The following is a 288358-nucleotide window of genomic DNA, read 5'->3' as shown; positions in this document are numbered from 1 at the left end:
TAGTCGGTGCCTAAGTTTTAGACGCCAAATACAGAATCGGGCCCTTGCTACACAGTAACCGCAAACTTTTGCCACACTTTAGTAAAAAGTGTGCGCATTTTTTGCACGCATTGAGTAGCTATTTGCGTCACTGATATGATGTAATTGTTTGGCTGCTTCCCTTGAATAGCCTGCATTTTACTAACCCTCTCCTCCCATCCAGGTTCCATTGCAATCCAGGCTTTGGGCTCTTTTTCTAAGGTGCGCTAGCATTTTTAGCGCATGCAAAACTGCGCGATAGACGAAAATACTAATGTAAGCTCTATGGCGGCGTTAGCGTCTAATGTGCGTGGCATTGCAGTGCGCACTAAGCACGCACTAAAACCGCTAGCGCACCTTAGTAAAAGGAGCCCTTTGTCTTTATCTGCCTTTCCAAGTTAACACATGCAAACTAAATAATTGCAAAGGTAGCTATCTAAAAGGATAAATAACAGTGGGACAAACTAAGCACATATGGATAAAATGATCAATCTAATGGCACAGGGCAGTGGAGGAGAGGATTTGGACTAGAGCCTTTTCTGGTACAGATAGCAGTCATTACAGTGTTTATGTTGTTAGTTTGTCTACTACAATGTGTGGCTCTGTGGTTAAAGCTACAGCCTCAGTACTCTGAGGTTGTCGGTTCAAACCCACACTGCTCCTTGTGACCCTGTGCAAGTCACTTAATCCCCCCATTGCCCCAGATACATTAGAAAGATTGTGAGCCTGCCGGGACAGACAGGAAAAAATGCTTCAGTATCTGAATAAATTCATGTAAACCATTCTGATCTCCCCTGGGAATAAATAGTTTGAAAAGATTCAGCTTCTGATAACCAGAGCTGATATTGTGACATCATAATGCCTCATTTCACCAATGCTTAAGGGCCAACCTCATCAATGATGTCATAATGGCTTCATTGTCCTATACTCGGCTCACTTCTGCTACATTTTGATTTCTAGAGTGGCACGGTGGTTAAAGCTTCAGCCTCAGCTCCCTGAAGTTGTGGGTTCAAACCCACACTGCTTCTTGTGACCCTGGGCAAGTCACTTAATCCCCCCATTGTCCCAGATATATTAGATAGATCTTGAGCCCGGGAAAAATACTTGAATACCTGAATAAATTCATGTAAACCAAGCGACAAATCACCAGGCCCAGATGGAATCCACCCAAGGGTATTAAAAAAACTAAGAAACGAAATAGCGGAAACACTCCGACAAATTTGCAACCTATCCTTGAAAACTGGGGAGATCTCGGAGGACTGGAAAATAGCAAATGTTACACCTATCTTTAAAAAGGGATCGAGGGGTGACCCGGGGAACTACAGGCCGGTAAGCTTGACTTCAGTTCCGGGCAAGATGGTAGAGGCACTGATAAAAGACAGCATGTGTGAGCACATAGAAAAAAATGGACAAATGAAAGCGAGCCAGCATGGCTTCCTCAAGGGAAGATCATGCCAAACGAACTTATTGCACTTCTTTGAAGGGATAAACAGCCAGATGGAAGGGGAACCCATAGACATCATTTATCTCGACTTCCAAAAAGCCTTTGACAAGGTACCCCATGAGCGGCTACTTAGGAAGCTGTGGAACCACGGGGTGGAAGGGGACGTATACAGATGGATTAAACACTGGTTGGCAGGCAGAAAGCAAAGTGTCATTACTTGGAGGAGGGTCACAAGCGGTGTTCCGCTGTTCAATGTATTTATAAATGACCTAGAAATAGGGACGAAGTGTGAAGTTATAAAATTTGCGGACGACACTAAATTCTGTAGCAGGGTTAAAACCACGGAGGAATGTGAAGACCTACAAAGGGACCTAAACAAACTGGAGGAGTGGGCAAATAAATGGCAAATGAACTTCAATATAGAGAAATGTAAGGTCATGCATATAGGGAAAAAGAACCCGATGTTCAGCTACAAAATGGGGGGATTAGTACTAGGGGAAAGTAACCTTGAAAAAGACTTGGGTGTGCTGGTGGATACAACAATGAAGTTAACGGTACAATGCGCAGCAGCTTCGAAGAAAGCATACAGAATGTTGGGTATTATTAAGAAGGGTATCACAACCAAAACGAAGGAAGTCATCATGCCACTGTATCGTGCGATGGTGCGCCCGCATCTGGAGTACTGTGTCCATTATTGGTCACCGTACCTTAAGAAGGATATGGCGATACTTGAGAGGGTTCAGAGAAGAGCGACAAAAATGATAAAAGGTATGGAAAACCTTTCATACGCAGACAGGTTAGAAAGGCTGGGGCTCTTCTCTCTGGAGAAGCGTAGACTCAGAGGAGACATGATAGAGACTTTCAAGATCCTGAAAGGCATAAAGAAGGTAGATAGGGGCAGATTCTTCAGCCTATTGGGAACCGCAAGAACAAGGGGGTACTCGGAGAAATTGAAAGGGGACAGGTTTAGAAACAATGCTAGGAAATTCTTTTTCACTCAGAGGGTGGTGGGCACCTGGAATGCACTCCCGGAGTTTGTGATAGGACAGAGTACACTACGGGGTTTCAAAGAAGGACTGGATAAATTCCTGAAGGATACGGGGAATGAGAGATACAGATAGAGGTAGGGATAGGATTATGAAAGGGTATAGATAGAAGGATAAAGGGGATTAAAGGGTTTTAGACAAGGATCACCTTACAGGTCATGGACCTGATGGGCCACCACGGGAGCGGATTGCTGGGCGAGATGGACCTCTGGTCTGACCCAGCAGAGGCAACTTCTTATGTTCTTATCAGGAAGTTCTGTTTCACGCAGCGAGTAGTGGACACCTGGAATGCTCTCCCAGAGGACGTAATTGCAGAATCCACCGTTTTAGGATTTAAGGGTAAACTAGATGCACATTCCTTAAGAGTGGCATAGAGTGATACAGGTAAGGGTAAATTAGATGCACATCTCCCTTGAGAAGCATACAGTGATATGGGGACTAAAACTATGCCAGGGTACACCTGGCGGGGCCTCCGCGTGTACGGATCACCGGACTTGATGGACCGAGGGTCTGATTCGGAGATGGCAATTCTTATGTTCTTTTGTTAAAATGAAAATATGAATCTTAAGTATGTAATTTAGGTCTCATGTATGCAACCAAAGGAATAATGCTGGACAATCAGTGAATTGCAAAATGCAGAAAGTGAGGGAACAACATATTACACAAAAACTGACAGAGGGAAAATATAACTTTGTAAGTAGTGAGGCTTCTGTTTAGGAGATGAATTTGTCAAACAGTATGGTTTTAATTGCTCTCCGGAAGGCGCCTTAGGTCAACCTGGCTCCATTGATGTAATTACCCAGCCAGGACTGCTGTTTACTTGTTTGAAACATGAAGGATCTGTCCAAAAAGGATTTGTATTTGCAGCCTGTGATCTTTGGGCATGTAAATATGTTACGGTTTCTGGTTGACCGTGTGGGGTTGTGTAGTACGAAATGTAGTAGTAGGAAAGAAGGCGCTAGTCCCCAGACCTGTTTGAAACAAGTACATGCAAACTTGAACATTATTTGGGCCTTCATTGGCAACCAGTGCAACCTTCTGTAGTAAGGGCTAATGTGGTCGTTTTTCCTCAATCCGAAGATCAAGCGAACTACAGTGTTTTGCACTATTCTTAATTTTTGTACTGTTTCTTTGGGATACCTAGATAAACAATATTGCAGTAGTCCATAATTGATAGGATCAGAGACTGCACCAGTAATCTAAAGGATGTAGTGTCAAAGTATTTTTTAATGGTCTTTAGTTTCCACAGTATACAAAAGCATTTCTTCACCACTAAGTTCGTGTGGTCAGCCATGGATAGCATACCCATAGGACAGCATTGAGAGCTAATTCTTTTCCATGACAATTTTTGAGAACCGTTTACTGAATTTAGCCCTACATGGCACTTTTTGAAATGGTTATATAACAACAGACCACGGAAGAAGCATCGTATTTGAGCCATTTTATGATGATTTTTCCACAAGTTAAAAGTGTTATCTTCTGACGGGCCTAAATTTTTTTTTCCTGTGAAACTGAGAATATTAAGTAGTTGGGTATTTACAAGGTGTGGTCTGGTCAATTCGGCCATCTATCAACTTTTTTTTTTTTTTTGGGAGGGGGTGGGGGTGGGGTAAATGAGCACCCAGTCTTAGCCAAGGGGTAAAATAACTGGGAAGGCAACAGCAAACCACCCCACTAACAGTATGCCAGGAAAACATCATGCAGCTGGTGGCCCCATTAGTTATGTCCTTCTAGCTTGGCTAAATAACTTACAAAAATGCTAATAAGAAAACTCGACAAATAATAAGTATATATTGCTCAAACGTTACTACAGAGAAATGCTATGAAGGAAGGGAAAAAATCTTGGTAATGCGTTTAGCACGGGTTACTTATTAAGCCTCAATGCTAATCAGGCACATAGTTTCAAGTTTCAAGTTTTATTTTGATTTGATAAATCGCTTATTCACATTTACTAAGCGAGTTACAATAGAATAAAAATAAACATACATTTAGACATACTATTTAAAATTTAAAACTAATGGGATGGACCGACAAACTTACAAACTAGTTGATATACAAGGAATGGAGGAATAAAGTTACAAATCAGTGCTTTAAAGTAGAAAAAAAGAACCATAAAAGGAAAAAAAACATTAGGGAAGGGAGTTGATCAGAAAACCCTTCTTTGCAAAATTATTGTGTCCTGTCAACTCATGTGACCTTAATGCTATTTTTATTATAACCTTTCATTCAACTTATGTAACTGTAATGTTATTTTTTTTTAAAAGACAATCGTCCGTTTTGTTAATAGTTTGCTAGCATTATAGTAGGTGATCATTTGGCATCCAGTGATTACCGCATGGTGTGGTTTAGTATTAAGACAGGTGTAGAGAGGGCTCATTTGAAAGTGGAGGCTCTAGACCAGTGTCTCGCAAACTTTCTGGCCGGCGGCACACTAAACCCAGTGCCCCAGCCGGAAGGCGCCCGGAAGTGCGTGGTCGTCAACGCGATGACATCATGCACACGCGTGACATCATTGCATCGACATCCGCGCATGTGCGAAGGCCCATCTGGCCATGACCCGCTTCGGTGGAGGGATCCGGGAGGTGCAGGGAGAGGAGGAGAGACGCTGGCGAGGAGGAGAGTCAACTGCGCCGGCTGATGGCCTACAGGACGTGCCTCTCGCCGTGAAAGGCACATCCTGTAGGCAGTCAGCCGGCGCAGATGACTCTCCTCGCCAGTGTGTCACGGCACATAGTTTGCGGTACACTGCTCTAGACTTACTACATCTTTCAATACAGAATAGATTAAAAGCCTTTTTGTGTGATGGATATTTTTAGAAGCACAAGATGGCATTTATTCATATCCATTCAGCAGCAGATTGAATGGGAGAACCCTTTCTCAAAATTCATTGTCTAATCTAGTGAAAATGCCCATCTGGCTATCAATATTTTATATATGCATAAACACAATCCTAAAGGGAGCTCTTTGTTACTGCAGTGTGTGGCAATTTTACAAGTAGGCAGCAGAACAGAACTATCATCACAGAAGATGGCAAAAACACTGTCTAGTGGGGATAGCCGCTATACCCCTAAAACGAATCAATTATGCCTTATTGGAAACCATAAGAGGGACTTACTTAGACACTACCAGGTCTACCCACTGCACTCATACAGAGACCCACTCATTCACTTAACACACAAAACAAAGAAAAAAGAAAAAATGTAGAGGAAAAGCCTCAGCTCGTCTTCATATGGCAAAAAACTCCACTTATAAATCACTATTAAGCAAGGTCCAAAATGTATCAGTTCACTCAGCAGTGAGAAACACTATGGTAGCCCTCGTAGGAACCACCTCAAAAAAACTCTTAACACGCCAAATTACAAAACTTCAAAAAATGTGAGTAAAGCAGGCAGCACATATATGAGTCTCAAACACAGTCAATGGGAAGCAGGAAAAACAAGCAAACACTTAGCTGCAGATAGTATCCAGGCTGTCTTCCATGCATCCAGAAAGTGCAAGCCTGCCTGGCCCCGTAGCCACTCTTTCCCGACGGGGAAACCTCCGTTTCGCTGAGCTGCGTCAGGGGAATGATTCCAGCCTACTCCACCAGGAACTGTAGAGGCTCTCCAAGTGCTCCAACTGCTCACAGCCACACACATAGAAGCCGAGGCAGTGGGTAGACCTAGGTAGTGTCTAGGTAGGTCCCTCCTATGGTTTCCAATAGGGCATAATTTATTAGTTTTAGGAGTTTTGTATGTCTTTCCTGAGGTTTTCTTGGATAGCCGCTATACCCCTGAAAGTAGTAATATGCTTACATCGAGCTTCCAAGAACATAATGGAATAACCTGCATAGAGAGATCTTCCCGAATATAACATAACATAACTTTATTCTTCTATACCGCCACAACCAAATAATTTCTAGGCAGTTTACACAGATGAAGGCTGGATAATCAGCAAAATACAAAATATTAAAAATACAACAATTTTCTTAAATATACTTAGTACAGAATTTTACTAACAATAAACTAAACTAAACTAAACTAAGCCTTAGGTTTATATACCGCATCTTCTCCACTGAAGTGGAGCTCGACACGGTTTACAGAGTTAAAAAAATATGGGAAGAAAGAAGAGAGAGAGTTTACAAAGCATAAAAAGAGGGGATGTAATCAGGAGAAGAGATTATTATATGCTAGAGAAAAGCCAGGTTTTCAGTTGTTTTCGGAAAAGTTGGAGGGAGTCCAGGTTCCGCAGCGGGACAGTGAGGTCGTTCCAGAGGCCGGTGATTTTGGAGAGGAGGGATCTACCCAGTTTACCTGCGTGGAGGATGCCGTGTAGAGAGGGGAAGGATAGTTTATGTCTGTGGGCAGATCTGGTGGTAGTTGGTGTCGGGGCAAGGAAGGATAGAGGGATTAGGGGCGGAAGGATGCCATGAATGATCTTGAAAGCCAGGCAGGAGCATTTGAAATGAATTCTGGAAAGTACTGGGAGCCAGTGAAGATTGGTAAGTAGAGGGGAGTCGTGGTCATATTTGCATTTAGCAAAAATCAGCTTAGCCGCAGTGTTCTGGATAAGCTGGAGTCTGCAAAGACTTTTTTTTGTTAGGCCTAAGTAGATGGCGTTACAATAATCGAGTTTGGATAGGATGATGGATTGTACAAGGACGGTGAAATGCTTTTGGTGAAAATAGGATCTAACTTTCCTCAGCATGTGGAGGCTGAAAAAACAAGATTTTGCCAGGGAATTCAGGTGATCGTTGAGGGAAAGGGAGGAGTCGATAGTGATGCCAAGGACCTTGCTTGAGAACTCAAGGTGTAGAGCAGGGCCTGTGGGTAGGGTGAAGAGGGCGGGCAGGTGAGCTAATTTTGGGCCGAGCCAGAGTAATTTTGTTTTTGATTCATTTAATTTCATCTGTACTGAGAGGGACCAGGCGTGAAGTCTCATTATGCATGATGTGATGTTCTCTTGGAGGTTTGTAAGGTTTGGATCTGTTTCGAGGAGGAGGAGGATATCGTCTGCATATGTGTAAATTGTTTCAAGGGGGGATAGTTTAAGGAGCTTCAGGGAGGTCATATATATGTTGAAGAGAATAGGGGATAGGGGAGAGCCCTGTGGAACACCACAGGATGGTGTCCATGAAGCGGATTTGGAGCCGTTTGTGTTGACAATGTAGGAACAATCGCGAAGGAAGTTTGAGAACCACTTTAGGACAGAAGAGTCTATCCCAATCTCGGAAAGTTGGTAGATTAGTATGTCGTGATGCACGACGTCGAAAGCCGCGGAGAGATCAAACTGTAGGAGAACAGCAAATTTGTTTCGGGCGTGTAGTTGTTGCACCTTTGAGATTAGGGAAACTAGGAGGGACTCAGTGCTGAAATTGGGCCTAAATCCGTATTGGTAGTGTTGGAGAATGGAGAATCTCTCTAGGTAAGAGGAGAGCTGAGTGGCGACTATGGTCTCTAGAAGTTTTGTTAAAAGAGGGATGTTTGCTATAGGGCGATAGTTCGATGGTGAGGAAGGGTCAAGATCGGGTTTTTTCAGAAGAGGGGATAAGGCAATGTGTCCCATTTCGGTGGAGAACAGGCCCGATAGTAAGACTTTGTTTATAAGGTTAGTAAGGGAAGAGATGGCCTGTGTAAGGATTTTTTCGTAAAGGTAGGATGGGAAGGGATCTAGGATGCACTTGCAGGATTTAAGTTTGAGGCAAAGTTTAGAGATCTGGGTCTTGGATACAAGTTCGAATGTAGTCCATGATCTGTCGGCAGGGATAGCGTCGGAGTCTTTCAGGGGGAGAGAGTTGTAGGAGATAGCTGAGGGAAATGAGCTCTTTATGGTAGTGATCTTCTGGGAGGGGGGGAGGGGGCGGAGTCATTTTTAGAAGTTAGGTTCCGCCAGATGTGGAACAGTGTACTGTTTTGGTTTTTTGACCTGGAGATTTTGTCTCCATAGTAATTCTTCCTAGCTTTTTTTAGTACGGAGTTGTAGGATTTGATGTTTTCTCTCCAGGATTGCTTATCTAGGGGGATTTTGATTTTTTCCATCTCCGTTCCAGGGCCCAACATTTCTGTTTTAATTCTCTGTGGTAAGGGAGGTACCAGGGAGCCTTGTGAGAATAGGAGATGGGTTTAGTGGTTAGAGGGGCAAGGGCACGGTACGTGGATTCGGAAAGAGTCACCCAGTTGTGCCAGATTGAGTCAGGGTTCGTGTGAGTGGGAAAGGGAGGGAGTTTGTTGAGAAACTGGGACCAGAATAGTTCATTTGAGATCTTTTTGCGGTAGGTGATGGAGTTTGTGGCACGGGTTGGGGTATCAAGGGCTGACATGAAGACAGGGAGGCAGAAAGAGCCTAGGAGGTGATCCGACCAGGGGACATGTTCCCAACGGGTTGTATCTGTGGAAGTTTTATGCTCAGTCAGGTCAAGAAAGCTAATGATGTCAATGGAGTGCCCCTTTTCATGGGTAGAGGTGGGCGGGGAAGCAGTGAAGCCTAAGGAGGTGAGGAAGTCTTTGAACTCAGTTGAGTCATTGTTGGTGTTGTCATCTAGGTGAAGGTTTATGTCACCTATGATCAGTAGTCTTTGGAATTTTAGATAGGCCTTTGTTATGGTCTCAAGAACAAAGTCAGAGGATTTATTCCAGGGGTTGGGTGGGCGGTAAAGTAGCAGGATGCCTAATGGGTGGTGGCGAAGTTCGTCGTTTATTGAGGCTAGCATGAATTCCAGGGAGGGGTGACTACCCTTTTCTAAGAGCTCAACAATAGCATCCAGATTTGGGAAATGAATTTATCAAACAACGCCATCGTAATTACTTTTTGAAATACACTACAAGACGACATAGCTTGACCAATGCATTTACCCAACCAGGACTGCTGTTTACCTGCTTGAAACACGAGAGTCTTATCCAAAAACGTCTTGGATCTGCAACCAGTAATTTTTGGGTAAGCGAATAAATGTAAACTTCTAGTTTTCCTCGTTGGACTGTACAACATGAAATAAGATAAAAAATAAGTTGGGGACAATCCCCAAATCAGCTTAAAACAGATACAAGAAAATTTGAATAGTAATAATAATAATAATAATAACAGTTTATATACAGCAGGACTGTGAAGTTCTATGCAGTTTACAATGATTAGAAAGATGCTACTCGCGCCTCCACTGGCAGCCAATGCAACAAATGATAGTAAGGACTAATGTGGTCATTTTTCTTCAATCCAAATATCAATCGGACAGCCGTATTCTGCACTATTCTCAATTTTCTCAATACTTTCTTAGAAGCTCCTAAATAAACAATATTACAATAGTCCAGTATAGTGAGGCTAGATGGTTTGGACAATGACTACTAGTTTCAAAGACTTTGTTTTTTTATTGTAATAAGACATGGCAGAGGACCTTGATATTAGATTTATGAGGTAATTATCTAACAGTGTATCTATATAGGTTCAGATTCCCTATACAGTGGCCACCTACAAAGCGGCCACTAATCATGTGTCCATCATGCGACGGAGCCGTATAGAGCATTGCGCCTCTAGGAAACCATGGCTTACATTTTCAGCACCTATCTTTCTCATGAATCACGCCTATGTAGGTGCTTTAGGCCACCTAACGCCACTGCCGGCATTAGCCACGCCCACAGTAGCATTAGGTATGATTCTGGTGCATTCTTGTAGTGTCAGTAGGCGCCTTGAAACTCGGTTAAAAACATCATTTCAATGGTATTTTGTACTGAGAATAGGCGCTTACCGGCAGTGCTGATAACAGAATCTGCGCCATAGTGTATATTCCATAAGCAAAAGCAGGCACCTCCTCTCCTTTATTGAATACTGTCGTAACCAGGCCTATGTGTCTTAAGTGTGTGCACCTAAATGCTGGTGACACATATGTAACTTGTATAAGTTATATGTGCAAATATACACCCTCCTCATAGTCTCCCTATGGTAAAATACGTACTATTGCAGATATGTGTGCATTGCCATAATAGTGCATTGTGTATGTATGTGTTAATTAGTATTCTGATCATTTAAATGTGTAAATGTTCAGGCCTACTTTATATAATTGCCCTCTTAGCATTCAATTTGTAAGAATCCTGAAGGGAGATGAAAAAGACCTGAGGTTGTAGAAACCGATATCGGTGGTGTAGCGAGGGTAGGAGGGACCCGGGGGTGGTGCCCCCGTTCCTTCTGTACCCCCCCACGCCACACTTGCGTCCTCCCTTCCCACCCCTCTACCTCTTTAAATCTTCGCCAGGGCAAGCAGCTTCTCCAGCCTGCTGCCGCGCTGGTGTTGGCTTTCCCTCCGATGTCACTTCCTGGCCCCGCAACCTGGATGTGATTTCAGAGGAAGCCAGGCTGGCGCGAGCAGCAGGCTTGAGTAGTTGCTCGCACTGGTGAAGATTTTAAAGAGGTGTGTGGCGGGGAATGGAGGGCATGGCGGGTATGAGAAGTCGAGGGGAAGATAAGATGGCAGGAGAATAAGTAGTTTATATTGAGTTGAGTATATGAATTGTGTTCTCATCTGTCCCAAGTATAATAATCTCAGCTAAGCAGATACTTTTTTGATTCTGTCTTTTACATTGTGACCCATTTTCAACCTTTAGGGGTTTAGCAGAATATAAGTGCTGTAATAGATTAGACAAGATTAGAGCATTTAGTGTGTTACTGTAATAAGCCCACCACATTACCTGAGGAAGAAGGTTTGGCCTTTGAAAACTATTCTTTTTTTTTTATTTTCTGAATTGGTCACAGAGGGTCAGATTCTATAAGTGGTGCCAGAATCAGCGGTCATGTAAAAATTATAAATGGGAAGTTATAATTTTTAAATGGGTTGGGTGTGGAGGAATGGTGCCCCCACAAAGGTTGCAGATTTTGAATTGCTCCCTCTACCTCCCCCCCCCCCCTCCCGCCAACAATATGACTTCCTTACTGTTCCTCTACCTTCACCCACTCCAAATTTTTCAATGGGCAAATGGACCTGGTAGGAAGAAAAGTGAGCTTCTTTTCGTTGTGGCTGATAAAAGAATACTCAAGAAAAGATTCAGAAGATATATTGTACAATGAAAAAGAAGTGATACGCAGGTCAGGGAAACTGAAGAATATTTGGTAATTTAAGTAAAAATTCATATTTAGGAGATAACAGGACTCAGAAGCAAAGGCGTTGTACTAGAAGAATACTGCCTGAATGTATCAGAACCACAATTATTAGACTTTTGTTCAAGCTGGACCTATTATACTCTTAAATAATACCAAAACATTTGCATTATTACTGGCAAAGATTAAAAACATGCTTAGACAGTTATCTAAAGAAGCTATTGGCCATTCCTCCTGTATATTCTATAACTAAAGCAACTTATCGTTCTTGTGTTTTTGGTGAGGTGGGTCTACAATTGTAGATTTCTACTTTTTTGTAAGCGCTTGAAGACTTGTTTCTTTCAACAGGCTTTTGAGAACTTGTGATAGGATCCATTTTACGATTTTATAGTATGTTACTATACGGAATAATATTTACCCCCTCCTTTACTAATGCGTAGCGCGGGTAGTAACTGCTCCGATGCTCATAGAATTCCTATGACCGTCGGAGCAGTTACCACCGCTGCCAGCGCTAAAACCCGCGCTACGCGTTAGTAAAGGAGGGGGGGTTAGTTTGTTGCAGGTTTCTGGGTCTCGCTGCGTCTTTGTCAGGTAGAAACCGACGTTTCAGCCACCATGCTGTGGCTTTCTTCAGGGTATGCTCTGAAGTCTGCAGTGTGACTTTGTAAACAGTGGGTTCACTGACCTGATTGGGAACAGGGCAGTCCGCCAATTTGAATTTTGGCCGGAAAGCCAGTCAGAAATTTGAGTTTTGGTATTAAGTTATTTTTAGAATGTTGGTTATATCTGTATACATACCGGTTATGAGTGTTGTTTCGTAACACACTTAAAATATGGGATATGCGGGATATACGCCTTCAGAATAATAATAATAATAATAACTCATTGGCTTCCAATCCAGGAAAGAATACAATTTAAATTCTACTGTATACTATTTAAAACTATAAATGGAGACAGCCCAACCTACTTAATCGACCGCCTCATCCAAACCACCTCTACCAGGCATAGAAAAACACACACCCCATTCACTTGCCCCCCCAATCAAAGAAGTAAAACGGAAAAAACTATACAACGGACTACTGGCCACTCAGGCAGCGAAGATAGACAACCAAGTCTCCAACCTGTTGACAACAACCCCAGACTACAAGATGTTCAGAAAGGAAATAAAAACTATACTCTTCAAGAAATCCCTTAATAAAGCTTAATACCATGATAAAGCTTAACCCCCCTCTTACCATCCCCTCCCTAACCCCAGATCCTACTTTTCCCTCTCTTGGAAACCTTCTCTGATCTAACGTTGTAACCCTTCTTCCATAACTCTTTTTGTAATCCGCTTTGAACCGAAAGGTAATGGCGGAATAGAAATCTGTAATGCAATGTAATGTAATGTAACTTTATTTTGTATACCACCATACCCAAAGAGTTCTAGGCAGTTCACAGCAATTAATTAAGATTACAACGGAGAGATCATTGGAGTTAACATTTTAGGAATGTCGTGGTCAATGAAATTGGTAGGAAAATACAAGAATGTACAAGGAATGTACAAGAATGTACAAGGGATATACAAAAATGTACAAGGGATATACAGGAATGTACAGGAATATACAGGAATATACAAGAATGTACAACAGGAAGGTAATATTTTATTTTCAGGAATATACAGTATAAAGCCTTAATGATTTGTCATCAATTTCTGTACGGAAATATTCCAGAATTATTTAAAAATAACATATCTAGTTATATTCCAAAAAGATCTTTGCGTTCTGAGAATTTGGCCCTACTGAAGACGACTGTGAATCCAAGGTTGGTTGATACTGGTAAAAAGAGCTTCTGTTGTGCAGGAGTTAAGTTTTGGAACTCCTTGGTAGGGCAGATACGGAATTGTTGTGAGAAGGGTATATTTAGAAAATTATTCAAAATGCAGTTATTTGTTGATGCTTTCTTTTAGACATACCTTTGGCCCTACGTTATTAATTTTAGCTATGATTTCTAAATTTTATTCTTTTTTAAGTTCAATCTTTTTATTGAAGATTAACAGAAAACAAATTTCAGGTAACTTATACAGTTCATGAAAGTTAAGCACATCCTATCACCATATCAGGAATAATAATCTAATCTCAGGCTTGGATTTATATACTGAGTCATCAGTCTAAGAAAGCTCGACTCGGCTAATACGATGATTACATAAATGAACTGCATTAGAAAATGTGACCTGTATGTACAGGGTTTTTAATTTACAAAAAAGAGGATTTGGACAGCTTTAACTCTTGTCTCCTATCGCTTGATAAGCTAGAGGACATTCTCCAGCAACAAATCACATTCTAAACAGATCAAACTTTGAACCTGGAGCTGAGATTAAAAAGTAACAGAGACGGGTCTGATCAATATTTGACCCAGAAATGTGTGGCTAGCAGAGGAGACACACATGGTTGAAAACGTAGGTAGAAAGGAAACATTAAAACAAGTAATTTCAATACCAATAGACGATACTGTATGTATATGTATATGTAGATACAGTATTTAACCTTGCTGGAAGTTCTGTGGTTTGTTCCCCATCCGATTTTGTTCTTCACAGAACTTTTCTGTGTCGGCCACATCCAGAACTCTCTCTCCTAGATTAGAAGCAACCATGTAACTGACTAGAATTGTGTAATCAGGGGTTGCTTCATCGTTAGCAGCGGTACAATCTAGTATTTTTCCAAGAGAATGGGAAGCAGTATTCTGGTGTTGCTAACCATGCACCCATATTCAATAATTAAATTCTTCCTACACAGCAAATTTAAAGAAAATGCACAGAATGCTCAGTAATATAATTGTGTGAAAACACAACATGGTTCAGTAAATTAAGGACACGTAAAAGAATGTATATTAATTAAGTCTGTGTTTCCCAAACTTGGGGCTCCTTTTACTACAGTGCACTAGCGTTTTTAGCGCACGCACGAAATTACCACACGCTACACTGCGCGGTACGCTTCTAGAATAACGCCAGCTCAATGCTGGCGTTAAGGTCTAGCGGGCGTGGCAATTTAACGCGCGCTGTTCCACGCCTTAAGACCCTAACGCACCTTAGTAAAAGGAGCCCTCGGTCCTGGAGGCACTCCAGCCAGTTAGGTTTTTAGGATATCCACAATGAATATTTTCGAGAGAGGTTTGCATGGAATTCTTCCACTGCATGTAAATCTTTCTCATGAATATTCATTGTGGATGTTCTGAAAATCTGACTGGCTGGCGTGCCTCCAGGACCAGGTTTGAGAATCACTGCTTCACTATATTAAATTGGGTGGTTTGTGTCAATCTGTATGTATATTTATATTTCTATCTGTATGCAACACTGGATGAATCGTAACCATACTATTGAGGATTTAAGATGGAGGATAATAGATATTATGACAATAGGGTGGAAGGGTGAGAACTTTGAGCAAAAATTAAACTTTATGGAGCAAAGGTGGATTTTTCATCTTAATTCAGTTACTCCTCAGGGCTTAAATCTGGAATTCAGAGTGGATGACCCTTATTTAGTTTTTTTGTCTCTGGCAAATTTAACCTCTCCTTTACTAACGCATAGCAAGGGTTTTTAGCGCTGGCAGCGGCAGTAAATTCTCCAGCACTCATAGGAATTCTATGAGCGTCGGAGCAGTTACCGCAGCTGCCGGCGCTAATACCCACGCTAAGCGCTAGTAAAGGAGGGGGTTAGTGTTCAGATGGATTAAATGATGTCTGATTTCTAATGAGGTAACTAATTGATCATTAAGACTGTAAATAGTGTACAAAGAACGCTGCCGCCATGTTTACTAAGAGAGGCAAAGGTGGTAATGATGGCTGTGAAAGGTATGGTTCTATTTCTACTTTTTAGTTTTGAAGTAATGTAAAAAAAAAGTTTCTAATAAGAAATAAGGATTTTGTGATCATATGTTGTCATGTTTTACAGGGGTTTCTTTGATACAGCTGTAGCGAAACATTGATTCTATGTCAAAGAATCTGCCCCTACCGTTAGATCTTTTTAAAGATGAGTGTTGCCTTTCAATATTTACAAGTTTAATTTTGATAACATTTAAATAAGAATAAGTGAGAAACAATAATTTATTGTGACAAAAAATATACTAAAAAAAAACCTTGTAGACCGATGAAGAGGTTGATGCATTAGTCTCTTTCAATTATGAGCCCCTTAACATTTAGGACCTGATTCCAGAAACAGCACCCTAAGTTAGACGGTGGTAGGCCCCCTACTGCTGCCTAACTTAATTGGTTTTAATTTGTTTAATCAGCGCACTAATTGGCTGGTATCTTGTGATTCTGTATGGGGAGGATGAATTTTAAGAAAATGCTAAAAAAAGCAATTATTTGCTAATGCCTTCCTATGCTAATGCTTATTCCATCTGATAATATCCTCTTTAGATTTCCCTGACAGTAATGTATGATTTAAAGCCTGTTTGTATTTCTGAATTGCTTGAATTAGATTTGCTTTGCATGCAAATGTGAATTGATGTGGCTACCTACTTTGGAATCGATCATTTGATCTGACGTCTTTTGGAATCGATCATTGGATCTGACGTTTTTTAATTGGTGAATTTTGTGTTGACTTGATATATTGATATTTTATTTTGGGGGGGATGTTTATGATGTTGTCCAAACATGATAAGGTATGAAGGGATATAGATAAAACTATTATTATTATATGTGGAAATTGCAGGGAAACAAGATTTTATGTATGTGATATGGAAACCGCATAGTTGTATGTGGTATATACATTTTTAAATAAATGATAAATAAAATGCCATTATTGATGTAATAATTTGTATTAGTTCTATATAAACAACTTATACTAAGTGTAACAATTCTCTTATCAAAATTCAACATATAACACTTTCATACTATGTCACATTTATGGAATATCTTTAACCTCCCATCCTCCCATCCACCTTATCCCTGTCCTGGATGTGTATGAAGAGTATTAAATGATATATTTAAAAGAAAAATAATAATAAAAATCCATCTTAAATTTTAATTATGCCTAATTAAGGAATCCAGTGGGGTCCAGATTTCTTTAAATAATCGGGATTCACCTTTTTTCTCTGCCAACATTCTTTCATATCTATAATATAGACACAGTGTCTCCCAGCAGAACGGTAAATTTAGATGATCCCAATTCTTCCAGTTTCTTGTAATTAATTGTAACCCAATTACGGTTATTACAAGAAAGAGCCTATCCTTATGATCATCAAGTGGACTCTTGGGCATCAGTGAGGTACCAAATAAAACAGTTCCATATGATAATGGAATAGGAGCCCCAAGAATTGAAATAATTTTGCTCCATATAAATTTCCAAAAAGCCTGAATCAGCGGGCAATGAAATAAAATGCCTAAGGGCACCTCCAAAAAGAGCGTCATTATCATACCTACGGAAGTGCCTTATGATGCCTGATGCCACTGTAGGTGTGGTTAACGCCAGAAGTGGCACGAAACATCATAAAGTGCTTCTCATGAAAGGTAGGCGCTGGAAATGTAGGCCTTGAAAACTCTGGCCTAAATTTCCGGAACCTACCTTTCACATAGCCGTGATTCTATAAACAGTGCCATTGTACGATTGTCATGCGATCGGAGACTGTTTTTAAGGCGGCTGCCGATAACGGCACAGTTTACGGACTCTGGGCCTTAGTGAATGCTAAGTTTTAGTAAAAGGGCCCCCTCATGCTTAATTTGAAGATTTCGTTGACACAAAAATATGTTTGCTATTTGCTTGATACTTCACTTCCAGCATGCCTGCAGCTAGTGCTAAATATGGCTGCCACACATCTGCCAGCGAAACACTTTTAAAAAGGCCCTCAGATCCCTTGAAAGCTTTGATTTTCTTTTTCTCAGCTAGCGAGGGATTTTGGGGAAATGTGGAAGCAAGGAAAGGGGTTAACAAAAAGCTGGAAGCTGTGATCATCATAGCTGCTTGCTCTGGGGGTAAGGTACACGGCACATTTATGCTATCTCTGATTTTTTTTTTTTTTAATCAGCTCAGGGTTTCATCTGTTTAAATAGTTTGTTTAAGAACCACTGTACATTTGCTAAGAGACATGAGGTTAGAGGCTGATGACCTGCCGGTTAGGTGTCCTTTGAAACATAAGGGGAAGCAGTTTATGGCCTTCATTTTCGATATCAAATGGTGAACATGAAACCAAGCAAATAGAGAAAACTTTCTTCATCTCTCTAAAAGCCAGGAATCAGCATTATGCTTTTTCATTGTGAAATGATATGTGAAAAGAAATAAAAAAAATTATTTTGGCGTTTTGGTGCTAGTAACGTAGCATCAGTATCTGCTCTGTCTTTAGTATATCGGATAAAAGTTCCTCATTTTGATCAGACCAGAACAAGATGGTATGAAGTTTTGTAGGTTAGTAACATTATCAAGTTAATGTGAGGTCAATAATTACGATGTGATATTCTAACGTTTCAATCTTTTTATCGTTTGCGAGCCATTCTGAGCCCTGGGTTGTGATAGTATATAAAACTGCATTGTTATGTTACGACGGGGTGGGGGTGGGGTATCAACATGGGCTACCATTAAGAGGTAATGGGACCAAAAACAGCACATGTTAGTGGTATATAACGCATCTTAATGGTAGCCCGCATTGATAACTACACTCCAAAGTCTCACTGGTGAGCTTGAAGAACATGGACTTGAGATTGGATTGGCATATATGGTCTAATTTTTAAATCTTCTCATTTCACATTCAAGCACATTTATGTGTGCCATTCTTTGTTACAAAAACCCTTCAAATGCTATGTGAATCACACTAAACCACCTGATATTGACACGCTTTGTTTAAGAGTGGTAACAGTCAAGATTCCCTTCACTGAGACAACCGATCTCCAGTGTCTGTAGTCAGACCTCAGAGCTAGTCATAAGGAATAACTCATATGCAGACTATCATTGATCGTATTTATCTCAGAGGGACTGTTGTAATAAGCAATTTTAACTGTTTGTTATTCAAATTTGTTATTTGTTATTCATTGTCCATTGATATTAAATTGAAGCAATACTTAGCTTGGGCACTTTGGAGTAAATTCTCTATTAGTACGTCTAACATAGGCGTGCTTTAGACGTCCGGCAAACGCAAGTGTCAATCAAACGGTACTTAGGCGTGCGGTAGACGTCCCTACAATCTCTTCGCGCATGATAGACGCAGGTTTCTGAAACGTCATTAAGACGTCTCCAATGGACCAGTGATAGACGTGGGTACGGTTTTTTTTGTTGTTGTTTTTTTTTAGATTATACTTTATTTATACTCTTTATTATCACTCATTCAGCATTGTAAGTATAGGATGATGAAAAAGATAACCAAAACACAGTATACCATTTTGTAAACTATATATTAGTTGATCTAGCAATATCAGTGAGGTAGGGAATGGCAGACAGAGAACACTGCTGTGTTGTATCTTTTTCCTCTAGGATATCAGAATTGTACAGTTTACCATTAATACAAGGAAAAAAAATATGTTATGTTTCAAAGGAAAACTAGAAGATGAAACGTACCGAGTGGGTGTTGAACTTACATTATCAGTATGGAAGGTGGGAACCGGTAGATGTATGCTACACAGAAAGCTGTACAGAAATGTCATACTCACCTCCTATTAGAAGTGGAAAGGATAGGACTTTGAACACCATATAAACTTCGTTTAAGTTCCACAAAGACTGGCAGGAAAGGCACCCTAAGTCATCCAATAAGCTTTCTCTCGATTTCCCAGAGACATTATTTCAGAGAGGATAGTTTAGAAGTGATATCTTGCTCGAAAGAACACTCTCCTGGTCTTAAAACATTGCAACAATCAGCTCATTCTTCAGAACAAAGGTAAATCCCATAATTTACACTGGCCCAACTTAAAAACAGAATCAAAACACAGATTAGACCTGAATGTGGCTTCTAGTTCACAGGAAGAGGAAGTAGCAAGCAGCACAATGCTGACCTCATTGTGACATCATCAAGGTGCATCTGGAAGGTAGATATGCCACAAGTAAAAGACAAGCCGGGAGTTGAACTCACAACCTACAGATGATCAATATAGTGCTTTTACTCACTGACCTACACCTGTGTCTCTGGTTCCCCTGTCATAGCATACCTTAGTGATGTGCTAAAGTATACTCTACTTAGCTATCATATCACAGTCAGTTAAGGTAAAAGACTGGTAGCTCAATGGTGTAAAGCACCGTTGTCACGGATGCAACACCCATATTATTAAGTATGGTTCAATAAATGTAATACAGAGTCAAAATTATGCTGTTTATTTTATCAAACCCAAGCTCAACTTTGTAATGTATTGTGTATAGTCTCGCTAATGTGTTTGTGATGAAAATGAGATGCGATAAGTGTATATCCTATATAATAAAACCCTAGCCGCGCATGCGCACATACCTGCGTGCTTCTGTGATCTCTGCTCTGTGATCAGTAGGTCTGTGGCCAGCAGGAGTGCAGATGCAGCAGCCAGGCGACTCCCCCCTCCCGCCCTCACTCACCACCAAACCACCACCGCCAAAGCCTCCTCCTTCTGCCCAGCCGGGAGGAGGGCTCCGAGTCGCTGAAGACTGTCCCAGATCAGCTTACACAGTCCCTAAAAAATTAACCTTTCATCTGAGGCGCGAGGCTGCGGTGACCTTCCTCCCCCGGCTCACTAAGGTTTCATCTTAAGAAATTCAAATGCATTGTTGAAAATGCAAGTGACTATTCTCTGTCATCCTAGACACCCCTGCAACACCCCAACAACACACTCCTGCAGCATAAACCCCTCATGTTATAATCAAGTAAAAGACAAGCCGGGAGTTGAACTCACAACCTATGGATGATTGGTACAGCGCGTTTACTCACTGAGCTATCGAGCTACTTAACTGTAGCCCTAACCCTAACCATAAAGTAGCATCTGACGTCATAGAAGCCGTTAGAATTGTGAAATCGTTTTGGACGTTCATTGGGTGTTCTCAGATCAAATACACCTGTAGATACTTGCAATGATTACCCCTTGTCAAAGCTTGTACCTAAAGCCATTTCTGGAGATTCCCATTCCCAAGTCCCCAACATAGCTCAGTGCTTAAAAGCACTGCATGTATCTTCCAAAGGTCAGGGGTTCAAGTCCTGACTAAGGTTACCAAATACATAATATTCTTTTTTTTTTCCACCCACCCAAACATGCATAGCTAAGCTAAAATATGTGAACCTCACTTCCCAATCTTCATTTATTTAATTTATAACTTGTCATTGTGTTTGGGGGAGGTGAAGTTTCATTAGATTTACATGGTAAGCTTCTAAGCTTGTACCTAAAGTCATTTCTGGAGACTCCCATTCCCAAATCCCCAACATAGCTCAGTGCTTAAAAGCACTGCATGTATCTTCCAAAGGTCAGGGGTTCAAGTCCTGATTAAGGTTACCAAAGACATAATATTCTTTTTATTTTCCACCCACCCAAACATGCATAGCTAAGCTAAAATATGTGAACCTCACTTCCCAATCTTCATTTATTTAATTTATAACTTGTCATTGTGTTTGGGGGAGGTGAAGTTTCATTAGGTTTACATGGTAAGCTTCTAAGTGATCTGCTATACTTTTTTGTATAACAGCGATATCGGCGTGGTTTAGGATGTAATCAACAGTGTTGATGTAGCGCGGAGCGGCCGCTGCAAGCACGCCTAAGCGGCACAAAAATGTCATCGCGTTTTTTTGCGTTGTGACGTCATAGAATCGCCTGTTCTTCATACGCAGTTATTTCTCATAAAATGGCTGCCAGAAGACTGCCCAACTTCACCACTGAGGACACCAATCTCCTGGCCAGATTGTTTTTGCAGCATGAGCACCATTATTTTGTTATGCCAGGACATCGCAGGACATACCTGCAGTTCAGGCAATCCTGGACCCGCCTAACCCGGCGGTATAATAGAAGAGCCTCATGTCCCCGGGAAGTAAGTATTCCTAGTGAGGCTTTCACAAGTAATCATGTAAAAAGTAATGAAGATGGAAACCTGTCTCAATCAAATTGGTCATGTTATTGTGGGTAAATCTTGATTTCTTTTAAAAACTACAATTGTGCATAATAAATCTTTTACATTGAATACTGAAATTAAAGCACATCCCAAAGAAGCAGTAGTAGGATTTTAAATGACAAATTCAGCTCCTATAAGGCATCTATTCCATTCACAACATGCACACAACTAATTTTTGGGTCATGAACATCGCATTTGTAATAGAAACATCTTGAAATCAACTTTGCCAAAGGAAAACAAATATATTAAAGTGCTGCTATGTCATTTCAAATACCTTCAACTTTCCTGTATCAATCTGCTGGTCTAGGGAGATAGTGGCATGACGTTTAAAGTGACAGCGTCAGTACCCTGACGTCAGGGGTTTCAAGCCACGCTGTTCCTTCTGACCAAACTATTTTATTGTCCCTGCTGCATGATTGTAAGCTCACCAGGACATGCTGTAATGTGGGGCAGTGCTGATAGGCTACAGCCTCAGCACCCTGGGGTTGTGAGTTCAATCCCACACTCCTCCTTGTGATGCTGGCCATGTCACCTCACCCCCCCCCCCACTGTCCCAGGTACAGTAGAGAGATAGCGATGCCTCCAGCACAGAAAGGGGAAAATGCTGGAGTACGTAAATACATTCATGTAAAACATGTGGCAGAAGGGGGTGGAGGCAGGCAGCAAAGCGGATAGGGGCTCTTGGAGGGCAGCGTACTCCATTTTTATGTGCTTATAGAGGTCAATACTTAAGTAAACATGTTATGCCACAGTGCTAGATGGCACTCATCATATCCCTCCCTCTCTGTTCTTTCTCTCTCTCTCTATTATCCAGGTTGAGGATCTCAGGAAAAGGGGGCGGCTGCTGAGGCGCCAGGAGCGGGCCTTCCTTGAGGGGATGAGGGAGGAATTGCGCGCTGAAGCCGGTGAGTAATAAGTCCAGCGTGTGTTTCTTTGTGATCAGCCTACCAGAATAAATAGATGAAAATGCTTGAGTAGCTGTAAACCATTCTTAATCATAAAATCTGCAGTAAAGCTGCTATTGTGATATCATGTCACAATGGCGTTATGGTGTTCTACTTGCCTCACTTACTTACACTACATTTTGATGTTTACAGTGGAATAGGTGCTTTGCATCCTGTTATTAGCATTTGAAGAAAATAACATAGTAAAGAATGTCATGTTCAAAAGTGTTGTGGACATATCTGACTGTATCCTATTTCTCTCTTGTCAAGCAGCAGCGCAGGCACCCCCTCAGGAGGCCCCGCAACTAATGGAGGGAGCCCCACCCTGGTCCTCGGTGGAGGAGGAGGAGGAGGAAGAGGAGAGGGAAGAGGAGGAGGAGGAGTAGGCCTGGCAGCCCTCAGGACCACCCACACGGCCTGCCCCACCACTGCCCCCTGGACCTCCACCACTGCCCCCTGGACCTCCACCGCCTGCCCCACCACTGCCCCCTGGACTGCCTGCCCCACCACTGCCCCCTGGGCCCCCACTGCCTGCCCCACCACTACCTCCAGGACCACCACCACCATCCCCTGTTGGACCTTCCCCTTCCCCCACCCATAGCCCTTCCCCTCACTCTCCTGCCCTTCCTGTCCCATCCCACCCCCTTTCCTTGCTGTTCCCCCCCAGGAGCAGCCCGACCAGCCTCAGGAGGGAGTGGTCAGGGAGATAGAGCCCTACTCTGCCCTCTTGGAAGAGGTGCAGGTATTGAGAGGGTGTGTTGAGAGGATGGAACATGCCCTCTTGCGGCTGGTAGCCGAAAGAGGGCATGGTGCCAGCAGCCATACACCCTCTCAATAACTGCACCTCTTCCGCCCCCCTCACCTGAGGTAGCTCAAGCTGCTCTTGGGGGGCACCCACCCTCCTTCCCTGCGTTATGTGTTATGTAAATAGTTATTTTGTTCAAAAGTTTAAATTTTAAAAAAAGTTTTATATTTGAATAAAAAAATTGTTTAAACTTTCCTGTGTGGTTTTAACCTTGTAGCATCAGCAGTTTAGTGGACAGAGTCCAAGGTAGATAGGGGTTCAGGAGGGACTGCTGAATGGGCCCTTTTCAATATAACAACAAGGTGACATATAGAAAGTTTGACAATCTTTATTGGGGTCTGTCATTCATTCTATTACCTGCTAGCCACTCTGATGTCAAATCATTGCAGAATCTAGGAAAGCAGCAAGTGAATGCAAGGGTATATGCAACTGTAGGTACATGACGACATCTCAGCTATGATGTGCAAAGTAAGCCAGTCCCTGTTCCAAAGTAAATGGCTACATAAGGAAGAGAATATAAGCCACTGTGGTAGATTTGTTGTTGAGGAATAGGGTTACTGCTAGTAAGAGTTGGCTCCACCCCAGGAGAATCCAAATGAGACATGTGGGTTTTTCTTCCTTTCACGGAAGGTGATGGAAGTAAAGGCCAGATACCTCAATCTATCCTCCTGGTTCTTGAGCTGCACTATTTTGGTTAAGCAAGTGTGGAAACCACAAAGATGCTCACAGCTGCACTGCTCTCAGTAATACAAAACCCCATCTGACAATACTGCAGGAACAACTACAGTTGCCTGAAAACAGAAAAGAGAAGAAGCTGGTTTACACAAGGTTCACAAACAGGGGGTTCAACCCCCAAGGTCCATATCTGTCCTCCCTTCCCTGAAGCAAAGTGTTAACCTCATTTATGTTGAGCTGCTTAGATGTCACTGTGGTATAGTTGTTAAAGCAATAGCCTTAACTCGCTGATGGTGTGGGTTAATATCACCTGTAATCCTCCACTGCTACTGTTTAGAACTCATGTGAGGGAATAGACTAACTGAAAACAAAAAGTTTGTGTGCATATAACAGCAGGAATGCGTGCCATGGTGTTCTATGAGGCCAACATTATCAATTTACTATTGTTCCCGAAAGTCATCAAGGATACCTGTGTGAAGAGAACAATAGAAGTGTGAAACATTTATTTCACTCATCAGAAGAGTGACTCAAGTGAAGAATAGTAGAGTAAGCAAATAAAGGTTACCATATATCATTCTCACCTACAACTGTTTGGCTAGGTGCAAGCTGGTGTGCTGAGCTGCTCGTCTGGTCTCTCTCTGGCAAACACATAGGTGATGAGCAGAGTTAACCTGAAATGAAGAATAGAGAGAAACTGTTAACAAAGACCTATGTCTCCAAAATTAAACACTGAAGTTGTGGCAGAACACACACCTAGAAGTAACAGAGCTGCTAACATACCTTTAGACTCCTTATTAAAAATGGCAGCCATTAGGCACTCATTAGGAGTTTTCCACCTGAACCATGTACACTGATTGGATGTCCACTGAATGGCAGTGTTTTCCCCCCCCCCCCCCCCCAACACACCCGACCTATTCTTATCAATGAGTTAGTACACAGAACCATTCCTCACCTGATTTTAACTTGCCTGTAATTTGATTCTACAAAGAATTAACTTTAGCTCTATGAGTAAACCCTCTCAGATGTATGAACACATTCATTTTACTTACATATCCATATTTCTCCCAGCAAAATTTCTACCAGCATGGTCTTTATCAGTCTTCTCAGTCATTTTTGTCAGCCCTGTGGAATGGAGAGTAAGAGATATCAGAAATAAAATAACTATTATAAACAATAGCACACAATGAAAGCCCATAAAGAGAAGTCAGTTTTTGCTGGTTGGTTTCTTTAGTTCTATCATAAGGACACCTAAGTAGCTTACAAAATATCATTCTCACCTGGACTTACTATCTGAGCTGCTTCTAGAAAAGATAAAAAAACATATTAGAATGACATGTAGCTTGTTAATGGCTCTGTGGAATAGAGAGAAATGGGAGGCAGAGATAGGAAAAAAAATGTAAAAGACTAAGACAGAGTAAAGTCTCAAACATCTGCATAAGCAATAGGACAGAATAGAAAAGAAACACTGCTCACCTGGACCTTCTTATACCCATGCACGCCTATGTAGCGTCTGACGTCAGCAGGGCGGGAAAACTTTCTCAATGCCTATTGGGCGCCGTTCGGGTGCGGTTGCTTGTCCCGCTTCCTAACCACGCCCATCACTCCTCATTGGCTGTCCTATGGGGGTGTGTTTGAACGTGTTCTACAAGTAGCCTGAAAACATATCTTCACCTTACAACATGGCTCCAAAACGGAAATCCAATTTCTTGCATGGAGAGTTGCAGATATGGAAAATGGAGGTGGGGCAGACCATGACATTATGAAAGCAGGGAGAGTGGTAGGTGTGGGCATCTGTGTGTAACCTGGCCTGGCCCCTTCTTTTCCCTAACAATTGACTCCCCTCCACACTTAACACAAAACCTAAGTCCTCAACAATCCCTCACACCAACACCCAGAAAAATCCATAAACTAAAGAAATACAGATAATGGAGGTGGGGAGGAGTGTCAAAGGTAGAAGGGAGTATAAAGGAGAACAGCCAAGTCATAGCACAAAGTTTCATCATTGAGGAAACGGAACACCACAAACACCAACTCACATGAGGGGGTCTTACATAGGAAAAATGGCTGTGCCAAAGCTTTCTATATACTAAGCACGCCTAATTAGCGGCTGACATCATAGGAACCGTTAGGATTCAAATCTAATTGGATGTGCATTGGATGTCGTTTTGCCATATACAGCTGTAGTGACGTTGTAGTCATTTCCTTCACATCTCTAAGCTTTGATACGAAGCTCTATGTTCTAAACAAAGTTACCTCTATAGCTCTATGCCTTAAGGCATTGCTTTTTCATCTTCCATACATCAGGGGGTTCAAGTCTTGAGTAAGGTTAGCAAATAGTTTATATTCATTTCTCAGCCAGGACACCTGGTAACTCTTTAGCCTTGCCTTTACATATCAATATTTTGCTTCAGCTTTTATTATGTGCAGCCCATTGTCTAATATTTAATGCAACCTGTTCTCTCTCATGCTGAACACCCTCCCCCCACCAAAAACATCCCCCCCTAACTGGATCATTCTTCAACACCTGTCCAAGCCCTCTGAAGTTTGATTTAACTCATAGCTGTTGGCCAATGCCTATATTGCATCAAAAGAAACACATTCCTACTAGAATGGCTTGCAGTTAGGAGCAAATGAAAGTATCTCATGCACCTGTGGCTGCAGAATGCTGAGGAGAAACAGCAAATTCCACCACTTCTGAGAACTGTTAGGATGCAAGGAAACAAAAGTGAAGGTGCTTAGAATGAAGATTAGCGTGTGAGCATGGTCTGGGTTGGACATTAGAAAAATGTGGATAACAAACCACATTTCTGCCCAAACAATAATATAATTTACACATGGCTTTTACAACCCCCTTTTTCTTCTCAACAAACAGCACTGCAATCGGCTCTCTTTTGAAGCAAAGAAAAACCAGCACACATTATCAGCACTTAAAAAGAGAATAAACAGATACACACCTTAACATTCAAGCTTCCCTCATTGCAAAATGGAGGTCTTCAGTTGCACAAAACTGACTCATTGTGACCTCATCAATCTGCACCTTCAAAGTAGTATGCCACAATTAAAAGACGTGCTGGGTGTAGAACTCACAACCTCTGGATGTTAGGAGCACAGGCTGGCTCCTAACACATAGAGCTACAGCTGCTTCTACTTAGGTCCATCTCACCACCCTTTCATATCATACTTGACTGAGCTGTCTATGCTCATTAGCTATCATATCAGGATGAACTCAAATAAGTTTAAGCAAAGGAATGCCTAAAGATTTGGAAGGTTTTCAAGTAGAAAACAAATATCAAATATGTATTAAAGAATTGCAGTACAAATGACGCTGATCGGTAAGGGCCAAAAAACACCACTTTTCCGGTATGACACCTAAACGGAACAGATTACTTACAGTCATATATCCATTAGTACAGTGCTTAGAATGAAGATTAGCGTGTGAGAAAAATGGAGCTCCATCTCACATGCATTCAAACACACTTGGGAATATGGGTTTGGGGCTCAGTGAAAGCAGCGCTTTTAACCATTGAGCTACCACTCTTTTGTCTCAGCCTACTATGACATTATAGCTAAACTCCTTTTCCCTTAGCACTTCACTAAGATATGATATGACAAGGGAGCCAGAGACATTGGAGCAAAAGTTGCTGTAGCTCAGTGAGGAAAGGCACTCTCTACCAATCTTGAGGGTTCAAATCCCAGCCTGTATTTTACTTGTGGCATATCTACCTTCCAGGTGCACTTTGATGATGCTTTCCACTTCTTATAGGAGTTGAATATAACATTACTGTACAACTTTGCTGTGTAGCAGAAAAATAAACTTTTCCCCCTTCCATGCTAAGAATTTGAGTTCAACTCATCTTATATTTCTCCTTTTAAACATGGCATACTTTGTTAGTTTTTATCATGGTAAAGTATACATTTCTGAAATGGTGAAGAAACAATAATATATAACTGCAGTGTTTTGTCTCACCAAACTGCTATAAGCACAAGAAAGCATTTCTAGGTCAACACGGTAATGCTCCTGTTCTGAGCTCTGACCTCTGAAACTCCCCGGTTCGACTCCCACCTTTGCTCATTTTAATAAGGTCCTAGTTTTTTCCTATTAGCTCTTATAACAGGGTCGACTCCCACCTTTGCTCATTTTAATAAGGTCCTAGTTTTTTCCTATTAGCTCTTATAACAGGGTCTACATGGTGGACTTTGCCATTTGTAAGGTGCACATTTCCCTTTCCAGGCAAACCTATTTTCAACTTACCATGGCTCGGACATCCTAAGCAGTGATGAGAGGAAACCTTTCCTCTGACAGCAAGATGACATTTGTGGATCGCCTGGTTAATGTGCTCTCATCACTGCTTAGGATGTCCGAGCCATAGTAAGTTGAAAATAGGTTTGCCTGGAAAGGGAAATGTGCACCTTACAAATGGCAAAGTCCACCATGTAGACCCTGTTATAAGAGCTAATAGGAAAAAACTAGGACCTTATTAAAATGAGCAAAGGTGGGAGTCGAACCGGGGAGTTTCAGAGGTCAGAGCTCAGAACAGGAGCATTACCATGTTGACCTAGAAATGCTTTCTTGTGCTTATAGCAGTTTGGTGAGACAAAACACTGCAGTTGTATATTATTGTTTCTTCACCATTTCAGAAATGTATACTTTACCATGATAAAAACTAACAAAGTATGCCATGTTTAAAAGGAGAAATATAAGATGAGTTGAACTCAAATTCTTAGCATGGAAGGGGGAAAAGTTTATTTTTCTGCTACACAGCAAAGTTGTACAGTAATGTTATATTCAACTCCTATAAGAAGTGGAAAGCATCATCAAAGTGCACCTGGAAGGTAGATATGCCACAAGTAAAATACAGGCTGGGATTTGAACCCTCAAAAGCCCGGAAGATTGGTAGAGAGTGCCTTTCCTCACTGAGCTACAGCAACTTTTGCTCCAATGTCTCTGGCTCCCTTGTCATATCATATCTTAGTGAAGTGCTAAGGGAAAAGGAGTTTAGCTATAATGTCATAGTAGGCTGAGACAAAAGAGTGGTAGCTCAATGGTTAAAAGCGCTGCTTTCACTGAGCCCCAAACCCATATTCCCAAGTGTGCTTGAATGCATGTGAGGTGGAGCTCCATTTTTCTCACACACTAATCTTCATTCTAAGCACTGTACAATGGATATATGACTGTAAGTAATCTGTTCCGTTTAGGCGTCATACCGGAAAAGTGGTGTTTTTTTGCCCTTACCGATCAGCGTCATTTGTGCTGCAATTCTTTAATACATATTTGATATTTGTTTTCTACTTGAAAACCTTCCAAATCTTTAGGCATTCCTTTGCTTAAACTTATTTGAGTTCATCCTGATATGATAGCTAATGAAGCATAGACAACTCAGTCAAGTATGATATGAAAGGGTGGTGAGATGGACCTAAGTAGAAGCAGCTGTAGCTCTATGTGTTAGGAGCCAGCCTGTGCATCATCTCCATATTCGTAGAGCTCGACGCGGTTTACAGTAGGAGAAATAGGAAGGAACTACAACAGAGGGTTAGAGGTAGAAGTGTGAAGAAAATTTAGAGGACTTGGGATGCCAAGATATAAGAGTTTCCTTGATTCCTAAGTTGGAGGGAGACTTACATTTTTTGAGAAAAGCCAGGTTTTCAGATGTTTGCGGAAAACTTGGAGAGAGCTCAAGTTCCGAAGAGGGGAGGTAAGGTTGTTCCAGAGCTCAGTGATTTTGAAGTGGAGGGAGGTCCCTAGCTTTCCTGTGTGGGAAATGCCTTTTAGCGAGGGGAAGGATAGTTTTAATTTGTGGGAGGATCTGGTGGTATTAGGGTTTGAGGAATTCCAAGAAAGAGGGATAAAGGGAGGGAGGATACCATATAGGATTTTGAAAGTTAAACAGGCACATTTATAGTGGACCCTGGCGATTATCGGAAGCCAGTGGAGCTTGGCCAGGAGCGGGGAGACATGGTCAAATTTACTTTTAGCGAAGATGAGCTTGGCCGCGGCATTCTGAATCCGTTGGAGTCTGTGGAGGTTTTTCTTAGTTAGGCTTAAGTAGATAGAGTTGCAATAGTCCAATCTGGAGAGGATGATAGATTGGACAAGGAGGGTAAAATGTTTTTGATGGAAGCAGGATCTAACTTTCCTCAGCATGTGAAATACTAATTTCTTGAAGAAGCCCGATGTAATGTCCTTTGGGCGAAACGGAGATCTTCCGTCGATTGTGCCGTTCTTTGTTACCATATGCTATAATAGGAAGAATATTACAGAATTACCGTTGGTACCTTAAGGACTAAGAGGCTTATATAATTAAAGTGAGCTAAAATAGTACAACTTCAGTACCAGCAAAATATTGTCACCATCTACCATACTTCAATCTCTTATGCCATGTTTGCCACACAGTGTTTGCTGTACCACGTCTTATGCTGTGCTTCATCACGAACGTTTGCCTTACCAATTTTACTAAGTCGTGTCATACTATGTTACCCATGTTTTGTAATACTAGGCTCGCCATACCATGTTTGTCATATTATGTTTTACTGTGCTTTGTTAACTATGGTTTGCCATCCCTGTCGGACAATGTTTTATCTTTTATCATACTATGTCTGAGAGTGTGGCGCAGGGATTGGAACTGAAGCCTCGGCACTCTGAGGTTGTGGGCTCTGACACGCGCTGCTCCTTGTGACCTTGGACAGGTCATTTGGCCCCCAACCCCCCAGGCATATTAGATAGATTGTGAGCCCACCAGGACAGACAGGGAAAAATGCTTGAGTACCTGAGTAAATTCATGTAAACCATTCTGAGTTCCCCTGGGAGAACGGTATAGAAAATTGAATAAATAAATAAATATTGTGGAATCCGTAGGTATTTACTAATGTGTCATACCTGAGTACCCCAGTTTAGGAAATCCCACAGTACCCACGCAGACTTCATGTGGCCAAGAATATTGCATATTTTTAAAGGCTTCAAGCTGGTGAGATAAAAAATTTTAAAAGTCCCCTCACAACTATGATTCAATGCTTCCTGTAAACAAGTGAATAATATATTCCCTTGCCCCTCCTTTTCCTCCTGAGACCTGAAAGTAAAGAAAAACACCTCCTCCCAAAACGAAGGCAGCAAATCCCCAGTTCTTCCTAGGAGCCCCTCCCCACCCCCGACCTACAACTACTATTAATTATTTTTATAGCGCTATCAGACGTACGCAGCGCTGTACAGTCACAAAGAAGACAGCCCCTGCTCGAAAGAGCTTACAATCTAAACAGACAAGACCGACAAACATGATGTCATGAATACAGTTAAGGGGAACGGTTAATCTGCTGGCTGGGTTGGAAGGCAGTGGGGAGTACAAGACAATCAAGCCACTTTGACATCACTGATGAGGTTAGCTCTTATTGGTGCAATGAGGCAATATGACATCACAATCTCAGCTCTGCTTCCCAAAGACTGAAATTCTTCACACTACTAATATGAATTAATTCTATAGCGCTACCAGAGTCACAAAGAAGAAGACAGTCCCTGCTTGAAAGAGATTACAATCTAAACAGACAAACAGGATGGGGAACGGCTAATCTGCTGGCTGGGTTGGTGGGCAATGGGGAGGACAATAGATAAACTAAAAACATTTTGCCTCCTCCGGCCCACTCATTTCATAAATTCTCCCTGCACCATCACCCCTTATCCCCCCCCCCCTGGCATACCTGCAGTTCCTTGGTGAGTACCTGGGGGTGGAAGAACCCCTAATTGTTCTTGCCATGGCAAAAGCCATTTCTCAAAATGGCAGTTCTTAGACCTACTGTTGCATCAGGAGTTCTGTCTAATTTATTGATTGCTCAAGTATTAAGACAAGTTTTCCTTGATTAACCTTTCCATCCTTCTTTATTTTTTCCCGGCAGTAATTGCAGATGAATAATTACTCTTATGCTGACAACGCTCCATTCTCTTTCTTGACAGACTGAACAAGATACAATAGAGAGATAAGTATAACAAATCTAATTAGATAAGTACAATTTAGTGCATTAACCTCTTTTATTCAAGACCTCATTTATGGATACAATTCTTTTTCTAAATCTTCTGTATTTCTTTTCTTTTTTTCACATGTTCTTTTGAGAAACAAGATGATTGCCAGATAAGTATTCTGTTCTATCAGTTTTTCCCAAAGGAAATTTAGTCAGTACTTCTAGCATAAGAATCTGTATTCTGAGTTAAACCTTGTGTTTAAATTTAAACAGCTCTAAGGTAGGAATTTAAAATCTTATTGCTGAACAGAAACCTGACAGTGCTTCAGTAGAGATTTCAGTGTTGTCCTAAAGTGTGCCAAGGGGCCTCAGGAATTCATACCGATGCTGCCTTCTTGAGCTCAGACAGTTCAGGTCGTCTTCTTGCTCTCTGTAAAAACAAAACAATACTGGAGTGTATCGGCACATGCATATTTTCTCTTCTGTAGCATTCGCTCAGTGTGAACCTCATACTGGAAGAACGTCACCAATGGGGTGCCGCGGGGCTCGGTGCTTGGACCCATGCTCTTCAACATCTTTATAAATGATCTGGACATAGGTACGATGAGTGAGGTGATTAAATTTGCGGACGATACAAAGTTATTCAGAGTAGTGAAGACGCATGGGGATTGCGAAGATCTGCAAAGTGACATAATCAGGCTCAAGGAATGGGCATCCACATGGCAGATGAGGTTCAACGTGGATAAGTGTAAATTGATGCATGTTGGTAACAAAAATCTCATGCACGAATACAGGATGTCTGGTGTGGTACTTGGAGAGACCTCCCAGGAAAGAGACTTGGGTGTTATGATCGATGTCGATGAAGCCGTACACGCAATGTGTGGCGGTGGCGAAAAGGGCAAACAGAATGCTAGGAATGATAAAGAACATAAGCAATGCCTCCGCTGGGTCAGACCTGAGGTCCATCATGCCCAGCAGTCCGCTCACGCGGCGGCCCAACAGGTCCAGGACCTGTGCAGTAAACCTCTATCTATACCCTTCTATCCCCTTTTCCAGCAGGAAATTGTCCAATCCTTTCTTAAACCCAAGTACTGTACTCTGCCCTATAACGTCCTCTGGAAGTGCATTCCAGGTGTCCACCACACGTTGGGTAAAGAAGAACTTCCTAGCATTAGTTTTGAATCTGTCCCCTTTCAACTTTTCCAAATGCCCTCTTGTTTTTTTATTTTCTGAAAGTTTGAAGAATCTGTTCCTCTCTACTCTCTCTATGCCCTTCATGATCTTGTAAGTCTCTATCATATCCCCTCTAAGTCTCCTCTTCTCCAGGGAAAAGAGACCCAGTTTCTCCAATCTCTCAGCGTATTAGAGGTTTTCCATCCCTTTTATCAAACGTGTCGCTCTCCTCTGAACCCTCTCGAGTAACGCCATATCCTTCTTAAGGTACGGCGACCAATATTGGACACAGTATTCCAGATGCGGGCGCACCATTGCCCAATACAATGGCAGGATAACTTCTTTCGTCCTTGTTGTAATACCCTTCTTGATTATGCCTAGCATTCTATTTGTTTTCTTAGCGGCCACTGCACACTGTGCCGTCGGCTTCATTGTCATGTCCACCATTACCCCCAAGTCCCTTTCTTGGTTACTCTCATTCAATAATATCCCTCCCATCCTATAGTTGTACCTCGGGTTTCCGCTTCTCACATGCAATACTTTACATTTCTCAACGTTGAACTTCATCTGCCATCTCATCGCCCATTCCCCCAGTTTGTAGGGGATCACGAACAGATCGAAGAAGGTTATCATGCCGCTGTACTGGGCCACAGTGCGCCCTCACCTGGAGTACTAGTCTAAAAGACATTTGGAACATTGAGACAAAGCAGCAGATTTCTGCTACTCAGTGGCCACAGATTGTGACAAGGACAAGAGGACATAGACTGAAGCTGAGGGGGGACAGGTCCAGGATGAATATCAGGAAGTTCTGTTTCACGCAGCGAGTGGTGGACACCTGGAATGTTCTCCCAGAGAAAGTAATTGCAGAATCCACCGTTCTAGGATTTAAGGGTAAACTAGATGCACATCTCCTTAAGAGTGGCATAGAGTGATACGGGTAAGGGTAAATTAGATGCACATCTCCCTTGAGAAGCATACAGTGATATGGGGACTAAAACTATGCCAGGGTACACCTGGCGGGGCCTCTGCGTGTGCAGATTACCGGACTTGATGGACCCAGAATCTGATCCGGAGATGGCAATTCTTATGTTCTTATGATACTTAAGTTTTAGAGATCCATATGGGGTAAAGTCAATACGATATTGGAAGTTTCAGTGTCACTGTCATATGACATAGTGTTATTTAGAACTCTCTTAATACCCAAGAGTCCAATCAATGCAAATAAGAATAAGTTACTTCTTGTCATGACAGGAGTTGTTATGCAGCTAATTACGAAAAACTGGAAAAATTGGGATAGAATAAATCATAATTTTTGGTGGGAAACCTTGTGCCAATTTTTTAAGTTTGAGCGAATGAACAATTGGGACACTATAATAAATTCAAAATATTTGGGGTCCATTAGTGAAATTTTATAAGAATTGATCATTACCCTTTGATTTCTGACTGAGTGTCATACATATCCAGGGTGGGTGAGAGGGAGGGGAGGGGGTGTGGTATGTATTTATCTTATTATTTGATAGATGTAAGTGCTATCTGTTGTACCAATTATTTGTTAATCTTTTGCACTTTGTGTTGACTTTTAAAAACATGAATAAAGAATTGGAAAAAAAACAGTTTTCAAAAGTGCTTATAAGAGGTTGAGGAGCGGATGAGTTGACTCCAGTCTGGATCTTTTGAAGCTGCTTGGTAGGCTCAGAGCTTGGATAAGAATCTTTTGTGGGTGGAACCTTTAACTGATGGAAAGGTAAAAAAAGTAGGCACCGGGGAGAGTGTGGTACAGTGGTTAAAAGCCACAGCCTCAGCATCCTGGTGTGGGTGCAAACCCATGCTGCTCCTTGTGACCCTGGGCAAGTCACCTAATTCCCCATTGCCCCAGGTACATTAGATAGATCGTGAGCCCACCAGGATGGACAGTGAAAAATGCTTGAGTACCTGAATAAATTTGTGTAAACCGTTCCGAGCTCCCCCAGGGGAATGGTATAGAAAATTGAATAAATAAATTGTTTTAGGGCTCCTTTAACTAAGGTGCGCTAGCGTTTTTAGCGCACACAGGAAATTACCACGCGCTAAACAGCACGTTACACTTCTAGAACTACTGCCAGCATTAACCCTTTCAGGACCAAGGGACATATTTGTCCCATAACTTTAAAATCCTATCAATTTTGATTGGGATAGTCTACAGTTCTAAATTTGATATGTACGGATTCCATATGATACTGCCTTTATGTAAACAAACTGGTTCCGACATTCATTCATTAGCGTCGTTGCCAGATTGACGAGAAGATTCACTTGCCACACTGTCCATAAGCCAGAAGTGTGATTTTTTAAATAAAAATAATGATATTTCACAAAAAAAATCAATTTTTTTGGCATCTGCAAGCCCTTTTTACCATAAAAATGTTGTCAAAACCACAAACATTGGCCTACGATCCTTATGGCCCTGCCAGGTATACACCTGGTTTATTTTATAGCCAACCATACTTTATATGCCTCTCTCAAGGAGATATGCATCTAGTTTGCTTTTGAAGCCTAGGACTGTCGATTCTGCAATAATCTCCCCTGGGAGAGTATTCCAGATGCCAACCACTCTCTGTGTGAAGCAGAACTTTCTGACATTAGTCCTGAACTTGTCCCCCCTTAGCTTCATTTCATGTCCTCTTGTCCGTGTCAAATTGGACAATGTAAATAATCTTCTCTGCTCTATTTTGTCGATTCCTTTCAGTATTTTGAAGGTTTCGATCATATCCCCACGCAGTCTCCTTTTCTCAAGGGAGAACAATCCCAGTGTTTTAAGTCGATCCTCATATTCCAGTTTCTCCATACCCTTCACTAGTTTAGTTGCTCGTCTCTGCACCCTCTCCAGCAGTTTTATATCCTTCTTTAGGTAGGGAGACCAATGTTGGACGCAGTATTCCAAGTGGGGTCTGACCATTGCCCTATAAAGCGGCATTATAACTTTCTCCGATCTACTCGAGATTCCTTTCTTTATCATGCCCAACATTCTATTTGCCTTCTTTGCCGCTGCCGCGCATTGTGCTGACGACTTCAGGGTCCTATCTATCAGTACACCCAGATCCCTTTCTTGTACACTTTTTCCCAGACTTGCACCTGACATTCTGTACTCGTATTCCTTATTCTTACTGCCTAAATGCATTACCTTGCATTTCTCCACGTTGGCAGATGAAGTTCAACGTGGAGAAATGCAAGGTAATGCATTTAGGCAGTAAGAATAAGGAATACGAGTACAGAATGTCAGGTGCAAGTCTGGGAAAAAGTGTACAAGAAAGGGATCTGGGTGTACTGATAGATAGGACCCTGAAGCCGTCAGCACAATGCGCGGCAGCGGCAAAGAAGGCAAATAGAATGTTGGGCATGATAAAGAAAGGAATCTCGAGTAGATCGGAGAAAGTTATAATGCCGCTTTATAGGGCAATGGTCAGACCCCACTTGGAATACTGCGTCCAACATTGGTCTCCCTACCTAAAGAAGGATATAAAACTGCTGGAGAGGGTGCAGAGACGAGCAACTAAACTAGTGAAGGGTATGGAGAAACTGGAATATGAGGATCGACTTAAAACACTGGGATTGTTCTCCCTTGAGAAAAGGAGACTGCGTGGGGATATGATCGAAACCTTCAAAATACTGAAAGGAATCGACAAAATAGAGCAGAGAAGATTATTTACATTGTCCAATTTGACACGGACAAGAGGACATGAAATGAAGCTAAGGGGGGACAAGTTCAGGACTAATGTCAGAAAGTTCTGCTTCACACAGAGAGTGGTTGGCATCTGGAATACTCTCCCAGGGGAGATTATTGCAGAATCGACAGTCCTAGGCTTCAAAAGCAAACTAGATGCATATCTCCTTGAGAGAGGCATATAAAGTATGGTTGGCTATAAAATAAACCAGGTGTATACCTGGCAGGGCCTCCGCGTGTGCGGATCGCCGGACTTGATGGACCGAAGGTCTGATCCGGAGATGGCGCTTCTTATGTTCTTATGTTCTTATGTTCTTATGTCTTGCGCGCGCGACAATGTAGTACGCGCTATTCTGTGCGTTAAAGCCCTAACGCAGCTTAGTAAAAGGAGCCCTTAGTGTAGGATTTTAATTCTGGGTTCTCAGTGATACAGTTTTGGGTTTTTTTTTTGAAGGGGGCGGTGGCTGCTGTCTTATTTTAAATATTTTAGAGCTTTAGAATTTGTATTATTGTATTGTATGTTAACCGCTTTAGGGCCCTTTTACTAAGCTAAGGCAAAAAGTGGACTTAATGGGTCCTTGCATGGGTCTTTACAGTGTGATACAGCCATTTGTATTGCAGCCTTAAAATGGCTGATTTTCCCTTTTTTTTCATTAATGACCATGTGTTAATATTCCAAAATCCATATAGCTAGCTTATGTGAACAGTTCAAAAGTACTGCAGTATTTTTTTGTAGGACATCAGAAGTAACATTTGTTGGACCAGAATAGCTGAAGTGCTATACCACAGTGTCTTGTCAGTAGTCCCAGTTTTTTTGAATTTCTATTAAATAGTAGTGAAAGTGCTCAGACGTGCTTAAAACTACATCTTATCTTCAATAAATATGATTTCAAAATTTAATAGTCAGCAAACTTAGCTTTGTGGTCACGTCGGGGAGGGAATGGACAAGCCGACACGATCATGTTTCGCCACCAGGGCTGTTTCAAGGCTCTCTCCCCCCTTTTTCCTTTCTATTGCATTAGCGTGTGGCCATTTTTTAAAAATTATTGTGTGAGCACTTATGACCATTTGTAGGTAGTAAGAGTTTATGTGGCATTCCTACCTAACCAGTGAGCATGCAGCGATGCATCTACACCACCTGGCTAGCACAAGAATACCCACTGTCCACTCTGTTTCACCAACAGCTTTCTCAGGGGAAATGAAAATGATTGTTTTGGATATGTGTATTCAAAAACAACTAGTCTGTAACAAAATAAAACCATAGTTAGTGTGGAGATACCTGACTGGCCAACCATACTGTAAGAGCAATACAATCTTTGGGAACTCACAAACCAGGATATCATGACTAAACTAAACTAAACCTTAAGTTTGTATACCGCATCATCTCCATAAAGATAGAGCTCGGCACGGTTTACAGGTAAATACAATGAGGGAAGGACATAATGAGAAATTAGGGGTTATGAAGAGGATAGCTAGCTTTACATTTTAAATAGATAGCTTTACATTTTGGAGAAAAGCCAGGTTTTCAGATGCTTTTGGAATAATTAGAATGAGCCTAGGTTCCGCAGCGGGGCAGGGAGGTTATTCCAAAGCTCAGTAAATTTGAAGAAAAGGGATTTTCCTAATTTACCTGCATACATGACACCTTTTAAAGAGGGGAAAGATAGTTTAAGTGTGCGGGCGGATCTGGTAGTGTCAAGTCTTGAAGAATTCCAGGAAAGTGGAATTAGGGGAGGAAGAATGCCATGTAGGATCTTGAATATTAGACAGGTACATTTAAAGTGAATCCTAGAAATCACCGGAAGCCAGTGAAGTTTTGACAGAAGCGGGGAAACATGGTCGAATTTGCTTTTTGCGAAGATCAACCTAGCTGCAGTGTTCTGGATCTGTTGAAGTCTTTGATGATGTTAGTGTTCACTGTGCTCTTCTACAAGAACCACACAAAATGTCTGCATCTTAAAAAGATGCTGGTCTACGTGGACCAATCAAAAAATGATGATGTCATCAATGACATGTGTGACAGCAGATTCCACCAAAATTCAAATAAAATATTACCAAATGATGATGGACCATTGAATATTCACTATTAACCCAATAGGTTCTTCCGAATTGAGCTGATGAATCCACCACTGTTCCCATTGAATTAACTTCTTGTCATAATCCCCATCTCGTCAGCGAGCAGGAATATGTTCAGTGGCCAGACACTGAAATGTCAGAAAGCAAGACTATGTAAAACTAGGGGAGCTTCCAGTTTCTGACCATTTAACCCTACTCTGTTTTCTATTTTTTAACCAGTTCTTAATTCATAGTGGATATTACCTCCTATCTCAGGATTTTCTAATTTCCTCAGGAGTCTTTGATGAGGTACTTTATCAAACTCTTTTTGAAAATCCAGATACATTATGTCGACCGGCTCACCTTTATCTACATGTTTAGTCATTCCTTAGAAGAAATGTAGTATATTGGTGAGGCAAGATTTTCCTTGACTAAATCCATGTTGGCTTTGTCTCTTTAATCCATGCTGATGGATTTTTGTTCTTTATAATAATCTCTGCCATTTTGTCCAGTAGTAACGTTAGAATCACCAGTTTGTAATTTCCTGGATCACCTTTGGAACCCTTTTAAAAAATTGGTGTTGCATTGGCTACCCTCCAGTCTTCAGGTACCATGCTAGATTTTAAAGATAAATTGCAAATTACTAACAGGAGTCCTACAAGTTCATTTTTCAGTTCTATCAGTACTTTGGGATGTATACCATCTGGTCCAGGTGATTTGCTACTCTTCAGTTTATCAAATTGCCCCATTACATCTTCCAGTGTTAGAGATTTGTTTCAATTTCTCTGACACATCTGCATTGAATACCTTTTCTGGCATTGAATACCATTTTCTGACATCTTCCTTAGTGAAGACAGAAGCAAAGAATTCATTTAATCTCACCACTATTGCCTTGTCTTCTCTGAGCACCCCTTTTACCTCTCCGTCATCTAGAGGTGCAACTTATTCTTCTCCTGGCTTCTTGATTCTAATACAGGCAGTCCCCGAGTTAAAAACGAATTACGTTTTCAAAGCTGTTCTTAAGTCGGATTTGGGTGTAATTCAGAACTTGTAGATTTTAAGATTCTTGCTGCTTACCTCTGCTCCCAGCTGACAAAAGGGTCAACTGTCCCTACCAATATTCCCTTTAAGGTACAGCATGCACAACCACACACTGTTCTTAATGTGGCCATGCATCATTCCCGAATCTGCTGCGGAAGTTTAGGAGTCTATGCCACTGGAAATACTGCTCAGTGAAATCAAATGAAGCTGCAACCACAAACTTAAGTAAGAGTCGTACTTAAGCCGGGCATCTGTAACTCGGGGAATGCCTGTATACAAAAAATAGTTTTTACTATGTGTTTTTGCCTCCGATGCAATCTTCTTTTCATGGTCTTTCCTTGCCTTCCTTATTAGCTTCTTGCATTTGACGTGCCATTCCTTATGCTGTTTTCTTCTATTTTTAGAAAAAGTCAGCTTAAGGTACACTAAGGTCACTTTTTATTGCAGTTTTGTAAAAGGACTCCTTAACCCTCCATTGCCTCCGGCACAGATAAGACTGTAAGCTCTCCTGGCACAGGAACATACCTGCTACACCTATATGCAGCATGCCTGAAACTACAACTGAAAAATACCTAAATAAAACCTCTCACTTTGGTGTCTTAGATTTATTTTTTGTTTCCTTTCTCTTCCAGGACTTCACTCAGCTCTTCTGACAGAGTAAAGGCAGAGATTTATTCATAGTTTTATTTTTTTTTTATATAAATTGGATGCTGTGCTCAGTCTTCATCTCTCTCTCTTGTCTGACAATTCCGTCTGATTTGAAATCTCAAAATTGCTTTTTAGAAAAAACTCAAATTCTTAGAACTCTGCAATTGTGTGGATGATAACTGGCATTAGATTTCACTTGCAGTTTAAAACTCTCGAAGTAGTGTCAGATTTCAGTACCTAAGTGCTTCATCTGTGTCTGACATAGATTACTTGCCTGCGTATAATTGCTCAAAAAGGGGTTTTGTAACTTCACTGCTCTGCGGCAGTCATTTAAAGTCACTCCGACTGAAAGATATTTCTCTCAGTTCGTTTTAAAATGGCCTCTCACTATCAGTTTATTTCTTTTAAATCTGTACAGTTTGGTGCATTCAGCTATGTCCCCCTCAAATTGGACCACGTAACTCTCCTCTTAAAGGCTGCCCAGTGTTTCTCAACTCAGTCCTGGAGTATCTCCTTGCCAGTCAGGGTTTTGGGATACCTGGTAATGAATATGCATGAACTTGATTTGCATACACCGCCTCCATGATATGCAAATTTCTTTCATGCATATTCGCTGTGGATATCCTGAAAACCTGACTGGCAAGAAGGTACTCCAGGACCGAGTTGAGAAACGCTGTTCTATAACGTGTGTGCGCGAATTCTATCGCATGAGTCTACTAGGAGGTATGGCCATGGGAAGGAAATGGGTAGGTCAGGGGGGCAATCTAGCAATTATAGAATGCAAGCGTTTTCGCACCTAATTCCTGCAGTTAGGAGTGAATGCCTACATCAGCCTTTGAAAGAGATAACGGTTACTGTGGATGGGCAGACTAGGTGGGCCTTTATCTGCCATCATGGTTCTCTGTATCTATGACATGAGTGCTTGTGCCTGAAGTGAGGTATGTATACGTGGTCTTATGTTAGTATCTACGCATAGTACACACTATCCTGGTGCCTAACATTAGGCAAAACTGCAGATATGTACAACGATGTAGGCAAAATCGCGCGATTTTTACAGTTTTTAGTGACTTCCGGCGCGACACATTATCTGTTTGTTTCTATTGATTATTCAACATTTTTTGTGACACATGTTTTTTCCTTTTTCAACCATGGACCCCTGATGAAGGTTGTCCGAAACACAGACCGTGTTGGGTCCCTTGTTTGGTAAAAAGGTTTTAATATACTTTGGTTGTCACAATAAATTTTGCCTACATCGTTGTATATATCTGCAGTTTTTGGTTTGTTTGTTCCTGGTTGGTTTTTTCACTGCAGACAAGGTTGGACTCCTCTTCCTTTTGGTTCTGTTGCCTAACTTTAGGCACCTTTTCATGAATCTACCCTGAGGTGATTGATCTGGAAGTTAAAATCTTATTCATCCAACAGAAAGTTCTTGTTTGATCATTTGAGGATTTTTACTTGTAGGAGCATTATAAGGGGGTTACATGGGACCAGTGGTGTAGTGAGGGAAGGAAGCACCCGGGACGGTGGCAGCCAGCATCGCCAAGCGGTGAGCCCCACCACACTCTTCCCTGCCGCACGCACTTCTCCCCACCCCGCACCTCCTGAAATCAGCAGCAAACAGCATCTCCAACCTGCTGATCACGCCGGCCTCAGCCCGCCCGTTGATGTCACATCCTGGTCCTGCGACCAGGAAGTAACATAAGAGGAAGAGCCAAGCCAGCACGAGCAGCAGGTTGAAAATGCTGCTCGCTGCCGCTGGCGAAGATTTCAAGAGGTACGGGTGGGCAGAGAGGAGCCGGTGCAGCTGCCAAGATGGCGCCCGGAGAGGTCCACCCCTCCATCCTACCCCTTTATACGCCACTGCATGGGACACTGATTCAAAATCTTCCTTTGACCTAGGGCTCCTTTTACGAAGGTGCGTTAGGGCCTTAACGCGTGGAATAGCGCAAGCCGCTACCGCCTCCTCTTGAGCAGGCGGTAGTTTTTCGGCTAGCGCACCTTCGTAAAAGAAGCCCTTAAAGAAGGGAAATTTAGCTGAGCTGGAGGGGGCTCAACCCCTCTGGGAAGGAGTAGAAGATGATGAAAATGAATGTGTAAACTGTTGGATTTAACAGAAAGATGAATATGCTTTGCAAAACTGAGACCTATTTATTAGGTATTAAACAAATTCAAAAGCCATATCTAATGACAAATAATTATGCAAATACAGAGAGAGTGAGCAAGCAAATGTCTGAACCTGCAGGAGGGAAGGTGGTTTACGGATAAAGCTATCAGCTAAAGATAACAAGACAGTTTTATTTCTGAAACACCAGATGTTTGGTAGGGTGTGATTCTATATTACTCTGTATGTTCATAAGTTTATTTTATTGATGGATTGTTTCTATTCAAATTCAAATTTTAAGAAAACCTGAAAGGCAAAGATAGCACACATTCCCTTTTCAAAAAAATGCATTTTATTAAGCTAGCTGAAAATTTTTGGCATTCAGGTTCAGGAGGTGGCAAGAGACCCCCCCCCCCCCCCTCCATTGGAGCAGTCAGTATGAGAGCAGGGCGGCTGCAAATGGTTTGCAAGATGTTTGCCAGACGTTGAGGTGACATTTTTCAATTAGCTGGGAGAAGGTTGGCACATGTTTTGTCTTACATTAAAATGTTTGCTTCAAATCACTGTGAGACATGGTTAAGATGCAAATTATTCCATAATTTTAACACAATTATGAAAAAGCACTCGATAAATCAGCATGAGCCATTCTGTTTTAAAGTCAGTAGGGATTTTCTATTTTATTTACAAGAAGAGATATTGTCAGTGTTGCTCAAAGTACTTAAGTAAAAGTAAAAATGTATTTTTTAATACGTGAGTAAAAATAAAAGTATGGTGAAGAGTACATTAAAGAATCTACTTAAGTAAAAAAAAATTTTAGAAATGGCTTAGTACTTAGAGCAGCTGCCTCAGCACCCTGAAGCTATGAGTTCAATTCTCACTGCAGCTCCTTGTGACTCTGGGCAAGTCACCTAACAATTCATTGCCCCAGGTACAAAATAAGTAACCTGTCTAAAATATTTAAACCACTTTGATTGTAACCACACACAGAAAGAGCAGTACACAAGCCCCATCCCCTTTACCTTTACCCTATTTAAGTAAAAAGTAAAAGTATCATAACTACAATGAATGCAATTATTGTTAATGTTTTTATCCCAACAACTTTATTGCTTTACAATTCAATCCACTTTGCTTTTAGTAAAACTACACTTTGAAAACGACTGCCACTCATGTGAGTATGCCTATGAGTCGTTATTAAACAAGCAGAGCTAAAAAGTGTTCAACTGCCAGGAAGTGGATTGTTCCAGTCACTAAAAAGTTCCTACAGATCAGACAAGACTGTAATATTACTGAAGTCTTTTGACTGGGTTTGCAGATATTGATCATCCTCTCTAAAGACTATCAATCTAATGCACTTAACACCTCATAATTGGCTTTAATTTGACTTAATTGAAGGTTACATAACATAATATTGTGCTTATTAATCGCGTAACCAGAAGTTCAACGCAGTTTACAAAAGATTATAAAAATAAGCATGTTACATAGAATAAGATGGTTAGTTAGTCAGTCAAATATTTAGAGAAGAGATAGGTCTTTAGTTGTTTTCTAAATTTTCTACAGGAACAAGTTGTAAACAATAGTATTCGAAAGTCATTGTCATGAAGCCTGAGATGCCAAAATGTGGTTAAGAAATTTCTTACTCACACAACCCTAGATAGATGGAAAGTTAAACAGAGGATGAGTTCTTCTACTATGTCTATATGAAGCCAAAGAAAATCTGTTGACTAGGTAAAAAGGAGCTATATCATAAATAGCCTTGTAACAGAAACAGCCTAATTTAAACAACATCCGAGCCTCCATAGGCAACCAATGCTAATTCTTTCTTAGTGACTGTCAGATGATATTACAATAGTCGAGAAGACTCAGCAGTAACGATTGAACCAATAATCTAAAATCAGTAGGTTCAAAATAAGATCTAATTGTTTGTAATTTCCATAACGTAAAATGACATTTACGTACTACAGCATCTATCTGAGCTTCCATTGTAAGGTGCTAGTCTAAAATTACTCCCAAAATTTTAATCGTTGGATGAATTGTGTACAAAATTGAATTTACACTGGTTCAAAGGGAATTTTACTAGAGGTGGCCACAAAAAAACTTTGTTTTGCCAGAGTTAAGTTTAAGTTTAAATTTTTGCATCCACGAATCAATCTGTTTCATTACAATTTCAATTTTAGTGCTAATCTGAGATAAAACTGGAGTAAAAGGTATGACAATAGTGATGACATCAGCATAACTAATATAGCAAAGAACAGAACCCTCTTAGAATGATTAGCCAATAAGGACTTAATCAAAAAACTACTAGAATTGGCTAAATCCCCTTACCCTGAGATGAAAGTCTGAAAGAATGGATTTACTAAAGAGTCACTAAAGGAGAGATCAAAGACATCAGTATGAGCCTACCATAAATCGTGGAGACCTCTGGCTCAGGCTAAATCTCAAAGGTGTCTAGCACCAGACATAAGTCAAAATGAGACTTGCCTCATACATCATATAGTCTATGATCATCTCCCGTGAACAAAATAATTATATATCCAAATACTAAAATACAGACTTGACACTCAGGGAAAGGGGAAAATACAAAGACATCACAAACAAATACCCATTCAAAGACTAAACCAACACAATAACCACAATAGATAATAATAAATAAAGAAAGTATGTGAAAGGCAGTTGGAGATTTACACATGCATGATTCTAAATTTTAGGTCTTGATAAATACATACAAAAATATTAACATTAACATTAGTAAATAAGTACATATCATCTAATAAAATTAGTGCATAACATCTAATAAATAATTCACTGAATAAATATGAAATGCTGTTACAAAAATATAAAAACAATGTATGAAAGAATTGTGCAAATATATGAAAGGACCCTGAGATTGAAGACTAAGTTACTATAACAGGATTATATACTCATGAAAAGTGCCAGAGCCTGTGCAAAAATAGCTAACAGTAATAGCAGCAAAATCTAAATAAGAACCTTAAACATCCACTAAAAAAGATGATAATAAAATGCTACTGTTAAAGTGCTACTACTAAAGTGCAAATACTACATTAGAATACCAATAATACCGCCCATATGACAGGACTGCAATAACTGATACAGCACCAACACTACAGAATATTCCCGGGGTCACAAACCATTACAAATCCCCAAACACATATACACTCTACACTCTATACCACTCAAACCATATGCATATCACCACTCGACAGAGCTCCGTTTCGCGTCTTCGTCAGGAGCGGGATACAAATGAATTGATGACCCAGCGGAAAGACCGACCATACATTACTCAATTCATCGGTCAAGAGTCAAAAAAATATATATAGAAATAAACAGCGTGTATGAGTCAAACAACGCTAATAATAGAAAAACCAGCATGGCGTCTACAGGGTTTAAGAACGCCTTGGAGAGTCAGCCGGGCAACGCCCTAAGACTACGTGGTGACGTGAAACAACGGCAACACGGTAGGGACAAACATAAAGGGCAAAATGTGAAATAAAGGAAAACGAAAGAGTTTAATAAAAAAATATAATTATGTAAAGGACTGTATGTCTAACCAAAAAAACATTTTGGAAGACTTATTAGAAATAACAATAACAGAAACCAAGTAAACAGCTGACCATCTGATCCAACATTACCTAATAAAGCATTTATCCACATTTTCATTCAGACCTGTAGGAAAATAAGATTGGAGATAGAATATCCAGAAATTCTCATGATTCAACAAGTAAGTATATCTATCCCCTTCAATTGTAGTAGAAATCTGTTCCAAAATACTCCATCGTAATTGGGAAAAATTATGTTGAAAAGACATGTTGTGAGACACCATGGGAGCTGAGATTTTGCCAGTTTTTAAACAGCTCCGGTGTTCGATGAGACGTGTACGTATACTCCGGGTGGTGCAACCCACATAAATAAGTCCACAAGGGCAAGAGATCACGTACACCACAAATTCTGATTCACAAGTAGTCCTAGATTTCAATGTGTATATTTTCTTAGTAATCGGATGAACCCATTGACTCCCAGACAATGACGTGTCACAGACAGAACATCTACTACAGGGAGCATGTAGACCCGCGCCCTGGATTTCCCTTGGTCTAGATGGAAACACAGAAGAGACTAGGTGTTCAGAGAGATTCTTGCCCCTGGTAAATGCTATACAGGGGTTCTCTTGAAATGCTGCATGGAGTTGCAGCACATGCCAATGTGTTCTGATGCTGGCAGCTACCGCCGCAGACTGGGTAGAATGTGAAAGCACACATATTTGATTGGAAGATACATAGTAGATGACGGCAGATAAAGACCCGAATGGTCCATCCAGTCTGCCCAACCTGATTCAATTTAAATTATTATTATTTTTTTTTTTCTTCTTAGCTATTTCTGGGCGAGAATCCAAAGCTTTACCCGGTACTGTGCTTGGGTTCCAACTGCCGAAATCTCTGTTAAGACTTACTCCAGCCCATCTACACCCTCCCAGCCATTGAAGTCCTCCCCTGCCCATCCTCCTCCAAACGGCCATGCACAGACACAGACCGTACAAGTCTGCCCAGTAACTGGCCTAGTTCAATCTTTAATATTATTTTCTGATTCTAAATCTTCTGTGTTCATCCCACGCTTCCTTGAACTCAGTCACAGTTTTACTCTCCACCACCTCTCTCGGGAGCGCATTCCAGGCATCCACCACCCTCTCCGTAAAGTAGAACCTCCTAACATTGCCCCTGAATCTTCCACCCCTCAACCTCAAATTATGTCCTCTGGTTTTACCATTTTCCTTTCTCTGGAAAAGATTTTGTTCTACGTTAATACCCTTTAAGTATTTGAATGTCTGAATCATATCTCCCCTGTCTCTCCTTTCCTCTAGGGTATACATATTCAGGGCTTCCAGTCTCTCCTCATACGTCTTCTGGCGCAAGCCTCCTATCATTTTCGTCGCCCTCCTCTGGACCGCCTCAAGTCTTCTTACGTCTTTCGCCAGATACGGTCTCCAAAACTGAACACAATACTCCAAGTGGGGCCTCACCAATGACCTGTACAGGGGCATCAACACCTTCTTCCTTCTACTGACTACGCCTCTCTTTATACAGCCCAGAATCCTTCTGGCAGCAGCCACTGCCTTGTCACACTGTTTTTTCGCCTTTAGATCTTCGGACACTATCACCCCAAGGTCCCTCTCCCCGTCCGTGCATATCAGCTTCTCTCCTCCCAGCATATACGGTTCCTTCCTATTATTAATCCCCAAATGCATTACTCTGCATTTCTTTGCATTGAATTTTAGTTGCCAGGCATTAGACCATTCCTCTAACTTTTGCAGATCCTTTTTCATATTTTCCACTCCCTCTTCGGTGTCTACTCTGTTACAAATCTTGGTATCATCTGCAAAAAGGCACACTTTTCCTTCTAACCCTTCAGCAATGTCACTTACATACATATTGAACAGGATTGGCCCCAGCACCGAACCCTGAGGGACTCCACTAGTCACCTTTCCTTCCTTCGAGCGACTTCCATTAACCACCACCCTCTGGCGTCTGTCCGACAGCCAGTTTCTGACCCAGTTCACCACTTTGGGTCAAGTTTCAAGTTTCAAGTTTCAAGTTTAACCTTTATTTGATGAATCGCTTATAACAATATCTAAGCGATGTACAGTTTAAAAACCTAACTTCAGCCCTTCAAGTTTGTTCAACAGCCTCTTATGAGGAACTGTATCAAAGGCTTTGCTGAAATCCAAGTAAATTACATCTAGCATATGTCCTCGATCCAGCTCTCTGGTCACCCAATCAAAAAATTCAATCAGGTTCGTTTGGCACGATTTACCTTTTGTAAAGCCATGTTGCCTCGGATCCTGTAACCCATTAGATTCAAGGAAATACACTATCCTTTCTTTCAGCAACACTTCCATTATTTTTCCAACAACTGAAGTGAGGCTCACCGGCCTGTAGTTTCCTGCTTCATCCCTGTGACCACTTTTATGAATAGGGACCACATCCGCTCTCCTCCAATCCCCAGGAATCACTCCCGTCTCCAGAGATTTGTTGAACAAGTCTTTAATAGGACTCGCCAGAACCTCTCTGAGCTCCCTTAGTATCCTGGGATGGATCCCGTCTGGTCCCATCGCTTTGTCCACCTTCAGTTTTTCAAGTTGCTCATAAACACCCTCCTCCGTGAACGGCGCAGAATCTACTCCATTTTCTCGTGTAACTTTGCCAGACAATCTCGGTCCTTCTCCAGGATTTTCTTCTGTGAACACAGAACAGAAGTATTTGTTTAGCACATTTGCTTTCTCCTCATCACTCTCCACATATTTGTTCCCAGCATCTTTCAGCCTAGCAATTCCATTTTTTATCTTCCTCCTTTCACTAATATATCTGAAAAAATTTTTATCTCCCTGTTTTACATTTTTAGTCATTTGTTCTTCCGCCTGTGCCTTCGCCAAACGTATCTCTCTCTTGGCTTCTTTCAGTTTCACCCTGTAGTCCTTTCTGCTCTCCTCTTCTTGGGTTTTTTTATATTTCATGAACGCCAACTCTTTCGCCTTTATTTTCTCAGCCACTAGGTTGGAGAACCATATCGGCTTCCTTTTTCTCTTGTTTTTATTGATTTTCTTCACATAAAGGTCCGTAGCCATTTTTATCGCTCCTTTCAGCTTAGACCACTGTCTTTCCACTTCTCTTATGTCCTCCCATCCTAACAGCTCTTTCTTCAGGTACTTTCCCATTGCATTAAAGTCCGTACGTTTGAAATCTAGGACTTTAAGTATCGTGCGGCCGCTCTCCACTTTAGCCGTTATATCAAACCAAACCGTTTGATGATCGCTACTACCCAGATGTTTCTTTATTGGTGCCTTGCAACATTAATTTCCTGTTCGCATGTTTAGCCCTAAGGTAAGCTTTCTGAATCACCCTTCTAGGGTAACCCCTGGCTAAAAATTTTTTCCAAAGCACATCGGCTTCTATCTTGAAGGCCTCTTCTGTGGTATATATCCGTCCCACACGGAGAAATTGGCCAATGGGAATAGCAGCTTTTAGACGTCTGGGGTGACAACTGGAGAATGACAACAAATTATTTCTTTCTGTAGGTTTATGATGAACCTTAGTCAGAATTTTATTGTTTTCAAGGATCACTAAGGTATCCAAAAAAGTAATAGATTGATTGTGGTAAGTCATAGTAAACTTCAAATGTTGAGTTAACGAATTCAACCAATTAATAAAAGAATAAAGATGTCCTTCTGAGTTTGTCCATATGAAGAAAATATCATCGATGAAACGAGTCCAACCTACAACATGAGCAAACTGAGCATTAGAATAAAGGAAATCTTCTTCAAATTGGCTCATGAAGAGATTAGCTATACTGGGAGCCGCAGTGGTACCCATGGCGACCCCCTGTATCTGTTGATAAAAACGTCCATCGAACTTGAAGTAATTCCTAGAAAGTACAAGAGTGGCTAAATTCATCAAAAAAGAGGTTGGAACCCTGGTGGGGGCCTGACGGAGATCAAGAGTTTTTCTAACGATGTTCAAAGCCTGATCCTGAGGGATGCTCGTGTAGAGGGCCACCACATCAAGGGAAACCAAATAAACCTCTGTATCAATTATATGTAACATTTGAAGTTTACATAAGAAATCCGTAGTGTCCTTGATATAGGATTTCGCTTGGCCTACATAAGGTCGTAAGAAATGATCCAAGAATTGAGACAAGGGTTCTAATATGGTGTTTTTTAAGGATACTATAGGTCTCCCTGGAGGATTACTGAAAGATTTGTGAATCTTTGGTACTGTATAGAATACCAGAGTCCTGGGATGTGGGTTCTGGAGAAAACGACTTTCTGCCTTCGTCAATATGCCAGAATGTAAGGCTTCATTGACCAGCGTACTTATTTCAGATTGGAGACTTTTGAGGGGATCTTCCAAGAGTGGCACATAACATTGTGAATCACTCAATTGGCGAATGGCTTCAGATTGATATTGAAGTTTATTTTGTATCACGATAGATCCCCCCTTATCTGCCGGTTTTATAATTAAGCGTTGATCAAGCTGAAGATCTCGAAGGGCCTGAAATTCCATCGATGTCAGGTTGACAAAAGGCTTCTTGACGTGTCTAGATTCAATCTTAACCAGGTCTTTGAGAACTAGGTCCCGGAAAGTAGCTATATGTGGATCCAAAATACCCGGAGGGGTCCAGGAGGATTTTGGACATAGAATGGAAACGTCCCCAACAGATGTATTCTGAAAAAAATATAATTTTACTTGGAGGTTACGGATAATACGGGCAAGGTCACACCTGGTCTTAAAAGAATTGTGTCTGACCGTAGGAACAAAAGATAAACCCTTCCCTAGAACTGAAACTTGATCCTGGGTTAAAGAACACCCCGAGATATTGGTGACTAATACGTCATGGGGTTGGTGGATCGAGTTTGTGGGCGATTCGCTTGATTGTATTGGACTCTGCCTCGTCCTCTCCGCTGCCGAGTCCACTGTCCTTGACGGTTGCGTTGCCCTAAAAAATTTCGATCTCTAGATTGTGACCTAGAATCACTTCCACTAGCCGAGCTTTGGTTGTCATCAGAGAATCCTTGATAAATACTTGGTTGGGGTCTAGAGATGAGGGAGGTGGTTCCTTCCATGGTTTGTTGGTCAATCTGGGTGTGTAACCATGAGTACACACTTTCTTGAGAATAATCCTGTGTGTCCCTTTGCAATTTCTTAAGTTTGCCCTGTTTTTGTCTTTTCCGAAACTCTTCCAAAGAAGATTGTAATTCGGCTAATTGATCCTGAAATTTGGAAAGATCAGGACCTGAATTGAGCACCTGAAATTGAGCATCGGCTTCTCTGGTTACTTCAATGGCAGTTTCATTAATAGTATCCACCATGAGTACCATGAGATCCAATGAACATTTATTGAGTATGGCAGCCCATTGTTCCAAGAAGATTTTGTTGTCTTTAAAAATACCAGGTTGTTTCTGTATACGTAATCCTCTTGGTATCATTTGTTTTTTAATGTATTCAATGAGTGCCATACTGTGAAGTTCCATTCTAATTGATGTTCTTTGTAGATTCATCCATGAATCCCTCTGTGTATTAAAATTAGAGGTTCCTTCCAAGAGGTCATCCTGTAGCAAGGAGGATCTGGTGGCCAGTTGAGATACATGATCAGTGGAAAAGCATAAGGTACGTTGCCAGGCTGGAATCTCCATAATAAGGGTATAATTTACCAATATAGCAAAGAACAGAACGCTCCTAGAATGATTAGCCAATAAGGACTTAATCAAAAAACTACTAGAATTGGCTAAATCCCCTTACCCTGAGATGAAAGTCTGAAAGAATGGATTTACTAAAGAGTCACTAAAGGAGAGATCAAAGACATCAGTATGAGCCTACCATAAATCGTGGAGACCTCTGGCTCAGGCTAAATCTCAAAGGTGTCTAGCACCAGACATAAGTCAAAATGAAACTTGCCTCATACATCATATAGTCTATGATCATCTCCCGTGAACAAAATAATTATATTTCCAAATACTAAAATACAGACTTGACACTCAGGGAAAGGGGAAAATACAAAGACATCACAAACAAATACCCATTCAAAGACTAAACCAACACAATAACCACAATAGATAATAATAAATAAAGAAAGTATGTGAAAGGCAGTTGGAGATTTACACATGCATGATTCTAAATTTTAGGTCTTGATAAATACATACAAAAACTCCTTTAGTGACTCTTTAGTAAATCCATTCTTTCAGACTTTCATCTCAGGGTAAGGGGATTTAGCCAATTCTAGTAGTTTTTTTGATCAGCATAACTAAACAGTCCTACATCCAGACTGTTCAAACACGAGCCCAATAATGAAAGATAAACATTGAACAATGTGGGTGAAAGTGGAGATCCCTGGGGAACACCACATGGGTTTTTCCAGATAGAAGAAAAGTGGGTCCTAAACCTAATTTGGTACAATCTAGAATCAACAAAAGTGATTCTATGAAAAGTAGGCACCTAGTCTAGGGTTACGAGATTTTCCTTCGGGAGAATCCAGGCCCATGGCCATGCCCCCAGGACCACCCAGTTCTACCTCTTTCCCACCCTGTTTTACCCCCAGTCCCACCCCCAGATTTAATCCTTGCATGAGTGGGCACGATGCAATTGTGTTGCGTCTGCGCGGATGCCCCTTCCTGACGCGATTATGTCGGGAAGCTTTTCACAACCCGGACAAAGTGCTTGGTTTTGAAAAGCCATCCAGACCCCCGGACATGTCCTCAAAAGCAGGACATGTCTGGGGAAATCCGGCTGTCTGGTAACCCTTGCCTAGTCCAAAGCACTTGCCTAAAAGTGGGCGTGGGTAGAGGTGGACCATGGCCATGTTTTCAAGTGAGACACTTCTTTGTGAATTAGGTACTAGTATTTAAGCATAAATAGGATGTGCCTAAATGTTAGAATGTTTAACGTTGCTTAAGCGTACTTAAGTGGCACTAAGCATCTAATATAATAAAATGCTAGGCTGCGCATGCGCACTCCCATCGCGTGGGTCCGTTTTCCGTGAGCTGTAGCGACCCATAGGAAGTGTGCATGCGCGGCTTACAGTTCTTTGAAAGATGGAGCGGTGGCTACTCTCATGATCCCCGCCTGCGTCGGACTTTCGACGCAGGTGGGGATCATGAGAGGAGCCACCGCCGCGTCTTTCAACTAAAAAAAAAAAATACGGCAAGGCGGATGTCGGCCGCGGCGGCTGTTGGCGGCTGCAGGCCGCGGCAGCTGTAGCCCGCTGCGGCCGAGCACGGAGACAGGCCGAAGTTTTTTTCAACTTCTCAAAGACGCTGCAGCGCCTCCTCTCACGAGCCGCTCCTGCGTCAGAGAAGGCGGCGATCGTGAGAGGAGCCGCCGGGAAGTTACACTGCTGGGGGCTCAGGCTGTTAGGTCCGTGCAGGCTCCTCTCGCGGTAAATAGAGGGAGAGGGAATGCTGCGGCTGCTGAACAGGGAAGTAGGGAAGGAGATAGGAAGAAAGACACAGGGACAGGGGCAGGGAGAGAGACAGAAAGACAGACAGCGGGAGGAAGAGAGACAGAAAGAAAAGAAGAAAGACACAGGGACAGGGAGCGACACAGAAAGACAGACAGACAAAGGGGGCCAGGGACAGAGACAGACAGAAAGAAAGACAGCAGGACAGAGAGAGAGAGACGGAAATAAAGACAGACAGACAGACATATATTCTAGCATCCGTTAATGTAACAGGCTAAAATACTAGTGATTCTATAATGGGCTTAGCACTGCATTAGTCGGCACAGATTTTTAAGGCAACATATAGAATTGGGCCCTTCATACCTAACTTTGGACACAAACTCTCAAAAAAATGCCCACAATCTATATACTTGTTAAAAGATCTAAGTATGATAGTCCTCAACGGCTTTACTCATAACTTTTAATTTCAACTTATTATGAGTTCTTTCAAAGCCAGCCTCTTCATCGATCAATGAGTATAAAGTTTTGCTAGATTTAAGTCTTTGGGAGACTCCGGCATGAATCTACGTTTCGCTTAAACATTGAGCCCGGCAAATAATAATGCTTTTCTCCAAAATATCTCCCCAGAAGGAAAAAACATTCACTACTATCCTATTTAGGCAACCCAGTCGACTTCTTTCCAGGCTCTAAGATGGCGTCAACATCAAACAGCTTCCTTTATATTAATTAAAGTCATGTGCACAAACTCACCAATCAAAGCACCACTGCACGCACTCAGAGCGAGCCAATCACAGCAGCGACATCCATTCCAGCTCCATATTCAGTCCTAATGGAGTAATTGAATTAAGTTTAAAGATCCAGTTTTGTTCCTTGTAGTTTAAAAATTTCTCCTAATGAGTAACTTTGGACATAGGCATCTATGCCAATTAAACACTGGTGTAAATCCTAATTCCCAACTGATGGCAGTTAGGTGCCCAAATGCAGGTATGATGTAACATCTTGCCGAATTTCTGTGGATGCCCCTGGCCCAACTATGCCCCTTCCATAGCCGTGCCCTCTTTGAAGTTGTGCACTATGAAATGTAAGCACACATGTTATAGAATAAGACATAGGGCAGATCTGCACAAAACTCCTTATTAGTGCCAATTAGAAGGCATACGTCAGAATATTATGTGGCATTCTATTGGAATTAAAATTGAATATGGTACTCCCCCTGAAATTTACGGGGGTTCTGTTCCAGGAACCCCAGCAAATTTCAAAAAACCGTGAATGAGATTTTTTGCCTGTCATAAGGCAAGGGAGGCAGGAGAGGGCAGCTGAAGCGCTGGCGTGCGAAGAAAATCGCTCGCGGTCTGCTCCGACCGCCTTTTCCTGTAGTAAAGTCAGGCTACACCAATCAGGAGCTTCTTTGCCACGCAGCTCCTGATTGGTGTAGCCCGACTTTACTACAGGAAGAGGCGGTCAGAGTAGACCACGAATGAGCAAGTCCGCAATTCACGAACTGCGTATTCACGGGGGAACACTTTATAGAGTGCAATATAAATTGCTGTTACTAACAGTGGCGTAGCAAGGGTGAGATGTGCCCATGGCGGTGGCGCCCCCCCGCCCTCATTGCCGCCTCCCCCTTCTTCCCCCAATCCCCCCTGCTGTGGTCCTTCCCCCAATCCCCCATACCTCTTGATGAAGTTGTTGTCGCAGCAGTCAACAATGTGCTCTTCACGATTCCGTCGGCTCTCCCTCTGACATTTCCTATGGGCGGCATCTGGAAGTGATGTTAGTGGGAGAGCCAACGGGATTATGAACACGTTGACTGCCGCAAGCAACAACTTCAACTAGAGGTACGAAGGGGATGGGATGCACACATGGCAAGGGGAGGAGTGGGAAGAGGCGGGGCAGAGAGGAGGAGGGGTGCTGGCGCCCTCACCAACATGGCACCCCGGGGGGAGGGATGCTCCCCCTACTATGCCACTGGTTACTAACTTATCTATGTATACATCAGTTGGCACCAAAATATTTGATTGATAGTATTTCGCCTTATGTCCTGCTTCAAAAGCTGCGGTCTGGGGAACACTGCAATTTATCTACACCAACATGGAAAGAATTAAGAATACAAACAACCAGAGCAGGCATTTTCTTACACATAGGCCCAGCAGAATGGAATAAACTTCTAGCTTATGATTTGTGTACCTTCAAAAGACTGCTGAAACGACACTTATTTTGTAAAATGAAGTATGGGTGTTGAAAAATTAGTTATTTAGTAGAATGGACGTTATGGTCAAGGATAACATAATAAATGACATCAGATAAAGATCTGAACGGTCCATCCAGTCTGCCCATAAGTTTTACCCATTAAAAAATACATGATTAGATTAACATGTCTCTTCTTTGATATTTCTGGGCCATAGACTGTAAAGTCTGGTATTGTCTTTGGTTCTAAATGCTGAAGTTGCTGTCCAAGCTCACTCCAGCCTATCCAACCATTCCATTGTTTGCAGGATATCGACTGTAAAGTCTGGCCAGTAACATCCTCATATTCCAAGTTAGTGGAGTTCCCATTGATGCCCACCCCAGCCCATCCTACTCCGAATCACCATATATGGGACACAGACCGTGCAAGTCTGTTCAATACCGGCCTTAATTCTTTAATTTATATCCTTTGTTTTCTAATTGGAGATCCGCTATTTTTATCCCATGGTTTTTTGAATTCCATCACTGTTTTCTTCTCCACCACTTCCCTTGGGAGGGCATTCCAGGCACCTACCACCCTCTCCCTGAAGAAGAATGTCCTAACATTGCTCCTAAGTCTTCCTCCCTGTAACATCAAATTATGCCCTCTAGTTTTACCATTTTTTTCTTCACTGGAAAAGATTTGGTTCTATATTAATACCTTTCAAGTATTTAAACATCTGTATCATATCTCCCCTGTCCTTCCTCTCCTCCAGAGAATACATATTTACGTCTTCCAGTCTCTTCTCATACTTCTTTTTGTTCAAACCCCTTACCATTTTCGTCACCTTCCTCTGGACTAATTCAAGTCTTTTTATATCCTTCACCAGATACGGCCTCCAAAACTGAACACACCGATGACCTATAACCTATACAGGGCCCCTTTATAGGTCAGCAATGACCTATACAGGGCCAACAACACCTCCCTTCTTCTGCTGGTTACTCCTCTTTCTATACAGCCTAGCATCCTTCTGGCTACACCTTATCACACTGTTTACATGCCTTTAGATCCTCAGACACAATCACCCCAAGGTCCCTCTCTCCATCTGTGCTTATCAGCCTCTCACCTCCCAGCACATAGGGTTCCCTTGGATTTCTACCCCCCAAATGCATCACTCTGCACTTCTTCGCATTTAATTTTGGTTGCCAGACGCTAGACCATTCTTCTGACTTTTGCAGATCCTTTCTCATATTTTCCACTCCCTCCGGGGTGTCAATTCTGTTACAAATCTTGGTATCAGCTGCAAAAAGGCAAGCCTTACCTTCTAACCCTTCAGCAATGTCGCTCACAAACATATTGAACAGAATCGGTCCCAGCACCGATCCTTGAGGCACTCCACTACTCACCTGTCCTTCTTCTGAGCGAATTCCATTTACCACTACCCTCTGGCATCTGTCAACCAGTTTCTAATCCAGTTCACCTCTTTGGGCCCTAACTTCAGCCCACGGAGTTTATTTAAGAGCCTCCTATGAGGAACCATGTCAAAGGCTTTGATGAAATCTAAGTAAATTACATCTAGTGCACGTCCTTGATCCAATTCTCTGGTCACCAGTCAAAGAATACAATCAGGCTTGTTTGGCAAGATTTACCTTTGGTAAATCCATGTTGCCTCGGATTTTGTAATCCATTAGATTCTAAAAATTTCACTATCCTTTCCTTCAGCAATGTTTCCATAGTGTTTTGCTGTTTGATTTTATATGTGTGTTATATTTGTTATGTATGTGATTTTCTTTTCTGCCTTATTAAAGGCAAACTATAAATTTAAAAAATCTATTAAAAAAACCCTATAAACTATAAGTGCTTGTAATTGATTACTAACACCTGACTGACTAGTTTACTTGCAGATCTGGGATCCACACCCAAATTTAGGCGATCTATACAGAATCCAAAGGAGTGGGATGGAAGCACCTTTTTATTTCCTGTTTTTCGCCACTTTCATTTTATCTGTTCTCTGAGATTATTTGGTCTTTGTGAGGTTTTTGTGTACACCGAGCAGTTTGCTGCAAAGAAGAAATGACATTAGTATAGAGGAATCCCCCCCACCCCACACACAATCTCAATTAATACCTGATTTTAAAAGGGAACAATATACGAGGGTGAATCAAAAATTAAATGCAATTGTTAAATTATGTAATAACTGGAACAGGAATCTCTCCTGCTCCTCACTGGCTATCAGGGGCCCCAGGTTAAAGAGCTAGACACAAGGGTGAATAAAAAATTACAGGCGATTGTTAAATTATGTGACAACCAGAAAAGTTAGCAAAATGCAACATATGTACTTGCCTGTTGGATAGTTCGTCTGTACACAGTGCAGCATTCGGCCTTTAGTTGTATGGCAGCCACGACGTCAGAAACATGGACGCTCTATTGCAAGATTGCACCATTGAAGAACAATGTGCAGTAGTGCGCTTTCTTTGGGCAGAGGGAGTGAAACCTGTGGAAATTTACCATCAGATAGTGACTCAGTATGGACCTAGCACCATCAATCAATGAAAGGTTTATGAGGGGCTTAAGAGGTTTAAAGTGGGAAGAACAGGTGTGACTGACGAAGGTCATTCTGGTCGCTCATCAACATCACGCACACAAGAGCGCATTGACAGAGTGGATGCCTTAATAGAGAAGGCAGTTGGCTGCGAATTTGGATATCAGCTATGGATCTGCATTTGCGATAATGCATGATGATTTGGGATACGGTGAAGTCTGTGCACAAAGGCTTCCCATACAGCACAAGCACAAGCAACGAGGATACGACCCAGTTCCTGAGACGGTATGAAGAAGATCCGAGTATTCTGGAGAGAATTGCCACCGGCGACAAGACACGGGTGCATCACTGCGACCCGGAGTGCAAAAGACAAAGCACGATGAAGTACAGGAAGCGGTGCTCACCTGGCTTTGGGACCAGCCGAAAAACTTATTTTCTGCAAGAATGCAGAAGCTAGTTGAACGATACAATAAATGCGTTGTGTTGCTTGGGGACTATGCGGAAAAGTGATATGTTCAATTACTCACAGTTACTTCTATTAAAGCCATTAAATGTGTCTTACCTTTACTTTTTGATTTACCCTCGTATTTCATTTACACAAAATCTGCTGGAATTAAAGAGTTAGGAGGCATCTTTCATACCAGTACAAAATAGAAGAAGGCTCTTGTCGTAATCTTAGATATGGAAATGGTATGATTTATTTAAAAAAATGACTGTTTTCTCCCTTGAAGAAACACAATTAAAGCAAAGGGCATGAAATTCAATGTGTTTCAAACTGACAGGGGCAAATGTCATGTTTTCCTACTTCAAATGCAAGTTACTGTGCAAATACGTGAAGTTTTGTGTGTAACGAACTATACCTGAAACGTCTCCAAAGTCACCACCAGCCTGCCAATCTTTGACCCAGAAAGATACTGACATTGTTTAAAAAAAAAAAAACCCAAACCTGCAGAAACCTGAACAAACATTGCTGTGAGTTTTGTTTCACGCTGTAACCAAAACTCCAGATTTACCTGCAATCTGCAAACTTTTGTTTCCTAACTTACACAACATTTGCTGAATATTTGATGGACACTGATAGGCAGTTTGCCCTAGTCAGTGCTGAACCTAAATGACTCGTCTAGTCCTTACTCCCTCGGGGTTTTGAAGCGGCTGCTCTAACCACTAGGCCACTCATCCACCCCCAGGTGTAATCTGAAAATAATTGATGGGAAAGGAGAGGAGGGGCAAGGGAGATATGATAGAGACATTTAAATACTTGAAAGATATTAATATAGAACCAAATTTTTTTCCAGAGAAGGGAAAATGGTAAAACTAGAGTACATAAATTGAGGTTGCGGGGTGGTAGATTCAGGAGTAATGTTAGGACGTTCTTTTTCACGGAGAGAGTGGTTGACACCTGGAATACCCTTCCGTGAGAGGTGGTGGAGACGAAAACAGTGGCAGAATTCAGAAAAGCATGCGATGACCACAGAGAATCTCTAATTAGAAAAGGAATGGTATAAATTGATGAACTAAGGCCGATACTGGGCAGACTTCTACTTTCTGTGTCCTGTATATGGCAATTCGGTTTAGGATGGGTTGGGAAGGGCTTCGATGGGAACTCCAGGAGTTTGGAACACGAGGTTGGTGCTGGGCAGACTTTTACGGTCTGTATCCGGCAAATGACAAAATGATTCCGATAGGTTGGAGCGAGCTTCGACGGCAACTCCAGTAGTTGAAACTTAAGGACAGTACCAGGCGGACTTCTATGGTCTATGGCCCAGAAACATCAAAGAAAAAAGACTATTTAATTTGATCATGAATTTATAATGCATGTAACTATTGGCAGATGAGATGGACCGTTCACGTCTTTATCTGCTGTCATTTACTTATGTTACCCCCTTCTATTTAGGAGATGTTAAGAGCTTCCGTGTTATGGAGGCGCTAACCAATTGGAACGCATTAGTTGGATTCATATCCATGCCCATTTTCTGCCCCGACATATATTCCCTCTAGAAAAAAAACATACTGCACACATAGGACTGAATTTAGTAAATGACACTCAGATTTGGGTGCTGGAAACAAATGATCACAGAGCACTGGTTTATAAAGTTTGTTCTGAATTGAACATAGGCGTTGGAATGGGGGAGGCCACAAGGACTTGGCCTCTCCAAAGATTGGTGCCCGCCCTCCCACCCACTTCTTGGTGTTCTCATTTTTTAAATCTTCCGGCAGCTGCCGCGCAGTGTCAGTGAGCAAGCCTGCCCCGGAGCACTTCATTCTACTTCCGGGGGCAGGACTGCTCGCTGAAGATTTTAAAGTGCAGCACCGGGAGGAGATAGGTTGGGAGAGTCCGCATGTAGGATTCTACAGGGCTAGGGCGGAGCTCCTGGGCTCCCCTAAACCAAGCAGCGTTCCGCTGCCTATGGAATTGAGCACTTTTTATAGAATAGTGCTTGGAACTTGCACCCAAATTTTGGCACTGGTATATGCTAGTGGAAACTTGGAGTAAACATCGATGCCCAGACCTTGACATTTGGGCATAGGAATGGCACTACAGTAAATTCCCGCAACTCATGGCAGAGCAAGAAATAGCTTTATTCACATTGGCGAATGTGACCCAGACTCGGACCAGAGGTCATGGCCTGAAGCTGAGAGGGGACACGGCCAGGACAAATGTCAGAAAGTTCTGCTTCACACAGCGAGTGGTGAACGCCTGGAACTCTCTCCCGAAAGAGATGGTGGAGGAAACTACCATTCTAGGATTTAAGGGAAAATTGGACGCACATCTTCTTGCAGGACACATTGAGGGATACGAGTGACTAATGTATGCACCAGGGTACGCCTGGCTGAGCCTCCGCGTGTGCGGATCACCGGACTGGATGGACCCCCAGGTCTGATCCGGTGCAGGCATTTCTTCTGTTTTTATGTTCTTATGTATGGTTCCTGAAAATTTTCATGAATTGCGAATTCATGAATAATGAAACAATGCATCTATGGGAAAATAGATATTAGGTTCCAGTCATATATGTAGCTCCTGAAAACCATGGAAAGTGAATAATGGATTCTATAGAAAAACCAGAGTTAGATTCCTGCATGGGACAGCACTTGACAAAAACCATACAGAACATTTGCGAATGTTGTAAACATATTTTTTTTATTTGCAGTTGTGAAAGCAAAAGTGAAAGCACATAAGGATGCTTTTTAAATGCACAGGTCCGCGAATACGTGCACACAGCAGCATGAAAGATGAATAGTGATCACAATTCGTGCCCTCGCGAATATGTGAAATTGCTGATACTGAACACACACATAGGATGCTAGGAATTATTAGAAAAGGGATGGTTAACAAGACTAAGAATATCGTAATGCCCCTGTATCGCTCCATGGTGCGACCTCATTTGGAGTATTGCGTTAAATTCTGGTCTCCTTATCTCAAGAAAGATATAGTGGCGCAAGAAAAGATTCAATGAAGAGCGACCAAGATGGTTTCAAGTTTATTAGGTATTTATATACAGCCTATCAATGTTTATCTAAGTGGTTTTTACAATCAGGTATGAGGAAAGACTAAAACAGTTAGGGCTCTTCAGCTTGGAAAAGAGACGCTGAGGGGAGATATGATTGAAGCCTACAAAATCCTGAGTGGAGTAGAACGGGTACAAGTAGATTGATTTTTCACTCGTTAAAAATTACAAAGACTAGGGAACGCTCAAAATTACAGGGAAATACTTTTTAAACCAATAGGAGGAATTTTTTTTCACTCAGAGAATAGTTAAGCTCTAGAACGCGTTGCCAGAGTTTGTGGTAAGAGTGCATAGCGTAGCTGGTTTTAAGAAAGGTTTGGACAAGTTCCAGGAGGAAAAGTTCATACTCTGTTATTGTGAAAGATATAGGGAAGCCACTGCTTGCCCTGGATTGGTAGCATGGAATGTTGCTACTCCTTGGGTGTTGGCCAGGTACTAGTGACCTGGATTGGCCACCATGAGAACAGGCTACTGGGTTTGGTGGACCATTGGTCTGACCCAGTAAGGCTGTTTTTATGTTCTTATGAGAATGCACTGTATTCTATAACTTTGAACACAATTTTCTGTAATGCCCCTGCCCTGCCCTGCCCTTAGCTATTACCCTTGTCAGTTGCACAGTAGGAGATTTAGGTGCACAGGGCTTTTTGGACCAGCAACAAGGAAGATGTGCATGCAAGCTTGTAATACTACTAAAACTACTATTTATTATTTCTATAGCGCTGAAAGGCCGTACATTTTAACATACAATAGACAGTCCCTGCTCAGAAGAGCTTTCAATCTAATTTAGGCAGGACGACACAGAGGATTTTCACATTGAATTGTTATGGTGCTATTTGCACGAGGAAGGCCCTGAGGAAGTAGCGTTTAGGCTACGCAACAATCGTAGGCTGGCTTGTGATGGATAATTTCATGTGCTACTTTTTAGGGCGCGGATTAGAATTGCGTTGTTCCTCTTGATTTGGATTTAAACATAATTATATTTGGCAGAGGGTGACTGCTTATATGTTTTTTCTGCCTATGATGGATGGATGGTTGAGAGGGTTACCCTCACCTATATAAGGGAGGGAGGAGGAGTGGTGACTGTTGAGTGCAGAGTGCTGGCCATGGATGTATTTGATGGACTGGGCTGTTTTATTGACTATAATGATGTTCGTCGGTGAGGCGACATGGATGCTATATCCAATTTTCTATTTTGATGAATGTTAGGGTTTGGCCAGTTTTCTTGGCTATAATGATGTTCGTCATTGAAGCGACATGTATGTTACATGCAATATGACTTTCTGTTTGTAAATGTGTAATTTGTTTTATAGTGTGTTTATTTAAGTGATCTGTATGTTAAAATGTACTGGCCTTATTTTGAATATAAAAGTGTAACTCGCCCTGGATAAGGGCAGGGAATAAATAAACTGAGGCTTTTTTTTTGCTATGAAAGCAGCCCTGGTAACTTGTGTGCTTGGTATTTCTAAATATTCCTGGTGGGAGTTTTTGGTTTTTTTTATTTGGAGGAAATTTATGGAATGTGTAATTTGTTTTATAGTGTGTTTATTTAAGTGATCTGTATGTTAAATGTACTGGCCTTATTTTGAATATAAAAGTGTAACTCGCCCTGGATAAGGGCAGGGAATAAATAAACTGAGGCTTTTTTTTTGCTATGAAAGTAGCCCTGGTAACTTGTGTGCTTGGTATTTCTAAATATTCCTGGTGGGAGTTTTTGGTTTTTTTTATTTGGAGGAAATTTATGTGTGCACATTTATTATACCTGTTCTTCAGTGTGCAGAGATTTTGTGTGTGTGTTACTTTGCAAGAGCTTGTACACATTTTCAAAGGGGTATACACAAATGCAAATCCACCTGCCCTGTGAATGGCTTCGCTTAGTCTGGCTGCAATTGTGTCATAGGCAAAACTTTATATACACATTATGGACTAAATTCCATAAATGCCACCCAAACTTAAGCACCCAAAAATGTGCTCTTTTATTAATGGTGCTTTTATTAATGGATGCTGTTTATAGGATAGTACATAAAACTGAGATCTATACTAATGAGGATTTATACTAACTGAACACTAGAGTATATCCTGTCGCCTTGAGCTTGTATAGGTTTGTGCGACACACAAATGGAAGATTAGATTAAATTAGGTGTGGATCCTCCAAATTCTATAACAGTGCCCTATTACATTGTGGACCAGATTCTATAAATGGCGTCTGACTCAGTAGGTGCCTAGGAAAACAGCACCTACCATGTGTCAATCAAAGTTAAGCGCCGTTTGTAGAATCACACCTAGCAGTGCCTAACATAGAAACATAGAAGATGACGGCAGAAAAGGGCTACAGCCCATCAAGTCTGCCCACTCTGCTTACCCACCCCCTGTCTATGCCCTAATGACCCAATTTTCTTATCTTGACCCTCGTAGGGATCCCACATGGGTATCCCATTTATTCTTTAAGTCTGGCACGCTGTCTGCCTCGATCACCTGCACTGGAAGCTTGTTCCAATGATCAACCACTCTCTCTGTGAAGAAATACTTTCTGGTGTCGCCATGAAATTTTCCGCCCCTGAGTTTGAGCGGGTGCCCTTTTGTGGCCGAGGGTCCCTTGAGAAAGAAAATATCATCTTCCACTTCGACACATCCCGTGAGGTACTTAAATGTTTCGATCATGTCTCCCCTCTCCCTACGTTCCTCGAGAGTGTAGAGCTGCAATTTGTTCAGTCTCTCTTCATACGAGAGACCCTTGAGCCCCGAGATCATCCTGGTGGCCGTCCGCTGAACCAATTCAATTCTGCGCACATCTTTACTGTAATGTGGCCTCCAGAATTGCACACAGTACTCCAGATGAGGTCTCACCATGGCCCTGTACAACGGCATTATGACTTCAGGCTTTCGGCTGACGAAACTTCTATTGATACAACCCAATATCTGCCTTGCCTTAGATGAAGCCTTCTCCACTTGATTGGCAGTTTTCATGTCTGCACTGATGATTACTCCTAAACTCGACTTAAGCACCAGTAGGTATGAACAACTTAGGTGCCAGTATATTAAGCCAGGGTTTTCTTGGCCTAAAATACCGGTGCTTAAACTCTGCTCCAAATCCAATCCCAACTATGCCTACTTGTTGGTAGGTGCCATGGTATAGATGTCTATATCGAAGTTCTAGGTGTCTATTGAATTAGGCACCTACTGGCTAATTAATTTTTTTAAAGTTTTTTAATTGTTTTTTTTTATTGGCGCTTTCAATTATTGGTGCCAATTAAGCCAAAAACATAAGCGCTTAAATCAGCTAGACATGGTGATCTAGGTGATCTGGGCACAGAAATTGACATTGCGAGCAAATCTATAAAAGACCGACAGTATGACGCACGACCTCCTCCTACTGGAGCATTGGTCCAGGACCTGGCAACTAAGTTTCAACGCCAAAAAATGCAAGGTCATGCATCTTGGTAACAAAAATCCATGCAAGACTTACACTCTTAATGGTGAGATCCTAGAGAGAACTGTAGCGGAACGAGACTTAGGGGTAATCATCAGTGAGGACATGAAGACTGCTACTCAAGTGGAGAAAGCTTCATCTAAGGCCAGACAAATCATAGGTTGCATACACAGGAGTTTCGTTAGCCGTAAGCCCGAAGTCATAATGCCATTATATAGGTCCATGGTGAGACCCCATCTGGAATACTGTGTACAATTCTGGAGACCACATTACCACAAAGATGTGCTGAGACTTGAATCGGTCCAGCGAATGGCCACATGGATGGTCACAGGGCTCAGGGATCTCCCGTATGAGGAACGGCTGAATAAATTGCAGCTCTACTCACTAGAGGAACGCAGGGAGAGGGGAGACATGATCGATGGTGCAGGGCTGGGCGGGAGCTCGGGAGGCTTGCTCCTGCGTGCCTGTGCGCGTGCCCTGAGCCCAGAAGGAGATGCACGGGGCGGTAGTGTGGAGGGTTCGCTCCTGCCCATACACCGCTGGACCACCAGGGATGACAGAAAAGGAGCACGGGGGGTAGAAAGGAATGATTGGTGTCGGCTGGGACGGGAGATGAGAGAGTGGTTGATCATTGGAACAAGCTTCCAGTGCAGGTGATCGAGGCAGACAGCGTGCCAGACTTTAAGAATAAATGGGATACCCATGTGGGATCCCTACGAGGGTCAAGATAAGGAAATTGGGTCATTAGGGCATAGACAGGGGGTGGGTAAGCAGAGTGGGCAGACTTGATGGGCTGTAGCCCTTTTCTGCCGTCATCTTCTATGTTTCTATGAAACATTCAAATACCTCACGCGCCGTATCGAGGTGGGGGAGGATATCTTCTTCTTCAAGGAACCCATGTCAACACGAGGGCATCCGTGGAAAATCAGGGGAGGGACATTGCATAGCGACACCAGGAAATACTTCTTCACCGAGAGGGTGGTGGATCGATGGAATGGTCTTCCGATACAGGTAATTGAGGCCAGCAGTGTGCCTGATTTTAAAACTAAATGGGATCGACGGGTGGGATCTCTTCACAGAGGGAGGTAAGGGAGGGTCATTGGTGTGGGCAGACTTGATGGGCCTAGGCCCTTATCTGCCGACACTTTCTAAGTTTCTATGTTTCTATGAGTGGCCTTTATAGAATGGCACTAGGTGCTGATTTTTCCTGGCACCCAAATTTGTGTACCATTTACTAAATCTGGTCCTAAATGACAAATTTATATAATCCAAGGTCCTGATTCTATAAATGGCCCCCAACTTCTAGGCATCGAGAAGTGCAACTTTCGGTCATCTGCTAGATGTCATCCATAGAATCATACCTTGCAGTGCCTAAGTAGTTTTAGGTGCACTCCATTTATGCCAGGGTTTTCTTGGCCTAAACGCATGCGCCTAAGTCAAATCATGCCCCAAATCCACCCAGAACCCATCCCTAACCACGCTTACTTTATGGTAGGTGCCTTGGAGTAGACGCCTACCAGGGTTAGGTCCTACCGAGCAGACACTTACCGAGTTAGACACCTACTGAGTCCTACACCTACCAACTAATTCATTGTTTTTCAATTGCTTTTCTTAAAAATCATTTTTATTAAATTTTCAGGTGTATAAATACAAGCAATACAACAACAAACCAACAACAACTAACATGAGAAATAGCAGGAACAGTCAGGTCTTTTGCGTCATTCCTTCAAGAAGACCCACAGAAACCAACCAACTCCCCTCCCCTCCCCTCCCCCCCGCATTTACATTGCTTTTTAATGGTGCTTTTCTATTAACAGCATCTGTTAAGCCTAATTGAATAATTAAGTTAGGCAGCTAGATTGGCTAGGCACGCCGATCTAGACACCTAACTTTAGATATCATTTATAGAATCTGAGCTTAAGTGAATAATTGTTTAATATACCTGTGTGCCTCCCTGAAAGCAGTCCCCTAGCAGTTATGTGCTAAGCAATTTGCACGCTCACATTATACACACTTGTAGATTATTGCTGTGCAAGTGCATAACACTTAATGTGCATGAGTGTGATATTCACACTTGTAAGAGCTAGTATTCTATAATTTTAGGGTTACCAGATTTTACTTACATAAAATCCGGATCCATAGACCCGTCCCCCTAGGCCCGCCCTGTTACAACCATCCCTGCCCCATTATGCCCACACCTTGCCCCCATGCCCACCCCTTAGCCCTGTCCCCCTCAGCCTGTTCTCGTCGGTCAGGAGGACATCCACGCATGCTAGGCATGTGCACGAGCATGTGACATCACCGCGTTGCATCTGCGCATGCTCCTCCCGACGCGATCTGCTTTTCAAAACCCGGACAAAGTGCCAGGTTTTGAAAAGCCGTCCGGACATGCCCTCTAAAAAGAGGACATGCCCGGCTAAATCCGGACGTCTGGGAACCCTATATAATTTTAGCATGCAAATAGCATTTACATTTAGGTGCTAAGCTTTTTGAAGTCGGGGTTTTAATAATTAGAGAGAGGAGTGACCTAGTAGTTAGAGCTACAACCTCGGCGCCCTGAGGTTGTGGGTTCAAGCCCTGCGCTACTTCCTGTGACCCTGGGCAAGTCACTTAATCCTCCATTGCTCCAGGTACATCAGGTAGATTGTGAGCTCGCCAGGACAGATAGGGGAAAAAATGCTTGAGTACCTGAACGTAAAACCACTCAGACAACCTCCATTGATAGGCAGTATACACATAAGAAACTTGAAACTTAGAGCAGCATGCTAAGAGATAAATCTGGGTTGAAATCTCACTTCTCCCACCAACTCATTAGGACCTTGGACAACTCACTTAGGGCTCCTTTTACAAAGGTGCGCTAGGACCTTAACGCGCGCAATAGTGTGCATTAAATTCCTGAGCACGCTAGCCACTACCGCCTCCTTTTTAGGTAATTTTGTGCGTGCACTAAAAACCCTAGCGCACCTTCGTTAAAGGAGCCCTTAGAGGAACTTTTACTAAGGCATGTTAATGTGTGTTCAAATGTGTTTATTGATTTTCAAAGACAACACAATACACATAATATATTCGGTAATAAATGCAGTGAGATCAAATGACAAGTCATAAGCATGAAGAGAAAAATGGCTAATATTATTATACATCATAATCAAAACAATAATGGTAAGGTACGAAGAAAGACCTCAATGCAGATAGTAACAGAATCCAATGATAGTGCATGCTAATTGCCACGCAGCCCATTATATTCCTTTGTGCTATATGGCATTTAATGCACACTAATTCATTAGTGCATTCTAAATCCATAAGTGCACCTTAACCATCTGTAACCTCAGGAATAAACTCAGGGGCCTATTCATTGAAGCTCTGCTGTATTGTATCTCTTGGGAAAATATGTTGTTAACAGGGAAGAAATTACCTAATGAACCCGATTTTTTTTACTCCTCTACGTTCATGGCGTAATTTGGTCTTTTTACAATTCTCTCGCCCAAAGGCTGTATTTACAAGACACATCGTGGGTGATTACTTTCTTATCAGGCTGCTAGCTGGGAATCTGAGTTTTGCCCATTAATACTTACCTCTGTTTTGTATTTTCATTTTAGAAAGCTATTGAAGACACCTTTGTTTCAAAAATATCCTGGGAAGGTAATGATGGGTGGTTGATATGTTTTGTTATATTGATTACAATTTTGTAGTTCACTGCGTTTGTGCATTTTTTTTTGTTTTGTTTTGTTATCCGCACAGAACTGGAAGGTTTTGCGGAATAAAAATAAAGTGTTGTGTTAACTTCCCTTAACCTTAGATTGCGAAAGAGATGCAGTTAAATCTTAAATCCAAAGGCCTGATAGAATTCACTTTCCCCCTGTCAGATCCAGCTTATGAAGCACAGAATTCACCTTTCATTTGGCATGTGGTTTGAATGGAGGTGGTCCTGGCTTACTCCATGGACAGTCACCTCCACAAATCAATATTTTAATGTAACTTATCTGAAAGAGTATGTTTACTTTAAACCTCAGGATCCCATAAAGGGAGAGGAAGAAGATTGTGTCAGGTCAGAGGCACTGGACACTCTCCCGCTGCTGTGGCAAGTTTGTCGAATGGAAGTTTTTGATATAAAAATCATAGCACCAGTGTGCTTTAGCGAGCTTGACAAGAATATTCATAGTGAGGAAAGGAGTGGGTGACCTATTGCATTGATGGTAAGTGGGGTATTTTTTTCTGTAGATGCATCTCTGCCCTCAGGATAATGTCTCTACATAGGTTAGTTTTGTAGATAGCACGAAGAAATGGGCCTCAATCCTATTTTCTACGCATATCCAACAAGCTGCTAAAAGCCGTTGCTTCTATTTCTTCAATCACCAAAATTTGCCCCTTCCTCTCTGAACACACTACCTGGACCCTTGTCCAAGCTCTCGTAACCTCACGCTTAGATTACTGCAATCTACTCCTAACTGGTATCCCGCAGTGTCGCCTCTCCCCCTTGCAATCTGTGCAAAACTCTGCTGCATGACTCATTTTCTACCAACCTCGCTACGCTCATGCCACCCCTCTCCTTAAGTCACATCATTGACTCCCTATCTGTCATCACATACAGTTCAAGATCTTATTGCTGGCCTACAAGTGTGTTCATTCTGCTGCCCCTCAATATCTTCTGCTTCACACAGAGAGTGGTTGACATCTGGAATACTCTCCCAGGGGAGATTATTGCGGAATCGACAGTCCTAGGCTTCAAAAGCAAACTAGATGCATATCTCCTTGAGAGAGGCATATAAAGATATGGTTGGCTATAAAATAAGCCAGGTGTATACCTAACAGGGCCTCCGCGTGTGCGGATCGCCGGACTTGATGGACCGAAGGTCTGATCCGGAGATGGCGCTTCTTATGTTCTTATGTTCTCTCCTCACATCTCTCTCCTTATACGCCTCCCAGAGAACTCCGTTCCGCAGATAAGTCGCTCTTAGCTTTACCCTTCTCCTCCACTGCCAATTCCAGACTTTGTTCCTTTCATCTAAGTGCCCCGTAGGCCTGGAATAAATTACCTGAGTTTGTCCGTCAAGCCCCTTCCCTTGTTTAAAAGCAGACTGAATATCTACCTTTTTTTATATAGCCTTCAATTCTTAACCCCACTCCTCTGCCCTCCAACCTAGCCCGCTGATTAACCGTTCATCCTGTTTGTCTGTCTTGCTTGTTTAGATTGTAAGCTCTTTCGAGCAGGGACTGTTTCTTCTTCATTGTGACTCTGTGCAGAGCTGCTTGCGTCTGGAAGCGCTTTAGAAATAATTAATAGTAGTAGTAGTAGTGGTATACCAATGTATGCTGAAGATAACCTCAGTGTTTCAGATTTACTGTGCCTTATATCCTGTCTCTGGTAAGAGAAACTATGGGATCTTTCCTTTTATACAAGGAAGGAAGGTAGGAACTGGCTATCAAGAATGAAAAGGGACCATCAAACAAATCCAATCAGTAAGCAAAAACTTCAAAAGAGAAAAAAACCCCCATTAACCTTAAGCAAATCCTTATCACAGATTATTTTTGTTTATTAAAATAAAACCAATGAAAAATATCCTGTTATGAGAGGCAGTTTTTATATAACGCGTTGCAATGCCAATTTTTTTTTTTTTTACTGAGTGGCTTTAGTTGAAGTGCACTTTGGTTTCCTAACTAACTTAACAAGTGGCATCTTGAAGACTCATTCACCTGCTGAGTACTACACATAGTTCTGGTTGCCGTATCTAAAAAAAAAAAATTAAAAAAAATGTAGCAGAGTTAGAAAAGGTTCAAGGAATAACGACCAAAATGATAACGGGGATGGAATTCCTTTCATATGAGGAAAGACTACATTTATTTATTTATTCAGTTTTCTGTACTATTCTCCCAGGGGAGTTCAGAACTGTTACGTGAATTTATTCAGGTACTCAAGCGTTTTTTACTGGTCTGTCCTGGTGAGCTCACAATCTATCTAATGTACCTGGGGGCAATGGGGGATTAAATGAATTGCCCAGGGTCACGAGGAGAAGAATGGGTTTGAACCCACAACCGCAGAGTGCTGAGGCTGTAGCTTTAAACACTGCACCGCACTCTTCAGCTTGGAAAAAGAGACGGTTGAGGGGGAGATATGATTGAGGTCTACAAAATCACGAGAGGAGTAGAACAGGTAAGAGTGGATCGATTTTTCACCCTTTCAAAAAGTACAAAAACTAGGGGACACTCGATGAAATTACATGGGACTACTTTTAAAACAAATAGGAGGAAATATCTTTATGCTCAAAGAATAGTTAAGCTCTGGAACTTGTTGCCAGAGGATGTGGTTACAATGATTAGCGTAGCTGGGTTTAAGAAAGATTTGGACAAGTTCCTGGAGGAAAAATCCATAGTCTGCTATTGAGATAGACATGGGGGAAACCACCGTTTACCCTGGATTGGTAGCACGGAATCTGGGTTTCTGCCAGGTACTATGTTGGAAACAGGAAACTGGGCTAGATGGACCATTGGTCTGACCCAGTATGGCTGTACAGCTGCAAGTGTATTGTGAATAATAATGGCCAGAAGTCCCTCTAAGTTTAAGAATGGGGATAGGTAGACATAAGACCATGTGTAGTCTTTGCAATTCTTTTTGAAAAAACTCTGGAGCAGTATTCTATAAACTGTGCATAAACTTAGGTGCTGTTTATAGACTAGTTCTTACGCCCGAAACCCGTGCCTAACTTTAGGCATGCCCATTTGCACCAACAAAAATGTGGTACAAATTCTCTAGCCCAGTGGTTCTTAAACCTGTCCTGGGGCACCCTCAGCCAGTTGGGTTTTCAAGATATCCCTAATGAATATGCATGAGGCAGATTTGCATGGCTGTCACCTCTATATATGCAAATCCGCTTCATGCATATTCATTAGGGCCATTTTGAAGATCTGACTGGCTGGGAGTCCCCCAGGACAGGTTTAAGAACCACTGCAATAGCCCAAAGTAGCTTATTCTGTAACTATGCACAGAACTTTGAGGAATGCCCCGATCTGCCCAGGACTCTCCCATTTCTGCACCCCCTTTTTGGCACTGTGTCTAAATTTTAGGCATGGATCCAACATCTACATTTACATGCATAAATTTAAACTGAGACCAATTAAAACGAATTGTTTAAGGAGCAAATTATCAACGTTAATTGGCCCGTTATTCGATTAAGTTGCATGTGAAAATTGGATATACGCCCCAATTTGCACCCGTAACTCAAAGCGCCATATATAGAATTTGGGGGTTGGGGGTAATTCTATAAAACAGATGCTAATATTTACATGCTGATTACATATATAAATGTTTAGGATAATGGAATATACAGTATGTGCATATGTGTGCATATACAGTACATGTATAAATGCCAAACTTCTGCTTAAGTACTATTTTGTATATATGCATGTATGTTATTTAGCACAGTGGTTCTTCAACCCCAGCCAGTTGGATTTTCAAGATATCCCTAATGAATATGTATGAGACAGATTTGATTATAATAGAAGTGATGGGCTTGCAAATCTGCCTCATGCATATGCATTAGGGATATCTTGAAAAACTAACTGGCTCCAGCACAAGTTTAAGAACCACTGATTTAGTACATATGTTACAGGTGAGGGTGCACATGGGTAGGGCATGGAGGACACAAACTTATCCATGTAATTTGTAGAAGACTATCAGTTACACACATATCGCCAGCATTTAGGTATGAGTATTTACACCAGCTCTGTGGCCAGTATAAGTAGTCGGGCCTAAATTATAAGCACGCATCTGAGCAGTTATGCTAGTTTTCTACAGGTGCCTAAATATAGAGGATAATTTTATAAAGAATTTTTTTCTTGAGCAACCCCTCAAAAGTGGATACAAGATCTCTTATAAAATTACAACATGGTGTACATGCATAAAACTATCCTGCCTCTAGCTATCTCCCTTAGATTAAGAGAACCACTAGGGACAGAGAAAATACCTACATATAATGTGTACCGTGCTGTATACATCTAGTAGCAGTGGCGTACCTAGCATATATGACACCTGGGGCCCATCATTTTTCGACAACTCCCCCATCTGTATGAAAAACATGATTTTTAGTAACAATCCAAACATCACACAAGAGTATACCTAGGAAAGGGCAGCATCTTACATATTGCAGTGAGCAGTACATCAATACACCCATTATAAAACTAAACAAGCCAGACTAGTACAGATCAATCCTGCAGTCAATCCTAACAGAAAACCATGCCTTTTGAACATAGAAACATGTGTACATCCAAGCTGCTTGTGTCACAGTGTAAACCAAAAAAACTCTGTGGAGTGACGATGTTCCCAAATGGACTTTATTTGAAAGTATCAAAGTTCCAAAGGTACACTAAAATCATCCACATAAAATAATTCCATCCACATAAAAGTAAATCATCCACATAAGAGCCTTAAAGGACCTAGTCCGCTAGGGATACAGGACCCAACATGGTCCGCGTTTCGACAAAAAGTCTTCTTCAGGGGTCCCTGGGGATCCTATAAAGGTGAGTACGTGGGAAACAATTGTGTGGTGAACCGGAAGTGAGACACGTACTCAGTGGCGTACCTAGGGTATGTGGCACCCGGGGCCCATCATTTTTTGACACCCCCCCCCCCCCCATGTAAATTTTTTTTTTTTTTTTTGCAATAACCATGAAATGGAATAAATGGTCAGAATAGAAACAGGCAGTGAAAATTTTCTTTTATTGAACCTCATTTATGTAACCATTATTCCAAACATAACATAACATAAATTATGTCTGAATTGTCATGACATCAGAAGTACATATGGAGTAGTTGCAGGTGATGCTTGGGACAGTTCTGATTATGTTAGTTTGGTTTTATGTGTTTTTTGAATAGAAGGGTTTTTATTTCTTTTTTTAAGGTTTTGTAGTTTGTGGTCGAGGTCAATAGGTTGTAGAGTTGGGGGTCAAGTGTTGCAGCTCGAATGGCTAGGAGGTTGTCGAACAGTTTTTTTCTTTTGACGTTTTTGGTTGGAGGGTGTGTGAATGGTGCGTGAGTTCTCCTATGTCTATTTGAAGTGGATTGAATTATTTAGCTGAAGAAATTAGTTACCCCCCCATTCCACACACATTAATTCTCTTCCATTTTTGTTCCCATTATAAAAAAACACTGATAAGTTCCCAGGAAAAAAATACATTAAAATAAGAAGTGAAAACAAAGGCCCCTACAGATGAGAACATAACATAAGAATAGCCTAACTGGGTCACACCAATGGTCCATCATGCCCAGTAGCCCATTCTCATGGTAGCCAATAGTGCTGCCCGATTCAGAGAAAAATATTTCATTCGATTCGATTCACCCTGTTGAATCGATTTTTCGATTAGATTCACTGTTAATGACACCGCTTTTTAAGTTTAAACAAAGTATAACAATAAATTTCACAACAACAATAAATTTCACAAAGTACTTAAAAAAAAAAAATCACATTTTTCCATTAAAGCAGTTCTGGAGACATTTGCTTGAACAGTCTTTTTTCCCAGTCCATAAGCAAGCAATATGAAACACCCTTAATTATCTACTCAAACATTTTTGCTATTTACTTTCATTGTACCTAGACTATTATTCAGTAGAAAAAATTTAGTTTGTTCAATCAAGCAGAACATTCACTCATAGAAGTCCAATGTCCACACAGGATTTGATTGAACAAACCAAATTTTTTCTACTGAATAATAGTTTAGGTATACTGAATAGCAAAAATGTTAAAGCCACACAGAAAAGCAGTAAAAGTCAATAGGTTCTCCAAGTGGGAACAACCTGATGTCTCAGCACTTGAGGAAAAGACCACGTAATAATGTTTATAAGATAAATCATATAAATGATTATACTGAAGCAGGGTGTCCTCAGCGTGAGAGGTAAGCGAGAGGAGAGAATTCTCCAGTGCTTTACACAATAAGGCTCCTCTGCCTGCAGTGCACACCATCATAGGACACCTCAGGTGTGCTCAAATTAATCAATGTGATAAATTAAACAGTGATAAACAATTGGTCAATCACAAGAGTGCAAGATCAAACAGGTTGTTCCCACTCAGAGAACCTATTGACTTTACTGCTTTTCTGTGTGAGTAGATAATTAAGCAAATTTCTGATAGCCTACAGAACTGATTCTCACCTTCCATCCCCAGCCCCCAAGACTTACCAGACCCCCCCTGCCGATGCATTTACTTACTGCCTGAACTGGATATTAAATCGTGGGGAAGAGAGGAGAAATGCGGGGAAAGAGCCAGCCAAAACTAGTATTTGTTGCTGCTGAGTGCACCAATCCAGGGCAAGCAGACGCTTCCCCCATGTCTTAATAACAGACAATGGACTTTTCCTCCAGGAATTTGTCCAAACCTTTCTTAAAACCAGCTACGCTATCTACTTTTAACATAACTTCTGGCCACTTCATTTTTAAGCTTAGATCTTTCCTTCCAAACAGAGACCTTGCTAGATGTCAAATACAGCACAAGGTAACTTCACATGGACTTAACTGTGCAGGAAATGAATCTCCTCATACACCCACCATATAGTGCAAAAATGTGCCTGTTTTTTTCTTTCGATCACTACATAGCCTAATGCCACACAAGCAGCGCTGTTACAAACATATTCTGAAGGTCAATGCTAAGGTTGACAAAGTTTCCTTCCTTGGACCAGAAGGAGATACTGACAAACCACTGGAAGAGATTCTAAAACAACTACCCAGAAATAACACCCAAAGACCCACTCAGTGTGTGAACCAGTTGAGTGGAGTGGACTAACTGGGGGTGGAAATGGGCCCAGAGTTTGCTCAGCAGAATTTCCCAGACTACCTCTTCCTCTCAACACACTGACATGCTACCACCACCACCAACACTAGGAACACCTCACCGAGTATGCCAGCAATGCTTATAAACTTTATAAAACACATTATTATATTTTCTTATAAAGCATATATTTTAACTGAACTCAGCCTTGCCATTCACAAAAATAGAAAAGTTCCCATTTCAAGCTGTCTCATGTACACTTTTCAAATCTAACATATTGTAATCACAAAACAGAAAATAAAATTATTTTTTCTACCTTTTGTTCTCTGATCAATATTCAAATCTTGTTGGTCCCAGGCTCTTGTTGTCTTGCTTGCCAGGGTCTCCTTTCTCCGTGCTAACCATCCGTCTGCCATCTCTGTTCTCCCCTTCCGTTTCCCTTCCCTCTCCCGGAGATCTGGCATCTTTCCTTTTTTTTGTCTCCATCCACAGATTCACCTTTTCTCAACTCCCCACCACCCCAGGATCCACCATCTCTCCCTTTCTGTTCCCAACTATCCTCCTATCCAGTATCTCTATCCCCCCTCCACACCATCCCCTGTTTCCAAGTTCTCTCCCTTTCTGTTCCTTCCCTCCCTAAATCCCATTATGCACCATCTCTCTCCCACTCCTCTGTTTTTAGACCCATTATTTCTAACCCCCAAAGTCTGGCATATGCACGTATCTTTGAACCCCCCCTTCCCTCTCTCCCTCTGTGTACTTTTACACCAGGACCCCCCCTCCCCCGAAGGTCTGTCCCCCCTCCGAAGGGCTACACCCCACCCCTGAAGACCTGCACCCCCCCGAAAGACTTTACCTCCCACCCGAAGGTCTGTCCCCCTCTGAAGGCCTAAACCCCACCCCTGAAGGCCTGCACCCTCCCCGAAGGATTGTACCCCCCACCCGAAGATCTGTCCCCCCCTGAAGGCCTGCGCCCATCCCGAAGGCCTGCACCCACCCCGAAGGCCTGCACCCACCCCGAAGGCCTGCACCCCCTTGAAGGCCTGTCCCACCCCCTTGTAGGCCTGTCCCCCCCTTGAAGGCCTGCCTGCTTGTCCCCCCTTGAAGGCCTGTCCCCCCACTTGAAGGCCTGCACCCCCCTTGAAGGTTGGCACCCCCCCAAAGGCCTGCACCCCCTTGAAGGCCTGTCCCACCCCCTTGTAGGCCTGTCCCCCCCTTGAAGGCCTGCCTGCCTGTCCCCCCCTTGAAGATCTGTCCCCTCCCTTGAAGGCCTGCACCCCCTTGAAGGTCTGCACCCCCCCGAAGGCCTGCACCCCCCCGAAGGCCTGTCCCCCCACTTGAAGGCCTGCCTGCCTGTCCCCCCCTTGAAGGCCTGCACCCCCTTGAAGGTCGGCACCCCCCCTGAAGGCATGCACCCCCCCTGAAGGCCTGTCCCCCCTTGAAGGCCTGTCCCCCCCTCTTGTAGGCCTGCACCCCCTTGTAGGCCTGTCCCCCCCCTTGTAGGCCTGTCCCCCCCTTGAAGGCCTGCCTGCCTGTCCCCCCCTTGAAGGCCTGCACCCCCTTGAAGGTCTGCACCCCCCCCGAAGACCTGCACCCCCCCTTGAAGGCCTGCCTGCCTGCCTGTCACCCCCCTCCCCCTTGAAAGTCTGCCTGCCCGCCCGCCCGCCCCACCCTGAAGGCCTGATGTCCCGACCCACCCCGAAGGACCATTCGCCCCCCTGGCCTCCCCGCACTACCTATGAAGCAGCCGCAGCAGGATCGCGACGTCAGCTATCTTTGCGCTGCTTAGGAGCTGCTTCCTGCGCCGCGGTCCCGCCCCCTCGTCTGACGTCAGAGGAGGGACGGGACCGCGGCGCAGGAAGCAGCGCCCAAGCAGCTGAGGGATTGCTGACGTCGCGATCCTGCTGCGGGCTGCTTCATAGGTGTGCTGGAAGGTCAGTGGGGCGAGCGGTCCTTCGGGCGTGGGGGGGGACTGAGCGGCAAGGCCGGGAACACCCCCTCAGGGCTGGTACCCGGGGCGGCCCGCCCCCCCCGCCCCCCCCTAGGTACGCCACTGCACGTACTCACCTTTATAGGACCCCCAGGGACCCCTGAAGAAGACTTTTTGTCGAAACGCAGACCGTGTTGGGTCCTGTATCCCTAGCGGACTAGGTCCTTTAAGGCTCTTATGTGGATGATTTACTTTTATGTGGATGGAATTATTTTATGTGGATGATTTTAGTGTACCTTTGGAACTTTGATACTTTCAAATAAAGTCCATTTGGGAACATCGTCACTCCACAGAGTTTTTTTGGTTTTCTCTGGATTTTCTTCTTTGTGAATATTTTGGGGTCAATTCCTTTTGGGTTTTTTTTGTGTCACAGTGTAAGAAAGGTTAGTAGTACGGGCTGGTGGCCATTAGGGCAACACTGATTGAAATACAAACAGCAACTCCCCTAGCAGTCCTTTCACTTCTGGTTACCAAGTCAAAGTCCAACAGGTCTTTTTTTACTCTCCCAGCCACCAAGACAAGAGTCTCTCAGGTTCTTTTTCACTCCCAGCCACTAGGCCAATAGCTAATCAGGTTTTTTCACTGTCTAACTCCTACTATACGGATACAGCTCTCTGCATAGTCTTCAGGTTTTTGTGCTGAAGCAAGGACTTCTCTAAGTTACTAGCCACTGTAACAGTTTCCTGTTCAGCCAACCCCTAATTCTTTAATCTTTGATGTCACCAGTCAGACTCTGAATCAATTGAACAGTTCTTTAATAACGAAGCAAACAACTTACAGTCAAATGGTAGTTCAATGCAATTCGAGCCTGTACATTTCTTCTCACGCCACTAACATATCAGGGCTATGCTAGGAGTGTCCACTCTGTGGAGATGACATCGTTCTCCAGACTTAGAAGTAATCTAAGCTGTATTTGATTGTCAGAATTAAAGGGGTGAAAAAACCTGGTGGGAGAAAACTCAGGCTCTCACGCTAGCATGTGCTTAGCAAATATGGCCACTGCTCTCCTCAGACTGAAGAAGGAAGTGGGCTCATGCTCTGTGGAAGCAGCCCAGACCACTGGAAGCAAAGCTCGCTGGGTAGTTGAGTCCACAAAGCACTCATAACTACTACACATCTAAACAAACATTAACTGAGCAAATGCCCACATAACATGGGGGCATAACATGGCCATTTACAAATGTAAAGGGGATGGGACTTGATATACCGCTTTTTCTGTGTGGTTACAATCAAAGTGGTTTACATATTTTAGACAGGAGCAGCAGTGAGAATTGAACTCTGGGTGCTGGTACAGCTTCTCTAACCACTAGGCCACTCCTCTAATGTTGTTTAGTTCAGTGCCCTTTGACAGGAAGAGCAAGCATTTCCTGAGATACCTAAGGAAGGAAAACATCAACATGGGCAACTGTTAAGATGTGTATTTTATTGGTAACTTCAGTTATTAGTAATTAGGTCTCATTGCATAAAATTGGACCTGTACTAAAATAGCATGAGTTGATAACTGCGCTCCTAAATCTGCTTATAGACATAGTACAAATCCAAAAATCTGGACTGCTTGGGAATTGGGTCAGTCTAGATTTTCCATATTCTGAAAATTCAAATTTAAGGAATAAAGAAGAGATGAACAAGCCAATTTTGTTGATTCATTCACTCACAAATACAGCCTGCTTTATTTATCAAAATGGGTATATCTACAGGAAAACACACAAAGAAACTTAAATATTAGGTCTCATTGAATTAGACCAGTGGTCTCAACACACGGCCCGGGGGCCACATGCGGCCTGCCAGGTACTATTTTGAGGCCCTCGGTATGTTTATCATAATCACAAAAGTAAAATAAAAGAGTTTCTTGATCATATGTCTCTTTAGCCATAAATGACAATATTATTATTAAGACTTAGCCAAAAGAAAATATTTATAAAGTATAAAGAGTTTTACCTCATGCAAAATTGTCATTTCTTTAATAAGATATTAACTATGTTTTCCGAGGCCCTCCAAGTACCTACAAATCCAAAAGGTGGCCCTGCAAAGGGTTTGAGTTTGAGACCACTGAATTAGACCATATTAGGAGGGTCGTAGAAAACATAGGTATTTTACTGTTAAATTTGTTTTTGAATGTTCAGTTTTTTCTTGTTTGTAACATTTACTGTGAAAGCACCAACATCTCCACCTCTCTCTCTCCCTTTCCCCAAGATTCCAGGTTTCTGGCATCCAGATTTTGGGACTTGTACCTTATTGGTAGGCCAGATTTAGGAGGCAAGTAACAGTCTGGAAGTTCTCTATATGTACCTTGCAACATGCAAAACAAAAAGGAAAGGCAAGTATGATCTCCAAACCAACAACACAAATTTTATTATGGGTAAATAAATCATGTCCCAACATGGATCCTAGTTTCGGCATATGAATATGCCTTCCTCAAGGGACACTAAGACGTAATGAAAATGGGCAAATAATGGATAAACAAGTCATCAACCAAGATGTATTTAGGTAGAACTTGAATTACAATGTCTCAATGAAGGACAAGGTACAATTTTGATGATAGCATGACCACAAGGTAAAAAGTTGTGTCGGTGTCCTGCAATGTGAGTGGTTATCCACTGAGCAGTGGCATTGTAAGGGGGGGATGAGGGGGCAGTCGGCCCCGGGTGCCGTCTTCTGAAGGGCGCGTCACCCCTCTTTCTTTCTGCCCCCCCCCCGCTCCTCTCCTTGCTGTGCATGCCCCCTTGCCTTTCCCTGTATCTTTTTTACTTTCCCAGCACGAGGTTGCCGTCTGCTCTCTCTGATGTCACTTCTGGGACCCACGCCTAGGAAGTGACACCAAACGGCGAGCCGACACCAATGTGGTCATGCTGCTCATGCCAGAAAAGTTAAAAAGGTACAGGGAAAGGGAAGGGGGTTTGCGTGCGTGGTGGGGGGAGGCAGGGGAGGGGCGCCGCTCACCCTTACTACGCCACTGCCCCTGCGGAAGGCATATTCGTATGCCAAAACTAGGATCCATGTTGGGGGTACACCGTCAAAAGCACGCCGGACTTTGACGTGCTGACAAACCCGCAGCAGGACATATGTGTGCCGCCGCTCCTGCCGCATTAAAGCCTTACTGTTATTGCTGTGAGCATTTACAAGTCCTGGCGGGGAGGGGTGGGAGGGGTTGAGGGACTCCCCTCAAGTACACTGAAAACTCCAGTTCTTTCTGTTTTTGCTCTTTGTGAGTTTTCAGTGTAGTGGGAGGGGCCTCCCCCCGCCAACGGGAGTGCGAGGACTTGTAAATATAGTAGAGTGGTCCACCCACACCCCCTCACAGCGGTAAAGGTAAGGTTTTAAAGCGGCAGGAACGGTGGCGCGCATATGTCCTTGGCGCAAATGTCACCGCGGGGTTGTAGGTGTGCCAAAGTCCGACATGCTTTTGATGGGTCACCTTGGTGGGACATCATAGTTGCCTTTCCTTTTGGGGGGGGATTTTCTCTTCTTTTTTATGTTCATGTACCTTATAACATGGACAAATTTTTGTTTAAGCTTATGTCTAGGATCAAATTAATGCCTTACAGAAAACATCTGCTAATTCAAAACCGTGCCAGCTAAAGCATTTGCAGATTTTTGTGTTGTTTTTTTTAATAGTATTTCAGAATATATTTATTTTAATGAGCGATTTTTTTTTCTGTGAAAGTCTTAAATTTGGCATAAGCAGTAAATGTTATTACTCATACAAAAATACGTGCAGTTTTGGTACTTTTGTATGATTTATTCTTTACCTTTGTTTAAATGTGGCCCAGCCCCCCCCCCCCCTCCCCTTCTTGTGATATTTGTCTCTCGTGTTTTGGACAAACAGGTCTAGTTTTCAGGATATCCAGAATGGAGTAGGAGTAGAGATAGGTTATAGAGCTAGTCAGGGACCACTACTTAGGCAATGGGCCTGATGGGCCGCCGCAGGAGCGGACCGCTGGGCGAGATGGACCTTTGGTCTGCCTCAGCGGAGGCAACGTCTTATGTTCTTAATACCCGAGAGATGTTCTACATGCACTGCTCATATGTATTCATACCAGATATTCTTAAAACTAGAACTACCGTGACGTCTCTTTTCGGCTGCGCTATTAGCAAGACTGTGCAGATATACATATGAGAAAGCTGGCTCGGTAGAATATGCAGTCTGGTTAAAGACACGCTAGACACAGCGATTGTGAAAAGAAGTCGAGTGTCTGATTTATTTTAGGTATCTAGGAGAAAATTCTATTTATGCCACATTAAAAAAAAACAGTGGCAAAAAAAATCTGCACTTAGCGCTTTCTAGAAATTGCATCTGGAGATAAGTGCAGTTTCTAAGATATATGTAGCACCTGTTCATGCAACTAAAATTTAGGCACAGCTATGTACGCCAATAATAACGTGCCATAACCTGAATCACAGTTACCGGATGCTAGGGTCCACCTTGGGGGTTAGCGCCCAAGAAAAGGATATGGGTATCATCGTAGACAATATGACAAAACCTTCCGCCCAGTTTACGGTGGCAGCCAAAAAGCAAACAAGATGCTGGGAATTATTACAAAAGGGATGGTTAACAAGACTAAGAATGTCATAATACCCCTGTATCGCTCCATGGAGCGACCTCATCTGGAGTATTGGTCTATTTTTCTATAGTTACTGAGGTGACATTGCATATTTTAAAGTCATTTGCCTTGACATCTTTGAAACCCCCCAAAATATAAATGATAATTAACATTTTCTCTGCGTATAGTGTGGATTGTAGCTTTTTTTAATTTTATGGTTACCATTATGAATTAATTAGCTATTATGTGTACATGAAAAATGAATGGAAGAAGTTGGGGTTGGGGTGGGGGCTAGGGCAGGATTGGGGCGGGACTGACAATTAATAGATGTTCCCTTTTGATGAAAAATAAATGGTCACGTTATGCATGAAGGTACCATGATAGGGGTCTAACTTTCTTTTTAGCTCAATCTTTCTTTTTATTAATTCTCTATAAAGGAACAATGAACATACAGAAACCACACAAAGTATGCCTAAGATAGAACTTTAGCATACCAGAGAATCAGACCAAAATATTAGCAGTACATTCCTTAGTCTGAATTAAAACCCATAACACCACAGGGCCGGGGACATAACCATTTATCATTTGGGCAATCACTGCACATTGAAGCCACTTCCTGCACGATAACAAGAATATTCTGTCATCAACTACAAAGATGACCATAATTCTCAAAAGAAATGGTGTAAAGCTTTAAGGGTTCAATCTAGTAGCAATTATTGAACTACACGGGGAGTAAGACATAGATTTATAGCCAGATCTAGCCAGTTATGTATCCTGGCTCAGTTTGTGTTTGTCTGTTTTTGTATATTCTGGCAGCTTAATATCATGAGGTGTCAATACTTGAAAGTCTGGTTGAAGGAGTTTTGGGAGAAAAATGAGGGGCATACCTTAATCCAGTGCTTATCAACCCAGTCTTTGAGACACACCTAGTCAGTCAGGTTTTCAGGCTATCCAAAATGAATAATGCTGGATATAGATTTGCATGTATTGCTTCCTTGATATACAAATCTATCTTATGCATATTCATTATGGATATTCTCCCTTCAGTTGGCACCTTTACAGCTCTTCAAAATGACGGGCCTTTCCCTTCGCACTGGGGAGGAGCCTAAGTCTCTAATTGGCCCAGGCACTTAAGACCCCTCTTATGGGAGGGGCCTTAGGCACCTGGGACAATCACAGCCTTAGACCTGTCCCCAGTACATTCCAGGATGCACCGGAAAGGGGAAGCCCCATCATTTTAAACAGGCAGGCCTACCAGCCGGAGGGAGTAGACATCCTTATGGCCGGCCTTCTTTGGAGAGGTACAGAGGGTGTCGGGATGTGTGTTAGGGGGCAGGGGACCCTGGCGGCAGGAGAGAGTGGACATCCCTCCCGCTGGAGTATCAGGGTTCACTGGCGGTGGGAGGGAGTGGGTAGCCCTTCTGCTGGGGTTGTATGGGGTGTTGGGGGGTCCAGGCAGCGGTGGGCGAGGGGGGTGTCAGTGGGAGGGGGAATTTTTCTTTCTGCTGTTCTCCCAGCCAGTTGTGTCTTAGTTAATTTGGGCAGGGACAACAACTTTGACAGAAGGGAGTTGCTGTGCTTAGCGATTGCTCACACAAATAGCGATTCTCTGCACAAATAGCTTGCATATAATTTGCATGCTATTATGCTGAGAATCACCCATAAAATAAAAATTGCTCCCACTATAAGCACTGCATCGACTTGCCGGATTTTACCAACGAGTTTTGAGAATCTTCCCCAGAGTCAGAATAAACTAGTTAGTTGGTAAATTGAGGTCTGCATGAGCCTTCCAGGGCATCTGGGTTTTAGAGGCTATTTATATGATAATTCAGGTCTGGATTCTATAAATGGGTGATGGAAAAGATTGGTGATACGTGCAATGCTATAAAAGGTACATGCACCTAATCCTGTGTCCTACATACAGTACTCCCAACTTTGGGCATGAAACTAGGTGCAAATGCTGGTGCCCAAAGTTCTGACCCATTATTCAATAACAACATGTGCAGCTTTTCGGAATACTGGCAACAGTATTTGGGCTCTGAAGCAAGAGGGAGCTCCTGCACCAACTGGAAAGAGACTGGCCTGAGCGCTGGAAGTGGCATGCTTGTGATCGTTGGTGGCTCGCAGCAGCCATTTTTGATCACAGCTTTTATGGGCCAGGAGCATAGGAAGATCACTCCTGCCCCACTCCACCAATAGACCACCAGGGCTTTAAGGTAAGCTGTGGAGGGGTCCAGTACTTAAGGTTTTTTGGGGGAGGGGGCAGGAGCGATCTTCAGACACTCCTCACTTAACGACCAATTTGCATGAATGGAACTCGGTCATTAAGTGAGGAGGAGCTGTATGTATGGCATGGATTTACATGGATATTACTTTCACTGTATGCAAATCTTTCTCATGCAGATTCGTTACGGATGTGTTAAAAATCTGGTCCATTGGCAACCTTGATAGCCTGGGAGTTGAATGGCTGCTTATTCTAACAAAAGCTAGAGAAATTTTTTTTTTTTTTCCATTTAAAAGAATGAAAATGCCCCAGTGTTCTCTATCAGCTGTGTTCATTGATACATCCTCTTATCCATTATCCTTCACGTGCCTACTTTCTGCTTCATATCTATTAATTATCTAACATCATCAATCCCTTTAATGCTTCTTATCAGATTTTTAACAAAGGCACAGGAACAGAGGCGCAATGGACAAGGAATACATTGGCTCTTTCAGCCAACAAATATTGGTATCCATATTTTCTACTGTATTTGCTAACTGTTTATTTTCTGCTCTCTTTTGTTTATTGCAGGTTAAATATCTGGAGGATGCTTCTTGCTGTCAGCCCTAATCCTGAAACAATAATTTGTGCTTCGTGTTTCTGTGCCATTTGCACCACAGTCTTCTTTACTGCCAGAGCTGTGGAGTGTGACAATGGTGTTTGTGTCCAATTATCAAACGCCATTATCACACTAAATAGCTACTGTTAGACCATCCGTCTGTTCCGAAAGAATGCATTAAACAACAGATATCTTCCTCAGCTGGAAAAAAAAAATGCTTGTCCATATGACTTGTCCTGACCCTGTGTGTTCAGAAGCCTTCCTTCATTAACATATGATTGCTGCATCTTTTAAGACCATAGTTTTATTGCTGAATCTTAACGCCTTTTTTTTTTTGATGTATGAACAAATATTGTGTTTACACCATGTACTGATTTCTTTCTACACCGACGCAGTGGGTGTAATTAGATTCTTCGTGTTGGACAATTATTCCGTTCTCCCACATGCCCCGCAGGTCTCCTATTAACAACGGATGAAGTTTAATCTATAGAGAAAAGTCTGCAACAGCTATCTGTTGCCAGTTAATAAAAGTAGTTAATTCTAATTGTACTTGATAATAAAAGCTAATACTTTTTCCCCCTTAAACACAGCGCTGCATATTACCATCTGAAAGCTATCTCCTAGGAGTTTATCAGTTAATTAAGCCTTGATGCAGTGAAACTTGGGGCATAGAGAAATTTCCAGCAGAAAGTTATTTAGTGACTTTCAGAATAAAAATAATACAATTTTATGTTAATAAATATAGCTCAGAAGCTCTGGGACTTCCATTCTGTGTATTCAAGGTAAAGAAGCCCCACTACACCTTACTTAAGCCAAATAACCAACTTTGGAAGAAAATAAAATGAAAACTCATAGTAGTACTAACAATGTGAAACTTATGAACCTTAAGGCGGTGATTAAACTAAACTAAAACTTAATTTTATAGACTGGGTCTTCAACCAAAAGGTTCTCGACTTGATTTACAATAATGTAAGTATAATACATAAATATAGAAGAAGAATGTAATCTAGAATGGCTTAGGGCTCCTTTTACTAAGCTGTGCTAGTGGTTTTAGCACGCGCTACATTGCCACGCTCGCTAAACACTAATGCCTCCATACAGCTTGCGTTAGTATTTTTTGTATAGCGCAGGGTTAGCGCGCGCAGCTTAGTAAAAGGAGCCCTTAGTTTCCAAAGTGTCTAGTAAAGAAAGTTTTCAGAGCTTTCCGCAATAAAACGAAGGGACCTAGACTTCTAAGTGAACATGGTGACAAAGTGGTGACAAAAGCCCACAGACAGAATAAGCAGGGCATGCGATATCCATAATGAAGCCATGGAAACAAGGAGATGCACAGGGGATTGTATGTTAGCAAACAGAAGCACTGAAGCGACAGTAATTTAGAAAGTACTTAAAATGCTAGATTGAAAGACAGACATGGGAGAAGTAGCATGGATTGTTGCTACTATTTGGGTTTCTGCCAGGCAGTGATGCAGCGAGGGTGAGTAGTGCCCTCCCCTGTCATCATCTCTGCCCCCCGCTCCTTCCCCGATCCCCCCTGCCATGCATACCCCCCTTCCCTTCCCCTGTACCTGGAGTTGTTTACCGCCTTGAACAACAAGAACTTCGACATGCTCCTCGCGACCCCATCGGCTCTCCCTCTGACGTCACTTACTATGTGAAGCACCCGGAAGTGACATCAGCGGAGAGACGATGCGGTCACGAGGAGCACATTGAAGTTGTTGCTTGTGGTGGTGAACAACTAGAGGAACAGGGAAGGGAAGGGGGTGCACGCATGGTGAGGGGAGGAATAGGAAGAGGCGGGGCGGAGAGATGCCATCGCCCCCACCAGCATGGCACCTGGGGTGGACCGCACCCCCACCTTATTACGCCACTGCTGCCAGGTAGTTGTGGCCTAGATTGGCCACTGTGAAAACAGGATACTGGGCTCGATGGAGCATTGGTCTGACTATTATGTTCTTATGAATTGGGGAAAGCAAGGGTTTTCCAAGTGATGGAGTGCTGGTGCAAATTCTAGGAAGGAAGAAATAGGGAACAACACAGAGTGGAAGTGGGAAACTCCCTGGAAAGTCTTGTGTAGAAGTGCTCATGGGCTACCAAACAGGATCATTGACCATAGTAGAGTTACCAGTAGAGTTAAGGAACAAAGAATCATTTCAAAATTTTAAGAGACATCTAAAAGCACATTGGCTAGACATTGTAAAAATAAGAATCATGACTTTTCTCTTTTAAAACTTAGGTCAGGGGTAGGCAATTCCAGTCCTCGAGAGCTGGAGCCAGGTCAGGTTTTCAGGGTAGCCACAATAAATATGCATGAGATAGATTTGCATCTCAAGGAGGCAGTGCATGCAAATCCATCTCATACATATTCATTGTGGATATCCTGAAAATCTGACCTGGCTCCGGCTCTCAAGTACCAGAATTGCCTACCCCTGGCTTAGGTTATTGATGTACTGTATAGGGAAGGGGTGTCAAAGTCCCTCCTCGAGGGCCACAATCCAGTCGGGTTTTCAGGATTTCCCCAATGAATATGCATGAGATCTATTTGCATGTACTACTTTCATTGTATGCTAATAGATCTCATGCATATTCATTGGGGAAATCCTGAAAACCTGATGAACAGCTGACAAACCTTGAACAAAAGATGGATGTGGTAAGCAGCAGTATGGGGCAATTAGAAGCAAGAGTGGGGAAAATTGAAATGGAACAGGCACAATTTAAAAATGATCATAAAACTGTTCAAGATCTGGCAAAAAGAGTGGTGGACATGGAAAACAGATCCAGAAGAAATAATTTGAGAATTTTAGGATTAGCTGAGGGAATTGAAGGGAAAAATGTATTTGCCTTTCTGGAGGAGACTATTCCAAAAATACTCCCCATTAAATTAAAAGTGCCTTTGGAAATTGAAAGAGCACACAGAGTGCCAGGTAGAAGGGCTAATGGGCAGTCAGGTCCTAGACCACTGATCTTTCGTGTAATGCGTTTTCAACATGTTTTAGAAATATTGAAAATTGCAAAGGAAAATATGAATTTAACTTTTAAAGATTCAAGGATCCTTTTTGTTCCGGATTTTGCAAGAGAAACAGCTAACAAACGTAGAGAGTTTTTAACAATAAGAACAAAATTGGAAGAATAATGTGAGTTACATACAGAGGTAAAAGTTTTCAATTTGAGGATCCAGAAAAGCTAAAAGAAATCTTGGAACAGCAAGAAACACCTATGAACGGAACCAGATGTCCTGTGTATTGTGGGATGGCATTGGAGGATATGTCTCCTATACAGGTATAGAATTGGATTTTATGTTTTGTTTGGATGAATTTACGAACATGGGTAAATTGGATTTAATAGACAAGTATTTTGGTTTGAATTAAATAATAATTATAATTATAGTTATTTCAAGCTTCCATCTCCAATGGACAGAAGTCCCCGAGGACAATATAATATCTCAGAGTGCCTTGTGATTGGATAAAAATCGTTCTCTGATTTCTTCTTAGCAAATGAAGTTAGAAGTTTGCTTCCTCCCTCCTGCTGGTGCATCCTCCAATTAGAACGTGTTAGAAGCTGGATATGTCAAGAGATGTGTCAGGAAAAGTTTCAGCCACTGCTAGTTGAGTCTGGTCATCGTAGATCGTCGAGGGACAACAAGAAGGATTGGAGCTCTGCAATTGGACAGTTAACTGCGGGTTACTTTAAAAAAAAAAATTTGCTTCTGCGCTGTATAGAGGACCCATAGTAGGCATACGCTATTCACTACATATTCTACCTTTACTATGCTTGGTGCTATTAGTGTTGCTGCCTTGGGCCTGATTGGAGGAGGTGCTGTCTACAAAACAAAACAAGTCGAGATTACACTGACCAAGGCCGACTGCTGCGTCATTGCTAAAGTCTGCAGTAATACCACAGACATGCCTGCCACCCCTAAAATATAGGCAGCTGCAAAGGACCTACTTTTACTGGAGAAATGGTCTATTATTTGGCAGCTGAGCTTTAATGCCAAGAAGTGTAAAGTTATGTACCTTGGTAGCGGAAACCCTTGCAGAACCTACACTCTGAACGGTGAGACCTTAACTAGAACTGTTACAGAACGGGACCTGGGAGTAATTATATTAGTGAAGATATGAAGACTGCCAATCAAGTGGAGAAAGCTTCATCCAAGGCTAGACAGATGCTAGGTTGCATCCAGAGAAGTTTCATCAGCCGTAAGCCCAAAGTGGTGATGCTGCTTTACAGGTCAATGGTGAGACCACATCTGGAATACTGTGTTCAATTTTGGAGGCCACATTATTGAAAAGATGTGCTGAGAATAGAGTCGGTTCAAAGACTGGCCACTAGGATGGTCTCGGGACTCAAGGATCTCCCACATGAAGAACAGCTAAGTAGGTTGCAGCTATACTCTCTCGAGGAACGCAGAGAGAGGGGAGACGTGATAGAGACGTTCAAATATGTTACTGGCCGTATGGAGATGGAAGAAGGCATCTTTTTCCTTACAGGACTACGGCAATAAGAGGGCATCCGCTAAAAATCAGGGGTGGGAGATTTCATGGGGACATTAGGAAGTATTTCTTCACCGAAAGGGTGGTTGATATTTGGAATAATCTTCCACTCCAGGTAGTAGAGGCCAGCAACATGATAGATTTTAAGAATAAATGGGACAAACATGTGGGTTCACTTCGAGGAAGTGCTTAGGGGAGTGGGTTATTCAAGTGGGCAAACTTGGGCCGTCGGCCCTTTTCTGCCGTCATACTCTATGTTTCTAAAAACAGCCTCGGGGAGAACACCATATATGCTGCGGATCTTCTAACAGCACAAGGAATCACCTGTACGCGAAAGGCCCAGTTCCTCCTACACCCTGCCTTATGCAGTCACGGAGCTCCTATTCAAACTGCAATTTCAGCTAACAACTGCGTACTGCCGTGAGTTAAAAGAAGTTGGACCACGTTTCAAATGTCAGTTAAAGAATTGGAATGTGACTGTGGTCGTCCCTATCTATTCCCCAGAGTTTGAGGTTTGTCTTGGCTTTGACGGTCGGGGCTCTCAGAGTGTCATGGATCGAGGGAGGCATGAGCCAGCGAGGATGAGACATAGCAGCAGATGCAGCCTGCCACCGCCGACCTAAATCTCCATCAACACTTGGGGATCAGTGAGCCACCGCTGGTCCGAAATAACCGCCTCTGAAGGAAAACAAGCACTGTAATAGTTAGTATGAGCAGTGAGGCTGAGTCAAAGCAGCGGCCACAGCCCACCGCCATTGATAGAAAGCTCGGTTCGGTGGCCACCGTGGGGGGGGGGGGGAAGAAGAAGGTCTTTGCAACTAATGTTTTGGGAACAATCAAATGGTTAAAGTATGGAATGGGTATGGTTTCATTAACAGAAGGATGTAGGTATTGGTAGGCGGAAGTCGTGCTGGACAGTGACAGTTTTTCCAGATGGTGTTATATACAATGTAATATATTCGATTTTAGAATAAATAGTGCTGGCAGGAGATGCTAAATGGGATTAAAAGAAAAAGAAAAAAGGGAGGAAAAAAGGAGAAAATATCTTGCATTAACAAGTTTGTTTATTTATATATTTACTTATTTATTTGTTTAATTATATATTAATTTATTTATTTAATTTTTGACCAAAGCTATTTAATTGTTTTTTATTGTTTTGGGTTAAATTTAGGGCTCCATTTATCAAGCTGCGCTAGTGGTTTAACGTGCGTAATAGCGCACGCTAAATCGCCAGCCGTGCTAGCTGCTACTACCTCCTCATGAGCAGGCGGTAGTTTTTGGCCAGTGCAGGGGTTAACGCGTGATGAAAAATCGTGCACGTTAACCCCGCTAGCGCGGCTTGATAAAAGGAGCCCTTAGAGAGGTAACTGGAGAAATTTAGACTATATATTATTAAGTAATGGAATTTGTCACAAAATTGATTTTAGTTCAGTTTGAAAAATGTGTTATGGGATACATACTAATATAACCTTTTTAATATATCAATAAGTAACCTATGAAAAGTCTAATATGCTGTTTATTTTATTATATAAGCACATTTATGATTCTGTGCAAGTTAGGAAACTCAAAATAAGCCTTGGATCTGTTAAGGTCATTTCATTATTATTATATGAATATTGATTGGGTAAGGGAGTTATGAAATTATAGCTAGTTGGATAACCCTATAAATTTTCTATATTCATGAAATTCATTATAATATTAACTAATTTTATTCATTAGTCTTAATTGTGGGTGTTTAACAATCATTTTAGAATCCTTATATTTATTTATTATGTATGCTATTCAAGTTTTAACTAAACTGTTATTATATACTAGGGTAGATGTTAATGATAAGTTTTTTGGGGAAAAATACTTTGATGCCTGGGGGGTTGGGTTGCTTATCTATAGGTGCGCTTTCAAGTTGTTGTCATATGATTTAGGGGGAGGGTTGTCAGAGGGGTTTCATGGTAAAGGTGTGGATGTGTATTGATCAAGGGGTAGTATTGTTAGGTATGAATGAAAAGGGGTATGTTTTGTGGTTCCATTTCCTTTTTATAATAGCAAAATGACTCTGAAAATATTTTCTCTAAATGTCAATGGTCTCAATTATCTGATAAAGAGGAAAAAAACACTTAACTTCTTAAAATAACAGAACGCGGATATATACTATATTCAAGAGACCCATCTAAATGACACAGAAGCAAAAAAGCTAGAAGGTAGATGGGTTAAACATTGTTTTTTTGCTCCTGCGGTGGGGAAAAAAGCTGGGGTAGCCATTTTAGTTAGCGGAAAGTGTTTGGCTACATTCAAATTTATATCTGCAGATCCCACAGGGAGATGGGTACTGGTAGATATGAGCTTGGGGAAAAATACTCTGAAGCTTGTTAATATCTATGCACCTAATTCAAATCAAAATGAATTTTTTAAGAACATATGAACATAAGAATTGCCGCTGCTGGGTCAGACCAGTGGTCCATCATGCCCAGCAGTCCGCTCACACGGCAGCCCTCTGGTCAAAGACCAGCGCCCTAACTGAGACTAGCCCTACCTGCGTACGTTCTGGTTCAGCAGGAACTTGTCTAACTTTGTCTTGAATCCCTGGAGGGTGATTTCCCCTATGACAGACTCCAGAAGAGCGTTCCAGTTTTCTACCACTCTCTGGGTGAAGAAAAACTTCCTTATGTTTGTACGAAATCTATCCCCTTTCAATTTTAGAGAGTGCCCTCTCATTCTCCCTACCTTGGAGAGGGTGAACAACCTGTCCTTATCTACTAAGTCTATTCCCTTCAGTACCTTGAATGTTTCGATCATGTCCCCTCTCAATCTCCTCTGCTCAAGGGAGAAGAGGCCCAGTTTCTCTAATCTTTCGCTATATGGCAACTCCTCCAGCCCCTTAACCATCTTAATCGCTCTTCTCTGGACCCTTTCGAGTAGTACTGTGTCCTTCTTCACGGCGACAGTGCTGGATGTAGTACTCCAGGGGAGGGCGTACCATAGCCCGGTACAGCGGCATGATAACATTCTCCAATCTGTTCTTTATCATTCCTAGCATTCTATTCGCCCTTTTCGCCACCGCCGCATATTGCATGGACAGCTTCATCAACTTGATCAGAACTCCCAAGTCTCTTTCCTTTGAGGTCTCTCCAAGTACCACCCTGGACATCCTGTATTCGTGCATGAGATTTTTGTTACCGACATGCATCACTTTACACTTATCCATGTTGAACCTCATTTGCCATGTTGATGCCCATTCCTCGAGCCTATTTATGTCATTTTGCAGATCTTCGCAATCTCCCTGCGTCTTCACTACTCTGAATAACATTGTATTGTCTGCAAATTTAATCACCTCACTTGTTGTACCTATGTCCAGATCATTTATAAAGATGTTGAAGAGCACGGGTCCAAGCACCAAGCCCTGCGGCACCCCACTGGTGACGTTCTTCCAGTCTGAATATTGTCCATTTACCCCCCACTCTCTGTTTCCTATGCTCCAGCCAGTTTTTAATCCACGTGAGTATTTCACCCTCTATTCCATGGCTCACAATTTTCCGAAGTAGTCGTTCATGCGGAACCTCTCTTCCAGCTCTCTCCCCTTCTGGCCCAGCTTTGCTGGAGGATAAGGGCTCACAAGTGTCAGGCTCCTCCCCTTAATTACTAACAGTGAGCACAGCTGAGGCTTCCTGGCTTGAAGCCAAGGCAATTTTCTGAAAATCCAGATATACAATGTCGAACACGTTGCCCTTGTCTATCTGCTTGTTTACTCCCTCGAAGAAGTACAGCAAGTTTGTCAAACAAGATCTGCCTTTGCTGAAAACATGCTGGCTGGTCCTCATCAGACCATGTCCGTCAAGGTGATCAAAGTGGTAAGGCCCAACTTGGAGTATTGTGTTCAGTTTTGGAGACTGTATCTGGCGAAGGACGTAAGAAGACTTGAAGCGGTCCAGAGAGGGCGACGAAAATGATAGGAGGCTTGCGCCAGAAGACTTATGAGGAGAGACTGGAAGCCCTGAATATGTATACCCTAGAGCAGGGGTGTCAAAGTCCCTCCTCGAGGGCCGGAATCCAGTCGGGTTTTCAGGATTTCCCCAATGAATCTGCATGAGATCTATTTGCATGCACTGCTTTCAATGCATATTCATTGGGGAAATCCTGAAAACCCGACTGGATTCCGGCCCTCGAGGACCGACTTCGACACCTGTGCCCTAGAGGAAAGGAGGGATAGGGGAGATATGATACAGACGTTCAAATACTTGAAGGGTATTAACGTAGAACAAAATCTTTTCCAGAGAAAGGAAAATGGTAAAACCAGAGGACATGATTTGAGGTTGAGGGGTGGTAGATTCAAGAGCCATGTTAGGAAATTCTACTTTACGGAGAGGGTGGTGGATGCCTGGAATGCGCTCCCGAGAGAGGTGGTGGAGAGGAAAACAGTGACTGAGTTCAAAGGAGCGTGGGATGAACACAGAGGATCTAGAATCAGAAAATAATATTAAATATTGAACTAAGGCCAGTACTGGGCAGACTTGCAAGGTCTGTGTCTGTATTGTGGCAGGGACGCTTGGGCTAGGCCGGTGTGACCTACCCGGGGCCCCTTGCCACAAGGAATAGCGTTTGTTTGTGACCCGGATCCTGCCAGTGGCTCCCAGGCCCACTGGTGTACTCCCGCTAAGCTTTTCACTTCTTGCCAAAAGGAACCAAACCACACAGAGTTTCAAAAGCAAAGCCAATATTTCCTTTAATTGGAAATAATAATTAAATTCACAGTCATGTCAGATGGCATAATCGAGCAAATATAACAAAACAGTTGGTGCCTCCGGGCTAAGCATAGTCCATAAACAAGACCCGGTATTCAAGCTTTGGCACTTCTTATAAACTTTACCAAATCAGAAAAAAACCTTCAAGTTAAAAAATCAGGGATTTTCCCTGGAGCAGTGCTGGGATAGCAGCCCGCCCTAGTCCAGCTCACAAGGCTGTTCCCCAACAAGAAACATGCTGAACAAATAAACTTTCCTCCCTTCCTGTTGGTCTTATTGCTACAGTCTTTTAGGAACAGTCCAGCAAAATAAGCAGCCTTGAAAGAAACCAGTTCGGGTTTAAAACTTACCCAAAAGAAAAACCACCATAATTCTCACAGTCTTTTTACTTTGGAAAGTCCAGTTCAGGTTTTGTAACCACTTCCCTGGGTCACACAAGTTCCAAGCAGAAAACACAGAAAGAAACATAAAAAGGCAAAAATAACTTTCTCAATACTGATGGTCTTCTCCCTCAAAAACCCCGGCTCACATATTTGAGAGGAAAACATTCAAAACCTCAGCTTCTCTTACTGTCCCACAGAATGCAGGAAGCTTCAGGTTTTCCTTATACCATTCATTCAGCTGAGTCCGTTTCAGCCGGCATTACTCAGGTGCCCTGGGCTCAGGTTTCAGCCCAGAGAGAATTACACACGGTCAGCAAGCAGAGCAGCAAACTTCCTCAATGATAACTTTGAAACTCTGACCTGCTTTACACGCTGTGCTACCATGCATGGCAATTCCTCAGCAGGGAAATCTCCATCCTTGCTACTCGGCTCTCTCTCAGCTGTTTCTCTCTTCCAGCTCTCCTAGCTGTTCCTCTCTTCCAGCTCTCTCCCCCTCTGGCCCAGCTTTGCTGGAGGATAAGGGCTCACAAGTGTCAGGCTCCTCCCCTTAATTACTAACAGTGAGCACAGCTGAGGCTTCCTGGCTTGAAGCCAAGGTAATTTTCTGTCTCTTCTTAAAGAGACAGGACTAAAAGGTGCTGCATTGCTCTAGGTCAGGGGTGCCCAATACGTCGATCGCTATCGACCGGTCGATCGGGAAGGCAACGCGAGTCGATTGCGGAGCCCATCCCGGGTTCCGTGATAGACTCGTGTTGCCATTCCAATCGACCGGCCGATCAGCCTTCCTCTTCCCAAGGTTCCCCACCGGTCATCACTTCACGCACACTCATTCTCGCTGCGCCCTTCCTTGCCCGACTGCCAGAACCCGTTTTCCGACTGGGGGATGATGTCACTTCCTTCGGGAGAAGGCGGGAGGGAGGTCTAGGGAAGTCACGACCCTGGAGAGCTGAGCGCCGGCTGCCCCTGGTGGAATCGACAAGCCATACTGGAGAAAGGCGGTCGGGAGCAGGAGTTGTTCTGTCCAAAAATGCCGGAGCTGCTGCTGCTGCTCTGACGTCTTGAGCCTGAAAATGAGAAGTTGAGGTGGTTCCTATTGGGGGGGAGGGGCTATGCATTCTTCTAAGTGTTGTGCTAAAAAGAGACTGGAACGGCTCTCATGGAAGACTGGCTTTTTTTCTTTTCCTTGGCCCTGGACGTCCGGAGATTTGGGCCTGCAGAAGCCTCACACTGACCAGCATTCCTCTCTCCGACGTCAATTCTGACATCGGAGAGGAATTTCTGGGCCAGCCAATCACTGCCTAGCTGGCCCGGAACTTCCTCTCCGACATCAGAATTGAAGGGGAGCAGAATGCTGGTCAGTGCAAGGTTTCTGCATGCAGAGCTTGGGGGGCGGTGGCTTGGAGGCCTGTTCCCCAGTGGTGACGGCAAACCTAGTGACTTGGGGGAGGGCAGGGAGAAAGAAACAAAGAGGGCAGGCAGGGAGACAGAAAGAAAAAGGGAACAGGGAGACAGAAAGAAAGTGGGCATGGAGAGAGAGAAAGAAAGAACAGGAGGCAGGGAGAAAGAAAGAAAAAGTTGGGGGAGAGAATGAGGTCTGGAAGAGAGAAAGCATATAGGAGGCTGAAAGAAGGGAAGAAATATTGGCTGCAGGAGTGGGCTGAAGTCAGAAGATGTCAGAAGAAGTGCAGCCAGAGTGAAGTGAGAAGAAGTCAGAAGAAGAAAGTGCAACCAGAGACTCATGAAATCACCAAACAAAAGTAGGAAAAATGATTTTATTTTCAATTTAGTGATCAAAATGTGTCTGTTTTGAGAATTTATATTTGCTGTCTATATTTTGCACTATGGCTCCCTTTTACTAAACCGCAATAGTGGTTTTTAGCGCAGGGAGCCTATGAGCGTCGAGAGCAGCGTGGGGCATTCAGCACAACTCCCTGCACTAAAAACTGCTCTGTGGTTTAGTAAAAAGGGAGGGGCTATATTTGTCTATTTTTGTATGGTTGTTATTGAGGTGACATTGCATAGAGTCATCTGCCTTGACCTCTTTGAAAAAACCCGGAATATGAATGATAATTAACATTTTCTCTGCCTTTCAGTGTGCTTTGTGGGTTTTTTTAAAACAATTTTATTGTTGGTAGATCATTTTGACTTGGTCATTTTAAAAGTAGCTCGCAAGCCCAAAAAGTGTGGGCACCCCTGCTCTAGGCTTAAGAATAGACACAGAGAAAACTTGCAGGCACCATCTCCCTCTAACCCAGGTTCCTATTGGCACAGGAAGAAAACTAGAGGTTCTTGGGATGTGTAATTTTCTTTACTGCAATGTTTCTGGTTTAAACCTAGGTTCTGTGGAGGGAATAGGGACTTGCCAGGTGCTTGGCACCGGCTTTCTATCACCCTGCCCGGGCTCCCTGCCACAGTATATGGCCATTTGGGGGAGGATGGGCTGGAGAGGGCTTCAATGGCTGGGAGGGTTTAGATGGGATGGAGTATGTTTTAATGGAGATTTCAGCAGTTGGAACCCAAGCACAGTACCGGGTAGAGCTTTGGATTCTTGCCCAGAAATAGCTAAGAAGAAAAAATTTAAATTGAATCAGGTTGGGCAGACTGGATGGACCATTCGGGTCTTTATCTGCCGTCATCTGCTATGTTACTATGTTTATCAGCACCTCTACAATCTTTCCTGGTATCGATATCAGACTCACCGATCTGTAGTTTCACGGGTCTCCCCTCAAACCTTTTCTGAAGATCGGCGTAACATTTGCCACCTTCCAGTCCTCTGGAATCTTTCCCGATCTGATCGAAAGATTGGCTATTAGCTGAAGTAATTCAGCTATAGTCCCTTTCAGTTCCTTGATGACCCTCAGATGGATACCATCTGGTCCCACGGAATTTATCGTTCTTAAGCCTATCAATCTGCCTGCATACCTCTTCTAGACTGACCGTTAAATCTCTTCAACAGTTGATTCTGCCACTGGCTGCTTCTAATGTAGTGGTTGCAGGGGACTTTAATGCAGTTATGGATCCGATATTGGATAAAAAAACCTAGCAGAATAATAAAATCTTTACGGCTAGATAATTTGGTACAATCTTGTGGTTTAAAGGATATTTGGCAAATTGTTCATTTTAATGATCGGGAATTTTCTTTCTGCTCCCAGGTACATAAATCATTTTCCAGAATAGATTATATATTTGTATCAGATCAATTAATGCAACAGGTTATAAAGGCCGCCATAGATCCAATCATTTTGTCAGATCATGGTGGAATTTGGATTGAACTGAAAATGGATGAACAAGATTACAGTAGACCTCTCTGGAGATTCAATAATACATTGCTTGCAGATTCCAACTTTATTGAGGAATTTCAATCAAAAATTACTGAATACTTTTATTTAAATGCCTCAGATGAAGTCTCTTTGGAAACCTTATAGGATGCTTTAAAAGCTACTATGAGAGAGCAAATAATCTCATATTCGGCACATGTTAGGAAACAGCTCAATAAAGAATTTTCTAATTTGGAACAAAATAATAAAGAATTGGAGGCACAATTGGCCCTGAAATAGGACCCAAAAACTCTGCAGACCCTCTTAAAATAGAAATATAAGTACAATGAGTTTTCCTCTCAAATGGCTAGGAAAGAGCTGTTTTCTCAGCAAGCTCTGCATTATGGAAACTCGAATAAAGCGGGAAGTGTATTAGATAATTACCTTAAAGCTAAAAAAAGGAAAGTAAAAATAGTGGCTATCACAGATGAGAATGGGGAGACTCAATCTCAAATTGGAATTATCTTAAAGCAATTTTTGAAATATTATAAAGCTTTGTATTCTTCCGAGCCTTATTCAAATAAAGAACTAGAGGGTTTAGAATTTTTAAAATTAATTAAAGGACCAAAAATTCCTGAGCATATAAAAGGAAGTCTTGAGGAGCCTATATCGTTGAAAGAATTAAAAACAGCGTTGAAGTCCCTTAGAGTTGGATCCGCTCCAGATGGTGATGGTTTCACTGTAGAGTTTTACAAATCATTTCAAAGTACCCTATTACCTCATCTATTAAATTTATATCAGGTTCAATTGACTAAAGGTTGTGTTACAGATACTATGGCAGAATCCCTAATTATTGTTTTGCCGAAGCCAAATAAAGATCCTATGTTGGTTTCAAATTACAGGCCTATTTCTTTGATAAATGTAGATGGTAAATTTTTGGCTAAGATATTGGCTTTGCGCTTGACCAAGGCTCTCCCTTATATTATTGGTATGCACCAAATGGGGTTCGTTGCTCAAAGACATTCTTCAAATAACACCAGGCTGGATTTTCACATGTTAAATTTAAAAAAAGCCATGGATGATTCAGCCTTCTCTGTATCCCTGGATGCGGAGAAGGCCTTTGATCGGGTGGAATGGACCTTTATGCATCAAGCAATGGATTGGTTTGGTATTGGTTCTGGATTTATACAAATGGTTCAAGCCTTGTATAGTTCCCCTTCTGCCAGATTATATATAAATAATACTTTTTCGGAGCGTTTCTGTCTGGAGAGGGGAGTTAGACAAGGATGTCCGTTATCTCCTCTGCTGTTTGATATTGTTTTGGAACCCTTGTTATTAGCTATTCAATAGGCAGAAGAGATCCAGGGTATTCCTTACGCAGGTCAGGATTACAAGGTCTCTGCTTATGCAGATGACATATTGCTTCATTTGAGGAATCCTGAAACAACCATTCCACATTTACTAAATTTGATTGAAAGATTTGGAAAATTTTCAGGATATAAAATAAATTTGAGTAAATCAGAGATTCTTTCACTTAATGTACATTGTCAAAAAGGATTGTTTGATTTATTCCCCTTTCTTTGGAAGGAAGAGGGTATAAAGTATTTAGGAATTTGGATTTAGAAGATGCTGAAGGGAAATGGGGAAGACAGAATGGGGAAAAGACGTTGAAGGGAAATGGGGGAGAAGACACTGAAGGGAACTATGGAAGACAGAGTGGGGAGAAGACGCTGAAGAGAAATGGGGGAGAAGACGCTGAAGGGAAATAGGGAACAGAGAGTGGGGAGAAGACGCTGGATGGGAAGAAGACAGAGATGCCAAACTTTGGAGGGAGTGGAGGGAAGAAGATAGGTGCCAGACCAATTGGGGGGAGGGGGGTGAAGGGAGAGGCACAGTAACAGAGCAAATGGAAAACGCAGAGAGAAGACGGATAGTGGATGGAAGGAATTGAATGAGAAGATAAGGAAAGCAGAAACCAGACAACAAAGGTAGAAAAAAAATTTTTATATGTGAATTACAAGTGTTATTGTTGTTACTAATGATATATTCCTGTACGCTTGCTGTAAGTTTTCAAAATGAATAAAGAATATAAAAAAAAAATTTTCTATTTCTTTTCTTTTTTTTTTTTGCTTTAGGATAAAGTAGTATATTAGTTGTGTTGATAAAAATTTATAAACAAAGCCCTGCCAGCTGAACATCCAGAACAGCCAGAACTTTGATGTATAAAGAAGGAATAAGCTAAATATTACAGTACTGAAGCTTGTATGGATGCTGCGGGGATAGTAATCGCAGGGACAGTGGTTGCGAGGGCGGTGACAATGGTTGTGGTGACAGGGATGGTGGTCGCGGGAACAGGGACAAATTTTTCCCCGTGTCATTCTCTAATCACACTATCACACCCAAATCCGGCTCCTACTTCATGAACAAACATTCCTATATGTGTACTCTCCTGTTGTTATTCCCTTTTATGTTCTCCTGTCCTCTATGCATTGTAGTCCCTCTTTCCTTTTGTCCCTATTGCTTATTTGTCTATGTTATACTCTCCTCTGTTTGTCACTCCCTCTTTTAAATTTTGTACATCGCATTGAATTTAATCAGAATTTTATTAAACTTGAAACTGTGCCATTCCTTCGGGTATTTTGCAGCCCAAATGCAGGTCTGCATTCCAATGTGCCATGTCCACTGGTATTTATTGCACAGTGCTGGGTTTAGCATTTAGGATTTCAAGAAGCGGAATAGCTTGTAAAACACCTGGATAGCATATTGTTATAATGGGTTAGTTTAGAATTGATGACACACGTGAGATCAACCATTAATACGATTAAAATTTAAACAGTGCAGTGTTTCAGCAATAAGGTGAAGATGAAAGATAGTGGACTTTTTTTTAAAGGAGTGCTGGGATTAACATTTAGGATTTCAATAGGTGGAATAGCTTGTAAAACATCTGGATAGCACATTGTTATAATGAGTTAGTCTGGATTTGATGACACAAGTGAGATCAACCATTAATACGATTAAAATTAAAACAGTGCAGTGTTTCAACAATAAGGCGAAGATGAAGGATAGTGGAATTTTTTATTTTTTTTTTTAAAGGAGGGACTCATCAGCATAAAACCATGCATGCCGCAAACTCCTAGTAATAAACCCTGATGAGACTTGCTATCCCTTAGGAGGAGATTCCTGACCTCCATCTTGGCATGAAATAAAGTGTGAAATGCAAATTTTACTTAATGCACTATGCAATTAACTGCTTGGATATTGTGCGGGGGTTGGGCCTTGGTTTTTCTGGTCCAGAGGAGATAGTGTGGAAAGGAAAGAAAAGGAAAAAGTGTGTTTTTTAAAAGTTTGCACAGAAAACAGCTTTCAGTGTGGTCCTAGAAATTTTGTCGATTCCAGAGATATCAATTTCCCCCTTTCTCCTTAGTCTTTTTACTACCCCAAAAAAATTACAAGACCAGCAAACTAATGATCAAAATCCAAAAGTAGATTTATTAGACATTTCAACCATATTAGAGACATCCAATAAAGAAGATGCTAAACCATTTACTTTAGTAGCTCCAGTTGCTCTTCTACCTGATAAATTCTTCTACCAAGTAACTAATAGAAGCATTAACTAATATAAGCATTAAAACTGATGAATAAGGATAACCCAATATAAACTAAAGTAAATACTGATTAAAAAAAAAATAAAAAGTACATTAAGCAGATTCTTTTGTACAATACTCAGGAAATTGGTAATGTCCCAACTTGGATATCTCAATTCCTACCTACATGTCCTATGCAAAATGAGGCTTCATATATATCACTACTCGTAGAATCCCCGGCTCTTGTGTACTGTAGCTAATAATTAGGACATTGTAAAGGATCAGTTAAACAAAACAAAGAAAAATCCAACGAGTCTGCAGTAAAAAGCAAGCACCAAAAACAAGAAAGAAACTGCAGATGGCAATATACAAGGACAGGAATCTTTATTTAAAAACCATATAAATTTGTAATCCTTTAAAAGTGACTCTCATATACATGGAATACAGACCCTACACGGTCCATGTTTTGTAGAAACACTCCTTCCTCAGGGGTCCGAGATGTCCAATATATCACATGTAGAGAGTGATGCAGAAAACAGTGTAGTAATATGGTCATCAAAATTTTCAAATCTGATGCAGAAAAATCTCCTTCTAAGTAGAGAGCTGAACGGGGACGACAGGAATCCCGCGGGACCCGCGGGGATCCCGCGAGTTCTCCCTTCAGGTCACGGGGATCCTGTGGGGATGCCCCCTAGGGTTGCGGGGATCCCATGGGGATGCCCCTCGTGGATCCCGCGGGGTTCAATACAACTTGAGCTGCGAGGCTCGTCTGATTTTCCTACCTGCTGCGAGGTTCGCCTTCCATTTCCTGCCTGCCCTGCCGCAGCACACATAGCCAATCGGAAGTCTTCCCCGAAGTCAGCGTTGACGTCGGAAGGAGGGCTTATGGGAGACTTCCGGTCGGCTATGTGTGCTGCGGCAGGGCAGGCAGGAAATGGAAGACGAGCAGTGTTCTCCCTAGCTCCCCCCCCCCCCCCACCAGCTCAGCCGGTGCTTGTGACTTGTCCTATCTAATGGCATGGCTTTAATTTTGTGACACTCCTGAGGTTTCCCTGCTGCGGCACACTGGTTGGGAGCCTCTGCTTTATCTGTTAATTGTCCTTGCCTGCCCATTTTGTCACTTCCTGTATTTATTGCCCCTGCTTTCCTTTGTCTTTCTCCCCCTCCCCCCCTCCAAGTTCCTATATCTCTGTTGATTTTCCTTGTGATGGACAAACATTGAATAGAAAAGTTGTTTCAGCAAAGGCACACTTTCTTCAGTATGAAGATGACCTCTATGTATGACTGGTGCTTCTGTTTGACTTCCATTTTGGTTTTGCTTTAATTTACTTTTGGAGGAGGGAGTTAGGGACGGATGGGATTCCTCGCGGGGACGGGTGGGGACGGAGGGGATTCCTCGTGGGGATGGAGGGATTGCTCGCGGGGACGGGTGGGGACGGAGGGATTTCTCACGGGGACGGGTGGGGGCGTAGGGATTCCTCATGGGGACGGGTGGGATTTTGGCGGGGATGGGTAGGATTTCTGTCCCTGCACAACTCTCTCTTCTAAGCTGACACACTGGGTGAGTCCAGCTGCCGAAAGTTTAAAGGATAAGTTAAAGTTATATTTTCACATTGCATTATCTGAAGCTAGGGTTCAATTGTATTCTCATTAACACTCCCAGTGACCTTGGGAAATTCACTTAACCTTCTACTGCTTCAGGTTCAAAATATGGGGGGCCCTTTAACTAAAGCTTAGCATACACTAAATCCTAGGAAGCCCATAGATATATATTGGGTTATTTTTTTTTTTTAGAATTTAGCAAGTACTAAGCTTTAGTAAAAGGGCCCCTAAATTTGTGAGCCCTCCAGAGACAGGAAAATACCTTCTGTACCTGCATGTAACACCCTTTAAGCTAAGAATTGGAAAAGCAGATAATCGTATCTAAACTCCAAATTCAAATCGCACCCCCACTGAAGAAGCAAGGTTTGAATCTGCAGATATATTTTCTTGTGCATATTAACTGCTACAGCTGCAGGTGCAATAGATCTTTCTCTGTGATGTGAAAAAAATTGGTGCTTCAGTTCAGATTTCAGTGTGACAGCACGTTGCCAGCCGAAGGAAAAATGACGAACCTGCATTTCTACTGGGGGCAGCAGCACTTGAAATAGAACCGTCCTGTGTGTTGAAATTACAGTGCAAATGAGAAGATGAACTGTTTGCCTGAACCCGTTATACTTCACTGCTCTTGTGAGTGACTATTTGCTTGGAAGTTTAAGCCCACCATAAATCAAGTCACATATTATTGCCTTTATAAATCGGGCCTGCTCTCATAGCTGAGCAGTTTGATATGAACTGTTTTGGTTCACTGCTCTCAAGTGCTCATCGTGTATCACAAGCTCTGGCCTTGGATATCTCTATTTCATCTGTGCTTGACCCTCCTAATGGAAAGTGCCTAAGTAGGCATAAATATAATCATACAGATAATCTAATGTGATTATCAGTGATATATTCCATATCTTGCTAGCACTGGTCCTTGATGGTGGTAAATCCTGTGATTCTGAAGCAGCTATTGTCAGTGTGGCACGGTGGTAAAAGCTACAGCCTCGGCACCCTGAGGTTGTGGATTCCAACCACGCTGCTCCTCTCGTGGGACTCGTGAGAACTCACGGCAGCCATGCAGCAAGCAGCTCAGCGCCAGGCAGGAGCAAGGATAGCTCGCTCATGCCCGATATACCCTTGGGACGTGAGAACTCGAGGTGGCCATTATGGGAGGAGCTCAGCCCGGGGCAGGAAACTCACTCCTGCCCAGTACATCACTGGACCACCAAAGATTCAAAAAGGTACCGGGGGGGGGGGAGGTAAAAAAACAGGCCCAGTGGAGGTCTTCAGGACATTGGGAGAGAGGGGGAACTGGGCAGGGAGAGAGGGGCTGGGTACAGAGCCTGGCAGGGAGTATGGGGGGCTGAGTGCAGAGCCTAGCAGGGGAGGGAGGGAGGGGGAGGCAGGGCATAGATCTTGGTAGGGCACATGAATATTAAATACACACTGCCATCTTATATTCAAGTCAACCTTTATTTCCTCCTTTTTTGGGGGGGGGAAGGGAACATTGTCTTATACTTGGATCGACTAGTGATCTGGATTGGCCACTATGAGAACGGGCCACTGGGCTTGATGGACCTTTGGTCTGACCCAGTAAGGCTATTCTTATGTTCTTATAACTTATATTCGAGTATATATGGTATATGGTGAAATCAGTTAACTTAGCAGTATTTAAAAAAAGGTTTGGATAATTTCCTAAAAGAGAAGTCTATAGGCCATTATTGAGATGGTTTGAGGAAATCCACTGCTTATTCCTAGGGTAAGCAGCAAAAAATCAGTTTTACTACTTGGGATCTAGCTAGGTACTTGGGACCTGGATTGACCACTGTTGGAAACAGGATACTGGGCTTGATGGTCCTTTGGTCTGTCCCAGTATGGCAATTCTTATATTCTTATATGGAGAGGTAAAAACGGAGCTGCTCATCTTTCCGCCTAAACTCACAACCCCAGTTCACCCTTTCTCTGTCTCTGTGGACAACACTCTCATTCTCTCTGTCTTGTTTGCTTGCAATCTCGGGGTCATCTTTGACTCCTCTCTCACCTTCTCCACCCAGATACAACAGGTCACTAAAACTTGCCTCCTGATTGAGAGAGGCGGAGCCAATCTAAGATGGCAGCTTGATGCAGGCATGGAGACGCTGTCCCCAGGAGAATACCTTTTTTCCAAGCCATCTATGGTGAAACGAAAATCTGAAGTCTTCTTTGCCTACCAGTCCGATGGATGCCTTCGTGTAGCGCAGTCCCCGAACACAGAATCCAGATGGAAAATCCTCAGTAGGGGGAGGCACACAGACTGAGGTGTGCAAACACTCCAGTGAGGGCGCTACCTTGTCTTTAGAGGAGCGGAGCCCACTGATGCGTCCTGTGGCTATGGATCCAGAGTTGGATGTTGGGCAGGCCCAAGATGCTCCCATGATGCATTATCAGAGCCTGGGATCCGAATCTGAGAGGCGCCATGAGGATATGTCAACGGTGTCGGTGAAGGAGTTGGACGCCAGGCAAGAGGGAGAGGATTTTGTACAAATTTCCTTGTCTGCAGCAGCTCGAGGTACTGTTATTACAGTGGAATCCAGTGTGGAGCTAGCTCCCCTGCAGAGACCTACGGTCTTCAATATGGAGACGATATGGGAGGCAATATCTAGTTTACAGCTTTCCTTGGGTAGCCAAATGCAACAACTTTCTAACCGGTGTACAACAGTGCTATCAAAACAAGTGGAAATAAAGAATAGAATAAAGAATCTAGCCTGGAAGATAAGTCTTCGGACTATGAACCCAGACTAAACACTTTGGAATCACAAGCCCTAGTCTGGGTCAAAGATAGTGGGAACCTGCATTTTAAATGTGAAATGTTGGAAAATTCAACTAGAAAATGTAACCTTAGGGTTATAAACTTTCCTAAAGTTTTGACTATTACACCAATGGAAATGTTTAAAAGGTAGTTAAATGAGGTTTTGAAGGTACCTGAGCCGTCCTATCCAACTATCTCTAAAATTTATTACTTACCTAGTAAGGTAAAATCACAGAGTCCTAATCAGCAGAATCTTTCTTCTGATAGTTTGGACTTGACTAATTTCCTTGAGAGGTTGGATAAGGAAGCTCAGGTACCAGCAACATTATTGGTATCCTTTGCTATAGACTCAGACAGGAAATGGTTGATGAAATTATTTTTTAGGTATAGAGATGTTCCCTTTATGACGTATAAAGTACGGATGTATCCAGATGTATCTAGAGCTACTCAGAAAAGAAGAAAACAGTTTCTGATTTTGAGACCACAGGTCCTACAGTTGGGGGCAACTTTCACATTGCGATATCCCTGTACATGTGTAATGGTATACAGTGAAAATAGATATGTTTTCTATGAGCCGCAGCAGTTATCCAAATTTATTTCTGCTATAGGCCAAGTAATTTCTACTTCCACCTCTTGATAAGGGTATCCAAATAACTGCTCAATGGAAAATGGTTTGGGGGCTATCAAGCCTCATCTTTGTTTCCCTTTTAAAAAATTTTTGCCTGGTATGTAATTACTCAGTTTATCTTTTAACTTCACCTCTAGTGTTTGTGGAGTAATCATACTTTGAATTATTTAATCTGTTTTGTTGGAAATAATGGATTGAGAACAATTGTTCTTATCCTTTAAGATTTTTCAGTTCATTGTATATTTCCTTCTTTGACAGATGATTTGTCAAATTTTAAAAATGTATAAATAAAGCATTATAATATTACAAAAATCCAACCTTTCCTCTCTGAGTACACTAGCAAAACCCTTATCCACACTCTCATCGCCTTACATTTAGAAAGATTACTGCAACTCACTACTCTCAGGTCTTCTGCTCTGCCACCTTTCTCTCCTTCAAGCCATCTAGAATTCGGCTGCATGACTCATATTCCATGAGAGCAACTATACTCACATTACCCCTCTCCTAAAGTCACTTCATTGGCTTCCCATCTGTTTCCGAATACAATTCAAACTCCTCTTATTATTCTACAAATGCATTCACTTAGCTGCCCCTAATTACCTCTCATCACTTCTCTTCCCCCACCCCCGCGAGCTCCACTCAATTGGTAAGTCCCTCCTATATGTGCCCTTCTATTCCTATGCCAGCTTCAGACTCCGTCCTTTCTGTCGTGCTGCACAGAATGCCTGGAGTAAACTGCCTGAATCCCTAGAGGGGCTCTGTTTCTGGCAGTGTTCAAGTCCAAGTTAAAAGCTCATATCTTTGAGACTGCCTTCAACTCCCAACTCTCCCCCTTGGGTTCTGCATCCCCAACCCTCTATACCAGTGGTCTCAAACTCAAACCTTTTGCAGGGCCACATTTTGAATTTGTAAGTACTTGGAGGGCCGCAGAAAAAATAGTTAATGTCTTATTAAAGAAATGACAATTTTGCATGAGGTAAAACTCTTTATAGTTTATAAATCTTTCCCCCCCCCCCCCCCAAAGGCCTGCATGTTCCTCCCTTCTTTGCAGCGTATTCCAGCTTCCCCCCTGGCCTCCCGGTCTTAGTTTCAGCTAATTACCGCAGCCTGCAGAGAAGATCGCCGGTGCTGTAACGTTCCTTGCAAGCTGTCATTGGCCTTCGCAGCACATTCCCTTTGCCGCGGTCCTGCCTCTCTTCTGACTTCAGGGTCAGGATCGCGGCAGAGGGAACATGCTGCTGAGAATGACGGCAGCCTGCAAGGATCGCTACAGCACCGACAAATCTCTCTGCAGGTTGTGGTAATTATCTGAAGGTAAGAGCGGGAGGCCAGGGGGGAAGCCGGAGGATGCTGCAAAGAGTGAGCAGCACTAGTACAGACAGCACTAATAGAGACTGCGGGCCGCAAAATAGTACCTGGCGGGCCGCGAGTTTGAGACCACTGCTCTATACCATTTCTATCTGTTCAAGTTAGATTGTAAGCTCTTCCGAGCAAGGACTGTCTAATGTCAAAATGTACAGCGCTGCGTACGCCTTTCAGCGCTATAGAAGTGTTAAAAAGTAGTAGCAGTAGTAGTCTTCTTACTGCTAGTCTCTCTCCCTCTCTGGAAGCTGTAGGGAATGAGAAGGGAGAGACCAGCACCTGGAGTTCCCTGACTATCTCCAGAGAAAGTACGCCATGCCCATAGAATATATCACAGGTTAGCTAGGGAGCTTGAAGGAAGCTTCTGGCCAGGGCCTTAGTTAGGGGGTGGCAATCAGGGCAATTGTCCTGGACCCCCAGGCCACAGCAGACCCCATGATTTCTTCAAAATGAAGGAGGCATATCCTGGGCTATGGTGCCAATTCTCCAGTTTTAGCCTTATGCCTCTGAATTTCTAACACCAGCCCTGCTGCTAGTCTCTGCTATCGTGACTGAAAGCAGAGATCTCACAAATCCCTTTCTCAACCTTTTCCTTGCTCTGCTGTTGTTCAAACAGCCCTGTGTTTCCATCCTCAATCAGTTGCTCTCTTCTCTTACTGCCTCCTCCATACAACAGTCTCTTACACACTCTCCTCTGTGGTCATTTTCCCTTGACACTGCAAAAGCTGGAGATAGTGTTTCTTAGGGTTACCATATGGCTCCAGAAAAAGGATGATGGATTTAGACATCGGGTTTTACTTCCAGTAAAACCCGATGTCTCCGTCTGTCCTCCTTACATCCATTGTTTTCAGTGGAAGTAAAACCCAGATGTTCTAATCTGTCCTCCTTACTTCCATTGCTTTCAGTGGAAGTAAAACCCAGATGTTCCAATCTGTCCTCCTTACATCCATTACTTTCAGTGGAAGTAAAACCCGGATGTCTCAATCTGTCCTCCTTTTTCTGGAACCATATGGTAACCCTAGACTGCTTCTGCCCTTCTGGCTACTCACTGGATCATCTGCACCAACTAGCCAAAGGCAGGAAGGGAATAGCAGCTATAGCAAGCAGATAACTTCCTCTAGCTTCTTGCCTCGGTCACTGTCCTAGTGCTTGCCATGTTCTCAGCATTACTACCGTATTAGTATTGAATTGTCCTGCTCCTGCTGTGGTCTGCCAGATTGAGTTTTGGAAAGGCTTAGCCTCTACAAGCCTCCTATGTTGGGATGCCTATGGCTTATGCTAGTTCCCAGGTAGGTGCCTAATTGATCTCTCTTAAATCAGGCATCCTGTAATAAAGTGAGCTTTATTATTGATTTAACTCTGAACATGCTATTCTACTCATAAATTTAAGTGGCTGAGATCTTTATTTAGCTGATTATCTTAAGCCAGGGGTGTCCAATGTCGGTCCTCGAGGGCCGCAGTCCAGTCGGATTTTCAGGATTTCCCCAATGAATATACATGAGGTCTATTTGCATGCACTGCTTTCATTGTATGCTAATAGATCTCATGCATATTCATTGGGGAAATCCTGAAAACCCGACTGGATTGCGGCCCTCGAGGACCGACATTGGACTCCCCTGTCTTAAGCTAATTAAAATCGTAGTTAGTACCAGCTATCTTAACATAATCCATAGTCTTACTTAACTGGCTATAGGAACGTGACTGGGGGTGTGTAGAGACTAGGGCGCCAGTGGTCAAAGGTTCACGGTAGAGTGAAACTCTAAACTTAGCACAGACAAATTGCTGAGGCATGCTCAGAGTAATGAACATGCAAATTAATGCCGTCTTAAAATTGTGGCAGTTAGGCCCTGCTCTGTGCATCCCATGATGCACTGTGTGGGGTGGGGCACCACCATTTTGAAGCTGGCAGCTTGGAAAAGCAGGAGCAAGAAGACATCACTCCTACTTCCAACAAATGTTACAGGAGATAAGTGGGTTAGGATACCATTAGACCATCAGGGCATGTCACTTGTGACTTGTGGGTGGGAGAGGGTCCAGGCCAGGCCGGGGGGGGAGGGGGCGGCGGTGCTGGACCACAAGGCTATTTGTGAGGGTAGAGAGGGAAGGAAATACCAGAATGAACTACCAGAACACCAGGGCATTCTTTAAAGTTTTAAGGGAGCCATGCTCATGGGGGTGTGTGTCTATTATACTACCTTTTTTAGGGGTAGTCCATCTGGGGCAGGGTGGATGGGCTTCCCCAAACTGGGTGGAAGGATTCTCATGCTAAATGCTTTTGGGAAACTTTTTTTTTTTTTAGCATGGCTGTTGGGTAATTAACGACTGCATTCAAATGTAGTCTGCGCTAATGGTTTGAGTGCCCACGCTGAAACCATAAAAGCATTCAGCGCACACTAACTTGCGCAAACCTGAAACTAACACCCTTTTAGTGCCAGCTTTAGTTGGTCTCTAAATACGCCTATTTGACTAAGGGCTCCTTTTACTAAGGTGTGCTAGCATTTTTAGCGCACACAGGAAATTACCGCGCGCTATGCTTCAATGCTGGCGTTAAGGTCTAGCGTATGCGGCTAAGTAAAAGGAGCCCTAGGTTTTGGTGGATAACTCAGCCCCGCAAATAGTTCTAAATCTGGCTGGTCAAATTTGTACCTGCTAGATTTAGGAGAATTCTCACTGAAAACCTAGCTGGTTTGATTGAGGTACAATTATCTGTGTATCTCTCTTATTCAGTGGTTCTTTGCAATTTGATCCAACTGTGAATACAGAAAATTTCTTTTTACATCTAACCCTTTATGAGTTCAGTCTTGTCATATTTTCTCTCATTGCCTTAGGAACCCACTTAGATTGTCAATGCATGGGGCAGGGATCATTGTATTTGGATATAATTTATTTGAAAGCTTTTGGTTTAAGGGCACAATATCTCGCTCTCATTGTGTCCTTGTCACAAGTTAATGATAAGGTGTGCAGCCAAATACATGGGTTTAAAGGAATTTGACAGAAGCCACTGAAATAATAATTTTTTTTCTCAGAAGGAATGAATTGAAAAGGAATGGAATTCTGTTTTATAAAGGGAAATCCCATAGGTCTACAACAGGGGTGCCCACACTTTTTGGGCTTGCGAGCTACTTTTAAAATGACCAAGTCAAAATGATCTACCAACAATAAAATTTTAAAAAACACAAAGCACACTGTACGCAGAAAAAATGTTAATTATAATTTATATTCCGCGGGTTTTCAAAGAGGTCAAGGCGATGACTTTATGCAATGTCACCTCAGGAACAACTATACAAAAATAGACAAATATACCCCCTCCCTTTTTACTAAATTGCTATAGCGGTTTTTAGCGCAGGGAGCTGCGCTGAATGCCCTGTGCTGCTCTCAATGCTCAAAGGCTCCCTGCGCTAAAAACCGCTATTGTGGTTTAGTAAAAAGGGGCCATAATGCAAAATATAGACAGCAGATATAAATTCTCAAAACGGACACATTTTGATCACTAAATTCACCAAGAACTATCATCAACACAACCTCTACCCCCACCACAAAATTCACTGCAATAGCTTGCGCATATATGAACATCAGATCCATCAGCCCAAAGGCAGAATTAATCAAAGACTGGCTGATCAAAGACAATCTAGGCTGCCTCTTCCTAACCGAAACCTCTGATTCAGATCCTAGCATCACATAATTCTGCCCCAAAGGATATAAACTAGAGTTAGTATGTCGAGAAAACAGAAGAGGAGGAGGTCTAGCAATCATAACAAAAAACAATCTCAACATAGACGTCCTAACCAAGCACTCCACCCCTTATCTAGATCTGCTAGCCTGCCAAATATCTGACAAATCACTCAATGGAAACCTGAACTGTCTTCTTTGCTACATTACACCAGGAAAATGGAACACCTCAAAACAAGAACTCGAAGAATTCATCTTCCAGAACTCTCTCTCCTCCACACATAACTTGATCTTTGGAGACTTAAATCTCCACTTAGAGGATCAATCATCCAGGCAGGCAGCGGACATACTCTCATATCTCAACTCCCTATCCTACCAAATTCTCAACCCAGAACCCACACACGAAAAAGGTCATCAACTTGATATAGCAGCCTATTCATTTCCAAATCAAAACACACAAAACATTCACATCTCAAACGGGTCCTGGCACCCTACCCTCTGGTCAGACCATTTCAAATATTCATTCACTATCAATTGGGCTCAAAATAACAACAAACCCATCCCAAAGAAATCACACATCAAGATCAGACCGAAAATCGAACCTATCACATTCTGGAACACAGTCAACCCCGAAATCGACCCCAACAACCCCAAAGAATTCATAAACAGTTGGCGGACCCTCAGTGAATCTACACTAAACGAACTAGCTCCAATAAAAAACAAAAACAAAATAGACAGACCATCTAACAAAAGGTTTGACGACGAACTTTTACACCTAAAAAGGAAATGCAGACAATTAGAAAGGACATGGAAAAAACAGAAACATAATCACACCAAAGATGAATGGAAAATCCAAATCAAACAATACAACACCAAACTGAAGGAAAAACGAAAAAACTACTACTCCAAACTCATCGGCACCGAAAAACCAGACACAAGAAAACTTTTTGACATCGTAAGAAACCTCACTGATACCAAACCATTTCTCGCCACCCAAGGAAACCAAACTCCCACAGCCACTCAATTAGCGGATTATTTCAAACACAAAATCATCACAACCAGATCCACATTCAACAATTCAAGAATCAACATAGAAGAAATACGAATCAATCCCACAAAAGATGAAGCAATCCCAGCAGACAGGATCTGGACAAACTTCCCAAAGATACAATGGTCAGACTTGGACAGGCTTTACAAAAAATACAGCAAATCCTCATGTGACTTGAACAATTGTCCCTCATACTTACTAGCTACAGCTTCCACCAAATTTAAAGCTAGCCTCACACTATGGCTTCAAACTACACTAAGTGAAGGTCATTTCCCACCGGAATTAGGAGAAATCATAATTACACCTATCCTGAAAGATCCCAAAGGTCCTATAGACAATCCTTCAAACTATAGACCAATCGCTTCAATCCCACTATACATCAAACTAACAGAAGGTCTTGTCGCACAACACCTCTCCAACTACCTTGAAGACCATCACATACTACATCCATCACAATCTGGATTCAGATCTAACTATAGCACAGAAACTCTACTGGTATCACTATTAGACACTGTCAGACAACACCTCAGCAAAGGAAACAAGCTGCTTCTCATTCAACTCGATCTTTCTGCGGCATTTGACCTAGTTGACCATCACACACTACTCCAGATATTAGATGCAATAGGAATCTCAGGTAATGTTCACAACTGGTTCCAAAGCTTCCTAAAAACTCGAACATACAGAGTCAAGTCAAAAGAGCACATATCCGATCCATGGTCAAACCCATGTGGAGTACCACAAGGATCACCATTATCACCCATACTATTCAACCTCTTCATAGCATCCCTCGGCATAACCCTAGACGCCCTAAACACAGTATCATTCAGCTACGCGGATGATATAACTATCCTCCTCCCCTTTAACACTCAAGACCCCTTATCCACAAACCACTTGAAAATAATAATGGAAACGGTAGAAAAATGGATGTCAAGTCATAAACTAAAACCGAACTCAGAAAAAACTAAATTCCTACTACTAGAGAAGGAAAAAAAACCATCTTTCACAGAACTAGAATTAAATACAATCAAGTACCCAATGCAAAGCACACTCAAGATCCTGGGAATACAACTAGACAGAAACTGCACAATGCAGACTCAAATCCACAAAATCATCCAAAGAGCATTCTTCACAATGCGTAACCTAAGAAAAATAAGAAAATTCTTCAACAAAGATCAATACAAGTTATTAGTACAATCCCTAGTACTAAGTATTGTAGATTACTGCAACAGCCTCTACCTATCATGCCCAAACTACATGATAAAACAACTACAGACTGTTCAGAACACGGCCCTCAGACTCATCTACTCCCTTGGCAAATATGACCACATCACCAATGCATACCTAGACTCACACTGGCTACCAATAAAAGCAAGATCCCAGTTCAAATTCTACTGTCTACTATACAAAGTAACACATGGAACAGCACCCAGCTACCTAAACAACAGACTTTACCGTAACCTCTCACACAGATTAAGGAGAACTCAGAGCCTATTCATTTACCCCCCTCTCAATGGTACACGACGCAAGAAACTATACGACAGCCTTTTAGCGACACAGGCAGCAAAGATTGACACTACCATCTCCAATCTACTGATCAAATCAACAGACATTAAAGTATTCCGAAAAGAAATCAAAACTCATCTCTTCAAAAAACACTTCCCATCATCATAACCTCACAACAGCACTAGAAAATACTCTCATGACCACCACCACCATCACCACCATAGCAATACTTCAGAATCCTGACTTTACTATTTCTATTCATCACAACAACCTATCACTATCTACTATTTGCTTTCAATTTCTTCTGGAAATGCCCAGACTAACAATTGTAACTTGACACTTTCCTGATTCTATGTACTGCAACGCTACTGGAAATGTCCAGTCTTCTAATTTGTAATCCGCTTAGAACCGCAAGGCACAAGCGGAATAGAAATCACTAATGTAATGTAAATTGAAAATAAAATCATTTTTCCTACCTTTGTTGTTTGGTGATTTCATGAGTCTCTGGTTGCACTTTATTCTTCTGACTGTGCATCCAGTATTTCTTCCCTTCTTTCAGCCTGCTATATGCTTCCAGACCTTATTCCCTCCGCCAACGTTTTCTTCCTCTCTCCCTACCCCCCTCCCCTTTCTGTCTTTCTGTCTCCCTGCCCCCTTTCCATTCTTTTTTTAAGGTTGTATGCAGGGCCTAGCATTTCTCTCACCCTTCCTTGCTCTGTATTTCTTTCTCTCTGTCCATTTCACCTCCCATTGTGAGTCCAACAGGCAACAGCAGCTCTCCCTACTTACCTCCCTCCTTCCCTGATCTGTGGCCCTATGAACTTGCTATTTTTGCCATAGATGCAGTGTTCCTCCAGGCCAGCCCTAGGGGCCTGTCATAACTTCCTGTCAGGGCTGGCAGTGCAGCCACACAGGACACAAGGAAGTCCGGGGCTTCAAAACTGTTTCTTGCCCATTGCCTTCTCTGCTTGGCTGGGGTGCAGTGGATGGGATGGGGGTGGGGTGCATGTCATATTGGCCATGTTTCCAGCTTGGGACGATCATGCTTCATGTTACTTTGAAGGCAGAAAGGTCCAAGGCCAGCTGAAGGTAGCAAAGACAAAGCGTTTGTTGGATCATGGAGGGGGGTGATGCTGGGATATAGAGAGCGGGGATCGATGTCAGGGAAAAGGAGCTGGCTCCAAGAGAGTGGAAATGGCAAAGACACAGTAAAGCTGCTGGACTGGGAGGAAGAGGAAATGAGGGATGAAATGCATTTCTGTCTCGGGGGGGGGGAGGGTGATTTGACTGTGGCTTTCGGCAGGATCTCGCTGCAGCCAGACAAATGGCATTGAAGTTGCAAAACAATGAGAAGGACGGAGACTGCATCTTCGCTGCCATCCACCGGGGATTTAAGCATCACTGACAGCCGGAGGGAGGGAGCAAGAGGTGCATTGATTGGAGGCCGCACCTGTTGCCCGATGCTCAACTCCGTGTGTGTGTCCTCGAGCCGGGGCTGCAAGTCCTCGGGCAAAGCCCCCCGCAAGCCCATCCCAAAGGAGGAGCTGACCCGGGGCGATGGCGTGGACAGGGTGGTGCTAAATGTGGCAGGCACCCGGCACGAGACCTACCGCAGCACCCTGCGCGCCCTGCCAGGCCAAGCCCTAGCCCTGCCCCGGCGAGCTCTTCTTCGACTGGCACCCGGGGCTCTTTGCCTTCGTGCTCAACTACTACCGCACAGGCAAGCTGCACTGCCTGGCCGACCTGTGCGGACCCCTCTTCGAGGAGCTCGCGTTCTGGGGCCTCGACGAGACCGACGTGGAGCCCTGCTGCTGGCACAGCTACCGGCAGCACAGGCACGCCGAGGAGGTGCTGCACAGCTTCCAGCCGCCCCAGGGTGCCCCTCCCTGTGGCCAGGGTGGGAGCCGGCATACTCCTGGCAGCAGTGCGCCTGGGCGCTCTTTGACGATCCCTACTCTTCCTGGGTGGCCAGGGTGAGTGAGCTGGGGCGAGGGATGCACTGAACTCAAGCAGAAAGCACTCGATAGATGAAGCCCCCCAGAGAGACTTGAGAAATGGTAGCAGGAGCAGCCCCATTTCTTTCTGTCTTCCTGTCCCCCCTTTCTTTCTTTATTTTTCCCTTCTTTCTTTCTGTCTCCCTGCTCCCCCTTCTTTCTCTAAGCCACTGCCGCTGCCATCGAGGAACAGGCATCCAAACCACTGCCACCCCAAGCTCTCCCTGCTTCCCCACACAGAAGCGTCGGGCCGACCAGATTTCCTATCCCCGACATCATTTATGAAGTCAGAGAGAAAGTTCCGGGCCAGCCAGGCAGCGATTGGCTGGTCCGGAACTTCCTCTCCGACATCAGAATTGAAGTCGGGTGGGGGAAGTTGGTTGGCTCGGCGTTTCTTTCTTGGGAAGCAAGTAGAACACGAAGGCAATGTGATCAACTCGCGTTGCCTTTGCGATCTACCGGTCGATCGCGATCGACCTTTTGGGCACCACTGGTCTAACATCTCTCTCCTCTCCTTCCCGCAGTCTAGAATCTCTTTCTTCTCTCCTTCATTTCTCTGGTCTGGCATCTCTCTTTTCCCTTCCAGTGGTCTGACAACTCTCTCCTTCCATCACCCTTCTCCAGAATCTGACATCTCTCACTTCTTTGAGTCAGCTGTCCTCCCTCCCAGTGTAATATTTTTCTTTCCCTCCTCTCCACCACCATCATGTCTAACAATTCTCCCTCTTCTTTCTTTCCCCATGAATACCATCTCTCTTTCCTTCCAACTCCATGCACCTATGTACAATTTTCTTTTTCTCTTCTGTCCCCCACTGACAGCATCTCTCACTCTTTCCCTCACTTCCCAGCACCCCATCCATGCATCTTCTGTCCTTCCCAACCTTCTCCCAGCCCATGTAACATCTGTCCTTCCCTGTCTCCCTCCAGCCCATGCAGAATCTGTTCTTCTCAACATCCTCCCAGCATGAGCAACATATGTTCTTCCCTGCCTTCCCAAATGTCCTCCCATGCCATATCTCTCCCTTTCCAACTATCCTATCCTCCTATTCTATATATCTCCCTCTACACCACCCCCAGGTCCACCATCTCTGCCTTTCTCTTTCCTTCTACCCTTAAGGTATCTCATTCCCCTTTCCTTCACAGCACCCCACGTCCAACTACTCTCTTTCTCTATCCCTCCAGACCATCACTAGTTCCCCCATGTTTCTGGCCCTATAAGTCCTTCCCCTTCACTCCCCACCTGGCACATCTTTGAAACCCATCCCCCATTCTACTAAAAAAAACAAGAAACCAGTCCTGGGGGCTTCCTCACCTGGCATGTCCTCCCTCTTCACCTTCACTTGCATTTTTGTTACAGGGGAATGCCAGCTACAGCAGTGACTCTGAAACGCAGCCTGTGGCCTTCCTCACTGCGTTCCTTGTGCCGCTGTCCGTCCAGGCTGAAAAAGGAAGTTGTGTCATAGGTGCATAACACGGGGAGAGAGGCCGCCGGCTGCATTTCAGAGTCACTGCTGCAGCTGGCATTCCCCTGTAATAAAAATGTCAGCGGTATTGAAGGCGACTTAGGACCTGCACGCTTAGCTGCCCTGTTTGCACTCCCCTCCTAATTCTGGCCCTGCAGCTCTGGATTTCCCCACACCTCCCCCCCCCCGGGTTGCTATTATTTTAAAGGCAGGCCGATGGCAGAAATCTCATCTAGTGGACGCTGCGCTGTGGCTGCCAGAACATTTAAAATAATAGCGATCTGAAGGGGGGAGGGCAGGAAGGAAGGAAGGGGAGGTAAGCTTGGGGAACCGAAGCATCGGCAATTTTGGGGGAGGCCACGGCCCCTGTGCCCCCCCCACCCCCGTTCCGATGCCTATGGACTGTAGTGTAAAACATCAAAAGTCTAACTTTCCAAAATCAGGATATGGAGGCATCATAGAAACATGATGCCACATGACCCATCTAGTCTGCCCATCTGCAGTAACCATTAACTCTTCCTCTCTCTAAGAGATCCCATGTGCTTATCCCACGCCTTCTTGAATTCAGACACAGCCATCTGTCTGCTTTGAAATGAACACCATAGTCTCCTTGCAAAACCTCACCCTGGTTGGGTTGAATGATGGCATCTGGTATGACATTTCCGCTCCAAGAGACGATCATGTCAGAGTGAAATCCGATAGTAAATCCTTTGACTGAGACCAGAGACTGACTAAGGATAATCAGGCAGGAGATCCTGAAAGCAGAGCTGCCTATCCTGAGCCATCTGAGCCTGAGCATGATTAGCTCCACGTCCTAGTAAAAGACTCAGCTCACTTAAGAGATTTAATCAGGTTCCCAGTTGCATTCTGCCCAGCAACCTGAGCTGGCGTTGGTTCTAGCCGTGTAGCGCGCGGTAATATCCTGCGTGCACTAAAAACGCTAGCGCACCTTATTAAAAGGTGCCTTTAGACTTTTTTAAAAAAATAAACAATAAGAATTTCTTGGGAACAAAATACAAATGTTTCCAGATCTGTACGGGACACACAAAAACGCCAGGTGCTATTGCTCTTGGGGTGACTTTTTCCTTCATCACCCATGTAAATGTGTGATACAGTATCAAATGAAAAAACATGTTTTCTTTAACCCTAGCCAACTGACAACTTTCCTGTCAGGGGCTCACCTGAAAGAAGGGGAAATATGAGTGCTCTTTGATGTGTCTGATATCCTTCCTCAGCTAATTGAATCCCTTGTTTTCTTCTAATTTAGTATTTCTTTATTAATTTCTTGCTGATCCTACTTCTTGGGTCCTATTTTGAGGACTTGAGTTGAAGTTAAGCTATAATTTTCTTATTATGGTAGATTATATTAATATAATTTGTATTGTATTTTATTTTCTGCTTAACTTTACCTTTCTGTACAAGTGGATACTTGATATGTTATTGAAAAATGATTAAAAAAAAGAAATGTGTCAGTTTTGAGAATTTATATCTGCTGTCTATATTTTGCACTGTTCAGGAAGAAATTAATTTCTTTCCATTTCTCAGGTGTTATAATGCATGTAGAGTCTGACATCTTAGGGTTTCATTTGTGTATATTAGTTATTTTAGTTTGTGGTCATATGTTTGCATAGGGGTTGCATGTGTGACCGAGGCCAGGTGTTCTAGTAGGAATGAGTGTTGAGAATCATACAGTGTGTTTTGTGTAGTTTAATTTTGTGGTTAACCATTATGTGTTGTTAATAAGATTATATTGTGTGTGTATATGAAAAATGAATGGAAAAAAATGGTATTACAATTAATACTATCGTTATTATTGGGGTGGGATCAGGGGTGGGGTTTTGGTGGAGTCTGGATGGAGCTTTTGAGCCCCCCCCAAACAAAAAAGCGTTCCACTGCTTATGCAGCAGTCCATCCATAAATGGTTAACAGATGTCCAGGAAAACCCGCACGTGTCCTCTTTTTAGAGGACTGTCCAGATTTTCCAAAACCCGGCAGTTTGTCCAGGTTTTGGAAAGCTCCAAGCTCCGACTGTGTCTGGAGGGCCTTTAACAAGCATGCTCAAATGTTGTCATGCTCATCCAGACGTGGCCTGGAGAATGGCAAAAAAGAGATGAGACTTTACGGGGATGGGGCTGGAGGTGAAGGTGGAAAGAGGTGGTTTGGAGGCGGAACAAGGCAGGGCTGGGGACGGAATGGGGCAGGGCCATGCGTCTGGGTTTTCGCATCCTTAAATATGGTAAGTAAGGGGGTCATTTGTGGGCAGGCCCAAAATTTGGACATCCAACAGCAATTTTCAAACTAGAAGAAACAGTATATTTCTGTTCCTGGAGCATTCACAATAAAGTACAAAAAACAGTGTTAAAGTGGGATTTGAATATAGATCCCTTGGTTTATAGTCCACTGCACTAACCACTAGGCTGCTCTGTTCTGCAAGGATATTTATGTGGCCATTTTCTTTTCTTTCTTTATATTCTTTTACAAGTCGAAAGACACCACTTGAGAAAAGAGATACAATCATCTAATGAAGAATAATAACCACTAAAAATAAGGTAATTAAATACCATGATTATAGTCCACAATAATTGGAGAAGAGAAGCCAATCACTTTTCAAGGGAAGTTGAAATTTAAGGAAATAATATAATACGAATTATAGAGAATAGTTGGATTAATTGATTATAACCTGGTTGGTGATTTCAACAGATGTCTCTGAGATTCTTGAAGCCGCTTTGCCTTCCAGAAAAAATTGCAATTGGTCTGGTTTGTAGAAAATTTATCTATTAGCCTGATAGGTAATGCAGCATTTACAGGGAAAACGAAGTTGTAAGGTAGCTTCCAGATTTAATACAGATTGACGATAAGTAAAAAAAATTTTAGTCTGACTTGCGTCCACTTAGATACATCAGGAAAAATTGTTATTTTGAGTCCAAAGAATTCAACATTCTCAGTCCTATAGAATAGACGAAGAGCTGCTTCTTTATCTTGTAATAATAATAATAATAACTTTATTTTTCTATACCGCCATAATCTTGTGACTTCTAGGCGGTTCACAGTGAAGACAAGCTGTACAATCAGCGAATTACAGAGTATAGATAGAAATGAGAACATTCAGCGGTCAGTGAGCAGGTGCCAAATGGTTAGGAGAATGATATACATAGGTTGTTGAAAAGTATTAACTTAATTTTCATATTACATTGAAAAACATTGGGCATCAGCAGAAAGCTGGGTACGATTGTGAGGAAGACATAGGAAAACAAAAGTCACCAGTTTGTAGGAAAACAAAAGTCACCAGTAAAGTGGCCCTAGCCAAAATTTCAATTTGAGATGATTCTAACATCTCCAAGATCCAAGTCTCCTGGTTGTGTATCCACTTTATATTTTTCCTCTTTAGGCACATTGAAGTAATATAACTTCTGGAGTGGTGGAATATTAGGGCTCCTTTTACTAAGGTGCACTAGCGGTTTTAGCTCGCGCTACATTGCCCTGCGCGCTACACGCTAACGCCTCCATAGAGCTTGCGTTAGTATTTTTTGTGTAGCGCGGGGTTAGCGTGCGCTAAAAACACTAGCGCACCTTAGTAAAAGGAGCCCTTAGTCTCAGGGTATTTTAAACTCAGGTTAGAAATAGTTGAAATAGGTCTTTAGAAGATTGTTGTCTGGAGACCGGAAAATTTATTAAACTCAAGGTTAAACTTCTATTTGCATTTTCCAAATTTTCAATTTTTCTAATTAGTAGGTTTTTATTTTTCAGTTGTAAATTAGTGGAAACTTTTAAATCTGAGGCCAATTTTTCTACTTTGTCCATTCTAGTGGCCTAATGTTGAATCTTTTCTTCAAAATATTTAAACAGAATTGCTAAATTTTGGGTTGAAGAAATGAAATGGGTGCATACCTTATGCAAACTTTCAATAGCTCCCCAGATTGCCTCCATATCTATCTCCGGTGGTCTTGTCAGGGAGGTAGGAACAGAAATAGTAAGAAGTGTCACTGTGGTAACCAATTTTGAAGACTGTTGGGAATCAATTTCCATCCCTGCCGCACTCTGAAAGCTGAATCCTCCAGACGTAGATGCCAATTGATGGAAACTCGGTGAGTTAGAAACTTCCTCTGGGGTCAAAGGTGAAACCTGCTGTAGCAACTCCTCCGCTTCCTGTAGAGTTATAGGCGTCCTTGACATCATCCCGGGACGTGGAGGAACTCCAGGACCCAATGGGCTCAGCGAAACATCGCCGTCCAGGGCTGAGGTCTGCTCACCTCGGTCAGCAGAAGCGCCCAATCTAACTGGAAGAGCATAGGAAGTTATCGCTGTTTGGCGTGTTAGAGAAGTGGCAGAGGAGGCAGGAAGATCACTCCTCTGCTTTCTCCTGCGCTTCGGCATCTCTCAGAGAGAGAAAGAGATAATGGTTACTGTGGATGGGCAGCCTAGATGGGCCATTTGGCCTTTATCTGCCGTTATATTTCTATCTTTCTGTTTCGATACTTAAAAGTGTTTGAGTAATTGCCTAGACTTACTCCGACGCCATCTGGCACGCTGCTGGCCTCAATAACCTGAAGTGGAAGACTATTCCAACGATCAACCACCCTTTCAGTGAAGAAGAACTTCCTAGTGTCACCGTGCAGTTTCCTGCCCCTGATTTTCCACGGATGCCCCCTTGTTGCTGCGGGACCCTTGAAAAAGAAGATATCTTCTTCCACCTCGATGCGGCCCGTGAGAGACATTCAAGTATCTCATGGGCCGCATCGAGGTAGAAGAAGATATCTTCTTTTTCAAGGGTCCCGGGGCAACAAGGGGGCATCAGTGGAAAATCATGGGCGGGAAACTGCACGGTGACACTAGGAAGTTCTTCTTCAATGAAAGGGTGGTTGATCGCTGGAATAGTCTTCCACTTCAGGTTATTGAGGCCAGCAGCGTGCCAGATTTTAAGGCCAAATGGGATAGACATGTGGGATCTGTCCGCAAAGATAGATAGGGAGGGTCATTGGGGTGGGCAGACTTGATGGGCCGTGGCCCTTATCTGCCGTCTATTTCTATGTTTCTATGTTTCTATCTTGATTATTCTTAATGTGGCCATTTTCATAAGAATGCTGGCAGACAGATGTCCTTGTGTCTTGTTTTTCCTCATTTATAATTTAAACATTTTGGTTTGTAAAGGGTAAGGACATTCTTCTCATGTATTTTCAAACAGGAAAACCCAAAGTTTTTTTATTTTTGAAAATGGCTGTGAGCTGGATAATTTTTCTTGGATGTTTCATTCTTTGGGGGGCACTTACATGTCCTTTTGAAAATACCCCTCCACATTGGTAATTACATTTTATCCAGCTTACATTTTGCTATGCTATTCATTTAGCTGCCAGTGGAAGGCTATATTGCATCCTTGAACAAGAAGATAAATTTGAGGAGGTACAAGGGTGATAGCAGGCAGGCTAGGAAGCCTAACCTTTTTGTTGTGTTTAATTGGGAGTAGCCTAAGGATTATTTTATTTTATTTTTTATTTTGGACCCTGAAGAAAGACCTTGAATGCTGTAGGGAGTGGAAAGGACTGGAGTTTTATCTTACAATAGAGAACAGGGCAGGCCTAAGAAAGAGCCAAACAACAAAAGATCAAAATTTCAAAAGGGAGAAATGTTAAAAGGAGCTTTGGGATACTTACACAGACTGTTTATAAACCACTTTCATATATGAGTAGAACATTTAAGCAGTAGTGTACCTGACTTGGTGCTCCATTTTGGGCGGCTGCCTTCTCCAGGTGGGTGGGGGAAGGTGCATGGAGCGGTTGCAGGTCTGCAGTATGCATGCATGCAGCTTATGGTTCTGTCGGTTCTCTGCCCTGGAACGGGAAATTGATGTCAGAGGGGCTGGGGGCTGGTAGATCTGATGACTGCAGGCCTGAGGATCATGGGCCCTCGACTGTTCCACGCATCCCCCCTCACACTGCTTGCACCCAGGACAGACTGCCCCCACCGCCATGCCCTTGGTGTGCTACAGCATCTAAGAAATGTTGATAGCTAGCAGAGATAGGGTGGTCCTCCAACTGATCATGGGAGCAGTGAAAGAAGTCAAGCGCTTCATGTTCTGTCACCTACCATTTATTACTAAACCTTAAGTTTATATACTGACTGGGAAGTTGAATATTGCTAGGCAGGAACGTAGATAAAGTAATGATTACTGTGGACCTTTTTGGACTTTTATTTATTAAAATCACTTGTATTCTACAAATCTACATGTTCTCAACAGGAGTAACATTATAACATAAACACTATATAAAATACACACAATACATCAAATAATAGACATAAGTAATAAAATTATAATTCAGTTTACACAGTACAACCTAAACTTCAAACAATTCATTTCTAAATAATGTCAAAAGACTATGTATTCTGGAAACCTGGCCTACGTCTTAAGACAGTGATTCGCAGTGTATATGTGTTGGCAGCATACTGTGTAAATACATAGCAGAATGTTTTAAACAATAGATATCTTATAGGTATAAATAATCTGTACTGGAAGAGCACATGGATTAACTTTGCAAGTTCTACAACAAATCTGAAAAAGTGGAGGAAAAAAAACCCCTCAATAAAAATTTGCTCTTAAATCAACTGCATAGCTTAGAGCTTTTATCAACACTGGTTACTGCAAAAACTCCACTCTAACCTTTAATATAAATATATCCAAAATAGAACATCCTTTAAAGAATCATGCCTAGCTAGGCGTCCTTGTGGTAGGTGCCGATATATTAGACCAGGGTTTTCCTGGCCTAATTTACTGGTGTCTAACTACAATGCCTAGTGACACCTATTATCGGTCCCTAACTATGCCTACTTTTCAAGTAGGTGTCATTAGGTGTCAGAGGACGCCACGACTTAGGTGTTGCTAGGTGCCGCACTGATATCTGCGCGCAACCTAAATTGCCTGATCCTGCCACCTGGCCGCTCACTCACGTCTGAGACAGCCAGATGACATTCTTATTCTCATTACAGACCTAGATTATGGCACAAAATCCCCCCATCCATTAGAGCATTTTCAGTCTTTGGAACTTCAGGAAAGTTGTGAAAACCTTCCTCTGTACAAACCCAGCTCTTTAACGACCCGCGTCTACATCCCTGATGGATGGATCTCAAAGATGCCACCTAATGCTCCAAATGGAATCTCACTAAAACTTGCATGCCACTGCAAATATAATCATAATTAGTACAACATTCTCCAACAACAAAGATGCACCCACCTGCTAAGAAAAGCTGTTTTACCTCCATGTTATATCTACCACTAAGTCTGTATTTTTAAGTCTGTATGTTATGTCTACCCTGTAAATGCTATAATCTAAACCCCCTTTGTCTATACTGTAAATGCTGTAAAGTCTGTATTTCTCACTATAGGTTGTCCTACCCATACTATGAATGTACTCTTGTAACCCGTTCTGGGCTCCTTTTGGGAGGACGGGCTAAATAAATGATTAAATAAATAAATAAAATAATGGGGGATTTTTTCATCGGCTTTTAATGGTGTGGTCAATGTAGTTACTCACAGAACTAACTCTCTCTTTTACAAGCTATTCAGGAAGGATGGACTCCACCTCAGCGGAGACGGAACGAGGCTACTTGCAAGCAACATCAAGAGAGAAATTGAGAAGTTTTTAAACTAGGAAGAAGGGGAAAGCCAACAGTCGACCAAGAGTCGATGGTTCAGGTATACCCAGAGGATTCCATGCAGGAAGATAGTGGGGAAGACTCACCAGATCATAGGCAAGACAGAAATCCTGACGGATCGAAAGGGACACAAGAGGGAAGGAAATGCATGAAAGTAACTCAAGTGTATATACACAAATGCAAGGAGCCTAAGGAATAAGATGGAGGAATCGAAAGCTATGGCACAAAAAGATAACCTTGACATCATCGGCATGGTGGAACGAGGAAAACGTCTGGGATACTGTGCTACCGGGATACAAGAGTGGGTCAAAAAGGTGGGGGTATTGCCCTATATGTCAAAGAGGGAACTGAGTCTACTGGGGAGAACACGCCAGAAACGAAAAATAAGGTAGCATCTCTATGGGTCAAAATTCCGGGAACAAATGGAACGGAAACAAAGATTGGCATCTACTACTGACCCCCAGGGCAGTCCAAATAAATTGATGGAGAAATGACGGACAAGATTAAACGCAACTGCAAGGGAGACAACGCAGTTATGTTGGGTGACTTCAATTATCCGGGGATAGACTGGAACCTAGGCACCTCTGGCTGTAGTAGGGAGACCAAGTTCCTGGATGCTGTATGCGATTGCTTCCTGGAACAACTTGTCAAGGAAAATACGAGAGGAAATGCAATTCTGGACTTAATTCTAAATGGACTACGAGGACCGGCACGAGGTGTAGAAGTAGAAAGGACGTGTAATACACGCAAAATATCTGCCCGATTACCGCAGCAGTACAACCTCAGGAAGCAAATAGCTTGAGCCTGGGAGAGAGCAGCGTGTCCAAGAATCTTGAAAGTTGGCGTGCACAGCCTGCACTCCAAGCCAGGAGCAGATGGACTAAACCAATGAAAGGCAAACTAAGGTAGAGCTCTGAAAGCCTAGGATCCATGCCTGACTTGTAAAAGCTCTTCATTAGAGACGGACGTGCAGCAATAGTTATAGAAAGCTAACTTACAGGGCTAGGGGATCCGGTTCCTGCATGCCAGAAGCAGGTTGCAGGCTGAGGCTCCCGGGGGTAGGTCTCCAAAGGAAAAAGAAGCTAGAAGAGATGGGGGGAAGGGAAGGGGGAGACATCTTTTGGGAGGCTTCAGAATTCAAGGCAGGGAAACTAAAAACCTGCACTAAGGGTGAGCCCTTATGAAACTCTACCCAGTGTGGAATGCTGGGAGCTTGCTTGTTTGGAACTGCTGGTCAACTGAAGGTTAAGGGTAGCGACTTTCATACGAGTCAAGCTTGGACTGTCATAGGATCTGTTTATACGTTTTTAGGCAGTACATATATACCTTTTCATAAGAACATAAGAAGTGCCCATAGTGGGTCAGACCAGAGGTCCATTGTGTCCAGCAGGCCGCTCGCGCGGAAGCCCAACAGGTCCAGGACCTGTGTAGTAGTCCTCTATCTGTGCCCCTCTACCCCCTTTTCCTTCAGAAAATTGTCCAATCCCTTCTTGAACCCTATTACCGTACTCTGTCCTATCACGCCCTCTGGAAGCTCATTCCAGGTGTCCACCACCCGCTGGGTGAAGAAAAACTTCCTAGCATTGATTTTGAATCTGTCCCCTTTCAGCTTTTCCGAATGCCCTCTCATTCTTGTAGTTTTCGAAAGTTTGAAGAATCTGTCCCTCTCCACTTTTTCTATGCCCTTCATGATCTTCTAAGTCTCTATCATATCCCCTCTAATCCTCCTCTTCTCCAGGAAAAAGAGCCCCAGTTTCTTCAGTCTCTCCGTATATGAAAGGTTTTCCATACCTTTTATCAAACGCGTCGCTCTTCTCTGAACTCTCTCGAGAATCGCCATATCCTTCTTAAGGTACGGCGACCAATATTGAACGCAGTACTCCAGATGCGGGCACACCATTGCCCGATACAACGGCAGGATAACTTCTTTCGTTCTGGTTGTAATACCCTTCTTGATTATACCTAGCATTCTATTCGCTCTCTTAGCGGCCACCGCACACTATGCCGACGGCTTCATTGTCTTGTCCACTATTACCCCCAAGTCCCTTTCTTGGGTACTCTCAGTCAATAACATCCCTCCCATAGTATAGCTGTACCTGGTGTTTCTGCTTCCCACATGCAATACTTTACATTTCTCTACATTGAACTTCATCTGCCATCTCGTCGCCCACTCCCCTAGCTTATTCAGGTCCCTTTGTAATTCCTCGCAGTCATCTTTAGTCCGAGCAGCACTAAATAGTTTGGTATCGTCTGCAAATTTTATTATTTTGCACTTCGTCCCTGTTTCTATATCATCTAATATAATAAAACCCTAAGCGCGCATGCGCACTCCCACCTGCGTGCTCCCGTTTTCCGTGTGCTGTAGGGCACCGCAGGTAGGAGTGTGCATGTGCGAGAATCCCCCAAGGCGGATGTTGGCCGCGGTGGCTGTTGGTGGCTGCAGACCGCAGCGGCGGTGTCAGCGGTTGAAGGCCGCGGCGGCAGATGGCAGAGGGAAGGACGACAAGGTTTCAATAATCTCAAGAAGTAAGCCATTGCCTTTGTCAAAGCCTGCTGGACTTCAGCAGACAAATATTAGTTTACAAATACAAATACAGTATGTTCCTGGCATTCACGTCAACATGCATTACCTGATTATTACATTTGCCAGACCTTTGTTTTTAAAACATGCTTTTCTTGGACTCAGTTTGACTGGAAAATTATTAACCCCCTCCTTTACACAGCTACGCTAGCGTTTTCAGCTCCGACATGCATAGAATGCATCCTTCCGAAGGAAGTAAAAATCCTCTCATGAAATATAGTGAAAATATTTTCCATATCTTTTTATACAACGTGAAACTCAGAAATATATGGCACGTTTTCTTGAATATGTAAGCTAGGCATAGTGCCGATCTATAGAACACTGACATTTCTCTTTATGATGCTAGGATAAAAAGAATATGACAATGAAGCACAATGGAGTGTACACTTAGGAGTAACATATGGAGGCTTTTCACAGAAAGGGTGATGGATATGTAAATATAATAGCCAATGAGAGGTGATTTCGATATAGGCTTCTAAAAGTTAAACGGCAAAAACTAGGAACTGAATTGTGAGCCTAATCTGTTTTGATATAAGCCAAACTTTTGGACCACAAAAATTCCCCAAGGAGAAAAAAAACCCTTTGGACCCACCACTTATACCATATCTCTGGCTGGCATAAATGATAAGACCTAAATGCGGCAGTTGGATGTATAAATGCAAGTGAGCCACAAAGTGAGCGCAAGGTTAGTCAGAGCACCCCTGACACCATCTTAACTCCCCTTTTGCAATTGTGCACGAGCATCGGACCATGTATTACCGGTATTGCTGGAAACAGAAGATATTGCCAAATCAAAGCTGACATCATTGTTCTGAGAATAAGTACAGTGGGTGATTTTTAATGTAATATTGTTCTTTGATTTTTATAATAATGAGGTGCTTTTTATACATTTGAATACTTTAAACATAAGAATAGCCTTACTGGGTCAGACCAATGGTCCATCAAGCCCAGTAGCCCGTTCTCATGGTCTTGGGGAAGGATAGAAGGGAAAAGGAAAGGGAAAGATGGCAAAAGAGGTGAAACAGGGTCAGAGAGAGATGGTAGAGGGTGTGAAAGGGGGAAAGGGAGAGATGGAAATGGTAGGACCACTGTTGCTTTGGGGCACTGAGGGAGGAAAGGTTGGTACGTCAGGACTGCTGCTGCCACCTCGGGTAAGTAAAGACCCTGTCAGGAGGGCCAAAAGGGTACAAAGGAAATGGTGAAAGGCGAGGTGGTGGGACTGGGATCAGTGGGAGGCAGGGTCCGGGCATGATAGAGGCAGGGCATGGGTGGGGTCAGAGTCAGGGTCAGGGTATAGGTGGGGCTATTCTAGCACCCGTTACTGTAACGAATGTAACGGGCTAAAACACTAGTTTATAAATATATTGAATAGCAGCGGTCCAAGCACCGACCCCTGCGGAACACCACTTATGACCCTCCTCCAGTCCGAGTAGTGGTCTTTTACTCCTACCCTCTGCTTCCTCCCCGCCAACCAATTTCTGATCCATCTGTGTACGTCTCCTTCCACCCCATGGTTTTTCAGTTTCCAAAGTAGGCATTCATGGGGTACCTTGTCAAAGGCTTTTTGGAAATCTAAATATACGATGTCTATGGGGTCCCCTTTGTCCATCCGTTTGTTAATTCCTTCGAAGAAGTGCAGTAAGTTCATTAGGCACGATCTCCCCTTGCAGAATCCATGTTGGCTTGTGATTAGAAGTTTATTTCTTTCAAAATGCTCATCGATGCTGTCTTTTATCAGCGCTTCCGCCATTTTCCCCGGAACTGAGGTCAGCCTCAGTGCTATGCTTTATATATTTGAGAGGTGCTTGGGATTTAAAGTATGGCTTTTATTTAGTTCAGATTAATTAACAATCATAATTAAGGTCAAATTAAAGAAACATGTAAAAATTCGCAATCTCTTTGTCTCAGTAAGATGCTATGTTTAATGTTTCCATACAGAGTCAATACCACATATGTACTCTAGTTTACCTCGTTTAGTGAATGGACTTTGCTAGCTGCTGTCAAACTAGTACTGCTCTAAAAAGAGTGATTTAAAACAGAATTTCACTGTAGCAGCATTTCTTTTGTTAGCTCAATTTGAATAGAACTTTCTCACCTCTGCCCAGGGAGAGATTTTTGCTCCCCCTCCTCCGGCGAGACATCCTACTCCATGGCACATCTTTCCAGTACCTCTGCAGGACTGGAGTCCACGTCACGTACACCAACTCGCTCTCACAATTCTGTCATGCTCCCACTCTCTCAATCTGGCTTTCACTCTCCCACTCTCCATATCATAGTGGCTAATAGCCAGGAAATCCCATGATATACAGGATTTATCTACATAGCCATTTATGGTAAATCCTGTTATTGGCTGTTGAGAGGCTAACATGGCTGTAATTGAGTTTGGCAATTCATGATTAGTCCAACTTGATGAGGATTATGTTATGAGAATTGTTCCTATGATGCAAAGGCCTAATCAGTTTAAGCATACACAGCCCATTCATTCTCTGATAGGCTCATCAAAGGGGAGTCTCAGCTAGGGTTATCAGATTTTACAATACTAAAATCCAGACACGTGGCCCCGCCCCCAGCCCTGCCCAGTTCTACCCAGCCCTGCCCTTTTTTGTCTGTCATGCCCTGTTCTGCCACTGCCCTGCCCCCAAACTTCCTCACCTAGAATTTAGAGCTGCTTTTGGAGGGCCTTCAAGCATATGCGGGTGTGACGCGATGAGGTCACATACATGCATGTGACATCACCGCATTGCATCCGCATATGCTCGGAGGCCCTCCAGACGCAGCCCCGAGCTCACAGCTTTTCAAAATCCGGACAATACAGTCCTCTAAAAAGTGGACATGTTTGGGTAAATATGGATGTCTGGTAACCTGCCCTCTGACTAACTTCCTGGGCGGGCATAATTGTCCAAGGCCATCATGACCTAAATGACCTTGCACCAAGGTTTTTCTGTCCCATTATCTCACATAGAATAAACAGTCCTGTTCTACATTGCAATGTTGTTCACTATAGTTTGGATCAATAATGCACAAAAAATACAGCTCAGGCCTGGACTGGATAACTATGTAGCAAAGCCTAATTTGATCTAACTTCCCTATAACTTATAGGCCCCCAAAACTAACCATAACAGGACCCTAGTAGGGGGAATAGAAATGAAGACTCTTGACTGAAAGAACTGTATTTAATTTTGCTATTAAGAAGCATTTACTTCAGATGCTGTTTGGTTTGACTTTGAAACTGGTGGTGTTATTTTTGTCTTCATACTCTGAGTTTCTGACACTGAAGAAGCTGTATGAAAAGCAATAAATAAAAGCCTTTATTTTGGTTAACTGGAACATTTGGAGTGGCTCATTTTACATCCATGGGATGAACTCTTAGAAAGTTTAACTGGTGATTAAAGGGAACAGGCCCTCAAATGCCGTGCTTCTCACCCTTCCCCATCACAGTGTTTGCCTTGTAAATATGGGCACCCACTTCATAGAATTACCCCCTAGTGGCTGAATATTATTGCTATCAGTATAGTTGGCAAAAACCCTATTTCTCTATCTTTGCTCCACTCTGGCACTAGAGTATTTAGAGGGCATTTTCAGTGGTACTATGAGGGTATTTCATAACAGGATAGGATACCAAATACAGATATAGGTTATGGCACCTATTTTAAGCCTGTTCCCTTAGGTTTCGGCGGCTGGTATCATGCTTGTTGCAGCTTTCTGGGTCTTGCCGTGTCTGGTCAGGCTACTCCAGAGACTTGGTTTGGCTATTTTTATGTTCTTAGATGTTCATGAGCTTGCTATCTAGTTCTCTTTATAGAACAGGCTTAAAAACTTGTTGCACTTTTATGGCTCTCACCGTGTCTGATCATATAGAACCAGTGTTTCAGCCATCATGCTGTGGATTTCTTCAGGGTATGCTGTGATGCCTGCAGTTTGTCTGTATATATAGTGTGTCCTCAAATCCGATTGGCTGGGGTTTGAGGTGAATGAGATGGGAAAGACCGTTGGTCACCAATTTGAATTTTGATGGGAAAGTCTGTTGGTCACCAATTTGAATTTTGGTGGGAAAGTCTGTTGGTCACCAATTTGAATTTTGGTGGGAAAGTCCGTTGGTCACCAATTTGAATTTTTGCAGGAAAGTCAATTGAGGCCAAATTCTCCAAACGACATCCCAAAGTAATGAACCAATTGTGAGGCATGTTTAAAAAAAAAAATGCATGTGCCATTCTTAGGTGCCTGTCTTGCGCCTACAGAGGCACATAAAGACACTTACGGATGCCTAAGGCCAGCCTGGGCATGGCTTGTGCCAGAAGTGGCCTAAGGCATCTATAGGCATCCCTGTGTGCCTCCTTAGGTGTGAGATCGGCGCCTTAAATGCAGTTCTTTAAAATTCTGGCTTACATTTAAGGCACCTATGTTAAAAAAAAAAAAAAAATTCTGGACACAGCGTTTTGCAGGCAACTGCCGCTGCAGGCACTGCTTCCAGAATCAGGCCCTAGGTCTCTTTTTCCCACAGAGTGGAAACTTCTCTGGTGGGTTTAAAGATGCTCTCCCTGTTATATGTTCTCTTAGGCTTCCTTGGCTTGCAAGCATACCCTGAAAAAAGCCACAACATGATGGCTGAAACATTGGTTCTACCTGTCCAGACGCGGCGAGACCGGAAAAGTACAAGTATTTTAATCTAATCTCATTTGAATTTCTGAATTGCTCTTATCCAAAACAGGTTCAAGGTGATTTACTACTACTACTACTTATCACTTATATAGCGCTGAAAGGCATAGATGACATGAGAAGAGGCCGATACATTATTATGGGGAATTACATGATAATTAGCAATTTGGAGTACAATTTTAAAAGTTTGCATACATTGCTATATATTATTATATCGCTGTGTTTTTGGTTTTGGAATATATTATTATAATATACATTATTATGTAGAATTTGTGATAGTTCAGAAGAGAGTTTGTGACCAAGTATTATTGGCTCAATGGTTAAAGCTACAGCCTCAGCACCCTCATGGAAAGATGGCATCCAACTAGTTTCTCCAATCTTCATTGACAACACTCCGATTGAGGTTCCCTCTGTCAAAATCTTGGGCATAATCATCCCATGCATGGCGAAACAAGAATCTTGTTGGAGGCACTAACGTTGGCTATGGCAGTCTTGTGGAAGTGCGCTGAGTAACAACAACAATGCAGAAGTGAGAAAGTGAGAAACAGCACGCCGGCATACGAAGCTAAGTAGCTTTCGGGGTTTTTTTTTCTTTTTTCTTTCCCTGTGGTGGACATTGTTCCCAGTTACATTTTGTATTGGTGAGGTTTTTTTTTTTTTACGCCTGTGATAAGACTATGGGCTCTTTTTACGAAGGCGCGCTAGCGGGGTTAACGCACGTGACATTTCATCACGCGTTAACCCCCGCGCTGGCCTATAACCACCGCCCGCTCAAGAGGAGGCAGTAGCGGCTAGTGCAGCCGGCGGTTTAGCACATGGTATAACACATAAAAGGAGCCCTATATACGGCTTGAAATCCTTTATGGATTGCCGTGTTTCTACTATTATTCTTGAGGCTTTTTTCTCCACCATTTTTGATCAAATGAACATTTCTTGTGGGTGCCTCCACCGCTGGCTGATAACATGTTTTTAACTGTTTAGATTTAAACGTCTCTATCATATCTCCCCTCTCCCGCCTTTCCTCTAAAGTATACAGATTGAGATCTTTAAGGCTGTCCCCATACGCCTTATGACGAAGACCACGCACCATTTTAGTAGCCTTCCTCTGGACTGACTCCATCCTTTTTACACCTTTTTGAAGGTACGGTGCAGAAGAGACAAGTTAATTTAATCATGTATTTTTAATGAGAATAACTAATGGGCAGACTGGATGGACCGTTCTGCCGTCATTTACTATTTTACTATGACTTATCATCGTAAATTTGTTTGGCCAAGTTCCCTTTTAGGAAAAGATATTTCATCACCGCTCAGCACTCTTTTGCAGAGAAATCTCCATTGTTTTGCACCATTTTCACTTAAGATCTGGAAAAAAAAATATCAGGCTACAATTAAGAAATTTATGCTGGCTTTTACAAAACTACGATAAAGGTTTTTACCATGGGCCGGCAAAGTATATGCTCCGACGCTCATAGAATTCTTATGAGCATCAGAACACTTACTTCACTGGCCCATGGTAGAAACCTCTACCACAACTTTGTAAAAGGAGCCCTTAGGTCAGACATATGAAACAATAAATTTTGCTATGATGAAAGTATTAGTCTAAAAGTAGGCGAAACAGGAAAAGCCAAAGACTTATCAGCACCCCTTCATACTCGTAACTGGTTACCCCCAAGCCCCCTTTTACAAAACAGTTTTTAGCACTGGCTGCGGTGGTAACAGGAATTCTATAAGCACCCGAGCTATGAACGGAGCTTATCACCGCGGCCAGAGCTAAAAACCATGCTACGGTTTTGTAAAAGGGGTGTGTGTGTGTGTGTGTGTATTAATTTTGCATACTAATCTGCTACTAGAAACATTGAGATTTGAGACAACTTGTGCAACTGATTTTGTAGTATATTGCCTTGTGTGCCCGTGCTCTAAGGTTTATGTGGGCCAAACGAGCAGACAGTTGAAGTTCCGGTTAAATGAACACAGAAGTGCTATTAATAGACAGGTCATACAGGCTCCGATAGTACAGCACTGCCTGGATTACCATCATGATTTTTTTCAACTTCAATGCTATGTTCTTGATCACGGGAAGATTGACAAACGAGGAGGGAATAGACAGTTGTTCCTTCAACGAAAGGAGCAACGCTGGATTTATGAGTTGGAATCTGTAACACCTAAAGGCTTGAACACATGCATAGACTGGTATTATTTCTAAATTTGTTTTTTCAATATATTGTTTCAAGATTGTGATTAAATGCACCTGGATGACCAATCCGCATGAGTCTGGGTTGTGTTGACCAATCAGTTAAGAGCAGCCGACGTCCCCCACGTAAGCGACGTGGAGCAGATTGATTGGCGCAGCTCTTGTTAAAATGCAGTAAGGCACCACCACCACCGTGACAGGACATCGGTAAGAGCTAAAGAGCAATGCACACAGTGGGTATAACAGTGGGTCTTTTTCTGCAAATCGTTTTAGATTTTACAATGGTACGCAAGATGATTATTTATGCTTGTGTTGACAGATGAATGTGAGTGCAGGAATGAATAAGCCCTGAAGAAACGGCTACACGCCGTGAAACATTGGCCTATATACAGCATCATTCACAACTTCACAATTGTTGAAGGCAGCTTACGCATTTTGTCCTGCATAAATAGGGTAGTGGACATTGCACATTCCCCTCGGAAGTTTTTTGCCAATGATGTGGGTGGAGGAGGTTTGAGCATCTTGATGTTCTGCCATAATATTACCTGAGGCTTTTTCTTCCACTGGGGATAGTGCTTCTACATTGCATAAGCGGAATGGTGTCAGGTCAAAACCGCAGAAGACAAAGGCGCGCGCCGACAACTGAGCGCAGCGTGGAGGTGCGCGCCGAAGAAAATAACTGTTTTTAGGGGCTCCGACGGGGGTGTGTGTGGGTTCATTTACTTTATACAGATCGCGCCGCGTTGTGGGGGCGTTGTGGGGGGTTTGGGGGGGTTGTAACCCCCCACATTTTACTGAAAACTTCACTTTTTCCCTAAAAACAGAGAAAAAGTTACGTTTACAGTATAATGAGGGGGGTTACAACCCCCCAAACCAACGCCGCTGCGATCTGCATTAAGTAAAGTGGGGGGCTCCCCAACAAAACCCCCCGTCGGAGCCCCTAAAAACTGTCATTTTCTTTGGCGTGCACCTCCGTCTTGCGCTCAGTTGTCGGCGCGCGCCTTTGTCTTCCACAGTTTTGTCTATGAACCAAGCGGAATAGCTTTATTTATTGATATTTATTTGTTAATTTTGCATCATATTCTTTCTTGGTCACCTTGCCATTTGAAACGGATGCCTGTGTATCTTCTTTTTATTCTACTAAGAAAATTATTTTAAGGTAATGCTTTAAACTCAATTATTTGCCAATGCCTTCTTATGCTAAGGTATATTTCAGTTGATAATCACCTTTTAGAATTTTTTTGACAGCAATGTATGATTTAAAGCTTGTTTTTATTTCTGAATTGATTGAATTTGTGCTCTATCCCTGTTTATAACAGGGATGATTAATGATGTTGTTTAGACATGTCTGTTATATGTGATAATCGTAGGGAAACAAGATTTTATGTATGTGATATGGAAACAAATTTTTAAATAAATTAATGTTATTGATGGTGGCAGGTTTTGATGTACCGTAATTTTGATATAAAAAAAAAAACCTACCATTTCTATAAACCATTTAGGGCTCCTTTTACTAAGGCGTGCTAGTGCATCTTAGTGCACACTAAATGCTAACGCGCCTTAGTAACAAGACCTCTTAGGGCTCCTTTTACTAAGCCGCGTTAGGGCTTTAACGCACGGAATGGCGCAAGCTACATTGCCACGCGCACTAGACCTTAACGCCAGCATTGAGCTGGCGTTAGTTCTAGAAGCGTAGCGTGCAGTGTAGCACGCGGTAATTTCCTGCGTGCACTAAAAACGCTAGTGCACCTTCGTAAAAGGAGCCCTTAGTTTTGGAAGAAAAGAACAAAGGGCTCCTTTTACGAAGGTACGCTAGCGTTTTTAGCGCATGCACTGGATTAGTGCGCACTAGCCGAAAAACTACCGCCTGTGGCATTTTAGCGCGCACTATTTCGCATGTTAAGGCCCTAATGCGCCTTCGTAAAAGGAGCCCTAAGTATCAACTAGACACCAAATTTCACCTGCATGAATAATAGCCCTTTATATTAGGTAACACCAGATACAGTATCTGGTTTTTTTTTACTATTGCATTTTCGAGTTACTATGCATAAATGTTGTGGAAGATTTTGTGCACGAGAGTTGTTCTCACCTGAGAGAAAATGAGAATGCCAGAAGCAATAAAGATAATCTAACAAAGTGGACTGAACCTGAAAAATAATTTGTCTAGATGGGAGCATTACAAAGAGATATCTCGGAATGCTGATGAAATACTTGAGTGGTTACTGAATGTAAAACTCTCTCGGAGGCCTTATTTTGGGATCGAAATGGGGGAAGAAATTGAGAGAGCAGATAATGACACCGCATCCATCAAATCTGCTCATTTTTCCTTTCTGCTGAACTACCACAGACTTAATCACTAACTTTATCAATGAATTTCTCAAACCAAATCATGCTTTTGAAAAATATTGACACTTTTTTTTTTTTTTTTTTTGCATTCACCATCTTTGTTTGAAAGCTGTTTCATGCACCTTCCATCTTAAGAAAAATAAGTGCAAATTTTAATGTTAGGACTCCATACAGTAGGTTTGCTATTTTTCAAATTTTCTAAGACAAAACACTTCGAGAAGATGAGCCTTCATAACAGTTTTGTATATATATTTACTTCTAAAAACCATAATTTACAGTACATAGTATTTATAAGTAATCAATACATAATTTAACTTTAGATAACAGAAAGCTGAGAGCTTGCCGATCTTATGTTTTCAAGTGGACTTTCTGGGGCACCAGGCCGCTCAGTGGTATAAATGAATATCTGGATTTTTGAATAAGAAACCAAAAAATAGTCTTTGTGAAATTTGGAGCATTGAGATTAAGCATCAGATTACTGCGTCTCAATGGCCCCAAATTTGGACTTGGAGGATGAAATGTACGGTGTCAGCATCTATGAGACAAACTTGGGGCTCCTTTTTATCAAGGCGCGCTACGGGGGTTAGCGCGTCGGACATTTCATCATGTGCTAACCCCCGCAGCAAGCCTAAAAATTAACGCCTCGTCAATGGAGGCGTTAGCGACTAGCGCAGCAGGCAGTTGAACGCGTGGTATTCCACGCGTTAACTGCCTACTGCACCTTGATAAAAGGAGCCCTTGGTTTTTCAGGTTTATTTAAAAATTTGATATACCACCTTATCAAAGTTCAAAGCGGTTTTACATAATATATAAAAACAAATAGTTGAGAGGCATAAATTAAAAACAAATTATAATTATTTAAACAGACAATCAAACACATAGACGAACATTAACTTACCGAAACAAAATGGAAAATGGTAGGAATACATTTGTGTAATGAAAAAGAGAGGGAGAAGGATCAAAACAAAAGGGAGGAGAACATAAAATAAATAATCTAACACTTTGTAGAAAAGATTAAGATGAATAAGAAATGCAAGGAGCGAAGTTCCATTACAGTCCTTAAAAGGACTACAGTGGTGCCTCACACAACGAACTTAATTGGTTCCAGGAGCAAGTTTGTTATGTGAAACGTTCGTTATGTGAAACGCGTTTTCCCATAGGAATACATGTAAAAAAAAATAATTCGTTCTGCAGCATAAAATATGCTAAGATGACATAAAAAAAGATAAATTTTTGGTTATTATTTTTATTTAGATACATCTAAAAACATAATTGTTTTTTAAAACAACACACATTTTTTAAATTTAAAGACAGACTAAGTAGAGTCTAATTTTACAGTGAGAGAGGGCAGAGTCTCAGCGGCAAAAACTGGGACTTAACTGTTCATTTTTTTTTTTTTCTACCGTGTTTCCCCGATGATAAGGCAGGGCCATCAAATAAGACAGCCCCCCCTTTTTAGAAAAAAATGTAAAATAAGGCACCCCCCCGCAAATAAGCCACCCACCGATACCTGCGCTTACCCGAATCGGGTGGTACGGTGGGTGACTCCGTGTGGTCCCTGGCACCCCCGACACGATCGGGGCAAGAGGGAGCTCAAGCCCTCTTGCCCCCCCGACTCCCCGACACGATCGGGGCAAGAGGGAGCCCAAGCCCTCTTGCCCCCCGACTCCCCGACACGATCGGGGCAAGAGGGAGCCCAAGCCCTCTTGCCCCCCCGACTCCCCGACACGATCGGGGCAAGAGGGAGCCCAAGCCCTCTTGCCCCCCGACTCCCCGACACGATCGGGGCAAGAGGGAGCCCAAGCCCTCTTGCCCCCCCGACTCCCCGACACGATCGGGGCAAGAGGGAGCCCAAGCCCTCTTGCCCCCCCCCCGACTCCCCGACACGATCGGGGCAAGAGGGAGCCCAAGCCCTCTTGCCCCCCGACTCCCCGACACGATCGGGGCAAGAGGGAGCCCAAGCCCTCTTGCCCCCCCGACTCCCCGACACGATCGGGGCAAGAGGGAGCCCAAGCCCTCTTGCCCCGCCGATTCCCCAACTCCCCGACAATATCGGGCCAGGAGGGAGCCCAAGTCCTCCTGGCCACGGCGACCCCCTAACCCCACCCTGCACTACATTACGGGCAGGAGGGATCCCAGGCCCTCCTGCCCTCGACGCAAACCCCCCCTCCCCCCAACAACCGCCCCCCCCCAAGAACCTCCGACCGCCCCCCCAGCCGACCCGCGACCCCCCTGGCCGACCCCCACGACACCCCCAACCCCCTTCCCCGTACCTTTCTGTAGTTGGCCGGACAGACGGGAGCCAAACCCGCCTGTCCGGCAGGCAGCCAACGACGGAATGAGGCCGGATTGGCCCATCCGTCCCAAAGCTCCGCCTACTGGTGGGGCCTAAGGCGCCTGGGCCAATCAGAATAGGCCCGGGAGCCTTAGGTCCCTCCTGGGGGCAGGGCCTGAGGCACATGGTCGGGTTGGGCCCATGTGCCTCAGGCCCCGCCCCCAGGAGGGACCTAAGGCTCCCGGGCCTATTCTGATTGGCCCAGGCGCCTTAGGCCCCACCAGTAGGCGGAGCTTTGGGACGGATGGGCCAATCCGGCCTCATTCCGTCGTTGGCTGCCTGCCGGACAGGCGGGTTTGGCTCCCGTCTGTCCGGCCAACTACAGAAAGGTACGGGGAAGGGGGTTGGGGGTGTCGTGGGGGTCGGCCAGGGGGGTCGCGGGTCGGCTGGGGGGGCGGTCGGAGGTTCTTGGGGGGGGGGCGGTCGTTGGGGGGAGGGGGGGTTTGCGTCGAGGGCAGGAGGGCCTGGGATCCCTCCTGCCCGTAATGTAGTGCAGGGTGGGGTTAGGGGGTCGCCGTGGCCAGGAGGACTTGGGCTCCCTCCTGGCCCGATCGTGTCGGGGAGTCGGGGGGGCAAGAGGGCTTGGGCTCCCTCTTGCCCCGATCGTGTCGGGGAGTCGGGGGGGCAAGAGGGCTTGAGCTCCCTCTTGCCCCGATCGTGTCGGGGAGTCGGGGGGGCAAGAGGGCTTGAGCTCCCTCTTGCCCCGATCGTGTCGGGGAGTCGGGGGGGGCAAGAGGGCTTGGGCTCCCTCTTGCCCCGATCGTGTCGGGGAGTCGGGGGGGCAAGAGGGCTTGAGCTCCCTCTTGCCCCGATCGTGTCGGGGAGTCGGGGGGGCAAGGGGGCTTGGGCTCCCTCTTGCCCCGATCGTGTCGGGGAGTCGGGGGGGCAAGAGGGCTTGGGCTCCCTCTTGCCCCGATCGTGTCGGGGAGTCGGGGGGGGCAAGAGGGAGCTAGGCGGAGAGAGGGCAGTTAAGCGCAGTGCCTGCGCGGAAGGATGCAGCTCGGGCGACTTCGTTGTGTGAAACGAAGTTCGTTGTACGAATCAAGACATAAAGTTCGTTGTGCGCAGCGTTCGCTGTGCGAGGCGTCCGTTATGCGAGGCACCACTGTATTATACTTCAAATGCGTCTTTAAAAAGAAAGGCCTTCAAGCTACTTTTAAATTTATCAAGTGATGAAATTTCTCTTATATAATTTGGTGCTGAGTTCCAGATAATAGGGGCCGTAACAGTAAAGATATTAGTATGCATGGTGCCAATGTGTCTTAAAGAGGGAATGGATAATAGGTTTTGATTAGAAGAACGTAATGTGCGATGGGAGGTGGGGAATTAATAACCTGTTGATGAAATCAGGTAGACCGGAAGCTATGGTTTTATGTATCAGTAACATTATTTTATAAGTAATTCAATGATCTATGGGAAGCCAATGGGCGTTAATCAAAAGTGGTGTGACATGATCGAATTTTCGAGCTTTTGAAATGATTTTAATGACAGTATTTTGAATAATTTGGAGGCATTTTATTTCTTTCTTAGTGATGCCTTTATATAATGCATTGCTATAGTCAAGACATGAAATGACTAGCGAATGAATAAGAGTATTTAAAGAAGTTTGGTCTAATAACGTAGAAAGAGATCTAATCATTCGGAGGCAGTAAAAACATTTCTTGACTACTGAACTTATATGATCATGGAACGAAAATTTTCCGTCAAGAATAACTCCAAGAAGTTTAATAGAAGTAACTATTTGAACAGGAACAGAGTTTATTGTAATAGGGACGGAAGAGGAGAAACCATCCTTAACTGGGAAAATCATTGCGTTGGTTTTAATGATGTTAAGAGCTAACATATTTTTGTTACACCGAGCTTTCTGGACCCCTGTTCGTTTACATAAATTAGATAGTTCCAAGTATAATAGATGCTGGCATTGTCATCTTGAAGCTGGGACTTTGGATCATTTACTTTACCATTGTCCCTTGATACTACAGTTTGGGAGGTCTATTTGGGGCCAAGTAAATAATATGTTAGAGAATCCAGTGGCTTTATCTTATGATACGATTTTATTTGGTACTCTTATGAGAGCTAAAAGTAAAATATCTGTGAGTAATAACAAATTACTATTAATAATGACAGGGATTGCTATGCAGCTTATTTTAAGAAATTGGAAAAACTGGGATAGGTTGAATTACTCATTTTGGTGGGAATCCCTGTGTTATACTTATAAAATGGAATGATGTATGGCTATACAACAGGGTCATTTTAAGATTTTTATGGGTGTTATAGGGGGCTACTGCGCAGGTCCTGGACCTGTTGGGCGGCCGCGTGAGCGGACTGCTGGGCACGATGGACCTCGGGTCTGACCCAGTGGAGGCATTGCTTATGTTCTTATGTTTGGGAACCATTGGCTAAATACTGTAAAGAAAAATAATTGAGTTTCATTTAATAGGAAAGTACACATACACATCCCGGGTTGGGGGGGGGAAGGGAAGGAAATTGTATTAAAATTGGACTAAGCATTTTATGAATAGTTTCCTGAAGGTTTGATATATTTGTTTTTTAATTGGGAGGGTGGGGGAAATTTCTTTGTGTAGCAATATTTGTAAGGTTTTTTTGTGCTTATTATATAATGTACATATATGTGAATCATTATTGCCCATTTGTAGTTTGAAAATCAATAAAGAATTTGAAAAAAAAAAAGAAAGTTGAGAGGTGATAACCTGCCTCAAAGATATTGGTGCTTGGATCAAGACTCCCTAGGGGATTGTTCCTTACCTTATGCTCTGATCACTGAAGAATGGTCTCATTAAGTTATTGAACAACAGAAATATGTCATCAAGTTGACACAATGCACATATTTATGCAGTCTTATTCTGCATTGCTTCTTCTTTGGTCCACATATATCTGTCTCAACAGTACATCTTTTATGGGTGCCATGGGCCGCCAGAAGAACTAACAAATCGATTCTGGACGAGATCAAACCGAAGAAAGTCTTTGCAAGGGGTGTCTCTGAAATTGTGCTGTCCAAGCAAAATTCCCCTCAGTGATTCCACATTCAGGCTGTTCCTTTCCTTTGTCCACTGGCTTTGTATCAGTAAATCTACCATTTTTACTGAGCACTGACACATTTAGGAGGGACGTTATTAATGTGGACACTGTTAAGATGAGTTATTCTAGTGTTAACCTGGGTTTTTATTCGCTAGATCTCTATACAGGTCTCTGGACTGGAGTAGCCTGTGGGCAGTGCAGTGGACAGCAGAGAAGGGGGCCCAGGCCCATATGCACCCTAACTAGTACACTCGTGGTGGAAAGTGGGGGCCTACCAAAAACCAAGTGTAGTGCCATATAGGTGACACCTGCAGGCATAAGGGCTATTGGGGAGGGTAGACAAGTGGGTACAATAGATTTTGGGGGTGTTTTGGAGGGTTTACCATATAGGGCCAGTGGCGTACCTAGGGGGGGGCGGGCCGCCCCGGGTACCAGCCCTAAGGGGGTGTTCCCGGCCTTGCCGTTCAGTCCCCCGCCACCCCCGAAGGACCGCTCGCCCCCCTGGCCTCCCCGCACCACCTATGAACAGCCGCAGCAGGATCGCGAAGTCAGCGTCAGCATCCCTGCGCTGCTTCCTACGACGCGATCCCGCCCCTCCTCTGACGTCAGAGGAGGGGCGGGACCGTGGCGCAGGAAGCAGCAGGGATCGCTGACGCTGACTTCGCGATCCTGCTGCGGCTGTTCATAGGTGGTGCGGGGAGGCCAGGGGGGCGAGCGGTCCTTCGGGGGTGGCGGGGGACTGAACGGCAAGGCCGGGAACACCCCCTTAGGGCTGGTACCCGACGCTGACTTCGCGATCCTGCTGCGGCTGTTCATAGGTGGTGCGGGGAGGCCAGGGGGGCGAGCGGTCCTTCGGGGTGGGTCGGGGCATCAGGCCTTCAGGGTGGGGCGGGCGGGCAGGCAAGCAGGCTTTCAAGGGGGAGGGGGTGACAGGCAGGCAGGCAGGCCTTCAAGGGGGGACAGGCCTTCGGGGGGGGGTGCAGACATTCAAGGGGTGCAGGCCTTCAAGGGGGGCAGGCAGGCCTTCAGGGGGGTGCAGACCTTCGGGGGGGGGTGTAGGCCTTTGGGGGGGTGCAGACCTTCAAGTGGGGAAAGGCAGGCAGGCCTTCAAGGGGGGGACAGGCCTACAAGGGGGGGGACAGGCCTACAAGGGGGGGGACAGGCCTACAAGGGGGGGGACAGGCCTTCAAGGGGGGGTGCAGGCCTTCAAGGGGGGTGCAGGCCTTCAAGGGGGAGACAGGCCTTCAAGGGGGAGACAGGCCTTCAAGGGGGGGAAAGGCAGGCAGGCCTTAAAGGGGGGACAGGCCTACAAGGGGGTGGGACAGGCCTTCAAGGGGGGGACAGGCCTTCGGGGGGGTGCAGACCTTCAAGGGAGTGCAGGCCTTCGGGGGGGGGGGGGTGCAGTCCTTCAGGGGTGGGGTTTAGGCCTTCAGAGGGGGACAGACCTTCGGGTGGGAGGTAAAGTCCTTCGGGGGGTGCAGGTCTTCAGGGGTGGGGTGTAGCCCTTCGGAGGGGGGACAGACCTTCGGGGGAGGGGGGGTCCTGGTGTAAAAGTACACAGAGGGAGAGAGGGAAGGGGGGGTTCAAAGATACATGCATATGCCAGACTTTGGGGGTTAGAAATAATGGGTCTAAAAACAGAGGAGTGGGAGAGAGATGGTGCATAATGGGATTTAGGGAGGGAAGGAACAGAAAGGGAGAGAACTTGGAAACAGGGGATGGTGTGGAGGGGGGATAGAGATACTGGATAGGAGGATAGTTGGGAACAGAAAGGGAGAGATGGTGGATCCTGGGGTGGTGGGGAGTTGAGAAAAGGTGAATCTGTGGATGGAGACAAAAAAAAGGAAAGATGCCAGATCTCCGGGAGAGGGAAGGGAAACGGAAGGGGAGAACAGAGATGGCAGACGGATGGTTAGCACGGAGAAAGGAGACCCTGGCAAGCAAGACAACAAGAGCCTGGGACCAACAAGATTTGAATATTGATCAGAGAACAAAAGGTAGAAAAAATAATTTTATTTTCTGTTTTGTGATTACAATATGTTAGATTTGAAAAGTGTACATGAGACAGCTTGAAATGGGAACTTTTCTATTTTTGTGAATGGCAAGGCTGAGTTCAGTTAAAATATATGCTTTATAAGAAAATATAATAATGTGTTTTATAAAGTTTATAAGCATTGCTGGCATACTCGGTGAGGTGTTCCTAGTGTTGGTGGTGGTGGTAGCATGTCAGTGTGTTGAGAGGAAGAGGTAGTCTGGGAAATTCTGCTGAGCAAACTCTGGGCCCATTTCCACCCCCAGTTAGTCCACTCCACTCAACTGGTTCACACACTGAGTGGGTCTTTGGGTGTTATTTCTGGGTAGTTGTTTTAGAATCTCTTCCAGTGGTTTGTCAGTATCTCCTTCTGGTCCAAGCATTGACCTTCAGAATATGTTTGTAACAGCGCTGCTTGTGTGGCATTAGGCTATGTAGTGATCGAAAGAAAAAAACAGACCTTTGCACATTTTTGCACTATATGGTGGGTGTATGAGGAGATTCATTTCCTGCACAGTTAAGTCCATTTTTTCTACTGAATAATAGTATAGGTACAATGAAAGTAAATAGCAAAAATGTTTGAGTAGATAATTAAGGAAATCTTTTTCATATTGCTTGCTTATGGACTGGGAAAAAAGACTGTTCAAGCAAATGTCTCCAGAACTGCTTTAATGGAAAAATGTGATTTTTTTTTTTTTTAAGTACTTTGTGAAATTTATTGTTGTTGTGAAATTTATTGTTATACTTTGTTTAAACTTAAAAAGCGGTGTCATTAACAGTGAATCTAATCGAAAAATCGATTCAACAGGGTGAATCGGATCGAATGAAATATTTTTCTCTGAATCGGGCAGCACTATTGGCTACCATGAGAATGGGCTACTGGGCATGATGGACCATTGGTGTGACCCAGTTAGGCTATTCTTATGTTATGTTCTCATCTGTAGGGGCCTTTGTTTTCACTTCTTATTTTAATGTATTTTTTTCCTGGGAACTTATCAGTGTTTTTTTATAATGGGAACAAAAATGGAAGAGAATTAATGTGTGTGGAATGGGGGGGGGTAACTAATTTCTTCAGCTAAATAATTCAATCCACTTCAAACAGACATAGGAGAACTCACGCACCATTCACACACCCTCCAACCAAAAACGTCAAAAGAAAAAAAACTGTTCGACAACCTCCTAGCCATTCGAGCTGCAACACTTGACCCCCAACTCTACAACCTATTGACCTCGACCACAAACTACAAAACCTTAAAAAAAGAAATAAAAACCCTTCTATTAAAAAAACACATAAAACCAAACTAACATAATCAGAACTGTCCCAAGCATCACCTGCAACTACTCCATATGTACTTCTGATGTCATGACAATTCAGACATAATTTATGTTATGTTATGTTTGGAATAATGGTTACATAAATGAGGTTCAATAAAAGAAAATTTTCTGTGGGAGCATTTGTTGGAACTTCTGTTATCCTGATTTCTTCTATCTGTGGGCTTTCTTTAGCTAACCTACTTATCTGGGGCTTTCCACTTCTGCAGCTGCCCTTTTCACGGTCCACTTTGCGCTTGCACTCTCTGGGGAGGGGGGGTTGGGTCTGGGCTTGGTGGGGTAGGTGTGTCTGGTAGTTTTGTCTGGGTGGTGGCTGGGTGTTTCTTGGGTGCTTGTTGTGCGGATTGGTGTGTCTGGTGAGCGGTCTGGGTGTTGTTGCTTGTGGGGGTTTTTTTCATTATAAAATATGGCTGAGGGTCTAGTCCGGCTTATTATTCTTGTGGGTTCTGGGGTGGGATTTGTTTGCTTGCCCCAAGTTTTGGCCTTTTGTTGTGTATTGCTATGCCTCTCATTGGCAATTTTCTCTTGGGAGAGGCTTGTTCATGCTTGTTGTTGCTGTTACTCTCATTCTGTGTTCTTTTTGATAATGTATAAGTTTCTGTACAGACCATGGTTGCTTGTCTGGACCTTTTGCCATTCTCAATAAAAATACTTTGGGAAAAAAAAAAAAAAAAAAAAAAGAAAATTTTCACTGCCTGTTTCTATTCTGACCATTTATTCCATTTCATGGTTATTGCAAAAAAAAAAAAAAAAAAAATTTTACATGAGGGGGGGGGGGGGTCAAAAAATGATGGGCCCCGGGTGCCACATACCCTAGGTACGCCACTGTATAGGGCTCCTTTTACAAAGGTGCGTTAGGGCCTTAACGCGCGGAATAGCGCACACTAAAATGCCCCGCGCGCTAGCCGCTACCGCCTCCTCTTGAGCAGGCGGTAGTTTTTCAGGTAGCACGCACTATAGAAACATAGAAATAGATGGCAGATAAGGGCCACGGCCCATCTAGTCTGCCCACCCCAATAACCCTCCCCTACCTTTCTCTGTGAATAGATCCCACGTGTCTATCCCATTTGGCCTTAAAATCAGGCACGCTGCTGGCCTCAATAACCTGAAGTGGAAGACTATTCCAGCGATCAACCACCCTTTCAGTGAAAAATAATTTCCTGGTGTCCCCGTGCAGTTTTCTGCCCCTGATTTTCCACGGATGCTAAAAACGCTAGCACACCTTTGTAAAAGGAGCCCATAATTCACAGGGGTTATGGTGAGACGTGTACCTGGCACCCTTAATGTAAAATTCGCAGCAGTGCTGCCTAAGGCATGTCTGTGTGGCCAATCCATTAAAAATGCAGGTCCCTCCTACATGCAAATGGCTTTGTTTTTAACAGTTTTCATTTGGACTATTTTTTCGATAATGGCAAAAAAAAAGAGATGTCTAGCTGGGCCATTTTCGAAAAAATAAGATAGATGCTTTGTGGGTTTGAAAACGGACAGTTTCTCCACCTGATTTTTGGATGTTTTTCTCAAAACATCCTATCGAAAATCCACATCTACATGATATGTATGCATGTATTTATTTATTTTTAAGCGGCATACAATATATACATACACAGTGAAAAATAAACAAGAACAGCACAAATTCATTTTACATTAGTGTATCGCAAACTGTGTGCCGCCTGAGATTTCAGGCGTGCCGTGACACACTGGCGAGGAGAGTCATCCGCGCCGGCTGACTGCCTACAATCCGACTCTCCTCCTCTTCCTGCAGCTCCTGGATCCCTCCACTGAAGCAGGTCATAGCCAGATGGGCCGCCACACATGCGCGTGATGTCATCGCGTCAACGTCCGCGCACTTCCGGGTGCCTTCCGGCCAGGGCACTGTAGGATTTAGTGTGCCACCGGCCGGAAAGTTTGCGAGACACTGTTTTACAGCTTATGAGTACATATCTTTTGCATTGATTCTTTCAGTGGTATATTAAATAAATTTGAATCTTGAACCTATTGGCCAAGTATGACTGTGCTGGTAATTTCCTTATAGAACATGACTTAACACTTTACAAAATGTCCAGGGCACAATTTGGACATTTGGGGCTAGACATGTTTTAAAAAATGAATAAGGGTCAAAAAGGTACCAAAACTGACCAGAGGATCACTGGAGGGATGAAGATGTGGTCCCCCACACACTCCCCCCAGTGGTCACCCCCACAAATAAATACATGCTTAAATGTTCTGAAGACTAGCATCTAAGCACATACAGTACATGCCGAATACCTGCCTATGTACCGTATTTGCCGGCGTATAAGACGACTGGGCGTATAAGACGACCCCCCAACTTTTACAGTTAAAATATAGAGTTTGTTATATACTCGCCGTATAAGACTACCCCTTCTTCCGATTCGCGACCCCCCCCCCCCCAAGCCGGCAAAAACAGCTTTGCACCGCAGGCCCAGCCGCCCAAGACGAGTCGGAGGCCCCTACCCGCCGCATCCTGCACGTGGGCAGACTCAGCACAAATGCTGCTGATGGCCCCAATCGACACGCTGACCTCCCCGCGCACGCTGACCATCTTCTCTCTGCCTGCACTTTCCCCGCGGCCCTCTTCGGCGACTCAGCAGGGGCAGCGATCAAGACAGGCTGCAAACGTCGGGACCTTCCCTCTCTGAGTCCCGCCTATTTTGTTTCAACTTCCTGTTTCCGCATAGGCGAGACTCACAGAGGGAATGACCGCCTGTCTTGATCGCCCGAGGCTGGGAGGAACAGAAGATTTCTGCAAACACCATCGGGGCAGAAATTTTAACGGGTCCATCTCGCCGGTCCTGTGCGGACCGGCAGGAATTTTCTGCGGACCGGCACCGGTTGAAGAACTGTGATGTAAACAGTACCCGGCGTATAAGACGACCCCCGACTTTGGGGAGGATTTTAAGGTACTGAAAAGTCGTCTTATACGCCAGCAAATACGGTACTATTCCATAAATAGGTATATATCTTACATAGTGCATATTCTACAGGTGGGCACACAAATGGGCAGAATGTGAGTCGGGTACTCATTTATATACATTTTTATTATTTATCAGTTCCCCTACATAAGTGATTGCAGCAATTTACAAAGCTATAACATATGAAATAGACGAAGAAATGATAGACCTATACATTCACAGCAAGAATATAACATTTGCATCAGCAATTAAACAACATCAAACATTATAATATATACAGTACATTGTACAATAACACTGTGCATTACCTCACAGATACCTTAAACTCTGTCTCACAGAACCCCTCCCTCTCACCATCTAAGAGTCTGGCTCTCCAAATGCTAAAACAAAAAAAGGTTTCAATCATTTTTAAAAACAAGATAAAGATCCAATATCCCACAAATCATTAGGAATTAATCCAAAGCATGGGGGCAACCCAATAAAAAGTCATAGCTAGTGTTGAAGTCTGATGGACTTCTGTCAATACCTGAATAGCTAATTTATGTTGAAAGGTTGATTGTAGAGATCCTGGTGGAAGGGATGATTAATGAACTCAGATAGGAAGGGGTGTTCCCATAAAATGCTTTATGGGTCAATACCAGCAATTTAAATGGAATCTGATCCCTAACAGGTCACCAAAGCAATCTCAAATGCAATGGAGGGTAACGTGATCATTTGATAGAATACTATAAGTTGTGCGTGTATTACTGGCACATAAGTGTACTTACTTGTGACAGCTCTACGGATGGCAAAAGTGCTCATGTCTAAGTGCATATAAGCTTAGATACCTGGCTATGCTAGTATTCTATCAAGGAAAACAAGTGCCTACTTTCCTATATAGGAGTGTGCCGCAAACTTTTTAAAGCCGCAGCACACTAAATGCGGGCTCGCGGCTGGAGGGCGTCCAGAAGAGCGCGGACGTTGATGTGATGACATCACATGCACGTGTGACATCGTCGCATAGATGTCTGTGCAAGCACGGATGTGCTCCAGTCGCGGCCCTGAGACTCCTATTGCCACCGCTGGTGGGGTTCTAGAGAGGGAGAGATGCAGATAGCAGGAGAGGCACATCCTGTTTGCAGTCAGCTGGTGCTGGCACCTGTCCTCCTTGGGCATCTCGCGGCACACCTGGAATTTGCCGTGGCAAACAGTTTGCAATACACTACTATATAGAATATGTACCTAATATAGGTGCACAACTATAGATATATCCCCTTAATTGCACAGCTGCATACCCAGAGGTGGGCAGTGCAAGGGAAAATGTGCAGAATGGCTTATTAGCTTATGCTGCATATAGTTTGATCACACAAAGCAAATATATTGGAAATACATCATACATGTGGACACAAGTCCTGGAAAAGGTATTTAAAATGTACTCAGGAAAATTGTTGTCTTCCATGAGGAAATCCATCTTTTATTTAGAAACCTGACTATATGCAAGCACACAGATTCAATTGTTTTCAGCTTAAAAAGATAGCACTGTGTAGTGTACCAATGGAGTCCAGTAGCAATGGCTTTACTCTCTGTCATCAGAATTGACATATATGAGGCTGTGGTTACATATTGCATATAGGTACTTATTTTATGCCTGAGCCAATGGAGGGTTAAGCACCTTGCCCAGAGTCACAAAGTGCTGCAGTGGGAATTAAACCCAGTTTCCTAGATTCTCAGGCAATTCCTCTACTCCATATGATTCACAGTTTGATGGAGCCCTTGTGATGTCTGCACGTAATTGGGGTAACATTGTTAGGACTGCATGTCATTTAAGGCATATTTACAAATCCTCATGTTTTGCGTTTATTCTGGGTACCCAGCACTGTCTTCGGTAACTTGGATGAATTAGGAGGTGTATTCTTCTCCACTGGTATCAGCTTCCTTTGCTGATGGAGACTGGACTGCAGAGGCTTCAAGCTCAGCATTTTACAGTACCTGTTGCACTGGTGAAGGACTTTGAATTGATCGATGAAAGAAACTGGGCAGTTGCCTTTGAAACCTTTGTACCTGTGAAGGCAAGAAAAACCAGCAGGACTGAAACGGTGCTTTTCAAGATCAATTTCTTGTTTTCCCTAATGAAAACTGAAGATGGTTATATTTTAGTAATCATTCAGGAGTTACAATGTCTAGATCAGGGGTAGGCAATTCCGGTCCTTGAGAGCCACAGGCTTTCCGGCTATCCACAATGAATATGTATGAGATAGATTTGCATGCACTGCCTCCTTCACTATCTCATGCATATTTATTGTGGATATCCTGAAAACCTGACCTGGCTCCGGCTCTCGAGGACCAGAATTGCCTACCCCTGGTCTAGATAGCTAAGATGCCAAGCAGATACATTGAAACATGATAGAAACTTGATTTATTTAGGCACATCCTTAGACTCACAAAACATTATGATATCTTTATAAAAATTACAGACATTATGTTATTCACATTGAACAATCTCCTATAGTAAGGGCCAGTTCAAGGGTATATGCCATATAGGGGCCATTGTCAGCCTTTTCCATTTCAATGCATTCTCTTGATCCCTTCCAATCTGTTGAGTTTTTTTTATTTGTTTGTTTGTTAATTCTGCTGGATAATCATCTAAGATCCTCTGATCCTCTCTTATTGGGTACTTTATTGATTTCTATTGGCCTTTTACTAGAATGGGAAATTATACTTTTAACTGTACAACCCCCTCTCCTCCCAACCAAGAGGTGGCTTGACCCTTTCCCTACCATGTCCAACATCACGCTTTTCTTACCTTCCCCCAAATGGTGTTCAGAATTGCTTTGCTTTCCTAACTGCTCTTCACAAGTTTTTCAGCACCTCTCTCCTTACCTCTTGCTTCTACCTCAAGATATCCATCACCTCCTCCCTAAAGTGCTTACAATCTCCAGTTCCTTCCTTCCACTCCTCCAAAATGTTTGGAGTTAGTGTTCAATATCACCCATTCCCTCCTTCCAGTAGTTTATTGGCTTCCCTTCCATAATCCCTTCAAGGCAGCAATGGCAAGCAGTCAACATATGTTAAGGCAAGACCCCATAGTATATTCTTGAATAGAAGTATCAGCAACAATAGCGATGAAACTAGCATCGCATGAAAGGATGAGATGCAATGAATCCCTGAAGAAAATTTTGAAAAGAAGGTCTCGTCGGATTGGCCATTGACTTCATGGGAGAGAGTTCTTCAGATAAGCGTTACAATTTTTATTTTTCTGAATCCCACATAAAAATACAGTCTTCATGCATATTGATTTGGAGGAGTTACACACAGAATTTTTAAAATTTTGATTCATTACTGCTTTATTTAAACTAACAGTCACGTTATTTGGTATAAGAAGAGCAAAATTATGTGAATGCTCAGTGACAGTAAAGCTGGTTCTTGGCTTAGATTTGTCATCTAGTCAATGCGACGGATAGCTCTGTGATTCACTGACACCCCTTACTCAAGGCATTGGCTGTTTCCAGAAGGATAGAAAGAGGTGTAACCAGTAGATGAAAGGAGGTATTGATGCCCCTGTACAGTTCTTTGGTGAGGCCCCACTTGGAGTATTGTGTTCAGTTTTGGAGACAGTATCTGGCAAAGGACATAAGAAGACCTGAAGTGGTCCAGAGAAGGGTGATGAAAATTGTAGGAGGTATGCGCCATAAGATGCATGAGGCAAGATTGTAAGCCCTGAATATGTATACCCTAGAGGAAAGGAGGGACAGGGGAGATATGATCCAGATGTTCAAATACTTGAAAGGTATTAACGTAGAACAAAATATTTTCCAGAGAAAGGAAAATGGTAAAACCAGAGGGCATAATCTGAGGTTGAGGGGTGGTAAACTCAAGAGTAATGTTAGGAAATTCTTCTTTACGGAGAGGGTGGTGGATGCCTGGAATGCGCTCCCGAGGGAGGTGATGGAGAGTTAAAAAAGCATGGGATGAACACAAAGGATCTCTAATCAGAAAATAATGGTATATAATGAAGAACTAAGGCCAGCCAGTACTGGGCAGACTTGTACAGTCTGTGTCCCGTATATGGCCATTAGTTGAGGATGGGCTGGGATGGTTTAGATGAGCTCCAGTAGATGCACAATACCGGGCAGAGCACTGGGTTTCTGGCCTAGAAATATCTAAGAAAAAGAACAATTTAAATTAAAGCATTAAATTATAGAGAGTGTATATTTGAGCAGACTGGATGGACCATTCGGGTCTTTATCTGCTGTCATTTACTATGTTATGTTACTATATTATCATTTATTTAAGAGTATTGCATTTGCATTTGATTATGTAAACTCCTCTGATCTTACGTTGCATCTCTCTATATATTTATTCTATAGGGAAAGCTATTGTTATTGGTATTTATTGAGAGTTTTGCTTCCTTATCTCTGGATTGTTGCTTGAATAGAAGCACGAGTCAAATACAATTGGGTGAAATTCTATAAACAGGGCTCAAAAACGGGCACCAGAAAGATCGTCGCTAACTGCTATTGTACGAGAGGATGCAAACCTTTTGTAAAATAGCGCTTAGCACCAATTTCCATGCCCAAATCTAGGTGCCAGACTTACACCTGCTAATATCTGGTATAAATCCTGGTGCTCAACTTGGGCACAGAGACCCATTATTCTATAACACTGAGTGCAACTTTTTGGAATTCCCATGGCCATGTCTTTGGGGGTTACACACTATAGAACATAGGCACCCAATGTTATAGAATATCGTGCAGCCAGATGCATGTGCAAATCCTAACTGCTGCCAATTAATATCAATAATTGGTTAGCATCCAATTCTTGAGGATTAACAGCTCATTAACTAATTAACTTACGCATGAATCTCAGAAATGTGCTGAAATCTGGGCGCCATATATAGAATCATAGAGTAAATAAATAATGAATAGAGCAGAGAAGAAATAGCACAATTTCACAAGCAAGATTCTGCTTTTAATGAGCAAGTATTTATAGCTTTTTCTTTTTGTCTTTGTAACCAGAATATGCACACATAAGTCTTACTCTCGCCATGGTACTTTCTGCAACCGAACAAAGCAGCTTCGAATTCACGAGTTTTTAATCCATCAAAATTGGGATCAAAAGTATATCTTCTTATCTAAAACGATCACATAGTAGGGGCCAGGGTTATTTCATGTTGTATCAGAGCCTTTATGCTACAGTGGATGGTAGAGCCTATCACTGTGCGATAAGACATTACAACAGTGTATCTCAAACTGTGTGCCAGGGCACACTAGTTTGCCTCCTGAGATTCCAAGTGTGCCATGGCACACTGAGGAGGAAGAGAGGCACCTGCCAGCTGACTTCCCTATGCGGTACAGCGCCACTGCTGCCTGATTCGCCGAAGGCCTGCATGTTTCCCCCTTGGTTTCCCACGTGGTTTTAAAGCGGGCCTGCACTGCGGGGAATGGCGGCACAGAGCAGGAGAGTTGGGGGAGGCAGAGAGTCAGGGCTGGCCGAGAGCAAGAGAGTCTACCTACTGGCCTGACACTCCCTCCCCCATACATACAAGTTGGGAGCAGGAGGGGTGCTCAGTCCCTCCTGCTTCATTGCCCTCCTTCCTGCCAATGGCCCCACTGGCTCAACTGCCGCACCGACCTACCCACCCCAGGCCGGGCCCTACCCACCTGCCCCGCGTACCTTAAGAACGTTGGGAGCAGGAGGGATGCCCGGTCCCTCCTGCTCCTTAGGCCCCCAGGATCCATCTTCAGGAACAGGAGGGGTGCCCAGTCCCTCCTGCTCCTTAGGCCTCTTCGGGAGCAGGAGGAAGCACAAAGTTCTCCTGCCTCTGCAGGACGCTACGCAATGGCTCAGGCGTCTTGGGCTCCTCCCTGCTCTGGGCTCCTCAGCCAATCAGGGCCTTAGGCCCCTCCCCACGCATCAGATGATACATCGGGGCGAGGCCTAAGGCCGCACTCGTCGGCGGAGGAGGCCTGGAGCAGGAGGGACTAATATTAAGGTACGGGGAGGGAGTGGGCCTTGCCCAGTCATCCTGCAGGCCTAGCAGGAGGCCTGGAGCAGGAGGAAATGAGTACCCCACCTTCTCCCGAAGATGAAGCCGAGGTGGCCTAAGGAGCAGGAGGGACTGGGCACCTCTCCTGCTCCCAACAATTAGTAAGGTACGCCGGGCGGGTGAGTCAGGCACGCCGCCTTGCCCGACCTGGGGTGGGCCGGTTGTGGGTGAGGCGATGGGGCCGGTTGATTCAGGGGGGGAGGTGTCGAGCCGGGGTGTCGGGCTACTGCAGACTCTCCAGCCTGCCCTGCCCTGATCTCTCCTACCTGCTTGCCCCGACTCTCCTGCTCTATGCTGCCATTCCCTGCAGTGCAGGTCTGCTTTAAAACCATGGGCTTGCACTGCGGGGAAGGGCGGCAGAGAGCAGGAGAGTCGGGGCGAGCAGGCAGGAGAGATCGGGGCAGAGCAGGGCAGGCAGGAGAGATCAGGGCAGAGCTCTGACAGCAGTGACAGGAGGCTGCTTCTCCTGTCACTACTGTCAGAGTCTGCACATGAGCGGGGATCGGACATTTGCGATCCCTGCTCACAAATGGGGGCGTTCCTCCGATCGCCCCCATTTGAATATTCTTCCTTTGTGAATCCCTCGGATCTGCCTGAAATGGAAACGGATTGGTCCGATTTGGGTAGGTTAGTGAATCTAGCCCAAAGTTGTGTGCATAACTTCTGCGTGTCAAATTAGCACAATTATTAGGTGTTGATTGTCAATTGGCAGTTGAGTTGCATGCGCAAATTAGTTATGTGCACCAATTTGCATGCACAACTTAAGACACCATATATAGAATTTGGGCCGAGCTGTCTTACTTTTGGCTGTAGCCTACATTAACGCTTTTCAGTAAATATGTATGTCCCACAATTGCACAAAGTTCTTATGGTTTTACGAGTGTTCAAAGAAGTCAAAGTCAGATTTGCATCAGGTGAACTTCATGTTTGATGACAATTTCAGATTTTCCCTAAATCCATTGAGGAAAGCTTGTTGAGTCTACTAGGTGAATCTACTGAAAATTTGAAGCATATCTAAAAGCATCGCATCTGTGGAAAAGCTGAAGGGCACTGTAAAATCTTCTTCATGTTTTCAAGAACATGAGCAGATCCCTCAAAGTCTGAAATGAAATTCTTGAATTCATTTCAAAAGTTTAATAATAATAATAATTATTATTATTTTTCTATACCGCCATAATCTTGCGACTTCTAGGCGGTTCACAGTGAAGAATAGCTGTACAATCAGCGACTTACAACACACAGAAGGAGAAGAGGTCACAGAGCGGCCTGTGATTACATGGTGCAAATTAGTTAGAAGAAAGATATACATAGGTTGCAATACAGTTTTAACATGTTAAAATAAAAAAGTTGGGAAACCAGCGAATAACAGAATACAAATGGAGAAGAAGACATTGAGCAGTCAGAGAATGCGAAATACAGAGTACCGTGAATGGGGAAAAAGTGGATTCAGTATGATGAACGGTAGCTTTGAAAGGGGGGGAGGAAGACTGGCTATGAAATAAATTTGTTGAAAGGGGGGAGGAAGACTGGCTATGAAATGAATTTGTTGAACAGAGTGGTCTTTAATTCTTTCCAAAAAGCGCCATATGTCAACCTGGCGCCATCAATGAAGTAGCCTAGCCAAGTTTGCTGCCTACCAGCTTGAAACTTGAATGATCTGTCTAGAAAGGTTCGGTATCTGCAGCCTGTAATCTTCGGGTAGGCAAAGAGGTTGTGATTTCTGGTTATCCTTGTGGGGGAGTAAAGTTCGAAATGAGGTAGTAGATAGTTGGGGGCCATTCCCCACACCAGTTTATAGCAAAAACAAGAGAATTTGAATAATATTCGAGCCTCAATTGGTAATCTGAATATTAGGCGGACGGCTGTGTTTTGAACTATTTTTAATTTTCTCACGGTTTTTTTACATAGCTCTAAGCTGTTCTAAGTTATCTGGACAACTTATCCAGTTAATGGACTGAATATTTCCACTTTCTGGAAAAGTTCTAGTGCTAGCCACAATTGTCCAGATATTCAGTGCTGGTGGCTATTTGGATAATAGTGATGACTATCTATTTATAGACTCTGGGCCATAATGTGCAATGTATGTCTAGTAGTGCTACAGAAATTTTTATTAGTAGTAACTTAATTTAATAATTAACAGCCAATTATGGCTGTAATTGGTGCTAATAGGCACTAATTACAGTCACACAGCATTCACATTCAAAAAATAAAAAACAATGCTGAAAATGTATTTTATATGTACAGTATAATCTCATTATAACGGACCTGGCAAAACAGTCCGTTATATCCAGAGTTGCATTTTTTAAAAACTTTATTTAGGTCAACTTTAAACAACGTTCAATCAATAAACAACAGTCACTGCTCAACCATATCAGCAACAAAACTCTGCAAAACATTGGTACGGCATGAAATGATTGCAAATCCAGAATACTAAGAGATGTTCTAAAGCATTATGTCATACTGTACTGGAAAGAAAAATAATCTGTCATTTTCTTCTGGGCTGCATTTCTTTCATATGCTTTAGTGATGTATGCCACGCGCCTTGTAGGCAGAGCCGTACAAAACTAAACCTAGAAGCGGCTCTGGGGACCAAATTGTTTGTCTGTTTTGTGCAAAATTCCGTTATATGCGAGTCTGCTATATGTGATGCTTTTCTGCATGTCTATAAAGGCAGAAAAGCATCACATATAGTGGACCTCATCCGCTGTAGACGATATTCCGTTATAAGTGAGTTCGTTATAACGAGATTATATTAGATTTACTACAAAAAATATTTTTGCTAACTCATATAGACTATTTATACAATGTGCTCAGTGCTCCTTCACCAAGGTCATAATACCAAAATATAGGTCCACAAATTGAGGTGAACCATCATCGCACCATTGTGTTCCTGCCAGAATGTCAAGATACGTGGTAATGTGATATGTCCAAACTTATCTCTTTATGTAATGTATATATTCAAAATTTATTAATATATACTCTTTTCTGAAGCACTTGTCTCCCCAAACTGATGTGATGGAAAGTCCAATCTAGGTCCAGTGTAATAACCACAAATCCCCAAAACGTGAAATAATAATTGTAGAATCCAGTACAAGTCATTCAAATCTCCACTTGGGTTTTTGCTCTCCAACTCAAGTTGAGTTTCACGGTGCTTCATCAGGGAGAAAAAGATTGCATCTGGAAGAGCCATGGGTGGGTCAAGCGCATGCCTATCAAGCGGCGTGTTGGGTCAAAGATTTGAATTGTTTAATTATATTCTCTAACACTTACCACCAATTCAGGTGACATTTAAAAACATATTTGTTTACTAGATCCTTTGGGTAATTGAAGAATTCCAACTACTGTATCTACTACTACTTTTTCTTTTGTAAACCACATAGAACTTAACGGTATAGAAGTGAGTTTTATGTTATATTACATGCAGACTACTATCAATTCTTGACAACAGTTAGGCAGAAGCATTTACATCAGCCATTGAGCTAGCATACTTGCTTGCACCTAAAGTTAGGTGTGCAACTGCACATTTACGCAATATTATATAATGGTAATTACGCACCTAATTGCCAATATAGAATTTGTACTTAGCGCGCATCATCCCAACGCCTAATTTTAGGTGACCTGTAGAGAATGACCCTCATAGTGTTCTCAAAAATCTCACTAAATTCCCCTGAACTATCTATATAGTATAGGGGTCAAATCAGTGTGACATTAGGGCATTCTGCCTGCCTAAATGTATAGGGCGATATTCATCTATTATCTTTTGTGTGGATAAGCAAACGTTAGGTCATAAAAAAGGCTGTCCTAAATTAAAGGGGACCGATATTCAGCCAGCGGCGGGCAGCACTGCTGGGGCTGAACCCAGAAATTAAATGTCGTGCTGTATCCGGCAATCAGCATTGCAATTCTGGTTTCATTTTTGGCTGACAGAACTTAACCTTTTAAGCCGATATTCAGTGCTGAGCGGTTAGGTTCCTAGCAGTTAGCAATAGGCCTGCTATTTATGCGGACCTACTTTAATCACTAAACCCAATGCAAAATATCAGTGCTAACTGTCTATATCAGTGGTTCCCAAACCTGTCCTGGGGGACCCCCAGCCAGTCAGGTTTTCAAGATATCCCTAATGAATATGCATGAGAGAGATTTGCATATAATGGAAGTGACAGGTATGCAAATCTCTCTCATGCATATTCATTAGGGATATCTTGAAAACCTGACTGGCTGGGGGTCCCCCAGGATAGGTTTGGGAACCACTGGTCTATATCATGCAATATAACCGGTTAGCCACCATGTACTAACCACAAGTCTTTGGTGGAGATAACCAGCTATCTCCCACTGAATATTTGCGGTTGGCCAGTTAAACTCTAGGTAAGCGGTCAGCGGCCATTGTTGACTGGTTCAATAGCACTGAATATTGGTGGTGGGGGTGTAGATGCTTAGCTATATCAATAGTGGCTGAACAGTGCCACTATAAGTGTACAAGGGGCTGCCGAAAAGGTCTCAGCCCAACTAAGAAGAGAATGATGTGGAGCCATGAAACACTTTTTGTTTCAATGAGGCAAATGCATCAAGCAAAGTATAGGGAAACCAAGCCATTGTGACATCACGGATAAAGGCGGCTCTTAGACAATGGTGGAATAAGGCATTATGAAGGGGAAAGTCCTCAGTCCCTTCACTTGTGCCCACTTACGAGATGCATTTGCCTGATTGAAATGAAGTGTCAAGAAAAGCGTGAAATAACTTGTAAGTTTCATGGCTCCACATCATTCTCTTCTTGGTTGGGTTGAGAACTTTTCAGCAGCCCCTCATACCCGCTTGTTGCTAGTGGTCTCCGTGTATATTCACCGCTGCCGTGGCCAATGTTTTAAAACAAATGTTGACTGCCACCTCTGAATATTGATCTGAATGATTTCATACGATAAAAAGCCATGCAGCCTCATTACTGAAGCTGATCGTTAAGGGCACGGTAAGTTTTGAGAATCCTCCTCTCAGTGATTTATACTAAGATAGCAGTCTTTAGATCTGGACCCTTGTAAAGTATGTAAATACACCTCTGACTTACAGCTGCAGATGAAGTCAGCAGCTTCTGATGGATCTGGAGTGTGACAGAGCTGGAGCAGTTCAGCAATTTGAGGTGAGATGGAAAATAAAGACACATCTGGGAACTCTTATGAGTCCGATTATACTAGAGACAAGAATCGGAATTCACAGGTGTAAAGCTGTTTAATAGACCTGGCAAATCCCTAGGTTTCCTGGTGATAATCAAAACATAATTGAGAGCTGGAAAGTCCAATTTGCTTGCTTTACTAGATTCAAACAACATAATTCTAAATTCATGTGTCCCAGAATGATTCCTTGGTGAGGGGAAGGAAAGATGTCTATTATATGCTGGGGGTTGAAAGAATGTTGCTTAAGGGTACAGGAGGTGATTTATTGAGCTAAACAACACAAAGTAGAAAGGTCTGGTTAGCTTGAGAGATTTTGGACTATATCAACCCTAGTAAAAAAGTAACACTTTGTAGTGGCACAGGTTAAATTTTTGGGCTTTATGTATAGCATGTGGTCCGCTAGAAGCCTAGCAAAGCTTGAATTGAATGTAATGCTCACTAATTTGCATTTGTACAGGCCCTAATTTTAGGACTCAAATCTTTTCCAGTTTAGCTAATTTTAGGATGCAAATCTTTTCCAGTAGTAGCTCAAGCTAAGTTACACTCAGGTATTTCCCTGTCCCTAAAGAGTTTACATTCTAATTTTTGTACCTAAGGAGATGGAGAGTTAGGTGATTTGCCCTGGGATTTGAACCAATCACCTTTGGAGATCAAGTCCAATACTGCTACTACTATTAGACCAGTGAATTACATACTGTGTGCCACGGCGAGATTGCAGGTGCACTGCAAGTTGCTGGTACGGCTGACTGCCTACAGAACATGCATCTCACGGCGAGAGGCACGCCCTGTAGACAGTCATCTGGCATCGGCGCCTCTCCTCCTCTCCGTGCATTTCCTGTTGAGCACTCCCTCCCTCACTGGTGGCACAGGGCTTTCGTGCATGCGCAAACGTCAATGTGATGTCAGGCATGTGCGTGAATCGCATCAATGTCCGCACACTTCCAGGTGACCTCCAATCACGGCCCACTGTTTAGCGTGCCATTGCTCAGGATAGTTTGCGAGACATTGTATTAGATGTACGCAGCGTATATATTAAACATACAGTGGTGCCTCACACAACAAACTTAATTGGTTCCAGGAGCAAGTTTGTTATGCGAAAAGTTCGTTATGTGAAACGCGTTTTCCCATAATAATACATGTTAAAAAAAATAATTCGTTCTGTAGCATAAAATATGCTAAGATGACATAAAAAAAGATAAATTTTTGGTTATTATTTTTATTTAGATACATCTAAAAGCATAATTGTTTTTTAAAACAACACACATTTTTTAAATTTAAAGACAGACTAAGTAGAGTTTAAATTTACAGTGAGAGAGGGCAGAGTCTCAGCGGCAAAAACTGGGACTGTTCATTTTTTTTTTTTTCTAGCATCGGGGAAGCGGCGAGAGTAGCTCCGCCCCCCCCAACGCATCAGCAGTAGGCGCCGGGCCCCTGCGAGCAGACGGTCCACCACTGCACAGGGAGCCAGGCGGAGAGAGGGCAGTTAATAGCAGTGCCTGCGCGGAAGGATGCAGCTCGGGCGACTTCGTTGTGTGAAACGAAGTTCGTTGTAGGAAGCAAGACATGAAGTTCGTTGTGCGCAGCGTTCGCTGTGCGAGGCGTTCGTTATGCGAGGCACCACTGTATAAGAGACGATCCCTGCTCAATAGAGCTTACAATCTATTTAAAATAAACAAACTGGGGTAAGGGAATTACTCACAGAGGGAATGATAAAACAGACATGGATACTTTAAAAGTGAGTGGGAGTTAGGATTTATAAGTAGCCTCGAAATAGTCCAATACTTTAACCACTAGGCCTACTCCTCTGCCCTCTTTACATACTCTGGTATTTTTCACATGCATAGAAGAGTCTTAACAGAGAAAACCTTAGAGGGTCCAGGTACAGCAACCTTGTCATCCATTGTGAATAATGTATCAAAAAAGAGTATACAGTGGTACCTTGGTTTGTGAGCATAATTCGTTCCAGAAGCATGCTCGTAATCCAAAACGCTCGTATATCAAAGCAAATTTCCCCATAGGAAATAATGGAAACTCGGACGATTCAATCAACATCCCAAAAACTCTAATAGAAAATATAGTACTGTATGTACCTTTATTGCAAGATCCCACTTTTTTTTGAACAGTCACTGCACTGCGGGTGAATTGGGCATGATGCTTTTATTACGTTCAGCCGCGCTCAGCATGAGATGTGCGTATGTTGTGCGTGCTTGAACTGCGGGTGCACTTATTACGTTCAGATGCAATCAGTGATGTGTCGTGCATATATTGTGCGCATTTGACGTGACGCACGTATATGTGCTCGTACTGCAAGACAACGCTCGTTTATCGAGTTAAAATTTAAGAAACTGTTTTGCTCATCTTACAAAACACTCGTATACCACGTTACTCACTGTCCAAGATTTGACTGTACAGTGGTACCTTGGATTACGAGCATAATCCGTTCCAGGAGCATGCTCGTAATCCAAAATGCTCGTTTATCAAAGTGAGTTTCCCTATAGGAAATAATGGAAACTCACTTTGATAGGTTCCCCCACCCCACGAGAACCAGCATTGCTCCCCCCGAAGGCCCCTCCTGTGATCAGGTACCCCCCGTGACCTGGCACCCCCCCGACGCGATTCGGCATCCCCCACCGTGATCCGGCACACCCCCCCAACGCGATTGGGCACCTCCCCGCTGCTTCTTACTGTCATCTGGGCACCGGCACCGGCTTGTCCTATGTTTGGTGCCGGTGCCCAAAGATTGGCCTCCTCTTCTGCTGGGCCTTGAGCATCTGCGCATGCTCAAGGCCTGCGAATTCATGTCCGATGCCCAGATTACGGTAAGATGCAGCGGGGGGGGGGGGGTGCCCAATCGTGTCGGGGGGTGCCGGATCGCGTCGGGGGGGTGCCCAATCGCGTCGGGGGGGGGAAGTGCCGGATCGCATCGGGGGAGGGGTGGTGCCGGATCGCAGGGGGGAGGGTGCCGGATCGCAGGGGGGGCGCTCATAAATCGAGCCACGCTTGGTTTCCGAGGCGCCGATTTTGCAAATGTTTTGCTCGTCTTGCAAAACACTCGCAAACCAGTGCACTCGTAAACCGAGGTACCACTGTATTTCCTTCTCGAAGAAGATCTCTAATAATGATTATATGGGGTTAGATTTAATTTAATTACCATGGAATGTTGTTACTATGTGGGTTTCTGCCAGGTACTTGTGACCTGGATTGGCCACTGTGGAAAGAGGATACTATTGGTCTGACCCAGTATGGCTATTCTTACGTTCTTATGTGCAGATTGCATGGGGCAATGCTCAGACACAATCTACCCTACAATAGCACCTTTCTACTGCTCTTTATATTCATTCACAGCGTTACCCAGCAAAATTACAAAGGAATGCCTATGCCAAAAAATATTTGCAAGACTACTTCTATTGCCTGGCACCATACTTGCTTATGGAATACATAATGACTCGATTCAGTGGGCTGCACAGATATTCAATATCTAATCTAGTGCTGTGGAAATATACACAGCAGTTTATGCAAATGTTTTCTGAACATGAATATAAACCATGACTTCTCTAAGACTGTTCTTTATTTGATTTAGCATTTGATTTTATACTTGCAAAGGAGGCTAGAAATCTAATGCCAGTGCTTACGGCTAATAAGCTGGTAACCCATTGATGCTGGTGCCCTCCAGTGGTAACATAACAATTTGGCATCATCTTAAACCTTTTCAACCAAGACCACAATAGCTACATTGAACTCGATCAAACTTATTGAGTCCAGCAATTCAATTTTTCCTGCGCATTCATTATTAGAAACGTCTTTCATTTTGTCTTGCAAGGTTCCTCTTTTCAGTCCCATTTTTTTTCTATCATCACAAACATGGCAGGATTAATTTTTTGAGGGCCCCTAGGCACACACACTGGGCCCCTCTGGGCCAGCACCCGCCCACGCCCTGCCCTACCTTGCCCCCATTTATCTGCTTTCTTATTTAATTCTTTATTTCCACTTATATTTCTTTTTTTAAAATTCTAAACAAACAAAGATTAGCATACCAGTGCACAGTTTTTCTTCTATGCAACCCCCAAACATCTCTGAACAAATCCCCCTTCCTTCGTTTCCCACCTACTTACCCAGGACATTAACTCTGAACCTTTTCAATACGTATATAAAAGCGTTCAAATATATTGTAAAGCAGTAATACTATCTGAAATATAAGTCTATATTAATAACCAAGTTTATATCACCTAACTGCCTTACTCTACATCAGGGGCCTATTCATTAATCCGGCCCTGATCACAAAAGAATTTTCTAATTTTCCTTCCCCTCTCCCTTGTACACACACAAGTTTTTCTTCTCATACGCACAGTAAATCAAGTATGGTTTGTATTTTCAATGGTTCTAGTATTGTACATCAGAAGATAATGAAAAATTCAACTGTTCGAAGCATATATGAAATCAAAATCTATGAACTGGGTACCATTCAGTTCCTTCATACTACTAAATGGAAAAGCAGTAATAACAGAGAATTAGGAAGATAGATGATTAAATTAAACCAAGTGTGTCTTTATGTTTACAGTCTGCTTTTTTGCCTGCTCTAAAAGCCTTGAACCTACAGTTGATTTACTAAAGTTGTACTTGCAATGAGTGGTGCCAAAATTTCTGCAGGTTGATGTTGGACTGCCAGATTTTTATAGATGTACAATAGGAAGAGCAGAAATAACTCCACTGATATTTAGACATTCCTTGGAAATTATGAGTTCAAGAAACCTTTATCCTGTCATATACAGGTTGTCTTGTTATCCAAGGAACACAGCATATCAGTATAGATATTTGATTATGTGCTAATAAATTGAAGTTTATTTCATCACAGTAATAACAGGAGTGAAAAATTTAAAGAAGTTTAAGAATAATCGTAAAGTACATAGAACATGATGGCAGATAAAGGCCCAATGGCCCATCCAGTCTGCCCATCTGCAGCATCCACTATCTCCTCCTCTCTTTATTGGCTAAGGCTCTTTACACCTGCATTGTGATTTCATAGAACTTTATGGTTATAGAAACATTGTAATGTGATCGCAAATAAAGGCCAAATGGCCCATCCAGTCTGCCCATCCACAATAACCATTATCTCTTCCTCTCCCTATGAGATCCCACGTGCCTATCCCATGCCTTCTTGAATTCAGACACAGTCTCTGTCTCCACCACTTCCTCTTGGAGACTGTTCCACACATCTACCACCCTTTCTGTAAAAAAGTAAGCTATCATGAAAAACATTGTTGGAAAGGAGAATGGTGTTTTTGTATCCAACAGGAACTGCTAATGCCTCCCACCACACTTTGTGGGAACTAAATAACTCTGTTACTAGAATCCCCAGGCCTTGCCCTAAAGCATGGTTGATGATGTCCCTAATGTTTCCAGTGAGCCAAGATAAAGGGGCTAAACTAAACCTTAAGTTTGTATACCGCATCCTCTCCATAGAGATGGAGCTTGGCACGGTTTACAGGAACTTTAATATAAGGAAGGAAAAAACATACTAAGAGTTAGTGATTATAAAGAAGGTAGCGAGATTTACATTTTTGAGAATAGCCAAGTTTTCAGATGCTTTCGGAATAATTGGAAGGAGCCCAGATCCCGCAGCAGGGCAGGAAGGTTATTCCAAAGCTCAGTGATTTTGTGCTTCTCTGAACAAGCCTCCCACTAAGGGGCCTTTTTACTAAAAGGTGGTAACGAGTGGCCTTAATGCGCTCTTACATAGCTCTTTCCTGCATGCTAAGGCCATTTTGTCTGCGGCCAGAAAGTGGCTGATGTTCCTATTTTCTGAATTAATGGCCATGTGCTGGATGTGATTTCTGAGCCACTGGAGCAGTTTCCCAGATTGCTTGGACAGTACTTTGATGTACAGGTTGCTTGCTCTTGCTGCTGCCCTTGACAACGCAGTATGAGAAGCATGGGTGCTGTCTGGCAATTTTTTTAAAGTGGAAATGTGCGGACTGCAGCTGGACTTCTGATGGTAAGCTGAGTATTGAAAGATTTCTTGCATTCATTCTTGTGCTCCTGAGAACTTGCCTATGGTTCATAGTGCACTTTTGGATGAAGAGATGTGCATAGTGGCGTAATAAGGAGTGGGGGTGGGTGGGCGGTGTCTTGATGAAGGTGCAAGCATCCATCCTTCCTCTCTGCCCTCCCATTCCTTCCCCCCTGCCACATATGTACGCTGCTTCCCTTCCCCCGTACCTCTGTAACATTCCTGGAATGAGCAGCAACCCCCAACCTGCTGTTGCGCCAGCGTCGGCCCATCCTCTGACATCACTTCCTGGACCCGGGCCTAGGAAGTGACATCAGAGGAAGAGTCGATGCGGATGCGACAGCAGGTTGGGGGTTCCTGCTCACGCCAGGAACGTTACAGAGGTACGGGGGAAGGGAAGAGGCGCACGAGGCAGGAGGGGGCGGGGAAGGAGTGTGTGGAGGTAGGGGGAGGAGAAGAGGGCAGGGAGGGGTACCATCGTCCCGGGTGCCTCTTATTTTCACTATGCCACTGGTTGTGCATGGACTTCTTAAGTGGAGTGTTTTTGGCCTATGATTGTAGCAGCTCTTTTACTGGCATTTACTATCACTGGTTTACTGTAAAAAGAGGAGCATGGTCTCTGAGGTCTTTTTTTCTCCACTGTGAGGTGGTGCTTTCTCTTGAGATGTTGCAGATATTGCTGGACAGTTCTCTCACTATATATTATATTTTTTCAGTTTCTTATATTTTATAAACAGGCAGTCCCCGAGTTACAGACGCCTGACTTACGTACGACTCATACTTAAGAACGAGGTTGTAGCTTCATTTGATTGCAATGAGCAGTATTTCCAGTGGCATAGCCTCCTATACTTCTCCTGTAGCAAATTCAGGAACGATGCAAGGCCACATTAAGAACATTGTGTGGTTGTGTCATACCGCACCTTAGAGGGAACACTGATACGGATGAAGATAGTTAGTGAGAAAGTGGACGGGTGAAGGAAAGGGGTGGCAAGCTGTGGGTAGGACACAATGAAAGAGGGAAACTGAGGACTGAATAGTAAGAAAGAATTTAATTTAGACGGAGACAGAAAATAGAGAAGGAAAGGAAAGGAAAGAGAGGGGGAGAGAGATGCCAGAGAACAGGAAAGGAGACAGAAATATCAGATCATTCTGAGTGGAGGAAATGACAAGAGAGACAAAGAACACACTTAAAAGGACACACTACAGGCAGTTCCCAGTTTAAGAATGAGTTATGCTTTTAAAACTGCTCTTAAATCGGATTGTAGATTTTAAGATTCTTGCTGCTTACCTTTGCTTCCAGTCGACAAAAGAGCCAACTGTCCATAAAAACATAAAAATAGCCTTACTGGGTCAGCCCAATGGTGCATCAGTCGTGGATGGAAGGAAGAGTGACAAGAAGATGAGGAAAGCAGAAACCAGATGACAAAGCTAGAAAATTGATTTTTTTTATTTTTTTTTTTGCTTTAGGATAAAGTAGTATTGTAGTTGTGTTGATAAATGTGTAGAAATGGAAATATGGTGATCCTTTTATTTAACTAATTTTAATACATTTTTGACTAACTTTCAGAGACCAAATTCTTCTTCAGGTCAGGAAAGAGGTTTTAAGTTTTGACCTCTGAAAGCTAATTAAAAAATGTATTAGTCCAATAAAATGGTATTCTTATTTTCCATTTTTTGTTTTATTTTTATTTGTTAATTTTTAAAGTGATTTCTTATTTCTCTTGTTTCAAATTTACATCTGCTCTCTTTATAGCGTAGATGGTTTTAAGAAAGATTTGGACAAGTTCCATAGTCTGTTATAGAGGAAGACATGGTGGAAGTCACTGCTTGCCCTGTATTGGTAGCATGGAATATTGCTACACCTTGCGTTTTGGCCAGGTACTAGTGACCTGGATTGGCCACCGTGAGAACGGTCAACATGTTCTTATGGACAGTTGGCCCTTTTGTCAACTGGAAGCAGAGATAAGCAGCAAGAATCTTAAAATCTACAATCCGATTTAAGAGCAGTTTTAAAAGCATAACTCATTCTTAAACTGGGAACTGCATGTAGTGTGTCCTTTTTCATGGGACATGAGCTAATTTTGCCATTATTGTATGGCAATTAAACAAATCATTGCATGAACATTTACCAATACCTATTCTGTAGACCAGTGGTTCCCAAACCTGTCCTGGGGGACCCCCAGCCAGTCAGGTTTTCAAGATATCCCTAATGAATATGCATGAGAGAGATTTGCATACCTGTCACTTTCATTATATGCAAATCTCTCTCATGCATATTCATTAGGGATATCTTGAAAACCTGACTGGCTGGGGGTCCCCCAGGACAGGTTTGGGAACCACTGCTGTAGACATTAAGGGCTCATGCACTAATCAGTTAGTGTGCGGTAATGTAGCTCCCAGACACGTCCCTCCGCAGAAAATTAAAAATATTTTTAACACATAGCTTGTGCATGCAAATTGTCAGTCTACTAAAGGGTGCCTCAGTGCATTTGGCAGTTTGCCATTTTAAGTTTTGATAAGCATATGCTAGCGCTCACCACAACTTAGTAAAAGGACCTTTAACTGTGGTCAAATCTGTTCCTTGGATTCCAATTCTAGTTAGATTTTGAATTATTTGGTGCTTGGATTATATTTGAGTTCCATGCGCCTTTTGAATCTCGTGCAAATCAATTCTATTATTTGTTCTTAGACTCTGATGCGGTTGGATCATTGATCGTGACTGCAGGCCAGTCTGCATTTACCTGTAATTGTAATTAGCTTTAAGTTGACTATGTGCTTCCCAGATCTGCCTGCCTGCCTCGACTGTAGCTGCCCTGATCGCCTGCCTGCCCCGACGCTGCCCTGATCGCCTGCCTGCCGCGACTCCCACCCTTCCCCGCAGTGCAAGCCTTTTCTCCAGACATTTTTTCTTTGTAATGTTGTTTTGAATCTGTAGCTTACTGGCTATCCTCACACTGCTTAGTGTTAAATCATGACAAGACTGTGGCCTGCTGGCTTGCTTGTCACCTTCCTTTCTCAGATGACCCTCTCTCCATTTTGGGATCTTCACATCTAAAATTTACAGCTCACTTTCAGACCTTTATCAAAGGTAATCCAATACTCTTTTCATAAGCTGAGAATGATCCACTCCATTCAATCTCTGATTCATCCTCTAGCAATCAATATTCTCAAACACTACATAGTCAATTGTCAGCTGGAGTATTGTAATTCATTATACTAAGGGCTTAGAATGAGGGATCTACATCGCCTAAAACTTGTCCAAAATACAGCAAGCTAGGCCGGGGCATCGCGTGCCTGCTTTCAAGATGGCCGCTTAGCGACTTTTCTCCGTTGCAGCCTCGCTCGCCGATCATTTTTACAGCCCTCCCGTACACGCTCTCAACACCCTAACCAGCTCTCGCAGCCGCCGGAATGTCCGCGAAAGCCAACAAGCAGGACGTCGCTTCCTCTGCGGGCTCCGCCACATCACACTCGGCTTCAAAAAGATCCAAGCACGAGCCGCCGTCACCCGCCAGGCCTCCCACGCTGGCGCCACGGAGACAAGTTCCTCCATATCACAGGATCTACAGGTACTGCGAGACCTAATGCAAGAAAATCTTGCTGCTACAGCTGACATTAAAAATGAAATGGGTACTATTCTAGTACAATTAAAACAGCATAATGCCCGGATTGATCTCGCTGAGGAGCGCCTGTCAGCACATGACTCTCAATTCTTGGCGGTTCAGCGAGATCTCAAAAAATTAAATACCCTGCAAAATGATCTGGAAGATATTTCCAACCGGATGCGCCGCTCTAATATACGTCTAATCGGTTTACCTGAATCTTTGGAAGGGAAAGACATGATAACATTCCTGCATGCTTTTATTCCTGAAAAACTGCAGCTCCAATTCACTCCTCCACTTGAGATAGAACGGGCCCACAGGGTCCCCTCGGGCCCTCCTTCACCCTCTAAGCCTCCAAGGCCCATAGTTATGAAACTTCTGCGCTATCCACAAACTATTCAAATACTACAAGCAGCGAAATCTGCCTCCGGTCTCTCTATTGAAGGCAAACGTATTTTCTTTGCTCCTGATGTATCTAAACTCACAGCGCAGAAACGGAAGGCCTTCCTGTCTATGCGCCCTCAGCTCAAAAGTATTGGGGCACAATACGGGTTATTTTATCTGGCCCGAATGAGAGTTACATATCATAATGTAACCAAAAACTTTGATAGCCCAGAAGATCTCCAAAAATACCTGGATGAGCATGTGGGAGTAATGACCTGAGTTATTGTCACTATCTCTCATTTTTTCCACCATTCCAGAGGGCTGTAACTGACTTTCTACCTTCTTGTTAATAGCGAGATGAGCAATGGAGAATTTTGCTGAGCTCCTCTTGCCAACATGCGATCCCATCTTCGGTTCTTTACTTCTCTTACTAATCCAGACTGTTGCAAGTATGAATCCGTTACTTCTTTTTTCCGTTTACTTTTCATTTTGAATCAATGGAGTGATCGTTCACTCTTTGTACCTTTTTTGATGCACCTCATAACTTTTGCATTCATCTGGTTTTCATCACTTCTTGATCCCTCTTATGGTTAAACTACATCTTGTCTCACTTAACGTTAAAGGAATTAACAACCCAATCAAGAGGAAAAAGATCCTGCACTACTTCAAGCACCTAGGCGCTGACATTTGCTTGCTACAAGAAACCCACCTGTCTTCGGAAGAAGCACAGAAGCTAAATGGAGGTTGGGTCCAACACTGTTTTGCTGCTCCTGCTCACAATAAGAAAAACGGAGTCATCACTTTAGTGAAAAATGTCACTCAACTTTCAGCTCACCTCTCACATCTTTGACCCTCAAGGCCGCTGGTCCCTCATTGAAGGTTCAATTGCAGGCCAACCTTTGACTCTTTTTAATATCTACGCACCCAATAAGGATGATCCCTCTTTCTTTCAGTCCTTACAGACAGTTTGCAACTCCTCATTAATGTCGAATACCATCTTTGCAGGGGATTTCAATTTCCCAATTGATCCTTTTATAGATCGATCTTCCACCTGCCGACCAGCCAAACTTGGAGTTCGCTCCACAGTTGTTAAAATGATGGATCTCTATGGGTGGTCTGATCTTTGGAGGATCCTGCACCCCACCACCAAAGACTACACTTTTTACTCGGCTCCCCACCAATCATACTCCAGGATTGACTATATTTTAGGCTCCAAAGACATTGTAAATCTTGTCTCCTCTTCAAGAATTCATGACATTACTATATCAGATCATGCGGCTGTCTCCTGTACATTCAACTGGTCTTCTTCCCCCTCTTCATGACAGTGGAGCTTCACAATGAAGCTTTTGTTTCTCACATTAAATCGGAATCACAAGCCTTCTTTGCCAACAACATCACTTCGGTTTCAGACTTCTCTATTGTGAGGGAATCCTACAAAGCCTGGCTCAGAGGAGAGATAATTAGTTACTCTGCTTTTCAACTTAAAAAAAGGAAATCCACTTTGCAACAGCTTGAATCGGACATTCATATATATGAATCACAACTATATCTTCACCCTGACCCTCTCCTATACAAGAAACTACAATGTCTGAAATTCCAATATAATGAAATCTTCAGTTCACTTGCCTCTGCTTCCATATTTCGTAGTTCTGCTACCTACTATTCTTCCGCCAACAAATCTGGACATCTTCTTGCTACTTATCTTAAAGGCAAACGCTCCAAAAATCGGATCACACATATTAAATCCTCTACTGGTCAACTCCACACCACAACTAAAGATATACTAGAGGATTTCCGTTCTTTTTACAATAATCTCTACTCTTCAGAAATCTCCTCATCCACTGGTTCCACCATGGACTTTCTTCAATCGATCGATCTACCCCACCTTACGGTGTCTCAACAACATTCCTTGCAGCAACCAATTACTCCAGTTGAGGTTCTTCAAGCCATTTCCTCTTTACCATCTGCTAAAGCACCTGGGCCCGATGGATTATCATCTGAATTCTTCAAATCATTTTCATCTGATCTGGCACCTCATCTAATATCATACTTCCAAGGTTTATTGTCATCTCCATGTGGTCCACGCCGCTTCCTTGAAGCGAACATCGTTGTCCTCCCAAAACCGAACAGAGACCCTCAACTAGTTCAAAACTATCGTCCTATTTCTCTACTAAACATGGACTATAAAATCTTTGCAAAAATTTTGGTGTTCCGTTTGGAAAAGGTTATATCTTGTCTGATCCATAGAGACCAAATTGGTTTCATGAAAGGTCGCTATGGAGCCGACAACACCAGACTTTTATGTCATGTACTCCACTCCACTCTATCGGATGCTAACCCCGCTGTTCTTGTATCCTTAGATGCCGAGAAGGCGTTTGATAGGGTGGAGTGGAAATATCTCTTTGATGTCCTATCTAAATTTGGTTTTCCTCCTATGTTCATTCATATGATTTCCCTTCTATACAGGGCCCCCTCAGCTAAACTGATAGTTAATGATGAGGCCTCTTCCTCATTCACACTGCATAGAGGTACTCGCCAAGGTTGTCCCATGTCCCCATTATTGTTTAACCTGGCTCTTGAGCCTCTCCTGGTAGATATTCAATATCTATTCAATATCTACCTCGCCTCCCTCAGTAACCTCCTTCACAAACTTAAGCTCAAATTCTTCATCTATGCAGATGACATCACAATTGTCATCCCTCTAACCAGTCTATCCCAGGATCTTCTCAACTACATAACTAGCATACTCAGCCAGATAGAACTCTGGATGCTCTCCTTCAAACTAAAGCTCAACCCAGACAAAACAAAATTCTTTCTAGCCACCCCCAAAGACAAAATCAAAGACACCACAATCCAGGTGAAAGGATTGGTTTTCCCACTCGAACAAACATTAAAAATACTAGGAGTCACGCTTGACAAACATCTATCCCTAGAAAATCACACAGACCTCACTGTCAAGAAAGGCCTTTCAGCACTCTGGAAACTCCGTACCATAAAGAAATACTTCGATGACACTGCATTTCGAATATTAGTTCAATCCTCTATCCTCAGCATACTGGATTATTGCAATATCATCTACCTAAGCTCCACAAAGAAAATCACCAGAAGACTAAAACTGATTCAAAACACAGCTGTCCGCCTAATTTTCGGCCTGAACAAATGGGAACACATCACCCCCTTCTACCACCAACTGCACTGGCTGCCCTTCGAATCCCGAGTCCTCTTCAAGTTCGCCTGCATCTGTTACAAGACAGTATTTGATCTCTCACCAAAATACCTCTCCCCACATTTCAACATGTATTGCACCAACAAGAAATCCCGCAGAATCCAGTTGTTTACCTTCCCCTCCATAAAATCATGCCAGCTCAAAAGATTCATCGACAAAACCTTCGCCTTCCAGGCGGCCAAGCTGAACCCTTGGCTAGCCCAAATGATGCTAGAGGCCCCGACCTACCTAGACTTCAGAAAACTTCTCAAAACACACCTCTTCCGCGAACAAGACCCTTAATCCTCACTCCCCGCATACACTCCAACCCCCCCACCCCCACCTCCCTCTCCCCCCCCTCCTCTGGTTTCCCACACCCTCCATTTTATCTTCTCACCCAACTACGATAAACCTGTGCTAAAACTACTTTGCTTCCTTCCACGCTACCTGCAATTCCGACAAAATTTTTGTAAATCCGGGTTCAGACCGGATCCTAATGTAATGGATGTAAACCGCCTAGAACTCTTTGGGTATGGCGGGATATAAGAACATAATAATAATAATAATAATAATAATAATATTAGGCAGTCACCAGACATCAGGGGCATATCCGTTGCTGATATTGAATTTAAAATCTCCGCCTATGCGGATGATGTGTTGTTATATCTCTCAGATCCAAAAACGTCAGTGTCTTCATTAATGCAACTAATCTCTTCCTTCTCCTCTCTTTCTGGATATAAAATTAACTGGGACAAAACCGAGTTCATGCCTCTCAATGACTCCTGTCTTCCTTTCACCATTTCTTCTCAGCCTTTTACTTGGGTTAAGAATAGTATAAAGTATCTAGGATTACAATTTGACAGAGACCTCCGTTCAACCATTCAACTGATATCTTCCAAGCTTCTAACTCAGATTTCATCTGCCTTAGCATCATGGTCCCCTCTACATCTTTCTTGGTGGGGTCGCTTACATTTTCAACATGTTTCCCCTTCTTTTTCCTTCTTCCTTATACAAAGTATTGGAGTCAAAAATGCTTCGCTTTCTCTGGAATAACAAACCCCATAGGATTTCCCTCCCAAAACTGAAAACTCCTACCGAACTAGGCGGTGTTAATTTCCCTGACCTTAAACTCTATCACCGAGCTTTCATACTGAGGCAAGGTGCGGAATGGTTCTCTTCTTCTCCCTCGTCAGATATGCCCAATTGGTTGCGACTGGAAACGTCTCTTATGAGTCCATTTCCCCTACTCAGATTGATGGGCACAAAGAACTTTCCTAATCTCGCCAAAAATCCCATTATGTCCACCACTCATAAAATCCTCTCCGAATTAGACACACAACTCGATATTCCTTGGAATAAATCCATATTAAGTCCCTTATGGTTCAACAAATTCCTCCTGATTGATAAAAAAATCCCTCTCTTGGCCCTCTTGGTTTTCTCACGATATTTGGGATATAGGCTCCCTCAAACATCCAGATGGGTCCCTTCTTACCTTCAATGAACTGATGGATTCCTTCTCGCTGGAGTCATCTCAGTTTTACAGATGGCTGCAACTTAGATCCTCGCTCAAAAAATCTAGCCTCCTTCCAAGTGTTTCCAATTCTCCTCCCTCCTTATATACCCTTTCCCGACAATTTTTAGCCTTGGGGCATACCGCTTCCCACTTTTACAAACTTCTCAAATCGATTCTTCCCTCTTCTATGACCCCATTACTAACTAAGTGGGAAACAGACCTTGAGATGTCGATCCCGGAAGAGGCTTGGTCCCATATTTTTCACTCCACCTTCCATACATCAAGATCAGCATCGAATCTCCAATCTATGGTCTTCCTACTCCACAGAGTGACATGGACTCCTCTAAAATCTCATAAAATTAATCCAACTTACTCCAAAAACTGCTGGACCTGCTTAACACAAATTGGCTCATTGAAACATCTTCTATTTGCCTGTCCCTCAATAAACGCATATTGGACCACGGTTTGGGAAACCATTAGTGCCCTCTTTCACATTAATATTCCTTTAACATTTCAAATGCTGCTGTTGAAGTCATTTGCTCTCTCCTCCAAAATCTCTGAAGCGGACCATTTTCTTTTTGACATTCTCCTCTCATTGGCCCTAAAGGTTCTCCTCTCTCACTGGAAGGATCTAGCGAAAGCTTCTCATTCACAATGGTGGAATTTAGTTTGTCTCACCTTTAGAACTGAAGCTTATTTAGCTAAATCTACTAACAGATTCACTCTCTTTCAGAAGAAATGGTCCTTATTGAAATCTTATTTACAATCTATTTCTACATGAGTTACTCACTCCTTCCTCCTTACTTTCCTTCCTTCTTTTAGATTCATGCTTGCTTGTTTAGTTGGGATATCTTCTTGTTATATAAAGGATATGTTTATATTACTGTTACTGTTATGTAGATGCATAACCATCGATTAGATATATATCTTTAAAGATATCCTGCTTGATTTTGTGCATATCTTTCTCTACTTGTTACTTATGCCTGTTTATATCCGTGTCTTGTAAATTGAAAACTTTAATAAATAAACCTTGACACAAAATACAGCAAGCTAGGAAATATGTTCATGTCACATCCCTATTGAAAGCCTCTCATTGGAAGGAATGGAAATGCAGTAGGCAAAACTGAAAGGAATAATTGTAAGAGCAACAAACCTTTTTGTGAGGCAAGTAAGTAAAAGTACAAGGAAAAGAAGGCCACTATTGTTCGCAAAAGTTCTCAAAAGTAGTAGCTGAGAAGGTAAGGAATAAGAAGTTAGCTTTCATAAACTACAAAAGATCACAGAAAGAGGAAGACAGGCAAAAATATCTGGAAAAGTTAAGAGAGGCTGGTTGTGTAATCAGGACACACGTGGCAGCAAATGGCTGACACAGTAAAATGGGGAGTCAATATATTTTTTAAATATATTAGTGGTAGAAAGAAGTGCAAAAGTGGCATTATGAGATTCAAAGGTGAAGGGAAAGAATATGTAGAAGCTGATAAAGAAAAGGCTGAATTGCTTAACAAATATTTCTGTTCTGTGTTCAAGGCTGAAGTGCCAGGAGCGGGACCACAGAAGACAAACAGGAAAAGGGATAGAGGAGTGGTAGACCCTGATCGATTTTCAGAGGATTGTGTTCGTGAGGTGCTAGCTAAAATAAAGGTAGATAAAGCAATGGGGCTGGAGGGTGTACATCCGAGGGTGCTGAAGGAACTTACGGAAGTTCTGGTGGCTCCGCTGACTGACCTTTTCAATGAGTCTCTAGAGCAGTGGTTCTTAACCTTGTTGGAGGTACTGAACCCCACCAGTTTCATATGCGTGTTCACCGAACCCTTCTTTATTGGAAAAATAAAATATGATTTTTACAAATTCAAAACATAGGTATACAGTGAGGGAAAAAAATAATATCAATTTTGAAAACAAAAAAGTTCTCCTATATTTTGAATAATAATAACATAATAATGAAATTTACTGCAAATCAGTGTGACTTCTGCTGTTGCCTCTCAGAGACCAGTTCAGAAATGCGCGGCTTTACCTTGGCAAGTGCCACTCTCATGTCATTTTTGCAACAAAGTCTGTTCCTTTTCTTCGTTTTTATGTCCAGCATCCTCGAAAAGGATTGCGCGCTATATGAGTCGGAGGTGTGTTTTGACCTCCGCCGAACCCGCGAGACTTACTCACCGAACCCCTGGGGTTCGGTCGAACCCAGGTTAAGAACCACTGCTCTAGAGTCAGGAGTGGTACCGGAGGACTGGAGAAGGGCGGATGTGGTCCCTCTTCACAAAAGTGGAAGTAAGGAAGAAATAGGGAATTACAGGCCGGTAAGCCTGACTTCTGTGGTTTAGCAAATTAATGGAAACACTTTTAAAACAGAGAATGGTCAAGTTTCTGGAATCCTATGGATTACAGGACTGGAGGCAACATGGATTCCCTAGAGGTAGGTCTTGTCAGACAAATCTGATCAATTTCTTTGACTGGGTGACCAGAGACTTGGATACAGGGAGTGCGCTAAATGTGCTTTTATTTAGATTTTATCAAAGCCTTTGACAGTGTTCCACACAGATGTCTAATAAATAAACTGAGTACCCTCTGGATGGGTCACAAAGTGACGGGCTGGGTCAAGAACTGGTTGAGTTGAAGGTGACAGAGGGTAGTGGTCAATGGAGATCGCTCTGAGGAAAGGGATGTCACCAGTGGTATGCCTCAAGGTTCTGTTCTTGGGCCTGTTCTTTTTAACATTTTTATAAACGATATTGCTGCAGGGCTGCCGGGTAAGATTTGCTTCTTTGCAGATGATACCAAAATCAGCAATAGAGAAGACACCCAGGATGGTGTGAATAACAAAGCTTGAAGAATGGTCTGAAATTTGGCAGCTAAAATTGAATGCTAAAAAATGCAAGGTCATGCATTTAGGCTGCAAAAAACCCGAGAGAATGTTACAGTTTAGGAGGTAAAGAACTTAAGTGCATGACAGAAGAGCAGGGCTTGGGTGTGATTGTATGTGATGATCTTAAGGTTGAAAAGGTGAAGGCAAAAGCTAGAAGGATACTAGGGTGCATAAGGAGAGGTATGGCAAGTAGGAAAAAGGAGCTGGTGAGACCTCATTTAGAATATTGTGTACAATTCTGGAGGCCGCATCTTCAAAAAGATATAAAAAGGATGGAGTCGGTCCAGAGGAAGGCTACTAAAATGGTGTGTGGTCTTTGTGATAAGGCGTATGGGCACAGACTTAAAGATCTCAATCTGTATACTTTGGAGAAAAGGTGGGAGAGGGGAAATATGATAGCGTCGTTTAAATACCTACATAATATAAATGTGCATGAGTTGAGTCTCTTTCATTTGAAAGGAAGCTCTGGAATGAGAGGGCATAGGATGAAGTTAAGAGGTGATAGACTCAGGAGTAATCTAAGGAAATACTTTTTTATAGAAAGGGTGGTAGATGCGTGGAACAGTCTCCCAGAAGAGGTGGTGGAGACAGAGGCTGTGTCTGATTTCAAGAAAGTCACATGGGATCTCTTAGAGAGAGGAAGAGATAATGGTTACTGCGGATGGGCTGACTGGATGGGCCATTTGGCTTTTATCTGCCATCATGTTTCTATGTTTCTAACTAGGGTTACCATATTTTGAGATGCAAAAACCTGGATAAATGTCCCTGCCCCATTCCACCCCCCCAGTCCAGTTCTACCTCCCATCCTACCCCGTTCCGTCCTCCCAGCCCTCTCCCGAAAGCCTTGTCTCTTCTTCCCTGACCTCCAGGCCGTGTCTGGAGGGCTTCGAGCATACATGGAGGTGTGTGACATCATCCACACTTGCTCAGTGGCCTCCAGATGTGGCTGGAACTCGTTGGGGCTTTCAAAAACCTGGACAAACTGCCAGGTTTTGAAAGTCTATCCAGGCACCTAGATAGTCCTCTAAAAAGAAGATGTGTCCTGGTTTTCCTGGACGTCCGGTAACCCTACTCACAACCCATATGTTCCAGCTTTCAATGCCTTTGTGTACTCTTTCCTTCCTTATTCCTTTCCAGAGCCTCCCTCAGCACTTATATCCCTCTCTATGGTAGACAAAAGACAGGAAGCCTCTCTTACCTACACTGCAGCCGTAGCTGTTCTCCCTTTTACATTCCATATCTCTTTCCTTAGCCTCTCACAGTGAGAGTGCCTTAGCAACATTCAGTCCTGCTTTTCCATGCAGCCTATTGGCTGGCTAAGCTTCTAAGCTTAATGTCTGACCAATGAGCTGCAGGGGGAGGCGGGAACATTGGAAACCCCCCCCCCCCAATGACCACCCCATATGAATTTTGCTAAACTCCAGACCTAGCTAAATCACTTTCTCACACCCAAAAACCGTAGATTCACCCCATTCCATGAAGATCATTAGCGCTGTCTCAAGATAAAAGATACCTAAATACATACAAACATACAATTATTGCTCACTTTATAATATACAATTCAGCTTTCCTGAGTTGTGGCAGTGATTTATGATTTACATGTGGGAAAGTTTCTGGTTTCTTGCCTATAGTTCAACTTGGCACCATTGCAGGACAATGCTCATTTTGCAGGATAATGAAGGCTACATGCATAGTACTGAAATGAATAATGATTCCGAGCACAGCTTAGTCTCAAGTCATCTTAAAGGTGTTTTTGACTTGAGAAATGCAGAATCTCTGGACTGCAAAATGGAGCTTTTTTCCCAACAAATGAGCTGAGCATTTTTGTGACAGAGATTTTTCTCCGTTCTCAGTGTAGATAAATTTAGTCCTTATTTATCCATTTTTTTCTACAGGACTGAATCACAAACTCCTTTATTTAGCTCTGCTGGCTGTCCTGTATATCAATTAACTGGGCTCTGGGAAAATGTGAGGCAGCAGGTTGCAGCATTTCACCTGCCAAATTAGGTTTTGCCTGCAATGTTTGTGAGCCAGGATTACAATTGGATTCCATTGCTCAAGACACAAAATTTGTTTTTTTAATGTCACGATTAATCTTGGAAAATAATTAACAGGCAGAGAGAAATGCTGTGGCCAGCTATGCAGCTTGCTCTCTGAAATCAGTTACTAGAATTTCTGAAATGGAAATACCCTTTTTAACTATGATGGATTATTAAAAATAGTCTGGGATGATGTCAAGACTGCTTTTCAAACAAAGATGCTACAATTTGTTCCTGTGTTTAGATAAAATATGGCTTCTTTTTTTTTTTTATTTCAAATGAAAAACCAATTGACTAGTCATGTTTGAAATGAGCACAAATATTATTCACAGACTATATAATTCAAACAGTCTTCAAGGGCACAAGAGCAATGTCCTACCTAGAAGATTTGTGCACTGGCATGTCTGTCAAAGTTAGGGATACTGGATGTCCACATTTCCCCAAACATATCCTCTTTTTGAGGACTGTGTTGGGAGTCTAGGCGGCTTTTTAATTTTACAACTTTTGTCCACGGAAACCAGACATCTAGTAACCCTATAGCAGCTTGTGCACCTATCCGGAGTCCTCCCCCTCTCCCCAATGCGGGATCCGGTACTTGCTCACCCAACACTACTGTAACTTGGCCGTTGGCAGGGTAACTGATGTAAACATACTGCCTTCAGCAACCCGGAAGTTTTCTCTCTGCTACTGCTTCCTGTTCCTGTATAGGTGAGAAGTAATAGCAGAGAGAAAGCTTCCGGGTCACCTAAGGCAGCGTGTTTGCTTTACTCACACTGCCAACGGCCAAAGAGTTACAGCAGCACTGGGTGAGCAAGCACCGGATCCCATGCGGGGGGAGAGGGAGATAGCATGGGAAGGATAAGAGACATACTGGACTGCGGGGATGGGGAGGAAAGGTAAGGAAAGATGCCAGACCTCCGGGGGAAGAAAGGAAAGAGAATGGGCAGATAAGATGGCAGACCATGGAAGGGGGGAAAGGAGAGAGATATCAGATCACTGGATGGGGAAGGGGGTGGTGGAGAAGAGAAAGATGCCAGACTAGGGAAAGGAAGATGGAGGGAGAGATTCCAGACTAAGGCAGGGAGAAGGGAAGGGAAAGACAGAGAGATGTCAGACCGCAAAGAGAGAGATGCCAGACTGTGGAAAGGAGAGGATAAAGATTCCAGATCTTAGGAGGGGAAAAGGGGTAGACAGATGTCAGTCTATAGGAGAGGGAGGAGATGGTACACAGGAATGGAAGGGAAAGGGAGAGAGAGGGAGGACATGGTGCACAGGGATGAGAGGGGTAGGGAATGGAAGGGAAGAGGCATGAAAGAAATGCTGTTTATGGATAGATGGGAATAGGGGAGAAGAAAGAGGGAGGAGATGGCGATCTCTCCCTTTGCACCTTCAGTGTATGCAATGGTGTTTCCTCCTCCACAGCCTTCCCGCTATCGAATAATGTAACTCAAGGTTCTATCCTGGGACCACTCCTTTTCTCAATCTACACTTGCTCACTTGGAGTGGTGATCTCCTCCCACAGCTTGCAGTATCACCTCTATGCTGATGACTCCCAGATCTACCTCTCTGTGCCAAATATCTCTACTGAAACCCAGACCAGAGTCTCTGCCTGTCTGTCTGACAATGCCACCTGGATGTCTCACCACCATCTAAAATTGAATATGGCTAAAAAAGAGCTGCTCATCTTCCCACCTAAACCCACCTCTCTGCTTCCCTCATTCTCCATCTCTTTGGACAACACTCATCCTTCCTGCATTGTCTGCTCGTAATCTCGGGGATCATCTTGACTCCTCTCTCTCCTTCACCACTCAGATACAACATATCACTAAAATCTGCCGCTTCTTCTTCTATAACATTATCAAAATCTGACTCTTTTTCTCTGAGCACACTAACAAACACTTAGCCACACCCTCATCACCTCACGCTTAGACTCCTGCAGCCTTCTGCTTAGCCATCTTGCTCCCCTCCAATCCGTCCAGACTTATATTCTGGGAGAGACGCTTTACTCACATTTATCCTCTCTTAAAGTCACTTCATTGGCTTCCCATCCGTTTCCGAATACAATTCAAACTCCTCTTACTGACCTACAAATGTACTCACTCAGCTGCCCTTCACTGTCTCTCCTCACTTATCTCCCCCTAGGTTCCAACTGCTGAAGTTGCCGAACAAGCTCACTCCAGCCTATCCAACCATCCCATTGTTTGCAGGATATCTACCGTAAAGTCTGGCCAGTAACATCCTCATGTTCCAAATTAGGTGTTAATTAACAATTATGAGCACCGATTGGCTGGTTAAACAATTAAGTTATGTGTGCAACAGATGTGCGTGCACAGCTTTGGTTGCACTTTACAGAATCTGCATAACTACAAAGGGGGGCGTACATCTGGGTGGGACATGTGCACGCCATACACTTAAGAACATAAGAATAAGAATAGCCTTACTGGGTCAGACCAATGGTCCATCTAGCCCAGTATCCCATCTCCAAGATGACCAATCCAGGTCATAAGCACCTGACAAAAGTCCAAATAGTAGCAACATTCCATGGCATTGATCCAGGGCAAGCAGTGACTTCTCCTGTGTCTGTCTCAATAACAGCCTATGGAGTTCCTCCAGGAAATTGTCCAAACCTTTCTTAAAACCAGCTACGTTAACTGCTCTTACCACAACCTCTGGCAACGCGTTCCAGAGCTTAACTGTTCTCTAAGTGAAAAAATATTTCCTCCTATTGGTTTTAAAAGTATTTCCCTGTAACTTCGAGTGGTTTAGGTGCTAATATTTAAGTGCCTACATTTACATCTGCCTTTTACATAGTGTAAGTGCTGATGCCTAAGGAGTTATTTTACTGTGTTTTGGTCAGAATCTGCATCCTGTAGTGAAATCTTAATGGGTGTATACAAACCACACGCCAAAAAATATTTCACACCGTAACACAGTAAGCGACAGCAGAAAAAAGACCTTCAAGGCCCATTCGGTCTGCCTATCAAGGTGGCCAGAGCCCCGCCCTCCTAGGATGTAGGCCTAGGTCACCCATGTTTAAATGCTGGTTGTGAAGTCAGTACTATGTCCGCCATATAGGTAGCCAAACATGATAGAGCTGATAACTTGAATACTGTTAGCAGTGCACCTTCCCTCCTAGGTGACAGTACAATGAACAACACACTAGAGATGTCTAACCTTCATCTCTCCCTCACCACAGGTAGGACACAGGCCATACAAGTCTGTCCAGCATTGGTCTCTGTTCCCCTTTGCTGGATTTGGCCGCGTGAGGGACACAGACTCTACAAGTCCATCCGCTATCGTCCTCCATTCCCCCAGGCTGGATTTAGCCAATCTTTTTTGTTTTATCATGGAGCGCGCATGTCTGGGGACTGAGGGTGAGAAGGACAGCATGACTCAGTTAGCACAGCTGCATAGTAAATGCTGATTAGCATGGCAGTAAAGGCTCGCACACTAATTTTTATTCAAGGTTGCGGGCTAATGGTAACACTAGCGCGCGACTATTAATTGAGAAAATAGAAAATCAGTCATTTTCTGGCCGTGATAAAAATAACCTTAGTGCACAGGAAAGACTTGTGTAACAGTATGCTAAGGCCACTTTTTACCACAGCTTAGTAAAAAGGCCAATAAGGCCACCCAAAGGCCAATTAAGCTACAATTAAGGGAATATAAGGGAATCTGGGCACCCAGATGCCATTATACAATACTATCTTGGTACACAAATTGGGGGGGGGGCTTAATTTTTAGCACCCCTTTATAGAATTGCCCCCTCTGTGACTCCACCCAAAGTATATTCTTGACAACACCAACACAGGGTCACTCAAAAATAATAATAATAATAATTTTATTCTTATATACCGCCAAACCTTTAGTTCAAGGCTGGACAAGGCAGCAAGAAAAGGCTGGTTAAACAGTGAATTACAATCATAAATATCAAATGTTTCTCAAAAAATATAAATTGCAATTAGGTCAAATATTTCTCAAACAAATAAATGTTAAGAGTTTTTCAAAATAGATATTAAGATTGAGCTTGGGGAATAAGAACATTCCAACATGAATTCATTACATTAGCCTGAAATGCCAAGGTTTTTCCCAAGAATCTCTTATTATGACATGCTTTTACTGATGGAAACATAAACCAGCAGGTTTTTTGTGTATTCTTGTTTGAATTATAGAATTCAGAGTGGGAAGAGAGGTAGGTTGGGGGGTCAGTCCAAATAAAACTTTAAAACACACACCTATTTGTCATTGTGCTTAATTTTGCCTTCACAACCATATAAAAAGCCTTTTACTTTACATTACATTACATTAGGGACTTCTATTCTGCCTATACCTTGCAGTTCAAGGTGGATTACAAAAGAGCTAACTGGACATTTCCAGTGAAGTTACAACAGGTTTTTTGGTTTGTTTGTTTTGGTTTGTAACATAGGATTTTATACATGAAAAATTCTTTATGAAACTACCCCAAGTGACTTTGGGGTCCTTTTACAAAGCAGTGGCAAAAAAGTGGCTGGTCTTTCCTGTGCGCTAAAGCCATCTTTATCACAGCAGTAAAATGATTAAAGAAAAGCGCTGTAAACATTATTCCCAATCAATTAACTCTCCTTCGCTGAATAGCAAAGAACTCTTCAGAATTGTCAATTCGTTATTTGATATTGAGCTACATAAACGTTCTCTGACAGATCTCCCACCCTCTGCTTCTATCCAAGCTGACTACTTTGCTTCAAAAATTTGAATCTGAAAACATCCCTTACAGCTACAAGCATAGACCTATCTATCAATCCATCTGCTCCAGGAAATGAAGGCTCAACTGCAGACATGACCTGGAATCATTTCGAAAACCCAGACTGGAACCAATTCCTCAAGCTCTACTCTAAATATGCTAAATCCAACTGCCTACTAGACAACTGCCCACCAACTATCATGAAAACAGCCTCCCTCCCATTTAAAGCTGTACTTTTCAACTGGGTTACATTCTGTTTGTCCACCGGCTACTTCCCATTGGAACTCAGTCACATTCTCATAACTCCTATTATCAAGAACTCCAGGGATCCAGTCACCTCGGTTGCCAACTACAGACCCATTGCCAACATACCTCTTTTCTTCAAACTAATGGAAGGCCTAGTTAACCTTGATCTCATGACTTACTTAGAGAAGTTCAGCATTCTACACGACTCTCAGTCAGGATTTCACACAAATTACAGTACGGAAACTGTCTTAGCCTCACTGACAGATTACCTCCTCCATCTATTCTCCCTGGGAAAAAGTGCACTGGTACTTCAATTCGACTTGAGCAGTGCTTTTGACCTTGTCGACCATGACATTCTGCTCAGATGCCTCGATTTTATTGGCATCTCTGGACAGGTCCTAACCTGGTTTACAGGCTTCTTAAAAAACTGTACTTACCAGGTCCACAGCAAAGGAACCCTTTCCAATTCCTGGTGTAATCCCTGTGGAGTCCCACTCCCTCTCCTTCTCTGTTCAATGTCTATATGGCACCATTGGGACATATGTTATCTGATTTAAAACTGAAATCGTACATATATGCAGATGACATTACAATCATCATTCCCATAACCTCACTGACACAAGAGACAGAACAATTCACCTCATCTATCCTCACTAGGGTAGAACAATGGACTACACAATTCAAACTAAAACTGAACCCCCAAAAAACCAAGCTTTTCCTGGCAAGTCCTAACCACAAACTAACGAACACCTCCTTGAAATTAAACGGGTTAACTTACCCAATCAACTCTACCATCAAAATCCTTGGAGTCATCCTAGACCAATGCCTATCTTATGAAGACCATACTAACGCTCAAGTTAAAAATGTTTTGGCACCCTCTGGAAACTTCGTACAATCAAACACTATTTTGACTTCCTCTCTTTTCGACTGCTGGTTCAATCTCTAATCTTAAGCACCTTAGACTATTGCAATATCATATACTTGGGTTCCTTTAAGAAAACCATCAAACGACTGAGAATCATTCAGAATACTGCCGTCCGTCTCATCTATGGTCTCAAAAAATCCGACCATGTAAGCCCGTATTACAGAAAACTACACTGGTTACCGATGGAGGCAAGGGTCATCTTCAAGTTTCCTTGCCTCTGCTTCAAAACCATAACTGGTTTATCCCCAATCTACCTCTCGCACCATTTTGAATTTCCACTTGCACACATAATGCCTCTCTGTTCGCCTTCCCCTCCCCGAAGGGCTGTATCTACAAGAGATTCCTTGATAGACCACTGTCATTTCAAGCAGGCAATTGGAATAAATGTCTAACCACCCTCATTTCCAATTCACCCTCCTACCAATCCTTCAGGAAATCAATCAAAACCTATCTCTTTGATAAATTCCTCTGACTCCTCCCTGCCTTGTAACATCTCTGAAACACTTCTGGATATACCTAACTACTCCCAATTTACCAATGTAATTTGAAATTTTTATCTGTAACATCGCTGTCTGTGTACAGTCTCTTCCTCTGTAAACCGCTCTGAACTGCTTGCGGTATACAAAAATAAATTTATTATTATTATTATTATTATTTTCTGTTGTTTAAATTAATGGCTATGTGCTAATTTTGACATTAGCGAATGACCATTAAAAAAGATTAGCACATGGGCCCTTACCTATTTTGTAGGCATTACTCTTGTGCTGATCTGCACTAACTGATTCACGCTGTCATGCCCACTCTCCAACCCCAGACATGCCTCCTTCTCAGAAAATTAAAAATATTTTTGTAGTTTGCATGTGCACATTGCAAAATTTACCCCAGGACGCCTGAGCGTGTCCCACAGTAAGCCCTTTTAAGCTGTGATAAGCAAGGGCTGGCGCTTTCTACAGCTTTGTAAATGGGCCCTAAGACAGCTATGCACCTTATCACAGCCTTTTTAATAGAAAGGACAGTCTTCTGAGCGACAACCATATGCCTAATACTTAAGAGATGTTTTTACCGTATTATTTACAATGATTCTAATGTGCCCCTGAGCCCTCTGCTTCCCAGAAAGCCAATGATAGATTTACTGGCATTTAACTCAAAAATACCACTGACAGATTTCTGACGATGATTGTCAATTTACATTCAGCAACAAAGAAAGAGAATTATTTAATTTTCTCAATGGTTAGTTTTTGCAAGAGTTAAAAAACATGACTTCTACATGTAGATGTTTAAAACAACTCTGAGCAGTGGGAGCTGTATGCAGAATACAGACCTTTCAACCGAAAAGTCCATTAATGAAAGCAATTTTATGATTTTCTATGCCCTAAGCTGACCGTGGAAAGTTTACTGGATTAATTATGATATCAATACTTGTAATGTTTGAAAAGTGTTGAATTAATGGATGTAGGGGAAAATAGTGATGACCGTTATTATGGTGTGGGGAGGAAGGTCAAGCAAATGAAGACCCTCTCTGAAATACAATATCCTATTTGTTGCTCAAAACAAGGCAGATAGGAAACACTCTAATTTGTAGCATTCTGCAGCCACAGTACACAATGCTATGCACACCAGACTTAGAGGCATATCACTATACAGTACTAGTTCACAATAACAAAGTACACTTAAAACCAGATCCAGATCCATTAATCAACCAGAATTCATCATTCATCAATAGACTTCTTAATCCTTACACCCCCTCTTAAAACCTTTTGCTCCGTTACACAACATCTTCTCAATATTCCATCTCTAAAACATATTAACACCATGCGATCGAACATCTTTTCAGTTACTGCCCCATCTCTCTGGAATTCCATACCACCTACCTAAGAGAAGAATCAAACTTAAATTATTTCAAATCCAAATTAAAAACCTTTTCGTTTAATGACGCCTTTGAATTGCAACTGTCCTCATAAGGATGACTTGACATTCTCCAACCCAAGATCATTCACGCACCTTTTATTTGTCCCTTCCATGTTCCTTTTCTTTTAATTATGTAGTCCTATCCCTCTTTCCTCTCGTTTCAGTTCGTCTGTCCATCTGTTTGTCACACTAACTTTCCCCAGTGATGTTTGTATTTACTAATCTAGTTGTTTTAATTTACTATTTAAATGTTATTTATAATTACCTTTTATTGATGTACACTACCTAGAAGCCTGATTAGGCGATATAATTAATTTTTAAATAAACTTGAAATTTGAACCCTTCATTGTCCCAAGTACAGAACTTAGATTGTGAGCTCACTAGGGACTGAAAAATGTGTCTGTATGTAGGATATGTAAACTACTTTGATGTGCCCACAGAAAAGCGGTATATCAAGTCCATGGTTCTTTATCCTTTAAGAGCCCCTTCTACAAAGCCATGGTAGAAATGCTGCCGCGGTAAATGCACCGAAACCCATAGGAATTGAACAAGCTTCAGTGCATTTACCATGGCATCCTCATTACCGCTGCTTTGTAAATGGTGCCCTAAGTTGTGCATGGATCTTGGATCCACATTCAAACTCCAGTGCCCAACTTTGGGCGATCTATATAGAATCGGGTATTTGTCCATTAACATGTCTTTGTTAGGTGCCATCGACTCGTGTTCGAGTTCTAGCGACTTGATGAACATCATCAAGTTCTCATGGCAGAATACAAAAGTATAAATTGAATGTTGTCACTATTATATTTTTGGAGAGAATCGCATCAAATGCAATCCTCCGCCTCTAGCACTGCCCATCTGCTACTGCCCACAAGGGTGGTACGTCATTAGTCTGACATCTCCGCTGAAACCGGTATGCCTTGGGAGGCCCTGCTAGTAGTGAAACTACCGATGGCACAGCTTTCAGCTTCGTAGATGCGCACAAGCCCCAGTGGCACGACAAGCCCATGTACCATGTCTTACAGTTCACGAATGAGAGCTGTATTAACCCTAAAACATGGTGTTTTTACTCACTGCAGGTTACATATTAATTCCATTGTGGTTCTCAAATGGCTGAAATGCTCTTTAAATCCTATAAATGTGTTAATTTAAATCTGGCCCACTTGATATAGTAACTGCAAACAATCTCTTAACTGTGGTACTCAGGTGTCTCATTTATGATATTTGCTATTGTTAAGAATCCAAAATAAAGTGAGTTTTTAAAATATATTTTAAAAATATGTCCTTGAAATGTTGTAGAATCAATATTAGTATTAATTTGTAATGTTTAATACCTAGTCTGAATAAGCGAGTCAAGGCGCTTTACGAAATTAGTAGTATGTGTAAGCTTGAGATCTTTTGGTGGTCCTCAAAGCTTTCTCGTATTCACACTGAGGGCGTTTACATGGAAAAGGTTGGAGACCACTGTACTACTGAGATGCAAAATATGCAAATGTATGTAAAACATCTTACTAGTATCTAAATTCAATAAGCTCATGGTCAACATTATTGTTATTACAGAAAAAATACTGCTGCAAATACTTAGCTAGTTAGTGTTGCTGAATATACAGTACATGGTTAGCGCCTAATTTGTGGTCCAGGGGGTGGAGTTGGCACTTATGTGGTTAAGTGCTAATATTCAGTGCTTAACCCCGTAAAGTGGGGGATAAAACAGGGGAAACAAAACCACAAACTTAAATACACAAAAAGAGTGGGATTGTCCTCAACAGAATGAAGTGCACAAATAAAGTGTCCTTCAACTCATCTGATGGTTCACACACAGAACGCTCGGTATGTTTCCCGGCTTCAATCACTGCTCTACAAGTTCCGATGTAGTTGCCGCGACTAGTGTGTCTGCGTATTCATGCATTACGTGATCTGATACACCTGTTGAAGACTCTCAAGACTCCTGAGGCAGGCCGGTTTGGCCGAAACGTGTACATGTCGAGTCATTGGATGAATGAATGAGCTTTTGGATGAATAAAGGCATTTGAACCATCAGATGAGTTGAAGGACACTTTGTTTGTGCAGATCATTCGGTTGAGGACAATCCCACTCTGGTTTTGTGTATTTAACCCCGTAAGGTAACATATAAAACGTAATCCTACCTTTAGGTGGTTCACCTTATGGGGTTAAGCCTTAAATATTGCACTTAACTGCATAGGTGTTCACTGGCAACATTTGTCCAGATATTCAATGCTGGTGATTGGACACGGCCTGGAATTGAATATCTGGAGATAATACCAGTGACAGTCAAAAATATGCTATCTCTGGCTGAATGGTTACCCCTAAGTCTCTTTGAATGTTGACCCCATTCGAATTCACAACAAATAAACATATTTGACTAATTTGCTTATAAGACACGTGGTTTCATTTGAAATGGAGATCTGAAATAAGGTTTCATAGGCTGAAAGTGAAACTAGATAGATGAAGAAGTAATCTTAGGAAATATTTCTTTATAGAAATGGTGATGATACTTGAAACATCTTCCCAGTTGAGGTGAAGTATCCAGGGATGGTACGAGGGGCCGCTGAAAAGTTCTCAGCCTAACCAACAAAGTTGGGGCAGTTTCCATCAAGGGCTATGATGATTTTCCACTTTTTATGACAGAACAAAAAAAGTGGAAAATCACTGGACTAAGTGTATAGCCCTCGTTCAAGGAGGCTTAGAATAAGCCAGGGGTAGGCAATTCCGGTCCTCGAGAGCCGGAGCCAGGTCAGGTTTTCAGGATATCCACAATAAATATGCATGAGATAGATTTGCATCTCAAAGAAGCAGTGCATGCAAATCCATCTCATACATATTCATTGTGGATATCCTGAAAACCTGACCTGGCTCTGGCTCTTGAGGACCGGAATTGCCTACCCCTGGAATAAGCCAATTCCACTCATGGACCTCCCACAAAATAGTTTCTCCTGCCCTGTTACATCATTTTGAATATCAATCCCATAGTGGCAACAAGGGATGTGCCCGGATAATTTTTTTTAAAAAAAATTTTTGTTCATTTCTGAGTTTCACTCTTTCCTTATTTCATTTCAAATATTCCTGTTAACAGATACTTTTTAATCAACCAAATGTGTGATAATGAATGTATTATGTTACATTACATTAGTGACTTCTATTCCGCTCGTACCTTGCAGTTCTAGGCGGATTACAAAGAAGCTAACTGGACATTTCCAGAAGATTTGCAAGTTAGGTAGTGGTATATATGTTTGATACTTTGGAGAGAAAAAAGTTACAAGAGGGGTGAGACTATTTGGGGGAGTTGACAAGGGGAAGAGTTAAGATGTCTGGATAAATTTTTTTGAATAGCAGAGTTTTGATTCCTTTTCGAAATGATTTGAAGTCGCTCGTAGTTGTCAGTAAGTTGGAGATGGAGTGGTCAAGTTTCGCTGCCTGCGTCGCTAGTAGGTTGTCAAACATCTTCTTGTACCGAGAACCTTTGAATGGGGGGTAAGTAAATGGGGTCTGAGTTCTTCTTTGCCTAGTAGTAAGAGTCTGATTTAGGCGGTTGGTTGGTTATAGTTTGAATTGAATCCGTGCAGTTGACCAGATAGATTTTTCTGTCTTGGTGAACTGCATGAATAGCAGTCTTAACTTGAAATGGATGGACCTGCTGAGTATTGGAAATAACCCCCCTCCTTTTTTTATGAAGCCAGTTAGGCTTTTTTATCGCCGGCCGCAGAATTCCTATGAGTGTTGGAGCCAATACCGTTGCAATGGGCGATAAAAAAAAGGCTAAAGCGGCTTCATAAAAGGGGTCCAAAGTTTTTCTTATTACATAGAACATTTTGGACTCCGGTTAGATTACAGAAATTAGATAGCTCCAAGTCTAATAGATGCTGGCACTGTCATCTTGAACCTGGGACTTTAGATCATCTATTATACTATTGTCCCTTGATACTTCAATTTTGGAGATCCATTTGGGATCAGGTGAACAAAGTACTGGAAAATCCAGTGGCACTAACATACGACACTGTGCTATTTGGCACTTTAACAAGAGCTAAAAGTCAAATATCATCTTACAATAACAAACTTCTCTTTATTATGACAGGGGTTGCCATACAACTTATTTTAAGGAATTGGAAAAACTGGGATTGGTTAAACTATACCTTTTGGTAGGAGTCTTTGTGTCACATCTTTACAATGGAACGTATTATGGCTATACAACGGGGGCATTATAAGAAGTTTCTGGATATTTGGGAGCTATTGACAAAATTTTGCAAAGAGTGATTGTTGAATTTGGCCCTTGATCATGCATGTCCAGGGTGGATGGGAGGGGGGGCGGCTGGAAAATATTTTTAATTTTTAATTTGAGTTCAATTTTTGAATAGGAATATGGAGGGGAGGGTGGTGATATATGTATTTGTCATGGATTACAATTTTGATTGAATTTAGGTGCTATTATAGTGTAATATGATTGTATAATATTGTTGCACTTAATTTTGGCTTCAAAATGAATAAAGATATTTTAAAAAAGGGGTCCAAAGTTAAACGGATAAATCATCCACTTATTTTAATGTAGCCGTCAGCTTTTTCAGCACTACTGGTATCAAAACAATATCTGCTTGTTACAAGAAAAAACATGCTCATTTTCAAATATTTAAGCGGGGGCTTACTGTTTCTTAGCACAGCAAACTGAGCCTTCCCCTCATGCACTACAAATAATTCTTGCCCTTTGATGAAAATGCAGACAGTTGCCCTGCAGGAAAGTGGACTGCCAGAACATCACATTCAGAAGTGTATTTCTCACTCACCCTTTTGCCAAAGTTGCTATGCCAACATCAGTTAACTTCATTCCTACACCTACAGAAAATCAAAATAACATACATTTTACATCACATCTGTCAATGTACAATAACGATTCCTCTTGAACAAACAAGACAAACCAGTCTCAGTGACCCTTCCTGCATGAAGTGCTATGAAATCCTGCCTTTTTTTCTCTACTCATTTTTCTATGGGTCAAGTTTGGCTAGGCACGAGGAGGTATGGAGGAGGTGAAGGAAGCAAGGGAAATCGAGATGGGGAAGGAGAAGGAAAGAATCAGAGATTGGAGGGGGAGGACAGGGAAAGAGGAAGCAAGGGGGTGGGGTGGGTGAGCCTTAGTGCCTAAGCTGAAACCAGCTAAGTTGTGGACAGTTTGGGAGCAGAGTCAGCACTTATACAATTAAGGATCTCTTCTATTAAACTGCGCTAGCAGTTTCTAGCGCGGTGAGCTGCGCTGAATGGCCCACGCTGCTCCCAACGCTCATAGAGTTCCTTATGAAGGTCAAATAGAAGAATTCTTTTCAAAGGGGTTAGTCATTGCAAGAAAAGTGGATGAAGTGTATGGAGCTCAGGGGACTTTTATTTCCTACTGAGGTGGATATATTATTGAACACCCCTCATATGTACTTTGTGAATATTGCTCCTGAGATCTCCAGTGAATGCAAATATCTAAAATTTTGTAGAAATATATGGTATAATTTGATTAATTTTGTAAACTGTAATTATTATTTTAAAGAATAGTGTATTTGGGTGACTTTAATAGCATAAGATGCTCAAAGTTAAGGCACTAAGATGATCGGCATTAAATCAACATTCTGCAAAGGCGTGACCCCTCCTGAAATGCCCCCACCCCCTTGGGTGGAGGGAGGAAGGATTTTCAGGGCACTCAATATACTAATGAGGGTTGGAATTCCTAGCCCATGTGGGCAGAGCCAGGAAATAATAAAAGGGATTGTATCTGTAAAATAGAGGTCTTCGGTTGCCCACCCCTGCCAAGACCTCAGCACTGAGGGGGAACTCCTGGGAGACAAGACAGGAGAAATTTACAGAGCATAAAATGTGAAACCCCTGCCACAGGGTAGAGGGTGCCTGCCTAGTGTTCCCGGCTTGGGAATGAGTAGGAGTGCCTATGGGAAAAGACACCCTAGGTAGGAGAACTGGGAGCGGGACTGGTAGGACATTCCTTGTGTCTGTTGGTCACGCTTGTTCCAGGATGGGACAGAAGCTTTGAAAAGTTTGTGATGAAAAAGACTCTGGATTGCAAGAGAATGGGATGGCGATTAACACATGCTGTTTTCTTGGCATTCCAGTTGACTAGAATGAGACTACACTGATATATAATTTGTAGCTCTATCCTTCCCCCCTTTCTCTCCCCCCTTCTACACATAAGTTCATGTAATCCTTTTTCTTCTTCTCTACCCACTATTTTAAGTTCTTGTAAACCGTGTCGAGCTCCATTCTCATGGAGATGATGCGGTATATAAATTTAAGGTTTAGATTAGATTAGATTTTGATATCAGAATGGAGTGTGTTTAGAGATGAATTGACCATCTGGATATTTTCAATTGTACAGACCTAGTTTTAAGTTATGAATTGTGTTTATCAAGTTCCTGTTTAGGACAGCACGTTGAAGTTAACTATGGAGACTGCTGACTGTTTATTTGATGAGAGGGAAGCAAAGGTTGCCCAGAAAAGAGTACCCTTTGGCCTACTGGGATTTAGTCCAGCCCTGGCCTAGGCCCAGCTCACTTGAAATCCACCATCTGTTTATGACCCCTGGTCCTGGATATCCAAGCTGAGAAGTTTAACCAGCAGCCCTGACTGAGGGGCAAACCAGAAATTATATTTAGGGTGGATCTCGTACCTAACTGAATGCCACATTTATGCCTGCTAAAACTGGTATAAATGCTGGTGGACAACTAATGGCATTTGGGCGCATAAATGACTCTATTTTATAATATTACACCTAATTTCTCGGAATGGCCTTGACCTACCTATGCCCCTCCCACGATCACACCCCCTTTTGAATTGCATGCTATAAATTTTAGGCACGCATTTTACAGAATAGGATGCAGGGCAGATCCATGCAAAAACCAAAATGAGTGCCAATTAACACCAATTATTGATTGCTAATGGCTCATTAACTAATTAGTTTGCATGTGGATCTGGGATCCACACCCAAATTTGGGTGTTCAAATTTTGGAGACCTATACAGAATCCAGGAAACTATGTCTGATAAAGGTATGTCATTCCTCTCATCCTGTTACAGATAGTGGCTGATTTGGGTCACAAGTACCCAGCAGATCCCCAAAATATAGATGGATTTCTCATAGCCCGTTTCTAGGGAAAAGCAGTGGTTCTCCAAAATCAACCTGAATTATGCTATAACTTGTTTTCAATCTGTTGGGCATTAGTCTTCAAGAATCATTCGGTGTTTCTTGCAAGTCTTAAGTGCCACTGAAAATGCCTGGTTGGCCCCGAATAGGCGATTTAAACGCCTCTCCTGGCAATTGAAATAATTCTGAATTTTGGTCCCATAATGTTTGTGAGGGGTTAGGCATCTGCTTTCCAAACAGCTATCCCTTCCACAGGCTAAGGAAGCAACTACAGAAAACATGTCCAGAGGTTGTTGGGTTTTGTTGTTTTTTAATGCTTTTAGCCTGAGGGAAATGATTTTCTAATTTGCTTTTTCTCATTTCAGCTCAGACTCTCCTATTACTGCCTGCTTTCCCCACTGCCAGTATTTATCTTGCCAGTCTTTAGCATTTATAAATATTACTGCAATGAAAAATATGGTAAACACTAATAATATCTTTTATTTTTTTAAAAAACAACATTTTCCTAGCGTAGGAGGTACAATGTATGAATTACCTATTCTACTGAGTGCAATAATGCTGGTACAAAGCAGTGGACATGGCATGATCATATACTCGCAGCTTAAATAGGTACAATATAAAACGTTTCTAGAATACATGTAGCTGCCAGCCCTGTGACTATCATTTCGGCATGGCCATTCATGCCAACTAAAAACCTGGTTCAAATGCCTGCGCCCAAATTCTGCATGGATTGGGTGTATTCTATAACAGTGCATGCAATATGTAGGAATACTCATGGCCCATCCATGCCCCTCCCTTTTCAGATCCACGCATTAGAATTTGCGCGCACCGCACTTATAGAATGCACTTAGAAAGTTTATTTATTTATTTTATTTATTGAAAAATGTATATGCCGCATACAACCGATTATCACATATAACGTAGCCATGTATAAACAACATTTATCGTCCCTGTTATAATAGGGATAGTTGTGCAAGTAAATTCTAATGAGCGCAAATTAATGCCGATGATTGCTTGTTAGTGGCCAATTATCGGTGTTGATCGGCTCATTAAAATAGTTAAGCTGAGCACACAATTTGGCCATGGGGTCAAACTTGCACAGTACAGTTTGGCCTTACTAAGATCATTCTCAAAAGAATAGCATTATTGTGACTCTGAACCGGCCTCTATGTAGATGTTCTTTACCTCTGGCTCTTGTAGATGTTTTCTAATTTGCTCATTTAACTCATTTTGCTCATAGGTGCTCTTATGGACATAATTTATAATGATGAAGTAATCCAAGTACAAGACAACAGGTAAATAACCCTACTAAAGAAAGAAATCAATTTGGGGGCCAAATGAATTGTTTATTAGAAAACCCGGTGGCATTGACCTATGATACTATCTTATTTGGTATGTCAATGAGAGCAAAAAGCCAAATATCATCTAAGAACAACAGACTTTTATTGATAATGACAGGAGTCGCCATACAACAAATTACGAGCAATTGGAAGAATTGGAGCCGGCTCAATTATAGCTTTTGGTGGAATTCATTGTGTCATATGTATAAAATGGAATGAACTTTAGCCATCTAGAAAGGGAATTTTAAGAAATTTCAAGAGACTTGGGAGTCATTAGCAAAGTATTGTAGCGTCTAAGTATGATTTTCTCCTATAAACATGAACATCCAGGAGGGGGGGAGGGTGAAAATCTGTAAGGATAATGAATTTAAATATAATGTAATGAGGTTTATTATATAAATTTTATATGTTGGGCATTATGATTGTATAGGAGGGAGGGGGGACTAATTCTGAAATGGATATTAATGATATATTAAGTGTGATATTGAAGTATAAAATGTTGTATTTATTGTAACACTTACTGTAAGTTTGAAAATAATCAAGAATTGGAAAAAAAGAAAGAAAAAGAAATGGATGCATAGAGCAGAACAGCTTAAAACCCATTTGCTCACCTTGCATATCCGTCACCAATAAATTTCCGTTTGTCTTTTCATATACCCAGTGCTGAAAGGTACAGCACTTCTGACCAGCCTCTGAGTCTCTTCTTCTAAAGTTGATTTCCTTTCCATCTCTGATGGAATATTTCACAAACTCTCCGATGAGCTCCTCCTCCACCGTGGCATACGGGATGTTATTGGCAGGGCGACGAATAAGGAATATGGGAATGATCCTGGAAAGCAACCAAACCATGAACACCTCAGAGTGGGTTTTTAAAGGACCGATGAAAGATGAAGGAATATGCAGATCAATTCATGAATTTCTGGAAATGTAAGGTTACTGAGGTCCTTTTATTCCTATGTTAAGGATTTTTATTTTTGCAACTTTTCCCCTCTCCCCATCCATCCATATGCAGCGTCTCCCCCCTTCCCTTTCCATCTACATGTAGCTTCTTCCTTCTTCCCTTTCCATTTCCATCCAAGTTCAACTTCTCCCCTTTCCCACTTCCATCCATGTGTAGCTTCTCCCCTCTCCCTCTTTCCTTTCATGTGCAGCGTCTCTGCTCCTGAACATCTGGCATATTCTTTTCCACCCTTTCTCCCCCACCTCTCACCCCATTCTCCTATAGGCCTTACAAACTTGCAATGCTCACCAAGACTGCTGTAAGCAATTACAGCATACTCCCTCCCTGCCCCAAGGTTTTTTCTCTGCTGCATTCTGCCTATGTGGCAACAGGAGTTGACTGGAGAAAGCCTGCTATAATCACTATTGGCAATTCTGTCAAACACAGCAATTTTAGATTTCTAGGGACCAACGCGGAAGCGGGGGTGGGGGGGGGTTAAGAAGGTGAGGCCATATCTGCAGGAAGGAAGGGAGAGGAATAGAGGGAGACATTGAGAGGTGCTGGAGCCACAGAAGAGAATGGGGGATGGGAGAGGGAGGTAAAGAGGTGATGATGTACTTACAGAGGAAGTGTGCTTATTTTGAGGTGGAAAGACAATTTTTGAGGTGTCACTTGCCATCCCATAGTGACACATATTTACAATATTCTGTAAGACGCTATAAGTGGCAACTTTACACAAGGCCCTACACAATTACCCACAGGAATGGAGAAGGGCACTTTGCAAAAGTGATAACAGAAAAGAGGTGGTAAATTACAAGCCACTAAACCTTACTACAGTGTTTATAAAATAATAGATACTTCTGATGAAAATTAAATTAACTTTATAGAATTCAGTGGTTGTGTGATCTGAAGCAATATGGTTTTACTGAAAGAATATTATGCCATACTAATCTGATTAATTTCTTTATTTGAGTGACCAGAGAACTTGAACAAGGACAAATACTGGATGTGGTCTGTTGAATTTTGGTAAAGTTTTTGATGCAATTCCTTCTGGGAAGCTTATGAATAAATGGAGCAGCCTGAAGTTAGGCCCAAAGGTAGTGAACTAGATTAAAAATTATTTGACTGATAGACAACAGAGGGTGGTGTTAAATGAAATTCACTCAGAGGAAAGAAAGGTGACTACGGTAAATAAACTAGTGGACTAGTGGAGTGACTCAAGGAAAGTTCTATTCAATATCTTTGTCTGACATTGCTGAAGGGTTTGCTTCTTTGCAGATGACAAGACGATTTGCACGAGAGTGGAGGAAGTATACAATATGAGAGTGTGGGGGGAGAGTGTGGTGCAGTGGTTAAAGCTACAGCCTCAGCACTCTGAGGCTGTGGGTTCAAACCCACGCTGCTCTTTGTGACCCGGGGCAAGTCACTTAATCCTCCCATTGCCCCAGGTACATTAGATAGATTGTGAGTCTGCCGGGACAGACAGGGAAAAATGCTTGAGTACCTGAATAAATTCATGTAAACTGTTCTGAGCTCCCCTGGGAGAACAGTATAGAAAATTGAATAAATAAATAAATAAAATGATCTAAAAATTTTTTAGAATGGATCAATGTTTGGCAGCAAAGATTTAGTGCAAAGATAGAGGGCAGGAGGCTGAAGTATTATTATTATTTTATTTCTTATATACCGCCAAAGTCATAGAAGTTCGAGGCGGTTCACAATAAAGAAGGGCTGGACAATCAGCGAATAGTTACAATCAGTGTGGACAGGTACAATAAATATGCGTGTGTGGGGAACAGGTTAAATAAGAGGGGACAAATGTAAGGTGGGCAGGGCGAAGCGGTAAGACAAAAGAGAACTTGGGGAGCAGGGGAAGGGAGAGAGGACTTAGGTTATGATTCAATTGAATAGGTTAGTTTTTAATAATTTCCTGAAGTTTAGGTAGGATGAGGAGCACGAGATAATTCTGCTCAGCCAGTCATTTAGATGACCTGCTTGGAAGGCAAGTGTTCAGGTGTGATTTGTATCGGCAGGCCTTTAGAGTTGGGTGGTTGAAGAGGTGGGCTCTGCGGGTGGGCCTGGAAGGGCAGTTTAAGGAAAAATGGGGAACCAAGTATAAGGGGGCCATACCAAGAATGGATTTGAAGCAGAGACAGGCAAACTTGAACTGGATTCTTGCTTCCATGGGTAGCCAGTAGAGTTTTTGATAGTAGGGAGTTATGTGTTCCCATTTTTTCAGCTCAAAGATCAGTCGGATTGCCGAATTTTGGATGATACGGAGTCTTTGAATGTTTTTTTTGAAGGACCCCAGGTAGATAATGTAGCAGTAGTCGAGTAGGCATAGGATGTAGGATTGTACCAACAGAGAGCGCTTGGGATGATTGTGTCTAAGAATGTCAAGGTAGTCACAAGTTGGTAGCCAAAGCCAAATGGATGTTTGGCTGCATAGAGAGGGTAACAACCAGCTTTCTATTGGTTGCTTGTTCTCTAGCATGCTGGGCCAGCAGCCCTCCTTGTGCTTCTCTACTCCTCCCTGCTCATAATGCTCAATAGCAAGCTCTGTATGGTCTAGCCAAACGTATGCCTGCCTGCAGAGAGCATTGTGCCTTATCAAGTTTCCCCTTCTTAGTACTGTTATATTCATCTATTAAAATGCAGCATTACTCTCAGCAAGTGCTGAACTTACTTTCCCAGTTCCCTGAACCCTCCCAGGGAAACACTGGCAGAGAGTGGACTAATAACGGGAACTACAATTCTGTAGAAGCAGCTGGACTGTAAGTTTTATTTCTTTTGTTTTAAGTTCTGCATTAAAGAAGATTTGTTCAAGAACTGAGGCCTGGATTCTGTAAACAGCACCTAAATCCGGCACCTAGAAAAATGGCTCCGGTCATGTGTCAATCGTGCTTAGGCGCCATTAACAGAATCGTGGCTACTGGCACCTAAGAAAAAACGTAGGTGCTGGTAATGTAGTCCAGGGTTTTAAAGGTCTACATTAACGGTGTCTAAGTTATTTTTTTAGAGAATTGGGCCTAGTGGCACCTAAGGTCATCTCTCCCCTAACCAGGCCTTCTTTGACCTTAGACGCCTCTTGCCACCATGCTGTAGGCGTGATTCTGGTACATACCCCAGGAGGCACCCACTTTTTAAAATGAGTTTTTAACTGGCTTTAAACAACGCGGTCAATTACCGTTAGGCACCAGTAGGCACGATCAAGGCGCTTACCTGCTCCTAACTTATGGCGCCATTTATGGAAGATGGCCCTGAGAGTCCATCCTGATAATGTTTTTGCTTGATAATCCCCAGGGAAAGACCAGAACAGTGATAGACTTAGTGAAATCAACACAATAGTGCATAATTGCAAGGGGGGGGGGTCTATGTAGGTGGAGTATGTGAAGGACATGGGCAGGGCTGCTACTTACAGCGCCTTACTTTCATTGTGTGATGTACATAGGAGTGTCTGTTTATGCCTACCATTGATCTGGTGTACATGGGTGCACCTAGGGTTACCAGATTTTCCTTTGGGAAAATCCAGACGCATGGTCACGCCACCTGGCCCGTCCTCCATCAAGCTCCCAGTCTTACCCCCTTAACCTATTTATGTATAAGAATGGCATCCACGCATGCGATGTGATGATGTCGATGTCATGCGTTGCATACACACGTTCGCGGATGCCGTCCCGACGGAAGTTTTACAAAACCCAGACAAAGTGCCAGGTTTTGAAAAGCCGTCCGTATCCCCAGACATGTCCTCAAAAGAAGGACATATCCGGGGAAATCCAGATGTTTGGTAACCCTAGGTGCACAAAATGTGGGCTTATGCTAGTGCTGAAACGCTATTATGATAGGTGCTTCTGTGCAGTATTGAGGCACCTATTATGGGGCACTCAGTTATAAAATTACCCCCAGGGTGCCAGATTCCATTCCTGGAGGAGTAGCCTAATGGTTAGTGCAGTAGGCTTTAATCCTGGTGAACTGTGTTCAATGAACAAAAAGAGAACCCAACAATTCTGCAGTGAAAGGGTTGCAACCAAAAACACGAGAGAAAGACTGCGGAAATAATGTCTGTGATGCAGTCAGTAGAATGTATCACAACAAAAGAATCCCACATATTCAATAAAAGGACCCAAAACAGCCTGTGTTTCGACTAAACCATCTTCCTCAGGGGGTCCTAAGGTTTGAGGATTGAATGGTAAAAACAAACCTGGATGTATAAAAGGATAATCTTGGGCAAAGTGTCAGACCTGGGTTCATTTCTCACTGCAGATCCTTGTGACCTTTGGCAACTCACTTAAGCCCCCCGGGTTCAAAAAATCTTAGGGCTCCTTTTACAAAGGTGCGCTAGCGTTTTTAGCGCACGCACCGGATTAGCGTGTGCTATAGTGCGCGCTAGCTGAAAAATTACTGCCTGCTTAAAAGGAGGCGGTAACGGCTAGCATGCGCTATTCCACGCATTAAGGCCCTAACGCACCTTTGTAAAAGGAGCCCTTAGATTGTGAGCCTATTAGGGACAGAAAGTGCCTGCGTGGAATGTGTACAGCGTGTACATCTGGTAGTGCTACAGAAATGATTGCTAGTACACTAAAACGTGGCTTTGTATACCGGGTCATCGCCAAATGAGGAGCTTGACTCAGTTAACAATAATAAAAAAATAAAATAAAATACAGAATGATAATATAAAGAGATAAAAAGAGCCATACATCAAAGAGTAGAAGACTAATGACAGTAATTTCCTAAATGATTTACAAAAGAATTGTTTTTAGAGTTTTATGAAAAGATTGAAAAGAGGGTATTCCATTCCATAATTCTGTTAGTTTAAAAATGAAAGATTGACTAAGGCCCTCTTACTAAGGTGCGCTAAACGCTAACACATGCATGTTAACGCACCTTAGTAAAAGAGGGGGTAAGTTTCTGAATTGCTTTTATTCCCTTAGTAGAAGTAGTATTGATCCCAATTGAGACAGGAGTCCAAAGAAGTAGAAGGAAACTGAAACCACACTCAGTGGATTAGTAAGGGTAGGAGGCTCTCCTCTTCACGTTCCACTCCTTCCACACTCCCCCGCTCTTTCCCATCCCTATTCTACACTTGCGCTCTCCCTCCCCTCCCATACCTCTAAATCTTTGCCCGCGTGACTGGCTTCTGCAGCATGCTCCTCGCGCCAGCTTTAGATTTCCCTCTGATGTCACTTCCTGGCCCCATGACCCAGAAGTGATTCTGAGGGGAACCAGGTTGGCACGAGCAACGGCTCGTACTAGCGAAGATAATACAGAGGTACGGGGAGGGGGGAGGGATGGCACGAGCGTGGTGTGGTGTGGCGGGGCGGGGAGGTGCCAGCACCCCCATCAACTCAACACCCGGGGTGGTCCGTGCCCTCCTTACTACACCACTGATCACACTCAAGACTAAGGGCTAGATTCACTAAGGGTATGGATCTGATCTGATCCGTGAGCAATCCGATTTTCGTCGGGGGGGGGGGGTTGAATCACGAATCACCCTCATGCAAATGAGGGTGATCGGAATCACACCCCAACTGACCACCCGGATCGCTCTACAGCAATCCCGATGGTCTGTGCATGCGCTGGCCCTCCATGCCCCACATGGTCTATGCATGCGCTGGCCCTCCATGCCCGGCAGAGCAGGAAACCTACTTTTTTTATCTTTGGAAGCCCGTGGTTTTAACCTGCTTTAAACCTGCGGGTAAAAACCATGGGCTTGCACTGTGGGGAAGAGCAGGAGAGTTGGAGCGGCAGGAGAAATTCGAGAAAAGAGCAGGGTGGCAGGAGAGATTCGGGGCGAGAGCTGGAGATCGGGGCTGAGAGCAGATTGGGGCAGAGAGCAGGCGATCAGGACAGAGAAGCAGTGCATAGAGCAGGGCGGCAGAAGGCAGGGCAGTCGGAAAGGACCTGAGCGACTGGTCCTCAGCAATCGCTTATTTTTGATCGGTCAGCCCAGTTGGGGCCCCTCTTTTTTTTTTTTTTGTGAATCGCTGCCTGCCTGTATTTGAATGCCGTTCCCCCTCATTTGCATACCCGGATCGGAGGATGATCGGGACAGAGGTTAGTGAATCGGGTCAGAGGGAAATCGGGTCACTAAGTGGTCAGAAGTTAATCGGTGGGCTTAGTGAATCTAGCCCCAATTCCCCAAATAACAATGAGAGATAAGAAGGCAAATTCAAGTACATTTTAAAACTGAGAAGGCAAATGTCTGAAAACTGGGAGATGGATGATTTCATCCAGTTAAGTATCTCAAGACAAATTAAATTACAGTGTAAACGCTGAATGAAGAAAGTATCATACTGTGTAGCCTGTGGCTTGGCTGCATGACAGCAACCGACTGAATCGATAAAGAATTATTGATCTAATCTGAGCACACTTAAGTGGTGTGTGCATGCCGTGAAGGCAGAATTTAAAAGTGATTTATTTATTGCGCTTTTACTTTCTTGTGCTTCGTTTTCGAACCCATAAGGAAAGAAGAAGAACCTTTATTGTTGCTTTAACGAGACTATGAACACAACCAAATTTCTTAGAAGGATAGTGCTAAAAATGATTATAATTAGATTGATTTGTGTATTTGCTCTATTAGCTGATAGAACTGTTATTGAACAAACGTGGCAGAGGAAGAAGTTTGAAACTTCAGCGGCGTTAATTAAAGGAAAAAGAATGCCGAGGAGTAACAAAAAGTGAAGATTACAGCTAAACTTTAAGTTCCTGAAGAAGCTCTTATTAATTCAACCAGAGCGAAACGGAGTTCCTCCGTCGTAACAACAGCTCAGAGTGGCTGGTTAAGAAGCTACATTAAAGCTAAGTAATATGCTGTAGATTATGTACCATCTATGGATGTATGACATCTGTTACCTTTCATGTATTTATAAATAAGAAAAAAAAATAAGAGGAAAAAGAGAATTCAAAAGAAAAATTTTACAATTTCATAAAATAGAGAATTCCATAAAATAGACAATTGTATCAATGATAGTCTGCAAAGCGGGTGTTCACAAAGACTAGTTCTCAAGGTGACACCAGCAGACACTTGAGCTCCATGGTCTATATATATATATATATATATATATATATATATATATAAAGTAGAGTTTTTTCAAGTTGGCAGCAGCCTATAGGTATTGGGATAATTTGTGTGATACACTAAATAATCAAAGATTTTAAGAGGAAGAAGTAGAAACATAGAAACATAGAAGATGACGGCAGAAAAGGGCTTCAGCCCATCAAGTCTGCCCACTCTGCTTACCCACCCCCTGTCTATGCCTTAATGACCCAATTTCCTTATCTTGACCCTCGTAGGGATCCCACATTGGAATCCCATTTATTCTTAAAGTCTGGCACGCTGTCTGCCTCGATCACCTGCACTGGAAGCTTGTTCCAATGATCAACCACTCTCTCTGTGAAGAAATACTTTCTGGTGTCGCCATGAAATTTTCCGCCCCTGAGTTTGAGCGGGTGCCCTCTTGTGGCCGAGGGTCCCTTGAGAAAGAAAATATCATCTTCCACTTCGACACGTCCCGTGAGGTACTTAAATGTTTCGATCATGTCTCCCCTCTCCCTACGTTCCTCGAGAGTGTAGAGCTGCAATTTGTTCAGTCTCTCTTCGTACGAGAGACCCTTGAGCCCTGAGATCATCCTGGTGGCCGTCCGTTGAACCGATTCAATTCTGCGCACATCTTTACTGTAATGTGGCCTCCAGAATTGCACACAGTACTCCAGATGAGGTCTCACCAGTAGGCCATAGGAATCTATCAGCAGAGGGACATCCTGCTATGGATATATTTGCAACCTTTGTTTCCACTGTTTGAAATCAGCTCTCCAGGTAACACAACTGGCAGTTCTATAAACGAAGGACTCACATCGACACGTTTTTATTTTTGTTGGGCTTGTTTAATTTTGTTATTTTTTTTCCTGCTTTTATTTTTAGATTTTTTTTTGGGGGGGGGGTTCTTTGATATTGACGTTTTCATTTTTCATGTGCCTTTTATTCACCTATAGTTTTTGAATTTATTGCATAATCTTTTCCTTCTTCCTTGTTTTTATATAGGTAAATGTAAATAATTATTTCTTTCATAGGTACCATAGTTAGATTGTGAGCCCGTTGGGACAGAGAGGGAAATTCAAAGTACCTGATTAGATTTTTTGCCATTACTTAAGTCAATTAAATTGTTTTGTAAACCACACTGAATTTTTTGGGAGATTTAGCGGTATATAAGACACCACATTAACCCCCCCTTAACAAAACCGTAGTGCAGTTTTTAGCGCCGGCCACAACGGTAACAGCTTCGACATTCATAGAATTCCTAAGAGCATTGGAGCTGTTACTGCCACTGCCGGCGCTAAAAAACGCACTATGCTTTTGTAAAAGGAGGGGGGGGGAGGGTTAAATTAAATTACAAATGTTTAGAATAATGGCATGTACATATGTATGTGCGCTTATTCATGTGTGAATGCAAAACTTCAAGTTTCAAGTTTTATTAAAATTTTGATGTATCGCAATATCATTAATTCAAAGCGATTTACAATTAAAAACAAGGTCTTAATTATTAACCAAAACCAACACAAACGGACCTGACGTACCAATACATAAGGGAAGTAGGGAGAACTACAATAAGTATAGTAAAGGATACATACAAGGAAAATACAAATGGAGGGTAAGAAAGTTTAAAAGTATTTATAAAAGTATAGTAGAAAATTAATAACTTTTTTTTTTCCAAATTCTCATAGCCTAAGACAGAGGATTGAGTTTAAGCATCAAATGGGATCAATAGGGACTTCTGCTTCAGTATTACTCTGCAAATACCCACTTAAGTTGCAAAAGGTTGGATTCAGTAATTGCCAATGAAAATTAGTTGTGTCTTCTATCACAACTCTGGCACAAGCCGATTCAAACACCCCCATATGTATATCACGTCAGTAGCACGTGATCTGTCCTACACAGGGGCGTTAAAGGGCTCATCCACACTTAGTAGAAAGCTTGCCACTCGATGGTACTATTTAACCCATGCGGTTCCATTGATTGCAGCGTATAGATCCAAAATTAGGCGCCAGGAAAAATGAGTAATCAGGACTATTTTATAGAGTGCTGTGGGATAAATGACATTTATAGAACAGGGCTGAGTGCTGATTCCCATGCTCAACGTTGGGTGCGAGAACTTGCGCCAGCTGAAATCTGGTGTAAATCCTGGCAAACAAGTTGAATGTGAAGCCACAGAATTCCATAACACTGCGCTCAACTTTTCTGGATGCCCCTGAGCCGCCCATGCTCCTCCCATGCCACGCTCTCTTTTGAGATCCACGAGAGACCTGCAAGGCAGGGTTGGTGGAGAAGTGCACGAATTACACATCCTCATGTAACCCCCTCAAATTATATCAATTAAGTGTTTGCTAACACTAATAATTGTAACAATTAGTCAATACTTGACCCAATTAAGAAATGGCCTGTATACAAATTCTGGTGTCGATCTATTCCATCTATACATAGAATTCAGGGGTTAGTGTGTATTTGCCAGGGGGCCTACAAAGGACAGGAGAATGGGCAGACCATAGAGGGCTCCCATTTATGCATGAAACGTACAGAATACTGAAGGTTTCATGTATCTCTGCTGCACTTAGGTGCTCGCACTAATGCCAGCTCTGTTGCTTGTGTACTGAACATGTGGATGCCTAGATTTAGGTTCATTGATATCAGGGTACACTACAATTCTATAATGAGGCAATAATGTGATACAAATCCAAACAGAAAGAAATATCATCCCAGCCTACTCCTGATCTATAAATTAGTTCAGGTAGATCTCTTACATCTTCTTCCATAAAGACCGAAGCAAAGAATTCATTCAATCTTTCCGCTATGGCCTTATTCTCCCTGAGCGGCCATTTTGTTCCTTGATCATCCACCGGTCCCACAGATTCCCTCACAGGTTTTCTGCTTCTGATGTACTTAAAAAAATTGCTATGAGTTTTTGCCTCTTTTGCAAGTTTCTCTTCATATTCTTTCTTAGCTGTCCTTGTCAATGCTTTGCATCTAAATTGCCAGTGCTTGTGCTTCTTCTTATTTTCTTCATTTGGATCCTTTTTCCGTTCTATAAAGGATGTTTTTTGGGCTCTAATAGTCTCTTTCACTTCACCTTTTAACAACGCCAGCTCTCATTTCCTCTTTCCACCTTTGCTGATACGTGGAATGCATCTGTTTTGGGCTTCCACGATGGTATTTTAAAATAACATCCACGCCTGGTTTACAGTCCTAACCTTTGCAACTGATCCTTATAGCTTCTATTTAACCATTTTCCTCATTTTATCATAGTCGACCTTTTGAAAATTAAATGCCCCTACAGTAGATTTCTTTTGCGACGTTACTCCCGGTATCAGCTCAAATTTGATCACATTATGATCACTGTTTTCCAGCGGGCCCAACACAGTTAACTCCTGTACTATGTCTTGCATTCCACTAAGGATCAGATCTAAAATTTAGGCAGCAATAGCCGCCCTATTGGTTTAATTGGGTTTACGTGGCACGATAATTGGTTGCTGGTGGCTTGTGGTGTATAGTGACGCCGAAGTCCAGAAGTGAGTGTGGTTACGGGAGACGCTGGACTTCAGTCTCACTGTGTGCCGCTGACAATGAATCAGGAAGGACTCTGGATGCCGGACATGTGGGCCTGAAAAACCTGGCCTACATTTCTTGTGCCTAGGGAGTTTCAATTCTGGAAGCAGTGCCTGTCAGTGATTGACATGCAGCAGGCGCCTGCCTTGGCTGGTGTTGCTTGTAGAATCAGGCCTTAGTGCACACAAAATTAGTTTAACATGCATTAACCTATGAATTAATACACATACAATCAATTTGCGTGCATTAGGCAGTTCTAATTGAAACAGTAACATATCCAAGATGGCGGATTTAAGGTTTGGCTGAGCGCTTCGGTTCAGATGGCTCGCCAATACTGCTTATTACTTTATTAAAATTACCTGCACTAATGCTGAAGTGGAGAGGGCGCAGTGCCGCTGGAGCCTTACGGCGCCCGGGTCCGGCCGCTTTTGGAAGCATGGATGAGCTTCTGTGTCAAATGCAGGACATCGCTGGAGCGTCGGGTCACCCACTGGAGACGCACCGGGGCAAAGCGATATCCTTGGAGCCGGAAACCACCTTGAGCCCCGACGCTGTAGTGCCTCCCCCCTCCTCCCCAGAATGCCAGCTCCCCGCGGGTGGAGGAACTATCGGGAGTCGATGTGGGACTCTTCCCCAAGGCTAGTGGCAACATGCAGGGGAGCTTGGAGTTGGACTCTCTGCATTTGCAGACTGTCCCTTTGGAATCTGGGGACTTGTTCTTTTATGTGAGCGCCATGTCTTTTTATGTGAGCAGGAGACCAGCAGCCACGAAGGAACCCCAGTTGGTGAGGATATTGCTTCTTCTAAAAAATTCTTCTTTACATTGAAGAAACCCCAAGAGGTAACCCTTGAGGCTATTTGGGATCTAGTGGCTGGTTTGGCTAAATCTATTAACCCTCAGCTCTCTCAGCTAGAGCACAAAATTAATACTCAAGAAAAGGAAATTAAGAATATTAAAGTCGACTTACAAGATTAAAAAAATTCAACTTTGAATTCTTCCCAAGAAGTGAAAGTTTCTAAACAAATTACAGAAACACTTGTGAGAGATAACATTAATCTAAGGAGAAAATTGGAGTCTTTAGAAAATTTTTCTCGTAATAACAATCTTAGACTTATTAATTTTCCTAGAATTGTTGAAACGTTATATGATGGAGGTGTTAGAAATTTCTGAGGAATTGTTGCTGCCAATTACCTATCATCTGGTTGAGGGCCTTTGTCTTCTTTGCCATTTGTCGTCTCCACGGCTGTGTTTTGAGTAATTATAGCAGAACATCTTTCTCAGAATATTTCAGTTCGCAAGATCACTTAAAATAATGCCTCGGGAAAGTAGACAGGGTAGAGAGAGAGAGACCTTTATTCCATTTGAGTTTTCAGGGATCTGGAAGACAGTCGCTTTTCTGACTGACCTCCTTCAGACTAAAAGAATGTTAACGAATTCTGGTTTCTACTTACTCTGGCACATCTCCAAACTCTTCCAGTGGCTCAGCCTCTGTGGCATAAATCTTGGCATATTCTCTTGCAGTATTTTGTACATAGCATTCCTGTATTACAATGAAAAAATGATTAAAAAGTCAGTTCTTTTATATATAATATTTGTATTTACCTGTTGCCCCTAATGACGTATGAATCTTGTTCAAGTTCATCAGATTCTAATGGAATTTTGTACTGACTTAGGGGTCCGTTTACTAAGGCGTGCTAGCCGATTTAGCGTGCGCTAAATGCTAACATGTCCATTATATTCTATTTACGCGTTAGAATTTAGCGCATGCTAAATTGGCTAGTGTGCCTTAGTAAAAGAGGGGGTTAGCTACCTGATGTGTTCTGTCAGACTCGCACCCTCCGCTCAAAATCGGAAATACGCCTATGCATTCCCCCTGGAAGGTCCCTCCTCTCAGAAACTGCCCGCAAACGATCCTACAGCCACTTCATCCCACATCTCTGGAATCAACTCCCCCCCCCAACTCAGGCAACAGAACTCTTTATTGATATTCCGTAAAATGGTAAAGACCCTCCTCTTCAACTAAAGGTCTCCCTCAGTCTACACCCCCCCTTAAACCCCACCTCTCTCTTCTCTCCCCTATTTAACTTCTCCCAAATTTCAGTATAGTCCTCTCTTAGTCTGTACTCTGATAAATTGTCTGTACTCTGAAAAATTGTTTGTACTCTGATAAATACTGCACAGTCTTGTATGTCCAAGCATCTAAACCTATTGTACATCTTATTTGTCTAATTACTTCTACTGTGTATGTTTACTTGTAGACTGTTCTGAGCTACTGGGAAGACGGGATATAAATCTAAATAAATAAATAAATAAATAATAAATAAATAAATAAGACTGACATGCGCCTTTGTTGTATTCTTTTTAACCGAGCAGGCACTGAGGTAAAAAAAATAATATAGGAATGGGTGTATGTGCCAAAGGCAGAATCATGAAGGTGCATTCCTTTAATCTTTAAGGGAACATGCTACTGTTTTCATTTTCTGCAGAGGGTCTACAGAAGACCTCATTTCTCCAATATGGGATATTCTGTGCTTTGCAATTATATGAGGGGGGCGGGGGGAGTTTATACTGAAGTAAAATCCCTTGAGATACTTCTCGGGAAATTAAAAAGTCGTGGGATAGGAAGAAATGCCTTAATGTGGATTGGAAAATGTCTTAAAAAAAAAAAAAAAATCACATTAATTCAGTGCACTACACTAGTGTATTTAAGGGTCCTTTTACTAAGGCACGCTAGCCGATTTAGCGCCAAATGTTAACGCGTCCATTATATTCTATGGACGCGTTAACATTTAGGCCCTCTTTTACAAAGGTGCGCTAAGCGTTTTAGCGCGGATTTAGCGTGCGCTAAATCAACACGTGCACTAACCGCTAATGCGTCCATAGGATAACATGCACGCGTTAGCATTTAGCGTGTTTAGCTTGCGCTAATATTTATCGCATGCTAAAAAGCATAGCGCACCTTAGTAAAAGAGGGAGTTAGCGTGCCTTAGTAAAAGAGGGGGTTAATTAGCAGATATTAATCTATCGATTTTTATAAAGTAATCACCTCCAGTTATTTTACTTCCCCAATCTAATCTTCTTTAGGGGAAAAAGCCTCAGAGTTTCAAGCTATTAACCCATACAGGTCACAAGAAGTGACAAGTTCACTCAGCTCACATTTCAGTCATAGGCAAAAAAAACCCTTGATTACTTTTTTCTTTTTATCTTTTATTTCATTCCTTCTACATCTTTCATTTTCAATTATTAAAAAAAAAAAAACCAGTCATAATCTTGCACCCGTGTTTATATCCTATCAATAAATATCTTCAATAGTTTTACTTTACTGCTAAATAAATAGCACAAAAATCAGGAGCAGTAGTTCTGTCGCTATTATTATTTATAGTTTAATCGTATCCCAGACACTCCCATCCCAATAGTGTCTCAGAACTTATAATATATTCTCTTGGCCGCTATTAAACAACCAACACGGCCTGCATTTTGTGGGGTTTAATCTTCCCCACTGCGTCAGGGTATTTTTCACAGCAGCCCCAATTCAATGAACTGTTCGGCAACACGATCTTCTAATTACTAATAACCCTGGTTAAAAGTAAAATAGTCTGTCTTAACGGTATCTTGTGTTAATAACATCCCCCTAAACCTGCAGATGCCACAAAATTATTCAAAGCATTAAAATGTTAGAGGATTGTGAAGAATTGCATAAAGATCTTGTAAAACAGGGAGACTGGCCATCTAAATAGCAGATTTTCGGCATGGGCATTTACACCAAGTTTTAGTTTGCTTAAATGGTTGCACTTAAATTGTAACCACAGGGCCACTAAGCATATTCTAAAAATCGCACCTAACTTTAGGTGAGATTTATAGAATAGTGTTAAACGTGTTTTTATACTGCGCTGATCTGTCCTAAGTGCCTAAATTGGGCTGCTAAATCTAGGACAAATTAAAGGCAAGACAGGGCATGTCTAAATTTAGTAGCAGAACTTTTAGGTGCAATAATTTAAGTGACTTTCAGCTGAAAACTTAGGGACCCTTTTACTAAGCTGCACTAAAAATGGCCTGTGCTACTTTTAGCACATGGGTTATTAATGCCCTGAGGCCATGTTGTAACATGACTCTAAAATGGTTGCAAACTGGATTTCTCTATTAATGGCTATGCTCTAATTTTGAAATTAGTGTATAGCCATTAGTATATGAGCCCGTATTGTCACCTTTTTGTAGATGGTAAGGGCTCCCACGCTAATCCTGTGCTAATCGGTCAGCATGACCCAATTCCCCACCTCCAAACATGCCCTGTACTAAAAAATAAAATGTATTTTTTTAACGCTTGGGTGGTGCATACCGAGCCCACAGTTAACACGTAGCTCTTGAGCCTGCTAGCATCATTTTTAAGTGATGGTAAGCATGTGTTTGTGCTTACTACTGCTTAGCAAAAGGGCCCCTTAGACACCTAACTCCCTCTTTAAAAAAAAAGCCAGCATCACAGGTTAGTGCAGTAAATGCTCTGACGCCCATAGGAATTGCATGGGCTTCAGAGCATTTGCTGCACGGCATTCAGCTGTATGGCTTTGTAAAACAGGGCCTAAGTTTGGCTGAAAATAGGGGACAAATTCAGCTATCTAACTTAACCCCCCTTAACTATCATTAATTAGGTATTAGTGATCCATTTAGTCAATAGCATTTTCAATTAATTTCTTCTGAACTAGTCAATTTTGTGTTAGAACTTAGTTTCCTTTTTTATAATAAATGTGAGATTGAAACACAGTTTATAATATGTGCAATTAAATGTTAATATGGCTATTTATCCAGTTTTTGCTAGGATTGACACTTTTTAAATTTTAAATATTGATCAAGTTTTGTCTTTTTCAGTTGTGGTGCATGCATAGAAGGAGGCATAGCCCCTGAGGAAACCGCGTGTGAAACGGTTGGGCAGCCATCGGGCTTAAGAGATAAGCGCCTTCTTTTCTTTAGCACCTTAAGCACTAAAAGCACTTTATATTTATTGTATGCTATTAAATTAAGTTTACAGCATCAATTCAGAGCACATGTCACTTTACCAAGACCAATGATGAACTCTACTACCCCAGTAAAGACACGAAAGATTATTTAAGTAGTGTCTCAGGTATTTGAGGTCTAGTGATCCAATCAAACTTGATGTTGATTTGTTCTCTTGTTTATGCATTTGTAAAACAGGGCCTAAGTTTGGCTGAAAATAGGGGACAAATTCAGCTATCTAACGTACCCCCTTTAACAAAATAGTAGTGCGGTTTTTAGCGTCAGCCACTGTGGTAACATCTCCAACGCACATATGTTCAGATGCTCAACTTTTTTGTATATTGCCTTTTACAATCATCCCAGGCTCTTTTACCATTCTGTGAGTTATAATAAAACATAATAATAATTTCAAGTACAAATGAAAATGCAGCATGGTTAAATCATAAAAATAACATAAATGAATATAGCATATTGTGATCACTAGGGGTCATCCTAGAGCTGGTGACCTGGTCCTGACATATCTCCCTGTTACTATATTGATCTCCGTTACAAGGAAAGAGAGGGCTCTCTTCCTTGACACAACGTATTGATTGTATGTTGGTTTGTATGAGTCTCCTTGGTTGTGGTTAGGTCTATCCAATATTTTTATGGAGTTCTTCTTTTTTAATTATAAGTTTTGGATGGCTCGAGCAAAACGTATATTATCTTTAGTGAGCTTTCACCTCCAGTGTAACTGCTTTTGCTTGTCAGTTCCCTGACGCAGGACCGAAACGTGGCACGTCGGAACCAGCTACTTTTCTAAGTAAAGTGCAAGATTTTTTGATATTCCACACTTTCCATTAAAGGCTAAGCATAGCTTTAGTAGCTAGCAAAACAATAGTTAAATCTAAACCTGGAGCAATTCGTATTGAACACTGGTGGTGAGGTGGAATATAATGCCTTCATGTCTCTGAGCAGAGTTTCATTCGACAAGCACATGGACAAGTATTATGTACAAATTTCATGATTGGTTTTCATGAAGTGACTTTTTTATGAAGTGACTTTCTCATACTCAAGTACTTTCTTTAGTCACTCAACAGTATCAGCCTAGTGGTTGAGTTAGTTACCCCTTCAGTATTTTTTACCCCTGCGCTTTGGTATAGCGAAAAAGGTAAATTTTCTGGAGGAAAAAATGTAACAGTTGCCAACAAGAGCAGGAGCCACTTAAAGCACGACTCACTCCGTCGCCATCTTGAGTCCCCATTTCGAGTGTTAAACAATATACTGCCTTACACTGAACTGAGCCGACCTGAACTTTTATTTTGCATCATTTTTATTTTTCATTACATTCTACTTCCCATTCTATTTATCTTTTATAGTGATATAATATTGTTTCTTTTTTCCCCTCACAATTCTTGGAATTTTGTTACCGGTACAGCATATCTTTTTTTCTTTAACTTAATAATTGTTTACTCAGGTTCTTCAGATAGATTGTGAGCCTTCGGGACAGATAGGGAAGTCTTAAGTACCTGTATTTTATTGTAACCGCTTAGATCTGTAATATGCTTAAGTAGTATATCAAATATTAATAAAACATAAAACAAACATATACAATAAAATTTATAATATATCCTAGCTTCAACTGATAACCACTGTACTAAAGTCAGGCCTCACCAATCAGGAACTGCTTTAACACGCAGCTCCTGATTGAGGAGGCCCGACTTTAGTACAGGAGGAGGCGGTCAGAGCAAACCGCAAGTGATTTCTTTTACTCGCCGGCGCTTCGGCTGCCCTCTCCTGCCTCCCCTTCGTGGTCAGAAAATACTTTTTTACCGAAAGGGTGGTAGATGCATGGAACAGTCTCCCAGAAGAGGTGGTGGAAACAGACACTGTGTCTGAATTCAGGAGGGCCTGGGATCTCTCAGAGAGAGAAAGAGATAATGGTTACTTTGGATGGGCAGACTAGATGGGCCATTTGGCCTTTATCTGCCATCATGTTTCTATGCTTCTATTTGAATTATAGAATGTTAGAAATAGGAGGGGGAGGTTTTGAGAATCAATGATGGAAACGTGGAACTTGTAAGTCTTGGCTGAGAAATTTATTGCTATTTGTCCAAGCTGGTTTCTGAGATTCTCAACCATCCTTTCTTAAACATTTTATGCTTCAGTCTATGGGATTGTGTTTTTCTTATCTTTATAGAGCCCTTTTCGGTAGATAAACGGGGATTTACCCATGAAAACAAGATTATAAATTACCCCTTTATTATATCATAGTTTCCATAGTATCTGCTTTTGTGCACATAGGAGGGAGTTAAATAAATGGTGACAAAATCTGGGCATCACTAATAATAAAACCCTAAGCGTGTATGCGCACTCCTACCTGCGTGATCCCTGCCTCTGTGATCCGTAGCTCCGTGGCCAAAAAATGTTACAGCCTGCAGCAGAGAAATGTTAAAGCGTGCGGCGTGCGCACATTCAGCACGTGCGTGGTTTGGTACGAGTGCACGTGTGGTGGTTTTCTCTATCCTGCGGCAGTTACTGTGCGCTGGTTGCCCTTCACTGTATAAATGTGATTAAAAAAAGATAGGTGAGAGAAGGGCACGATAAACAGACAGGCAGTGGGCAGGGACATTGACAGACAGACAGAAATAGAGGAGGGCTTTGAAGAGGAGGGCAGACGCGAATGAAGAGCAGCAAAGATGGCAGCGGTTCGTGCCTGTGGGCCAGAAGACACTAGGAAGCCGGGATGGAGTGAGGGTAGGAACAGCGATTTGGGAGCAGGTATTAGTGAGCAGGAAAGAGGTGCTGCTGGACAGGGGGGAGATAAAACTAAGGAAGAACGGCTGCTGCTGGACAGGGGGAGCAGTGAAGGGGTGCTGCTGGATAGGGGGGGCAGTAAAAGGAAGGCAGAAAGGCTACTCCTGGATAGGGGGAGCAGGGAAGGGGTGGTGGTGGACAGCCGAGGAAAGAGAGAGACAGAAAGAAAGAAAGACAGAAAGACAGCGGCCAAGGAGAGCGACAGAAAGAAAAACAAGTTATGTGCGGTTAGGCGGTATTCTGCAATTCTGTGTGCAACTTTCAGAATGCCCATGGACACTCCCTTTTTGAACGACACAACCTGGGAGATAGGCGCTGTACCTTATAGAATAATGTGCATCCAGAGGTGTGTGCAAATTTCATTGAGAGCTGATTAATACCAATTATTGGTTATAAGCACTCAGTGATTTATGATCAGTGTTCATTATCCAATTTATTTTCTCACACAGATTTGGGCGTCATATAGAGACTCCAGGAGATACTGTATATACCAGGCAATTTTATAAGCACATATCTAAATGTGAAATGCTGTTCTGTACACGCAAGTTGCTTATAAAGGGCTCCTTTTATGAAGCTGCGTTAGGCTTTTTATCGCCAGCCGCAGCAGTATTAGCTTCGACGCGTATAGAATTCCTATGAGCGTCGGAGCTAATACCGGCACGGCTGGAAATAAAAAAAAGTCTAACGCGACTTCGTAAAGGGGGTGGGAGGGGGAAATTACCTTGGCATATATTTTTATATCTGTTTTAAGCAATTCCGAGCAATGCAACAGATCTAGAAGGGAAGAATTTAAGAGAAGGCGTGTGAATGAGAGAGGGAGAGATTACCTGCACTGCCAGTTTGTAGTTCTTTTGAACAACTTCATCATTAGTCTTGTTTCCATAAGCAATGGCATTGTGCACTTTAAGGACACACAGGTGCCCAGGATGGAACATAGGAACCAGCCCGTAGATCACTTTACTTCGAAACGCTTTCCGATTGGCTCCTTCTCCGAAGTGTAACTCCTCAGTAACAATCCTTCCATGCACGTTCCCAGCAAAATATTTATCACAAATGAAGTCTTCTCTGAACAAAAGCTGATTGAATTCAATCTCTTCCCCACCTAAAAACCAAAAAGTTAAATTCTTTTTAGAAAGGGGTAGACAGCAAAAGAGAAAAAGGAGTTCAGTAAAGGCACAAGGCCACACATTGCCCCGCCTTTGGCACGTCACTATGAGCAGGTAGCTGAGAATTATGCATGCCATGGAGCAGGTATAATAATCAAAATAGAAATTTCTTAAAGCATATGTGCAAGATCCATTGAGCAGGAACTATCCCTGTGTAGCACTTTGTATCTGTGTATCCAGGAGTGCTATAGAAATATTGGAAATAATCACGTTTGAGAAAAATATATGTTTCTTACAAAGGGGAAGGGAAGAGTAATGGAAGTGTGAAAAGAATGCATGTTCCAGTATACCTAAGGCAGATAAAAGTCTACAATTTCCCCTAAATGGAAATCATCTTTTTTCATGACCAATTTAGGCATCTAGAAACACTGAATTGATGCTGCATTAGCATTTACGTAATACAAGCTGAAGAGCAGTGCATTGACACTGTGAGTAATTAACCTTTGGACCGTGGAATGCTAAGTGCTCCTTTTACTATTATTAATACAAAAAAAATGTGCTAAGTATTGTTTAGTAGGGTGACGTTCACCGACAGTTGTAGAAACATGCTCTCTTACATGAAATATTTGCACTCATTATTTAGCTATATATTCCCTCTTTTGATGGGGGGAGGTATAAATTAGATATGGGTTCTAGGGTCCTGTTGGTCTATGTGTTTCATCAGCTGTTAGGATGAATAAATCTACTACAGGGGTGCCCAAATGGTCGATCGCAAAGGCAACGCGAGTCAATCGCATTGTCTTTGCGATCTTGTTCTTCCTGCCTCCCCGAGCCAGGCCAGGTGCATACAAGCGCCGAACCCACAAACCTTCACCTCCAAATTCAATTCTGACATTGGAGAGGAAGTTCTGAGCCAGCCAATTGCTGCCTGGCTGGCCTGGAACTTCCTCTCCGACATCAGAATTGACGTGGGGGGGGGGGGGGAGGAGAAGGCTTGTGGGCCTGGCACTTGTATGCGCCAGGCCTGGCTTGGGGAAGCAGGGAGAAATCGGTGTGGTGGCTTGGGGGGGGGGGGCAGGGAAGAGAGAAAGACAGAAATAAAGAGGGGGCAGGGGGAGAGAGAAAGAAAGAGAGACAGAAAGAAAGAAAAGGGGAGGGGCAGAAAGGAAGAAATATTGGATTTACAGAAGAAGGAAGTGCAACAGACAAGGTAGGAAAAATGATTTTATTTTCAATTCAGTGATCAAAATGTGTCCGTTTTGAGAATTTATATCTGCTGTCTATATTTTGCACTATGGCCCCCCTTTTATTAAACTGCGATAGTGGTTTTTAGTGCAGAGAGCCTATGAGCGTCGGGAGCTGCAAGGGGCATTCAGCACAGCTCCCTGTGCTAAAAAATGCTATCGCGGTTTAGTAAAAGGGGAGGGGGTATATTTCTCTATTTTTGTATAGTTGTTACTGAGGTGACATTGCATATTTTAAAGTCATCTGCCTTGACCTCTTTGAAAAAAATCCCCGAATATAAATTATAGTTAACATTTTCTCTGCGTATAGTGTGCTTTGTGTTTTTTTAAATTTTATTGTTGGCAGATTATTTTGACTTGATCATTTTAAAAGTAGCTCGCAAGCCAAAAAAGTGAGGGCACCCCTGATCTACTGCTACAAGATCACTTAGATCAGTGTATCTCAAACTTTTTTAGCTCTGGCACACTAAATGGAGCAAATGTTTTTTGCGGCACATTAAAATTGAAATCATAAAATTGAAAAAAATGACAAAAATTAAACATGAAAGTTATTTATTTAAAGTTCTTTAAGCTATGTATGGGTAAGTGTAAAAATGGTGAAACTAAAGTAGATCGAATAGAATTGCTAATCAATGTGATGGATGTGTTTGCTTTTGAGGCAAATTAAATCAAAACGTGGCTCGAGAGTCAACGAGCAAACATGCATTTCACCATCCACCATCTGCAGTTCTCTTTTTTTTTTCAATTTAATTTCTGTCAAAGCTGAAAATCCAAGTTCACAAAGATAAGAAGCTTTAATTGCTTTGTTGCTCAAGTTAGGATAACTGCTGCATAAAAAAAAAAATAAAATTACTTGCAGTTAGTTTTCAAGGACCAATCACATCAAAGAATGATGCTTGGCTGGGCGGTTGTATCTTTACCCACACAGACGCTCATACATTGCCAGACTCTTGTGTGCGTGACGTACATGTCATCTATTCTAGTGTTACATTACTTATGAAAGGATTTTTTTTTTTTTTAAATGTAAAATTCTGGAATCTCTCATGGCACACCCGGAATCTCTTCAGGGCACACCACTGTGTCTTGGCACACAGTTTGAGAAACACTGACCTAAACCTTTCTGTGGTTGGAAAACTTCCCCTGAGATAGTAGATACTATTGATTAATAGAAGAAAACCAGTTGTTCCACTAAATAGGAGTATTTTTAAGGAGCTTTTTCCATATGTAAAGCATGTTTCCTGTTGAAATTGTTTCCAGAGAAATTGAAATTAGAACAAACGCCAGGAAGTTCTTTTTCACCCAGAGGGTGGTGGATACATGGAACGTGTTACCGGAGGATGTCATAAGCAGGAGCACGCTACAGGGCTTCAAAGAAGGTTTGGATAGGTACCTGGAAGACAAAGGGATTGAGGGGTACAGATAGGAGTAGAGGTAGGTTATAGGGATAGGATTAGAGGATTAGAGGCAGTTACAAAATTAGTCAGGGACACTTTTCAGGCAATTAGGCCTGATGGGCCGCCGCGGGAGCGGACCGCTGGGCAAAATGGACCTCTGGTCTGCCTCAGCAGAGGCAACGTCTTATGTTCTTATGTTCTTATAAGCCAGCCTGAATCAGGTATACAAGTGGATGATGTCACCTAATGGTGCTGGAATGGAACTGCTCAGGACTTAGGGTTGTTTGTTTTGTTGTTGTTTTTTTGGGGGGGGGAAGGCAGTATTCTTTAACTTATCAGTTTAACATTGAAGTTGTTTGCCCTGGGGCTCAGCTGGGTTTCAGGTTTATAACCCGTTTCTCTATAATTCGGAGTTACGTCATCCCCTTGCCTGAGATGGCTGCGATGACACCGACAGAGGTGTGGATTTTCTTCAGTGTGCTGTGATGGAAGCAGTAAGGGGCTGATTCTAACAGCGACGCCTAAATTGGCCGGTGCCTAAAAAAAAAATGGTGCTGTCCGCGTGCCAATCATGCTTAGGTGCCGTTTACAGAATCAGGGCTAGCGGCGCCTATGTAAAAACTTGTGCGCCTGAAATATAGGCAAGGGTTTTAAGACCTACATTTCAGGTGCCTGAGTTTTTGGAGAATTGCACTTGGCGGCATCTGACTCGCTACCCAGAGAAACGCCCACTTACGCATTAGGTGCCGCTGAGCGCATTGTGACAGGTGCCTATCACCCAATTCATTTTTTTAACTAATTATTGAAGCTGTTAAGGGTATTTTGCCAATTAAGTTAGGCGCCCTGTATAGAATCAGCCCCTGAGTGTTTAGGGCTCAGCCTTTGGGCTTTCTTTAATATTTGTTGTATGACGTCTCTCTTGAGTTATGTCATGTGATGCGACAAAGGTTTACACAGCCCTCTGCCTGCTATTTATTTGACCCTCAGTCCAAAAGGAGGTCACGACAGCCATTCTGGGAGGGCGTCACAAGGGGCAGGAGTAAGGGGCCTGCCCTTCTGCCCCTGATCACCACCACTAGATCACCATGGATATAGGTAGTTTTTTGCCGTAGACTGGGGGGAGGTGGCTGTTGTCAAGAGGGGGCATGAAGGGGCTTGGGAGACCAGAGTTAAAAAAAAAAAAAACATTCTACAGATGCCAGTCTGATATTCAGAGCTGGCATCCACATCGCTCAATGGTTTAATTTAAAACAGCTTTTGAGCTATCCCAAATTAGGACACTGAGTGAATACTGCGGGCAGCACATAACCCAGACTCTACCCTATCGCTGTCTTTTGTGCTGCCTAGTTTAGTGAGCAGTGAGAGGCAATATACAGTGGCACCAACCTAGCCAGCAGATTAACCGTTCCCCTTAACTGTATCCGTGACTTCCTGTTTGTCTGTCTAGATCAGTGGTCTCAAACTTGCGGCCCGGGGGCCACATGCGGCCCGCCAGGTACTATTTTGAGGCCCTCGCTATGTTTATCATAATCACAAAAGTAAAATAAAACAGTTTCTTGATCATATATCTCTTTAGCTATAAATTATAATATTATTATTAAGACTTAGCCAAAAGGAAAGATATATAAACTATAAAGCATTTTACCTCATGCAAAATTGTCATTTCTTTAATAAGACATTAACTATTTTCTCTGCGGCCCTCCAAGTACCTTCAAATCCAAAAGGTGGCCCTGCAAAGGGTTTGAGTTTGAGACCACTGGTCTAGATTGTAAATTTTTTCGAGCAGGGACTGTCTTCTTTGTGACTCTGTACAGCACTGCGTACGTCTGGTAGTGCTATAGAAATAATTAACCCCCCCCTTTTATAAAACCATAGTGCATTTTATGGCGCCAGCCAGGGCGGTAACAGCTCCGATGCTCTTAGGAATTCTATGAGCATCGGAGCTGTTACCGCCGTGGCAGGTTCTAAAGGCCACGCTACTGTTTTATAAAAAGGGGATGGGGTAATAGTAGTAGTAATAGTGAATATCAGCGGTTGGGTAGCTTAGAGCTGAATATCAGGGAGAAAGGGGTTTTTTTTGTGTGTATCTTTATGCAGTAAACACCATTTTTAATTGTTTATTGGTGAAAGTCTCAAATCAGAAGCCCTAAGTATGATTACAGTGCAGGTAGATGGAACAAATATAGCAATAGATTTACCTTCAAGGTTCAGATAACTTGACAGACTATCCAACACTGAAAAGAGAGAAAAGAGTTTCATTATGATGTCCGAGTCCGGGTTGGACGTTTTGTGAAGCATTGTACGTCCCAAAATCGGGTAGAGAAAATGGCCTTTTGTGGAACCTGCACAACGTCTGTCTTTTTTTTTTTTTTCACCCTTAGTGCGTCTATCTCTTTAGACCAGGGGCGTCCAACCTTTTGGCTTCCCTGGGCCGCATTGGCCCCCCCCCAAAAAAAATGTTTCTGGGGCCGCAGAAACGCGCAAACGCTGCAGCAAGACAGAGGAGGGAGCCAGCAAGATGGTAAACACCCAGGGGCAGCAGAGGAAAACACTGCATCACCCTCGACCGGGGCCGCACAAAATATTTCAAGGGGCCGCAGGTTGGACACCCCTGCTTTAGACCATTTTCAAAAAACAAAAAAATGTCCAAATGAAAAAATGTACAAAACAAGTCCTTGGGATGTAGGAGGAGTCCGCAATTGATTATTGAGAGTCTCTATACCGCTACTAATAACTGGGGAGTCAATTCAGAGCGGTCTACATGAGCCTCTGCAAAGGCGCTACAATACATGAGCTTCTGTAAAGGTGTTATGATACATTAGCTTCTGTAGAGATTATACTGTAAGGCAGGGGTGTCAAAGTCCCTCTTCAAGGGCCGCAATCCAGTCGGGTTTTCGGGATTTCCCCAATGAATATGCATGAGATCTATGAGCATACAATGAAAGCAGTGCATGCAAATAGATCTCATGCATAGTCATCGGGGGGGATCCTGAAAACCTGGCTGGGTTGCGGTCCTCGAAGAGGGACTTTGACACCCCTGCTATAAGGAGTTGTGAGCTGTTACAATACATGGGCTCTAAACTGAAATACACGGAGCTCTGTAGTAGTGTTACAGAGTTATTAATACTGGCATGATTATGCCATAATCCATCATCCTACTTATATGCGCATGCTTATAACACATGAGGAGAGACTGGAAGCCCTGAATATGTATACCCTAGAGGAAAGGAGAGACAGGGGAGATATGATTCAGACGTTCAAATACTTAAAGGGTATTAACGTAGAACAAAATCTTTTCCAGAGAAAGGAAAATGGTAAAACCAGAGGACATAATTTGAGGTTGAGGGGTGGTAGATTCAGGGGCAATGTTAGGAAATTCTACTTTACGGAGAGGGTGGTGGATGCCTGGAATGCGCTCCCGAGAGAAGTGGTGGAGAGTAAAACTGTGACTGAGTTCAAAGAAGCGTGGGATGAACACAGAAGATTTAGAATCAGAAAATAATATTAAAGATTGAACTAGGCCAGTTACTGGGCAGACTTGTACGGTCTGTGTCTGTGTATGGCCGTTTGGAGGAGGATGGGCAGGGGAGGGCTTCAATGGCTGGGAGGGTGTAGATGGGCTGGAGTAAGTCTTAACAGAGATTTCGGCAGTTGGAACCCAAGCACAGTACCGGGTAAAGCTTTGGATTCTCGCCCAGAAATAGCTAAGAAGAAAAAAAAAAAAAAAAATTTTTAAATTGAATCAGGTTGGGCAGACTGGATGGACCATTCGGGTCTTTATCTGCCGTCATCTACTATGTTACTATGTTACTATGTTACTATGTTACTGCTTGCTCTGGATCAGAAGCATTGAATGTTGCTACACCTTGGGTTTTGTTCAGGTACTCACAGGATTGGCCACCGTGAGAACAGACTACTGAGCTTGATGGACCATTGGTCTGACCCAGTAAGGCTATTCTTATGCTCTTATCAATTGTCCTATGTATATACACATGTAATACTAGGTTTACTATTGCAGCTAAATACACTGTACACTATTTTTTTATTTTTTTTACATATATCTTAAGGAGGTTTGGCCATTTCAACTCAATATAATCTATTTGCATGCATCCCTTAAAGTTCTAGTTTCCTTTCTCTGTCAACTTCACAATTTCAGTTGAAGTAGTTTGAGAAAAGGATAGTTTTTTTTATCCCTTTCTTGAATTTTCCGGTATTACTAACTTTTCTAACTTTAATTCCATTGGTAGGGCATTCCTTTCTGCCGCTGTCATACAGACAGGTATATACTGTATAATTCACATTTTGGGGGGTGGGAGGGGGATCACTGACTACTGGGGGAATGTGGGAGTGTTATTTCCTCATGCCTCCAGTAATCATCTGGTCAGTTTGAGTACCTTCTTGGCACATATTTGTTATTAAAACAGGTCCAGCCCCAAACATCCAAATTGTGCCCCGGACATGTTGTAACATGTTTGATTTTTATCATTGCAAAACATCCAGGTTTTAAGCCTGCCCTAGTCCCACCCAAAACACGCCTCCAACACACCTTCTAGAAATTTAGAAGAGCTATTGATACACGGCATAGAAAACAGGTTTCAAAAATGGCAATTTGGACGTTTTAGCGATTAAAATGTCCAAGTGGCACTTTATCAACGTTTTTGTCTTTTGAAAATTGGCCTGTTAATAACATACATATCCATTTTGACTCTACAGTAGTTTTCTACTTTACCTTCAGTGGTTAGGTTAAATTCAGCAGTCACCTTTCCATATGAGTTCTTCAGACAGCACCGATACAACCCCTGATCTTTCTTATTGGTTTGAACTATTTTCAAGGACACTGGGGAATCGTCTTGTGCACTGGAAAGGAGATGGAGAGGTGAAGTCAGCATATTGAAAAAAAAAATGCATCCTCATAGTACAGTGCTGGGGAGGGTTATTGGGGTGGGCGGACTGGATGGGCCGTGGCCCTTATCTGCCACCTGTTTCTATGTTTCTATGCTGAGTCTTGATTTAAGACTGCTAACAAAATTCATGAGGACCTACTTTAAGGGCTCCTTTTACTAAGCCACGTTAGGGCTTTAACGCGCGGAATAGCGCACGCTAAATTGCCACACACGCTAGACCTTAACGCCAGCATTGAGCTGGCATTAGTTCTAGCCACGTAGTGTGGGTTTAGTGCGCGCTAAAAACACTAACGCAGCTTAGTAAAAGGAGCCCTAAGTTAAGCAGCAGATTCTCAGACAATATAGTTTGGTTTTTTTATTTTTATTTTTTATTTATTTATTCATTTATATACCACTTATAGTCTAAGTGGTTTACATTTAGGTATTCGAGCGTTTTCCCCTATCTGTCCCGGCAGGCTCACACTCTATCTAATGTTCCATGGTATTTTTTTTTTTATTTCTCACTATAATAAGCAGTATATTAGGCAAATCTGACATCTATTAGGAAGGAGTAGGCAATCGCCTAGGGTAACTTTGAGGAAGGTGGTAAAGAGCATCTACAATGAAAGCAAAGCAGAACAGTTACAAATGGATCGATTTTTCACACCGTCAAAAATTACAAAGATTAGGAGACACTCTATGAAGTTACAAGGAAATACTTTCTCTTTTCAGGCCGCTAAAATGAATACATGGCTCGGAAAAATGATGTTAGAAGCTTCTTCTTATTTAGATTTTTAGGAAATTACTAAAGACTCAATTATTTAATAGGCTGACATTGTAATGGTTTTATATTTTCTCTTATTTTAACCATGTTTGCATTCTGTTTCTTACCTACATGGTTTCCTTTTTTATCTTGATCAATTTTATTGAAATGTATGTATGTATTGCTATTCTCATGCTGAGAGCTGCTTAGAACCTCCCCGGTATGGCAGCATATAAATAAATAAATAATAATAATTATTATTATTATTATTAAAAACCAATAGGAGGAAATATTTTTTCACGGTACCATAACTAAAGTGCGCAGGACTTTGGTACGCCGACATTTCCGCGGCAATATTTGCACGCAGGATAAATGTGCATTGCCGCTTCCACCGTTCCCGTTAGCGCTCTGAGGGTGTGTGAGTGTGGGGAGGAACCTCCTGACACACTTAGATGTGCTCACACTCCCATTGGAGAGGGGACCCACCAGTACACTGAAAACTCCCATTCTCCTTCCCATTTTAAGTGTTTGGGAGTTTTCAGAGTAGTGGGGGGTTCCCCCTCACGCCCCCTCATAGCACAAATGGGAATGGAGGAAGAGCGCATGTGTCCTGTGCATAAATGTTGCCGCAGGATTGTCGGTGCGCCAAAGTCCTGCACGCTTTTGATGGGTCACCTTTCTTCACTCATAGAATAGTTAAGCTCTAGAATGCATTGCCAGAGGTTGTGTTAAGAGCGGATAGTGTAGCTGGTTTTAAGAAAGGTTTGGACAATTTCCTGGAGGAAAAGACCATAGTCTGTTATTGACATGGGGGAAGCCACTGCTTGCCCTGGATCGGTAGTGTGGAATGTTGCTACTCCTTGGGTTTTGGCTAGGTACTAGTGACCTGGATTGGCCACCGTGAGAACAGGCTACTGGGCTTGATGGACCTTTGGTCTGACCCAGTAAGGCTATTCTTATGTTCTTATGTCCTCACAGTTGCTCAAGCTCAAAACCATCAGGCAGAAAGAATGAGAATTTCACAGCAGGTGGGAAAAAAAGCGAAAAATATGTCAAACCAATAGGGAAGTAACAAGCACTGGTGTAGTAAGGGGGGGATGGCGGCACCTCTCCTCTCTGCCCCCTCCCCCGTACCTCTTTGGCTCTTCTCTGGAATGAGCAACATCTTCAACCTACTGCTCACACCAACCTCGGCTCTCTCTCTGATGTCTTTTCCTGGTTATGGGACCAGGAAGTGATATCAGATGGAGAACCGAGGCCTACACGAGCAGCAGGTTGGAGATGCTGTTCATGCTGGCGAAGAGTTAAAAAGGTAATATTTTTGGAAAGAGTAAACAAGCGATTCACATCGACCCATTCCACTCCACTCAATATTATATAGACCTCTATCATATCACCTCTAGAGTTATCAATTTTGTTGAAATTCCCAGATAAAGAGAGTTACAATAATCAAACTGGGATAACATTAACTGAACAAGTATTATAAAGTGAGCTTGGAAAAAATAAGATCAAACAAGTTTCAAAATAGCCTTTCTAAGCACAGCATTGACTTTGGTTCAGAGATGCATCAAGTAATATCCCTAATACCCTAGAGATCTTACCCACTTTCAGAGATATTCCATCTTTAATAGGTACTGACATTGGAATTAGAGAATGACAAGGGGACCGTTTACCGTGGTAAACCATGGTCACCACAGTAAATCCACAGGAATGGAGAAATTTGCAGCTGGTTTACCTCAGGAATGGGGACAAGACCTTTCACCGCCCCGTGGGAGTGGTGAAAAGTCTTGCTCCTGAGGTAAAAAAATTGCGCCTGTGTCAGACTTGGCATTTCCTCCCCAGCTCCTCTTGCACCTATTTTACCTTCAGGAGCCAGCCATGCCACGATGAAGACAGAAGGAACCCAAAACCAAAGCCTGAGACCAATGTGATTTGAAGAATAAAATTTCCAGACAACAAAAGGTAGAAAAAAAAAATTAATTTATTTTGTGATTAGAATATTTCAGATTTGAAATATGTATCCTGCTAGAGATGGTATTAAGACATAGATAACAAAGGGAACTGGATAAGGGTATAATAGAATGTATTCCCCCCCCCCTTTTATTACTATATTGTTTCAGAAGGACGCCTCAGCCCCACCACTCCACCGCTAGATATCTCAAAATCGCGGGAAGAATTACATGGTGCCTCATCATTGGCTGTCCATCTTAAATATGAGTGTAATAATTTACTACTTGTTCATATTTTAATATTTTATAAATTAGATAATATAATAAATAAAGTGCGTTAGTACTTAGCTTAATCACAGCACACATCTTCATGTAACAACTTCCAGTGCTTAACTATTGCGTGAAAAAAATTTCTTCCTATTCATTTTAAAAGTATTACCATGTAACTTATTTGAGTGTCCCCTAGTTGTACTTTTTCAAAGAGTAAAAAATTGATTCATTTTTATCCATTTTATACCACTCAGGATTTTGTAGACCTCAATCATATCACCCATCAGCCGTCTCTTTTTTCAAGCTCAAGAGCCCTGACCTCTTTAGCCTTTCTCCGTAAGAAAGGAGTTCCCCTTTATCATTTTGATTGCCCTTCTTTGAGCTTTACCTTCTACGTGTTTGAATGAGCAGCTTTGAATCTTTTGTCCAGGTAACTGTCGAATCTCCATGAATATCTGTGAAATGGCAGAACAGTTTCATATCTCCAGAACAGTCGGGGAGTATCTCAGCCTGGATCTCTTTCAATAGCTGAGGGGCTTCAAATGAAATGGTCACAAAACTTGGTATCAGAATAATACAAATAAAGAACCAGAATTATTTTTTAAATCAACTGGCTGGAGCAGGTTTTTAATCTTTCACTTCACAATTACATTTCTCTAGCATCTTAGCCCTAATTTTATTAATCTGAAAAGTTGTCATGAAGTGAAGCGGCATTGCAGTGCAAAGCTTGAAATAAGTTCTTGTAGGGAGTTTATGTCAGATATTTTTAGTTTCCAGATTGCTGAATTTGTGGCTTTCTTGGGTCCTCCAGTGCCTCTCTAGCATGGCCAATGAAAATGTGAAGAGATACTTGATCCCCCTCCCACTCTCATAACAAAGGTTAGCTGGGCAAAAAAATATAAAATATAAAAAACCAGTGCTGTGACTGGCAGAGAAAACCATGGTCACCAAATCCGAAAGCATTCCTGCTCCTTCCACCGGTGACCCCAGTAATGGTAAGGGACGAACAAGGCAAAATCCCACAAATCTGCAGGAGGGGCACAAACGATGCAACACAAAACAGAACTGCAGACGACTGTACAAGATGCAGGCAAATATTTATTAGAACAAACAAAATATTTGTTGCGCACAGACAAACCACCTTTAACAGTTCGTGGGACCCGACACGATCCGTGTTTCGATCAACACGTCTTCTTCAGGGGGTTCCTAGGAATGGTGGCCAAAAAAGGCTCACAGCAAATTTTGCCTGATTCTGTGGAGTCCACTTAAAGTGGTTTGTCTGTGTGCAACAAATATTTTGTTTGTCTCAGTAATGGTAAGACCTACTCTAAGTCTAGGGTGCATCTTATGGAGCAAAAAATACATTTTTTTTTCTCCATAAAATACCACTAACTTTATTCGAAATCCATCCATCTTTCGATAAATCAATTAATTTATTGGATGGCGATCACCAGAACTTGGTTCTCACTATGCCGCATCATGATGCCTAAACGAAGGTGCCCAGAACTGTTCTTTTGCAGGACAAGCACAAGCCAACAGCTACTGCATTGCCTAAATATTAGGGCACACTAATTCCCATGTTAAAAAGCTAATGATGGCCTAAACAAGGGAGTTAAAAGTAGCAAATAACAACTGCGTTTTTCATATGGTCTGTTTCTCTTTTTTTTCCCATATTGGATTTTGTGGACCATTGCCTTGTTTTCTAAAAGTGAGCACACAAATTCCAATGATGCAACTTCCAGGGGGCGTGGACATGGGATGGGACTAGGTGTGGCAGGGGCATGGCCAGCACTTATGCATATGTTAGAGAATACTAGCAGTTATGCACCTATCAGCAGTTAGCGGCGAGCATTTACACCAGCCATTAAGTTAAGTGCTTAATCTAGATGTGTACACAGGGATGGGGCCAACCGTGGGAATACATGAGGATTGAGACAAAAAAAGCTTTATTACCACGGGAATGGGAGGGCATGAATTAAAAGGGAAAAGGAATGAGAGGGGATGGGAACTAAATTATGTCCCATGTACACTTGAACTTCATGGCCTTGGAACATCCTTGCCTACCCACTTGCCTGCCCCATCTGGTATCATCTGGAATACCCACTCCCTCCTGCTGCCATCCCTGAACTACCCCTATATTGTCTGTGGCAGGAAGAATGCTCACTCCCTTCTGCCAGCATCCCCGCCAACATCCCCGTCAGGAGGGATGTCCACTCCCTCCTGCTAGCACCCCCAAAACAATCCCTGGCAGGAGTGATGCCCAATTTCTCCTGTCACCATCTTCGAAAGAATCCCTGGCACTCCCAGCAGGAGGGATGCCCACTCCTTCCTGCCAGCACCCCCAAAACAATCCCCAAAAGGAGTGATGCCCAATTTCTTCTGTCGCCACCCTTGAAACAATCCCTGGCACTCACAGCAGGAAGGATGCCCACTCCCTCCTGCCAGCACCCCCCAAAGCCCACCTGGACCCCTAGACCTTTTTCAGTAAGGCCAGCCAGAGGGATGGCTACTCCTTCTGGCTAACAGGCCTGCCTTCTCAGATTGGCAGGCCTTCCCATTCCCAGTACATCCTGGGATGCATTGAGGAAGGCCTAAGGAGGGGAGGGGCCCCTGGGCCAACCAGAATCTTAGGTCTCCTTCCCAGTGCATTTTGGGATGCACTGGGAGTGGCCTAATGACTCTGATTGGCCAGATCCCTAAGGTCACTCCTACTCTGGTTGGCCCAGGTACATAAGGCCCCTCTTATGGGAGAAGCCTTGGGCGCCTGGGCCAATCAGGGTCTTAGGCCCCTCCCCAATGCACTGGGAAGGGAAACGCCTGCCATTCTGAAGAAGAGGGCCTGCCGGCTGGAAGCAGTAGGCATCCCTCTGGCCGGCTTTGCTGAAAAAGGTCTAGGTCTCCCTGCTTCGATTAGCTGAGCAGCCATGGCAGGGAACCCCTGAATCCCTCCGCAAATCAGCTGGCAGGAGGAATACCCACTCCCTCCTGCTGTCATCCCTGAACTCCCCCTATATTGTCTGTGGCAGGAAGAATGCTCACTCCCTTCTGCCAGCACCCCCGCCAACATCCCCGTCAGGAGGGATGCCCACTCCCTCCTGTTGGCACCCCCAAAACAATCCCTGGCAGGAGTGATGCCCAATTTCCAGGTTCCAGGTGGGCTTTGGGGACGTGGGGGTGTCAGTGTTTGGGGGGTGTTGGGGTAGGGGTGTGGGGAGCTTGGGGGAGGGTTGAGGTATCATTTGCTTGGGGATGTGCAGCCAGGAGGGAGTGGGCATCCCTCCTGCCAGGCATGTTGGGGTGCCGGCAAGACGGATTAGGCATCCCTCCTGCTGGGGATTGGTTTGGGGGTGGCGGCAGGAGGGATTGGGCATCCCTCCTGCTGTGGATGTTCACAGGGGTGGGGTTTCCCTACCACAGCCATTGAGCTGATCGCAGCAGGGGGATTCCATTGCCACGATCAGCTCAGCGGCAACACGATTCTCTAATTGGTGTCTGTGACATGGGCAGGTTTGGAGCACCAACGCGATTCTCTAACCGGCACCTGTGACATGGGCAAAATCGGGCAGGTTAGGCGGCAGACAGACGTGATTCTGTTTAGGACGCTGATGTGTGATGCTCATCCGCTGCTTAGGCGGCAGCTGACACCAGTGTCCTATACAAAATCGGTCCCTTAGAGCTCAGCATCTCAGCATCTAATTTTGGATGTCCAGTAGAGAATTACCCCCCAACGTCGTTGACTTTGTATGTTTTGGGTTAAGCTACTATACTAAAGTTACAGTTGTATATTGAGATAAACATTTTTAAACAATTCCATACCTTTTTGGTTGTTTTCTGAAGAATCCTTTTCCTTTTCTTGCCCCTTTATGTCTTTTTTATTGGGCTGTATCTCCACTGCAACGTCTGGCTTCTTCTCTTCAGCATCCTTCAAGTTAATGTTAAGACTTTCGTTTTTTTCCACTTTGCATTTCTGAGGTCTCAGTTTGCATATGTTCTTTTCAGTCTCGCTTGTAAACTGCACATTATTACTTGCTCTTTGCGTATTTTTAACCATTTCTGGCCCACCGGCGTTTGATGAGATCGCTGGGACTTTGCTGCATGTCAGCTTTTGATCCTTTTTATTGCCATTTCTCGAGGCCAAAATATTATTCACAGATTTAAATAAAACCGAGTCTTTATTTTTTCTTCCTAATAATTTTTCTTGGTACCTTGTAATGTATTTGGGACCATGGGATGGGAGCGGCAGTTTATCTGTTGTTAAGGGAGCGTTTTTCTCCTGTGTGGCATATAATTTTAAGTTTTTACCCTTCCTGGTTGATTCCACAGTTTTGCAGGGAGCGGCAGCACTTGCATTTTGCAGACTACACGTTTGAAATGATACGTTACTTCTCCGAGGGCTGCGGGCTAAGTTTGGTCCAGAGCCTTCGGAAGCACTGCCATTTTTAATACCGCGATAGCACCCTGAATTGCCAGGAATACACGTGCGATGGACAAACTCTTCAGTATCAAAGATTTTCTCAAGTTGTTTATTGCTACCATATGCGGTTGCAAGGTCTTGGGCAGTCTTGTTTTCTTTCTTCCCAGGAAATTCATCTGGCCGCCCTTTCAACTTGTAATTGAAAGTTTTCTTCATTGTCTTTTCCATTTGTGCGGGTGAAGGCTGCTGGATAGTTTTTGTTTGGGAGCTTTTTCTCCCAACCACATTTTTAGTGCCTTTTTCGTTATGCCTTGCAGGTTGTGTGATAGCCTGTTCGCTTTCCACATACTTTATCTGTGGTGGAGAAATGCAGGAGCAATGCACATTACCCTTCATCTCCTCTTTCTTTGCTTGAATTACTGTACTATTACCACTGCTTTTGACAGGGGATGACTCATGCTTGGTGAAACATTGGCATAGGCCATCTGTTGCTATGCTTTCAGGCTCATCTGGATGACATGCCAAAGGGCCCTCACTGAGCCCTTTTAAAACCTCAGCAATAATTATCTTTTCCTTTGATTCATTGCACGTGGACTGAGATTCCGAAGGACGAAGCAACGATGGCTGCTCTGGTATAGGAGCATCTAAGTGTGTAATCTTTGTTCCACAATCTACATCAAAAGCACTATTTTCTCCATGAGTGTTCTTTCCTATGTATTTGCATCCAATTAACGAATTGTCGGCCACCATGCCAGCTTCAGCAGATACTCTTTTTTTGTTTGGTGTGATAAGATTTGTCTTTTGTATGTTAGCTGATGGTTCCGTTTCCGTTTCTTTTACTAAATTTTGCCGCTGGTTTAAAAGGCTGTGGTTATGTGCAGCTGGAATAGTACTACAGTCATTGCAGGTATTATCTGATAATTGCTGGGAACTGCAAATAATGTCGCCACTAGCCACAGACAAGTTCATTTCGTTCCCTGGGCTCTGAAAGCTATTAGTTGAATTTTGGTGGCCTCCTTCAGAAATGACATGAACTGAGCTGACTTGGTCTCTAGGGCTAAGTTTTGACTTGCTATAGGAATTTTCATTTCGTGTGAGTTCAGGAGAACAGGAGTGAAGGTTTACTCCCTCGCCATGCTGAATAAAAAAATTATTTGGTGATATTTGTGCAATAAAATTAGTTATAGAATCCTTAACAAGCTTAGCATTGCCTTCACCAGCTAGTAAATTATTACTTGCATCGTCTGACTTACCAGACGCAATTCCTTGATCTTCAAATGCGATAGGACTGTTTTGATGACTTGGAACCTCATGAATAGTGATAAATGCATGTGATATAAGATAATTATCTGTGAGATCTTTTTCTTCTATAGCTTCATAAATGTGAACAGGTTCACTAGTAATTACGGTTTCTGTAGGATTACAGTCTAAATGTTCTACACTGTTCTTTGCTAACGCATAAACTGAATGTGTGTTTGCCTCTGTCTCAATGGTGACACAGAGTCTAGATCCTTCTGTTTTGCCAGCTTGAGAAGACAAAATGTTTTCTACAACTATTTCATTTGCTTTGTCAGCTTCCATTATTCTATCGCTTTTGCCGTCAATATCTTTTTTCGCCTTCATTTCTTGTTCTGCGACAAGTCTGTTGCATATTGTGAGATTTTTGTGCCCATTACTTTCAGATGCCTCATTTAAAGTATTCAGCAAAGCAGGCATAGCCCAATTCTCATTTTCCCTGTTTCTGTGTGTGGAAGTGTGCCCTGAATCTCCCTCTTTAGCAGAATTCCTTAGATCATCATCATTTGATGAAGACTCATCAGATTCTCCACCATGGAATCCTGCTTCCAAGACTCGATGGGAATTTGAGGTAAGGAAAAATGTGGCACATGAAGCCTCACATGTAGGACCTGTATTTGGATACTCTTTTTTATAATCGCTTTCATGAGAATCTAAAACAAAACTTTTCTCTACAACAATTTGATCAATACTTGATCTTTCAGAAGTAGGTAAAATATAAAACGGTTCCATAGGAACCAAGCAAAGATCTTCTTTTCTACTAGAAATGGTACTAGTGTCCTGTGTACAACTTTTCAGTACCTCATTGACGGATTCATTTTTACAGCCTGTGCTATAATTGTCTTCTTGAAACTCCCCCGTGTTCATAATTTCTAGTTTTTCAACTTGTTGATCTCCACTTCTCTCATTACATTGACCATGATTTTCTTCTGAAAACTGCATCCTGAGTACATTTCTATCAGCATTCTTCTCTGCCTTGCCTTTATCCTGAGGTTCTAGCTGATTTATAAGTGATTGAGGCATTGTATCAGAATTATACTTATTGTGTGAATCTCGATGGGAGGGATCGCTCTTATTCTTACGCTCCCCTCCATTACTTTTATCATGCAAAACAAGCATTTTCTTTAGGTCCTCTTGGCCATCAGAGGTATTTTCAGGAGCTATGAAGCCATGTGAAGATTCTTCAGTCATATTACAAAGATTGCCTTGCTCTGTGTTTAGCTTTGAATGAATCACTAGCTCTTTGAGTGATTCATTTTTAGCGCTTTTGATACACGTGTTTTCCTGCACTTCATCAAACCCAATGCTTTTCACCTGCTGGTCTCTCTCAACATATTGTCTAATTTGATCACAGGTGTCTTTTACACACATTGTTTTAAACTCATGTTTGCTATGATCCATTATTAAAGAATCTTCAGCTTCCTGCTCTACTTTGTCAAAAATAGCCTGGGAATTTGTAGCCGAAAAATGTTTTACTTCACAACATGGAGTTATGTCACCATAACATACTTCTCTGTTATTGCTGCTATTGGTAGCATAAGGAAACATTTCATTTTGAACATCTTCATCACTCATATTTTGGGGGTTTTCAAAGGTATAAAGAGATTCTTCAAGTATGTTATAAGGATCAACTTGTGTAAAACAGTTTACTTCGCTGAATGATAGACTTGCATTACTTATATCATCGTCGGTTTTAGGGATGACCTTATCATTTAAGGATGCTACTCCGTGCTTGTCTTTTTGATGTTCATCCATCTCCCGGTTGTGTTCAGCATTTTCGTGATTTGTACAGTGGGTAATGTAGTTTATTTCCAAAGCTGAGATATTTTGGGGAGGAACAATTAAAGTAAATATATTATCTTCCTTAGTATCTGGACACACAGTGGGTTTATTAAAACTTTCATTGCAATATCCTTTCATGGATTCTTGTGTTTCTACCTAAAACATAAAAAGAAATTGAAATGTAAAATAATTTGGACAGGAACGTTGCTACTCATGCCCTGCAAAAAGGAAATTGCTTAAGCGGACAGGTGAAGGCCTGGCTTTTCTCCCAAGCTTTTAAAGGGTAATGTTACTAACCAGTACCATTGTGAGGATGAGTGGCGCCTCTCCCCAGCCCTCTTCACCGCCCCCCCTTCTGCACATGCTCACTTCCCTTCCCCTATACCTCTTTCATTTTCCCAGTGCGAGCAACATTACGAACTTGCTGCCCGTGTTGGCGCTCCCTCTGACGTCGCTTTCTAAGCGCCGGACCCGGAAGTGGCGTCAGAGAGACCCGACACCGACACGGGCGGCATGTTCATGATATTATGTACGCCAGGAAAATGAAAGAGGTACAAGGGAAGAGAAGGGGCGCTTGCGCGCGGCAGGGGGGGATCAGGAAGGAGCAAGGGGCGGAAAGGACGACAGGTGCCGACGTCCCCCACCAAAATGGTGCTCGGGGCAGACCTCCCTCTCCCCCCTCACTATACCACTGTTACTAACTGATTAGTCACACAGTTTAAGTACTGCAAATACTGCAGGAGGACTAACTTAGAGCATTCATTCTAATTGAGACCTGTTGCATACAGCTTCTATAGCTGCATGTATAATTTTTTTACTGCAAGTAGTGATGCATTTTGGTGCAGGAGCACAAAACAGCTCTATGCGATAGGAGGGAAAAGGCTGATTTGCATGGACCAGAAGGACTTCAGAGTGAAGATTTCAGAGTGGTGAAACAAAAGCTGTGGCCAAAGCTAGCAGTGGCGTGGTCAGACAACCAATTTTGGGCGGGCTTGGGCCCATAGTGGGAGGGCATCTCTTAACCTCCCTTCCCAGCCCATGCAGGCTCTCTCTTTCCCTCCCTTCCTACCCTTCCCCCAGCCCTTTCAGCATTTCTATTTCTTTTTCAGGTCACTGGCAGTGGTTCATACATGCTGCTTGCAGCTGACCCAGAAGCCTTTCCTCTGACAAAAAACGCAAACCTGTCAGAGGGAAGGCTTCCGGGTTAGCCATCAGAAGCATATAAGAACTGTTGTTGGTGGCCTGTGGCTGCTGGGTGGGTGGGCCTGAGTCCATACTTGGTGGGCCCTGCCCTGCCAGGCCCACCCCGCCCCGCCCCGTGGCTTAGCCCCTGCTACATAGAGAGACACAACCAACAGAAGGGAGGAACTGACAATGCTTCTATACAAATTGTTGGTGAGACACGGAAGCAGTGACTGAAAGTCTCATACGCTTGTGTGTATTAAAACAGGCTCATTAGCAGATTCCATGGAATGCACAGAATCAGTCACAGGCTGCAAAAGGTCTCTGTCAAATTACTGACAACTCTGAGCTGTTAGTAGTGCCACAGAGTATTTACTTTCCTGTCAGCACTGATAGGAAAATGAAGGCTGAGCCCCTCAGCTGGATGACTCTCCCCCTTCCCACTCTGAGCCCAAGCAAGTGTCTGGGGTCCAGGTATCGAGCTGGCTGGACAACTCTTCCCCCTTACCCTGAGCCCAAACAAGGCTATGGGGTCCCCCAAATGGATGACCCTCCCCCTCCCTGATCCCTGATAGCAAGGCAGGAAGGATGCCTACTCATTTTTTTTCTTATATGGTGTGTAGGCCCCTCCTAGTGCATCCCAGGATACAACAACAACAACAATTTATTATTTCTATAGCGCTACCAGGTGGACGCAGTGCTGATACACTGGGCAGTGAGAGTGTGCTGCCATTTTGAAGAGATGGGCTTTGAGGCAGGAAGGACTAGGCATCCCTCCTGCTGTACTATGGGGAAAAAAGTACAATGTGGGGATCGGGGATCAGGAAGGGGTGAGGGTCATCCAGCTGGGGGCACCTGTTGAACTTGAGGAGGAGGGAAACATAGAAACATGATGGCAGATAAAGGCCAAATAGTCCATTCAGTCTGCACATTTGCAGCATCTAGAGAATGCCATTATGACTGTTTCACACGGTAAGCCATGGCAAACCACAGCAAACCCACAGGAACAGGGAAAAATTTGGCCCGTTCTGGAACAAGGCTTTTCTCTGCCCCACAGGGGCGGTAAAGGGTCTTGTTCTCACAGTTAAGGATAACTGCCACAAGTCACCTCCCTTCTCACCTCCCTTCCCGGCCTACAGCCTCCCTCCCAGTCATGCGACTAACAGCCTACCTCCTTCTCTTCCTCCCAATTGTAGGTCCAACAGCCCCCCCTCCCTCACAATCACAGGTCAAAGGGCAAAAAAGTCCAACCTGCGACTCCCCTACTGGGTTGGCCCCTTTGCACCTCCTGCCCCAGGCCTACCAGTGCCACCAGAAAATGCTGTCTCGATATGTTGATTTACTCTAGGACAGGGCTACTCAATTTCAGTCCTCGAGATCTACAGGCAGGCCAGGTTTTCAGGATATCCACAATGAATATCCATGAGAGAGATTTGCCTGCACTGCCTTCTTGGATTCCTGAAAACCTGGCCTGCCTGTAGATCTCGAGGACCGGAATTGAGAAGCCCTGATTTAGGGCATTCTAGGGAGAAAAAGACCTCAAGTGCTCAAAGACACAGGACTTTAGAATATTCCCTCGAGACAATGGGGTGACCTTAGGACACTCTTGCGACAAACGGAGCAGAAATGGATCTTTCGGCTTCATCTCTTGAGCCGGCAGGGATCAACATTCGTGTAGAGTGGTCTGCATTTTTAATAAAAGATCTGTTTCTTTAAATTTTAGCATCCAAACAGAGTGAACATCTGATTGAGTGTTTTTGGAGAAGGGGCGTGGCCTCTTGAGAGTTTAAAATCTGCTGGCGTCTGATGAGTTCAGGCGCCATTTCTTTCTGAGCGGAGCTATTGGACTGTGAAGGACTCCCTTCTGACACAGCAGAGGCAAAAGAGGGAATCTCCCTGTCAAGGGTATTTTTGACTAGCAGTGTACATTTGAAAACGGTGTGAAGAGCGCCTGAGTCAAGAAAATTCTGCTTTTTTCTTGTTCCCCCTGTTTAATTACTTCCTGCCTGAGAGCGGGGTTTATATCTGCTACTGATGTATTGGTTTGTGTGGCGTTTTTTCTGACAAACGATGGTATTTTTTTTCCCCTACCCTTATATTACTTTGGTAATGGGAGGGTGGAGTTATATCTGAGTCTTTTTTCTCAACACTTTGTTTAACTAATCCTCCAGTTGCAGATTATCCCAGTTATTCTCTCTTTTTTTGTGTGATTTATGTGATTGCAGAAAACAACCATGGAGAGGACGCTGGAGAACCTTACCAGACTAGCACAAAACCGATCTCTTTTTAGATCTGTAATTCATCTAGTCACTAGGGCTCGAATATGAGTCGATGGCACCTAACTAACTAACTAACTATCGTTACACGAAACACCACCAGCAGTGTTCATAAATAGGCAAAGGATTAAGAAAAAGGGTTAAGCGATCTTCCAGTTCAGCTTACTTTGACGGGTCAGACGTAAGTGTAAAGCTTCAGAGTGTGTGTTTGATCAGAATCATGTGAGATAACTTAGCCAAACAGCATGTCCAGTGGTTGAAGGTAGTGTATGGTTAACATAACATAAAAGTTTATTTTTATACCGCATAACCTTGCAGTTCAATGTGGTTAACAATAAAAGAAACACGGTACAACACAGTGATATATACAATTAAACTGGCAATAATTTTTTTAACAAAATGTCTTAAGCAATTTCCTAAAATGTTGATATAAAATTGAATTGGCTATCAAAGTACGAAATTCCTTGTCCCTAATCGCAGCCTGAAAACATAGCAGTCCATTAAAATATCTTTTATATAAGCAATCCTTTACAGAAGAAAAAGAAAACAGAGTAGGCTTTCATACTGGGCAGAATCTGAAAACAGGGCAGGATTAATTCGTTAAGAGTCCCTAGGCACACAAGTACACTGGACTCCCTGTCCCGCCACACCCCACCATGCGCCCAGGCGGAAACAGGAAGCTGCGTCAGAGGGAAGCATTGGGCAAGCAGCACCGCTTGCAAACTTACAGTTCCCGTTGCCTTTCTTACCCGCATTGCTTGCTTGTCTTACTTTCCGTCGATGGGGGGGGGAGCATGTTGCCAATCGATGCTGGAGGGGCCCATAGCCGTTTGGAAAAAATCAATGTTGATGCCCTCCTTCATCGGGCCCCCCTGACCATTTCGAGCCCTAGGCACATACCTACTTGGCCTATTGGTTAATCCCGCCCTGTCTGCAAACCTAAAATGGTCAACAAGATATTCTGTTGACCTTATAGCATATATAACCAAATTTAAATTTAACTCTAGGTTCAAATGGAAGCCAATTAAATTTTTGATTAAAGATCAAACGAACCACAATATTTTGAATAATACTTAATCTGTTAAGATTTTTTAGAGAACCTGCTAAGTAGATAATATTACAATAATCGAAGATACTCAGAATCAAAGATTATACTAAGAGCCTAAAGGAATTGGTATCAAAGTAAAATCTAACTGTATGTAATTTCTACAACATAAAAAACTTTTATGAACTACAGCATCTATCTGAGTGCTCATTAATAGATTCTGAAGCAAATATACCCCCAAAATTTTAATGGTAGAATTAATAGGGTATGAAATTCCATTCAATTTCAAGATCTCTTCATTGATCTTATTTGAGGGATTAGCAAAGAAAAATCGTCTGAGTCAAGTTTCAATTTAAACTCTTGTACAGCATCAGCATCTATGAGACAAACATGATTTTTTTGTTACATAGAAGTTTCTGGACCCCTGTTCATTTACAAAAATTAGACAGTTCTAAATCTAATAGATGTGGCACTGTCATCTTGATGTAGGGACACTGGATCATCTGCTGTTCAATAGAACAGCAGATGATCCAGTGTCCCTACATCAAGATGACAGTGCCACATCTATTAGATTTAGAACTGTCCTTTGATACTTAACTTTTGGAAGTCAATATGGGGACAGATTAATATCATACTGGAGGCATCAATTCCATTGACGTATGAAGTAGTTATATGCGGAACATTATTGCATATTAAGCCCCCCCATGGATCGCTATAAATGCCGGCTTTTCCTTATTATGACTGGAATAGCCATGCAAATGATTACTCACAATTGGAAGAATTGGGATCACCTTAGTTTTCCATATTGGTGGGTGAGCTTATGTTTAACTTATAAATATGAGAAAATGAATGCTGACATGCTGGGGCATAATAAGATATTCAAATTAGTTTGGGGTCCATTGATGTCTTTTGTAGATTTGCTATAGTTGTCCTGTATCTTTATTTTCCATTGTTTTTTACCCACACATCCAGGGGGGGTGGGAGTGGGAGGGTGGGAGTTTTTGGAATTATTCCTGATGGATGGGGGAGGGAATTTTTATCTTTTGTATAGATACTGATTGATTATAAGTGCTTGGTTGAATATCATTATTTGTATATAAATTGCATTGCACTTTTTGTTGGCATTAAAAACTAAATAAAGTTCAGTTTAAACTCTTTCATCCACTGCTCATAAGCAAAAATTCCTCTTCTTCTCTCCCCCAGCTGGGGTTGAGTAGAGGGGTGGGGATAGAGTCAGAGGGGTGCAAATAGGGTCAGAGGGCCATATAGTGAGCTTGGCTGAGGACAAGTTGTGCTGTTTCTTCCTCTGTGATTTCAGAGAAGGAAGAAAAGTCAGTAGGAGTTGAAGGAGGGTCGAGAGGGTAGGCTCAGGGAAGGGGAGGTGGGTCGGGGGGAGGATGTACTAGATCCTCTTGAGTTGTTTGGGCAAAGGAAGAAGGGATGGTGGGAGCTGGAAGGTCAGGAGAGTGGATGGGGGAAAGGTGGGAAGGAGAGAAGGATGCAACTTTACAGCAAATTCCAGGGTGATGTGAACCTTATGGAAGTAATCAGCCATAGTCTGTGGAGAGAGGGAAGGAGGGGTCAGAGGTGGGGGCGCTTTGAGGAGGGAGTTCAGTATGGCAAAGACACGGTGAGGGTTGGAAGAAAGGGAATTAGTTATCTGGATGTAGTAGTCTTACTTGGCTAATGTCAGAGCAGAATTAAAGGAGGTCAGCATAAGTTTAAAGTGCAGGAAGTCAGCATGTGTGCGAGATTTAAGCCAAAGGCACTCATCACAGAGGGCACAGAAATGTAAGCAACAGAGGTTGGGAGTGAGCCAAGGCTGAGGTTTGGTACACCTGACAGAGTAGGGAACAGGGATAGCAAAAGTGTCCAGAGCAGAGGAGAGAATAGAGTCTTTTTCATTTGAAAGGAAGCTCTGAAATGAGAAGGCATAGGATGAAATTAAGAGGCGACAGGCTCAGGAGTAATCTAAGGAAATACTTTTTTACAGAAAGGTTGGTAGATGCATGGAACAGTCTCCTGGAAGAGGTGGTGGAAAAACAGAGCATGGGATAGGCACATGGGATCTCTTAGAGAGAGGAAGAGATAATGGTTACTGCAGATGTACAGATTGGATGAGCCATTTGGCCTTTATCTGCCATCATGTTTCTACCGTGTTTCCCCGAAAATAAGACCTACCCCGAAAATAAACCCTAGCATGATTTTCGGAGTAGGTCTTAATATAAGTTCTACCCCCGAAAATAAGCCCTAGTTGCCGGCAGTAGCAACAGTGCTCCCCCTCCCGCCCCCCCAACCCATCTCTCCCTCTGACCGCGAGACAGAAAGAAATGTAGCTTATAACAAACTGGCAGTGTCGGCAGCAAGCTAGACAGGCTCCTTCACAGCCTGGGCCGTTCCTCTGTCGCGTTGCTGATGACATCATCAGCGACGTGGCAGAGGAACGGCCCAGGCCGCGAAGGAGCCTGTCTAGCTTGTAGCCGTGTTGGTTTGTTATAAGCTATATTTCTTTTTGTCTCATGGGCAGAGGGAGAGATGGGTCGGCGCAGAGAGGGGGGTGCGTGGTGGTGGTGGTTGGGGAGATAGAAAGATGCTACAAGGGGATGGGAGGAAGGGATGGATAGAAGCTGCAACAGTTCTGCTGCACAACGGATGGGAGGGGGAAAGAAGCTGCAACATTTCTGCTGCACAAGGGAGGGGAGGGAGGGATAGAAAGATACTGCACAAGGAGATGGGTGAGAGGGGAGGAAAGATGTTGCACATGTGGGGGAGAAAAAGAAAAAAGGAAGAATTGGGTTGAAGGAAAGGAAGGGGAGATCACGTATATGAAAAAAATAAGCCTTACCCAAAAATAAGACTTAGTGCCTTTTTTGGGCCCTAAATGAATATAAGACACTGTTTTATTTTCGGGGAAACATGGTATGTTTCTAGTTGTATGACAAAACAGCCTCATTGACAGACTTGGATAACATAGTAAAGGCGAGGAGAGGTGAAATAGTGGTGGAGAATGTGGAAGGATCAAGGGTTTGAAAATTTCAAAACCACTGTATGTTATAAAATGAAAATACCAATAAAGATGATTGAACTAAAAACAAACAAACCACCAACCAAACACTTGATGGTGATGACTGGGTATGGAGGGTTAATTTTGAAAGGGCATCCAAGTCAGAACTGGGAAGCCTTGCTCATAACATCCAAACCAAACATCCATTCATCTCCTGTTCAAAAATACATGAGAATGCACAAAACGAACAGCCATTTTACAAACTGAAACATCCAAATTCTAAACATCAAAAATGCAGGAACAAGGATGTCTGTATGGCAGCATTTTTATAAAAATGGCCTCACAGACATCTTTGCAGAGTAGAGGGACAGCCAGGTGGTCAGTGCGGTGGACTATAATCCAAGGAACTTAGGTTCATATTCCTCCAACAAGTCCTGTATTTTAAATGTTGAACCCTCCATGAACAGAGAACCACCTACTGTACCTGAGTGTGCACCAACTCAATAGCCCGTGGAAACTCAATGTTCTTGGACCTTTGGTAGTAGTTTATGAAAATTTTTTTAATAAAAACAATATCAATAAAAACACTCGCTCCACATATGTCATAAGAGGGTCCTCTTATGATATATGTGGAGCGGGGGGGCGCTGCTGAGCCCGTATGCGATGGCAGCCTGAGATCTAGGCTCCCGCGATCTCCCGATTTTATAAGCAAACAACGACGTTGAATTGAGCACTTTTCTTTAAAGAAAGTTTTTCTTCGGTCTGTCTTGGCGAGGGGCACTGAATATTAAATTTATTTGCTTACCGGCTTGCAGAGATGGCCGATAAGAAGGTGGGCAAATGGCACAAGCCTGATCCTGTCTCCCCCTCGAAGGTGCCGCTTCCACCCGCGGCGGACGACACGAACCGCAAGATATTAAATGAACTTTGGGAACTGAAAGAACTGGCTGCAGACACAAAAGTAAGCACAGATGAAATTAATGAAAAGCTAACTGCGCTAACGGCCGATTTTGTGCAAATTCAAACATGTGTCGGGTCCCTGGAAACAAAGATGGAGGCTTCCTCTCTGCAAATAGCTGACCTGAGTCGACAAACAAACAGAATTACACTGCTAGAACAGGAGTTGGAAGATAGTAATAATCGATCTAGACGCTGTAACCTTCGCATTTTAGGTCTCCCTGAGAATGGTAGAGACAGTGAACTCATTGCACAGCTTGAATCCTTACTACCCAAACTGCTAGATATTAAATTTCAGCGTGATTTTGAGATTGAGCGTGCTCACCGGGTTCCCTCTTCCCGCACACCTGCTGACCGTCGTCCCAGACCGGTTGTACTTAAACTTCTGAGATATCAACATGTGCTAGAAATACTTCAGAAGGCAAAGCTGAAATCACCGTTGCAGCATGAGGGAGCCACTATAATGATTTTCCCAGACCTAAGTAAGACCACAGCCTCTCGTCGAAAGCAACTCCTTTCCTACAGGCCGCAGCTCAAAGCTTTGAATGCCAGATTCGGTATGATGTACCCGGCTCGCCTGAGAGTGACTTTAAATAATCAAACAAAAGATTTTACTAACCCGGAGGAGCTGGCTACCTATATTGAACTTCACTCACCTACACCAATTAATCAGGTTTGATACTAACCCACAACAATTCCTGGGAGTGCTCAGGTAGCATACAAGATTTTTAGATCTTGTCACTGTATGGAAATTGTTCCATTGCAAGTTCAGATTTTGTGTTCACATATGCCTTTTGTCATTGTTAATATCTCATATTATGATTGCTCATATACAGTTAATAGGTCATGAAAAGTTTGCCTTTTCACAATGTTTATAAGTATGGGAGCCGGGGATTTCTCTCTGCCTCTCTGTTGGCTTAGCTGCACTCACGCTGTTTTTTAGAGGTGCACGTTTTTGCGCCGCAGCTATTTTGATGTACATCTTGCTGATATTGATGTTTTGTTTACTTCTTGAAATGCAAATGACATGCTTTCTTTCATGGATATTTACATACTTTCTGATACTTACATGGTCATTGTTATGCATATTTGATTTCATACATGTGTTTGACAATGCTTCTCAACAATATCATGTCTTTTAATATTATATCACTGAACACAAAGGGTCTTAACAACAAAGTGAAGTTGAAAAAAATCCAGACCTACATTGAAAGCTTCAATCCCGACATCGTCATGCTTCAGGAGACACATCTCAATAAAGAATCTTCTTCCCAAGTTCGTTTTTCCTGGACTTCATCTCCATACTTTTCTCCTGCTTGTGACCGCAAGGGAGGGGTTATAACCTTGATCCGTAATAGGTCAGATATTACTATAATCTCTTCAACCACTGATGTAAATGGAAGGTGGGTTAAGGTTATAATCAGTATTGCAGATATGACCTATTGCATACTTAACATTTATGGCCCAAATACTGACCAACCTGAGTTTTTCCATGCGATTAAAGAAACTCTTCTGGAAGATAGCGACTCACAGCTGATAGTGGCAGGAGATTTCAACATGGTGTTGAACCCGGTGATGGACAGAAAATCTAATTGCGCATACAAAAAAACTAAATCTTGGTATGCACTGCGAGATATGATCTCTGACTCTTCGCTTCTTGATATATGGAAACACAAGCACACCACTGCTAACTCCTTTACTTTCTTTTCTCCTCCCCACTCTTCCTATTCCCGAATCGACATGTTCCTGATTAGTGAATCTCTCATCCCTTCAGTTGTGAAAACGGGTATCTCCCCCATCTGCATCTCAGATCACGCAGCCATCACCATTACACTTAAATGTCAATCGCCCACCTCCTTGCCCAAGCAGTGGCGATTCAATAACTCTTTACTACAAGAACCACAGTTCTGTGCTATTATGAGAGCTCGAATTGAAGAATATTTCCACCATAACAAACCTGAACATACTTCGTGGATATGCTGGTGGGACGCCTTCAAGGCATATGTCAGAGGAATTACTATTAACTATTCCGCTCATAAGCATAAACAAACGAAAATGAAAATGCAAACTCTTGAACATGAGATCTCTGTATTAGAGGCCCAACATCAGTCTACACCATCAGATGTTTCCTTACTGATCCAACTTAACAAAGCAAGATTCCGATATAACTCAATATTGAGTCATGGAGCATTGCAGGTGGTATTACAGCAGTCAGCATCATACTTCGCTGGGAACAACAAATGTGGCCATCTACTAGCTAACTATCTTAAAAGACGTAACGCAAAAACTACCATTGCATCTATCACATCAGAATCGGGTGAGGACCTTATTGATCCATCTGATATATCTCAAGCATTTATGGGCTTTTACCGAAAATTGTATACCTCTGAAGTTAGCACCCCACACGCCGCCACGGAATATCTGGAGCCCATTCCACATAATCGACTTACTCCAGCTGATAATGACCTCTTAGATGATCCAATAACAACATGTGAAATTTCAGAAGTGCTTAAGTCCATGGATCTCAAAAAAAAACCCTGGTCCGGATGGGCTGACTGTGGAATACTACCGTGAATTTCAGGATGTTTTGGCTCCATACTATCTTCAATTCATTGAATACCTCATATCCACAGGTGAGGCCTCTGGCTCATTTATGGAAGCGACAATTATTGTTCTTCCGAAACCTGACAAGGATAAAAGAATCATAACTAACTTTAGACCACTGTCATTGATCAATGTTGATGCGAAGATCTATGCCAAACTGCTATCTACACGCTTGCAATCTGTCATCACCAAACTTATAAATCCAGATCAAACTGGTTTCATTTCTGGTCGCTACTCCTGTGAAAACACGCGTATCTTCTCCCATGTCATCACACAAGCATGCAATCTACATCAGGAAATTCTGGCCGTAGGATTAGATGCGGAGAAGGCTTTTGATCGTATCGAATGGCCCTTCCTTTTCCAGTCACTACGCTGGTATGACTTCTCCGAGAACTTCATTACCAAACTTAAAGTATTATATTCTGCGCCAACCACTAGAACATATGTCAATGGCTATCTCTCGGCTCCTTTTAGACCGACGAGGGGCACTAGACAGGGGTGTCCCCTCTCACCACTCTTGTTCAACTTGGCTTTGGAACCCCTATTACAACACATACATAATAATCCTAGTATTACTGGACTCAGAGTGGATAATCAAGAACTAAAATTATCTGCATATGCAGATGATATTCTGTTATATATATCACCTTCTTCTTTCCCTCATCTACTGGAGACCATAAAGGCATACGCCAATGTATCAGGATATAAACTAAATACTGGTAAGACAGAGGTGATGTCTGTCACATGTCCGGCTGCTGAATTTGACATAACTTCATATGGGGTCAAGTGGACAGCTTCCTCCATGAAATATTTAGGTGTCCTTTTCGGCCCTACTATTCCAGATACTATACAACTTAACTGTGACTATTTACTAGAAACCATCAAAACGATAACACACAGATGGTCTCCTTTAGCCCTCTCTTGGTGGGGAAGACTTGAAACCATCAAGATGATGTTAACACCTAAGATAAACTATATACTGTATATGCTCCCATTTCATTTACCCACATCTTTCTATAAACAAGTTGACTCACTTCTTACGAAATTCCTGTGGAACTCTAAGCAACCACGGATAGCATTGAACAAATTGAAAGCCCCGCAGATATCAGGTGGTGTCAATTTCCCCTCCTTCTTCCATTACCACAATGCGTTCATCATGAGGCAATGGGCTGTAGGGCACCATCTAAGAGACGGAGAACTTGACTCTCCTGCTTGGATAAAAATTGAATGTGCATTATATGGTGAAAAACGATTACAACTACTTGCAGGCGTGCAAATATCAAAGAAGGCTATGTATGACAAAATATTGATGGCATACAAGACAGCCATAACCAACATTGATTCGACCTTTGTAGATCACTGGGAGGCATCATCTTTGATCCCTATTTGGATGAACGAACGTTTTAAGATCCTAAATTCAACTATAGACTGGAATGCTTGGCAAGATTGTGACATATGGTCTGTACAAGATCTTATGTCTTCTGCAGCTTGGATACCTTTCCAAAAACTCTCGGAGGACAAAGGGCTTGCTAGATCTCAACATTTTAGATGGATGCAACTCGTACATTGTATTCGAAGCTCAATACCCACGATTCTTCAACACACTCCTACACCTGGTTTGTGGAACTTTCTGCATAAGGCGGGTGGGATTATTCCTACAGCGTCTACTTGGTATAAACTTCTACAAGTGGAAGTGAAATGGAACTATAAGCTCAACCTTCCTTCTGATGCTATTGATTGGGCGCAAATCTGGATGTCTTTCTTTAAATCTATCCGCTCTGCTTCACTTTTACAATCTATCTATTTCGTACTACACAGAGCTGTATGGACCCCTCAGTTATCACGCAAAATTGATCCAAAGGCATCCTCCCTCTGTTGGTCCTGTAATTTACATGAAGGCTCCTTAGAACACCTATTCTTTTTCTGCTCGCATGTTCAAAATTACTGGGAAAGAGTTTGGAACACTATTTGTGACGTCCTACAAATTCAGAGCAACATGTCGCTCACCACTCTTATTGACATGAGTCAAATCCTGTTGTCTTCCATAGCTAGAGGCTCCAGCCAGCTCTTCACCATAATGATTGCACTTGCACTGCAAACCATACTTTTCTGTTGGAAAGATCTCACTAAGGTGGATTTCCACTTGTGGTGGAATGCTCTTTGCCTCACTGGTAAATACGAGAAAATATATGCTGAAAAGTCTTATACTATGTCTAGATACTGTGATGTATGGAAACCTTTGCTTGACTACTGTTCTGAGTGACCCTTTGTACTTGCTATATGCATCTATACTTATCTACACATTGCTTATGTCTTGATATTTGTATGATATCCATTATTCCACTTCATTATTCTCTTTACGCATGTCCAGCTGTTAAAGATTTATTTGTATGTTATGTACATCATTTCCGATTTGTTATGTCATATGTTTCAAACTCAATAAAACATATTTGAACTAAAAAAAAAAAAAAAAATGATATATGTGGAGCAAGTCTTTTTACTGATATAGTTTTTATCAAAAATGTTTTAAATAAACTACTACCAAAGGTCCAAGGACATTGAGTTTCCATGGGCTATTTTGGTGCACATTCAGGTACAGTAGGTGGTTCCCTGTTCATTGAGTTTCCACGGTCTCGTTGGTTTGGATCTGATCTTCTTCTCCTGTGGAAACTTGGGTTTTGTTTTTGTTGTTTCTTTGATGTACTGCCAACTCAATAGTCTTCAGGCTTGTAGATGTGAAAAATATTTAGATACAATGCATGTGATTATATGTCTATTTCTGGAGGACTGCAATATAAAGGGGGAAAAAATTAGAGCTCAAATATGCTTTGAAAATGAGCCCCATATTCTCACGTGCTCAGAGGAAGATGTTAATATTTATTTATTTATTTTTAAAATGTATATACCGCTTACAATTCTAAGCAGCTTACAATCAATATACGGTATTTAAAACAATACATACATGTACATGTACATAACTACTTCACCCATGCTCTGCTCAAACTACTCCCTTGGGAATGTCTAGGCTTCAAAACACATAAAGGTGTGTGCATGGTCATGTCATGATGTGTGCAGCCCTGTGGTCCTGCAAAATTTCATAAAACCCATTTTCAACCTATAAAGCGTGCTTTAGACCAGTGAGCCTCGGCGAGATTCTAGATGTGCCACGAGACGCTGGCGAGGAGAGGCACCGGCTCACTGCCTACAGGATGTGCCTCTCACGGCTCAGGGCCTTGTCTGGACGGCCTTCATGCATGCGCAGACATGACGTGATGACTTTACGCACGTGTGTGACATCATCACATTGACGTCCGTGCATTTCCAGGTGTCCCCCCCCCAGCTGCAACCCAGAGTTTATTTTGTCGCCGAGCAGCAATGTTTGCGGGACACTGCTTTAGACATAGAAAATGCTAACATTACCCCTTATGATAAGCTTGGCAACATGTGACAGCTGCTCCTAAATTAAGCAGAGTTCACTTGTTTTTGCAAAATCAAAAAAAGATGCTTTCTAGTTGACTCAACTGTTCTCAGTCAGTCAAGGAGGAAGTCCACTTAACTGCTTCCGGGGTTGTTTGCTAATACAACTCATTTATAATAGCAGTCTTCCTTTTCAAACTATCTACCTACCTAAAGTTGTTAATGATGCCACCAGTTCTACTAAGGGCTTTTCACCCTGATTACTGGCCTCTTATTACCTGGATTTGACAGCTTTCTGCAGTGACTAATTAAACTATACTCAGTTTTTAAGGTCACATTCCTCTAAGGTGGCTCAGGGAAAAAAAAAAAAAAATTGTCACAGACTTTTAAAATCAATACAGGCGAGTAAACAGTAAAGCAGTGCTGCATACCAAGCTCTCAGGTAGTTAAATATTCACAGCGCAACACGTTCGGGAAGTGTTACACCATGCTTAAGTCTCATAACCTGACACTGATGCATCCAGAATTATTCTGTCCACCCTTGCACAGGAAAATAAATTCTGCTAATGAGAATACCAACTCCAGAAGCTTGTCAAGCACTTAAAGATAATTAATTTTTGTGAGAATGCCTGGACAAAGTGCTCAGTGAAATTTAAAAGGGAAAATTTAATCAAAATGTTGAAAGTCAGTCGAAGTGTATTTACCAAAACCATTTCTTTCATTTCAGGATATGTCCTATAAACGCTAGTCCATAGTGTTTAATGTGGTATCTATGAATAATCTATGATTTCCCCTTAAATATAATAAAATTACAGCCCTTACCTGCAGTAAATCAACATGCGTTCTTTTTAATTAAACCCCAGAAATATGTTAAACCAGGTCAGCGCACTGCTGGTTCCTAGATCCTGCCTGCTCGCCTGACTCACAAAATCAATCTAATAACAGCTTGTTCCAAACGAAGTTTTAGCAATATTGACTTCACTGTCTGCCTTGTGATTTACGTCTTAATTTAATCCCTCACAAGAGTCTGAAGACAAATGTGCATTTTTTTGGGTTTTCATATAGATGCTTTATTGTTAGCTGTATATTGTTGAAGAATAATGATGGTTTGCATTGTGCTAACCTTTTCATATGGACCTGGGTTTTTGAATCCCATTGCTATGTATTAATTCCTAACATTTCTATTGAGGTTTCACACCTTTACATATTTAATCTTGATATCACAACAAGGGGCTAAGGAGTTTGGCACAATTTAATAATGGGAACGCTGTTCTATTGTGTTCAGTGTGTGACTTTGGATATGGAGGCAACATATCGTAATGCACTGACATGAGATGCAGAACTGTTCTGGTGCTTTCTGGACTTTAATAGCAAACAGCTATTGCATCAGCCAAAGAACCAACTATAATGAACTAATAGAGAAAAAAGTAGGGATCAGTTATTTATCTTACAACCCTTATGGAAGGTAATTTATTTATTCAGTTTTCTATACCATTCTCCCAAGGGAGCTCAGAACGGTTTACATGAATTTATTCAGGTACTCAAGCATTTTCCCTGTCTGTCCTGGAGGGCTCACTATCTGCCCAGGGTCACAAAGAGCAGTGTGGGTTTGAACCTACAACCTCAGGAAGCTGAGGCTGTAGCTCTTTAACCATTGTGCCACTCTAGAAATCAAAATGCATCAGAAGTGAGCCAAGTATAGGACAATGAAGCCATTGTGACACCATTGATGAGGTTGGCTCTTAGGCACTGGTGGAATGAGGCATTATGATGTCACAATATCAGTTCTGCTTATCAGAGGCAGAATCTTTTCACACTATTTATTCAATTTTCTATACTATTCTCCCAGGGGAGCTCAGAATGGTTTACATGAATTTATTCAGGTATTCAACTATTTTTCCCGGGCTCATGAACTATCTAATGTATCTGGGACAATGGGGGGATTAAGTGACTTGTCCAGGGTCACAAGGAGCAGTGTGGGTTTGAACCTACAACCTCAGGGTGTTGAGGCTGTAGCTTTAACCACGTTACTCTAGAAATCAAAATGTAGTGAAAGTGAGCCAGGCATAGGACAATGAAGCCATTGTGACATCACTGTTGAGGTTGGCTCTTAGGCATTGATGGAATGAGGCATTATGATGTCACAATATCAGCTCTGGTTATCAGAGGCTGAATCTTTTCACACTATTCAATTTTCTATACTGTTCTCTCACGGGAGCTCAGAATGGTTTACATGAATTTATTCAGCTACTCAAGCATTTTCTCTATCTGTCCTGGCAGGCTCACAATCTATCTAATGTACCTGGGGCAAAGGGGGGATTAAGTGACTTGCCCAGGGTCACAAGGAGCAGCATGGGTTTAAATGTGCAACCTCGGGGTTCTGAGGCTGAAGCTTTAACCACTGCGCCACATCAAGTTATCTAAGTGAGAAGGTTTTCTGACAGTTACTTATGGTCTGGATTGGCTACTGTTAAAAATAGGATACTGAGCTAGATGGACCATTTGTCTGACCCAGTACGGCTGTTCTTATGAGGGAAAGAAGCTGTTTGTTTGAAGTGTATGAGTCTTTAGAAAATATTAGTAAATTACTGGTAAAGTGAACCCATGTACCTTTACGCTGGCTCTAGATTAAGTGTAAATTATTGTATACATGTGAAGTATGCATGTACAGTATGGAAGGAATTCAACAAATGGTGATGAAAATTCAGGTCAAAAAATTAAGCGCTGAGCCCTGTTCTATACTGAGATCCAGTGGCATAGTAAGGGGGAGAGGTGGTCCGCCCAGGGCGTCATCACGGTGGGGACGCCGGTTCCCCTCCTCCTCTCTGCCTCCTGCCTCTTCCCACTCCTACCCCCTCCGCATGAGCACTCTCCTTCCCTTCCCCCGTACTTCAACGTGCTCCTCACGACTGCATTGCCTCCCACTGACATCACTTCCGGGTGCCACGCATAGGAAGTGATGTCAGAGGGAGAGCCAACATGATCGCAAGGAGCACGTTGAGCTGCTGCTTCTGGTAGTGAACAACTAGAAGTGGGGTATGGAAGGAGCAAGGGGAAAGAGATGAGGGTGGAGGGTGGAGGGTGGGACCTCCCCCCAGGTGCCTCTCACCGTCGCTACACCACTGACGAGAGTGTGACCTTTAGTGCTTGACATGGATCCACTGCCCAAATTTTTGCTCTGCTGCTTATGCCTGCTACAAGAAGGCATAAATGCCAGTGCCCAACTTAGGCGTGCTTCAGTTGAATTCTGGAAATCCGCACGTGACTTTTTGGAATGTTCTGTCACCCCCCCTAGCTCCCTTAACAGGCGGACCACACCAACCACTCTATTCTAACAGGCAGACACACTACCATCTATCCTCTATTCTAACAGGCAGACATACTACCATCTATCCTCTAATATTTAATAATATTTGAATTGGTCTGTCCTCTCTAGCTCACAACAGGCAACCTTAACTGTCAATTAACATTCTACTATATCCCTCTGACCAAGAACAAACTAACTAATTTATCCCTCCAACCTCAACACATTCTGACCAACTCCTAACAGTCCCCATTCTGACAAAAATCTAAAAATAAAAATAAAAAATAAAATTTAATAAATAAATAAATAATAATAATAAAAAAACTTTATATATGGCAGGCAGAACTAGAGGCAGCAAGACTTCAGTCAAGACATGCAGCTCAGTCGCCGAAAGTACCCAGGGGATGGCTACGGTCTTCGTACAGACAGAGGGGGAGCCTGGACAGAGGGCAGAGGTCTCTGTACAGACCGAGGCCATCCCTTCAAAGATGTCTTCAGTCTCCACTCAGACGGAACCAATTGAACAGCCAGATGAAAGCCTTCTGCTAGAGCTGAGGAGCCTGAGAGAGGAGATTCAACGCTTAAGGAGCATCCGTGATGACGAGACCTTCATCGACGGAATAATCAAGGAGCTGTCTCAGATCGCCGAACAAGAGCCTGACAAGACCATCCTTGAGACTCCCAAAGCTTCCAAAACTTCAGGCTTGAATCCAACCGTCGGAATTCAGGAAGTCAATGGAGACGCTGATTCCTGGCAGCTGGTGACTTCCTCCACAGGAAAACGCAGAAAACCTCATTCTGTTTCTCTCTCTCACATACAGGGCAGCTCTACATCGACACCACATATCCCCCTTAAGAACAGATACCAGCTGCTACAGGAGGATCCTGACAACGAGGTACAAGAAGTGGTTGAGCAGACGGTTCTGGTTCCAGAGTCAACAGGTCGGCCCGCCCCTAGAAAGCGCTATCCGCGCTCTTCAATCTCTCCCTTAGTACAGGTAATGTCCCGATGGACTGGAAGACAGCTAACGTCATCCCACTCCACAAGAAAGGCTCCAAGATGGAGATGGCAAATTACAGACCAGTGAGTCTCACATCGATAGTGAGCAAACTAATGGAAACCCTAATCAAACACCAATTATGGACGAGGAGAAACTACGGGATCCCCGCCAACATGGATTTACTAAGGGGAGATCCTGCCAATCCAACCTGATCAGCTTCTTTGACTGGGTGACGAGGAAGCTGGATGCTGGTGAGTCCCTGGACATCGTCTACCTGGATTTCAGCAAAGCATTTGATAGCGTACCACACCGCAGGTTGCTAAGCAAGATGAGTTCTTTAGGTTTGGGCGACACATTGACAAATTGGGTTGGGAACTGGCTTGGAGGTAGGCTTCAGAGGGTAGTGGTGAATGGCACCCCCTCCGAAATGTCGGAGGTGATAAGTGGAGTGCCACAGGGCTCCGTCCTGGGCCCGATCTTGTTCAACATCTACATAAGAGACTTGACAGAAGGGCTCCGAGGAAGAATAACATTATTTACCGATGATGCCAAGCTAAGCAATGTAGTGAACAAGAGCACAATAGACAATAATTCAATGGCAGATGATATGATGCATGACCTACTTCTACTGGAGCACTGGTCTAGGTCCTGGCAACTCAGTTTCAATGCCAAAAAATGCAAAGTCATGCACCTGGGAAGCCAAAATCCATGCAAGATTTACACCCTAAATGGCGAGATCTTGACAAAAACTGAAGCAGAAAGAGACTTAGGGGTGATTGTCAGGGAAGACATGAAGTCTGCAAATCAAGTTGAGCAAGCTTCATCCAAAGCAAGGCAAATCATAGGTTGCATACGCAGGAGTTTCGTCAGCCGTAAACCTGAAGTCATTATGCCACTGTATAAATCCATGGTGAGACCGCACCTGGAGTACTGTGTGCAATTTTGGAAGCCACATGCCCGCAAGGATGTGCTGAGACTGGAATCGGTCCAGAGAATGGCCACCAGGATGGTCTCGGGACTCAAGGAGCTCCCATACCAGGAGCGGTTAGGGAAGTTGCAGCTCTACTCACTCGAGGAACGTAGAGAGAGGGGAGATATGATCGAGACATTCAAGTACCTCACAAGTCGCATCGAAGTGGAAGAGGATATCTTCTTTTTCAAGGGTCCCGCGGCAACAAGGGGGCATCAGTGGAAAATCAGGGGCGGGAAACTGCACGGTGACACCAGGAAGTTCTTCTTCACCGAAAGGGTGGTTGATCGCTGGAATAGTCTTCCACTTCAGGTTATTGAGGCCAGAAGCGTGCCAGATTTCAAGGCCAAATGGGACAAACATGTGGGATCTATCCGCAAAGATAGATAGGGAGGGTCATTGGAGTGGGCAGACTTGATGGGCCGTGGCCCTTATCTGCCGTCTATTTCTATGTTTCTATGCCCCGCATGCAAATATTTAAGACTGCCGATTATAAATCATTAGTTATTAGCACCAAAATGTTAATGTGTCTGAGATCATTGGTCAATTGGGTGTAATAGTATGTGATGATCTTAAGGTGGCCATACAGGTTGAAAAGGTGACGGCGAAAGCTAGAAGGATGCTAGGTTGCATAGGGAGAGGTATGGCCAGTAGGTAAAAGGAGGTATTGATGCCCCTCTATAAAACTTTGGTGAGACCTCATTTAGAATATTGTGTACAATTCTGGATGCCGCACCTTCAAAAAGATATAAAAAGGATGGAGTCGGTCCTGAGGAAGGCTACTAAAATTGTTGGTGGTCTATTTTTTAAGGCGTACAGGGACAGACTTACAGATCTCAATATGTATTCTTTGGAGGACACGTGGGAGAGGGGAGATATAATAGAAATGTTTATATACCTACATGGCATAAACGTGCATGAGATGAGTTTCAATTGAAAGAAGCTCCAGAATAAGAGAGCATAGGATAAAGTTAAGAGATGATAGGTTTAGGAGAAATCTAACCTAAGGGTGGCAGATGTGTGCAACATTCCCTGCCACGGAATCTGGGCTTCTTCCAATTATTCCGAAAGCATCTGAAAACTTGACTATTCTCAAAAATGTAAATCTTGCTACCCTCTATATAATCACTAACACTTATTATGTTTTTCCTTCCTTCTATGGAGAGGATTCGGTATATAAACTTTAGGGTTTAGTTTAGGTGGTGGAGACAAAGACTGTGTCAGAATTTAAGAGAGTGAGACAGGCACTTGGGATCTCTTAAGGCAGGAGTAGGCAATTCCGGTCCTCGAGAGCTGGAGCCAGGTCAGGTTTTCAGGATATCCACGATGAATATGTATGAGATGGATTTGTATGCACTGCCTCCTTGAGATGCAAATCTATCTCATGCATATTTATTGTAGATATCCTGAAAACCTGACCTGGCTCTGGCTCTCAAAGATCGGAATTGCCCCTCCCTGCAAAAAAGTCCCTCCCTGCAAAGTCCTGATGTTGGCGGAGGGCCAGGCCCAGAGTTGCAGGTACATAAAGGAGCGGCAGAAACAGGAATTCCTGACTGGAAGCTAGACAGACAGTGGACAGGGAGGAGAGGGGAAGGGAAGAATTTTGGAGAGATGTTGGGGAGGCATTTCCCCCTCCCCAAATGATTCATCGTGGTCATTCATTTCATTGGCTGATTCAGCACTGAAACAGCTATGATGAACTGGCTGCGATGAAACGGCCACAATGAATCATCCTAACTTCTAATTAATTGCAATTTATATTAATTAAGAGGTGCTAATTGTCAATTATCAGCACTGATTAAGTCTATTAAACAATTAAGTTAGCTGCCTACATTGACTAGGCCAATTTGTGGTCTCTGACAAGAAGTTGTTAAACTGATAATCCTTTATATGCAAAGAAAGCCCCATGTTACATAGGGCTAGATTCACTAAGGGCATGGATCGGATCTGATCCGTGTTCGGGGGGCTGATTCATGAATCGCCTTCATGCAAATGAGGAACATCAGAATCACGCCCCAACCGCCTGTCCGGATCACTCTATAGCGATCCCAACGCATGTGCAGACCATCTGTAGATGGTCTGCGCATGCGCTGGCCCTTCAAGCCTGGCAAAGCTAAATTTTACTTTTTTAAACTGGTTTTTACTTTTTTTGCAAGTCCGTGGTTTTAATCTGCGTTAAGCCCGCGGGTTAAAAACATGGGCTTGCACTGCGGGGAAGGGTAGGAGTGTTAGGGTGGCAGGAGAGATTCAGGGCAAGAGCAGGAGATTGGGGCAGGCAGGAGATAGCAGGAGATCGAGACAGGCAGGAAATAGCAGGAGATCGGGGCAGGCAGGAGATCGGGGCTGAGTCTCAGGAAATCGGGACTGAGAGCAGGAGATCGGGGCAGGCAGGAGATCGGAACTGAGAGCAGGAGATCAGGGCTGAGAGCAGTCGCTTATTTTTGGATCGGCCATCACAGTCAGTGTTGCTTTTTTTATTTTAGTGAATCGCTTCCTGGTTACATTTGAATGCCGTTCCCCCTCATTTGCATGCACGGATCGGAGGATTATTGGGACAGAGGTTAGTGAATCGGGTCGGAGGGAAATCAGGTCATAAAGGGGTCGCTAAGTGGTCGGAAGTTGATTGGTGGGCTTAATGAAGCTAGTACATTGAGGGAACATCCAGTTGGCCAAATATACATATAGGTGTTACATTTCAGAAAATGATATGCATACATGAGGCTAATTAACATCAAAGCTGCAATATATTTTTCCTCTTGGAAGTCAAAAGTGAAATTGCCAAATTTTCCACAGATGTCAGTAGCACCAGCTAAACCTGCAGTTCTGAGAATGAAACTTTTGCTTTCATGGTCTATTAATGCTCACCCCTGATTCTATACTGGTCAGAGGCATGGTCCAAAACATCTCATGAACCTAGCCTGAAGGATAAAGTCTCTTATCAATAGTATTCATAAATCTGGCAAAAGTAGATGCATCCTTAATAGATATTTATGTTAACAATAGAACTGTATGTACTCCGTATTTAGCCCTTCCCTCACCTAAATTGTTAGGTGAGGGAGACAAGAAAGGAGTGGTGAAGGAAGAAAAAGAGGTGGCTGATAGACTAAACAAGTTCTTTGCGTCGGTCTTTACAAAAGAAGACACATCCAGCGTGCCGGAACCGGAAAAAATCTTCAAGGGGGATCAGGAGGGTATATTATCATGCATGGAGGTAAGCCTCGAAGACGTTCTAAGGCAGATAGATAGATTAAAAATTGACAAATCTCCTGGCCCAGATGGGATCCACCCGAGAATACTGAAAGAGCTCAGAGACGAAATAGCGGAGTTACTCAGGCATATTTGCAACCTATCCTTGAGAACAGGGATAATCCCGGAAGATTGGAGGATAGCAAATGTTACACCAATCTTCAAAAAAGGATCGAGAGGCGACCCAGGGAACTATAGACAGGTGAGCTTGACCTCAGTTTCCGGGAAGATGGTCGAATCACTGATCAGGGAAGGTGTCAATGAGCATATAGAAAAAAATAAACTGATGAGAACAAGCCAGCACGGTTTCTACAAAGGACGATCGTGCCAAACAAATCTACTACATTTCTTTGAGGGGATAAGCAAACATTTGGACCAAGGTAACTCCATTGACATAGTTTATCTGGATTTCCAAAAAGCCTTCGACAAGGTACCCCATGAGCGCCTGCTGAAGAAACTGTGGAACCACAGGGTGGAAGGGGACATCCACAGATGGATCCAAAATTGGCTGGCGGATAGGAAGCAGAGGGTAGTAGTAAAAGGACACTACTCTGACTGGAAAGGGGTCACGAGTGGTGTCCCGCAGGGGTCAGTGCTGGGACCGCTGCTATTCAATATATTCATTAACGATCTGGAAACGGGCACGAAGTGCGAAGTTATCAAGTTCGTGGATGATACAAAACTCTCTAACAGGGTCAAAACTGTTGAGGAATGCAAAGAACTGCAGAGCGACCTGAACAAACTGTGTGAGTGGGCAAAAAGATGGCAGATGAGCTTTAATGTGGAGAAATGTAAGGTCTTGCACATGGGAAAGGGAACCCCATGTACAGCTATACGATGGGAGGGAGGGTGATGGGGAAAGGCACCCTGGAAAAAGACCTGGGGGTTTTGGTGGATACAACAATGAAGCCAGCGGCGCAATGTGCAGCGGCCTCAAAGAAAGCGAACAGAATGCTGGGCATTATCAAAAAAGGTATCACTACCAGAACGAAGGAGGTTATCCTGCCATTGTATCGAGCAATGGTGCGACCACATCTGGAATACTGTGTCCAGTACTGGTCACCGTACCTTAAAAAAGACATGGCGATACTTGAGAGGGTTCAGAGGAGAGCAACTAGGATGATAAAAGGAATGGAGAACCTTTCATATGCCGAAAGGTTAGACAAACTGGGGCTCTTTACCCTGGAAAAGCGGAGACTGAGAGGAGACATGATACAGACATATAAAATCATGAGAGGCATAGAGAGGGTGGAGAGGGACAGATTCTTCAGACTAGCAGGGACAGCAAAAACAAGAGGTCACTCGGAAAAACTGAGAGGGGACGGATTCAAAACGAATGCAAGGAAGTTTTTCTTCACTCAGAGGGTGGTGGACACCTGGAACGCGCTTCCAAAGGAGGTAATAGGACAGAATACAATACTGGGTTTTAAAAAGGGACTGGATGACTTCCTGGAAGCGAAGGGGATTGCAGGGTATAGATAGAAGGTTACTCTACAGGACAAAATCGAAAAGTGTATGTGAGTTTTAGGGTAGGAGCACTATCAGGTCCTGGACCTGAGGGGCCGCCGTGTGAGCGGACTGCCGGGCACGATGGACCTCCGGTCTGACCCGACAGAGGCAAGTCTTATGTTCTTATGTTCTTAAACGAGTTTGACCCTACGATTGCCTTGTTATGTTCTTCTTTTTTTTCAATCGCACTGTATGTAATTCATCTATCTGTTGTGAACCGCCTTGAACTCCCTGGGTATGGCGGTGTACAAAATAAATTATTATTATTATTATTATTATTAAGTTGCTCATTAACACCTGAAAGAATACAAAAGTCTTGTCTATGAGAACACTTGGTGGAATATGTTGTGTCTGTATGGAAAATATGAAGGAGGAGTCCTGTTAAGAACCAGTTTAGTATGGGAAAATTTAGATCAATATGGATCATTTGATCATCATGATTAGTTAATCATTGTTATGTAGCTGAGTCCCTCGTTGCTTAGTTTTGCATTGTTCTGCTATTTCAAAATTCAATAAATTATTGGAACAAAATAATATTTTTAAATGGGAGAGTAAGGGTTTTAATGCCCTCATTCCCTTGTGTTAAGCCTGGCCAAAATGATCATTGTTTGTGCTTAGTTCAGAGCAGGTGCAAACCGAACAGGGCTCACCCAACACCATGGCCACAACACACCTCCTTTGGTTCTCTGTGTCCCAGGATTCTACATGTTTAAACTCATAGTGGCTTTCAGAAATTGTTATTTACACATGTAGACAATTTACATGCTGATGATGCCTGTAAAAATATTTTTCCTTTGGATCAGAACTTTGAAGTTAGGTTCTGAAAATTATCCTCTCTGAAAATCTCCTAGATCTGAGTTCCTAAATGCATGCTTCTAAATTTATGAGCCTAAAAAGTAGATTTCCCTTATATGGAAGACTAGCCTCTTATTGGCAGTACAACAAAAATACCACCAGGGAAATTCTCCAAATTCGCGACTGCTGAAAACTTACTTTTTGGTGAAGCGTTGGGTCTTACTGCCACCTGATCACTTTTTACAAGTTTACCAATTCTGCAGGGATTCATGAGACACACATAGCATTCTTTTATTTTTGTCCTGCATGAATGTTTGATCTTTACTAACATTTTGGTGGAGTTCTTTTTTCTCATACAGTATTTATTATTGTAAACCATATTGATCCATTTGTTGGAAAATGTGGTATATCAAGTCTAAATAAACCATAAACCATAGCAAAGTAACTGCTACAGCCCTGTCCCATTAGACACTAGGGATCATTTCTAGGTAAGTCCCAGGGGTGGCTAGGTGGGCTAGAGAGTGATTAGAGTGGGGGGTGGGAAACAGAGTGGATGGGTGGAATGGATAAGAAAAGGGTAGAAAAATCAAAGATCTAGGAAATGCAGAGGTAGGGGAAGGTACAGACACTCTAATCTGCATCCCAGTGGCAGAGGAAGGCACAGACCCTCTTATCTGGATCCCAGTGGCACAGACCCTCTTATCTGGATCCTAGTGGCAGGGGAAGGCACAGACCCTCTCATCTGGATCCCAGCTGATATTCATGCAGGCCTTATGTGGGTCCCAGATGAATATTTGGCGGAGACCTATATAAGTATTAATGGCTGGCTCCTGGATGGTCATGCTTATTTATTCAGTATTTGTGCATGGGCTTGGCACAGCATTGAATATCTGGGTCTAATTTAGCCAGCAATGATAGCTTTAAAAAAAAAAAACAAAAAACCAAAACTGCTCCAGGTTGCATATTGACCAGCATATTTATAAATTTAGGCCTGCCATTCATTTGCCTAGATTTGGGCATCTGTTACAAAGCAGCAGTAGCAAGTCATGCGCTAATCAGTTAGCAAGTGGCAATGCAGGTGTGCTAACTGATTAGAACATAATAGCCGTACTGAGTCAGACCAATGGTCCATCAAGCCCAGTAACCCGTTCTCACGGTGGCCAATCCAGGTCACTAGTACCTGGCCAAAACCCAAGGAGTAGCTATTCCATGCTACTTATCCAGGGAAGAAAAGGGTACATCAAGGGAGACAAACAAATTGTAGACAGACTAAATTCCTTCTTTGCTTCTGTCTTTACAAAGGACGCCGCAACAATACCAGAAGCAGTGAAAGTGTTCAAAGGAGTAATAGAGGACAGCCTCACCTCAGTAGAAGTGGACTTGAATATACTACCAGATTGACAATCTTAAAAGCAATAAATCCCCTGGACCTGATGGAATTCATTCGAGAGTCTTAAAAGAACTGAAGGTTGAAATCGGAGAGCTTTTGCAAAAACTTGCCAACCTGCCAATTAGAATTGGACAGATACCTGACGATTGGAAAAAAAAAATTGATAATGGAGAACCGGTGGACATAATATACTTGGACTTCCAGAAAGCGTTCGACAAGGTTCCACATGAAAGACTTCTCAGGAAACTACAAAGCCATGGAATAGAGGAGGATATATTAAGATGGATAGGCAAATGGCTGGAGAACAGAAAGCAGAGAGTAGGCATAAATGGGAAGTTCTCAGACTGAGAAAAAGTGACTAGCGGTGTGCCCCAGGGCTCGGTACTTGGGCCCATCTTATTTAATATTTTCATCAATAACCTAGAAGAAGGAACATCCAGTGGGATCATCAAGTTTGCAGACGACGCAAAGCTATTCCGGGCAATCAGATCACAGAAGGATAGCGAGGAACTCCAGAGTGACTTGTTTCAGTTAGAGAAATGGGCGGAGAAATGGCAGATGAAGTTTAATGTGGAAAAGTGCAAAGTAATGCGTTTAGGCAGAAAGAACAAGGAACACGAGTATAGAATGTCAGGTGCAACTCTGGGTAAGAGTGAACAAGGAAAGGACCTGGGTGTACTGATAGATAGGACCCTGAAATCGTCGGCACAATGCGTGGCAGCGGCAAAGAAAGCAAATAGAATGTTAGGCATGATAAAGAAAGGAATCACGAGTAGATCGGAGAAAGTTATAATGCCGCTTTATAGGGCAATGGTCAGACCACACTTGGAATATTGTGTCCAACATTGGTTTCCCAACCTAAAGAAGGATATAAAACTGCTGGAGAGGGTGCAGAGACGAGCAACAAAGCTAATAAAAGGTATGGAGAGCTTGGAATACAAGGAACGACTTAAGAGACTGGGATTGTTCTCCCTTGAGAAAAGGAGACTGCGAGGGGATATGATCGAGACTTTCAAAATACTGAAAGGAATTGACAAAATAGAGCAGGAAAAAAAAATTCTTTACAATGTCCAATGTGACACGGACAAGAGGACATGGACTGAAGCTAAGGGGGGACAAGCCCAGGACAAATATCAGGAAGTTCTGCTTCACGAAACAAGTGGTGGACATCTGGAATGCTCCCCCAGAGGAGGTTATTGCGGAATCCACCGTTCTAGGATTTAAAAGCAAACTAGATGCACATCTCCTTATGAAAGGCATAGAGGAATATAGGTGACTAAAATTATGCCAGGTGTACACCTGGCTGGGCCTCCGCGTGTGCAGATCGCTGGACTTGATGGACCGAAGATCTGATCCCGAGATGGCAGTTCTTATGTTCTTATGCCGACCCTCTGCAGACAAAACCCTTTCCGTGGTAAAAATAAAAATAATTTTTTAGCACGTGGTGTGTGCATGCTAATCCGGAATTTACTGCAGGATCCTTAGCATGCACCATATCCTTTTAAGCTGAGATAAGCATACATTAGCTCTTACTACAGCTTGGTAAAAGGACTCTTACATGTCTCAGCTTTAAAAAATAATTTCAAGACGAAAAGATGAATCACACTTATAACCCAGCTCTGTCACCCTTGATGTACCTTCTACAAAGGCATCATGCACCACCCAAAGTACCGAGAAGCCAAGCACCTTACTAGTGGTAAGCCATAAAACGTCTATTTAAGGAACAGGTACATGTCAATAGACAATTCAGAGTGGAATAGACTAATGTTATAAGCAACATACTGAGAACTAGAAAAGTCAGGGTTCAAATCCCACCGAAACTCTTTGGAATGCTGGGCAAGCTTTTTAATCCTCCATTACCTCAGGTACAAATGCCTTTGTTTCTCCTTACATGGGTCATTCCTGCGCACTAAGGCCTTATTTTCTGCAAGGGTAAAATGGCAGCTTTTTCTATTTATTTGTTTTTATTTTTTTTAATTAATGGCCTTGTGCTCATTTTCCCATTCATGCATGAGCCTCATATGCTAATTAGTTAACATGACAATATAACTACGTTAACCCATTAGCACAGAGTCCCCAACGCAGACCCAGTGCTAAAAATTAAAATCTATTTTTTTAGCGTGTGCAACGCACCCTCTGATTACAAAATTACTGTGATACAGCTGAGCACACGGTAAAACCTTTTTTGCTTCAGTAAACACGCATTAGTACTTAACCGAAGCATAAAAAAGGACCACATAGGTTGTAAGTCCACTGGTGACAGGGAAATACCTATTGTTCCTGAATGTAACTTGCCTTCAGCTACTACTGAAAAGGTGTGAGCTAGAGCAGTGTTTTTCAACCTTTTTACACCCGTGGACCGGCAGAAATAAAAGAATTATTTTGTGGACCGGCAAACTACTAGGACTAAAATTTAAAAACCCCGTTTCCGCCCCATCTCCGCGAGCTTGGTCACCTCAGTAACTATAGAAAAATAGACAAATATAGTGCAAAATATAGACAACAGATATAAATTCTCAAAACTGACATGTTTTGATCACTAAATTGAAAATAAAATCATTTTTCCTACCTTTGCTGTCTGGTGATTTCATGAGTCTCTGGTTGCGTTTCCTTCTGTCTGTGTATCCTTTCTTTCTGCATTCAGGCCCAAGAATTGTCCCTTTCTATTCCCTCCCTCTTTCCTTCCTATGTCCTTAATGCCCCCAGTGCCTTCTTCCCATGTCTTTAGTGCCCCCAATGCCTCCTTCCCATGTCCTTAGTGCCCCTTCCTGTCTTTAGTGCCCCCAGTGCTTCCTTCCCATGTCTTTAGTGCCCCAGTGCCTCCTTCTCATGTCTTTAGTGCCCCCAGTGCCTCCTTCCCATGTCCTTAGTGCCCCTTCCTGTCTTTAGTGCCCCCAGTGCATCCTTCCCATGTCTTTAGTGCCCCCAGTGCCTCCTTCCTATGTCCCTCTCACTGCCTTCCACACTTTGTCCCACCCCTACCCCCGAAGCCAGCCTGACTGCCTGTCTACCTCTCTCCCTCCCTCCCTGGCCACAGCCAGCCTCCCTGCCGCACAAAAAAAAAAGCCTCCCTCCTTCCTTTCCCTGAGTCGGCTGCTATCTTACCGCCCTGCTGCTGCTACTACTAAAGTCGACTCGAAGTCTTCTTTCCGACATCAATTCTGACGTCAGAGAGGATGTTCTGGGCCAGTCAGGCAGCGATTGGCTGGCCCAGAAGACTTCCTGTTGGCTTTAGCAGCAGCAACAGGGCGGTAAGATAGCAGCAGACCGGGGGAAAGGAAGGAGGGAGGCTTTTTTTTTTTTTTTTTTTGTGCGACAGGTAGGGACAGGAAATGATCGCCTGTCCCGTTGTCCACGAGCACAGCTTCAGGACGCTGTCCCGAAGCTGTGTGTGTGGACAACGGGACAGGAGGTCTGAAAACGGGACCTATGGTCACCATAATCTTGCAGGCCCTGCGCGGACCAGCAGAAATTTCCTGCGGACCACCACTGGTCCGCAGACCGGCAGTTGAAGAACAGTGAGCTAGAGAATGACACGGGGATAAATTTTTCCCCGTCCCCGCAGGAACTCAATTTCCCCATCCCGTCCCTGCGAGTTTTGTTGCTGTCCCTGCCCCATTACTATAAGCTCTGCCTTAACCACACAATCTTTGAATACTTATGATTTTAAAGTGTTTGAGGCTTGTGCAGATGAGGACAGAGCTTGCAGGAATGGGGCAGGGACCGGAAAATAACTCGCCGGGATGGGAAAATGAGTTCCCACAGGGACGGGAAAAATTTGTCCCCATACCATTCTCTAAAATTCGTCCTCATGTCATGATCTAAATTGAACGATAGAGATAATCCATCAATTTAGTGGAATCAATCATGGAAGGCAACACCAACAGAATGTCATCAAGATATGGAGAAGCAGTCAACCCTAATGTATATATAAGAATATACAATTGAATGGAGGAAGACATAAGTGGCCTGATTCTATAAACCAGGAGTCTCAAAGTCCCTCCTTGAGGGCCGCAATCCAGTCGGGTTTTCAGGAGTTCCCCAATGAATATGCATGAGATCTATGTGCATGCACTGCTTTCAATGCATATTCATTGGGGAAATCCTGAAAACCCAACTGGATTGTGGCCCTCAAGGAGGGACTTTGAGATCCCTGTTCTATAAACGGTGCTTAGGTTAGGTACCGCTAAGTGCCCTAATCGTGGACATCTAGCAATGCCTGACTAAAATCCACGTGCAACTAAATTGTTTTTTAATTGGTTAAATGGCGTGGTAATTGACTATGCCATTAAAAACCAACCGACCCCCCCTCCCCTTTTTACAAAAAAACGCATGAGAGGTTTTCAGCGCTGGCCAGCATGCTGAATACTCTGCGCTGCTCCGACACTCTCAGGAACTCTATTACGGTCGGAGCAGCGCAGAGCATTCAGCGTGCTGGCCGGCACTAAAAACCTCTTGCACATTTTTGTAAAAGGGTGGGGGGTGGATTTTAAATTACTAATTAAGGTTGCATGCAGATATCTACATGGCGCCTATCAACACTTATGTTGAGGTGCCCTCTGACACCTAATGACGCCTACCTGAAAAGTAGGCATGGTTAAGGGTGGAGAAAAGGTATGGTAAGCTTTGACATTGCTAGGAGTGCCCAGTGACACCTATGAAGGTGGTTTACTTTGGAGCATTGGGGAAAAAAAGCAAGTTAGATTCAAACAGTTTTATTGATGCAAACATCATCAAACACAACATTAAAGCACATCAATAATGCATCAATTTTATAATATAACTAGCTGATAACCCGGCGTTGCCCGGATATTTATTTATCCCAAAATGTCCAACCCCCTACATGTCCCACCCCCCTATGTCCCACATGTCCCACCCCCCACGTTACCCCCCCACATGTCCCATATGCCCCACCCCCATGTCCCAACCCCCTACCCTCCACATGTCCCAAAGGAATGTCCCTCTCTATGGGGCTGAACTTAGACTTAAACGGCATCGGGAGTGTCGGTATTCATCTCTGCGAGCCCGAAAACTATGGGTTGGACATTAATATCTGTCGCTTTTGATAATTTTAACATATCACCCCCTTCCCACCCCCACAGTATTTTACCCCGTCCCACCTGCACAATATTTTTCCCCAGATAGTAAGTCATATGTGTACCAAGTTTGGTTGAAATCTCTCCATGCGTTTCAGAGTTATGCTGAGTATTCATGTGTGAGCCTGAAAACACTATGGGGTAGATACTAAAATCTGTCATTTTCAATCATTTTTACATATCCCCCCCTTCCCACCCCCACAGTGTTTGTCCTCAGATAGTAAGTAATGTGTATGTCAAGTTTGGTTGAAATCTGTCCATGCATTGAAGAGTTATGCTGGAACATACATACATACACACACACACATATATTCAAATTATAATGTGAAATATTTGACAAAATGAATACAATACAACTAACGCAAAACTTGATTATAAACAACAATTTTAGTTTCACCTCCAGGAGCAAGAACATATAAATTCTTGGGTGAACCCACCCTTGAGCAAGCAACATAGAGTTGTGGGCCGCGAGACCCCCAGAACATATCACCCCAGGTAGTGAGGGATCTGCATAGCAAGTTTCATTCAAATCGGTCAAGCCGTTTGTGAATTACTGTGAGAATGGCAGCTTTTTACATTTTTTCCATTGATATGAATGGGTGAAATCTGATTTTCAGTTTGTAACTCCGCCCACGTGTGCAGGTGGGCCGCGAGACCCCCAGAACATATCACCCCAGGTAGTGAGGGATCTGCATACCAAGTTTCGTCCAAATTGGTCACAGTGAGAATGGCAGCTTTTTACATTTTTTCCATTGACATGAATGGGTGAAATCTGATTTTCTGTTTGTAGCTCCGCCCACGTGTGCAGGGGGGTTGCGAGACCCCAAGAACATATCACCCCAGGTAGTGAGGGATCTGCATACCAAGTTTCGTTCAAATTGGTCAAGACGTTTTTGATTTACTGTGAGAATGGCAGCTTTTTACATTTTTTCCATTGACATGAATGGGTGAAATGTGATTTTCTGTTTGTAGCTCCACCCACGTGTGCAGGAGGGCCGCGAGACCCCCAGAACATATCATCCCAGGTAGTGAGGGATCTGTATACCAAGTTTCGTTCAAATCGGTCAAGCCGTTTGTGAATTACTGTGAGAATGGCAGCTTTTTACATTTTTTCCATTGACATGAATGGGTGAAATCCGATTTTCTGTTTGTAGCTCCGCCCACGTGTGTAGGTGGGCTGCGAGACCCCCAGAACATATCACCCCAGGTAGTGAGGGATCAGCATACCAAGTTTCGTTCAAATCGATCAAGCCGCTTTTGAATTACTGTGAGAATGGCAGCTTTTTACATTTTTCCCATTGACTTGAATGGGTGAAATCTGAAGTTCTGTTTGTAGCTTCGCCCACGTGTGCAGGTGGGCCGCGAGACCCCCAGAACATATCACCCCAGGTAGTTGGAATTACTGTGAGAATGGCAGCTTTTTACATTTTTTCCATTGACATGAATGGGTGAAATCCGATTTTCTGTTTGTAGCTCCGCCCACGTGTGCAGGGGGGTTGCGACACCCCAAGAACATATCACCCCAGGTAGTGAGGGATCTGCATACCAAGTTTCGTTCAAATTGGTCAAGACGTTTTTGATTTACTGTGAGAATGGCAGCTTTTTACATTTTTTCCATTGACATGAATGGGTGAAATGTGATTTTCTGTTTGTGGCTCCGCCCACGTGTGCAGGAGGGCCGCGAGACCCCCAGAACATATCACCCCAGGTAGTGAGGGATCTGTATACCAAGTTTCGTTCAAATCGGTCAAGCCGTTTGTGAATTACTGTGAGAATGGCAGCTTTTTACATTTTTCCCATTGACTTGAATGGGTGAAATCTGAAGTTCTGTTTGTAGCTCCGCCCACGTGTGCAGTTGGGCCACGAGACCCCCAGAACATATCATCCCGGGTAGTGAGGGATCCGCATACCAAGTTTCGTTCAAATCGGGCAAGCCGGTTTTGCGGAGGCAGTTTTTACATTTTTTCCATTGACATGAATGGGTGATATCTGATTTTCTGTTTGTAGCTCCGCCCACGTGTGCAGGTTGGCCGCGATACCCCCAGAACATATCACCCCAGGTAGTGAGGGATCTGCATACCAAGTTTCGTTCAAATCGGGCAAGCCGTTTTTGCGTTGGCAGCTGTTTTACATTTTTTCCATTGACATGAATGGGTGAAATCTGATTTTATGTTTGTAGCTCCGCCAACATGTGCAGGTGGGCCGTGAGACCCCCAGAACATATCACCCCAGGTAGTGAGGGATCCGCATACCAAGTTTCGTTCAAATCGGGCAAGCCGGTTATGCGGAGGCAGTTTTTACATTTTTTCCATTGACATGAATGGGTGAAATCTGATTTTATGTTTGTAGCTCCGCCCACGTGTGCAGGTGGGCCGCGAGACCCCCAGAACATATCATCCCGGGTAGTGAGGGATCTGCATACCAAGTTTCGTTCAAATCGGTCAAGCCGTTTTTGCGTGATCGCGGCACATACATACATACATCCGATTTTATATATATAGATATACATGATAAAAGACTAATTCCAATTTCAATAAACCCCCATTTTATCTATATGTGTTTGAACCCGCACCGTCCCTCTGCACACCCACCCCTCCCCACCCAATAGAACCTTCTACCCAATGATACTCTCTTCATTTAACTAAATATAAACCCCAATTAAGAGATCCAACTTAAAATGGCACTATGGCCCTTAGGATGTAAATCTTGCAAATATGAATCCCAGATTTGTATAAATAACATCTTTCGCTTTCTTTTAATTCCAGCATTTCTAGCTTCCCAAATGGCCAACTGATGTAATTGGTTCCGCCAATGCCAAAACCTCGGAGGATCAGGGATCGTCCAATATTGAAGTGTACATTTTCTAGCCAAGAGACTCATTTTCTTACACAACGCCCTATTTCCTTTAGGTAAATGGCCAAAAGCTTCTGGCAAATCCAAAATAAAGAAAGAAGGAGAACAGCGCAAAGGTCTTCCAATTATTTTTGACATGTAATTTATTGTTCGCTTCCAAAAGTGTTGAATTATGGGGCAAAACCAAAAGCAAGTTAAAGAACGCAATCTCCATCGAGGGCTATACACATAGTCCAGTGAATTTCCGGGTTTTTCGTATTGCAGGAAAAAGAGCTTACGACAAAACTGGAAACTCGCGGGACTAAGGGCTCCTTTTACGAAGTCACATTAGGCATTTTTATCACCGGCCATGGTGGTATTAGCTCCAGTGCTCCTAGGAATTCTATGAGCATCGGAGCTAACACTGCTGTGGCCGGCAATAAAAAGCCTAACGCGGCTTTGTAAAATGGGGGTATGTGTATAGCCCTCGATGGAGATTACATTAACTTGCGTTTTTACCAGACTTTCAAAAACCATCCTCATATGCTCACTTAAGCACCACTAGGACGCCTAGCGATTGATTGACAACCTCACAGACTGGTGCCTATAAGTTAGGTGTGGTTAGGTGCCGTTTATAGAATCAGGCCCAACATCTTTTGCACCTACACCATTTCAGCATAATACAAGCTCTGCACAGGACACTATTCACCACCATGTTCCAGTGTGACTACAGCCACCCACTTCAACCTTTACTGCAACAAAAGGACACCACGCAGAATTCAACTGTTCGCCTTCCCCTCGCCAAAACACTGCCTTCTCAGAAGATCCCTCGAAAGTACTTTCGCATTCCAAGCAGCCAAGTTGAACCCATGGCTGGCCCAGATGATACTCGAGGCCCCTAATTACCTTGCCTTCAGAAAACTACTAAAAACTTACCTATTCAACAATCACGACCCCTATTTAATCCCTTCACCTCACATAACCCCGGCCCCACCCCCAACCCCTTCCTCCCACACCTGATTCCCCCTTGACCCTCTCTCCTCTTCCCTTGTCTAGTCCGATCTAATCCACAATTTTCAGTTAAACTGTTATACATCTTCCTTTCATTGCAGACTACTGTAAATTGTGGTAACTTCATTGCTGTCTGTTGTAAATTGTAAATTGTTGTAATTTACTGTAAATCTACAGGTAATTTGTTTGTAAATCTGCTTGTAACATGTTGTAAATAAGCTTGTCAATGCAGACCATTTGTTAATTGTTGTAAACCGCCTAGAACTCGATGGGTATGGCAGTATATAAGAATAAAGTTATTATTATTATTATTATTACTCCAAGGCCCTCTTTTACAAAGGTGTGCTAAGCGTTTTAGCGCGGATTTAGCGCTTGTTAAATCAATGTGTATGCTAACCGCTAATGCATCCATAGGATAACATGCATGCATTAGCATTTAGCGTGTGTTTAGCGCACGCTAATATTTACCGAGCGCTAAAAAGCATAGTGCACCTTTGTAAAAGAGGGGGCAAGTTTAAGAGAGCTCTTGCTGGCAGTCATTTTCATGAATTTTAAATTCAATTTATTGTAAAATGGCTAAAATAACCCCAGTCTTGAAATATTTATTTTTATTCAATTTTCTATACTGTTCTCCCAGGGGAGCTTAGAATGGTTTACATGAATTTATTCAGGTACTCAAGCATTTTTCCCTGTCTGTCTCCAAGAGCTCACAATCTATCTAATGTACCTGAGGCAATGGGTGGATTAAGTGACTTGCCCAGGTTCAGCATGGGTTTCTACCCACAACCTCAAGGTGCTGAGGCGGTAGCTTTAACCACTGTGCCACTCTAGAAATCAAAATGTAGTGAAAGTGAGCCAGGCCTAGGACAATGAAGCCATTGTGACATCACTGATGAGGTTGGCTCTTAGAGGAGATTGAGAGGGGACATGATCGAAACATTCAATCAAAGAATAACTTATAAAATAGCTTTACTTGTATTTAAAACAATAACTACTAATGAACCACAGTTTATTAACCGTCTTCTAATTCCACTTACTTCAAATCGTTCTCTTCGGTCTAATACACAAGAATTATTAATGGTCCCATCTTTAAAAATAATAGGAACCAGACGCCATGATATCTTCTCAGTTAAGGCACCACTTATCTGGAATACCCTTCCTTTGTACATTAGAAACATTAAAGATCTTAATTTATTTAAAACCAATTTAAAAACATTCCTCTTCAAAGCTTCATTTAGCCTCTAAAATTTTCTCCCTTTTCATGATCATTTAAAACTTCTGTATTTAAAACCCAACCCTAGTGTTTTATCCCTCCCCTACCAACGTTCTTTTTTCTTTTTTTAAGATATAAAATATTGTAACTTTTTCCCTTACGTTTTTACCAAAGTATTCCAGTACTGTCCATAATGTCTGTATTGTCAGTTTAATATTCCCCTGTTTACTTATTTAATGTAGTAATGTTAATTTAATTTTAATGTTTTATCCCAATTATATATTTATGTAATTCGCTTAGAAATATTAAGCGAATCATCAAATTTAAATAAAACTTGAAACTTGAAACTTGATTCAAGGTACTGAAGGGGGTAGACTTAGTAGATAAGGGCAGGTTGTTCACCCTCTCCAAGGTAGGGAGAACGAGAGGGCACTCTCTAAAGTTGAAAGGGGATAGATTCCGTACAAACGTAAGGAAGTTCTTCTTCACCCAGAGAGTGGTAGAAAGCTGGAACACTCTTCTGGAGGCTGTTATAGGGGAAAACACCCTCGAGGGATTCAAGACAAAGTTAGACAAGAACGGGTGCTGGTAGGGCTAGTCTCGGTTAGGGTGCTGGTCTTTGACCAGAGGGCCGCCGCGTGAACAGACTGCTGGGCATGATGGACCACTGGTCTGACCCAGCAGTGGCAATTCACATGTTCTTATGTATTGATGGAATGAGGCACTATGATATCACGTCACAATATCAGCTCTGTTTATCAGAGGCTGAATCTTTTCACACTATTTATTCAATTTTCATTACTGTTCTCCCAGGGGAGCTCAGAATGGTTTACATTAATTTATTCAGGTATTCAAGTATTTTTCCCAGGCTCATGATGTATCTAATGTATCTGGGACAATGGGGGGATTAAGTGACTTGCCCAGGGTTACAGGGAACAGCATGGGTTTGAACCCACAAACTTAGGGTGCTGAAGCTGTAGCTTTAATCACTGTGCCACACTCTCCCCCTGTCTGTTTAATATAATTCTTTGTAAATATTCAGCAGCATGCATGCATTTTTAAATGGCACGAATGTACCAACCTGACTGAGAATTACCACTTAGTACATCAAAGGAAACCATGATGAAGCATCGTGCTATGATCTTTCTTCAGTAAAATATGAAAACCCCCAAAACAGAAGAAAAATATGCTAACACTGTTGTGAAAACACATGTGAAAAAAACAGATGGTTTCCTCTCAATTACCTACCCAATTATAAGCATAAACATTATGAAAAGAACATTTTCGAAATGTGCCTTTTTTACTTGGAAGATTTCTTTAACTTACTGTACCTAAAACGTTTCTTGGATAAATATCAGATGTCTTTGTACAGCTGCCCTGAACCCTGTCAATCTCCACTGCTATTGTCAATCCTTTTCTATAATTAGGATGACATACTGTTTATCTGAAGCTTTTCCAAAGTGATATTCCTCCACAGCAGTAGCTGTCACTCAATACCCAGTACATGGCATCTTAGGAATTATTTGTGCACGGAGCTGATAATTTACTAAATACATTGTAGAATCTTTGGTATAACTTTACAAAAGGGTTAGGGGGAAAGGTTTCTTTGCTCAGAAAACAAAAGTCTGTCTTGCTTACCCTAGATGCAATGCTTTCATTTGACTCCTGGTTTTGCTCAGAAAGACTGCTAACCAATTTCTCTTCAGAGTTACAGCTTATATCCGATTTCATGGGAAGAAAACCAGAACAGCTCTGGGAGCTTTCTGTTTCTTCTTCATGGCAGGTGGACAAGACATAGCTTTCTCCAGCAGGCAGTGTGCTAGTTTCAGTGCCATCAGCTCTTGATTTAAATAAATCTTCCAAGTGGCTGTAATTTAATGTGCTTTCACAAGACCCTTTGGAATCGGTCAGGTTAAGGACAGTCCTTTTTATGCGTTCGTTCTCATACTCACTGATGGCGAGGCATTTTACATCTGCAAAATGTCTCTTAATTCCATGCAAGTCTTGTTCCCTTTTGTTTGAAAGGTCTGGCCTTTCTGTCATTGTAGCTGGGTGATGTCTTATTGTGGAGTCATCCAAACTCTGAGCAGAGTCAGATTCCTTAATTGAACCGACAGTGTATTCGGAAATGAGAAAATAAATATTGCCTCCAAGTTTGGAGTCCTCTGTGTCCTCCTCTTCTGTCCCAGGACAAGCATTCTGAATAGCTACAGAAGCTCTGGGTAGTTTGCACTTTGCCCTGGCTTTCGTTGTGGAAACTTCATTGTAGTGTTGCCCATTGGTGAGAACCATCTCTGCTTGTATGACTGATTGACTGTGTGGATAGGTCCCCTCCTACGACTACCTCTGTGAACCTTGAGTGATTATCACCATAGCCAATGGTGGCATCCTTTGCCACAGTGTCATCTGACATCCGAGATTGGAAAGCTGTTTCACCATGGAAGCGGTCACACCCACTGAGGGATCCTGACTCAGTTCCATGTCACCAGGCTGATTACTCTCTAGGGAAAGTATAACCTCATCCCCCTCGCAGTGTGCTTAGCCAGGTGCCCGTTAGGGTAATGCATCTGAACATCAGAACATTCCACACTGTCAAGGTCACGTCCTAAAAGCTCAGCAGCTGTGATCAAGTTTTTTTTGCTCGGTGAGGTTCAACGTGACGGTTACATTTTTCAGCTGTATCCATCATAGAGTAAACTAGATTTTCCTTGAAGGCATTTTGTTCAGTAATTTAAATGTCACTGCATTGACTGAACAAATCAATTTCCTCGTTGCTCAAACTTGTAAGAGTGGGTGTCTTGAACTAGCTATGATGTCAATTTTTGACTTGGCTTAGGATACGTTTCTCCATCCAGTCACCCATCCATAATGAAGCCATTTGCCATTATTGGCATATATAGTAGCTTTGGTAAGTATTTTTCTTGAACTTATTTATGATGAAACCCCTCCTGGGAATGGGTTTCTGACAGAGCTTGGAAGGGAGTATTTGTGAAGGATGGGTTTGAGGCCAGCAGTTGTTTGTTTGTGTTAAAGCCGAAAGGGGGTTTCTATCTGCCACTTATCTGACTGAAGGAGAATTATATCCAATTTAAGAAAGTTATATGGTTGAGTGTTCAGAGGGGGGTGGGTAATTCCATATGCAAATCATGCACTGGGGGATGAACACTTAGACATTTGCGTGAAATGTTATGCATATCTAATGGATGCGAATAAAGCTTGTGGGCTCAAATGAATGTGGAGGTGTGAGCTGAGCAGAGCTGAGTCAAAATAACAGAAGTAGATATCTACTTCCCACAAGTTCAGAAGGGAGAAGACATGGTGGGGATAACAGAACGAGTATGCTGAATGAGAGTCTAGAATCTGTGAGCTTATATTGTATAGAGTCATATATGTGCATTATACTCATTGGGGAGATAGCTCTCTAGATGGGAAATTCTGTCACTGGCTGACACAGAGCTCTTTTTTTTTAGAGCTGATATGCTGTGTACCAGCAGAGATATACCACTAGGGGCACTTTTGAAATGAACCAGCAGCTTTTGGGAGCAGAGAGCTCAAGGCAGAAGACCAACAGCCCTTGGGAGCTGAGTTCAAGGCAAGAGGCTTTTGAGAGCAGCTCAGGGCAGAAGAAAAGGGCCTGTGGAGGCACTATTGGTGCCTGAGGGCTTAGAAGAGCAGAGGCAGACCTCTAGAGGAGCTCTGATACTGGTAGTCACCATGCCTTGTTGGGGGCTGGTAGCCAGGACCCCAGCAGAGAACTACCCCAGAGGTTCATCTCATAGGAGAGGAAGGCTACCGGAGTGTGGATCAGTACTTATAGCCCAACATAGGTGCCAGGCCACTGGTATGTGATTGGCATCAATGATCCAACAAGGGAAAGTCTCCCTTGAGACTAGTGGAGGTGGAGTGCTCTTGAGAGGGCCAGGACCCTCAGAGCTAAGGAATAACCACCACGAGGCTGCCACAGTGGCAGGCCCACCAGCCAGAAAGGACAGCACCCACCTATTCCTAAGAGCTTCCATGGATTGGGGGAGAACTTGGGGACTGGGCGAGGGTGGATTGGAAAGGGAAGAGGGTAAACAGCCATGCTCACCTAGTGATTAAGCTAAGAAGTTGGGAGGAGCCTACAACTACATTGTTGACAGTCAGAACTTAAAGAGACTCAAAGATTTTGGAAATGCTGGATTTGAACTGAGAGTTAATGGTTCAAGAGACTATAAACAAAGGATTTGAATATCTGAATAGTATATAAACATTGTTGAATTAACTCCACTAGCATTGGTTTAAGTGTGGAAGTATTGTAATTGTTAAAAACTATTCCTGACAATTTGTTTTACGATTAAAACTATGCAGGGCTGGATTAAAGGGTAGGCCCAGAAAGCACGTGCCTAGGGTCTGAAATTGTCAGGGGTCCCAGGGTGGGCGTTAGGGGGAGCACACAGGGCAGCTTCCCTGGGCCCAACAGATCCAGGGGGCCCCTCGGTCTGAACTTCTTTGTTAAACTCCTAAATTGTCCTTTTCAGAGGGACCCCGACACAGCAGCTGTTCTCACAAACTGCCGGTGGCTGCCCTGAAGCTTTCCCTCTGCCGCGATCTGCCCTGTCGTAAACAGGAAGTTCGGCAGAGGGAAAACTTCGGGGAAACCACTGGCAGCTTGTGAGAACAGCTGCCATATTGGGGCCCCTCTGAAAAGGACAATTTTGGCTGTGGGGGAAAAGCGATCTCTTGACCTTGCCTCCTACCCCTTTTTGTTCAGCTTTCCCTCTCCTGCTGGCCGGAACTCCTCATTTTTCCCCTTCTCGGCTGTATTGGCAGGCAGGGCCGGCATTAGGGGGGGGAGCAAGGAGAGCAGCTGCCCTGGGCCCTTGCCTTCTGTGTTGGGCCGCGATGATCGTCTGCTTTCTCCCTGCTGCCCCAACGCGACAGGCCCACAAGCCTTCCTACCCTCCCCCCCACCCCCACCCCCGACATCAATTCTGATATCGGAGAGGAAATTCCGGTCCAGAACTTCCTCTCTGACATCAGAATTAACATCGGGCAGGAAGGCTTGTGTTACCGTTGCATCGGGGAAGCAGGGAGAAATCAATGGCAGTGGCTTGGCAAAATCATCAGCAGCAGCAGTGGTGGCTATGGGGGGCGGGGCAGAGAGAGAGAAAGAAAGAAAGAAAGAAAGGGGAGGGGGCAGGAAGAAAGAAAGCCTAAAAGAAAGAAAGGGGTAGGGAGAGAGAGAAAGAAAGGGAGGCAGGGGAAGAGAGAAAGAAAGAAAGGGAGGGGGCAGGGAGAGAGAGAAAGAAAGAAAAAAAGAAAGGGGAGGCAACAGAGAGAGAGGAAGAAAAAGTTTAAAATTAGAGGAGGGAATGGAGTGTGTTTGATGGCAGGGAGCAGGCAGAGAGAGAGGAAGAAAAAGTTGGACTCATGGAGGGACACAGAGAGATGTTGGTTGGGATGAGGTCTGGAGGAGAGGAAGCATGCAGGAGGAAGAAAGAAAGGATGCACAGACAGAAAGAAGTGCAACCAGAGACTCATGAAATCATCAGACAACAAAGGTAGGAAAAATGATTTTAGTTTCAGTAGTGATCAAAATGTGTCAGTTTCTTCAAATTTACATCTGCTATATTTATATTTTGCAGAGTATTAGGGGGTTATGTGTCATTGTTTCTGTGGTGTTTCACTGCATGCAGTTCAATTTAACCTTTATCTACATATTTCTATTTTTAGTTTGTGATTACTTATTCCATACTGGGTGAGGGTGTATCTGTGTTCTGTGTGTATGAAAGACGTGGTTTTCTGTTAGCGTTTACTAGCCTTGTTTGGCGAAATGCATTAGGTATGGTTTTTGGGAGCACCTTGAATAAACTTGATTTGAATCTCCTTATTGTCTGCCGATCTTTTGTTTTATGTTGGATTCTTTGGTGGACTGCTTGGCTTGTTGTTTCGTTACAAGTTAACATACATGGAGTGGAATGTACTAGAGGAGTTATAGATTTGGTTGTTTATACATACATATGGGTTATAGTTGGTCGACATAGAGTGAGGCAGTTGAGAGGCATTGTAAACTTGGTTATTAATATAGACTTATATTTCGGATAGTATTACTGCTTTACAATATATTTGAACACTTTTATATATGTATGGAAAGACTTCAGAATTAAAGTCCTTCATAAGTAGGTGGGAAGGGAAGGAAGGGGAATTTCTTCAGAGATGTTTGGGGTGGCATAGAAGAAAAATTGTGCACTGGTATGTTAATCTTTGTTTGTTTTGAATTAAAAAAAAAGAAAAAAGAAATACAAGTGGAAATAAAGAAGTAAATAAGAAAACAGATAAATGGGGGTGGGGCAGGGGCGGGGAAAGGCCAGGAGGGGCCCAGTGTACTTGTGTGCCTAGGGTCCCTCAAAGAATTAATCCTGCCCCGAGCCTATGTACATAGTTCAAATAAATCAGTTTAATTTATTAGCTAACCTTGTTTACAAACCTTTTTTGGATTTTTCCTGAGGGGGGGGGGGGCGAAGAGGGTGAACCCACCCATTAATACTTCTTTTCCCCAGGTAGAGGCACCGAGTGCTAACCGAGTGAGGGAATGACAGAAACTGCCTATGAAGGTCTCCTGCCAGTTGGGTCCTGGACTTAGAACTATACTGAAGGGGGCATTAAAATAAGAATATAAGAGTTGCTATACTGGCATAGACCAAAGTTCCATGAAGCCCAACATCCTGTTTCCAACAGTGGCTTACCCAGGTCACAAGTACCTGGCAAGATCTCAATTATTAAAACAGATGGACTTATGCTTTAGGAAATCATTTTTAAACTCTGCTAAGCTAACTACTTTCAACAACGTTCTCTAGCAACAAATTCCATAGTTACATAAGAACATAAGAATCGCCGCTGCTGGGTCAGACCAGTGGTCCATCATGCCCACAGTCCGCTCACATGGCGGCCCTCTGGTCAAAGACCAGCACCTTAACCGAGACTAGCCCTACCAGCGCTTGTTCTTGTTCAGCAGGAACTTGTCTAACTTTGTCTTGAATCCCTGGAGGGTGTTTTCCCCTATAACAGCCTCTGGAAGAGTGTTCCAGCTTTCTACCACTCTCTGAGTGAAGCAGCTCCTGATTAGTGAGGCCCGACTTTAGTGCAGGAAGAAGCAGTCGGAGCATACCGCGAGTGATTTCCTTCACTTGCCGGTGCTCCGGCTGCTCTCTCCCTCTCCGGCTGCCCTCTCCTGCCTGGTGATTCGCGGTCGGAAAATACTGCAAATGACTGGGACCGTGAATCGCCGACCGTGAATGACCGGGGGAGCACTGTATATCGAAATTAGAAAAGTTCAAGTTCAAGTTTCAAGTTTATTATGGATTTGATTAATTGCTTATTCAAAATTCTAAGCGATGTATAAAACAGTAAAATTACAAGTTTCTAGGGAAAAGAAACCAAATAAATATGACTGACCTGACAAAACATATAATACAAAAGGGGAAAGAAATACAAGTTATTGATAGTAAATAAGACGAGTAAGGGAAAAAAACACTTGGAGAGGGGAAAGCAGTGGACTTCAAAGAAATTAGGAACTAAGATTCAGTTGATGCTCCTAATCTAATTTTCTAGTTGTCAAATGCATCTTTAAAAAGAAAGCATTTTAACTTGCTATTGAATCTATCTAGATTTTGTTCTTCCCGTACGTAAATTGGGAGGGAATTCCATATTTGGGGGGCTGTGATGGAGAAAATGAATTGCCGCCGTGTATTTTTGTTTTTGAGTGAGGGAACTATTAATAGATGTTGTTCAGTGGACCTGCATAATCTTGTAGAAGTATAGAGAATCAGTAATCTATGAATAAAGGCGAGAGTTTTATAAAGAAGAGATTTGAAAGTTAGTAGACTTAATTTATGTTATGCAATGTGCAACTGGAAGCCAATGCGCTTTCTTAAGGAGTGGTGTCACATGGTCAAATTTCTTAGCTTTCGTTATGAGTTTAATTGAAGCATTTTGAATGATCTGTAAGCGTCTGATTTCCTTTTGGGCAATTCCTTTAAATAGCGCGTTGCAGTAGTCGATTTTTGAAATCACCAGTGTATTGAGTGACTTAGGGCATAAGAATTTTGAAACTGAACGAATCTGATGTAGTCTAAAGAAGGTAGATCTCACAATACTACTGATATGTTCATGATAAGTTAGTTTGTAATCAAAAATAACCCCTAGGATCTTAATGCTACTGATAGACTGCAGGATAGAACCTTTAATGGTAATTGGAAACAGGAGCTTATGACCATCTTTCCAGGGGAAGAGCATAACATTTGATTTGTTAACATTGAGAGCTAATCTATTAGCGTCAAGCCATTGGTGAATCTGTTCAAGTTTCTTATTGATTGCTGTTGTTTCAAGGGGATTATTGGAGTCTAACGGGTGTAAAAATTGAATATCATCTGCATAAGCGCATACGGTAAAGCCAATGGATTGGGAGAAAGTCATCAAGGGTGCAAGAAAAATATTAAATAACAAGGGTGAGAGGATAAACCCTTGAGGAATACCGTATGTTGCTGAGAATCGCTCCGAAATACTATTAAAAGACACAATCGAGGATCAGAGGTACAGAGAATGGCAAAAAAAAAAAAAAAGATAAAAGGGGTGGGACGATATAATAAGCAGCTGCTGAGAATTGCACACCAGCAAGGTGACAAAATTCATCACCATTCCCAACCCTGTGGATACCCGCGGGAAACAATCCCATATCATTCTTTAGTGTCTATCTCAACCTCAGTCCTTCTACACCAGCATTCTTCAACGCAAGGCTTGAGGGTTAGTGGTTGTGCCCATTCATACTCTGATTCTTCCCTCTCTCCTTAAAAAATGACATGGAGATGGTTTCCCGCAGTTATCTGCGGGGATGGGAATGGTGATGAATTTTGTCACCATGACCATTACGACAAAAACTTGCTTTTTCAATTTATAGAAAGAGACAGCATAAGCTAGAAGGTTGCATGGATTTAAGGGATCAGCATACTACCAGTCGTATCCCAACTTTCCTGATCCGTGATTTTAAGGAGGAGTTTAAAGCTCCCAAAAGGGATTTTGATGTTGGGTACTTGGGTTCAGACAAAGTGTGTTATTTTTCGCCCATTCTTGAATTGCATTTAGGTTATTCAGGCCTGTAGGTAAGTCTGATTCAATGGGCATGAATAGTTGCAGGTCATCTGCGTAGATGTAGAACTGAGTATGCATTTATTTATTTTAGGTATTTATATACCGCCTATCAAAATTATCTAAGCGGTTAACAATCAAGCACTCAAGCATTACTCCTACCTGTCCCAGTGGGCTCACAATCTATCTAAAGTACCTGGGTAATTATTTATTTATTTATTTATTTATTTAAACATTCATATCCCTCACAACCAAAAACCTATGTAGGATACAAAAGAAAACATGAAGAAATTTGATGAAGTTTCTGGAAGGGCATTCCATAACTGAAGACATGCCACCGCAAAAAATCTCATCTGGAGTATTGTGTTCAATTCTGGTCTCCTTATCTCAAGAAAGATATAGTGGCGCTAGAAAAGGTTCAAAGAAGAGGGACCAAGATGGTAAAGGGGATAGAACTCCTCTCGTATGAGGAAAGATTAAAACGGTTAGGGCTCTTCAACTTGAAGGGGAGATATGATTGAAGTCTACCATTTATCACGTTGCACTTTACATGGTCATTGTATTATTGTATTTGTCTATTGTATGGTCTATTGTACTATTGTATTAGTTTATTTATTTAATTATTTATTCATTAGGTTGGTCTTCAGGGAGTTTATGTATTTATTGTGCCTTTACCACCCCTTTCCCTTGGTGTATAAGTCTGATTTTTCATTAGGAGTGTGATTTTACCTACACGCTTATTAGTTTCTTTATGGACTACATGATGTATGAGGCAATTCTCATTTAGACTACGGTCTGGTGCTGGTCACCTTTGAGATATCGCCTGAGCCAGAGGTTTACGTTGATGCATCAAGGGCTCATACTGATGTCCATTATTTAAAAGCCTTTTTTACTTTATCAGACTCCTTATCCCAGGGACTAGGCTTGCTAGCCAATTCCTTAGTGGTGTAATATCTAGAAATGATACACTTCACTGGCAGAGATGGATAGTTTTAATTCCTCTCTCCGTTTTTCTTCTTTTGGTTGCTGCCAATAGGCTTATTAGGAAACAGCAGGCTGGATTTACTTGCTGCCAGGGTGTTGGCATCCTCTTACAATAACATAGATCCAACAGAATTATTGATTGGCCCTGACCCATCATATTTCTCACTGGCACTAGCGCAAAAAGAAGAATCTTATACAAGATACACACTCAGTTCTGCATATGTTGACTCTAATATAACGAGGGTAAACCAAAAAGTAAAGGCAAAATACATTTAATGGCTTTAATAGAAGTAACTGTGAGCAACTGAACATATCACTTTTCCACATACGTAGTTCCCATGCAAGATAACACATTTGTTGTATCGTTCAACTAGCTTCTGCATTCCTGCAGAGTTTTTTGGCTGCTCCCGAAGTCAGGTGAACACCTCTTCCTTTACTTCATCATGCTTTGTCTTTTACTCTCTGGGTCACAGGGATGCACCCATGTCTTGTCGTCAGTGACAATTTGTATTGCTATTCTTCTAAGGGTAATGCTATATCCTACTTTCCCTTCCCCTCACCAGCTCTCTGACTGGGAAAATTAATAGCATACACAGAGGACTGAAAGCATAATATAGGTTTATTCATACAATTTTATAATAATGAAATCATGCAGTAAGGAATCAATAATTTGTTACCATATATTATATCAGCACTCTGTTATCGGAGGACCAGCGAAACAGCAGAGGCAGCGCATTCATCTCATATCAGCATCACACGGCTCATCAGCAGTGGAGAAGTCCCGAGAAGTCCCGATTCCACTGAGTTCTGCCTGTCTTTTTATGCTCAAATTATGGTCAGGATCCGGTTTGTATACGTGTTCAAACATGAACATGTCACAAACAAGTTAGGCACTTTTTTGCTCAAATTATTATGGTCAGGATCCGGTTTGTCTATGTGCTCAAACATGAACATATCACAGACAATATATACTAGGAGACAATATATCTTCTCTTGTACGGCACCGCAGACATGGAACGCCCTCCCTATGTTTTTACGGGAGGAGAAAGAGTTTCTAAAATTTAAAAACGAATTAAAGACTTTCCTTTTTAGAGATGCATTTGCAAGTTAATTTTTAATCTTATTACTTTGCTTATTTTAATTCCCCTTTAATGTCTTATTACCCTTTTGTACTTTCCTTTGATGTTTCTTCTTTACTTTACAAATTGTATTTCATCCCTCCTTACCTTGTGTTAACAATGTTAATTTTTAGTTTTTTTTAAGTTTATTTATTAATTGTATGGACTGTTTTGTTACCTAATCTATGTAATTTTTTTAAATGTTCACCGCTTAGAAACTTTGTCTAAGGCGGTTAATCAAGCCATCTAATAAACTTGAAACTTGAAACAAGTTCACTAACCATTTATGCACATCCTGTCTTTCCCCCCCCCCTTCTCTCGATTGAATCATCCATATCCTGTCTTGACTAAATCTGGCTCGCCAGGTGCAAGTTATCTTTCTGAACTCTAGTTCCCCTTTTAAAAAAAGAAAGTTGTTATTCAGTATTATAATCCCCCTTTGAATGGCAAATGGTTTCTTAAACAGTCATTGTTACAAATACAACTTTCAGTATCCAATCATATCCATTTGTATCACACAATTCTCTCCAGAATACTTGGATCTTCTTCATACCGTCTCAGGAACTGGGTCCTCCACACGACGTTGCTTGTGAAGATCAGTAAGCTGTGCACAGACTTTCCCGTATCCCAAATCATCATGCATTATGGCAAACGCAGATCCATAGCTGATATCCACATTTGTAGCCAACTGAGACACCGTTATCCGTTGGTCTTCTCTAGTCAAGACATCTACCCTGGCAATGTGCTCTTGTGTGCATAGGAGTGTGTGGCGCAGTGGTTGGAGCTACAGCCTCGGCACCCTGGGGTTGTGGGTTCAAACCCCGTGCTGCTCCTTGTGACCCTGGGCAAGTCACTCAGTCCTCCATAGCCTCAGGTACGTTAGATAGATTGTGAGCCCACCGGGACAGCTAGGGAAACATACTTGAGTACCTGATTGTAAAACCGCTTAGATAATCTTGATAGGCGGTATATAAAAACCTAATAAAACTTGAAAAACTAATAAAACTTGATGTTGATGGGCAACCAGAACAACCTTCGTCACTTACATCTGTTCTTCCCGCTTTAAACCTTTTTACCCACTCATAAACCCAAAGAAAGCACACTACTGCATGTTGTTCTTCGATGGTGCAATCTTGCAATGGAGCGTCTATGTTTCTGACCTTGTGGCCGCCACACGACTAAAGGCTGAGTGCTGCATTGTGTGTGGATGAGCTATCCAACAGGCAAATGTATGAATACATATGTTGCATTTCGCTAGCTCTGTTCCAGTTATTGTGTAATTTAAACAATTGCCTTTAATTTTTTATCCACCCTCATACAATCTGGTCTCTAGTAGAAATTTATTGATTATATAAGACGTGTTATATAATATATAGATTGTGTCATTTATTACATGCAGAGGTCAGTTTACAGCAGCAAAATCTAGCCACCCAAATTTCACTAAGCAGTTAAATTGAATTGATCAATATCTTGGTGGGTCCAGGGCAGGCTTAGGCTGCGAGGAAGAAAATAAAGTGGTTAGTGATAATTTAAAGTGCTAGTTGTCTATCTTGGCCAATCAAATTTGTGCTGCAATAGCAGGCTTAAATTGAAAAAAAAAAAAAAAGTGGAATCATTTGGAAGGGAAAGATGCTTTAAGTTCAAAATGCTTTCTCTCTCCCTGGCATCAACAAGTCATCCTTTATAAAAAGACAAGGAAAGTGCATGGACATTCATATTCTGCATGACACAAGAGGAATATCTTAATTCCATTTAATTCTATGTCTTAGCACCCTGTGGGCTGTTCAGTGGGACTCGTGTTTGCTGGTAACTGGTGAATGTATAACTTCCCTATCTATAGATTTTTATTTTTTTTTGCCTACGTTGGGCGCCTAGGGCCTTAGGCCATAAAGGCATTTAATATATTTAAGCATTTATATACCACTTACAGTCTAAGGGCTCCTTTTATCAAGCCACGCTAGTGGTTTAACGTGCGTAATAGCATACGTTAAACCACCGGCTGTGCTAGCTGCTATCTCCTCCTCTTGAGCAGGCGGTAGTTTTTGGCCAGCGCAGGGGTTAACGCGTGATGAAAAGTCGCGCGCGTTAACCCCGCTAACGCGGCTTGATAAAAAGAGCTCACACTCTATCTAATGTACCTGGGGCAATGGGGGATTAAGTGACTTGCCCAGGGTCACAAGGAGCAGTGTGGGATTTGAACCCACAACCTCAGGGTGCTGAGGCTGTGGCTCTAACCACTGCACCATGCACGTTTTGCTTTTTTTTTTATTATGCCCCTCCACGTTTTCAGGTGCACTGGCAGGACTTGTCTTCTGCATGAATTTTAGCTGAATACACACGTGCACTATAATTTTGCTCCTCTATCATGTCCATGAACTATATTCTAGACTTGCATACTCTTGCTTTCTCACTTTCAAGCAAGGGCACACAGAAACAGCACCTTGCATCCACTCATGCTTCCACCACCAGTAGCACTCAATACCTTCCACTAGTACATAACACACACACATACTCTTGAATCAGGTTGGGCAGACTGGATGGACCATTCGGGTCTTTATCTGCCGTCATCTACTATGTTACTATGTTACTATGTTACTTTCTCTCTCTGTCTCTAAAATACAGCCACACATTCAGGCAGTAGTAGATGAACCCTATACACAAGCATAGAGAGATGGAGCAAAGGGCTGAGAGAGGGACTAAGGGGGGGGGGACAGATGTTCAGAGAGTTGGAGAGAGTATTTGGTAAAATTGGGCAAAATGGCAATGAGTGAGTGATAGTGGGGCTCTAGAGCAGGGGTAGGGAACTCTGGTCCTCGATAGCCGTATTCCAGTCGGGTTTTCAGGATTTCCCCAATAAATATGCATGAGATCTATTTGCATGCACTGCTTTCAATGCATATTCATTGGGGAAATCCTGAAAACCCGACTAGAATACGGCTCTCGAGGACCAGAATTCCCTACCCCTGCTCTAGAGGGTTAGATGATGGTATCTAGTTTTGATTTTGTTTATTTTATTGGGATTTATTATTCATCTTTATGAAGAGATTCACCCAAGAAAACAGTTCAACATAAAACTTACAATTTTATTGACGGCATAACAATAGTAAAATGATCAAATATAAACATAAATACAACAAATGAAGAAAACTTGAAATTAACAAATCAAAACATAGGGGTCCTTTACTAAGGGGCGTTAACCGTTCTAGCACGCGTGAAATATTTCCGTGCACTAAGGGCTCCTTTTACAAAGGCACGCTAGGGCCTTAACACATGGAATAGTGCGCGCTAAAATGCCGTGTGCGCCAGCCGCTACCGCCTCCTTTTGAGCAGGTGGTAGATTTTTGGCTAGCGCACTCTATGGCGCACTATAATCCGGCGCGTGCGGTAAAACCCATAGCGCACCTTTGTAAAAGGAGGCCTAAATGTTAAGGTGCCCATTATATTCTATGGGTGCCTTAGCATTTGCCGCATGCTAATCTTTAGCGTGCGCTAAACTGATTAGCGCACGCCAAATCAGTTAGCGTGCGCTAAATCGGTTAACGCGCCTTAGTAAAAAGACCCCATAATAATAGGACTACCATAAACAGTATTAAAAATATACACACTCAACAGTACTGAAATTCAGAGATATAATATGAGACCAATGAAACATCTAATAAGCACAAATTAGAAAATCTGACTAATATAAGTACACTAATGCTTTTCTACAGTTTACCATGTAGCCGAGGGGCCAAATGCAGATATATAGATGGAAGCGATAGATGGTAGAATCAGTTGGGATAAACTCAAGGCAAATTCTTTGTACAGTTAAACAAGATATAAGGAATTGGTTTAAGTTACAGCTAGAGGATAAGTGAGGCCTAATCATTCACTGAGATACCAAACAGCAGCATAACACACCAAATAACGTTCCAGGTTAAAAAAGATGTCTTCTGATATGTCTAGGATGACTCAATCCAGGGGGAGGGAATTCTTGGGATTTAAACCAAGGGTTCATGCCTTGGGAGGAACATTCTTGTTAAAATTTCCTTGTCGTTGTTTTGTTTCTTTAAGTGGACATAATTAGTTATTCTTTGACCATAAACAAATGTTAGAATTTTTGGTTAGAGAACTTTCTGTCATAGTTAGCCTTCCCTCAGAATTTCCTTATCCAGCTAGCAGAAAGATAGTTGTGATAGTTTCCGAGATATGTGAAAATATTTTTCCTGATTTATTTCTTGTTTGGTTCCCTTGTTAGTAATTATGGCTGAAAGTATAGAATTTATTTACTGCTTATATTAATTATTTCCTAAGAGGATTATTTCTTTATTTCCTTCATTCCTTCATTGACTGTTGAATGTAATGAGAAACTTGAATTAAAATGAAAGAAGGCATTTTCTCTGCCATTTAGTCATATTTATAAGAGGTGTATATTTGGGCATGTTTTTTTACATACCATCCGCATGCCTGATGCTTCTAGAATACATCCTGTGCACTTGGTTGCTGGCTCCTCCCAGAGCACGCCCACTTTCCACCCAACACACATCTCCTTTCAGGATGCGAACATGTAGCACATGCGTGCACCTGTTTTGCCATTATAGAATACCGCTGAGCACGATCCCAGCTTTTGGGCAGTCAGATGTTGATTTGGGGGGGTGCACAAATGACACCTAGCATTTCTAGAATTGCCACTTTAACGAGATCTAATCTAATCTAATCTTCTATCCGTGCGTCGCTCATACCCATACGGCTCAAGACAACTGTAAAGAGAGGTAAGAGGGGAGAGAAAGAGGAGGGAGAGAGAGGAGGTGGATAGGTAAGAGGGAGAGGAAGGGATGACTGCATAAGTACTCCAGACTCATTGCTCGTTTTTCCTTACAATAAGAAGCACCAGAAGGAAACTGAGACCTCCCCTCATGATTTTCAAACAGCAGAGCTGCGAGTGTTGATGTGAAGGTGACGTGGGAACAGCCTTGTGATTTGAGGCAACATAAAAGAGCTTTGCAGCGGTGAGAAGTTTTGAATTCTTAATGGAGGGCTAAGAATGTGCCTGCAGCTCCTTAAAGCAAGCTGTTGTCTTTCCAGAGTAATATTGGAGCCAAAGGGCATGAAGTGCTTGTTACTGACTGTATGAAGGAACATAAAAGCAGACACTAAAGACCTTGACAGCATACCTAAAGAAATGTATTCGTGTGACCCACTGATGCTGCAGCAGTTCATGTCTAGACAGTCTACTCAGTGCACCAGGTGGATGGTTACTCATACCAAATAACAATAAAACCTTGGTTTGCAAGCATAAATTGTTCCATAAGCATGCTTGTAATCCAAAGCACTCATATATCAAAGCAAATTTCCTCATAGGAAATAATGGAAACTCAGACGATTCGTTCCACAACCCAAAAACTTTTATACAAAATACTATATGCACTTGTGTTGCAAGACCTCGCTCATTTAGAACAGTCAGTTTATTCCTGCAGCATCAGAGAGAGAAGAACTATCGGCTCAGTTGTGATTATGTGATGTGTGTATACTGTATGTACTTGTATTGCAAGACATTGCACGTATAGCAAGTTAAAATTTAATAAAATGTTTTGCTTGTCTTGCAAAACACTTGCAAACCAAGTTACTTGCAATCCAAGGTTTTACTGTACTTCTGTTATCTGTGACTTTGCCATTAGAGAAACACACAAAGATATAAGTTAGCCTTCCCTTCCTTTAAGGGAATTAAATCTGCTGGGAAGCTCAGTCGATCTTTTGTTTTCAAGTTTGTAGAGATCTGGAATGAACTTCCCGACTCCATTAGGCTTTTAGGCCAGCTGCAATTATTTCGTAAATTCCTGAAAACTTTGTTGAT

General features: G+C 42.7%; 1 protein-coding gene across 1 annotated transcript; it reads right to left on the bottom strand.

Moving 5' to 3' along the window:
• Positions 1-148904: 148904 nt before the first annotated feature.
• ALPK2 (alpha kinase 2) lies at positions 148905-273589 on the bottom strand. Its single transcript, XM_033957855.1, has 10 exons — positions 272936-273589; positions 230770-234601; positions 227342-227489; positions 223818-223945; positions 221287-221322; positions 216172-216446; positions 209011-209099; positions 196633-196850; positions 192336-192384; positions 148905-150974 (listed from the first exon to the last, which is right to left on the bottom strand). The coding sequence occupies exons 1-10, from the start codon at positions 273587-273589 to the stop codon at positions 150758-150760; spliced, it is 5646 nt and encodes a 1881-aa protein (XP_033813746.1). The 3' UTR covers positions 148905-150757.
• Between the last annotated feature and the right edge of the window lie 14769 nt (positions 273590-288358).

The sequence above is a fragment of the Geotrypetes seraphini genome, chromosome 1, assembly GCF_902459505.1.
Source record: "Geotrypetes seraphini chromosome 1, aGeoSer1.1, whole genome shotgun sequence".
In the NCBI taxonomy this organism is placed as follows: domain Eukaryota; kingdom Metazoa; phylum Chordata; class Amphibia; order Gymnophiona; family Dermophiidae; genus Geotrypetes; species Geotrypetes seraphini.
Note: the sequence above shows the minus strand (reverse complement) of the source record. Positions and strands in the feature narration are given on the sequence as shown.

Excerpts from the sequence above, each read along its gene's own strand:
- ALPK2 (XM_033957855.1), bottom strand. The coding sequence starts at position 273,589 with ATGGTTCTCACCAATGGGCAACACTACAATGAAGTTTCCACAACGAAA. Across the intron at positions 227,490-230,769 it reads TTCAGAAAACAACCAAAAAG|CCCCTCAGCTATTGAAAGAG; the intron begins GTATGGAATTGT and ends TTTCATTTGAAG. Across the intron at positions 216,447-221,286 it reads AAGTTATCTGAACCTTGAAG|GTGGGGAAGAGATTGAATTC; the intron begins GTAAATCTATTG and ends TTTGGTTTTTAG.